This window comes from Lithobates pipiens, unplaced genomic scaffold, assembly GCF_037356315.1.
Source record: "Lithobates pipiens isolate NorthernLeopardFrog02 unplaced genomic scaffold, aLitPip1_a1.2 Scaffold_8, whole genome shotgun sequence".
In the NCBI taxonomy this organism is placed as follows: Eukaryota; Metazoa; Chordata; class Amphibia; order Anura; family Ranidae; genus Lithobates; species Lithobates pipiens.
Genome location: NW_027507903.1, coordinates 168,056,057 through 168,344,414, shown reverse-complemented (window position 1 = coordinate 168,344,414; position 288,358 = coordinate 168,056,057). Strand labels below are relative to the sequence as shown.

At 41.0% G+C, this 288,358-nt stretch overlaps 1 protein-coding gene across 1 annotated transcript; it reads right to left on the bottom strand.

Moving 5' to 3' along the window:
• Nucleotides 1–58,785: 58,785 nt before the first annotated feature.
• Nucleotides 58,786–264,353, bottom strand: SEMA3C (semaphorin 3C). Its single transcript, XM_077473091.1, has 18 exons — nucleotides 264,090–264,353; nucleotides 250,726–250,872; nucleotides 155,980–156,140; nucleotides 147,758–147,820; nucleotides 136,336–136,455; nucleotides 133,168–133,258; nucleotides 128,839–128,958; nucleotides 125,338–125,480; nucleotides 124,758–124,872; nucleotides 123,753–123,822; nucleotides 119,748–119,892; nucleotides 117,777–117,999; nucleotides 100,525–100,613; nucleotides 98,424–98,465; nucleotides 96,199–96,356; nucleotides 93,269–93,336; nucleotides 88,095–88,225; nucleotides 58,786–69,367 (listed from the first exon to the last, which is right to left on the bottom strand). The coding sequence occupies exons 2-18, from the start codon at nucleotides 250,826–250,828 to the stop codon at nucleotides 68,957–68,959; spliced, it is 2,253 nt and encodes a 750-aa protein (XP_077329217.1). The 5' UTR covers nucleotides 250,829–250,872; nucleotides 264,090–264,353; the 3' UTR covers nucleotides 58,786–68,956.
• Between the last annotated feature and the right edge of the window lie 24,005 nt (nucleotides 264,354–288,358).

Below are 288,358 nucleotides of genomic sequence, written 5' to 3'. Positions count from 1 at the left end.
GGCCTGCCAGGTTGCGTGCTCGGATAAAGGGTCTGGTATGGATTTTTAGGGGGAACCCCACGTCAATTTTTTTAAAAATTTGACGCGGGGTTCCCCTTAATATCCATACCAGACCTGAAGGGTCTGGTTATGGATATTTAGGGGGAACCCCACGTCAATTTTTTTTCTTAAATTTGAGGCAGGGTTCCCCTTAATATCCATACCAGACCTGAAGGGCCTGGTAATTGAATTTGGGGGACCCCCACGCTTTTTTTTTTATTTATTTTTTTTTTTTTTTATCAATGACTTTCAATGAGTCTTCTCTGTATTACGGGAGCCGACAATTCATAATAGCTGCGAGTGATTTTAAAGGACTTTTTTTCCTGCATAAATGACACTTTGTGCAGGGACAATTCTAAGCACGGGAAACATGCGCCCCTTCACAGGCATACTATAGACAACCCCCCCCCCTACGAAATTTAAAGGAATATTACACTTTTATTGTTTCACTTTAATCATTATTAAAATCACTGCTCCCGAAAAAACGGCCGTTTTTAAAACTTTTTTTTGCATTGATCCATGTCCCCTGGGGCAGGACCCAGGTCCCCAAACACTTTTTAGGACAGTAACTTGCAAATTAGCCTTTAAAATGAGCACTTTAGATTTTGAACGTTGGAGTCCCATAGACTTTAATAGGGTTCTAAAGTATGCTATATACTAGCTCCGTCGAATCTTCTTTATACATTCGACAGACACCATAAGCCTTCAAAGACAGATTCGACCGTGATTCATGTGGATTTTCGGACGAATGCAATTTTTGAACGAAAAACGAAATAAATAAAAACGAATTTCGGGAGTAACTAAATAAATTAAGTTTTCAGACGAAAACGAAATTCCGAAACGAAATATTTTACTCTGCACATGTCTAGTTAGTAACAAAAAAATATTTACAATGGCACGCTGGTACTTAAATATATTATCCTTCCCTGCTAGTGCAAAAGCTATCCAGCTAAAATCATAAATCAAAAATAGCAATACATTAGTCTTTTTTTTTGCCAAAAAACAAATGAGGAAGTTGAAGTTACAGAGTATATTAAAGAATATGTAAACCCTAAATGAATAACATGTTGTTTGCTAGATCACCATGGTAACAAACTATTCCTATTGAAAAAAAAATATATATATGTTTTCAACTTTTTTGCAATGCATGTTAAATTGGACACTTGTAGTCTCTACTGGGAACCTCTGTGCTGCAGGAGAACAATCAGGTGACAGGGACAGAGCAATGTCACCCTACAACAAAAAAAGCCCGAAGAAGGGGTTTTGTGGCAGAAACACCGTGTGGCATGTTAATGCAAGCAGCAAATTAAAATTTATTGAAAACATGTTAATGCAAACAGCAGATTTTAGTGATTAGATTTACATATACTATAATGAATGCAGGCATATTGTGCAGATTATCCTAAAAATTGGTACTAATTTGCATGGTGAATCGCAGACCTGCTTCTCAACTTACTGTATGCATGTTTTCTTTTTTTTTCCTTTTTATCAATTTATTGCATACAGAGCAAAATACAACTTGCATCTGAAAGAGTTTTAAAACCAATGCCAGTGTCACAGGACCTATGAAATAATTGATTATGCATCTTATCATTGGAGTTAAAGGCTGAGCTGCTATCTAGAGATTGTCTGGTTTAGAGCCACATCATACTAACCTTGAATTCCTCTGACATCTTAGATAAGTATATTTGAAGTGAATTTCAAAACATGCAATTTATTTCAATAGCAGCTAAAGAGATAACAGAACACCTGATACATTTAAGGTGAAAAACATGTTTGCAGTTTCCTGTTGTGAGCAACTAATCCAGTTTTCATTAAAACACCCACTTGATTTGAAGTTAGGGAAATTCAAAATGTTGGATGTCACCAAACAGGAAGAGAGCGGACATTTTACTGTAGGGACACTTTTTTTGGGGACAACCTGCACTTTGGAGTCATTCCCTATTATTTCCTGTTGTGTCTATAGGATAGGAGATGAGGGGAAATGTGAAAGAGAAACCTAGCAAGGATTAGTCATTCCCTATCTAAAATAAAGAGCTATGGCTTTAGATATAATAATATATCTCACATCCCTCCTTGCCTTTCCTGATCCTTTCTTTCCCTATCCCCATGTCACCCAGCTTAGAGCCATTAAAAATAGTCCCCTATATAAAAGCAATGTCATGGGGCACCATTTCCCGTTATTGAATTGGTCATCTTTAGCCCAGCCTTGTCTGTCTCATACTGCCTGTTTAAGCAGTTCTTGCCTGGACATCATTTTCTTAAGGTCACTCATCGCATGCGGCCACAGGGCTGCACTGCGGCACGATCTGCCACTTGGCTGTGTCCATTGGACACAGCAAATGACTGATCAGTGTACCGACTCACTGCCAGTACCATGTGACCACTGTGATCAATCACAGCAGGTCACATAAAAGCTGTAAACAATGGATGGCTTCCTTTCAAGCCATCCATTGTGTATAATTGTGTTGTTAGCTGTGATTGCATGTCAATATGATCACATGGTACAGACAAGGACAATCACAGCCCATCTGTACCATGTGATTAGCTCTGGCCAATCACAGATAATCACAACAAAACAAACTGAATAAATCCGTTTCATTCAGTAAAATCCTTGTCTATAGCAATGAAATTCACTGCTATATGCAATCATAATGTGTGAAAAAAAATCCTGATCACTTCCCCAGAGTAGTACAATGTTACTACAGAAACATTATATTGCTCTAGTCACAGTGTGTTAAAAAATGTTCTGACATTTTGTATCTCAAGAAATGAGATAGGCCAGTGATGGTGAACCTCGGCACTTCAGATGTTTTGGAACTACATTTCCCATGATGCTCCACTACACTGCAGAGTGCATGAGCATCATGGGAAATGTAGTTCCAAAACATCTGGGGTTCCAAGGTTTGCCATCACTGAGACAGGCCATCAGTACATCAGGATTGATCAATTTTCGCTTGTGGACTCTATAACTTTCCAACAGACTAAATAATATACTATTATAAATACTATATAATATTTTCACCAAAGAAATGTGGCAGAATACATGTTGGCCTAAATTTATGAAGAATTATTACTTTTTTGCAAAATTTTATAACAAAAACAAAGAAAAGCTATTTTTTTTTCAACATTTTCAATCTATTTTCCTTTATTTAGCATAAGATAAAAAAAACCAGCAGTGATTAAATACCACCAAAATAAAGAAAATTATAAAAATTTCTTATGAGTACAGTGTTGCATGACCGCGCAATTGTCATTCAATTATCATTTAATGTGGCAGCATTGAAAGCTGAAAATTGGCCTGGGCTGGAAGTGTCCTGTATTGAAGTAGTGAATAAAAAAGATGTTACCGAAGATGAAGATGAATACAATAATGTTGCTAAGCTTATAGAATAAATGGCTTATGGGACATGCGTAAATGTTTATAATTAACATATACTGTCCAATAACCACAAGGTATAGAGACATTTTACATAGAAGGAAATGTTGATGTTTTCCTTTTCTGTCACCACACCCAACTGTATGAGATATTATTGCTCTAGCATATTTTTTATCACCTGGCCTCTCTGTCTTGTTTTAGGCAGTGTTCACACCATTGCGAATTGGATGTGAAATTGCTGCATCCAATTCGCAATAACAGAAGATTTTGACCGGCTCTCTATGGCGCCAGTTCACATATCTCCACAGCGGGTTTTATGTGTTTTGCACAAAAACGATGTGCGTCTTTTGGTCCGCTTCAGGTCCGATTTCAGCCCAAAATTCGGGCTGAAATTGGACCCCGAAATGGTGAACCACGACACACCAGACCCCTGCTGTGAGCCGGATGTGGCGATGGTGTGAACCGAGCCTCAAGGTTGACCTCCATTCACCTGTGGCAATGTCTCTATTATAAAAAAATAATAATTATAGAATAAATAAAGTTTTTAATATATAATGTTTTCTTCCACTCTTGAAGATTAAACTCCAGTATTGCTGAATCCAGAATACATGTTTGGCTTCTGTGCTCAACCTCTATAGGTATAATACAAAACTTCTTTTTAACCAACTCAATATTAGTATGTTACATCCTGATCCTTTCCAGGCTATTTTTCATTTATCAGTACTGTGATAGTTTTACTGACAGTTACTCATTTATGCACCAAATACATTTTATATAATCTTTTTTTTTACTTTTACTATATAAAGGAAAAAAAATAAACATTTTCGGGAAAAAAAACTGTTTTCCTTCCTTTTGGCATTAAAACATATGAAATAAAAATGGCAGGACATTACAAACACTGCCAAAATTAACCTTTTGAAAAAAATACAGCTAAAGGTAATCCTTTTTTTTTTTTGCAACTTTTTTTGAAAATGAATAAATATTCCTTTAGTGAAGCCATTAAGGTGCACTTAGCCATTATATGGCACCCACCAAAGCCAAGTCTCATGTTTTTAGTGGAAGAAAGTAAGATAAAATTGCATTACACTAAATCTACATTGCGTGCAATAAAAAAGCAGGGTGGGGGAGGCGCCAACTAAGTGTAGTATTAGGGGTAGAACATTTATTGCACAGGATAAAAAACATTTACAAGATGCAGTTAGGATTCATGCCCATCGTAATCTGATCAGCCCTGGCGGTTCCTATGCCACCCCGGAGGCTCAACACATGGCCCGATGGCTGGTGGTGATGTAAGGAGGATGTATGGCTGGATCTCTGTCCAGGGGTTGCAGGAAACTCCACGCTAATCAGCATGGAATGCGGATGTGGAAGTGACATCACCGGAACAGGGCTGAAGTCAGGACCCGGGCTGTCAGTCAAAGAGGCAAGCTACGTGGTCGAAACTCACAGCTTCTTCCTCTCCTGGCCACATTACATGCAATGGGTAGATATCATGGATAAATCCAAAATATTTAAAGGGAAAAGTTTAGGGTACATAAAAACCAACCTTCATACTCACCTCTATGCTGCAGCATCTGTGTGTTTCTGCAGCTGTCCCACATTGGATATAAAACTGAGAACTGAGCAATCACATGACCACTGATCATTTTGCCCATCCAGCGCTGTTAGTCAGGCAGCTGGGTGAATCCTTTGATCGGGATCCTTCCCTAGCCTGGAGCAGTTCTATGACATCAGCTGATACCAGAAGCCCACTATGACTCTGGGTCACAGAATTGCAAAAGTAATGCACTCCTGTGACCCATAGGAGAGGAATGGTCAAAAAAGCTTTGACCATACTTCTCTTTTAAAACCCCCAAACAATCCCCCAATTATTGGTGGTCAATGGCATTTTATCCCCCCCCCCCCACCACCATTCCCTTCCCTTTCCTTTTCATGTGCACTTTAAGCACTTGCTGCCCCGCCACAGTAAAGTTACTGTGGCATATTGGCACCTATAGACTCAGTACCGTATATACAGTATACGTGATTCTGCTTCTGGGTTTTATCATGGCAGATTACTATTACTGGCAATCGGGGATTATGTGATTGCTATGATTGGTAATAGCGATCACATGATAACAATGTTAACAACCTGTCATTAATGGCTTTCTATTCATGAACAGCTTGCTTACTGTTGTGATCTGTGATTGGCCCACAGCAATCACACGGTACCTGGCTACCTGTACCATGCGATTAGCTGTAGCCAATCACAGATCACAACCATTAGTAAGCTGTTCGTGAATGGGAAACCCATTCATGACAGCAAAAACTATTGTTTATGCAGAGATCATTACTATATAAGCAATAACAGTGTAAAAAAAAAAAAAAGAAAAATCTTGTCACCCCCCCAGAGCAGTAATCTGTCAAAAATATATAACTCTTTTAAGATTTCTTCCACTGTAAAAAGGATCATGGGACTGACTGACTGAGCAGACAAATTATGGAATCTTTAAAAGCCTAACAATGTCATAACGCACGTGGAACGTGGAACGCACGCCGCGCCGGCCGTGATTACGGAAGACTGAGTAGGTTTTTTGGATTTGGTTAGAGACATATTGGCATATATTATATATATATATATATTATATATATATTTTGGCTTTTTTAATAAAAATATGTTTTTAATGGAGTCACACTATGAGGCCTATCCTTTCCCATATATGTGGATTGCCCACTGCTGCCACTACAATGTGTATAAGGATTACCTGCTGCTGATACATTCCTGTGGAGAGGGAAAAAGCCACTGATGGGCTTATAAACACCTGGACCCCAGAGATATCCAGATTAGTGGGATACCAGTTTCGGGATAAGGAGTTTATACGCCTGTTACCCCATCTGGGGTGAGGCGCTCTGGTGAGTGCATATACAAGAGGGGGAAGTTTAAGAAGGAGAGGAGCACTGAAAAGTCATAATTTTCGCTGTTGTATTCGCACAATTTTTCACTTGTGGATTGTGGTGGTTACTGTGGCTTAAGATTTTAATTTTTTTATTATTTTTTAAATATATATTTTCTCTTTTTCAATCATTATTATATTTTCTGGAGATCCACATTCTGGACATTTCATTTATATTGTGGACATTATATTCATCCTTTTTTATGCACTTTACTATTATATATACATATAAGTTTACATTTTTTTATGCACTTCTTTTTTTATTATATATTACATTTTTTTAATTAAATTTTTTATTTTATTATTTCTATGCACTTTAGCAGTATATATATATATATATATATATATATATATATATATATATATATATATATATATATATATATATATATATATATATATTAATTTATATATCATTTGTATATAATTAATTTATCAAGATTTATTGCTATTCGTTCACTCATCATTTTACACAGATTTTCTTACACTTTATATGCCATTGTACTTTTTATATATTTGATGCACTTTACTATCTCCATGCTATTAGCACTTTATTTATAGTGATACTTTTCATCTACGCATCCTCATTTAGAGGTGTGGATAGGACACATATATTGTTTTAGTGCATGGTGCACTTATTATTATTATTATTGTTTAAGAACAGCATCACTATCCCTTTGTTGACTCATATATAATGTCATAACAATGTAGAGCATTAACATTTTGAATAGGCATTATATGTATTACTTTACAGCATCTTTATCAATCTATGTTATCTTTGGCCTCATTTATTAGATAAGACATATAACACAAGAGAGGCAAAAGAGAGGTGTGTTTCGGGGGCAGCAAATCACAGGTGGAATTCAAGATCTATAATATGACTAATAAACAGCAATGAAAACCAAAGACTGTTACAAGGTAAGAGATAAAACATGAACCATTTGTTTTTTACTGTGTGATATAAATACAACTAAGCACATTTACTATAATGTACAGTGTGATCATAAATAGTGGTGTGCTCAGGACAAAAGCTAGCTATATACAGACTGAATGAGAGCAATCACTTGACTCCTCCATATACGTTAAACAGTGTCAATGAAGGAATATTCCTTGATAGCTATTGTATTTTCACAGACAATGCCCCCCCCACGGCTGTAAGAATACCCTGTGAGCACAAATTGTACAGATGATAATAACTGTTTTATTTGGTTTCTTTCTCTTTTTTATCCCTGAATATTCCATTCTAAATTCAGAAAATTAACTATAAGTCCACAGGAGCTGTTAAGAGGAGTCACACGACTATATTTCAATAGAGCGCAAGACAATTGTTTTCTTCCTCTCTCTTTAACTTCTTGCCACCTACTCACAGTACATTTACTGCAGACAGGTGGGACAGCCAGGCTACATGACATGCTGGTTAGTGGCCTAGCAGATGTACACTAGCATGCCCCTTGGCACTACCCCCCCCCCCCCGTACCCAGCTGCTGTTAGTGGCCATGGTATTATGTAGATTGGTCATAGGAATCACATCATTACAATGTCAATAAAACAGTAATGAATGGCTTCCATTCAGGACTATTGTGATGCTGTGATTGACCCATAACTATCAGATGGTGCTTGGGCCAATCACAGAACCATGTACCATCTGATTAACTGTAGCCAATCACAGCATGTTAAGAGTATGCAAGCTGTCATGAATAGAAAGTCATTCATGACAGTTAAATATTGCTTATAATAAAGATCATCACTGTAATGCCGTGTACAAACGACCAGACTTTCTGGCAGACTAGGTCCAATGGTCTTCCCGACTGACTTTTGGTGGTCTCCCGACGGACTTTCCAAACAAACAGACACACACAATCACACCAAAGTCTAACAGAGTCGACCGTGATGACATACGACTGGACTAGAATAAGGAAGTTCATAGCCAGCAGCCAATAGCTGCCCTAGTATCAGTTTTCGTCCGTCGGACTAGCATACAGACGAACAGATTTTTTGACCGGACTTGAGTCCGTCGGAAAGATTTGAAACATGTTCTAAATCTAAAGTCTGTCTTATTTTTCAACAGCAATGGTCCGATGAAGCCCCCACACAGTCGAATTGTCTGACGGATTCGTTCTGTCGGACCATTGCTGTTGAAAAAGTCCGGCCGTTTGTACACGGCATTATAAGCAATGGCAGTGTAAAAATAAATCTCTTATCACGTCACTAAAGTAGTACAATGTCACTGAACTAGTAGTTAAAAAAGAAAAAAATGTTAATTTTTTTAATAAAAATGTATTTCAATTTTCTTTACATACTGTCACCAGTCAGTTTCCCTGATCATTGCCATGCCAGACATATGATGATGCTGTTCTGTTCAGGTGACAACATGTAAAAAAAAAAAAATATGAAAAAAACTAATTTTTTTTTAATTTTCAAAAAAAATTGTGACAAAAAATTATAACTTAAAAAAACTCACCATGCCTCCAAATACCATGGACTGTCTTTTTTTTCCAAAAAAGGGTAGTTTGGGCAATATTTGTACTGTCTTAGCATTTTTAGACCCTTTAAGAAATGAAATGAGTACATCAGGATTGATCAATTTTTAAATATACAGTATATACCATAATTTGTAGACTCTATAACTTTCACACAGACTAAATAATATATAAAGATTTGGGTTATTTTTACCAAAGAAATTTTGCAGACTATATTTTGGCCTAAATTTATTTAAGAAAGATTGTATGCAAAAATGTATAACTGAAAGTTGAAAAAAGGGTTTTTCTTTTCAAAATTTTTGGTATTTTTTTCTTTTATATCACAAAAAAACCCAGTGGTGATCAAATGGCAACAAAGGAAAACCCTATTTGTGTGAAAAACAATTATAAGCATTTCATTAGCATACAGAGTTGCATGACTATGCAATTGCCAGCACAGTGCAGAATAGTGAAAAATGCTCTGGTCACGAAGGGGCTAGAACCTTCTGGTGGTCCAATGGCTAAAGTTAAAAGCTAACATAATGACTATAAAGCAAGCAGCATGAAGAAAAATTTTGCATTCGTTTTTACTAAAATATATGTATGAAACAAGAGGCAAAACGTTGTAATAAAAATGTTTCTAAAGCAGCATACACGTATCAAAATTCAGCCGGTTCAGCATGAACCAGCTGAGTTTCAATGTGTGTGTACCCCTCTTGGTGGAATGGTCCTGCTGGAAAGCCAGCATTCAATCAGTCACTGCAGCTAATGGCTGCAGAGCTGATCTGTGTATTCTGACAGGAGGAGGAGTCCACGCTGTCAGAAAGCAATAGCACAGCAGGGAAGATCCTTGCATCCACATCACTTGCGTGGATGTGTGAATCTGTGATTTTTTTTTATCTTTCAACCCACTGATTGAACAAACACAAAACTTTCAATGTATCCCAAGCATATCACTGCCTGATTTCTGATGCTGAACAATTAAGCCTTGCGCTGAGTGCAGCTTTAAGAATCGCATTATTACAGGCAAGCATATCAGTGAAATCAGATGACAGCGAAAAGAAAAGCTTTCAATAGGGTAGCACTGGTGACTGTGGAATAATGAGGAAGAGCACAGGGCTACATTAAAGTGGATATAAACCCCATTCATGAAATCTGACCCGGGCACATATATCTGTAGTGTTTACTTATCTCTTTCCAAAGCCCCAAGTCTTTCTGCTGCTTCTGTTATCAGCATAAGTTCTCCGACAAAGGAGATAAAAACAGCTGGAAATTTGTGTCGGGGAGATAACGTAGGGACAGATAATAGGATTTTATCTGTAAAATCCTTTTCTTGGAGTACATCACGGGACACAGAGCACCATAGTAATAACTATGTGGGTATATAGGCCACCTTTAGGTGATGGACACTGGCATGCCCTAAGACATGAAGTTCACTCCCTATATAATCCCTTCCATTGCCAGGAGTACCTCAGTTTTTTTAGCAAAGCAAGATACGTGTATCCAAAGAGGGACCACTGTGTCCTGTGATGTACTCCAAGAAAATTATTTTTATAGGTAATCTGTTATAAAAATCCTATTTTCTTTATCGTACATCATGGAACATAGAGCACCATAGTAATAACTATGTGGGATGTCCCAGAGCAACATCAGACTTGAGAATCTATACTGCAGCCTGCAGCACGCTGAGCCAAAGGCAATATCCTCATGCCTTCTTACATCCACCTGACAGAATCTAGTGAATGTATGGACTGGACACCAAGTTGCAGCCTTGTGGATTTGAGCCATGAAGGCTTGGTGATACATTGCCCACGAAGCACTAACAGCCCTGGTAGAGACGCTTTGATTTAAAAAAGTGGAATCTTTCTCTTCAAACCATAAGCTTGAACAATTACTTGCTGAATCCACTTAGAAATAGTAGATTTCGCTGATGCCTGTCCTTTCCTAGGACCTTCAGGCAGCACAAACAAAACATAATTTTTTTGAATCTGAGCAGTCACTTTCAGGTAGACTTTGACTGCTCTCACTACATCCAGCGAATGTAGCGACTTTTCCTCGGTAGAACAGGGTTCCGTAAAAAATGAAGGTAGAACAATATCCTGGTTTAGATGAAAACCTGACACTACCTTCAGTAGAAAATTAGGATGAGGATACCCTATCCTTTGTGAATAATTAAATATGGCTCTTTACAAGAAAGAGCAGCCAACTCTGATACCCTTCTTGCCGAAGATATGGCTACCAGAAAAACAAACTTCCTTGTCAAATGGACCAAGGGAATATGTTGTATCAGTTCAAAAGGCTGTTTCTGTAATACCGACAGAACTAAATTCAATTCCCAAGGGTTCAGGGGTGACTTAACCGGTGGATTAAGCCATGTTACCCCCTGTATAAAGCTACAGACCAAAGAATGCGAAGCAAGTGGTCACTGAAACATAACTGATAAGGCCGAGACCTGGCCTTTGATAGTAATCAAGGCCAGCTTCATCACTAACCCTATTTGCAGAAAGGCAAGAGTTCTACCTATGACATACTTTTTAGGATGCCAACCCCTGGATTCACATCAGGAAACATATGCCTTCCAGACTCTATAATATATGACTCTGGAGGCCGGCTTCCTTGCATTAATCAAGGTAGATACAACTGATCCTGACAGCCCCCACTTCTTCAGAATGTGGGTCTCAATAGCCAAACCATTACATTTAGCGTTTGTAAGGTAGAATGGAATACCAGACTCTGCCAGAGTAGGTCCAGACCTGGTGGTAGAGTCCATGGGTCCCCTACCACCATCTTTATGATCTCTGCATACCAAGATCTTCTGGGCCACACCGGGGGGCACAAGAATCACAACTTCCCTTCCTGCTTGATCCTACAAAGAAGTTTTGGAAGCAGCAGAATTGGAGGGAATGCATAAATCAGTGAAAATTGATCCCACGGGGTCACCAAGGCATGCTAGCTGATCCCTTGTTCTTGACACAAAGTTGTCTATTTTCTTGTTGAACCTGGATGCAAATTGGTCTACGTCCGGGATCCCCCATCTCCGATATATTGCCAGCAAGATATCGGAGTGAAGGGACCATTCCCCCAGGAACAACTTCTGGTGACTCAAGTAGTCCACCTGCCAATTTTCTATTTCTGGAACAAAGACTGCCAATAGGCAATGTACATGGTTTTCTGCCCAAGTTAGGATATGGTTCACCTCTCTCTGGGCCGCATGACTTTTTGCGCCCCCTGGTGATTGATATAGGCCACTACTGGGGCATCGTCGGATTGGATCCTGACAGGACAATTCAGCAATCTGAATGTCCAGGCCCCCTCTAGAATATTGATGGACAAAGTCCTTTCGGTTCTGGACCACTTCCCCTGGGCAGTCGCCTCTTCCAGAACTGCTCCCCAACCCAAAAGGCTGGCACCTGTTGTTACCACTTTCCATGTAACTGGTAAGAAGGATTTCCCCTTCTGCAGATTCTTGATTATCCACCACCAACTGAGGCGCTGGCTTTTGTTTCAAGCGGATACTGTTTTGCAGCAGTCTCAAATGAAAATGAGCATAGGGAACGGCTTCGAACGAAGTCACCATCTTACCTAACAACCTCATGCAAAGGCGAATAGGTGGGTCCCTTTTTGCCCTGATGACCTGGACCAGCTCCTTTATGGCGCTGATCTTTGCTTGGGGCAAAAATACACTTTTCTGGTCTGTATCTATGATCAGACCCAAGTATTCTAGCCTTCTTAATGGTTTTAAGGAAGACTTCTATAGGTTGAGGATCCAACCTAAGTTTTCCAGGTAGCTGACTGTGGTGACCACGCTTTTGTCTAAGTGGGCTACTGACCTGTCTATCAAGAGCAGGTCGTCTAGGTATGCAATAACTGTTATACCTCGAGCTCTTAGTTTGGCCAGAGGAGGGGCCAGATCTTTTGTGAACACCCAGGGTGCATGGGCTAGACCGAAAGGCAAAGCTGAAAATGGAGCTTGGGGAGCCGATAGAGCCGAGCCATTGACAATGTTTTATCACCCGGTTCTCAGCGCAGAGGTGCCGGGGGACAGATGCAGCATTGGACTTAGGCATTGGACCATGCTGCATCCACCTGATTGATATAGGCCACTGCCGTGCCATGGCATCGTCGGATTGGATCCTGACAGGACAATTCAGCAATCTGAATGTCCAGGCCCTCAGGGCCAAGCGCGCTGCCCGAATCTCTAGAATCTCTCTTTTTCAGTATAAAACTGGAAAAAAAATCCTTTACTTCTCTTATAATAGACAAGTTAACTTATCTGCACATCATTATTGTAATGATTTCCACATTAACATATAATGCTGTATAAAGGATTTATGTCTATAATTGACATTATGTTCCACAAATTAAAAACAGTATTATTAATTGTATATGCATCCAGCTGGTAAATCATTCAGAACAGCAATAATGGTAATTTAAAAAAAACTGTTGGTTTGTATGTAATCATGATCTCGGTGTATGTACTTACATTTTATAAATGTTACTTTTTTAATATAACTAAGACTAGTAAACCCCTAAAACACAAAGGTTTTGCAACTCAGGGTGTCTGTAATCTTAACCAAAAATCCCTATACTCCTATAGTCCTGCAGGATGTCAGTATTTGTTAAAGCATAGAAAAAGTTGGCCAAAAAGAAATTATGCAACTAAGATTATGGCTGTTTGCGTCACAGTCATCTAAGACTTATCAGATGCAGCAATATCAGGAGAAATTTTGTCCTTGACCATTTCAAAATGCTGTGGTGATATCTAAGGCAATATAACTGATATGAAACATATTTTCTTAGCAGGTTCTGATAACATCCTTGTAATGACTAAAGTAAAATAAAGCTGGTATACTGAAGAAGGAGGTTAATATGTAAATATAGAATATAGATATGTTTGAGTATTTACAGCAGGGGTGACCCAGATGTGAATGATAATTGTCTATAAATGTTTTAGCTCTCATTCACACGGGCACTGTCAGTTTAGCCACATTAAAAACATATCAGTTATTATCCGTTGCTTCATCCATTTTTATCCATCTTCCGCTTTCTTAACATCCATTTACATCCATTAATTTACCTGTTTACATCCATATTTGCATCAGTTTTGATACGCTTGTCCTTGCTGTGTCCTTGTCCTTGTGTGTACTATCTGTGTATTGCGATGGACTTCGACAATTTTTGGAACAGCGTGACATTGTTTGCAATATGTGCCTATATATGGATTTGCCGACAGGTTTATTTGTTTATTAGTTGCTACTGGGAGACATCTCTGGTCACGTTTCTTCTTGGGGATGTACTTCCTATTGTCCAACTACTGCCTGGGTCATAGGTTGAGTTCACATATAAACAAAAAAAAATGAATTTCTTAACTGATCAGACATTGACAGACATTGTCTGTTAACATCAACTAATATCCGTTTTCATGGATTTCATTGTAGACTTGTATGTTAAAAAAAACAGACAAGATAGGAAGACATGGTTAACTGCCTATTCTGAAGACACCAAACATAGAATAACAGTGAAACATGTCTGTTATCATAAATGTATAGAGGAAAAACATAAGGGACTTGGCCCCTACTCCTGCAGAGTAGGGATAAGCCCAAAGCCCCATACACATGGGCTGAATATTGTCTGAAACCAGCCGGTGGAGTAGATACTGGCAGAAATTCAAACTGTCAGTACAGGTCCTTGTTTGACAGAAGTCAATCTGATGGATGGCTTTTGTCCAACAAGCTTAGTAGAAAACCAGCAGCCAATCAGCATCTGATCAGCATTATCAGCCAATGGCTGAGTGTGTTCTGGTAGGGGGGCAATCCCCCTGTCAGAACACAAAAGCTCAGCGGGGAGATTGCTGTGCTAAAATCACATCGTTAGTACAGCGACCTCTTCCAGAGCTCCTCAGTTGCTTGCTGTGTGTACCAGGCTTAAGTTTGAGTCCAAACACAAGTTTGGACCGAACCACGCCTGTTTACTCGCTTGGCTGGAGATAAACATCATGTATAATAGCTGTATTACTATGACATACAAACATCATGTATAATAGCTGTATTACTGTATTCTACATGACAGACTCAACAGAATTCTTAAGAACCAGTGATGTCACCAGCCCCATTCACTTACATGGCTGGGAATCTCCAGTCATAAAAGCAAAGGAGCCACAGATGGTTAAAAATGAAAACAGAGTTGGAGTTCCCCCATTGTTCATATCATGAATTAAGGGGACCCCACACAAAAAAAGAAAAGCACAAGGTAGCCCCCCCAAATTCTATATGGTTTTAAGAGGGAACTCCACACAATGCCCCCAAAAAAGCCATGTCCCCTCTCCTGAATCATACCAGGCCACATGACCTCAACAAGGACTCCTTCCCCACAACCCTGGCCAGCCCAGTGGTTGTGGGGATCTGTGGCTGAGGGGCTTACCGGAATTTCTTATTTCCTTAAAGGAGAAGTATGGGTTTCTTTTTTATTTATATTTACCTAGGTGGATGCAGCATTGGTCTGATGCTGCATCTGTCTGAAAACCAGGGGATTGAACTACTACATCAATACAGGGCACCTATACGCCCTTCCTGCCCAGACAAATTTTCATCTTTCAGCACTCTCACATTTTGAATGACAATTACTCAATCATGCAACACTGTATCCAAACAATTTTTTAAAATATTTTTTTAACACAAATAGAGATTTCTTTTGGTGGTATTTAATCACCACTGGGTTTTTTATTGTTTGCGATTTAAGTAAAAAAAAAGACCGAAAATTTTGAAAAAAAAAACAAATTTTTTTTGTTTCTATTATAAAATTTTGCAAATAAGTAATTTTTGTTCACAAATTTGGACCAAAATTTATACTGCTACATATCATTGGTAAAAATAACCCAAATTAGTGTATATTATTTGGTCTGTGTGAACATTATAGCTATGGTGCAAGCTATGGTGCAAATAATTAAAAATTGATCACACCTGATCATATCTGGTGTACTACCTAACTCAGGGGTCTTCAAATTATGGCCCTCCAGTTGTTCAGGAACTACAATTCCCATCATGCCTAGTCATGTCTGTGAATGTCACAGTTTTACAATGCCTCATGGGATGCGTAGTTCCGCAACAGCTCCCCTTTTTGGAAAGTAGGTCAAAGGTATTTAGTAAGAGGCATTTTGAAGTTGCAATTTTTTTCCACAATTCTTGGGAAAATGAAGAAATAACATTTTTTTTTACACAAAATTGTCATAGTAACAAGTTATTTCTCACACACAGCATAGGCATACCTCAAATTACACCCCAAAATATATTCTGCTACTCCTCCTGAGTATGGCGATACCACATGTGTGGGACTTTTACACAGCTTGGCCACATGCAGAGGTTCAGCATGAAGGGAGCACCATCAGGCGTTCTAGGAGCATAAATTACACATTTAGTGTCCTGACAACCTATCACACCTTTGAAGGTACCAGGACAATGGAAACACCCACAAAATTTCGAAAAGCAAACACCCCAATATATATTCTATGAGGCATGGGTTAGTGGCAGGTACTTGGGTACTCTAATGAGCTGGAGACAGGTACTCGGGTACTCTGATGGGCTGGTAACACGAACTCTGATGGGCTGGTGACAGGTATTCTGATGAGCTGGTGACAGATACTCTGATGCTGGTGACATGTACTCTGGGGCTGTTGACAGGAACTCTGGGGCTGGTGACAGGTACTCTGATGGACTGGTGACAGGCACTCTGATGGGCTGTGACAGGTACTCTGGGGCTGGTGACAGGTCCTCTTTATTTGTGGGGCAATCGGGAGAAGATCGCTATACTATAGCACATTTTTCTTCCAGGTCTCCTCTTCACACACTGAGGAGAACTGAAAGCGGCACTACAGCCGTTTGTTGACATTTGTGACCGGCTGTGATTGGACACAACCTGTCACGTGGTAAAGAGCCAATTTCATTGGCTCTTTACCCTGATCGGGGATGGGCTGATCGATGTGCTGCGGGCCTGCAGAAGTGGTGAGAACAGGAGGACATCATATGACATCCACCCGGAGGGAGGAGATGTTCCTGCTGGCATCATTTTACAATGGCCTATTATGGAAGTGATTAAACAATAAGGGAGCACCCAGATACCAGTCTTCATGTGAATGAGTAAAGGATACATAATAACATAGTACCCCTACCCATTTACATAAAAATGCTATGTATTTCTATTGCTCATGCAACAAGCCACTAACTCTAAACTGCATTCCCATTATTCCACTGTTTGAATATACAGTTCATACACATAGTAATAACAATGCTAACTAGTTATTTTACAATCCGATATAAATATACATTGTACAGCTGCCCAATGACCTAGTCCAACATCAGTACTATGAGATATACCTAGTTCCTTATACTTTGAGCTTTTACTGTACCTGTGTTTATTCTAATTTGAATTCTAGCATATAAATGTTCTATGTGTACTGTGTGAAATACTTACGAGTCATTTTTAATGTTTTCATGCATGCTAGCTCAGACGAAGGTGGAAGCACCTTACAAAATGCATTGGCTCTACTCATCATCTATAAAGTGTGAATTCCAATAAACTTTTTAAATAAAAACATTAATTTTGAAGACCTTCCATATTGAGCATGCCACTACACTCGTTTATACTCTGTAAGCGTTAGCCACTTGTCGACCAGCCACAGTACATATACTGCCGCTGAGCAGCTCTTGCAGGCAAAATCGCATTAATTGTACATAATTTTGCCTGCTTGGGTTAAGGGGGTCACGGATCACAATACTCAAGGCCCTGTGATCAAGTGATTGCCAGTTTCGGTAGTGCAGTACTGAATAGCAAAAAATGCCCTAGTTATGGAGGGGGTAAAACTTTCCAGAGCTCAAATGGTTAAACGAAAAAGACTAACAGCATTTGCCCTCTACTCTGAGCAGATTGAGAGCTGACTGATTATTGGTAATGTGGTTGCTCTCAGGCTTAGAGCCGGGATAGGACAGCTGCAGTATCAAAATGATGTTGAAGCATAAAGGTTAGTATATATGCTTGTTTTTTAAGTAATCCCAAAGTATTCTTTAAAAGAAATGTACTGATTATTGGTCTGTAGCGGTGGCTCCTGAAGAGCACATGCTATGCGGTTTTTCCAAAGTTAAAGTTTGCCTAAACTGCAGTTTGGTTTGGGTAAAATTGTCTAAATTAGACTTCAGCATCAGTCTGGTTGGACCGTGAGATGTTCAGCCTGGCCACAGGGGGCACTGTCTCTTCTGGCAGGCTTGGAACTATAGTCTGGTTAGGTGCTTAAGTTACTCTCTCTCAGAGCCCGCCCAGTGGGAGTGGCGTTCTCGCTGTGCTTTCTGGGAGAGGGTACTTAAGATGCGGACGTCACATGGTTTGGGGTTTTGGTCCAGAATGATGTACTGACTTCATGGTCCTGTCCTCCTGACCAGCCCCCAGGAAGGCAATGGCCTGGGGTGTGGATCCACCTGACTTTAATGTCTCGGGGCTGGCTTGCCTGAGGCAGGGAAACTAAAAGAGGGATTCTGAGGTGGTTGGGTGCTGTCTCCGGTTCGGGAGAGACCCAGTGACTTCAAGTATTCCAGGGGAGGACTCTTCAGAAGAACACCACGTGCGGTGGGTTTCATAGCAAGAGCCTGGAAGGGCTGAAGTAACCAAGAGAATCCGGTCTTGTGGATATGGCCAAGCTGGCTGAAAGATCCAGGTATCCTACAAGTGTTTCAAGCTTAGTTTTCCTACGTATTCTACAACGTCTGTGGTGGAGACTTGTTCTAAAGTAAGCACCTTGTTGGCTGCTAGGTTTTGTGAGAGAAGGACTGTCCAACCTGAGTGATCATCCAGTTGCGTATGGCTATTCTCTGGATGCAGTCAAAGTAAGCAAGTTCTTTAGCAAAATTTGACTTTGAAACTAATGCCCCGTACACACGAGCGGACTTTTCGACATCCAAACTCCGACGGACTGAGTCCGGCGGACTATCCGATCGTGTGTGGGCTGCAACGGACTTTAGCGAAGCTAAAGTCTGACGGACTTTAGAAATGAAGCATGCTTTAAATTTTCCCGACGGAACTCCGCCGGACCCGGTCCCCTTTGAAAAATCCGCTCGTGTGTGTGCTACTCCGACGGACTAAAACCGACGCTAGGGCAGCTATTGGCTACTGTCTATGAACTTCCTACGTCGAATCCAGTCGTACGTCATCACGTTCGACTCCGTCGGAGTTTGGTGTGATGGTGTGTGGTCAAGTCCGTTCGGTCGAAAAGTCCGCCAGAACTCCGTCGGAACTCCAGCGGAACTCCGGCGGAACTCCTTTGGAGGTCTGTCAGACTTAATTCCTCTCGTGTGTACGGGGCATAAGAGTACCGGAACTTTCTTTTCCAACCCTCTGATCCCAATTCAAGAGACTGTTTCATTGTTTACATTTTTGCAAATAAAATCCATTCAAGTGGATCTGTTGTCAGTCTCCAAGTTACTGGGCCATCTACCATGGTTACCCCTAGATGTACAATGAGGAAACCGGGAGGTAACGGTAAGCCCAAATTTAACCGGCAGCTCCTTCGGGGGTTAGTGCTACAGGTCAGTTTACAATTATCACATCTACAGTATTTTGTACCACCCTTCTTTTTCTATATAATATCGTTTTTCCTGTTACATAAAGGTAGCAGTCCCTGAGCGGAAACTGTTTCAAAGCAATGGTTCTTTGTATTACACTGCATGCCAGTTCCAGTTAAGTAGACTTCAGAATATTGTGCCAAGAAATGGTGCAGCGAGTTCTGACTGTCTTATCAGTTGTCAGTCCCTGATGAGTTTGTCATCAGGGGTTTCACCATGCTCTAACAAAACACCTGATCTGGAAGGATCCTTGTGGGGGTCAATCCCTTAGTACAGGGCTCAAAATTTTAAGTCCCGAGCTACTGGCCAGGCCTCAAGGGTTACTCGCCACCAGTTGCCCCACCCAACCCCTACCCTGCCCCAACCTTAATTCCGTCCTTAAACATGCCCTCATAAAGTATCTCTTGAAATGACACTTAAATGTTTTATGCAGAAGTAAGTTCTAAAATAAAAATATTAACAACAACTTTATCAGTGCCTATCAGTGCAGCCTCAGATGTGACCAACAATGCAGCCTATTTGTATCCATCAATGCTGCTTCACCTGTGCTCAACAATGCAGCCTACCCGTGCCCATCAATGCAGCCTACCTGTGTCCATCAATTCATCCTGCCTGTGTCCATCAATGCAGCCTACCTGTGTCCACCGTCCAGCTTTACTGTGTCCATCATGCAGCCTGCATGTGTCCATCATGCAGCCTGCATGTGTCCATCATGCAGCCTGCCTGTGTCCATCAATGCAGCCTACCTGTGTCCATCAATGCAGCCTACTTATATCCATCATGCAGCCTGCCTGTGTCCATCAATTCAGCCTGCCTGTGTCCATCAATGCAGCCTGCCTGTGTCCATCAATGCAGCCTACCTGTGTCCATCATGCAGCCTGCCTGTGTCCATCATGCAGCCTGCCTGTATCCATCATGCAGCCTGCCTGTGTCCATCATGCAGCCTACCTGTGCCCATCAATGTAGCCTAACTGTGTCCATTATGCAGCCTGCCTGTGTCCATCATTGCAGCCTGCCTGTGTCCATCAATGTAGCCTGTGCCCAACAATGCAGCCTATGCCCAACAATGCAGCCTGTTTCCATCAATGCAGCCTACCTGTGCAAGGGGAAGAGAGGAGAGGAAGAGAATTTCTGGCTGGATCATCAGAGTACAGAGGAACATCGCTGTAATAGCTTTCATTTCAATTGCTGTGTGTTCCCGCCACTCGCTGTGATCGGACAGCTGATCTGTCTATCTTTTTTTTTAAACTACTGACATTTACAAAGGAAATAGTGTTGTGTATTATTCTCGCTTTACCACTTTATATAAAGTGCAAGTGTAAACCGAACAGCTGCTTTCACTAAATAGCTTATCCATGGCTAATGACTGTTTTTATAAGTAAAAGGTAGTGTTGTGCTGTCAAATTATAAATGACAATAAAGTGACTCCTGTGCCAAAAAGTGACGTGTGTCTCAAAAGTGGGTACCCATATATCCACACAAAGGTATGAGCATAATATTTGTGGTGTATAATTGATGAAATACTTCAGTAATAAGTGACTTAATAATAAAGTGATCACAGTGCTGCAAGTAGACTGAAGAAGTTGTGTACCTCAAGGATGGATATCTGATCGACTATGATACTACAATGAAAATCCTAAACAGTATACAAAGTGATTGCAGTGCATATACAAAAAATGAATAAAACCATGTGTCTCAAGGCTGGACACCAAATCATAAACACATTAGAAATGTGTAAGCATGAAAAATGATCATTCCTTCTATCAAAAAGTCCTTACTAATCGGGATGATTGTGCGTGATCTATCCCTTCACCATTGAATGTGAAAGTCCATATCCCCTAAAGAAGTCCCGCGACCGCGACGTAACGCATAGGACGTGAGTGGAAGTGATGCCGCATAGGAACAAGTTCGACACTCGTGGATTTTTTAAATGTGAGTTTATGCTGTTTATTTTTTAATAAGTTTTTTAAAACGTTATCAAACTACGAGAGCGTTCTTCTTTCTTCGCCCATTCCTTACTGGGAGGACATTGAAGAGGATCTCTTTAGGAAGAACAGAGACCAAGCACTACATAACAAAACGCAGAGCATTGGAAATACCTATAGAGGATCCCTAGAGGCGATTCCATGATATTACGCCATCTCTGGGAGATAAAATCATATGCTGAATTGAAGCGTATATAAGGTGAGAGGCCGGAGAGCATGGAAGTGACACGGGAAGAAAGGGATTAAGTCACCCAATTATATGACATATTATGTATGCCCCCCAAAAAAATGTATACTAGACCCTTTGAGTCTGGTATGGATTTTTAAGGGAGATTCTCATGCAAAGAAACAAAAAAGTCTAAGGTTCCCCTTAAAATCAATATCAGATCTTTATTCCAAGCATGCAGTCATGCTGGCTAGAAAAAGAAAGGAACAAGCAGGTGGCCCAGTGGAGGGCCCAGTGGTTGTGGGTGTCTGCAGGCTGGGGCTTATTGAAATCTTGAAGCCTCCTTTGAAAATATAGGGGACACCCAAATTTTTGCCCCTCCTACAAGAATGAGTAAGGGGTAGATAGTACCCCTAATTATTAATACATAATAATTAATATAACACTTGTAAAGGACCAAGCTGCTCAAATAAGATCATTTAGTGACTGAAATATATACTAGAAAAACACTAATGCCGCATACACACGTAGCCGACTATCCGGCAGACTTAGGCCGCGTACACACGGGCGGACTGTCTGACGGACTTGGTCCGCTGAAACGTGTTTCAGCGGACAGTCCGCTCGTGTGTGGGCTTCAGCTGACTTTTTCAGCGGACAGTCTGGCGGACTAAGTCTTTCGGAATTTCCGTAATATTGTCCGTCCAACTTTGGTTTCAGCGGACAGTCCGCTCTTGAGTAGGCAAGTTGGACGGACTAAGTATGGCGCATGCTCAGAAAGGATTTACACGGCCGAAGGTTGCATTGCAGTGTATTGGACGTCGTATTTCTAGTCCCGTCGTACGTGCTGTACACGTCATCGCGCAAGCTTTCAGCGGACTGTCTGTTCATCGTGTGTGGTCAAGTCCGTTCATTCAAAAGTAGGACGGACTGTCTGTCAGATTGTCTGACGGACTTAGTTGGCCAGACAGTCCGCCCGTGTGTACGCGGCCTTAGTCTGGCGGACTTCCCGCCAGACTGTCCGTCGGACTTTCCGAACGGGCTACTTGCCCACACACAGCACTTTTTCAGCGGACTAATACGGCGTACTAAGTCCGCGGTACTATCTGCCCTACTTTTGAAATGAACGGACTCGCCCACACACGCAGAGGAAAGTCCACTCATTTCGAGCGGGTCTCCAGGTAGGCGGGGCCCGCGAAGGAGATGTCGCTGGCCCTGCCACCTGGTATGGACTTAAAGGGGAACCCCAACGCCGAAAAAAATCGGCGTGGGCCCCCCCTAGGTCCACATCAGACCCTTGTCCAAGCATGCTACCCGGCCGGCCAGGAAAGGGGGGGGACGAGCGAGCGCCCCCCCCCTCCTGAGCCGTACCAGGCCGTGTGCCCTCAACATGGGGGGGTGCCTTGGGGAAGGGGGGGCCTCCCACCCCAAAGCACCTTGTCCCCATGTTGATGAGGACAAGGGCCTCTTCCCGACAACCCTGGCCGTTGGTTGTCGGGGTCTGCGGGTGAGGGGCTTATCGGAATCCGGGAGCCCCCTTTAATAAGGGGGCCCCCGGATACCGGCCCCCCACCCTATGTGAATGAGTATGAAGTACAATGTACCCCTAACCATTCACCAGTGAAAAAAGTACAAAAAAAACACAACACAGGGTAAAAATAGTTTATTGCACAGCTCCGGGGGTCTTCCGTCTTCGGGGGTCTTCTCGCCGGACTCCTCCGCTATCTTCTTCTAGCTCTTTTACTAGCGGAGGAGCCCAGCTTTCTTCCTCGCCGCCGCCCTTCTTCCGACTTCGGGGGTCTTGTCCCCCTCTTCGGTTCTTCTGCCAGGCCACCGCGCCTTCTTATAGCTCTTTTACAGGTGGTGACCCGGTCTTCTGTCACCGCTGTCGTCGTCGCCGCCTTCTGTTCTTCTGTTCTTCTCTTCAGATCAGGGGGGGGGGCTCAGGGGGGGCGCTCACTCGCCCCCCCCTTTCCTGGCCGGCCGGGTAGCGTGCTCGGACAAGGGTCTCATGTGGACCTGAGGGGGACCCCCACGCCGATTTTTTTAGGCGTTGGGGTTCCCCTTTAAGTCCATACCAGGTGGCGGGGCCTCCTTTGCGGGCCCCGCCTACCTGGAGACCCGCTTGAAGTGAGCGGACTTTTCTCCGGGCGGGAAAAGTCAGTTCATTTCAAAAGTACGGCAGACTGGCACACACACGGCCGGATTGTCCGCCGAAATGCAAGTCCGGCGGGAAGATTGGAGTGCAAAACTACTTTCTAAGTCCGCCGTACTTTCGGGTCAAAAAAGTATGCCAGAGGCTACACACGGGAGGATTGTCTGGCGGACTTCAGTTTGCCGGACTTTTCCACCCGATTGTTTGATCGTGTGTACGCGGCATTAGAGGCCAAACTGTTGAAAAAAAAACCCTCAAGCCTCATTAACATGTCTGCTCAGTGTGGAATCTGTTCACTGATCCCCACTGAGCAGACGGATAGCTTGTCTGTATCTGCTCTGCTTATGCAGAGCAGCCACAGACACAGTTCGCTGTCCTCTATGTGAGGTCAGGTGTGAATAGACTGCCTGTCTGTTTATACCTGATGGCCATCCAATCGAACCTCGGCTCTCCAGCTGTTTTGAAACTACAAATCCCATCATGCCTCTGCCTCTAGGAGACATGCCTGTGATTGTAAGGGTCTTGCAATGTCTCATGGGACTTGTAGTTTCAAAACAGCTGGAGAACCAAGGTTCCCTACCCCTGCGCTAGATGGATGTTGACACCCACCGCTCCACAGAGGAAGATGGAGGGTCCAATCGGGTCTGCCTAAAAAACCTGACAGACGGACCCGGATTGGTCTGCCCGTGTAAAAAGGGACCTAACTCCCACTGAAATAAATATTAAAAATAACACTAAAACACCAAACTACTGGAATAAGACTGTTTTACTGAAATTCAGTAGTTTGGTGTCTTAAGCTGCGTTCACACGAGGAAATGCTGCGTACACAACAGGAAATGTGTCTGATGACAAGCTGTTTGCGAAAAAAATTTGTACACTCCATCGGACAATTTTTGTCTGATTTTCCGCGGACAAATGTTGGATAGCAGGTTTTAAATTTTTCCGTGGACAAATGTGTGTTGTCAGATTTTCTGAGCGTGTGTACACAAGTCCATCGGACAAAAGTCCAAAATACAAACACGCATGCTCGGAAGCAAGGACGAGTCAGAAGCCTTCGGTCTTGTAATCTAGCGTTTGTAATGAAGAATTACCATTCATGACGGCAAATGATGAAATCTCAAAATGCAGCGCACATTCTCTTCTTCTTTAATGGGATAATAATGAAGTTGCTTTGCTGGTGATACTGATGGAGTTATTGCAAACAAATTTTCAAAGGCTTTTTTTTTCTAGTGATATCAAGAATAATATTATTATGGTTTTTTTTTGGTAAGATACCACAACATCATTACCCTGTAGTTTTTAAGATCAAAGATACAACTATGTTGGTGTTCCTTGACAATTTTATATTGTATTTTTTTAAATGTAACTGCCTAGTCCCAAACTGTCATTTAAAGTAAAACACATAGCAAAGTATTATTCTCCATAATTTTTTTTAATGTGCATTAAAAAAAGAAAATAAATAAAATGAGACATCTGCCAATAGAACTTAACCAAAAAGTGCATTCTATGCATCCAAAAATATAGAAATGATAAAAATCAAATCATTATTATTCAACCAAAAAATAAAATAAAAGCCTCATCCATGTGTCCTGCTTCTTAATATAGAGCGTCAACAATGCCAAGAATTGGTGAAATCTGGGGTCTGTCATCCGGAGATAATTACAAAAATCATCTTTATTATTCTCCTGGAGCTCCCACAGCAAAGACATATGACAAAATTGGTCACTATTAATAAAGCAATCAATTTTTGGTCCAAGAACTCCTCCTCCTCTTGTTCCTGGACTGGATTTCGGTCAAACAATGACTCCAAGGCCAATAATAACTAACACCTTATCTCCTCCAATTCCGCAACATGTTTGGCTGACGAAAGGCTGTCCAGAAACTAACTGAAAAGTGTGAAATTAAAAGAGCGAACTGAAAAGCGCTAAATGTAAAGCGTGAATCAACATTCACCAAATTTCTACTAACACAAAATTAGCAGAAGGAACCCAAAGGGTGGTGCTAAAGAGCTGAAAAATCATGTAGTATGTCACTATGTTCGTGTTTGTTGGCCGACAATTCCTTGCTGTTTGTATGCAAGATAAAATCCAGGCACACACCTTCAGACAAAAGTCAGAGGTTTTGTCTGTGGAAAATCCAATCGTGTGTACGAGGCTTAAGTCTTATTTCAGCAGTGCCCCCTTTTCATTTGCAACCAGTGGGGAGTCCTTACCAACCTGCCCTTTCATTGGTGGCAAGTGGAGAATGTGTTCTTTTGTGAGTGGCAGTGGGGGTCATGGGTGTTCAGTTACTAAAACTTTGCTTTGTAAGAAACATACCAGCTTATTTTAAAAATGTTTTTGTCCTATTTTTACTGTTGCAGCATGTCCCATTTTTACCAGCTAGGCTGCCAAAATACTGATCAGATGGTGATCCTGATGATAGCTATCACAAAAATAAATCATTATTTTTCCCTTAATATTATAATAAGGCCTCTAAACAAAGTAAAGCTGTAATGTGTTTTGTTGTTGTGGACTATAGCACTTTGCACCTCAACATTGATCTTTGGCTTACTTACAAATAAGCACGAGGATATAGCAATTATCAAATAAATGTACTGATACATTGTACCTTCTGAGGCTAAAACCCTGAACTCTATTAGGTATAGCTTGAAAGAAATGTCTGCAAACATAGAAAAAGATATTAGAAAAAAACTGTAAGTGACACAAGTAAGTAGGCTTTCATTGCAGATCTCCTAAAAATGCCAGGTGCCTGATAGGCTCAGCTTTCATGTGGTTAAAGTAAAAGCTAAATACTTATTCTGGGTCAGTGACTCTGATAAATGTATTTAAATCAGTATGACAGCCAGGCAACTTACACTTTGAACAGAAGTTTGTTATGATAGTACAGATATTTATCTTAGTACACGTTTTCTTTAAAGACAAATTAGTTAACTTGTTGGCTTGATTTAGCGCTAATTCACACTATGGGGGTTATTTACAAAAGGCAAAGCCACTTTGCACTGCAAGTGCACTTGGAAGTGCAGTCGTTCTAAATCTAAGGAGTAGATCTGAAATGAGGGGAAGCTCTGCTGATTTTATCATCCAATCATGTGCAAGCTAAAATGCTGTTTTTTATTTTCCTTGTCCCCCTCAGATCTACAGCGACTTTACTTCCAAGTGCACTTTTCTTTTCAATGCACTTTCAAGTGCACTTGCAGTGAAAAATGGGTTTTCCTTTAGTAAATAACCCCCTATGTGTGGTGACCTGTGTTTTTTCATACTGGAGAAATGCGGGTCACTGTTAGGCACCTTATAAAACAATTGCTTACTAACGTTCCCCATTCTCGTCACAACACTGGTGTAATGTGTGGTGCATTGCATTGCAGAACAATGCAGTGGGAATGATTTACTAAAGACTAATAGACAAATAGACTATGCACTTTGCAAAGTGCAGTGTCACTCTGCAAGAGCAGTTGCTCCAAAGCTTAGTAAATAAGTGGAAGCTCTGGTAACTACCAGCATCCAATCATGTGTGAGCAAAAATGCTGTTTTTTTTTTTCCTTGCAAGGGATTGGGTATTCTTTGCAAAGTGAAGCTTTACCTCATTTACTAAACTCTGGAGCAACTGCACTTTCCAAAGTGCACAGTCTTTTGGCCTTTAGTAAATCAACCCCATTGTGTCTGCATTTTCCTGCACTGCACTGGATGGAAACACATGCCACCACATAGCATTGCAACACACCATGGCGTGGTGCAGTGACATCAATAAAATATCATTCAATAAGTGAATTGTTATATGAAAAAACTGAAAATTTATATCAAATACGTACCGTAATTTTCCTTTCCTGATGGACTCCATGGCAGCCTACGTATGGGTTAATCCTGCCTCTCATACATCATAGAACCCCACTCCCATAAATCTTTGCTCCTAATCAGAGACCGTGCTCCATAACTTAGCCTACTCCAGCAAATGGGAGGGAACTTCTGCTGCCATGGAGTCCATCAGGAAAGGAAAATGACGGTAAGTATTTGATATAAATTTTCAGTTTTCCTGACAGACTCCATGGCAGCCTATGTATGGGAAATAACTAGCCATACACACCTGGGTGGGCACAAATTGCTGGTTCAACAAAAAAAGGTTTAATTGGCACCATTCAAACAGATTGAACATTTAAACCGAAGTTAACAGAAGAAAGAGCCTCCGGCTCAACACAATAGTGCCTCATGAAAGTGTTTATCGATGACCATGAAGCTGCTTTGCAGATCATTTCCGCTGATATGTGTCAGGAGGCTGCCCATGATGTTAACACACCCCTGGTAGAATGAGCAGTCACTGCTTCCAGAGTAGCCAGCCCCTTAGCCTTATACGCCCTTTGAATAGCCTGGACAATCCAGCATGCAATGGTTCTAGAGGAAGCACGCAATCCCCTGTTTTTCCCATAAAAGTAAACAAACAGATGATCCGACTTTCTGAAGGGTGCTGTAGCCTCCAAGTAGTATTTCAAGACTTCTCCGACATCCAGTGGATGGACAACTGAAGAATCAACTGACTGAAAAGTTGGGAAAACAATTTCCTGACCACCGCCAGTAAGAGCTTTGAAAACACCCGCTGCGATGTTGTAAGCCCGAACGGGAGACATATGAACTGGAGATGTCTTTGGTCTACTGCAAATCTGAGATATTTTTGAAAGTCCTTCACAATTGGTACATGAAAGTATGCATCTTTCAGATCTATCGAAACTAACCAATTGCCTGGTTGTATTGTCTGGCATATAGTCAATAATGTTTCTATCTTGAATTTTTCCTTTTTTATAAAGGAATTCAGATAAGTCAAGTCAATGACTGGCCTCCAAGAACCATTCTTTTTGAGAACCATAAAAAGGGGAGAGTAGATCCCTTGAAATTTTTCCACGGTTGGAACCGGGACGGCAGCACCTTGAGCGATAAGGGAGTCCGTGTAAGTCAAAAGAACCTCTTTCTTTTCTTCTGAATGTGGAAGACTTGGGGAAACACAACGATGCGTGGGTGGACTGCTAAATACCTAGGCATGTCCTAGGGAAACTGTTTTGATGACCCAATAATCTTGAATCAAGGCTGCCCAGGCGTGGCAGAAACGGAGTAGACAAGCCCCTACTTGCTCCGCCTGGACAGGCTCTATATCAAAAGGATTTTGCAGCTTCTCATCCCCCAGAAGATGTTAATTTTGAAGGCTTCTCACCAGAAGGCTGGTTTCTCCTCCAATTCTTCCTAAATTCACGACCCGACCTGTAGCGACGTGCATCGCTCTGGATCTTGTCTGGATTGGACTCTCTTCTAACCTAAAAGACGGTGATCCTGGGGTAAGAATCCAGACTTGCCCCTAGTAGCACATGTGATAGCTGAATCAAGTTTATTCCCAAAGAGATAAGCACCCTCAAAGGGAATCTTACACCATGCCTGTTTAGAGGCAGGATCCGCCACCCAAGGGCGTAGCCGTAAGGCCCGTTTAGCTGTAACAGAAGACAGCATGACACGTGCTACCAGGCAAATAATATCCAGGGAGGCCTCACCCAGAAACGCAGATGCCATCTTCATCTCATGTATCTGAGAATTCTTGAGCGCTTCTTCAGAAATACTTCCCAAGGTCACACCCACATCATCCATCCAACACTCCATCGCTTTGCATAATGCCGCCAAGGCCAATGGTGGCTCACAGGCCATCCCTGCCGTAATATAGATACGTTTCAAATCAGTATCGAATTTTCTATCAAGACCATTTTTGAAAGAAACGGTGTCTTCTAGAGGGAGTGTGACATGTCTCACCAACCTCATCAAAGCCACATCAATGAGAGAAGCAGACTCCAGATGCTTGACTTCTTCTCCTTGGAATAGGTACATTCTTGCCACTTTAGAGATAAGAGAATTCTTTCTCTGGACCTTACTCAATTCATCCGAGATAATTTCACCCAGTTCAACCAAAAACTGAAAATTTGAGCACTCTTTTTTTAAGTTGCTTAAAGTATTTCCTCTGTTTAAAGGGTACCTCTACCGGTTCCTCCCACCTCAGTGCATCCTTCACTGCTCTGACCAGATGAGGAACCAGGGAAAAATCAAATCCAGCACTAGAGTCATCCACTTCACCTTCACTGTCAGAAGATCCACTGAAAGAAAAACTGTCACGGGAGGGACCTGGAACTTCAAGGTCTTGCACCTCAACCACTGAAGTTGGTACAAAGGTAGGAATGGCTTTATTCAAAGTTTCTTGAACAACCTTCCTGACCAAGGCCTCCACTTGCTGGTCTTTAGCATCCCTTTCTTTTGCAGCTCGATAAAAACATAAATTGCACAGCGATTTATCTTCTGGCACTTTAGCTCTACATCCCCAACAGGATCTTCCGTCCGAACGACCAGAATGGTGGTGGGAATAGTGCCAAGACCCAGACCTTGATTTGTCAGAGCGGTGTCTGGAAGAGGGCTTAGGATGTCCAGATTGAACATTATCTTTGCGTGAACGAAGATCCGGTACGGAAGGGCTAAAATAAATGATAAGGAAAACAATTCTAATTGTATCCTCTACACCCTAACCAACCCCAACAAACAGGCAGAAAGGAACAACAAAATTCCATCCTACCTGCGACGCGAGGGCTGGCCACAAGGGGGTGAAGAAACATCATGGCAAAAGATTCAGACAGGCTGCAACACTATCAACAACAAAACAAAATGAATGAATAATACAATCTAATGCATCAAAAGCCAATACTGTCAGAATATAGAGTCATTATAGCAAGGATTAAAGGCATTTAAGCCTCTTACCTCCGTATCTCCAAACAGCAGGCAGTGTTTTTGCTAGATGAAGCAGCAAAGCCATCTGAAACTGACAGGTTTTTAAATCTGCCACCGGATGATGTCATCACGCCGTCCAGCACCGCCAGCATAGTTTCCACGGCGCTCGCGCACATTCACGATTGCCTTCATCCTGTCCGCACTGCGCAGGCGCAAACCAAGCCCGATCTCAATCGAGTCTGTGCGGCTACGCAGTACAGGCGAAGAGCGGTGAACTGGAACGCAGACGCGCTGCAGCCGCCATCCCCACACAAGAAAAAAAAACAGGCACAAGACATACAACAAAACAGACCCAGGCTGCCATACGTTACCGCTCCAGCACGCCGACCATCCGACCTGGCTCCCATCCATAGACACATCACCGGGGATCATTAAGGGGAAAGGCCTCCCGCTAATAGCTGGGACGAATGGCCATACTGTCGCATGCCAACCAGTGGCTGGATAGTAAGCTCTTTATGACATCGCACTTCATCCCCGTGTCCACCCTGCTAATAGCTGGGACACTAGACTCCAGACACCAGAAAACTCGTCATCATGTGCGAACCGAGAACAGGAACCAGAACCGGATTCATGACTCCTTCAGGTAAGAACTACCTCTTTGGTCCTTAGGAAGAGGACAAAAAAGGAACACGGTCTCTGATTAGGAGAAAATATTTATGGCAGTGGGGTCCTATGAGGTATGAGAGGTGGGATTAACCCATACGTAGGCTGCCATGGAGTCTGTCAGGAAAGGTGAGCTTACCCTATCAACACTATAGTGAAGACAAGTGAAAAGAAATGTGCATATATCCACAAAAATAAATGCAATAATATTTTTGTGGATATATGCATGTGTTTTCATTTGTCTTCACTGTAGTCCTGATAGGGTAAGCACAGCTCTTTCACACAACAGTTCACTTATGGAATGGTAAATGGGATCATAGCAACATAAAACAATCTCCTGCGCTCAGGAACTTAGTCCATATGTACGTGGTGTAGCCAACCCTTTGGACAAAATATGGAAAGTCAAAGGTCTTGCTGCCCTCCTCAGAACAATGGGTGTACTTGGAGCTGAAATATATAGAAAAACAGGGAGGGCGCACCAACCTTGTGCATTACCAAAGATAACATTTATTTAAATAGTAAAAACAAGAGTCATACTCACAAACAAGCGTTTAAAAGAGGCTTGACATTGCTCAAAGAATTTGGAGCTGTGTCTTCTAGACACCTACAACCTGGACTGGGTGTTTAGGTGGAACCAAATGGCATCACAAATGGCTTATGTGTTACGAGGGAGTACCCTAAGTAGCGCTAAGGCTCTGATGAAGAGGGTACACTCTCGTAAAGCGTAAGCTGTTTGCGATACAATTTGGTTCCTCCTATACACCCAGTCCAGGTTGTAGATGTCTAGAAGACACAGCTTCAAATACTTTGAGCAATGTCAAGCCTCTTTTAAAAGTTTTTTTTGTGAGTATGACTCTTGCTTTTACTATTTAAATATATTTTATCTTTGGTAATGCACAAGGTCGCTGCGCCCTCCCTGTTTTTCTATTTGGGATCATAGACCTTTCAGAGCAGCAGCGACCCAGTTAAATATTACTAACCTTTACACAAATTACTTTCACAGTTTTTACCAATAAAGTGTCACTATGTGAAAGTATTGCCAACCGTCAGTATTTTTACGGCAGGCAGTAAAAAAAAGGGCACTTTTCTCCTGCCAGCAAATGCCAGTGACAGTAAACGGTTGCCAGTATAAAATATGGCTCTGACACTTGATTCCGCAGTTCCGGTCCAGAGCTGGCCGAAACCATCCAAGTGCCTGCTACAGTGTGTTTGAGTGGCGCTGGCAAGGAACAGGTCAGGTGGAGGCAGTGCCTGAGCATGTCTGGAGCTGTCATGGTGCAAGGGAGCTGAGCAGAGTGGCTGGAGCTTCGTGAGTGGGTCTGCGGGACAGGAGCACTGCAAGCTGGTAGTGGAACTGTCAGTGCTGTTTGGACTGGAGTGGACTGAAGGGACCACCTGCCATGGAGAGGCACTGGGGGTTATTTACTAAAGGAAAATCAACTTTGCACTGCAAGTGCACTTGAAAGTGCACTTGGAAGTAAAGTCGCTGGAAATCCGAGGGGGATATGCAGGGGAAATAAAAAACAGCATTTTAGCTTGCACATGATTGGATGATAAAATCAGCAGAGCTTCCCCTCATTTCAGATCTACCCCTTAGATTTAAAGTGACTGCACTTCCAAGTGCACTTTCAGTGCAAAGTGTATTTGCCTTTCGTAAATAACCCCCACTGTCACTGAGACTCAGGAGGGGACGTGTTGTGTCGGTGAAGTGTCATCGTCCTCTGTGCTACTGTGAGAGTCAATTTCATGTGTGTGCCTGTCCATTCTAATTTCTTGCCCTCCTGAGTCCTGTTCCTTAGCTACTTACTTACTATATCAAAAATAAAATAAGAAATATGTTTTTTGCTCTAATATCTACCTTAAATCACATTACTAGTTTGCATATTGTAATTGTTTGTAGCCTTAATACTGCCATTTGCACTGTAATTTTGTAACTTTTGGAAATGCCAGTAAAAACTTGCTGTGCCAGTAAACTGTGGGTGTCATGTCAGTAAATTTCGACCTGGTATTGTAGGTTGTCAACACTGCTATGTGATACCTTCAAATAAAGTTTAAAAAAATAAAAAAAATAAGAGAAAGGTTCTCGTGCTCACTTTAATTACTCAGTCATGTACAATTTAAACATGATTTGATCAGTGATGTGAACATAGCATTGCATTATTTACTAAGCGAAACAAGCTACCTTGAACATTCTTTGGCTCTATAAATGTTATCTTTAATCCTTCAGGAAATCAGCCCCAAAGGATCAGCAGATGGCAGTGTAACACAGGCTTTAGGTCCCATCGCGTCTGTTAAACCTTGTATTAGTAAGACATACTCTAACGGAAATATTTTAGATTTTTCATAGTTTAATACATTTTCTAAATACATGTGAAATGCCATCCAAAAGGATCTGGGCCATTATGTACAATAGTACTATTTCTTCATGCACTTTCAGTCCCATATCTCATTACGCATGTTGTGTCACTCGTGTTTAAGCAAAAAGACATCAGTATGGAAGCAGCCTAAAGCTACAGGACTTTTAAAAGATAAAGTACAGAAGTGGCAGAAATGCCATTGATTTTAATGGCAGAGGTCATTTTTTGTGTAGTTTATCAGTGTGAACAAGGCCTAAGAATACATGACCTCTGAGTTAATACCAATTTTATATGGCAAACCTATAAGTGGATGCCTTACCCACTGGGTTGTAAAAGCCTTCTAAAGCTTTTAACCTGTTTGGAAAGGCCACCTGGAGAGAACTATCTAAGAACTGTTGGCCTTGTCACCTGGATGTCTTATTCTGGTTCTTTCTTCTGATAGGAAGAATTGACGTTTAGAGTAATTGATTTATGTGGAGATTTTGTGGTTATTTTTTCTTCTACAAATTAGCTGCACTTCACCGCTATTATGTGTTCTTTCACAGTTCGGGCAAATTTATAAAGCCTCAAAATTAAGATGTGTGAAGGCAAAGTGCTATATGCAAAAGGCAGTCAGTTGGTGAATAAGAAGTGGTTGATATACGTAGAACAGCTTCAGAAGAATTGCACAGAAAAGGAAAATAAAATAATGTTATCGTTAACCAAAAAAAAAAAAAAAAAAAAATGTCCAGCTTTCATCCAGTGGTATGTATAAATAACCACTTGACCTTAGGAAAATTTACCCCTCCCCCTCTTTATGAGCAGGCCATTTTTTACAATACAACACTACGTTACATTAACTGACAATTGCGCGTGTTGTATGACGCTCTACCCAAATAAAATTTATGTATTTTGTTACCCACAAATACAGATTTATTTTGGTGGTGTTTGAGTATCTCTGTGGTTTTTATTTTTTGCGCTATAAACAAAAAAAAGACTGACAATTTAGAAAAAAAAATATGTATTTTTTTTTACTTTCTGCTATAAAACATATCCAATAAAAAAACTGAAAAAAAAAATCGAATTTCTTCTTAAATTTAGGGCAATATGTACTCTGCTACGTATTTTTATTAAAAATAAATAAATAAATCCCAATAAGCATATTGATTGGTTTGCACAAAAGTTATATTGTCTACAAACTATGAGATATTTTTATTTATTTATTACTAGTAATGGCGGTAATCAGAGACATATAGTGGGACTGAGATATTGGTGCCGACAGTGGGACACTAACTGACACTTTTTGGGGACCAGTGACACTAATACAGTGATCAGTGCCATAGGCGTGCACAGGGGGTGTGCCAGGCATGCCTGGGCACACCCTAATCACTACATGTGGTGAAGATTCACCCTATATCCTGTGCTACCCCCCGCCTTAGTTGCCCCCACCAGTTCCAGAGTGCTGCTGGCTTCCCTCCACTCCTCTCAGCTGCTGCAGGGGATATTTCAGAATGGAGATTGGGGGAAGGGGCTGGTAAATGTCATGACACCAGACACATTTATGTTTATGTAAACATGTAGCTAAATTTATTTTTTTGGTATTTTTGAGGAATTTTGTAGGAAGCAGTGGGCTGTAATTACTCTGTCCCCCAGTAGGAGTGATCTTTAACCACTTAAGGACCACCGCCTGTACATATTCGTCGGCACAATGGCACGGACAGGCACAATCACGTACCTGTACATGCCTGCCTTCCAGCGGGTGGGGGGTCCGACCGGACCCCCTCCCGCTGGCGCCGGCGGTTCGTTTCGCTTCAGGAGCGATCCGTGATAAGGGGGCGGCCGTTGATTTCAGGCCACCCCTCGCGATCGCTCCTGGCGAATGAGAAGCTTCCCCTGTCTGCGTACTGTAAACACAGGCAGGAGGAAGTGATGTCACTCTACTCGTGGCGGTCTTTTTGACCGGACGGCAAGGAGAGAAGACATCCAAGTAAGTGCACCAACATAGGTACACATAGGCACACTTTCACCCCCAGTCGCCCCCCCCTCCCCGATCACCCCCTGCCCCCCCCCCCCCAGTCACAGTGTCACTGATTGCAGTGGTCATTTATTTACTGATCACTGCATTTAGTGTCAGTTGTGACTGTAAAAAGTGTCAGGGCAGTTAGCTTTAAGCCCCTTTAGGGCCAGGGTAGCCCCCTACCACCCTAATAAAGGTTTAACCCAGGGGTGCCCAACCAGAGGTCCGGGGGCCACATGTTGCCCGCAGAGCCCTTTGATGTGGCCCGCGACCTCCTGCTCTGGGGTGGTGGGTTGGCAAGCCCAGATTGTAGGTTGTCTACCCACCATGCCAGAGCATCAGTGTTGTGAATGAAGCCAGCGGTAGAGGAAGCAAGCAGCTGCGGAGCAGAGCCGCATAAGCCAATATTTCTGGTATAGCACCGACTCCTGTCATAGGTGGAGTGATACCAAATGCCCTCTGCCTGGGACAGCAAGTTTATTACTAAAATCACAGTGTATATATGGACATATCTGTTCTGCAGTGGTTACTGGGATGCTTTTAAACTGATCCACAGGTGTAGCGCAGTGTACCTGTGGCTTACCTGCACTCAGCCATAGATTTCTGGTTTTACCTGTGGGTTTGGTGAACTTTCAGAAAGTGCACCACACCTGCAGGATATGATAGAATTCTATGGCAAAGTACAGCCAACCTGCAGGAAAGCCACAGGTGTGGGTAGACCGCAGACCATCAGTGTAAAAGATGCCTTAGGCCCCTTTAACATGATCTGTCTGACCCAATCAGACCCTCCATTCACCTCTATGGAGCAGCAGATGTAAACAGACTTGTGTCCATTTACACCTGACTCCTTCCAATCCGATCTGCTAAAAAAACAGAAAGTGGATCCGTCCCCTTCCATTTGATCAGATGAGAGGGCCTATAAAGTAAAGTGGGTTGTGTCTGTGTACGCTTTGCATACGCAGAGTGGACACGGAACTGTCATCTGCTCATTGTGGCCCGCGACTGGTTACTAAGTCGCTTAAGTGGCACTTTCACCCCCTTTTGTCAGTGTCACTAAGCGATCATTTTGCTGATCGATGCATTAGTGTCACTGGTGCCGCTAGGTAGCCAGTTATTTTTTAGGTTCACCGCCAGGTTTTTATACCGTTAGGTACCCCCATATACAACCTAAAAAATGTTTTAACCCCCTGATTGCCCCTAGAGTTAACCCTTTCACCAGTGATCACCGTATACGCGTCACTGGTGACGCTGTTTAGCCAGTTAGTAATTTCGTTTTGTAGGTTCCCTGTCAGGTTTTTATATAGCGTCAGATACCCCCATATATTACCTAATAAAGGTTTTAACCCCCTGATTGCCCCTAGTTAACCCTTTCACCAGTGATCACCGTATAAGTGTTACTGGTGACGCTGGTTAGCCATTTAGTTATTTAGGTTCCCTGTCAGGTTTTTATATAGCGTCAGGTACCCCCATATACTACCTAATAAAGGTTTTAACCCCCTGATTGCCCCTAGTTAACCCTTTCACCAGTGATCACCGTATAAGTGTTACAGGTGACGTTGGTTAGTTAGTTTGCTTTTTATAGCATCAGGGCACCCCCATTTATTACCCAATAAAGGTTTAACCCCCTGATCGCCCGTCGGGTGATATCAATTAGGTTTTAGGGTCAGATAGGGTGTGCGTTGCCCCAGGCAGTGTCAGGTTAGTGCCAGTACCTCCCACACCCACACGCAAAGCATACACCTCCCTTAGTGGTATAGTATCTGAACAAATCAATGTCTGATCTGATCAGATCTATACTAGCGTCCCCAGCAGTTTAGGGTTCCAAAAAACGCATTGTTAGTGGGATCAGTCCAGATACCTGCTAGCACCTGCGTTTTGCCCCTCCGCCCAGCCCACCCAAGTGCAGTATCGATCGATCACTGTCACTTACAAAACACAACACACATAACTGCAGCATTCACAGAGTCAGGCCTGATCCCTGCCTGATCCCTGCGATCGCTAACAGTTTTTTTTGGTAGCGTTTTATACAGTCGCTGACAGCCTAGCTGCTTTTTTACCTGTGAATCTCACTAGTGTACCACTAAATTTAGAGCCCAAAATGGCAAATCAAAGGTACACTAGTGAAGAGGCCTACATGTTTCTGAGCATGACAGATAGTGAAGAGGAGGTCACTCATCTGTCAGATTCAGGCTCAGAATACGATCCTGTAGAGGACAGCGGCTCTGTGACAGATAGCTCTGATGACGAAGGTGAGGTCCCTGCTAAGGTCAGGCGTACCCGATCCCGATCTTCTGATGTCGTTGAGGTGCAGGAACCGCAGGTCCCTCTGTTGGGGCAGAGAGCCAGTACTAGTGCCACTATTCCTTCTGGTGAACTGGCAAGCACCAGTGGCCTAGTACACCCTTGACGTACATCCAGCACTGCAGTAACATGTGGTGACTTGGCGAGTCCCATAAGTGCAGTTCAAGCTGGCGAGGTGGCAAGCACAAGTAGTGTCCCACTGCCACCAAGAAGAAGACAAAGGCAGGCCTGTCATCCACATAGTGTCCTTCCTGCAGAATTCGCCAATCCTGATTGGGTGCCCACCTCTTCTGCAGAACCCGTACTTCCCCCATTCACTGGCCAACCCGGTATTCAGATGGAAACAGCTGATTTTACGCCACTTGATTTTTATTCACTGTTTTTCACGGAAGATCTCAATAGATCTATTGTGGACCAAACTAATTTATATGCTGGCTTGTAGATTCTCGTCTTAGGCTGGGGGAGAGAGCCTGCTAATTTGCTCGCTATGAAGTGGAGGGATAATAAGAATGTTTTAGTTCTTACCTCCCTTCATGCAGACACTACAGTCCAAATTACTACGGCAACTGGTGTTGTGGAGAAACCCCTCTGTGTCCACGAATATAACCAAAATATGGGAGGGGTGGACCTCAATGACCAGTTGTTGGCGCCGTATCTTGTTGCACGTAAGACCAGACGCTGGTACAAAAAAGTGTCTGTTTACTTATTTCAATTGCCTTTGCTGAACGCTCATGTGCTATACAGAGCTTCAGGGGGACTTTATCCTTTCTTATATTCCAGAAAGACATTGTCACAGACCTTCTGTATCCAGACGGTTCTGCACCTCACCATTCCCAACCAAATGCAGTAAGCCGGCTGCATGAGAGGCATTTTCCGTATGTCCTCGAGAGAACCCCTACCCAACAAGCCCCCCAAAGAAGATGTCGTGTCTGTTCCAAGTGCGGATATAGGCATGACACCCGTTATTATTGTCCACGCTGTCCTGGCAATCCTGGTCTTTGCATTGGTGAATGTTTTGAATGCTACCACACACTAGTGAAGTTTTAGCGTAGGGTACAGCATTTCACAGGCTAAGACACACTTACACAGGGCCTCCCAAGATGCCATCACATTTTGAGAAACCCAAACCGTTACAGTTGTTACAGTTACAAAAAAAAGTGTAAAAAAAATAAAATAAAATATAAAAACCAAAAATAGTTGTCGTTTTATTGTTCTCTCTCTTTCTATTCTCTCTCTATTGTTGCTCTTTTTTACTGTATTTTATTCTGCAATGTTTTATTATATTTTATCATGCTTGCTTTTCAGGTATGTCATTTTTTTTATACTTTACTGTTTACTGTGTTTTATTGTTAACCATTTTTTGTTTTCAGGTGCGCCATTCAGCTGCAGCGCGGATTTATTTATCTTGACAGCAACAGCGTTTGCTCCCACGATACATAAAACTGTGACTCCAGTGCTGTAGGAGGTGATTTCACCACCACAGTTAAAAAAAAAGAGCATATATGCCGAAGCATGGGGGCAGCAGGGGCGGAAGAGTGATTTTGCTCCTAATGCCGCGTACATACGGTCGAAATTCCGACGGAGGGCTTGCCCATGGAAAAGTTTGACCGTGTGTACGTGGCATAACTTTTTTGCGGGAGGATGCCCCCATGCTTCGGCATATATATATTTTAGGCACAGGTTGCATTAAAAAATGTTTTATTTTTTACTATGTTTTTTTTTTTGGTCTTTGCTTTGCAGGTATGGTATGGTAAGGTCTTACTGTTATACTGTAATGTTACTTTGTTTTAATGTTAACCATAATTTGCTTAGCGGGTACGCCATTCAGTTGCAGCGCGGATTTATTTATCTTGACAGCAACAGCGTTTGCTCCCACGATACATAAAGCCATGACTCCAACGCTGTAGGAGGTGATTTCCCCACCACAGTTAAAAAAAAAGAGCATATATGCCGAAGCATGGGGCAGCAGGGGCGGAGGAGCGATTTTCCTCCTAATGCCACGTACATACGGTTGAAATTCCGACGGAGGGCTTGCCCGTGGAAAAGTCAGACCGTGTGTACGTGTTTTCCTTTTTTGCGGGAGGATGCCCCCATGCTTCGGCATATATAAATGGTGCATGTATGCCCATAATTAGAAGTGGGTGGATGAAGGGAGATATTCTAATGGTGGGCATATCCACTGATAAATCTCTTTTTTTCGTTCAGCCAACAGGCTGCATGAAAAAAAAGATTACAATATATGTCCAAAAAGGACCAGCAACGTACTGATATGTTGCTGGCCTTTAAATGGTTATACCAGAATTATGCCTGTGGGTTTAGGTATCATCTTGGTATCATTCTTTTCAGCCAGTGATCGGCTTTTATGTAAAAGCAGTCCTAGCAGCTAATTAGCCTCTAGACTACTTTTACAAGCCGTGGGAGGGAATGTTCCCCTTCTCTGATATAAACAGCATCATTGGGAAAGCATTTTATCACACTGAATGGTGTGGTCAGATGCTTTGAGGGCAGAGGAAAGATCTAGGGTCTAATAGACCCCAGTTTTTTCAAAAAAAGAGTACCCGTCACTACCTATTGCTATAATAGGGGATATTTACATTCCCTTAGATAACAATAAAAATTATAAAAAAAAATGGAAGGAATAGTTTAAAAATAAAATAAAAAAGCAAAAAAAATAATAGATAAAAAAAAGCACCCCTTTCCTCCCTGCTCTTGCGCAAAGGCGAACGCAAGCGTCAGTCTGGCATCATATGTAAACAGCAATTGCACCATGCATCTGAGGTGTCACCGCAAAGGTCAGATTGAGGGCAGTAATTTTTTATTTTATTTTTGTCATTATTCAATCACTTGGGACAAAAAAAAATATTCAATGGGCTCAACATGCCTCTCAGCAAATAGCTTGGGGTGTCTACTTTCCAAAATGGGGTAATTTGGGGGGGGGGGGGGTGTTTGTGCCATCTTGGCTTTTTTTGGCCTTCAAAACTGTGATAGATAGTGATAGGTAGTGAGGAGTGAAATCAAAAATGAATGCCCTTAGAAATCCTGAAGGCGGTGCTTGGTTTTCGGGGTCCCGTATGCGGCTAGGCTCCCAAAAAGTCCCACACATGTGGTGTCCCCATACTCAGGAGAAGCAGCAGAATGTATTTTGGGGTGTAATTTGACATATGCCCATAGCATGTGTGAGCAATATATCATTTAGTGACAACTTTTTTTTTTGTCATTATTCAATCACTTGGGACAAAAAAAAAAATTCAATGGGCTCAACAAACCTCTCAACAACTTCCTTGGGGTGTCTACCTTCCAAAATGGGGTCATTTTGGGGGGGGATGTTTGTACTGCCCTGTCATTTTAGCACCTCAAGAAATGAGATAGGCAGTCATAAATTAAAAGCTGTGTAAATTCCAGAAAATGTACTCTAGTTTATAGACACTTTAACTTTTGCGCAAACCAATAAATATACGCTTATTGACATTTTTTTTTACTAAAAACATGTGGCTGAATACATTTTGGCCTAAATGTATGACTAAAATTGAAATTATTCGATTTTTCTTATAACAAAAAGTAGAATATATATATATATATATATATATATATATATATATATATATATATATATATATATATATATATATATACAGTGGTGTGAAAAAGTGTTTGCCCCCTTCCTCATTTCCTGTTCCTTTGCATGTTTGTCACACTTAAGTGTTTCGGAACATCAAACCAATTTAAACAATAGTCAAGGACAACACAAGTAAACACAAAATGCAATTTGTAAATGAAGGTGTTTATTATTAAAGGTGAAAAAAAATCCAAACCATCATGGCCCTGTGTGAAAAAGTGATTGCCCCCCTTGTTAAAACATACTATAACTGTGGTTGTCCACACCTGAGTTCAATTTCTCTAGCCACACCCAGGCCTGATTATTGCCATACCTGTTCACAATCAAGGCATTACTTAAATAGGAGCTGCTTGACACAGTAAGGTCCACCAGAAGATCCTTAAAAGCTACACATCATGCCGAGACCCAAAGAAATTCAGGAACAATTGAGAAAGAAAGTAATTGAGATCTATCAGTCTGGAAAGGGTTATAAAGCCATTTCCAAAGCTTTGGGAATCCAGCGAACCACAGTGAGAGCCATTATCCACAAATGGCGAAGACATGGAACAGTGGTGAACCTTCCCAGGAGTGGCCGGCCGCCCAAAATTACCCCAAGAGAGCAGCGACGACTCATCCAAGAGGTCACAAAAGACCCCACAACAACGTCCAAGGAACTGCAGGCCTCACTTGCCTCAGTTAAGGTCAGCGTTCATGCCTCCACCATCAGGAAAAGACTGGGCAAAAATGGCCTGCATGGCAGAGTTCCAAGGAGAAAACCACTGCTGAGCAAAAAGAACTTTAAAGCTCATCTCAATTTCTCCACAACACATCTTGATGATCCCCAAGACTTTTGGGACAACATTCTGTGGACCGATGAGACAAAAGTGGAACTCTTTGGAAGGTGTGTGTCCAAGTATATCTGGCGTAGAAGGAGCACTGCATTTCATAAAAAGAACATTATACCAACAGTAAAATATGGTGGTGGTAGTGTGATGGTCTGGGGCTGTTTTGCTGCTTCAGGACCTGGAAGACTTGCCGTGATAAAAGGAACTATGAATTCTGCTGTCTACCAAGAGATCTTGAAGGAGAATGTCCGACCATCTGTTCGTGTACTCAAGCTGAAACGAACTTGGGTTCTGCAGCAGGACAATGATCCTAAACACACCAGCAAGTCCACCACCGAATGGCTGAAGAAAAACAAAATGAATACTTTGGAGAGGCCTAGCCAAAGTCCTGACCTGAATCCTATTGAGATGTTGTGGTATGACCTTAAAAAGGCCGTTCATGCTCGAAAACCCTCTAATGTAACTGAATTAGGACAATTCTGCAAAGATGAGTGGGCCAAAATTCCTCCAGGACGCTGTAAAATCCTCATTGCACGTTATCGCAAATGCTTGGTTGCAGTTGTTGCTGCTAAGGGTGGCCCAACCAGTTATTAGGTTTAGGGGGCAATCACTTTTTCACACAGGGCCATGATGGTTTGGATTTTTTTTCACCTTTAATAATAAACACCTTCATTTACAAATTGCATTTTGTGTTTACTTGTGTTGTCCTTGACTATTGTTTAAATTGGTTTGATGTTCCGAAACACTTAAGTGTGACAAACATGCAAAGGAACAGGAAATGAGGAAGGGGGCAAACACTTTTTCACACCACTGTATATATATATATATATATATATATATATTTTTTTTTTTTTTTGGTGTTTTTCCATTTATAGCGCAAAAAATAAAAATCGCAGAGGCGAGCAAATAATATCAAAAGAAAATTCTATTTGTGGGAAGAAAAAGACGCAAATTTCGTTTGGGTACAACATTGCATGACCGCACAATTATCAGTTAAAGCAGTGCAGTGCGAAATTGTAAAAAGACCTCTGGTCCTTAGGCTGACAATTAGTCCGGGGCTTAAGTGGTTAAGCACAGATTGGAGGTGTCATGCCCAAATATATATGATTTATCCTGTGTGAAATTTATAGTACGGTATACAAATTATGGTAAATATATTTGAAAATGAATCAATCCTGATATACTGACTGCCAATCTTATTTTCTGAGCCTCTAAAATGCCAAGACAGTACAAATTTACAAGTTGTCATTTTAACATGTTTTTTCTCATATACAGCATAGGCCCTGGAGCACCAAGACAGTGGAGACACCAACAAAATAACCCCATTTTAGAAAGCAGACACACTATTTTCTGAAAGGCCTATTGAGTCTTTTAAAAATGTAATTTTTTTATCACAAGTTTTTTGGGAAAATGCAGTAAGGAAAACATAAATGTATTTTTGCTTACACAGAGTTGTCAATTAACAAGCTATTTCTAACACACATCATAGGCATACTTAGAGTTACACACCAAAACACATTCTGTTAATCTTTCTAAGTATGGAGATACCATAACCGTGAGACATTTTCACAGCCTAGACACAAAAAGGAGCCCAAAATCCAAATAGCACCTTCAGGCATAAATCACTGATCTATTTTCTTGACTATGTATAACCTTTTTGGAGGCCCTGAAGCATCAGGACAGTGGAAACACCCAAAAATGCTCCACATTTTGGAGAGTAAACACCCCATAGTATATTTCACCAGGCATGATGAGTCTTTTGAAGACGTATTTTTTTGCCACAAGTTTATTGGAAAACATGAAATTAAAATTAAATTTATTGCACTATTTAGGGCTCATTCAACCGTTACGCCCTTTAGCTGCAGATGCAGTGGCTGGGGTGTACACATGCTGCAGCTGCAATGCTTTGCAGCTGTGGTAGGAACTTTACCCCTGTTCGCATGCTGTTGTTACCGATTCAAGTGAATGGGGTTGCTTGTGTGGTGTCCAAGGGATGATGGTGGTGAAGAGGCATTACAATGCTCTCCAAAGCGATCCAAACACAGATGGCTCTTCAGATCTTCAGAGAGCATTGTACATCTGAACAAATCCTTATGGTGGCGCTATGACTGGCGGTGATTAGAGACACTGACTAGTGATAGTATGTAAAGGAAAAACTAAATATGTATATATATATATATATATATATATATATATATATATATATATATATATATATACAGTATCTGACAAAAGTGAGTACACTCCTCACATTTTTGTAAATATTTTATTATAACTTTTCATTAAGAAATGACACTTTTCTACAATGTAATGCAATGAGTGTACAGCTTGTATAACAGTGTAGATTTTCTATCCCTTCAAAATAACTCAACACACAGCCATTAATGTCTAAACTGCTAGCAACAAAAGTGAGTACACCCCAATTGGGCCCAAAGTGTCAATATTTTGTGTGGCCACCATTATTTTACAGCATTGCCTTAACCCCCTTGGGCATGGAGTTCATCAGCTTCACAGATTGCCACTGGAGTCCTCTTCTACTCCTCCATGACAACATCACAGAGCTGGTGGATGTTAGAGATCTTGCACTCTTCCACCTTCCATTTGTAGTGGTCGTCTTGGAGGTGAGTTTGGGGTCGTTATCATGTTGGAATACTGCCCTGCAGCCCAGTCTCCGAAGGGAGGGGATCATGCTCTGCTTCAATATGTCACAGTACATGCTGACATTCATGGTTTCCTCAATGAACTGTAGCTCCCCCGTGCCGGCAGCATTCATGCATCCCAGATCATGACACTCCCGCCACCATGCTTGACTATAAGCAAGACACACTTGTCTTTGTACTTCTCACCTGGTTACCACACGCTTGACCATCTGATCCAAATACGTTTATCTTGGTCTCATCAGACCACAGGACATGGTTGCAGTAATCCATGTCCTTAGTCTGTTTGTCTTCAGCAAACCGCAGTGTGCAGCACATGATCTGAATACTGACAGGCTGACCCCTCACCCCTTCAACCTCTGCAGCAATGCTGGCAGCACTCATACATCTTTTTCCCAAAGACAACCTCTGGATATGATGCTGAGCACATGCACTCAACTTCTTTGGCTGACCATGGCGAGGCCTGTTCTAAGTGGAACCTGTCCTGTTAAACAGCTGTATGGTCTTGGCCACTGTGCTGCAGCTCAGTTTCAGGGTCCTGCCAATGTTCTTATAGCCTAGGCCAGTGGTCATCAACCCTGTCCTCAGGGCCCACTAATAAACCAGGTTTTATGTATTACCTTGGGGAGATGCAGACTAGAATACTGCAATCACTGAGCAGCAAATGATATCACCTGTGATGTATTTCAGTTATCTTGCAAACCTGGCCTGTTACTGTTCCCTGAGGATATGGTTGATGACCACTGGCCAAGGCCATCTTTATGTAGGGCAACAATTCTTTTTTTCAGACCCTCAGAGAGTTCTTTGCCATGAGGTGCCATGTTGAACTTTCAGTGACCAGTATGAGAGAGTGAGAGCAATAACACCACATTTAACACACCTGTTCCCAATTCACACCTTAGACCTTGTAATAGTAATGTGTCACATGACACCGGGGAGGGAAAATGGCTAATTGGGCCCAATTTGGACATTTTGACTTAGGGGTGTACTCACTTTTGTTGCCAGTGGTTTAGACATTAATGGCTGTGTGTTGAGTTATTTTGAGGGGAGATCAAATGTACACTGTTATACAAGCTGTACACTCACTACTTTACATTGTAACAAAGTGTCGTTTCTTCAGTGTTGTCACATGAAAAGATATAATAAATTATAATAATAATAATAATAAATATTTACAAAAATGTGAGGGGTGTACTCACTTTTTGCGGAATAAGGTATATGTAAAAAAAAATTGAATATTGTCAAAAATGTATTTATTCCAGTAATTTAATTGAACAAAGTTAAACTCGTATACGGTATTTTATATAGATGTGCTACACACATGTTCATTGAGCTTAGCAAATAAGGTGAAGCTGTGTTCACTTCCATTACGCAATCATGTGCACGAAAATATCTTTTTTCAGGTACATGATTAGGTATTTATAGTGACCTAAGCTTAATCAGCATCCAGTTTATCCTAACAGCCTCTACTCCTTTTGTAAACCAAATTATGTTTTTTACCTGTGCTTCTATTCAGGGAACTGAAAAGTGTGCAATATTATCCACAAGGAAAATAGTATCATTTCATATAGGGCTCTTTTAAATGATCCAAGATTCCTTTTTAATTGGTTCTTGCCTTTTTTTTTCCAGGCTAATTACATTTATATCAAAAAAAGTCAGTAAACCTATTAAGAAAAAGTTGCATTGATGGGTTGGAACAAATCATAACTCTGCAAGGTGTTATTACTTTTGACTTTTTTTTAACTGTGGTTACTTAGATTTTTATAATAGTAGAAATCTTTTTCTGTAACAATTTATTTGTGTAATTGCTACAGCACCCTCAGAGATAGTAAAGTTTGTCTCAACCTCTTTCAGTAGCACTTTTGCTGAACAGCTTGGTCTGTGTGCAAATGTGGAAAAAAAAAGTAATTTAAGATTTTCTAACGTACTATTATTGTATGGGATAAGTGTATGCAGCTATCAGGATCAGGTTCAGATCTCTGCACAGCAAATACAGGCCATGGCTATCAGTAACACAGTCACGTGTTTTATACAAAGTTCCAGACTGCCTCCCCGCCTGCCAATGAAATCCGTCCGAGGCCTCATTGTTCCCATTGTTGTCATCTCAGCACTGTGAATTTTTATTGGTGAAATACTGTACTATGCTGATAACAAATAGTTGTGGAGAAAAGCTAATCAGTTTATAAATTAAAGATGTGTTTTCTTCTTCACCAATCTATGTATTTCATTATTTCACGTTATCACTCACTCCATTTAGTAGATTTAGATGAAGCCAAACCTTTGCATGTTCTTGTTGGATACACTGCAAGTGACAAATTAGCATTAAAATGAATGTGTCCACTGCACATGTTGGTGACATCATTTTGGCTCCATATGGCGTGTAGATGTTGTTCAAGTACACAGGATTTCCAAAACTAACACTCAAAGCTCTCCAGCGTACAGTGCCTGTCATCATCTCATTGTCAAATACACATCCTCTTGTGGTTTGTTTGTCTTTCCTCAGGACAATAAACACGGCTGGAATGCAGAACTTGAGGAAAAGATGAAAGAAGATGAGGTAAAAGGATAATCTCCCAACAGTTTGGGTGGATCTGATGCTTAGACATGGTTAGTAGTATCTCAGTAGGAGCTAGACGTTGTCGCCTACCCTTTGCTTTTTCAATGGCATTTATTGTCTTGTGAACTTCCTTATGGTGCGAATCAATTTTAGGCAGTGCTGTCTGACCCTATCTTGCTGTGACTGTTATGTTTGTATGTCTGCCTCTCCTCCGGCTTCTTGTTTCCTTCAGAGAATAGTGGTGTTCCACAGCTAAATACCCTGATAAAAAGCCAAGTTTTAAAAATAAACGAATCATAGATGTAGCAGTAAAAAAAACTGTTTTTTTTTGGTGAATGGATAAACAGAAAAATCGTTGAAAAACAGCGCTGACCAAAAAGTGTTCAAAATTAAGAATAATCCAGTGCTAGTGAAACAAAAGATAAAATTGAAAAATTAAATAATAATAATAAGTTCTTGCTGCAACCCAATGTGAGACACACACAATATACAATAATCCTAAAGAAAAAGCTGCGCTAAAACTTATAAGAAACCAAAATTATAATATGACATAATTTATCCTATTTTTTGCAAAAATCTCAAAAATTGTAAAATAGTGCAAAAGAAAAATTCAATAAAACATTGATTTTTAAAAATGTATAAACAGTCCAAGAAAGATGGAAGATAGACAGGATGATAAATCTCAGTCCATTTCAGTGACAAAAACACCCTTCAAGCATGTAGCAGGTGCACCCAGAGGAAAGAGGTTTATCCACCACCAAATTCAGTGAGGCTTACCAGCTGCCAAGATCTCTTTTTTAAGGAGATCATACGAGCTTGCAAATAGGACAATCCCTCCTGGTCCCTTTAATAGGCTCTGCTGGTGTCTCCAACTCATATGCCCCCTTCTCAAAGCGTCTCCCGTTTCACCACAATCATTTAGCAAGACAAAAGAGAAAGGCTCCCATAGCGTAACTCCATAAAATTGTAATAAAAAATACAATAAGATAAAGTAACAAACTCACGAATTTCCAGCAGAGTATAAGCGTGTATAAAAATCACGAGCCGGCCTGCTCTCTCCTGTTTACACTGCCCGCCCTTCCTGGTTAACGTGGAATTGCAGTGACGTCAGCCAAGGGTGAGCGGCGTGCTGACGTCACCGCAATTCCACGTTAACCAGGAAGGGCGGGCAGTGTAAACAGGAGAGAGCCGGCCGGCTCGTGATTTTTATACACGCTTATACTCTGCTGGAAATTCGTGAGTTTGTTACTTTATCTTATTGTATTTTTTATTACAATTTTATGGAGTTACGCTATGGGAGCCTTTCTCTTTTGTCTTGCTAAATGATTGTGGTGGAACGGGAGAAGCTTTGAGAAGGGGGCATATGAGTTGGAGACACCAGCAGAGCCTATTAAAGGGACCAGGAGGGATTGTCCTATTTGCAAGCTCGTATGATCTCCTTAAAAAAGAGATCTTGGCAGCTGGTAAGCCTCACTGAATTTGGTGGTGGATAAACCTCTTTCCTCTGGGTGCTCCTGCAACATGCTTGAAGGGTGTTTTTGTCACTGAAATGGACTGAGATTTATCATCCTGTCTATCTTCCATCTTTCTTGGACTGTTTATACATTTTTAAAAATCAATGTTTTATTGAATTTTTCTTTTGCACTATTTTGCAATTTTTGAGATTTTTGCAAAAAATAGGATAAATTATGTCATATTATAATTTTGGTTTCTTATAAGTTTTAGCGCAGCTTTTTCTTTAGGAGAATGGATAAACAGGTCACTTAGCCTGGTTAACCAGTGTTCACGTCAAATATCCAACCTAGAACAGAAAAGAATATTAATAAAAAATAAATAAATTATATATACGATTTTCTCTTGCACGTGATGAGGTCCAAGGTCCAAAACTGTTTAAATAAGCATAAATTAATATTCATGTCAGAGAACTCACATTGCTAATGCCCATATCCATGCAGCAGTGGCTAATTCTCATTCCGCTAATGTCAATGGGCATGCGTGGTGTACCTGACAGAGACAAACGAGTTACAGAATGAACGTGCACACATGCGCACCCATACGAACGTGTGTGCGCGCTCACGCACCCTTCGCGTCCACCAATCCCGACGCAGGGCATTCTATATAAACAGAGTCTCTGCCTGATACCAGTGCTAGATCACCTTCAGCTTGTTCCTGTGTCCCTGATTGCTGTTTGACCTGTTACCTTGCTCCTGACAAATCCGGCTTCCTTGACCAATCTCTGGGATCACCCCTGCCTGTTATCTTCCTCTACTGATTATACAGACCTCAGCTTGGATGCTCTACTATGGCTCCGCTTCCTGATTCTGTACCTCGTTGCCAACCTCTGCCTGTCCTTGACTACGAATTTGCCTTCTTTTTATGTACCTTGTTGCCAGCCAGATGCCAACCTTTGCCTGTTCCTGATGCTGCAGTTGTTCCTGAGTCCATACTTACCTGCCTGGCTCCCAGTTCTGGTGATCAGTCTTCACGGAAGGTTGCTGACACCACAACATTTTTTTTCCTTAATGCAAGGAATGGGCTTTACAACCACTTTAAAGGGGTTGTAAAGGTAATTTTTTTATTTTCTACATAGGTTCCTATAAGCTAGTGCATTGTTGGTTCACTTATCTTTTCCTTCAATTTCCCTTCTAAATGTTTTTTTTCTTTGTTTTCTTTGTCTAAATTTCTCATTTCCTGTTTCACCCCAGTAAGCTGTTCAGTAAGCTGTTCTGGCTGACTAACCACCAGCTCGGATGATGGTGAGAAGTTTACTGAGGAGAAACAGGAAGTGAGATATTCAGACAAAGAAAAAAAACATTTAGAAGGGAAATCAAAGGAAAAGGTAAGTGAACCAACAATGCACTAGCTTAAAGGAACCTATGTAGAAAATAAAACATTTACCTTTACAACCCCTTTAAGGATCCCTGAATAGACCTTTGGCTCAGAGGTGTTACCGGCCCTTCCTATTATGAGAGGGTTATGGCTTTTTGGTAAGCCTTACTGGATCCTATCTGGTGTTGGATTCCATATTCTATCTTCAGGTCACAGTTATCACCTTCCTTACTTGAGTGGACTGTGACTTCACAATCTTTTTGTTGGATTATGATTCACATATTTGTCACTATTGGGACTCTTTTTAAATTGCACTTGTTTTTATAATATATGACTGGATTGATATTCACATGTATTTTGGGCTAGCTCAACATGTTTTTCATACTTTAATGGCCTGTGTAATATTGGATAGTATGTTTGCTGCTTTCCCTTCTTATGCACTTTAAATTTCATCTTGCACCACAACATAGTTTACACTTTTTTTGCCTTTTTGTTAGTTATGAACTGATATAAGTTTAGTTAGTTGACTTAAGCAAGAAGCAAATGTTTGTTTTTTATGTTATGTATTTTTTGTACAATGCCTTCTCGCATTGAGACAATTTTTACTGCCTTGAAGAATAAAAGTGCAAGACAAACCTATCTAGACTGTTCTTGCATGCCCCTTACTTGTGCATAGTTTACTGTTGCTTGTCCTCACTTACAACCTGGTGCTCAGTTGTGGGCAGCGCTTTAAAAAAACAAACGCTTGAATAAAATTGAGGAGCTTGTAAAAAATGTTTTCAGAGGAAATTGCTACCTAGCCACCAACTAATTAGCTACTGCAAGAGGTTACCCACCTAACCACCTGACAGATGCAACAGCTGATTGAAGCCCACCAGGCTTCCTTAGAGGGAAAAAAATCAAGTGAGCCATCTCCACAGCAGCAGATACAAGCCTTATCAAAAATGAAGAGATCTCCAGGATCCTTTCCAGTAACCCCTAGAAACAGGGAAAGGTTGATTGCGGGTAGGGATGAGCCGAACACCACCCGGTTCGGTTCACACCAGAACTTTCGAACGGACCGAAAATTTGTGCGAACTTTAGAACCCCATTGAAGTCTATGGGACTCGAACGTTCGAAATAAAAAGTGCTAATTTTAATAGCTAATATGCAAGATATTGTCCTAAAAAGGGTATGGGGACCCAGCTTCTGCCCCAGGAGACATGGGTTAATGCCAATATTTTTTTTTTTAAATGGCAATTATTTCTGGAGCACTGATTTTAATGACGATTAAAGTGAAAAAAAGTGAAATATTCCTTTAACCACTTTCAGACCGGACCATTTTGCTGGTAAATGACCAGAGGTCTTTTTACACTTTGGCACTGCGCTGCTTTAACTGGTAATTGCGCGGTCATGCAATGTTGTACCCAAACAAAATTTGCGTCCTTTTCTTCCCACAAATAGAGCTTTCTTTTGATGGTATTTGATTGCCTCTGCGATTTTTATTTTTTGCGATATAAACGTAAAAAGACCGCAAATTTTGAAAAAAAATGATATTTTCTACTTTTTGTTATTAGAAAAATAACTCAATTTTAGTCATACATTTAGGCCAAAATGTATTCAGCCACATGTCTTTGGTAAAAAAAAAGTCAATAATTGTATATTTATTGGTTTGCGCAAAAGTTGTCACATCTACAAACTAAGGTACGTTTTCTGGAATTTACGCAGCTTTTAGTTTACGACTGCCTATCTCATTTCTTGAGGTGCTAAAATGGCAGGGCAGTACAAAACCCCCCCAAATGACCCCATTTTGGAAAGTAGACCCCCTAAGGAAATTGATAAGAGGCATGTTGAGCCCATTGAATATTTTATTTTTTTGCCTCAAGCGATTGAATAATGACAAAAAAAAAAATTTTTTTTTTTTTTTACACAAAGTTGTCACTAAATGATATATTGCTCACACATGCTATGGGCGTATGTGAAATGACACCCCAAAATAAATTCTGCTGCTTCTCCTGAGTATGGGGATACCACATATGTGGGACTTTTTGGGAGCCTAGCCGCGTACGGGGCCCCGAAAACCAAGCACCGCCTTCAGGCTTTCTAAGGGCGTAAATTTTTGAGTTCACTTCTCACTACCTATTACAGTTTTGAAGGCCATAAAATGCCAAGATGGCACAAAACCCCCACAAATGACCCCATTTTAGAAAGTAGACACCCCAAGCTATTTGCTGAGAGGCATGTTGAGTTCATGGAATATTTTATATTTTGCCACAAGTTGCGGGAAAATTACAAACTTTTTTTTTTTTTTTTTTTTTTAACAAAGTTGTCACTAAATGATATATTGCTCATGCATGCCATGGGCATATGTGAAATGACACCCCAAAATAAATTCTGCTGCTTCTCCTGAGTACGGGGATACCACATATGTGGGACTTTTTGGGAGCCTAGCCGCGTACGGGGCCCCGAAAACCAAGCACCGCCTTCAGGCTTTCTAAGGGCGTAATTTTTTGATTTCACTCCTCACTACCTATTACAGTTTTGAAGGCCATAAAATGCCAAGATGGCACAAAACCCCCACAAATGACCCCATTTTAGAAAGTAGACACCCCAAGCTATTTGCTGAGAGGCATGTTGAGTCCATGGAATATTTTATATTTTGCCACAAGTTGCGGGAAAATTACAAACTTTTTTTTTTTTTTTTTTTTTTTCACAAAGTTGTCACTAAATGATATATTGCTCACGCATGCCATGGGCATATGTGAAATGACACCCCAAAATAAATTCTGCTGCTTCTCCTGAGTATGGGAATACCACATATGTGGGACTTTTTGGGAGCCTAGCCGCGTACGGGGCCCCGAAAACCAAGCACCGCCTTCAGGCTTTCTAAGGGCGTTACAGTTTTGAAGGCCATAAAATGCCAAGATGGCACAAACCCCCCCCAAATGACCCCATTTTGGAAAGTAGACACCCCTAAATTTAGGGGTACACTAGTGAGACTAGGTAATAAATGGCGGGTGCCCTGAAACTATAAAAAAATAACTAACCAACCAGCGTCACCTGTAACAGTTATATGGTGATCACTGGTGAAAGGGTTAACTAGGGGGCAATTAGGGGGCTTTATGCGGTAGTATATGGGGGTCCCTGGCGCTATAAAAAGCTGCAGCGAACCTAAATACCTACCTGCCTAACTAGCGTCACCTGTGACACTAATACGGCGATCAGAAAAACGATCGCTTATTAGGCTGGGTTCACACTGGAGCGATGCGGGAACGCCACGAATGCGCGGCGGGTTCCCGCATCGCATGCCTCCCGGCGGCAGTTCACACTGCCCTATGCGAACTGCTGGGAGTGTCAGTGAAATGTTACTGACACCCCCAGATCAGTTCGCATATCGCAGTGCGATCTGCAAACTCGGATCGCATGGTGTGAACACCCATGCGATCCGATTCTGCTGCGGGCCAAAAAAAGGGTCCCGTGCGAATTTGCGGCGGGTGCGGCGGGTGCGGCGAATGGCTGAACTCGAATCGCACAGAGATCGGATGTGATTTGCACTGCAGTGCGGTGCGAATCACATCCGTTCTCATAAACCGCTGCAATGTGAACCCAGCCTTAGTGACACTGGCGACGGGGGGTGATCACGGGGTTAAACCTTTATTGGGGGGGTTAGGGGGGTACCTTAGAACTAAAGGGGGCTAACCCTAACTGCCCTAACAGTTATTAGTCACAAATGACACCCGCCGGGTGATCAGGGGGTTAAACCTTTATTAGGTAATAAATGGCGGGTGCCCTGAAACTATAAAAAAATAACTAACCAACCAGCGTCACCTGTAACAGTTATATGGTGATCACTGGTGAAAGGGTTAACTAGGGGGCAATCAGGGGGCTTTATGCGGTAGTATATGGGGGTCCCTGGCGCTATAAAAAGCTGCGGCGAACCTAAATACCTACCTGCCTAACTAGCGTCACCTGTGACACTAATACGGCGATCAGAAAAATGATCGCTTATTAGGCTGGGTTCACACTGGAGCGATGCGGAAACGCCGCGAATCCGCGGCGGGTTCCCGCATCGCATGCCTCCTGGCGGCAGTTCACACTGCCCTATGCGAACTGCTGGGAGTGTCAGTGAAATGTTACTGACACCCCCAGATCAGTTCGCATATCGCAGTGCGATCTGCAAACTCGGATCGCATGGTGTGAACACCCATGCGATCCGATTCTGCTGCGGGCCAAAAAAAGGGTCCCGTGCGAATTTGCGGCGGGTGCGGCGGGTGTGGCGGGTGCGGCGGGTGCGGCGAATGGCTGAACTCGAATCGCACAGAGATCGGATGTGATTTGCACTGCAGTGCGGTGCGAATCACATTCGTTCTCATAAACCGCTGCAATGTGAACCCAGCCTTAGTGACACTGGCGACGGGGGGTGATCACGGGGTTAAACCTTTATTGGGGGGGTTAGGGGGGTACATTAGAACTAAAGGGGGCTAACTCTAACTGCCCTAACAGTTATTACAGTCACAAATGACACCAATGCAAAAAAAAAAAAAAAAAAAATGACATTGGTGTCACTGTGACTGGGGGGCAGGGGTAATTGGGGGGGTGATCGGGGGGTAAAGGGGGGGTGTGAGTGTGCCTGGCATGTTCTACTGTGTGTGTGAGTGTTGGTGCAACTTACTGATCCGCTCTCCTCCGTGTCGGAACGAAAAATACCGACACGGAGGAGAGAATACATCACTTCCTCTCCTGTGTTTACATTACAGGAGAGGAAGTGATGTCACCGGGGATTTCTATTCGTCGGGAGCGATCGCGAGGGGGTGGCCATGAATGAATGGCCGTCCCCTCGTCCGGGATCGCTCCCGTACGAATACCGACCGCCGCAGGCACCGGGCGGGGGCCCGATCGGGCCCCCGACCCGCGGGAGGCAAGGGACGTACATGTATGTCCTTATGCCTGCCCGTGCCATTGTACCGACGTACATCGGCGTGCGGCGGTCGGCAACTGGTTAAATATCATGCCTGGGGGGTGTCTATAGTATGCCTGTGAAGTGGCATGTGTTTCCTGTGTTTACAACAGTCCCTGCACAAAATGACATTTAACGGAAAAAAAGTCATTTAAAACTGCTTGCGGTTTTAATGTCATGTCTGGTTCCGGCAATACAGATGAAAATCATTGAGAAAAAAATGGCATGGGTAGCCCCCCTGCCCATTACCAGCCCCTTTGGGTCTTGTACAGATATTAAGGGGAACCCCGTACCCAAATTAAAAAAAGGAAAGGTGTGTGGCCCCCAGGCCCTATATACTCAGAACAGCAGTATACAAGCGGTGCAAACAAGACAGGGACTGTGTAGGTTTGTTGTGTTAAGTAGAATCTGTTTGTAATTTTAAACTGGTACATTTTTAAAGTGTAGCTCCAGTCAAAAAATCAATTTTTAAGCTTTTTGGAAAACATAGGGAAGGGTTATCACCCCTGTATAATTTTTTTGGCCATCCGTCTTTTTTCATCTCACTTCCTGTTGTCTCCTTCCGTTTGCAAGTAGGAGACGTTTGTAAGTTGGATGTTTGAAAGTAGGGGTCTGCCCTATATGCTCTGCAGAAATGTGGGCCTAAGGTGTTGGTGTTGCCACAACACTGTAAGCCCTCAAAGTGACTCTTGGTGGGTGCTGGAGCTCCCTGCTGTAAACGATTATATCAAGAATTGTAATTACATGTCATTGTTAAACAGTGGTAGAAAAATTGGGCCTTTGGTGGTTGTGGTGGGGATGCTGGTGCCACAACACTATAAGTCCTCACAATTACTCCCGGTGGGCGAAGGAACGGGCCCTGCTGTGAAATATTATATCAAGAATTGTAATTACATGCCCCTGTTAAACAGGGGCTGAAAAATTGGGCCTTAGGCACTGCTTGCTGGTGCCATGACACTGCAACCTAGTTGGAGTGCAGGAATGAGCCCTGCTGCAAAGCATTGCATCAAAACAGGGGCTGACAAATTGGGCCTTAGGCACTGGTGCTGGTGCCACAACACTACAACCTCCCATATACTCTAGTTGGAGTGCAGAAATGAGCCCTGCTGCAAAGTTTTGCCTCAAAAATTGTAATTACATGCCCCTGTTAAACAGGGGCTGACAAATTGGCCCTTAGGCACTGGTGCTGGTGCCAGAACACTGCAGCCTCTCCCATATACTCTAGTTGGAGTGCAGGAATGAGCCTTGCTGCAAAGCATTGCATCCAAAATTGTAATTACATGCCCCTGTTAAACAGGGGCTGAAAAATTGGGCTGGTGGCGTCACCCAGAACCAAACATTTTCTTCCAAGCTATCAGCAGGATCATTGAGGTGGAAGAAGATAGTCAGTCAACATAACAGGACAGTCACTCAGCATCAGCATAGGCAGTCTTGAAGGGATGTGACATTAAAAAAAAATATATTCGGTTACATCAGCTTCAGGAGCTTGGTAGCTTGGTGGTGATCCAAGAATGATTCATCTTTATGAAGGTCAGTCGATCCACCGAGTCGGTGGACAGGCGCACCCTTACTGCTAACAGAGTGCCTGCAAGTACTTGGCTGTGACACACCTAATTCTACACCTTCATTCCTCTCAGTGCAGGTTTCAGAGAGGACTGAAGGTCTAGTGGGGTTGGAGATCCCAGCTGATGAGGAGTAAGGAGAGGTCCGCTTTGTTCTTTGGTGTGGGTCTTTAAGGTACGTTTGCCAACGAGCTGCATGGCAGGTCAACATATGTCTGGTCAAGCATGTGGTGCCCAAGCGGCTGATGTTTTGGCCACGTGAGATACGCTTGAGACATATGTTGCAAACCTGGAAACGTCGCCGGGTAGGGGACTTTGGAATTTGGGGTGACCCCCATGCAAACATTTTTTTACATTTTGGTTCGGGGTTCCCCTTAATATTCGTATTCCTTTAGAAATTTTATTTTGCTCTTGGACTGCACCACTTTACAGGCATACTATAGACACCCCCCAGGTACGAATCAATATCACTGCTCCCGAAAAATACAGGCGTTTTTAAAACTTATTTTTGCATTGATACATGCCCCCTGGGGCAGGACTCCCCAAACACTTTTTATGACAACACCATGCATATAAGCCTTTAAAATTAGCACTTTTGATTTCTCCCATAGACTTTTAAAGGGTTTTCCGCGGCTTTCGAAATTGTTTGCTATTCGGCGAACAGATGAACACCCGATGTTCGAGACGAAATTACGTTCCACTCAAACATTGGGCTCATCCCTACCAAGCGGTAATCTCCAAGGCCAAAACATGCCTCTTTTTTGAGAGAGACAAGACATTTTAGGTGCTGGCAGTGCCAAGGACTAGAACATTTGGCTGTCAACTGCCCCATCTTACATGAGCCTCTGGAATGTGATCTGGGCAGGCGTCTGTCGCTATTTGCTAAGCCTGTTCTTGCAGCACACCTAGGAACTGTGACTGGGAGACAGACATGCCAACACCACATGTTCTTAGTGCGGATGGCTAGTGGAACTGTAAAGCATGTAATTGGTGTGGTTAAGAACTTGCTACAAATTGTAATACTTGGGAACTGTGAGGGAAAAAGCAGGTATCCAGTTCTTAAAATGGGTCTAAAAAAATGTTGTTACAGTTTTGCTGAACTTGAGTGGGCAATTGTTGGTGGGATTCAACATTCCTATCAAGCTGTGTACAGTGTACATGTGACCTAAGTTTCTCATCAAAACATGGTAAGGGGCTCCAGGCTTTGTAACCAATATGCAGAAAGCAGACATTTTATTTTCTCTGAATTTTAATACATCCTGGTCTGGGTCCTGGAGTCTGTTGGCTTTTAGGAGCTTTGGGTGGAACAAAAACTCAATTCCTAGGTCAATATCCAATCTGGTATCCACACCTCATTAATTTGTCTCAGTAGTCCACAGGTCTTTTTATATGTAAGCTAACTGATGCTCAGGACTCTCTCTCTATCTTTCTGCCGTGAGAATCTGCTGCTGTGTAAAAGGCTTTCTTCTGACAGAATACTAAAATGTAGGCTGTTTGTTTTTAGGAACCCATTAGGAGGCAATGCTTTAGTCGGCAACTGATCTGAGCTTTGTTAATGGCTCAGATGTTCTGTTTGTTTTATGCTATGGACTTACTGTATAAAGCCCTCTTGCTTTAAAATTGTCTTTGCTCCCTTGCTGAATACAAATAAAGGTAAAAACAGCTTGGACTGTTCCCAACGTGTCCCTGTCTTTGCCAAAGTGTACCTCTGCTGATAGAAACAGGCTTGTCCTTCATACATCTCACATATTACAGGTTGGTGAATTAAAGTATTTCGGCTAAGAGTGGAGGAGAGGCCAGCAATAGCAGCCTCCATATATTTCTAATCACCAATTAATTGTCAAATGTTATTTCTGAACTAAATCTGTTCTGAAAAAAAAAGGTACTAATAGAGAACAGAAATTGTTGCCAAACTTCCAAAACTATTTTAACAAATGTGTCTTGCTTTGAGATGAAAAATATAAGTACCCAGTATTGTTTCCAATGTATGTTTACATAAAAAAATAAAATAAATCGGAGTTCAGAAATACATAAATGTAAAGTTTATTGTATTGAAACAAGCAATGTATATAGCATGAAATAACTATTCAATTTGCTACTTGAACTTGTAAACACATTCATATTTACCATAATAACAGTTTCATCCTGCTATACATTTCTGTTGTCTAGTTATATACAATATGGGGGGCACAGTGCAGACAGACTTTGTAGATCACACAGAACAAAATTAGTAAGTACCGACTGTAGAAAAAACAAGACAAAAAAATAATATTGGCAGAATAATATGTGTTTGGCAGATATATTTAAAGATATATAAAACAATCTATATACATCATTTCCGAAAGGGTTTAGGACTGACACATTAAATAGCACAAACAAATACATTCTAACAATTATATTACAAAATTAAAGACATCTAAAACGATGAATCCACACAAAAGCAATATATTTAAGATTTTTTGATGGATGCTGAAGTAATGAAACTCCCAATGGCTCCTTATATGTTTTGGGGACTCTACAGGTGATATCTTTTACTTGATTTCATGACTCTGCAGCTACTCTTACAAATCCAAGCAATGGAACCTCACTCTTCCTGCCTCCTACTTTATAAAGAATAAATGGAGATTATAGTGGCAAGAATCATAATCCTAGCAATGGCTGCACGGAGTGAGGCAGAGCTAAGGCATCTACAGAGTTATAAAGAGGAGTTATAACGAGAGAGATAAGAAACCAGTTAGAGGTTGACCCTACCTGCATTCATGTAAAGTTAAAATATCAGTTTTGGGTGGATTTAAACTTTAGGAAATACATTTATTAGTAGACAAACATATTCTTGTTTCTCAAATAATGTTGGAGAAACCGTCAGTGACAAACTATAGCAAATTCTTTGCTTAAGCATTATCTCACAATAATTGAGCTTACTGAAAATATGCATGGCACATTTACATTAAACAGAATATGTCTACTATTAAGTAAACATCCTGCAGAATCACAAGTACTACTAGGGGTTTGTTATTGTCTTTGCCAACCACAAAAACTTTCTTTGTATACCTACCAGATTTAGTTTCACTTAGTTACTAGGGGCTTGACTTTCCAGTATTATGGACTAAGCTGTATCTACCTGTATGATTAGACTAGGAGCACCAGCAAAGCAGAGAGAAAATGGATCCCTCTGGTCCTCAGTGATAGGGGCGGTGGCATCCTGCATATCATGGACTGAGCTCCATCTACTTGCATATTATGGACCATCCACTACCCAATAAAAGTATCGTTAGAATTTTTTTTTTTTTAACTGAGGTCACTCTCTTTGGGCAGGGAAGTGAAAGTTGGACGAGGCTGGTTAGAAAAAAAAGTCAAGTCCAAAGTAACAAAGTGAAAATATATACACAGAGGAAAGTTTTCAGGCTAATAAAGGTAATAGCAGATACCTACTCTTGGGCAGAATTTTTAAACAATTAAGATGGCCTCACAGATTTTCTTAAATGCCCAGACTGTAGCACTAGTAAACCATTTTATGAAAGGCACCAGCAGGAGAAAATGTCCTCAAATTAGCCACACTGTACACATGATGCCCAATGACAACTATTTTGAAAAGCTTTTATTCACAGGATAGTTTGGGTAAAGTGTAATGAGACAAAATGCAAATCTACCCCCTATTTTTTAGACATAAAGCTTTAACATGCATTTTATGATCTAAAATCCACAGTGCTCCTAGTATATTCCCATGTCTGCATGGCGGGGACTATCATTGAGGCAAATGGGTCTGACACACAAGCAGGGTGAAAGGATTTCCATGGAAATGTCACAATATGGGTATTAAAAACAGGGCATACATGCTCAGCTTTAAATCATCACGATCCATCAAAAAAAAAAATGAATGGTTTTAGGTCATGGTCTTTTAAAACTGAAATTAAACTGTAGATAGCTTGAGTTAAATTAAAAAATGAATTAGGAGTAGTAGTAATAGTATTCTTATTACCTACCTATGAATTATGTTTATGCATTTTTATACATTAGGCCGCGTACACACGCGGGGACTGTTCGCTCAACTTTGTCCGCTGAACAGTGTTTCGGCGGACAGTCCGCTCGTGTGTGGGCTTCAGCGGACAGTTTCAGCGGACAGTCTGACGAACAAAGTTTTTCGGAAATTCCGAAAAACTGTCCGCTGAAACTTGGTTTGAGCGGACAGTCCGCCCGTGTGTAGGCTTGTTCGTCAAACTAAGTCTCGCGCATGCTCAGAAAGAATTTACACGCCGAAGGTTGCATTGCAGTGTATAGGACGTCGTTTTCTAGTCCCGTCGTACGTGCCGTTCACGTCATCGCGCACTGTTCGTTCATCGTGTGTGGGCAAGTCCGTCCATGCTAATTTTGAGCGGACTGTCCGCTGAAACTGTTTGACGAACAAAGTTGAGCGAACAGTCCCCGCGTGTGTACGTGGCCTTAGAAACAAGAATGTACTACACAGTGCAGTCATAACTTGTATGCAGACTGCAAGATTTATCTAGCTTTGTGTTAGTAGTGATGTAATATATTTTTTCTAGTAATTCATATGGGGCACTGTGGTAAATTAAGAGACAAAATTCTTATGCCCCGTACACACAATCAGAAATTCTTCCAGCAAAAGTCGGATGTGAGCCTTTGATCAGAAATTCCGACCATATGTATGCTCCATCAGACTTTTGCTGGCAGAATTCCAGCCAGCAAAAGATTGAGAGCAGGTTCTCTATTTTTTGGTCGGAAAAAGTTCCAATTGGAAATTCCAATCGTCTGTACAATTTCGGACGTGCAAAATTCCTACGCATGCTCGGAAACAATTCGACGCATGTTCAGAAGCATTGAACTTCATTTTCTCGGCTCGTCATAGTGTTGTACGTCACCGCGTTATTGACAGTCGAAAGTTCAGAGAACTTTTTTGTGACCGTGTGTATGCAAGCCAAGCTTGAGCGGAATTCCATCGGAAACACCATCCAAGTTTTTTCCGATGGAAAAACCGCTCATGTGTACGGGGCATTAGAAGTCTGTTTGTAACTGAATTGCATGCAGAGTATAGAACAAAGCTATAGGAGAGTATTTGTGTTGAAGAGGAAGATTGATTCTTGGGGTTGATATATATATATATATATATGTATATATATATATATATATATTATACTGTGTATTGTTTATGTTTTGTAGCTACTATGATGAGCCTACCGCAGTGCACTTGTTAAAACCTCTCAAATGAGTGCTAGGTGGAATTTTTCTCTCTATCATAATCACAAGATCTGTCCCGTATTACAGCAAGAAACACTGTATGCCTGTCACAATTGTAGACTTGCAAAAATAAATTTACAGATTAAACTTGTAGAGCAATCAACTTGAGGTAATTGTCAGTACTGTCATATTCCATGCAACATGGGCTGCCTGTGACGGTAGTGAGGCAATTACAGGAATAGGGAAGTACGGATTCTAAGAAACCTTGTTAGCACATTAGGAACAAACTGTTGTTATAATCGCAAGATACAATGAAATGTTTTTAGTTATAGTAAATAATGCCAACAATATTTAAAAATAATAATGGCACAAATAACTATCAGTCAAATTCCGCAGATAATATATCTTGATATATCTCAGATCTATATCTTGAAAAATGTTAAAGCAGTCTTACAGTATAAAGTGGGGTTTAGGCAGTGTGCGCACCTTCTTCAGTTAGCAACTTAGAACAGCTTTCAGCACTTAATGCATGTACCTCTTATAAGGGGGTGAAATGATTCACACATTCATCATGGAATACCTAGACTCTAAAACCTAAGTATGAAGACTATTGATTATGAGACTTGAATGCAAAAACAATATGATTGCTGAAAATAATATACACTTTATGAGCTATTTATGTAAAAGGAAATAAGCAGCAGGAAAATCAGGAAAGTTCAAATGTGACTTTATGAAGCCAATAACTAGCTTAGTAAGTAAGACTTATTGTGCAAAAACCTGAACCCCAAAAGGTAATTCATAGCAAAATGCAATTTGTATTTACAAATAGGCAAAGCTAAAAGCAATTCAAAATATAGCTTGCTAGCACAGAAAGATGAAATTAATCCTGGTCATATTATAGCTTAATCATACCTACAATGTTGGTCTGGGCTTTAACCAATCATGTTTACAATTTTTAGAAAGTTATATATATATATATAGGCTTTTCTCTGTATTAGTGGGGGATTAGTGGCTGATGGGTTTCCATTTTTTGGGTCCTATACGGTGTTTGATAAAATGAAAGAAACCTTTTTAATTTTGGATAAACATGGTAAGTTTGTTTTTGCCACACGTGTTGATTTGCCCCCACTTTCCTGTTCCACAGCAAAAACAGGAAGTTACAGGAAATCCCTCCAAAGGCATCTCTGCCACCAGGGTTACCACCCCTTTGGAAGATTTCCACTTATGCCTGTTCTGATGACAACACAAAATTTGGGATTTTATCAGTGATAATGGTAAACAGGACAGGTAGAGAAGGTGAATCTATCCAAAAGGGGCACAAACAGCAATGCAAACATGTAGGTCTTCTAATCCCTCTCCACTCTATCCAAAACTAAAGAAAAGTTTTGCCTTTAGTTATACACTAAGTAAAGCAACGAATGTTTATGTAGGTCCAATATTAAAATCATACCTTTTCATACCTTAGACATATGTTTTAAGGACTACATATTTTAACAATTAGGAGGATTAGCTACCACAAGCAGGCAAAATAAATCTAAATAATTTCTAACACAATATCAAAAGATGCAAATATTGTTGTGAGATAAGAAAAAAATTAATTCTTCACACACATATATAGAAACTCTTCATCGATGTCATGGAAATTGGGACGTGATATAACATAAGCATTATAGCGTATACAAATATCTCTAGTCCAGACGTTACCCAGTTCCAATGTACAAACTGTTGAAAAGACCCAGTTAAAGGTTACCAAAGACATAACAAACTTGACATTTACTCTCATGTAGCTACTGTATATAAGGTATTTTTTTCAGACTAGACTGTTCACTGTGGATTAAATCGTATTTCAGACATCTATTGTAGCTTTTAGCCTCATGCATGAAAGTGAAGATTTTCTGATCTAAACTCCCAATACAAGAGGCTGCTGCAGGATTATCCTATGATACTTTATTAATTTAAGTGCCACTGCATAGCTCTTTTATTGCAGTGCTTGACTGCCATAGTGACTGTAGACTCCCCAGCACAAATAAAAAGTTGGTTTATATTTTACTATTGTGGTGTGGGCATTGCTGATTTGAATCCCTGGCTCTCAAAAAGGTCTGTCTCTTTTCTTCTGCTGTGTAATGGCTGGTATACCTCCCCACATGTGGAAAATTCATATAAAAATTTACTTTTTTTCAACAGAAGGCAAAGACAGTAGTTGAAACATTAGCCACATTGTGTATAACATAAATGGCATGCCTTGGGAATGATTTATAAAAAATGGAGAAAACATAATTGCAAAAATGGAGCTCTTACAAACAGCACATAAGCCCTGTTTTTTTGTTTTGTTTTTTCTAAAAAGAAACTACAGTAGGTAGCTACTGACACTAGCTTCTATTTTGTTCTAGCTACCATAACTCAGTCCTCACTTGCATACTGAAGAATATGACTCTGTTCTCCTAATTTTAACAGAGGTCAAGCATTTGCCCGGAGTCCACAACCAGCAGTATGTTGGGAATACTTTAAACATACCATGTCAAAGTAAGGTCTATGCCTACATAAGGCATTTCAAGACAGATACACCCAAACTACTTCTTCAGTTTCGAGGGGGCCATCAATTGGTCGATTCACCTGTCTAATTTTTCTTGATATCTCTTAGAGATTACAATGGCATGATTACCAAGGAAACCAGTAGAGAATACTGTGACCAGTGTGAGAATGGTTTGTTGTGGCTTTAACAGGCGCGTGGAGCTAGGAACTCATGCATGGACAGCACGTCACCAAAGTGTCCTACATATATAAGAAACATATGGATGATTCAGCTGTTAATATTTATGGAAGTTTGAAATTGGCAAACTAAATGGACCACTTGCTCAAATAGTGTTATGGTTCTTTAGTCAAAATAATGTTAAAAAACAGTTATACAATGAAAAATGCTTAAAGTGGAATTCCAGCTTACAACTAACTAATCTTAAACTGTTCCCTCTCCCCCCCTAACACCAATGCCAACTAACCTGTGTAAGAAAGATGTATTTACTTGAGAAAGCGCAGACAACAGACAGGCTATCAAAGTCTATGGGTGAGGTTACTACTTCATGCTTTAAAGTGTTACTAAACCCACAACAGTAACATCAGTCTGGATATGCAATACCAGATGCTTATTGCACTCACTGTGCAACCTAAGGGGCTAATTCTCTGCATTGTGTAAAAAGGATGTCTTCTCTGATTCCCCCTTCTTCCACAGTCCCCAAACTATCTCCTGATAGAACGGAGCCGGGGGGGGGTGGATTCCTGGAAGGGTGCGTGTGATCAGCACAGGGTCAATAAGCACTGTAAAGAGGGTCAGGAGTCCTGCAGCCTCATGGGATAATCAGGGTAGAATGAAAACTCCTCCTACAAACTTTAACTAAACACTGATAGAAGTCAAAAGACTGCTCTAACTGCTGATGAGCAAAAGGTATTTAGCAGTTTATATTTACTAAAACTATTGCATTTCCATGTTCTGTGTAATGTGGAAGATCATGTATAGTGAATGCAGGGTCCTGGGTTTAGTAACACTTTATAGCTGTTGTCACAGTGCTTCCTCCTCTCTCCTGCAGTCACCGCTGGCTGACAGAGGGAAAATCACATGACTGGACTGAATCACCCTGAATATAGGTAAGTACATACATCTTTTCTACATAGGTTAGTTAACATAAGTGTTATGGGGGGGAAGGGGACAGTTTTAAGGCTAGTTAGGTGTAAGCTGGAATTCTGTTATATACTGTTAAATACTGTTGAATACTTTTAAATAATGTATATCAGTGACCCAAAATGACATGTGAGACATCTAAGTAAAATAAGACCTTAAAACTGACATTCAAGTGAATGCATAGTGTTAGTTCTAAGTCCCATTGTTATATGTTATAACAAACAATAATCCTAACTATTCATTTTGGTGATGCTGAAGCCGAGATAATTTTTTTACACAAATTTTAACATTTCTCAAGAAAAGGTAATTGAGGACATAAAGGACCATTCTGATTGTAGCAATAAAGTTTAAAACAATTTATTCTGTAAGTAATGCACACACCAGAAGGTAGTGATATACAGGCACATCAGATGAAGTATATCAGATGGTTGCAGAGATCCGAGGAGGCATTGAGGAAGCAGGCTGTCATCACACCCGGCGGTGCTGGGGAAATCCAGTGTCCCAGGCTGGATGGGAGAGGCACAGGAGAAAGCCGTCAGCAGGAAATCTCTGAGGGGAAGACTGAATCGTGCATGCATTCATTCATGATTCTTGAGGCAATCTTGCACGCAATTTTGCCTGATGAAGGAGCACGCATGTCTCCCCTCTAAGATTTCCTGCTGATGGCTTACTCCTGCACCTCTTCCATCCAGCCTGGGACATCAGATACCACCGGCGCCACTGGGTGTGATAACAGTGCGCCTCCTTGGATCTCTGCAACCATCTGATATACTTTATCTGATGTGCCTGTATATGACTACCTTCTAGTGAGTGTATTACTTACAGAATAAATTATTTTAAACTTTATAGCTACACTCAGAATAGCGTTGCTCTTTGTCCTTTATGTTTTTATATCCTAGTCTCTTCTGCTCTCCAGCGTGCTGCCTCTTCTGAATAAGCAAAATAACTAATTTGCTATTCCTGTAGTTATATCCAGGTTGTGTGGACATTGCATGATATCTCTTGTAATACTCTATTTTACAAGAGATAGTATCCACCATTTTATATTCTATAAACTATATCAATTTTCCCCTAACACCCATTTCCCCTATGTAATTCTTGGGCTCATATAGAGGTGTATTTTGCTCCTGCTACAGACATACCTGGCATGACAATTTTTATTGTTTTATAATTGAGGACATACAAACTTAAATCAAATTCCAATTAATGGAGTTTATCATAATATAGAATGCTGAACATCAAAAGTACACATACAGCCCTGACAATATATACCCCACCAGCTGACAGCAATGATATCAGCAACTGGCACATTAAACTTTATTGGAAGTGTGTGTAGCAGCCACAGCAAGCTAAAAGCAAAGCTTTTCCTTATGTTTCATGGAAATGAACAGCAGGATTATTGTCCAGCATTGAAATGCTGCACAAAGGAGAGCTTTCATTACTTTCAGACAGTGATGAATGTTGTAGTAATGTGACGGAAACACTTTCCCTTCAAAGAAAATGTTCTTCTGTCAGCACTCCTGTAATCTAATAGGTCTATTATTTTTGTTATTACGTTAGCATTATTAATTTTACCTTTAAATATTATTAAGAATTTTTTTTTTGTATTATTTTCACATTAACTGACATCTTTTTTGTCGCCAGCCCTTTGTAACAATTTGCAGATTTAAAAAAAGACATCTTATCTTTACAAACTCTCCACAGTACTTTCTTATTCAAAGCAATGCATTTGACTTAATATTACAGTAGGATTGACTGAGTTCTTAGACTAGTGAAAAGATACATGCATAAAAAACTGCCATTAATATAATTTGAACAGCAAAAAGTAGCAAAACAGTTGGTGCTTTTTTTTGCAATTGTATCCCTTTTAACAGTGAAAACATTTGCTGCTCACGTGTAAAATTTTCATCACTTTCAAACTTTGCTCCATCCATTTAACAAATATGCCTTATTTATTCCCATATTTGTGTATTTTTCTCGGGGGACATTCACATTATGCTGGTAATGTTCCTGGTTGAACCCCTTCAAACATTACCTAGATCCCAATCCCAATTTACCTGGGATCTGACATTCTGGAGGTCTAGGTCATCTCCTCATTTCTTCTAATCCTATCCACTTTCTGTTCTCTCGAGTATGCTTCTGCTCTTATGCCACATACACATGACCGGAGTTTCTGTCAGAAAAGGTCCGACAGAATCATTTCATCAGATAGTCCGATCCTGTGTGGGCTTCATCTGACTTTTTTTTTCAAAAATTCTGACGGACCTAGAAATAGAACATGTTTTAAATCTTTCCGATGGAATCAATTCCTTTCGGGGAAAACCGTTCATCTGTATGTTATTCTGACGGACAAAAAACAATGCAAAGGCAGCTATTGAATATTGGCTATTGAACTTCCTTTTTCTAGTCCTGTCCTACGAAATCGCGTTCTAAACGAATGGACTTTGGTGTATTCATGTGTAGGCAAGTCCGTTTTGGCGGAACTCCGTCGGAACGCCATCAGAAAGACTGTCAGAGTTTATTCTGACGGAATAAACGGTCGTGTGTACATGGCATTAGTGTTTTATCACATGGCAGCCCGCTGATTTAAGTAAGAAAATTTGGTCTACAGAAGAGTAAACAGCAGCAACGGATTTTACATTGTCCTCTCTTCCTATTGGAAAGTATTCCTTCAAAAATTTAGCAGAATTACCTTTGAACATAACATAATATCTTAATATAAATTAATGCATTCATGCATGCTTAAAGCAAATGTTTATAGTGAAGTTATTTGTGTGCTTTTTTTATTTTTTTGCAATTTTTTCAGATGATCATTTTACTTCCATATGTATTCAACTTTCAGTATTTGAGAAATGCAAACGTTTCCCCAAAAAGTCTAATTTACATTAAAGGTGCCTTTTAATCACATGATGCAAAGACTGATGATGTGTTGCAGCCTATGATATTCACTTTTTTCATTTGCCAACAGTAGTTAGACTAATACAATTAGATAACTGATAGTTTGCTAAGGATTGCAACCCAGTATTTCTGTGCAACATTTGATAAGACAACAGTATAAACATAAACTCCTTAAGAGCTATCTTTTTTTTTGCATACAGCAAATTGTCAACAAATTCAATTTATTTCCATGTTAATAAAAAAAAAAAATCTAATAAATAAGGTGTAAAAAAAAAAACCTTCAGTTTACAAGAGCCCGAGCAAAACTTAAGACTGAATCTTCTTTTGCTCTACCGAATATAAATAATTCCTTGCATTTTTTAATTTTCATACTTTTTGCCTAGGTGACTTGTAACAACATTTTCAATTATATGGCTGTAATCATAAAACAATGCTTAAGACCCAGGTAACTGATTTCTCCGATTTCTACTTTTTCTGGTATTCAAGAGAACTTTTATTTTGCCGTAATCCCCTTTAAGTTTTGGAACTTCTGACACCTGGCTTTTTTTCTGTCTGCTTTCTTTACAGTACTGGTTAATCATTTGCATCTCTGAGTGACTGAATGATCCAGTAAGGTCCTTGGGATGAAATTGCAGGCCACTCAATGTACTTGCCCAGATCCACTGAGATTTGTCAGTCATAAAACTCACAAGTTCCGGTTCTAAGATTTTCAAATTGATTTTGGCTACTGTTTGCTTAAATCCATTTTCAGTCGCTATACAGTGATACAATCCTATATCAGAGTCTTGGATGGAACGGATAAGAAGTCCCTGACCAGTTGAAATTATCCTTTCATTTAATTTCACCTGTGAAGGAAAAAAAAAAAGGCTTTGTTTAAAATAAACAACAACAATTATAACTAGAATAACTAACTTAAAATATAATTTTATATTATCTGCATTTTACAATGGGATAGAGATTTCAGACATTAATATATTTGTAAAATGGAATTAGACATGTCTTATCCTACTAAAAAGAACATTTACATACATACTTATGCAGAGCATGAACTGTGGGGTGGAAGTCACTTCTCTGCAGAGGTCCGCACACACTCTGCTGTCAGAGTTAAATTGTAACTAAAGGCAACACTTTTTTTTTTTTTAGTGGAGAGGGATTAGAACACCTGTCAGTTTTTATTGCTATCTGTGTCCCAATTAGGGAGATTCACCCTCTCTATTTGTCCTGTTTACCATTATCATTGAAACTGAAATTACAAGAATGATGAAGAAAAGGGTGGCAGCACTTCCAGCATAAAATGATTATTTTATTGAAATTCTATTAAAAACGAGGACATGACATGACATGCAGCCAACTCAAAAAACTGAACTGAACTTTGTGAACATAAGAGGAATAATAATCATTTTATGCTCTAAGTGCCACCACCCTTTTCTTCATCATTCTGCATCTTTTGGCTCTGGACCAAGGCTGGCACTTAGCAGTGGAGACCTGATGATTTGCCTGGAGTGATACAATCCATTTGTTTCACTGAAATTACAAAGAGAATTTCTGATTCAATGGGGTCACTAGTTCTGGTGACCCGGGGGGGGGGGGGGCAAGGGATTCCCCTAATTTGAAGGGATTTCCTCTCGCTTCCTGTTTTGGCTATGGGACAGGAAGTGAAGGAAAATCTTCCCGATGGGTCACAAACGGCAAAAAATAAACTGACAAGGGTTATTACCCTCCCTTACTCAAAGCATTTCTTTGAAAGCAAAAACTTGCATTCAGGGAGGAAGTTCAGGGGCATTTGAAATGCCAAATGCTTGTAAACGCGTGTAAACATGGTAACTCGTGCTTTCGTTTTTAGGCGTTTTCAATGGGGAACTTTCTGACCATTTTCAATGTTAAAAAACAGCCTTCCCAGAACCCTTGTATAATGTAGGCTGCAAGGGGAGAGAAGAAGAGAGAGTGAGAGAGAGAGAGAGAGAGAGAGAGAGAGAGAAAAAGAGAGCGAGAAAGAGACTCTGCTATCTGTCAAAAACGCTTCTAAATACAAACCCTCATGGATGCCGCAAAACATGCATAAACGTGGCATTTAAAAGTGGCAAAAGGGATGTTAAGGGATTTTAAACATCGGTTACTAGCTGTCAACTTCCAGCGTTCAGAAGAGGTTTTCAAATATCCAGTGTACATGAAGCCTAAAGCTCTTCAATCAGCAAAGCTCCTGCTTTTGGCTAACTGGAGAGCGCTAACTGTATCTCAGCAGGGAAGGAGTGTCAGGCCTCTACAGAGAGCTCACAGGTTCCACACAGAGAGCAAGGGTCTTTCTCTGTAGCATTCTGGCAAAGACAGAATGTTCTACTCAGGCTGTGGTTGCCTTCTAAAAAAAAAAAAAAACTGTAATGCCCCATACACACGAGTGGACTTTCCGACAACAAAACCGTGGACTTTTGTTCGAAGGGTGTTGGCTCCAATTTGTCTTGCATACACACGGTCACACAAATGTTGACCAGCAATTACGAACTTAGTGACGTACAAGACGTGATGTCTCCATTTGATTCTGAGCATGCCAACATTTGTTAGCGGAAAGTCCGAACAAACGCCTGATGGAGCATATACACGGTCAGATTTTCTGCCAACAAGCTAACATCCAACATTTGTTGTCAGAAAATCTGATCATTTGTATGCGGCATAAGACTTTGCACAAACTTTGTTTTATTACACCTGGAATATATTTAGCTAATTTGATTTGACTATCGATCCCACAGTTTTTCCCCAATGCGTTCATATACAAGCTATTAAATGTTTAAATTCAAAACCAACAAAAATGTAATCTTAACAATATTACTAAATTACAAAATTTGACTGTATAAGCTATAATGATACATAACATAGTAAGAATACCTGTCAGAAGGTACTATTTAGTTTGATGGCTAAGATGTCTCCTGGGTTAAATGTGGATATTAAACTTATGGCAGCATGACTTCTACTAAAAAAAATCTATCACTTTTTCTAAAGTTATGTGATAAACTATTTCACTGAACTATATTAGTAACTTTTCTTTTTTACTACGAATAATGCATTGAGTCTGATCAAGTAATTCTCGTTGGAGGTCAGATTATTCACTGCAGATTACCATGGATCACTGAAGATTAAAGTCCAGATGAGGGTAACTTTCTTATGATGATGTGGTGCAAGAATTGTTGTACGCCAGGAAGAAGGGATGTTGCAAGGGGCCCAAAGAACCCCTTTACCAACTTCTGAGTGGTTCAAAAGTTTGGACGATTCAAAATATTTTTTCATTTGTGACAAATTAACCTCCCTGGCAGCAGCGGTGTTGCTAGATCTACAAAAGATCTGGGGCTAGAGCCCATAGCAGCGTAGTAAAGAAAGTCATAATCTTGGGTGGGCATACACATGTATATATATATAGCAATATACGTGTGTGTATATATATCCCTAGAGAGCCCCCCACTTACATCCGGGGCCCTAGAGACCCCTCCTTACATCAGAGTCCCCAGAGAGCCCCCACTTACAGCAGGGTTCCCAGAGAGCCCCCCACTTACATCAGGGTTCCCAGAGAGCCCCCCCACATACATCCAGGTTTCCAGAGAGCCCTCCTTACATTAGGGTCACCAGAGAGCCCTCCCCTTAAATCAGGGTCCCCAGAGAGCCTTCCCCTTTCATTAGGGTTCCCAGAGAGCCTCCCCCTTGCATCAGGGTCTCCAGAGAGCCTCCCCCTTGCATCAGGGTCTCCAGAGAGCCCCCCACTTGCATAAGGATCTCCAGAGAGCCCCCCACTTAAATCAGGGTCCCCAGAGAGCCTCCCCTCCCCTTGGGGACCCCTGCAGAGACTCGGGGCTATGGGCTCCAGATTCGGGGCTATAGCCCCAAAAGCCACCCCTTAGCGACGCCACTGCTTGGTGGTATGATTATGTCAGATTTTTGATGCTCAAAGCAGTAGAATGTTTTGCATGGAAATTTGGCATTTTATAGGCCTATAGGCCTGTAATCTTTAGGAGTCTAGTAGACATCCTGGGTATGATAAAGTTTAAAACACAAAATCATAAATTAGAATATAATAAATAACTATAAATAATTATAACAAATAATAATATAATAATAATAATGAAAATTATTCAATAATGTAATCAAATCAAAAACACTGAAATGTTCTCAGTTGCAGAATTGTCACTGTCATTACTTTCAGTGTTTGATGAATGATTTCCCCACAAATCACTATTGCTCAATTCTGCGAGTGATTCTAATTTATTATCACTGTTTTCTAGCTGGTCTAAAACCTCTTTTGACGTAAAGGGACACCTTTTGGTTGCTATGGGCAATCTCCAGTTTCCAGGCAGAAAAAAATGTTTTTAAAATATAAAACTGCATGCAAGGCACTGGACAAACCACTAGGGACAAAAGGGATTTGAAATAATGTGATACAGTAATGTAATCTGTAAGATTACAGTGTACTGTATGTGTATTGTGTTTTTAGCTTTTTGAATTTGACGCCGTACTCCATCCCCGTGCGTTGCAACGCTCGCATGAAACGAAGCTCGGCGAGGAGACAGTTCACACATACAGCGGGGAGACATCGCAGGATCCTGGGGACAAGGTAAGTAATTTTGCCTGAATCCTGCGATGCGATCCTGAGTGTTTTGCTCGGGATTACTGCTTTTGGTACTGAAAATTCACCCCGTGCCACACTTGGGATTACCGCTAAGGAGGTTAATATAAAATGTGATTGTTTTAGGTTAAGTTATCATTTAATCTGCCATACTGTCAAAGTATTCTGTATGATGGTAACTAAGCATAGTATACAAAACGTGAGAGTGGCCCATATGTAGCCTAAAAGAAAAACTGTCTCTTTCTTCCTGTTAGCTTCTCGAGTCCATGCTCTATATTCATCAGGAAGACTGCTTTAAGCTGCTTTGGGCAACACAGACAGCCTTTCATTCCACATACAAGAATCAACAACCGCACTATATAAAACATCTGTAAAGTTGGAGTCACACTTGGAGAAAAGTGAGATGCCATATGCTTTTGCATAATTTGGGGGAAAATGGACTGTATTTTTATATGCTATAGTTCAAACCAGGGTTGCACCAATACCCATTTCGATCAAGTAATTGTCAACACCCGAAACTGACACCTTTGAACTTCGATCAAGTAATTGTCAACACCCGAAACTGACACTGATGCAGTTTGAGCCCATACAAAATGAATGGGCTAAAATTGCACAGCAAAGAATCACATGCAATTTGAACAGGAATGCAGTGCGATTCCTGTCCAAATCACTTGTGGTTTTCCGCACCGCTCCTGTGTACACCAAGGCTTGTCATAGTGATTTCAGCCTGGGTATTTCAGCCAAAGGTATCGGCACTCAGTATCACTGAGTACTTGACTGAAAGTATTGATACTCATACTCGCAGGTAAAAAACTGGTGTCGGTGCAACCCTGGTTCAAGCATCTGAAAGCAATTGAAAACTACTAATGACATTATGGAAACAAGTTAAATAGTATACTAATTACATAAACATTAGATGCAACAGACAGGCAGAGTATTACAGTAGGTCTTAAAAACTGAGGACAAAAGTAAAAAAAAAAAATGGTACGTGTTGAATTGCCTATTTTCTCTATAAATAAATATGTGATAGATGGTGTGAATTTGAAACTTATACATGTTATGTGATCATGGAAAAGTGTGCATTGCAGGATACGACTACTGACATAAGTGTGAATATCCTGACGTTATATAGGACGATTTTATATTTGCGACCCTTCTCTACAAAGACCCCGTTGTATGGTAGAAAGGACTGATATGTTCACTTTCATCACGTATTCCATCTGGTTCTAAATAATTCCCAATCTTAATGTTCACTCAGAAGATCGCAAAATACTTGGACGTATTTCCCCCTGTAAAATAAGCCAGTAACATTTGTTTCTTGGCAATAAGAAGACTAATTTCCAGACAATGATGCTGACATTGTCTAGAAGGAAAGCGCAGCTGCTGATTTGGGTCATACAGTAAGGTTAACAGCTCTAAATTGTAGAAGTCACACAAAAAAAATGCTGTTATAGAAATCAATAATAACACCAATTTAAAGCCCAATTAAACTCTCAGTGCAAATGATAAAATATTATCGGGGTGCAGCAAAATGCTGTTATACGTATTATAGGTCTCCCACTTTCAAATGACATTAACCCCATTCATTGTTACAGTATATATCAAACTATACTCATGGTCAATTTGTAAAACTTAAATGAAATAAATAAATATATATATATATATATATATATATATATATATATATATATATATATATATATATATATATATATATATATATATATATATATCCCAGTTCTGCCTAGCAAAAAGTGATGCTGATCTCTGCTCCATGTGATTGGAGCAGAGATCAGTGTTCACTAAAAGAAAACCCAGCCCCCAACAGTTAGTAACACGCCTCTAGGAACACTTAACCCCTACACTGCCACCCCCTGGTTAACCCCTTCGTCAATTTTGGGAGCCATGTCACATGACCGTGCAATTGTCAGTTAAAGCGACGCAGTGCCGAATCGTAGAAAGTGGTCTGGTCTTAAGCCAGCAAAATGGTCCGGGGCTGAAGTGGTTAATGTAATTACATGGCCTTTTTTAACTTTGAATTCACTTTTAAAACTCAGCTGCTCTGTAATCACACAGGTGTATCAGGAGATCACAAGCAGCCCCTCCCCCTTCTACTCAGATCACAGGTGTTCTCAGAGGACAAACTTCTCCTCTCTTCTGAGAACAAATGTTCTCTGCTTCATAAACCGGGTGCCAGAGGAGAAGATTTTTCTCTGAGAACTGAAATGAGATAAACGATCTTTGTTTGAAAAACGTACACCAATAGGTCTCCTATTTTTGTAATGATCATACCAACGCAATCTGTCTCCCTTTTGTATGACATGAACCCCATTAATTGTTACAGTATAAACTATACAGTATCAAACTATACTCATGGTCAATTAGTAAAACTTGAATTCATGCGGGTTTTATATATATTTCTATACAGGTATATATATATATATATATATATATATATATATATATATATATATGCACAATCAATTGTTAAAAAAATCACGACCTGGGATTCAACCCCCCTCACGGTCTTAATCCGGCATTTCCACGATTCCTGTAACAAGTGTAGAGCAGTTCTCTGAATGACGGCTACCTCATGGACCTACTTTGCCAGGAGGCCGTCATAAGATGTCCTCCCCTGTGGGTCATTCGCAGCACGCTATGTAATCACCAAGTCAACGAGACTCAGCTGATCACAGATCGGAGAAAGGGGCCTGTCACGGCCCCTTACCATGTGATTAGCTATCAGCCAATGACAGGTGATCACATGATGTAAACAAGATGGGTAATCGTTTTTTTCCCTCTCCTCATGCTGACAGCCTTCCCCCTTCTGTGGAAGGGACAACGGTCCCAAAGAGAAAAAGGCACAGCCACAACATCTGTGCCCACCAGTGCCACTTGCCAGTACCACCTGCCAGTGTCCACCAGTGCATATCAGTGCCACCAATCCATGCCCACCATGCGTATCAGTGCCTCTAATCAGTACCAACTATCAATGCCCACTATGCCACCTATCAATGCCCACCAATCAGTGCCCATCAGTGCCTTATCATCAGTGCCACCTAGCAGTGTTGTTTATCAGTGTCACCTACCAGTGCCCATCGCTGCCACCCATCAGTGCCCATCGCTGTCACCCATCATTGACATCTATCGGTGCCCTTCAGTGATCCCCATCAGTTCCCTTCAGTCCTGCCCATCAGTACTCATCAGTGCTGCCCATCAGTGCCACCTCTCAGTGCCATCTCTCAGTGCACACCACTGCCGCCTCATCAGTGTCCACCAGAGCCGCCTATCAGCGTCAACCAGTGCTGCATTATCAGTGCCCATCAGTGCAGTCTCATCAGCATACACCAATGAAGGAGAATTACCTGTTTGCAAAATTTTGTAACAAAATAGAAAACAGTTTGGTTTGTCTTTTTAAAAATTTTCAGTCTTTTTTTTTTTTAACAAAAAATAAAAAATCCAGCAGTGATTAAATACCACCAAAAGAAAGCTCTATTTATGGGGAAAAAAATGATAAATATTTAACTTGGGTACACTGTTGTATGACCGTGTAAGTGTCGTTCAAAGTGTGAGAGCGCTGAAAGCTGAAAATCGGTCTGGGCAGGAATGGGGTTTAAGTGCCCAGTAAGCTAGTGGTTAAAGAAAAAAAGAAAAAGCCAGCAAAGTTTATCACAACATTGCTCAGTGCTGAGAGATAAAAAGAAACATTGTATCATTTGGTTCTTTTATATCAAAGGGATGAACATTGGTCTGTAAATGAGGTCAGTTTAACCACTTAAAGACCAGACCTTTTTCTGACACTTGCAAGTTAACCACTTGACAACTGGGCACTTAAACCCCCTTCCTAACCAGACCAATTTTTAGCTTTCAGTGCTCTCACACTTTGAATGACAATTACTCAGTCATGCAACACTGTACCCTTAGTACTGATTTTTTTATCCCTTTTTTCCCACAAATAGAGCTTTCTTTTGGTGGTATTTAATCACTGCTGGGTTTTTTATTTTTTGCACTATAAATCAAAAAATACAGAAATTTTGTTAAAAAATATATATATATCTTTATTTCTGTTAAAATTTATTGCAGAGTATTGGCGAGCAGGGCCGCTGATAGGGCAGTACAACCAGCCCTGTTGTACCGGGCCCGGCCAGCAGGGGGGGCCCGAGCAGCTTTTAACTTCTAGCTAAAAAAAAAAAAAAAAAAAAACGAAATAACTATATTAACCTGCACCCACTTGATTACTAACATATATAAGGAATATATATTCATTTCCTGGGCCCCATCAGGTTACCAGAGGGGCCCAGGAGGTGAAAGCAGAAGAGGGACTTTTTTTCTATTTTCGGGTGCAGGGATACAATGCTGTGCCGCATGCTGTTCTCAGTATACCTGCACAAACTAAAGTTCTTCCTGCTCACTGTATGCCTCTCCGGCGGATGGATATTACTGTTATACGGCTCCCTTCATCCAGTAAGTGCTGCAGCTTGAGGGACTTATCACTGGGACGGCTGAGACAGACAGAGCAGCAGGAGTAATCTGGTCAATGGCAGTGGTGCACAGGCAAGCAGTCCCCTGCACACACACACACACACACTGACAGGTCACACTATTGTAGCATGTGCAGTCCCTAGACTCTGTGTGCTCATGGTTATTATCATTATGATGATCAGGGCACAGTAGGTGCTGTATGGCTCTGTCAGTGTAACATGACTGTGTGGTGCTGACTTTCCTGATATATGACTGTACTGTGTGTTACAGACTATAACTCAGCACAGCCATAACAAAGTCAGCATCACACAGTCATGTTACACTGACAGAGCCACACAGCACCTGCTGTGCTCTGATCATCATAATGATAATGACCATGAGCACATAGTGAGATGCTACTTTTACACATGTGATGGGGGAAGGGACAGTAAAAATACATAGCCAAGCTGCATTTTTACCACCCCCAAACCACTCTCCTTTCATAACCTTTCACCCAAGCTTTGCAATTAGGTCCTTTTTCATGCAGACCTGATTGAAAGCTCCGTATGAAGACACAAACTGAATGGGCACAGATGTCAAAACACTGACATCTCTCCCATTCAGATGCAGTTATGATTGGTGGGGCGCTGTAAATGTTAAATGTTCCAGCTCCTGCCTCCTGCCCTGACAGCGTGGAGGCAGGGGTGGGGTTATGGGCGGAGCCAGGGTGGGTTGTGGGCGGGGTCAATGGGGCCCCGTCAGGTAGGCTGTATGGGGCCCCATGATTTCTAACAGCGGTCCTGTTGGCGAGTATTGATGAGTATTGGCAGAGTACTGGCAGAGTATTGGCAGAGTATTGCACAGTATTGCACTGTGTTGCAGAGTATTGCACAGTGTTGCAGAGTATGGACAGAGTATGGGAAGAGTACTGTCACTGAGCAGCGCTGTGGACACTAGACATTCAGCCCACAGCGCTGCTGCAATCCCTCCCCCTCTCCCCTTGCACTGTACCGATATCGGTACAGAGAGTGGAGGGAGGAACATTTGATGGAGCGATCACATGGTAAACAGCTGATATCATTGGCCGTTTACCGTGATTCGTGATGCGCCAGATCTTCCGGACCCGGCGGTCACGGATGTTTCCGGGAGTGTGCCCCAGAGGAGAGCAGGATTCTGGGAGGACATCCATGGACGCCCTCCTAGAATAAGCCGACCACACTGTAGCCGTCTTTCGGATATGGCCCGGTCGGCATGTGGTTAAAATCAGTATTTGTGCTAGAAATTTACTTACAAACCCCAAACATAATATATATATTCTGTAGCAGAGACCCTACAGAAAAAACAGAAAGGCCTGAATTTGTGGCAGTGCCAAAAGATATGAGCAGTCATGCCACTACCTCAAGACAGAGCCAACATAGGTCTTGAATTTTTGGGTCGATTTTATGAAGAAAGTATCAGACCTGATACTTTTGGATAGCATCTTGTAACCTATTTATTGTTACCTATTTGCAATAGATGATTTGTGAGACAGGTAAAGGATCTTATCAATCTGTTTAACCATGAAAGTCACATCAATGTCTGTCTTCCATTGATGAATAAACTTCAGATTTGGGGCATCAGATGGAGTAGTCAAGAGACCATAAATAAGTGAGAGCATGTGTATAGTCAATTCACCCCTCTGAAATATGGATTCATAATGGGTAAGATTGCTAGGAGCACAAACGGCTTTTCAAAATATCTGAAGAAAATGTCGAAGCTGGATAGTACTCCAAAAGACCAAAGGTGGATGAAAGGTTATCATGAGACCAAAAATCAAGAAGATGGGACTTCCCGTCTGTTGAAATTGCCTAAGCTTTCTATTACTGAACCCAGGTATGAAATCCGGGTGTCTGATAATAGGTGTCATAGGCGATATGGGGGATGAAGGCAGCTCTTGTCACTTGTACAGTGCCACTAAGCAGTCCAATGGAAAACTACCTGGGTCAATAGCCAAGGCATTCAATACAGTGAACTAGGATAGTCTTTGAGCTCCATGTATACCCATTGTTTGGCTTGTTTGTTGCAATTCAAGTCCACAATGTGTGTAAGATGGCCTGCCCAGTAATAGTGATCTATATCCAGAAGGTCAATGCCTCCTCTGTCCCTAGGTCTGGCTAAAAGCTGGGCGTTCAGTCTTGGCCTTCGGTGGCCAAAGAAATAAATAGAGATTGCATTCTCATGCAGCTTCACCCTGAGGACCACCAGTAAACCCCCACAAGGTGGGATATAGACATAACTAGTGTCAAATTATAACCATGCTGCTGCTGTGTACAGAGTTTTGAAACAGAGATGAAAGACAGACTCTCTGGACTACCTGTAGGAAGATGCCTGCTGAATGTTCAATAACCGCAAGCATGACCCCACTGTGATAGCTGACTAGGTCTCTGGTTGGGTGGAGTGCTCTACGTTGTCTCTGGATGCTGTGCATGATATGAGTCTCTGAGCCTGTTACAGCCTAGAAAGTAGAGGCCTTGGCCCAGGTGTGCTGTCAGGAAGTTCCAGCCAGTCGGGTATTGGTAGTGGAGAGCAAAGGGGGCTCAGTCCTTGCGCACTAACAAGTGAAATGGGTGGCCCCAGCAGTTTGTTGCTCCCACAGTCCTGAGGATCTCCAGGAGGGGACTTATAGCACTTCTCATATGGAGAGTAAGTTGAGGGAGGTCTGGAAAAATTCAATCCTGGCTCAGTCAAAGTCTACAAGGCCTTTGGGCCATTCTGTCCGCATGATCTCCTCCTTTACCATGTAAAAGTGAACTCTTGCAAGAATGTCTCTGGGGGGAGAAGTGCAGCCCCCACACGATCCCTGTACTTTGTGGAAACGGTCCAACTCCCACACCTGGGCCTGTTCCAGAGCAGCTACCCATGTCTCTAGATTAGATGTCGTGGTTTGTACAATAGTCCCCTGGGTTTCAACTGAATCTGTTGTTTTAAGTCATGGATATTCTTAGACTGTGGACTCACTATAGATGCTGCCATCTCTGATATGTCTTGCTTAGTGGAGACGAGGGTCAAGAAGGCTTGTAGATTCTTATCAATCTGTTGATCATGGTCTATGGATGACACTGCGCCGGTAGGTGAGTGTGATCTAGGCAGAAGTATTGACTGAATTGGGGAGTCCAGGTGAACATCTAGCCTGTGTTGCTTGTTGGACTTGCCTGGTCTCTTTTGTGGAGAAAATCCAGCTTCAGCTAAGTTCTGCAAAAAGTATATGGTTCTGTTGGGTCCCTGGTGTTCCAGAGAGGTCACAGGAGGATCACCCACTGGAAGAATAAAAAGCTCAGAGCTCCCAGCTGGTATGTTTTGGCAGCAGCATTGATTAGCCACGCCCCAACAGTCTAGGTTTGACTTGGGAAGCAAATCAGACTGCTACAGAGATAATGTTGCTTTCACACAGGGAGCAAAAGCTCTTCTATGCAGCAAAGTCCAAACTCCTCTCTACTAGAGCCGAGTGGTTATTAAAAAAACAAAAGCACAAAAAATAAACAAAACATATAACATTAACTATTTTGTGCACACTCGTTTTATTGTTAGAATTTGCCCTGGGACTTAAATTGACCAAAAAAAAATGTATTATTATTATTATTATTATTAACCACTTCAATACCAGGCACTTATACACCTTCCTGCCCAAGCCAATTTTCAGCTTTCTGCGCTGTCGCTGTTTAAATGACAATTTCACGGTCATGTTACACTCACCCAAACAGAATTTTTATAATTTTGTTCCCACAAATAGAACTTTCTTTTGGTGATATTTGATCACCTTTGTGGTTTTTATTTTTAGCTAAACAAATAAGACCGAACATTTTGAAAAAAATAAAAGTTTTGCTTTTGCTTTTGTTATAAAATTTTCTAAATAAGTAAGTTTTCTCCTTCACTGATGGGCACTGATAAGCACTGATAAGGTGGGTACTGACAGGCACCGATGATGGGCACTGATATGAGGCACTGATGGGCACTGGTAGGCGGCACTGATGGGTGGCACTGATATGCAGCACTGATGGGCATTGATATGCAGCACTGATGGGCACTCGTGGGTGGCACTGGTGGGCACTGATAGGTGATACTGATGGACACTGAAAGGCTGCAAAGATGGGTACGTATGGGTGGCATTGATAGGTGGGAATGCTGGGCACTGATAGGTGGCACTGCTGGGCACTAATGGGCATTGATATGTGCCACTGATGGGCACTAATACACTGCACTGACAGGCATCCCTGGTGGCACTGGCAGTGGTAGGCATTGTGAGTGGGCACTGATTGGCAGCTGCCTGGGCATTGATTGGTCGCTGCCTTGGCATTGATTGGCATTTCCCTGGTGGTCTAGGGGGGGCATACCTGGTGGTTCAGTGTGGATGGCCATCATGGTGGTCCTGGGCGGCATGATGGTGGTCCTGGGTGGGATCCATCAGGAGAGCTGCTGATCGGCTCTCCTCTACTCACATGTGTAAGACGCGAGTGAGGAAAAAGCCGATCAATGGATCTTCCTGTTTACATTGCGATCAGCCATGACTGGACACAGCTAATCACTTGGTAAAGAGCATCCATGGGAGGCTCTTTATCAAGATTAGTGTAGCGGTGTGTCAGACTGACACACCACACCACCTGTGGCTGTCTGTCAGACGCGAGTGAGGAAAAGCCTATCAACAGCACTTCCTGTTTACATCGTGATCAGCCATGATTGGACACGACTGATCACGTGATAAAGAGCCTCCGTGGGAGGCACTTTACAGAGATCAGTGTAGCGGTGTGTCAGACTGACACACCACACCACCGATCGCCGTGATATGCGCCCCCATGGGCGCGCATCGGCTGTTATCCTGCAGGACATCATATGATGCCCAGTCAGGATAACTGAACCACCGCCTGGCCACCATTTTGCAATAGGCCGGGCGGGAAGTGGTTAATAATAATGCATATAAGACTGTACCTGAAAAAAATGAATATAAACTCCAGAATAGCAAAACTTTGATATTCATAAAATGTATATTAAATAGCATAGAATAGCTGACTTACTGAAAATAATAAAATCAATTATATTCCCTCATACTCCTGTTTGAGCTGAAGTCATGGCCAAGCTATATCTAAAGTCCAAAGCCTGCACCTCCAGATCCTATGGGCAAAGGAATGCCTTCCAGTAGGTGACAGATAAAGATGGAAATGAAGGCGCCCAAAAAAATACTGGAATTTCAACAAGAATCAAAACAACATGGGGCATGCTGTCATTTGAAACATATGCACCAGGAATATTCAACCGCAGTGAATGTTTAGTGAATGTGACATGTTATAATATACCCTATAAAGTGTAAATCCAAAACATTTTTTAGTGATTGACAGAATAGAGAAAGTCATATTTCTAGATGAATTAAAAAAAAATATATAGTGAAGCGTTGCCCCTTCTACTTAAAAATGATTATTAGTTAGGTGGGTGGCAGAGCAAGGCCAACTGTGTCACATATTTCTCCATTCCCATCAGGGACACTAAGGCTACATTCACATGGGCAGGTTAGCAGCAGCCAAGGGCAGATGCTTGCAAATATTAGTAGATTCTTGCTGTTGGATGTAAATGTTGAAAAAAGGAGGTTCATTACACTGCACCTCTGTGGAGGTTGCTAGGCAGTGGCGGAATTATCAGGGTCGCACCAGTCGCATCTGCGACTGGGCCCTTGAGTTCCGCCACTGTAGGGGGGCCCGCCGCCGCCGCCCGGGAGATAGACATGCCCGGGAGATAGATGGGCTGCTTCGCCTATCTTCTCCACCCATCCTCTGCTCTCGAACTCACGGGGACAGTCCCCGCCTACTCTGCCCATCCTCTCCGCCTGCACATCACTCACAGTCTTCTCTGTCACCGCCTGCACTCACGGGATCAGTCCCCGCCCGCTCCGCCCATCTTCTCCGGCTCCGCCTTCACTCAAGGCGTCGCCCATCCTCTGTCACCGCCTGCACTCACGGGATCAGTCCCCGCCTGCTCCGCCCATCTTCTCCGCCTTCATTCAAGGCCCTGCCCATCTTCTCTGTCACCGCCTGCACTTATGGGCACAGTCCCTGCCATCTTCTCTGGCTCCGCCTTCACTCACAAGCCCCGCCCATCCTCTCTGCTCGCCCAAGCAAGACAGCAAGGAAAAGGAACCACAAGTGATCTGCAAGTGAGTGGCACCCATCCCTCAATATCAACACTGCCACTGATCCCCCCACACCACCATTACTGCCACATGTACCCCCCACACCACCACTACTGTCACTGATCCCCCCCACACCACCACTACTGTCACTGATCCCCCCCACACCACCACTACTGTCACTGGTACCCCCCACACCACCAATACCACCACTGATCCGCCCCACACCACCACTACTGTCACTGATCCCCCCCACACCACCACTACTGTCACTGATCCCCCCACACCACCACTACTGTCACTGATCCCCCCCACACCACCACTACTGTCACTGATCCCCCCCACACCACCACTACTGTCACTGATCCCCCCCACACCACCACTACTGTCACTGATCCCCCACACCACCACTACTGTCACTGATTCCCCCCCCAAACCAACACTATTGTCACTGATCCCCCCCACACCACCACTACTGTCACTGGTACCCCCCACACCACCACTACCGTCACTGATCCCCCCACACCACCACTACCACCACTGATCCGCCCCACACCACCACTATCGTCACTGATCCCCCCACACCACCACTACTGTCACTGATCCCCCCCACACCACTACTACCGTCACTGATCCACCCACACCACCACTACTGTCACTGATCCCCCCCACACCACCACTATCGTCACTGATCCCCCCACATCACCACTACTGTCACTGGTACCCCCCACACCACCACTACCGTCACTGATCCCCCACACCACCACTACCACCACTGATCCGCCCCACACCACCACTACCGTCACAGGTACCCCCCACACCACCACTACTGCCACTGATCCCCCCACACCACCACTACCACCACTTATCCGCCCCACACCACCACTATTGTCACTGATCCCCCCCACACCACCACTAACTGCCACTGATCCGCCCCACACCACCACTACTGCCACAGGTACCCCCCCACACCACCACTACTGCCACTGATCCCCCCCCACACCACCACTACTGTCACAGGTACCCCCCACACCACCACTACTGCCACTGATCCCCCCCACACCACCACTACTGCCACAGGTACCCCCCATGCCACCACTACTGCCACTGATCCCCCCCCACACCACCACTACTGTCACAGGTACCCCCCACACCACCACTACTGTCACTGATCCCCCCCACACCACTACTACCGTCACTGATCCCCCCCACACCACCACTACTGTCACTGATCCCCCCCCACACCACCACTACTGTCACTGATCCCCCCCACACCACCACTACTGTCACTGATCCACCCACACCACCACTATTGTCACTGATCCCCCCCACACCACCACTATCGTCACTGATCCACCCACACCACCACTACTGTCACTGATCCCCCCCCCCCACACCACCACTATCGTCACTGATCCTCCCCACACCACCACTACTGTCACTGGTACCCCCACACCACCACTACCGTCACTGATCCCCCCACACCACCACTACCACCATCACTGATCCGCCCCCCACAACACCACTATTGTCACTGATCCCCCCCACACCACCACTACTGCCACTGATCCGCCCCACACCACCACTACCGTCACAGGTACCCCCCACACCGCCACTACCGTCACTGATCCCCCCCACATCACCACTACTGCCACAGGTACCCCCCACACCACCACTACTGCCACTGATCCCCCCACACCACCACTACTGTCACAGGTACCCCCCACACCACCACTACTGCCACTGATTCCCCCCCACACCACCACTGATCCCCCCACACCACCACTACTGCCACAGGTACCCCATACACCACCACTACTGCCACTGAACCCCCCCCACACCACCACTACTGTCACAGGTACCCCCCACACCACCACTACTGTCTCAGGTACCCCCCCACACCACCACTACTGTCACAGGTACCCCCCACACCATCACTACTGCCACAGGTACCCCCCACACCACCACAGGTACCCCCCACACCAGCACTACTGCCACAGGTACCCCCCTACACCACCACTACTGCCACCGATACCCCCCACACCACCACAACCACTGCTGCCACTGATCCACCCCACAATGAACACTACTGCCACTGATCCCATCCCGCAACCACCATCCTTGCCACTGATACCATTCCCCTCCCCACCTCTCATCCCATCCCACCCTCCCAACCACCACCCTCACCACGGATCCCATCCTCCCACCACAACTGCCACACATTTCATACAATGCCCCCCACTGATGCCACTTATCCCCAACCATCACCCTTGCCACTCATCCCATTCAACCCCTCTACCACTGAGCCTACCTCCCTAACCACAACCCTTGCCACTCATCCCATCCCCCCTCACCGCTGCCACTCATCCCATCCCCCCTCACCGCTGCCACCCATCCCATCCCCCCCACCCAACCACCACTGCTGCCACTGATCCCACACTCCCCACCGCTGCCACTCATCCCATCTCTCCCTCACCACTGCCACTCATCCCATCCCCCACCACCGATGCCACTGATCCTATCCCTCCCCCACCACCACCACTGCCACTCATCCCAGGGGCGTAACTACAGGGATCACAATTGCATTAGCGCACATGTTGCCCCTGAACACCCGGATGGGGTGGGGGCATTTAGAGGAACAAATCCCCTCAATTTTTCTCCTGCAGCCACTAAAAGTCTGCATCTCCTCCTCTCGCTCTGATAGGCATTAAGTGGCTGCAGGAGGAAAATGGAGGGGATTTGTTCCCCCTTCTATCCAGGTCCTGTTGCCCCTGGGATCAGTGGGAAGGGCCCTGGCTGGAGGTCAGAGGGGCCCTCCATGGTTTCTTGCACCGGGGCCCTGAAGGTTCTAGTTACGCCACTGTTGCTAGGATAGGTAATCAGGAAATTCTAGCCAGCAGGACAGCAGAGAAAGTAATACAAATCCCAAAGAATATCTAAATCCTCCCACTTGATCCAAAGTTAAAAAAGAAGCAATCTGTTTAGGCAAACATAATTTATGTGTGTAAAGACTGCATACACTTGACTCTTTTCCACCAACCCAGTGTTATTTCTTACTCAGCATAAATCACCTGGTCTGACATATTATTTTTCAATATCAAGCTACTGTATCACTCCATCTTTTCTAAGGCAGGATAGTAAAATAATAGACATTACAAGGAAATATTCATTGACTTTGTTCTATTATACTTTTTCTGGCTCCACTTAACCCAGTGTGTAGTGTATAATGTTTCTCTCTGTTTTTCCACGGAGCTCTTTCTACAGAAGTGGTACCTGCCTGGCAGTTCTTTAATGCCATCCCAAATCCATTGCAAAACAAACTGTGACGTGTTGTGTATTTTGCATTAAAAAAAATCTCAATTGTTTGTTAGATTACAGAAAACAGCTAAATTAAAACTGGTGACAATATTTCACTGTACTTAGCATTCGCTAAAATATAATTTTAATCAAAACTTAGACACAGAGATTACAGCTCCAACCTCCCAGATCCACAATAAAGTGCTCATCCTAATGGAACTCACAGGTGCTGGCACTGCTCAAGATTGAGGAGAAAAATAATTCCTTGGATGGCCGCACATCAAAAAAAGACATCTTTATTGGCAAACAATTAAAATCCAAGTACAGTTACCTCATAAAAATAGGGAAAACAGGACAAATAGCCAACGAGGTTCACGCCCCATCATGGTGCTTATTCATAACTTTAATCAAAACTTCATACAAACAAAAAAGGCCATAAAAGATAAAAAGAAAAAAAAAAACAATACTCATCTTCAATCTAAAACTTCCCCCCACAGTACTTCTCATCTGCTGCTAGGTGTCCTCAGTCTTCTAGGTTGTTTGAAGGCCAGTAACATTTAGCCAACTTCCCCTGACAAGCTCAAAGCCTGTCAACACATGCCCTAAGGATGGCACGAGTTTATCTGCAGCTTGATGGCTAATTTTTTTAATTAAGAAGCTAAAAACACTCAGGTATAAATGGGCACTAAATCACTATGGCAGCTGCCACAGTGATCCCAAGATGAGGAGCCACTGTGGTTTCTCATCGTTTGCGGGGACCCAAACTGTCAGTAAAAACCATGATGGGAAGTCAGCAACCACACAGTGTTGGCTTTCAAAAGGAGAACATTTATGGGGTTCAGGGCAGGTAACTGATACTGATAACAAAGAAAAGACATTTGCTTCCCCTGATTTACCTAGTCTGCCCATTAGAATGCCTACAGCTGCCCCTCCTCTGGTAATGCTTGTGGTTAGCCTGTGAATATTACTTTGACTTGGTTTTTATTTGATTGGAATATGCTAAAAATGATAAATTATTCATCTTGGTTGAGCTGTATACTGTAGGACCATAACTCACCTCTTTCCTTCGGTCATTATCCTTTTGAAGCAGCCATCTGACAGAGGCCTGTGGAGATTTTGAACTGCACTCCAAGAAAGTTGTGTTATTTCTTACACCATACTGTACAATTTCTTCAGTGCTCCTGTAGCCTTATAAGAGTGAAAGAGAAGAAAACACTTCAAACCATGCCAGAAACATCACTTTTTCCAAATCTGTTAAATGTATTTAGCCATCTTGGACACAGCCAAAGGAAAAACATAAAATATAACGTAGCCACATCATTGGGTGCAAACCATTATGAGCTGGGCTGCACCTTGGGCTGTGGGCATACATCATCAATTATTACTGAATCATGACTTTATTCTGCAATAAATGAAATGTAAAGTGAAAAGCCAGGGGGATTGAAAATCGGAAACTATGCTCTATTTTCAGATTTTGTGGTAAATGACATTAACAAAAGTAATATTTTGCTTTCAAACTAAAACACTATCCAGTGACTAGTAAATAATGTAATTTCATTTAAAAAATCCCCTAAAAAAGATTCTATTTTTCATTAAAATGTGGAATATTTTGTGGATATTGGAAATAGTATACTACTGTGGTTATTATTTATTTTACAGTGGTTAGCAGTAGGATTATTGGCTTTTGGACTTTTGCATTGACTTACACTAAATATAGTAAGTGGCAACTGTACAGTCTACAAGTATTTGTATGCATTTCACTTGACCACATGAAGGAAACTATTCATGTGTACTAAGTTACATTTGCTTTATTTCTTATTTAGTGCTGATGGCAAATTCATGTTAGCAGTAAAATTGACAGTTTTAACTTACATTATAATTGACTATAACTGCACATAGTACATGTGACATGTCAGCTGCATCTTAAATTAGAATTCTAAAAATAAAAAGCAATTACTTATCTTGCTGTTCCGGCACACTGATTAGATATTTACTGCCACTGAAGTCATTCAACTTTAAGCAGACGTATACTTAAAATCGAAAGTTTGGCTGTCTTTCAAAAAACCATTAACACGGTTTAATGTGCCAAAAATATCTGTAAAAAGTTACACATATAATTCTCATTTATAAGCAGGAGAGCACTTCTGCACATATAACAGTGCCCAGACACTCTCTGTTTTCTGGCCTCACAGGAACCCATTAATGATGTCATTGATGATGTCATAAGGAACCAGGAATACTGCCTGGTGATGGCACGTAGCCATAAAGTACTGTGGAATGAATGAAAAAGTGGGCCTGAGCACAGCAAATGCCACATCACAACTGAATTGTCTTCTGTTGTTTGGAGAAAAAAGTTGCTGGAGTCTAGGTTCACATTCAGTGTCTTGCTGCACCATACTTGATATACTGATGGGAGATTTACAAAAACTGGTGCGCTCAGAATCTGGTGCAGCTATCCATGGTAGCCAATCAGCTTCTAACTTTAGCTTTGTCAGTAAAACCTGGAAGCTGATTGGTTTCTATGCAGAGCTGCACTGGATTGTGCACTATACAGTTTTAGTAAGTAAACCCCACTGTTTGTTTATACACTATATTCTTTATAAATATTTTTTGTCTGTACTCTGTTTCCATATAACAGTATAAAAATTTAAAAAATTAATAAAAATAAAATGAAAGTATTTTCAAACACCCAAAAAAAGTTTTCTATTCTTTTCTTCCTAAATACCAAAGTTCAAGGCAGGAAGGCATTTGCCATTATAATAGACATGTTTTCCAGCCAAATGTTGAAAACACTGCAATGTGGTATACCTAATTAAACATGGTTAACGTGTTCACCAGTGGTGGTCAACTGGAGCTCTTGATATTACCAAGAGTAACACATAATATTCAGGAAATCTAATGCTACATTTTGATTTTCAGAGACTGCACATATAAGTACAACAGGAGAGACCTTTAAAAACTGTAGAATTGTGACAGAAGATTATATGAGATTGCAGAATTGCTACAGAAGATGGTCAGAGACTACAAGCATACTATATAAGATAGAATAAAAAATAAAATATATCCCTGTGCTTGGTCTGAAACTACTGACTGCATCACCTGAAAAAACCCTGAATATCAGACTTGAGTTTCCTTTCCTGAGGACGCCTATACTATGGGGAAACGCAATGGGTGGAGCTGTATCTATGATGTCATCCTGCATGTATACACCTGCAGGTCCGTGCTTGGATATGTATATACCGCTTGGTGATTTCTTTATCATGTTAATGGAGCAGTAGTTTATTAAGTTGTATCATCTTACTGTACTATAAAGCTTCTCCTGTTGTTTACTCTTAAATGGTACATACGTTTGGGAGTCATCTGTGACTTATGAGAGCTGGCTTTTAATTTTCCATGTGGTGACACCATTGCTGCAACCTTCCTGTGGGGTCATCTGCCTAGCTGGAAGCCTTATGTTAGGAGCATCAGTTCTATGCATTGAAAAGGGCTTATGATCTCTATAGATTGAGATCATTTCTGTCCAGTAAGAGGCTCTGCATGTGGATAGCCCTTTGAACACAGGAGAACCTGTATTTGCAATTTTGGGAACTGAGCACTGTACATTTATGAACTTTCTTTAGTATTTCTTATTTTTATTTATTGATGCATAATTAAGAATTTTCATATCTTATGATCCACTATTAATTTGCAAGCATACAGTATAAGCACTTTGGTATTGCTGGAGTATTACTTCACTTGTGTTGTTTATACATTTGTATTGATATCTGGATTATTTATATTTTAGTTGTTTCTGATATTTATTTTCCAAAATATTTAAAGGGACATGCACGCTTTCTTTTTGTTCATTTTATACTACATGAGATGGTTAGAGACTACATAATGCTGGAAATGTCACATACCAGAGAATTACTACAGGAGGTAATCAGAGACTGTGGAGCTACTATAAGAGACAGTCAAGGCTTTACAATTACTACAGAAGGTATTTAGAAACTGCAATTCTTTAGAATTGTAGATTACTGCCATAACAGCCCCTTTTCTTCTATTCTGATTGCTGACTACTGGAGTCAGAATGCCACACAGTTTTTATCAAAGAACTGCAAGGGCACCATGAACATACACCAGGAAACATTGGGGGTTATTTACTAAAGGCAACTCCACTTTGCACTACAAGTGCACTGCAAGTGCACTTGGAAGTAAAGTCACTGTAGATCCTAGGGGGACATGCAAGGAAAATAAAAAAACAGCATTTTAGCTTGCACATGATTGGATGATAAAATCAGCAGAGCTTCACCTCATTTCAGAGCTTCCCCTCAGATCTACAGCGATCTATAGCGACTGCACTTACAAGTGCACTTGTAGTGCATAGTGGACTTGCCTTTAGTAAATCAACCCCATTGTGTATTTGTCTTTTTCACAAATAGGTGAAGAAAGGCATACACTCTGATATCTTTATTATACCGTATATGCATGTCTGGTGTGCCAAGCTGGAATCTTTTGGGGGAGGGGTTAGGAACACAATATTTTATTTCATTAAAACAGTTTAAGAAATAGCATAGCTTTAACAACACTTCAATGGCTGTAGCAATTTAGACCTCACATCCTTAGTATACAAGAAAAATACATTACACTGGGGTCTGTGTGGGTTTCCTCCGGGTACTCAGGTTTCCTCCCACACTCCAAAGACATGCAGGTAGGTTGGTTTCTGTCCAAAATTGGCCCTAGTATATGAATGGGGACCTTGGATTGTGGGCTCCTTGAGGGTAGGGACCAATGTGAGTGTGCAATGTACAGGGATATGGACAATTGTAGACACTCACTCAGGTTGAACTGGATGGACTGGTGTCTTTATTCAACCTTACTAAGTATGTAACTATTTCATGTGTTTTGGTAGCAGCTGCAGTTAACTGGGGTGCGGATCTCAATTTTTTTTTCCTTAATTTGGCATCCTGGGTGGGAAGGGATGAGGAGGAGGAGAAGAGTAGTTCAGATGCAAAAATGCTTGCTTTGCATGTTTACAGGAGCCTCCATTAATGTCTCTGGGGCCAGGAGTGCGACACTGCCCCAAAAAAGTAATGTACATTTTCAAGATTCAAGCTTCAATCAGTGTAGAGAAGTAAACAGTCACAATAGAAAATAATACAATTTTTGATGTGCGTGTTTTCATGTGCAAGGTAAATGCATGGAACAGCACAACAAAATGCTCAGGGGGAATAGGGGCTAAAGTGTATGTTAAAGTAATACAAAAGCCTTGTTTTTGTTAAAAAACAAAACAAAAAAAACACGGACCTTAGACAATGGAACTCAGAAAAAACATACAAGGAATCATAACATAATATGCTTGCCAATATAGTACAAGGTAGCAAAATGAAGCAATATCCACTCACATTTGTGGGAAGCTTCCTGATGACGTGTACAACACGAAATGCATAGAGGCTGTATGTCCGCTGTTTGCTGACGTCACATCTGGTCTTGCTGGCTTCCAAACCCCAGGCTTTGAAACTCATACTGCGGGGGACAGGACAGCGTGCAGAGGTACCCTAAGCCATACATGTTGGTGCTAACTTATAGCACACACAAATGTGAGTGTGTCTTGCTTCATTTACCTACCTTTTACCGTAGCATATTACGCTATGATTTCTCCTAGTTCCATTGTCTAAGAAAAAGGAGACCACCTTCATCCTCGAGAAACCCATCATTGATGTAAGTTTTTTTCAATTTCTAACTCTGGTGAGTTTGAATTTCTCATGCACGGTTTGAGGTGAAGCATCATTTGAAGGACATTTCATTTAATATTCAGTGTTTTCTTTTTTCACGGTGATTGGATTTCTTTTTGCTCTTTTCTCCTAGTGAGGTTATACCCATTTATTTAAAAACATTTTTGGAGATAAACTCACTCCTGATGTGGGATAGCAGATGATTTAATCAATAGTATTGATGTGTTGTAGGAGGTGATCACAATTACGGATATATTTTGCACAGTTGATATATAAGGCAGCACCACACTTTTTCATGTTTTTACTAATTTGAGTGGTTTATCCAGCTTCACTCAACTTTATTCACCAATTGTTTGGCACCACTTTTTGTCACCTTTAACTACACAACTAAGTCAGTAAACCTTGGTTATTTATGAGGGATCCACCTAGTGATTAGCTAACCAGTGAAAGTAATGTACATTATTATTTCAACATAGAACAATTATAAAAAGATAAATGAAGAGAATGTGTTATGCACCTTTCAAGTTATAGCCACGGCACTGGGTAACTGGATTTCCATGTTTTATGTCCTGTCTTCTACTTCTTCTACAACACAGAAAAACAATTCAAGATTCATTAATATTCTAGACACAGATATACATTTCCAAAAATACAAAGAGCAATTTATATAACAAAAAAAACGATATATTTTTTGTGCATATTACTGGCAGTTTCACATGCAAACACAGTTACCAAACCTCAGTAAAACTTAAGGTACTTTTGTTGGCTTCCTATAACTCACAGCTACAGCCATTATGGTTAAACTTTAGTCACATGGCCACAGCTCGGAGCAATTATTGTGAATACTGATGCATAAGCTACTGTGGTATGATAGCCAAGCACAGTGGCATATATTAAAGGAGTAGCATGTTTTAGCAGTACAATGTGACAACTGATATTTCTATACATATTCTCTACATTTTCTTAGTACAGGTTTCTTCAAAGGATTGGGGGCTTAAATGTAGGTGTTAAATATACGGTTAAGGCTAGAAAGGGAGATAAAATAAAGTATTAGGATTAGGATACGTGTTAAGGGCTATGTTAAGTTCTATCTTAGAAGTTTGGGGATCCAATATAAGGGCTAAGTTTAGGGTTATGTGATAGGCTAAAGCCCGGTATGCGTGGCACGCGTGTACCGCTGTTTGTTCAAGAGAAGCTGGTCTAACAACCAGCTTCTGATGAACGGCCTTGTTGGAAACCAGCATTCAATTAGCACTCTCAGGCAATGGCTGCAAGCACTGATCAGTGTATTTTGATGGGGGGGAGGGGGGGGGGGGGCGGCGTATCAACCCTTTGAATACATAAGTACAGCAGAAAAGATCCATGCCGCACACATTATTGCATTGAGGAAGGGATCAGTGAGTTTTTTTTTGCTCACCCTTCTGTGTTGAGCACAAAAAAAATGTGTAGACTCAAATTAAAGTTAAGTGTGGAGGATTCAAATTCTGTGTTAATTTACAGCATGTCTTGAAATTATAGGTGGCAAGATAAATGGGTTAATGTAAAGTAGGTTATTGTAAAGATTAGGAGGTGGTAGAGTTAATGGTTTAGGAAAGGATTAGTGTTTGAGGTGACGGTTGGAGTGGAAAATCTGTGCTTGTATAGAAATTGAAGCTTGGTGCCAAGTGTACTTCACCACAGTCCTGGAATCAAAACGTAACATATTAAATATTCTTAGAAATTCTTAGAAATTAGCAGTTACTAGATATTTAGTCCCACGTCTCTATTTCTCTGTAGCTACACACAATGAAACAGTAAGGGGCCAATTTATAACATATATCTATAACATTTTCTGAACATTTGCGGAAGCATAACAAATAATTTCCATTATGTTTGTAATATGTGTTTTAGTTTCCTTGTTGCAAATGTAACAATCCCAAACATTCCATGCTAAGAGAAAAATAACTTACGAACATTTGAACATACAAGTTGATAGGCAAAGAACATTTGACCAACAGGGGACATATCATAAGGTAAACTTCTGCACTGCATGCAGTCTTTGGAATCTCTTATGCAAATGGCTGAAAGAATTGGCATTCCCCCAGCTGAATGAACCTCCAGCTGGTATTATTACCACTGCTAAATGTGACAGCTTCCTCCTGTTTGTTAGAGAGTCAGCATCCAAACAACCAATGACTCAACCCTGCCTGGCACATTCAGCTGTCAGGCAGGGATTCCCAATTGACAGGTAAATGTAAACAAACAGCGGGAAGAGTGTAAAAAACATCATACCAAGCCCTTTGGTTAGCCTGGTGTAGGTTTTAAGAGAGGGCCCTATGAAAAAAAGCAAAAAACAAAAAGAAGGCACCCCCCCTGAAACTCCATACCAGATCATTTGAGTTTGGTATGGATTTTAAGGGGAAAACTCATGAAAATGAAAAGTGTGAGGTTACCCCAAAATCTATTCTAGGTCCTTATCCAAGCGTGCAGCCTGGGTGTTCTGGAAAGGGGTCGACAAATGGGCCCTCCCTGTATGAACCATACCAGCATGATGAAGGCGGGGTGGAGGGTTATGGTTTAAGGCTTAATGGAATAATACCACTACTAAATGTTTTGCTGTAGAATCCGGAGGTTGTTTTATCAGGCCTAGCACCCATTTGTTTGGCTGTTCGCACAAAATTCCCCATAGACGGGACACAGTACATGAGACTTCTTCATGATATGTTCTCTGTTGGTTGATCTTAGCCTATTAAGTTTCATCGTCAAATGTTCTTAAGCTATTTTTTATCTTAGCTTCGAATGTTAGCAGTTGTTACATTTACTCAGTGAAATTCAACAGGGAAACTACTACACATATTACAAACATTATAGGAATTATTTGTTACGCTTGCAAGAATGTTGAAATAATAATTAATAGATTGCCCCCTAAAAGTATTGCTAGATTACTGGCCTAGCATAGTAATTGTATAGACTGAACATGACCAAAATTTCCAATTATCAAACTGTTGCTTTGTCTATGAGTAAGTTTGTTGCCCATTGTGCTATCATTTGACTGTTGTCAGACTGCATAACACTTGCTAGCAGCTTTCCAGCAAACGCTTTCTGATTGGTCTGAAAATGTAGATTATTCAGTAGAGGGGTAGAGCCACCCAAATCTCTTAAAAACCCCATCTTTCCCAAAATCCACCATGGATAAGTACAATCATGTCATAGAGAGAGTGCAGGTTCAGCAGTATAGTGTCATCTTTTTTTTACCCAGCTACTTCTGGTTTCTCCATAGGAATATTTTCAGTTAATGGCAAAGAACCCTCACAGCACTAGGTCTCATGTCACTGCTATAACTTCCTAATCTTATAAAACTGAATTCATTGTTAAACAAGAATGATGATAATTTTTGAAAACTGGGTCATACAGTAGTTAGATTGATCATAATGTTGCTTAGATGAATATTGCCTACTATTTGCTCACCTTTTCCCTGATGGATAAAACCTGGAACAATCCTTTCCATCCCAAGCACAGTAGGGATCCCTGGCAAGGCAGCAGTCGGCACAGGCAGTTCCATAGATATGGCAGCGATGTAAAGATACTTGAGCTACTCCCTCTTCTGAACTGACATACAGTTGTTGCTGTGAAAATATAAATTGGATTTTTAAACAAACCTTGTTTTACTATGGCATAATAATAAAATAAAAAAACTGGTATAGGACAGCTCAAGTTCCACACCTTTGTAAGAACACTTGGAAATTCCTAATCCAATATTTGAGCCAAAGATATCTAAAAATAAGTAAAGTATTCCCACTACATATGTTTTAACAAGACCACAGTCTATTTGCCACACAATCACAGCTTTATTTCCCATCAGTTCTTTTTTTGTTTTTGCCATCTGTGTCCCATTGGAAGATTTCCATTCTATTATTTTTCTGGGAAACACACAATTTGGCATTTTCTTTTAATTTTAATGGTAAACAGGACAGATAGAAAGGGTGAATCTCCCTAATGGGGGCACAGACAGCAATAAAAAAACTTACAGGTGTTCTAATCCACCTCTACTCTACACAAAACTAAAAAAAGTTTTTCCTTTAGTTATACTTTAAGTAAATCAAACCCAAGGATTTCCCTATTTCCATATTTAGCTTTCTAAGTATTACTGTTGAGAGAACAGATCCAAAAAACAGAGACTACTCTGGGGTTGTATCAGGGTGATGCCTACAGCTGCATATATCACCCCGGTTCAGTTTTTTAGGACAAACGGTCTGCTTTCTTGGGATAACAACCAATGCAGCTAGCGGCCTCTCAGCTGTTATCCAAAGGAGGGGGGGCGTCCTCCCTTCCTGGAGTTAAATACCACATACCTGGACCACTACTTAATTGCCACATGAATTTAATTCTTTATTTCCTTCTGTGCATTGGCTTTAACCATTTTTCATCCTATATTTACTGACAGTTTTGAGCGTCTTGTGGAAAATACCACAGTGAATTCACAATTTCTGAAACTCATGCAATATTTAGGGAAAATGTGTCCGGACACCTAAATGCCACATGTGAGATGCTTCTGTGAATGGAGCCCAATATTCTTTATATAAATAGCCAGCAGGAACTAGTTTTCTATTTTGACAGTGTTTTCTCAAAGCATATCTAGATAGCAGCTGTGTAAATGCAGTGTAAAAATGTACTTCCTTCACTTTATTGACTGAAACATTTTAATGATATACATCAACTGATATATATCAATAAAATGATATATATCAATAAAATCACATTGACTGACCAATTTATTGATATTTTTCTTTACAGTATTGATAGAGAACAGAATATGTTTGAACAAGTGAAAATTCAAAACTACTTTAGTAATCGTTACTGACCCAACATTTTAAATGTGCCGAAAATGATATGAATATTTCCTATTAAAAGGGGAATCCAGCCTTCTGCTACCAAAAGGCATCTCCTTGTCAACTCCCAAACACTCCTGTTTTTTTTTTTTTATAATAAAAAAAACTCCATACTTACCTTTTTCCCAATGTTCTAGCTGATCCGGTGACCTCACAGTAGCTTCCTTTTCTTCTCGGTAATGGCATGCATTCCTCTAGGACTGAGCAGCACTCGTGTAATAACATATCCTGGAGTACAGAAAGCCTAGCCAGCAAGATGGTGCTCTCCCTAGGGGATTTATAAAGAACAGGCTGGGCATACAGCAAATGGGCAGAAAGATTTGGCTCTTGTTCTGCCCAGAGAGGCCTGCTGGAGCTGGTCCAAAATGGGAAAGCCAGGGACAGCGATGAAGTGTGTAGAGGATAAGTTAAACATGGCAATGCCTTTTTAATATGGGGCGGGGGAAGATAAAACAAAAATAGTAATAATAACGTATTATAATATAGCTGGGGGAATTAATATTTTCAAGCTCAAACTGTAATTATAGTCTTACAGTTACTGGCAAAATGAATTTAATCTGTCACTAGTCTTCATTAAATAAATAGAACCTTGGAGTTGTGTAACACTAAGCTTGTGGCTACAGCTCCCACTTCAAATTAGATAAAGCTGTGCTGAGAAAGAGCCATACATGGAATTATGAAACATCCAACATCAAGACAAGTAATATGACTTTCATGCTATACAGTTCAGCTGCAAGTGTTGTACACCTCGTAAAAATAAATGCGTATCCCAAGTTCAGTTTGAGTCAGGTTAAGGAGCATTACCTTTTTTGAAGAAATCTTCATGGAGGTTACTGGAGATTGACTCTAAAGATTGAGAAAAAAAACACTCTAGTGAGAAATAAATCCACATGTCAATAATTTTCTAAATGAAAGGAGGTTATGTCCCTATCACAACTTTAAAATAACAATAATAGGCACTGTGTACTCATATGACAGTAAGGGATTGTGCACATGGGCCTAAAAAAATATGCCTATGAATCTTGCAGCCACTGGAACTCTAGGGGACTCCAGCCCCCCCCATCACAGCAATAAAAAATGCAGAGCAGCTTACAAGGAAGAATCCTAGGCTTTCAATGAAGGATGTATACAGTTCAAGCTGCCTACATCCTAGCAACAATGTCAGGGGAGGTGATGATCCTTGTATACATTACATTATGGGCTATTCTTAAGGCGATCAGTTCCCAACCCTTCACATTTAGGACAAGGGGGGGGTGAAGTCCACTCTACTCAGTGTCATGCGCTGATATTTTTATAGTGCATGAACAAACATAGGGGGATGGACCAGAATTATTTAGGGTGTTGTGGACCCCAATCAGGTCAGCTCTAATGGCCAGCGGGAGAAGCCATATATGCCTCTGTAAATATTTTGATTAGCCAGCGCCAATCCAATTTTACTCAGGCAGAAATAGCTACCGATTGTGGACTTAATGCGGATCTTACTGCCTACAAGCAACTGACATTGATGAGCAATAACAATCTTGACAAAGATACAAACACTTTCTCATATTGCATAAAACTTACAAAACCTTTGAGTGGTGCCAGACATTAAAGTGGTTGTAAACCTTCACAGTATAGTGACAGTATAGTGACCTTAGTGGCCTTAGGTGATACACAGAGATTAAACAAATCCTCCTACATAAGTTGCACCTGTTTATCTGCAGTCTCCTCCTCTACATCCATTCAAAGTGCAGAATTTTATTAAGCTTGTCTAAGCTGTCAGAAAAAAAGGGAGCGGAGCACTGAAATCACACTCTGCAGAGCTCAATGAGGAGAGTTCTGAGAGCTGATTGGAGGGAAGGGGCACACCCCTTTTAGCCCTCATACACACGGTCGGACATTCCGACGGAAAATGTCCGTTCGGACCGTGTTGTCGGATATTCCGGCCGTGTGTGGGCTCCATCGGACTGTTTCCCTCTGAATTTCCGACCGACAAAGTTTTAGGGCTGGGCTATAAAATCTTCCGACAACATGATCCGATCGGACTTTGTCCGATCGTTTGTAGAGAATTCCAATCGGACAAAGTGCCACGCATGCTCAGATCAAATTCCTAGACCAAAGCTATTGGCTACTAGCCTGAATGTAGTCCTGGCGTAATGAAATAATGTCATCACATTACGAACGATCAAATTTTCCGACAACTTTGTCCGACCGTGCGTATGCAACACCAGTTTCGGACAAAATCTGTCGGACAAAATCCGATGGATTCTGTTGTCGGAATGTCCGACCGTTTGTACAAGGGCTTAGACAGCACACAGGAACAGAGCTGAGGTTGTCGGTCAGCTGGAGACCCCTCCCCTGTCACCTTTTTTCTCTTTGTGTCAGAAAAACGTGTCAAAGGTAACTCATGCAGGTAGCAGAAGCACGAAACAGCAGACAGAAATGACATTTAATGTTTTGGATTGAGACAAGTACACACTGTAGGATATGCTTTGCTCATAGTTCATGTCTGAAGTTAACAACCACCTTAAGGGAACAGTTTTAAATTTTATATAAAGATACATCACATCACGGAAGCAGATGTTTACATCACTGACAATGGGTACCTCATTTGGCATGAACAAAATAAATAACAATATCACAATAAAACAATGTGAATCAGATTTCAGGGACAGCCATCTAAGAGAAGAATTGTTGTTTGTGAACCTGCAAAGGCTATACACAGGGATAGCTGAATTTATCTTGTCTGACATTAGGTCTGAATATGCTCACTGTGGTCATAGTTGCAGTTTACCAAACATTATGTTATTTCGAGGCTGGTTTCTTGTAAATGAAACACCATTTCTATAGTGTAATTTACAATGCCCAGATTGTCAGATCAAAGCTATATGTAAACACTTTTTAGAAACAGAAGCTTGTGCCAAACCTTGAAAACCTCCAGCTCTTCCAGAATCAGCTCGCTGCTTGTGGAGCTATTACCAGGGAGGACAACCACTTTCTGTACTGTTCCCTTGTCTAGAAGTGAACATATTAAAGAAAAAAATTGTTTAAATCACAAAACATGCAGGTTACAATTTCAATTATGTTTACATACTTTAAAGGTTCATAGAGGTGGGATGTGGCAGTGTGGTTACCTACATTTGCTTTATCCATTCAATTATGCTAATGCCACTGGCCCAATACAAGGAAAAGGCAGACAATACATTATCTTTTTAAGCATTTTTTTTTTTTTTTGCATTCAAACCTACCTTGGACTAAAAGGAATTCTACATTTTTGTTGAATGTTAAGCTGGCCATAGATGTGTAGAATTTTGAACAAAAATTCTTGGGAAAAGAATGTTCTAAGAAAGTTCATTCGGTTTTCCCAATAATTAGTAGGTCAAACCAATGTTTGTTTTTGACCGCTGTGATGATAAAATTCAAAGGAGCAGGATGGACATTTTTTCTCGAGCAAAGGACTTTCTAATAGTGTATTTTAAAGACTTTGCCTAAGAATTTTCGTTTAAATTCTATCCATCTATGGCCAGCTTTAGTACTGATGTTAAAGTAGTTTTGTGATATTTAACTAACATGAATGTGTATAGTAACTGAACTATGTAGAATGTCCCCATATATCCTAAACACTCTAGCCTCTCACATTGTCATGCCTGATACAACAGCTTAAATTATGTTGCTTGTTACTCTGCTCTACCTATCTTACACTCTATGCTATGCAGCCTATGAAATCCTATCCTTTCTATCTTCTATCCAACCTATCCTCTCCAAAACTATACTATAAATGCTACTGTTACTTTTTCATTGGTGAATTATGTCTTCAATCTTGAATTGCACTGAACAGAGCATGCTCTAGTAGTACAATCCCACCTCCAGCACACAAAATGATTACCCCCTCTATCTATTCCCCAGCACACATATTCTCCTGTTTCTCTCCCAAAGACTACTCACTGTGCAGTACACACAGTCTAACAGCACACAGACATTACTCACTGAGCCCTGACACTAAGAACAGAGGTCCCATGCTCAAAGTGAAGCAAAGCTTAGCAGCCTATTCTCCTAACAGAAAGAAAGTTTCTAATCACTTTTTAGTAATTGTGTTGGAAAAGGAAGGAAGGCTGGTTTGTATGTGAAAGTCTGTAGTCTAGGAATATGTATGCGGTTTAGGACTGTGTGTATGTGTGTGTATTTCGGCAGGATTGTGTATTTAATAAAGGAGAAGTATGGCCAAAGTATTTTTGGCTATGTTTCTTCTGTAGATGACAGGAGTGCATTTAGTTCTGCATTCATGTGACCCGTTTTCAGCTGACAGAGGGCTACAGTCTGCTGTAGGCTGACTATACAGAACTGGTCCAGGCTCTGAAAAGATCCACCCAGAAGTCTGGAACAACAGGTGGCTCAGAATCTCAGAGATCCACTGAGAGCCTGAGCCATCTGCTTCACAGCCTGGCCCTCCAGTGAGCATTGGTTCTCTGCAAGCTGAAGACCGAGAGCTGAGCGATCAGTGGTGTTTGGCTCAGTTCTTGGTCTTAGTGGCGATAGCTGCAGTTGGGATCGATGTATGTCTTTTTTTGCGATTCCCACGCTTCTCTTTTAAAGAATTGTATGTGGCCCAGTTTGCCTTTGGTTCCCCCACTGTTGGCCCTAGGTTTGCAATGTCTGCATTTAAAGCAGCTTTACCTCCTTACCAACCATTGTCCATACTGTGTGCCTTCCCCGATCCTTTACTGAAATGTGCTCTGCTCCACCTCTATAGCTCTAAAAGTTCTCCTCGCAGGTGAACTCACTTATTGCGTTTCACGAAATCTCCCACTGAGTGTTATATCAGCTAGTATGACTGCATATAATCTTCCACCAACTATTACATTGATTAATGCCACGGTGTAATCTGTTATGCCAGCTTTTACACTGATTTCTGTCAGGGTATCTAATCTATCTCATAATGACTAATATCACTGTCCTGAATTTCTCACCAACTGTCAAACCGACTGATCTCACTGTATATAGTGTGCCTAGCAACTATTGCACCTACTAATAGCTTATACCTACCAATGTCAATGTACACAATATATTACCAACCAGTAAAAGTATACCTGTTTGCTGTTTGGGCATAGAGGATCAGGCACCCTTTATCCAAGGGACACCTCTAGGTGTGGTCTGCATGCTCTCATGAGATGTATGTTTCATGAAACATGGAAAACATAAAAGCCCACGATTTTGATCTTTTTTCTACCAAACAATGTCTCTTTTACACTAATGACAGCCTGAAGTTCTGCAAGCTCCCATTTGATGCATGATTCCTAATCTGATTTCAGGTCTGTTGTTTTCTTCAGGCCACATGCACACTGGGAGTTTAGCTCTTGTGCATCCAATCTCATAGTCTTCCTGTGCCCAGGCAAAGTCTATGACAGGCTGAAATATGCTATGGCTAGCCAGTGAGCACATATGTCCCTAAACCCATAAGGCCCTTAATATCACTCAGTACAGCATCCAGCACTATCCAGCCGCAGTGAATTTCAGTCTGTCATAGACTTTGACAGGCTGCAGGAAGCCGAGCTGGATGTACCTGTGCCAGAATTGGAACAAACAGGGGCTAAATGGCATGCATGTGGCCTCAAAGTGGATTTTTTTGTGATATTCCATACAGCAGTAATCAACTCATCAAACATAACATTGATCCTATAACATATACATTTACACAAAGAAAAAAAGCACAATCAACAACCCGCACGCGACTCCAAACATGGCCCCATTCATGACCAGGCACACATTTGCAAGTATGAATAGTGTATACATTGAAACAAATGTTGCTTTGGGGGCTGGGACTTCCTAGTCTTCCCAGCTGTGTAGTATCTGTATTTTCATGCTGATGTATCTGAACCCTATTGATACTGAGTTTACACAATAACTGCAGACAAACAGAGCTGACACAGTTTACTTGGCACCAGGCTATTCAAATCAAAGCCTCCTGTAAGTTTTGGATTTGCTCCACCTGTGATTTTGGCAGCACTGCACTTCTATTCTTTTACCGTATTAGTCCACCATCTTCAAATTGTCAGAAACTGTATAAACTAAGCTAGCCTTGCTTGCTGGTGTAAAATTGGAACAGCATATTCCAAGTGTAAAAGAAGAAGAATTTTCTTCTCTTGTGATATTTTGTTATGTTAACATGCCAATTGCTACATATTTTAACAATATACTATATTTTGTTTGAGGGTCCTGTTTCATTGCAGAAATATAATTGCCATAAACTATAAGACCAGAAAATGCTGTTTACTTAGTAACTGTCCCTATTTGTGTAATTCGGTATAGTTAACAGTATTTATGGATTAACACAAACCCAAAAGGTTTTGGCATTTCAGAATCTTACTACTAGATTTACATTCTGGAAATTGGATTAGGATACTGCCTAGTTGGCAAGCTACAACACTAATACACTGCTGTCTTACTAGAAAAGACTGTTTAAACTTTCTATATTTCTTTTACATAACAGTGTCCATGTATGCCTGACTTATGCTGAAAACACTACATTTGTTAACAGATACTAGACAGTTCCATTATACTTGGCACACTGCATACCATTATTATGGGGGTACCCTTCAAGTCTATTTCCTTTTAGGTGTCGAAAGAAGCATACATTTCTTTATGCTTGTTCACGGGGTGTAAACAGTGTGGTGTGAAAGATTCCTATTGCATTATTCAAGCTTGTGTATTTTAGACTTTTCGGAAAATTCTGTCCACCTCTAGTGTCAGAGTTTGCACTGGTGCAAGGGTTTTATAGATCAAGTACCCCTTGCACATACCGTTTTGCACCCACTACAGACACACCTGGGTCTCTAGAGAGCAAGAAGCTCTCAACAAATAAAATAACCCAACCAATGGACACCAAAAATAAGTGATAAAGGTGTCCTGTGGGGTATCTCCTAGCTATTCTAGCAGCCCTGACTATTTTGGCATATTTGAGAAACCATCTAAAATGTATTGGTGGACATGTTAGATCATGTAATTTCCACAGGCCATGATAGGAGTTCTCAAACACCTCAAGCATTGCTAATATATAGAGTCTTTCCATGACCATGATATTTTAGGAAGTTCACAGGTAGTAGTGGTGGCCATAAGACATTTCTGTATGATCAAAGTGGCATTGTGGATACTGGTGTTTGGAACAAAGTGCCTAGGAGTGCCTGTTATTTCCAAAGTCTTGGTTTCCAGTTCTTGTACTGAAAAGATAGAGCAAACCTGAAAAAGTAGTACAGGTGTGGAATAAATGGTTCTATATATAGGATGCACGTGTTACATAACCCTGGGTCTGCCCACTATTCTTACATGAAAAATAAACCTATTTTTATTACATAAATTATAATAGGTTAAAGGGTTAGTTTCCTAAAATGATATCTAATTTTTACCTAAAAGTCTGAGAGTTAAACCCTCTATACTTCCAAAAATTTGATTATTTTCTACCCCTTGTTTAAAATATATATTTGACGAAAACATAATTCTTCTACTTTCTCTTTCTACTTTATAGCATCAAAATACATTATTAATCATTTGTGTGTAAAAATCCTGTGTGTTCAAGTGGCTTCTTTGGAAGAAAAGAGATCATGAGAGCTTTTGCAGAACACATAGCTTGTCATCACTTGATAAATGTAAGTGAGAATAGATGGAGTTTATATGAAGCCTTTTTCGCTTGAACCTCTTTGTGATAGCAATTCCATAAAATTTAAACAGTATGACACAGTCTGGTCCAACAGTAAAAAGTTATCCAATAGGAATGTTAAGCCTAGCAGTGTCTTAATGCTTTGGCACACAGTAATAAACATGCCTAGCTAGCTATAAAGCTAATGTAGCTGAAGATGGGAAATACACTCTACACATAATTCTATATCACTGCCATGGATTACAGCAGAAAAAGCTTAAGGCCTTCTGTGATTAACTGCATTATATAAATGAGTAGCCAATACTAACATTGTTTTTATTGCGAGGCGTGATACAATTTGACTAATATGTCTAAAATGAAAACAGTTTTTATATGTGTAAATATTTTGTATAATCTGACACCTTAATTTGCTGAGTTTATATTTGCTGCAAATATTTATTATTGAGTTACTTAATTACCTTAATATTTCTTTCCCTATCCAATAAAAGGCATTGGGGTTTATTTACTAAAGCTGGAGAGTGAAAAATCAGGCTTCTGTCTGCATAAAAACCAATCAGCTTCTAACCTCAGCTTGTTCAATTAGGCTTTGGCAATAAAACCTGGAAGCTAATTGGTTTCTATGCAGAAGTGAGCCTGATTTTGCACTCTCCAGCTTTAGTAAATAAACCCCATTGCTCAACCAAACCTGAGCTAATTTCTTATTCTCCCGCAAGTTTTAGTTATTGTTCATTGGTAAGACCACTGCACATGAAATCTTACCTACTACAACCACTAAATAAACATTTCTTTGATTAGCTGATTTTAGGTTACAGAGATGAAGTACACGTTCTTGTGTACGAAACGCGTAGACGAATGCTAGCGCCAGCATGCCCCCACACTTCTCAATGATCCCTGGGCCCAGGCGATAAGGTTGTTTTTCCTACCATATATGCTGGAGGGTTGGACTCTGAACGGCTCAATCTGGTATTCATCTATAGGCTATTGAAGCCCTACCTCACAGGTGCTGGATCGGACGTGCTCCTTATACTTTCTAGGACGATTAGATTATCGTTGATTCAGAAGCACAACTATTATCAATCTCCAGAACAAACAGCTACGGCTGGACTCCAGCAAAGGCATTGCCACAATTCAGCAGTATAAGTCAGCTAAAAGCAGCACAGTACACGGATGTTGGAAGCTCCTCCTTGGCTCTTACAACTCTAAAGCTACGGTACAACGGGGGGATAAGACGCCCATACAAGGGCCAACAATTTCTTTTGAATCCCCTTTGATATGTGTTTATACAACGTAGATAATATAGAGACTGTGGACGCTTTATTTCAGTAGGTAAACTACTATCTTCTTGGAGCTTCATACGAGCTAAAGCCTTTTACATTTTGTTACTGATTACTGATTCGCATTAGTAATATAGCCTAAGCCTTGATTTATTTGAGACCGGTAAGAACTTATTAAAACCAATATAATCAGCATGGACCTCATATATACTTGAAAATGCTATTTTCATCTGATTGGTGTTTTTATATTTACGTGACTACTTTCTCTTTTGCATGGATTTGATATTTTTCAAAGCACTGCCTAGACAATTTATATCAAGCTAATTTCCAAAATACCTTTAAACTGGATACGTATCCCCATGGTTGCTTTTGGATGATTTCATTAAATGGAAATTACTTTAATCCATTCATGCATGCACTTACGGTATATATCGGTATACAATTACCTGGAATTGCATCGGCAGAATACTTATTAGTCAAGATTTTTGGACACATTGACTTTTGTTTATAAAGAGAAGCTACTCAGGGTGACAAATATATGAGACCATTATTCCTCCTGGGTTTGCTTGTTCATTTTGATTTAGTGGGGTTTATGGTTTGGCGCTTTTTAATTATCGTGACAACGTTGTTTAATTACAGTGTATTTATTTATTCATGAATTATTGCAATTGCATGAACGTCACCTAATCAGGGAGTGGTTGTACCGCCCTGCTTGGAGTGACCAGTTATTTGTACTTCACCAATAAATCTTTATACATAATCTTATCTATATAAACCCTGGTTGATCTCCCTTTGATTGCTTTCCAGGGTCATCTCTTTGACCCTTAACAAATTGTTTACAGAGAATGAGAGTAGGGTTGAAATACGTTTGCTTGAGTTTGATGACTGCAAAAGGAGGGTAGAGCTGCGAACTCAAGCAGGTAGATTAAGGGCACATTTACACCACATCTGTTGGGCTGCAGTGCTCAATATGGGCTCAAGGTAATGAAAAGTTGAAATTCATTGTTTTAAAATTTTCCAAGTTCACAATTATCAACGACACTGATAAGAGCCAGGTTAAAATGTTACATGCTGTATTTATACAAAATGCATTGCATGGCAACACACTGCAGTGGGTGTTAAGGAAATTAAATAAATAATTGTGGCTTTTTCTGTAGGCAAAGAAGCACACATCAATACATTGGGGTTGATTTACCAAAGTTTAAGCCCTTGTATACATTCCGACAGAAAATGTCCGATCGGACCGTGTTGTCGGATAATCCGACTGTGTGTGGGCTCCATCGGACTGTTTCCATCAGAATATCCGACAGACAAAGTTTTAGAGCTGGGCTATAAAACTTTCCGACAACATGATCATATCAGACTTTGTCCGATTGTGTGTAGAGAATTCCGATCGTACAAAGTGGCACGCATGCTCAGATCAAATTCCTAGACCAAAGCTATTGGCTACTAGCCTGAACGTAGTCCCGGCGTAAAGAAATAACGTCATCACGTTACGTACGATCGGATTTTCCAACAACTTTGTCCTACCATGTGTATGCAACACAAGTTTTGGACAAAATCCAACGGATTTTGTTGTCAGAATGTCCGACCGTGTGTACAAGGGCGAAGAGTGCAAAATCTGCTGCAGCTCTGCATTGAAACCAATCAGCTTCCTTTTCTTTTGTCAAAGCTTAATTGAACAAGCACAAGTTAAAAGCTGATTGGCTATTATGTACAACTGCACAAAATCTTGCACGCTTTAGTTTTAGTAAATCAACCCCAATACTTTAAAAAAATGCATGTTAATTTAAGTGTAGCTGTGTCAGCGTGCATACATGGTGTGAATTCAGCTTTAATTGCTTGTGTTTTCAAAAGATATAAGAAGTCCAATATACAGTCAAAAATGCAAATAATATTTTTTGGGAGGGCGTGTTGCATTTGATATTAATAATGATTTTTCGCATTCAGACTAGTTTAAAAAATAAATAAAAATCTGTTTAGATAAAAACCGAAATCAGGTTACTCTTGAGTGTGTTTGAATGGATGCTTCTCAAACTAATGCCTTGGTAACAAGTACACAGGCTGTTCTCAAATAATGGGACAGTTTGAGCAGCCTGCTTTGTAACAAAGGTAAATAAGTTTGTAACCATTGTCAGTAACTATGGTAAATAACCTGACATATAAAAGGTTGTCAGGGATAAGCTGGAGATGACTCTCCATAATGCCTTAAGACCAAGGAAGAAAGGTCTGTAACAGCCAGAAAACCTGAAGACACTTTCGCCTGATCTGCAGTAACTGCTTAAGAAACCTGAGTCCTCATTGTCAACTGAGATCACGCTTATACTGCAAAGTAACCGTACTAGAAAAACGCAAAGCCATAAAGAGGGGTTTGCCTTAAAATAACTAAACTCAAAGTAAAAATTATAATTAAATTATACTATAATATAATATAATATAATATACTTTTTACCTAGCAGAGGCAGAAAAATCTTAATTGTTCAATGTGTTTTTATGCAAGTTGTGCTTTAAGTGTCAGTGAGCCAGTGAGTGTGGCTACATTACATTGTTATTATGAAATAAACAGAGCAAGTACATGTTTATAAGGCATAATTCAGCAACACTATGGAGGAGATTAACTAAAACTGGTGCACATAGAATCTGGTGCAGCTGTGCATAGTAATCAATCAACTTCCAGTTTTTGCTGTCAAAGCTGAAATGAACAAGCTGAAAGTAGGCACTCATTGGTTACTATGCACAGCTGCACCGAATTCAGTGTGCACCAGTTTTAGTGAATCTCCTCCTATGGCTTTACAAAGGTATATTAAACCCAGACCTAGACAGAGTTTCCCTTGCCTCATAACCCCCTGAGGTGTTAAAAGAGGATCGACTGTCATTTTGTATTGCCTGTAGGGAACTGATTTATGATCCAAAACTATTTTACTGTTTTTTCTAGTGATATAGGCCACCTACTGGTAAATTCTGTGTCAGAGTTTACACAGTTCTTATCCTGAGTTGTACAAAATGATTCACTCGCTTCTACTAGTATAGATGCTATGCAGTAAATGTAATGTGTAATTTTAGGATATTATGATTTATTGTTATTATTATTATACACGATATATATACCGCCAACAGTTTACGCAGCGCTTTACAATGTATGGGGGGCACAAAACAATTACAGTACAGTTCAATACAAATGGTACAGGAGGGGTGGTACAAAAGGTAATAGCTGCATAGAATGATTTGATGGGGGTGGCTCGGGACAGTTGTTAGGTGGGTGTGGGATAGGCTTTCCTGAATAAATGAGTTTTCAGGGATCTCCTAAAGGTGGGCAGTGTAGGGGTTGATCGGACAGACTGTGGCAGGGAGTGCCAGAGGATGGGAGAGGCTCTGGAGAAGTCCTGAAGTTGAGCATGGGAGGAGGCAACAAGGGAGCTAGAGAGCAGGAGGTCCTGGGAGGAGCGGAGGGGACGATTTGGGCGATATCTGCAGATGAGGTTGGTGATGTAGATGGGGGCGGTGTTGTGGATGGCTTTGTATGTTATGGTTAGCATTTTGAATTTTACACGGTGGGGTAGGGGAAGCCACTGAAGGGATTGGCAGAATAGGGCGGCAGTCACAGATCGATTAGTGAGGTGTATTCGTCTAGCAGCAGCATTCATATTAGACTGAAGGGGGGATAGCCTGCTTAGAGGTAGGCCATTAAGCAGAGAGTTCAAGGGTCAAATTCTGGAGATATTGTGGAGGTGAAAGCGGCAGGATTTAGCCAGTGATTGGATATGGGGGCTGAAGGAGAGGTCAGAGTCAAGGATTACACCCAGGACCCTGGCATGTGTGGAGGGACCAATGGTTGTGTTGTTGATATTAATGGTGAAGTCACGGGGGGGGGGGGGGGATCGTGAAGGAGGAAATATAACAATATAACAAGGGGGATCGTGAAGGAGGAAATATAACAAGCTCAGTTTTAGAAAGATTGAGTTTTACGGAAGTGGTGTGACATCCATGCTGATATGTCATTCAGTAAGTTTGAGATCAGTGAGGAGATCGAGGGGGTGAGTTGAGGAGTGGAGCGATAGATCTGGGTGTCGTCGGCATAAAGGTGGTATTGGAAAACATGGGAGGTTATCAACTGGCCCAAGGAAGAGGTATAGAGTGAGAATAGGAGGGGCCCAAGGATTATTAGATCTCTAAAGGAAATTAGCTGTCTAGTCTCTATAGCTATGTATCAAACTCTGTATTGCACAATTGAGCTTGGTTCTGCAGTTTACAATGTGGAAAAAACAGGCCAGATAAAATTTAGTATATGGCAGAACATAACAGAAACGTTCACTCTCTGATGTAATTAAAATTGTATTTCCATATGTAAATATATCCTTAAATAAACTGAAAACTTACATACTGTAAGCATATGTGTACAAGATAAACTCTGAGACAGCTACCAATCTTATTATTTTTTAAAAGGGAACACATTATCTAGTTTAAACAATATCTAGTTTAAACAATAAGACAGATGTGTATAATACAACATTGAAAATTGCCACACACAGAATACTGGCCCAATATCACAATATGTGATCTCAAACTAACAAAACATAGTCTGAGATATTTTAATTACATTTCTTAAAGAGACATTAAATTCAGGAAAACCACAAAAAATCTGTTAGAATGTACATCATCTACAAGCAAAATCTATTTTGTATTGCAGCCAGTGCTTAGTTCCATCAGTGCTTTTATGAGAATTTCCAGCATCTGGAGACTCAGATAGTCCGCCTGCCAGTGCTCCACTCCTGGGATGTAAATGGCCGGTACGTGTCGCTCTGCCCACCGAAGTATGTGAGGGACCTCCCGTGCAGTGGCTGAGCTTCTTGTTCCCCCTTGGTGATTGACGTATGCCACAGCCGTGGCGTTGTCTGACTGGATCCTGATCAGACGCCCCTGAATTCTCATTGACCATGTGGAGAGGCATAGCCTGATCGCTCTCAACTCGAGCAGATTGATCGGCAACTTGGATTCTTCCGTCGACCAGAGGCCCTGAGCCGACTGAACCCCCATCACTCAACCCCAGCTGGATAGGCTGGCGTCCGTTGTGATCACTATCCACTTCAGAGGCAGGAACAATTTCCCGGACTGAATCACCGGGGACCTCAGCCACCAGATCAGTGAGTCTCTGACTGACTGGCTCATCTGGATCTGACGATCCAGGGACAACTGAGATTTGTCCCTTTTTGTCAAAATCTCCTTCTGCAGGACTCTGGTGTGGAACTGGGCATAAGGTACTGCCTCGAAGGAGTCTACCATGAGACCCAAGACTCACATGCAAAAGCGGAGTGACCACTTGTGGTTCATAAGCAGTTTCACCGTGGATCTGACAGTCTGCAGTTTGTCTGAAGGGAGAAAAACTCTAGCTTCCATGGAGTCCAGTAGCAAGCCAAGGTACTCCAGATGCTGGGACGGTACAATCACTGACTTCTTTAGGTTCAACAGCCACTCAAATTCTTACAAGGTCTGCATGGTGATCGCCACATCCTCCTCTAACTCTGAGGTGGAAGATGCCCTTAGGAGGAGATTGTCTAGATATCCCATGATTGCGATCCCATGTTGCCACAGCCATTGATGCCAGACCAAAAGGAAGAGCTACAAACTGGTAGTGGGCTTCCCTGACTGCAAACCGCAGAAACTTTTGATGCCGAAGGCATATGGGTATGTGCAGGTATGAATCCTGGATGTCCAAGGACACCAGGGAGTCCCCTTGATGGAGTGCAGCGACTACTGAGCGAACTGATTCCATTCTGAACCTCTGCACTTTTACAAAGTGATTGAGGGCTTTTAGGTCCAAGATTGGATGTACCCCTTCCTTCTTGGGAACTACAAACAGATTTGAGTAGAATTCCTGGAAACGGTACAACCACCCCGCGATTCAGCAGGTCCCTTACTGCCCCCAAGAGGGCCTCCCAGTGAGCCAGGGATACGGGTATGCTGGAGGGGAAGAATCTGTTTGGCGACCAAGAGAGAAACTCTATCTTATACCCTATGGAAATCAGATTGCAGACCCATTGGTCGGATAACCGAGAGGACCACCAGGCTGCAAACTTCCAAAGGTGACCCCCACCCAAGACATGGGTGGGGGAAAACCTTCATGCGGTAGCACTTTTATTCGCAGGCTTAGTAGGCTTGTGGTTCCAGGGACGTTTTTGTCCGTCCGTGGATGTCCTGTCGAGCTGGGGACCTTTTAGTTGAAGCTCTGGGAGGATGAAAAAGCCGTTTGTGAGCAGAAAAAGAGGGCCCTTGCCTAGGGCATGGTGCCTTAGCCTTCCTGGCCTGTGGGAGTAGGGTACTCTTACCACCGGTGGCATTTTTAATAATGTCATCCAAAGAGGCTCCAAAGAGCCGGTCGCCAAGGAAGGGAAGATCTGTTAGGGCTTTTTTGGATGCCTGGTCAGCAGACCAGTATTTTAGCCAAATCAGGCACTTCAGCACCACAGCTGACACTGAAGCCCTGGATAACAGAGGGACAGTATCCAGGGCCGCGTCACAGATGTACTTAAGGCCTTGCACTAGTTGGTCTGCTAGTTCCATGCAGACAGGAGAAGCCTGTTGCTCTCCCAATTCGCGGTGCAAACGTTTTGCCCACTCAGTTAGTGTCTGCGACACAAGTGCGAATGCCAGTACTGGTCGCACGGCTGACCCCACCACCGTAAACAAGGAACGAGCCACTGCCTCGGCCTTCCTGTCCATGGGATCCTTGAATGCAGGAGTCCCCTCAACCGGGATCGTGGTTACTTTATTTAACCTGAATACTGGGGTGTCCATGACCGGAGGAGCTGACCATTTTTTGAGAAGGCTCTCCTCAAAAGGGTAATGCACCACCATATATTTGGGGACCGAAAAGGTCCATTGCGGGCGACCCCATTCCTTGTAAATGAACTTGTCAAAATAAGTCAGATACGGGAACACCTTAGGTGAATGTGCTGGCTTGCGGGACCCAAAAGGGATCGGTACATCAGCAGAGGGATCTGCTGGCTCTTGAATCTTCAGGGTATCATGCACAGCTGTGATAAGTGCTCCAACAAGCGATTTGTTGCGCATGGACCAGGACGGGGACTCATCCTCACTGTCTGAACGGTCCTGGTCAGCGTCGTTTGACAAGACAGAGCAGGGGTCACCAGCCTCAGCAGGACCTGAGTCTGCATCCGAGCTCTCCCCAGAGAACGGTGGGGGGCAGGGGCCGGTTTAGTGCACCTTTCTTCCCACGCACCGCTTCCATCTTGGCAATGAACGAATTCAGGACTGCCATCAGGTTGTCCATGGGCACTGCACAGTCTGCAGGTGACCCGGTTACAATTGCCTGGATTTCCGGGGAAGAAACACCAGTTTCTGAAGCCATGCTGACCCTACCCTGTCTGCCACCCAAAGGGGACTCAGGACAGTGACAGTCCCACCCTCCTTACTGCTGCTGGCTAAGGGGCTCTTTCCCGCTGGACTCACCACCCTGAGGAGTTCTGTGCTATCCAGCAAGTAGTGCCTATAGTCCCTGTGGGCTCCCAGGTGCAGAGGAAACAATGTTGTGTCTGTGGCAGCAGCTGCAAATAGCGCCAAAACCACTCTGATGTGTGCTCAGGCTTCAATAAAATGGCCGCCCAGCTTCCAGTACAAAGACATAAAACACAGGGAAAATGGCTGTGAGAGCTGAGGAGCACATGCTGCCTCTAGAGAACACTGAAAAAAACGCATTCAGGCTTCAAGAAAATGGCCGTCAGTGTTCTGAATAGGAGATCACTAGGAAAATGGCTGCTGAAGCCCAGGATAACATGCTGCCCTTGCCCACACCTAAAATGGCCACCGAAACAGCTCCATAAGGTACAGGGAGAAAACGATGGCAGTGAACACAGCGCTGTACAGGGCATCAGCAAAACCTCACAGACACCTTCCAGGGGCATGAAGAACAGGACCCAGGACACCACCAGCCAACGCAGCCCCCCAACCCAGGTGAGAGCCCCCGGAGAGCCCTTGCATAGACACACACACACCACACAGCAGCCACATGCAGCATCCCCCCAGAGAGGGGGGAGGGAAGATAGGGACAGGGGAGAGAAAAGAGAGAGGTAAGGGACCCCCGAATCGACCTCCCAGGGAATGCCCAGCTGCTCAGCCCCGCCAAGGCAGGGAGAGCTGTACTTACCAGTCCTGAAGAGCTGGGAGACATTCCATCACAGACCCACTCACTGATTAGTACAGGGTGGCTGCTGGCCTGGCATACTGTGATGCAGACATCAGTAGCCCGGTCATATGTATGCCCCGGGCATAAAAGCTCACCAACCACCTCTGGAGCTGAGGTTTCGTCCTGGCCTGCTGAGCGAGTAGCTGCGGCCTGCACACGCTCCATGGCCGGACTGGGGAGACAACAAGGATAAGGGTATCCAGCCTGTCACCCAGCTGGCTGTTGATAGTAGATCACAGGATCATTCATCTTGCGCAAAAAATCATGCTTCTGCATAAAAAAGCACGAATCGATGGGCCCGCAGGGTTCCTAGGTCCTTCTCCTTCACTAGGCAAAATAAAACTGATGGCTGCATGGCAAGCTGGAGAGCTGTTGCCCAAGGGACTGCCCCCTGGGCGGAACTAAGAGTTCTGAGTGTTGTATTACAACGAATGCCTAGTATCTCCTAGTAATATGGCATAACAACCCAATGTCTAAGAGAGGAGCTGTGTCGGTCGGTGAATATAAGAGAAAAAAGCTTAGATGTTTGCCACATGCCCTCACAGCTAAAGCACAAAGCTCAAAAAAATTCTCCAAAAAAAAATGAAACAAAGTGTTCTCTTTAAGTGATTTAACTTAAAGTAACACAGTTTCACAAATCAAAGTCACCTACAACACAGGGCAAAGAGTCACTTTACATAATTCAAATTTGGATCTAAGCAAAAAAATCTAATTGGCTGCCAGTGAAATTCAAAAAGTTGAGACCACCATTAACCTGTTTAGGAGTATGGATATTAACATTACTGGGGAGTCGTAATAGAGGTCTTGGGCATGATTTGATGTGAAGGTCCAGAAGGGTCAAAGCTAGGTTCTGCTGGGAATGGACAGTAACTTACTTACAGCCTCTGTAAGCAGACTGCACTTGCAAATAGACACAAACAGACAACATTTTAAATGTGAACAAGGAGGACCTTGTGGACACTAGTGAGGCCTCGGCTGAAGAAGCCTCTGAAGATGATGACCCTATAATAATAGGTGTCTCAGGTTCTGTGGTACAGGTGTGGTTACTTCTAATGATACTGGATGAATGCCCCCAGAATGTGTAAAGATGTGGAAAACAACTAGGCCCAAAGTGAGGCAAGGTCTCACGTACTCACAAACCCAAACAGCTGGTCTTAAACACTGTCATTAAGTTTCCTCAGCCTTAAGCTTTACCGTGGTGAAACTGGCAGTGGCAGGAAATTTGAAAGGGGTTCTAATAGAACCAATTGTGAGGTATCTACTGGTGCTTCATCTGGACCAGCCTTGCATGCAAAGTGAGTCTTTAGTGACATTGGTGGCTGTGCCACAGCTCTAGACCTGGAAGTCACTCTTTACACCACACAAAGGTATGGAAGGCACCACAATAAACACAATGGAGGGCCCAATACCCAAAGGTTATATACCAGGCTAACCCTGCTAACCTTCACTCCAGTGGGGTTTGCAGCAGTCTCAAGCAGCAGTGTGAATGAAGTCAACAAGGAAAAAAAAAATCATCAGCCGTGTATTACCGATCACTTCTACAGGCAGCAAAAGCCCCCCCTCCACTGCTGCTGTTCCAGGGCTTTCTGGTGCAATTGGGGAACACAGAACTGCTGTGACCTGTCTCTATGGCTGAACATAGAGGAAAGGCAGGTACATCCACACTCACCTCTCTTCTGTGATGAATGGAAATAATTTTTGGTCTCGGTTTGTTGTTTACAAGCTGTTACTGGTTTGTAAAGCATTTGATCAAACTGCTCTTGGTTTCATCAGATGCTTTTTAGGGCACAGGAGAGACAGACCCCAAATGTCTTAGTAATGGTTATCTGTCACTGCCCATGCTATCAAAAGGGATGTTGTTCATCTCTTGTAAAAGCAATAAATTGATCCAAAAAAATTAAAAGGCAAGTGTTTAAAAAATGTAAATAAAATATATATATTTTTTTAAATCATCCCCATTTCCCTGTGCTCACATGCAAATACAAACATGTACATAGGTCCTGCACACATATATAAACCATAAATACGAGGCAGCAATGTTGTAGTGACAGCAATAACTCTAGTGCCAGACCTCCTGAATAACTCTAAACTGGTAACTTGTAAAGGCTTTAAAGCGTCACCTATGGATAATTGAATGCACCATCGTTTTTTGCCATTCCACAGGCATGTGCAATTTTAAATTTTATATGTGACATATTAGGTATCTATTTACTAATTGGTTATTATATTGTATTTGTGTGCACTAATTTCATTAAAATGTACTTCCTTATTTTCTTGAAAATTTTCATTTTAAAAATAGCTGCACAATTATGCAACATAAAAAAATTGCAACAATAACCATTTTATTTGCCAGGGCATCTCCTTTCAAAAAAAGATATGATCTTGGGGGGGTTCAGAGTAATTTTCTGGCAAAAAAAATGCAGTTTTTAACATGTGAGAAATGTCAAAATAGGCTCGGTTGGCAAGAGCTTAAGGAAAGGAATGTGATGAAGACAGAGGCCAGAAATTAAATGAATTGTTTTCAGCAGAGCTGAGGTCAGTAGCGAAAAACTGTGCCATTATGGGTAGATGCAGGGTTATACACAAGATTGCTTCAAAGTTTTTCGCTTGGCAGCGTCTCAACCTACTGTAGATGGTGGTATACTTCCTAAATTTTTGTGTCCCGATAAAGACATATGTATACAAAACCATTATGCATTCACTATAACCTTATTCCTTGACCATACAAATATTTCTCAAGATGCTATAATTATGCACTCTCCTAAAGTAGCTTCACTACCCAAAAATGCAGATATTGAGACGATCTTGATGTGCCATACTGCTCTGGTCTCCCTTTCATTTTAGCAGCCTGTCCACATTTTCTTATTTTGCTAACTACATATTTACACATAACAAATGTTACATTCAATACCATAACATACATTCAATACATAACAATGTTACATTCAGCTATGGCTCAATATACACACATGCGCCCACACACACACAAACAGACTGCTCAGGCAAATAAATGTTGATGTTTAGCTGTTTAGTATTAATTGCATTTGTCTTACCTGTTCCAAGAAAAAGGACATGGTACTTTCCATCTGCTGCATACACTCTGTCCACGGCTATCTTTGTATACTTGTAGTCTGTTCCTGTCCTTACTAGAAGTGGCTTCTTATGTTCCGGATAAATGGAGTTGAACATAAGTGGATGATTTCTTATAAATGTAACAACATCATCTGGGAATTCTTTTGTTGTCAGTAAGGTTGGTGTAAATGCACCTCCAGGACACTACAAAGAAAAATACAGGTATTACATTACTGAATATATGTATTCTAGAACTCTATCCCTAAAATAAAATTCAAGTAAAAATTTCCAGGTTTGAAGGGTTAGACCTTTTACTGCTGGATCAACTGTGTGATCAATGGGAAAAGAAGTGTGCAGAAACCTTTACAGTCAGAGACAAACAAAACATTTCCTTAATAGAGTGGAAACATTAGACCCTCTGACAAATGTTATTGCTGTTTACCTGTTGGGGAATCACTTCTGTGTGGTCATCAAGACAGGAAGTGAGAAAAATGTTCCCCTACAGCAGTAAATCTGAGGTTCTGACCCTTCCCCACAACAACACTCTTTTGGTGTTCAAAGCTACGTGTACGCTCAAGAACAAATTTGCATTGGAATTCCCTGGGTTGAAGATCCCAAAGAAATAAGTATCTATGTGAAGTGACATGTATAGATGAGGGTGCCTGTGTTGCATTTATTATGGTCAGCAAACCTTTGTTTAGTTACTGACATATTTCCTCTAAAAGTCTACACAGATGTTTAATATGCTTAGTAAGAATGTACCTTCAACTGGCTGGACACATACGGAAAAAGATGCCAGCTGAGATGCATGCTGCAAACATCTCCACATCACTTATTTACATAGGATACACATTGGGAGTCTCCACACATTTTCCTTTGCAGGGGCTAAATAAATTAGGAACGGTCAAACGGATACCCAAGCTCAGAAATAATATGCAGTAATTTTGTTTTTCCCCCTTTTTCTTCCGCAGATCATAAACCATAAAAAATAATACAAAACCACAGAAATATTCTAAGCCAAGTTTTATACTTCTCTGTTGGCATAACCAGGCAAAGGCTGCTGTGAATGACTACGGCTGTGTGCTATTTTTTCAGATGGTTTCTATATTCTCGAAATATGGCAGTCATTCACACGTGAGTTCAATTCCATGTTTTTAAAGGGAATCTGCACAGAAAATTTATGGAGGCTTCATTTGATGATGTCTTATGAAAATGGTAGTTCCTTAGCTATCACGTAAATCCAAGGTTTCAGTACTGTATGAGTCACTAACTTGGAATTCTAATTAACAGTTTATTTACACAGTAAGATCAGGGTATGAAGCCCATCTCCACTTTCAATGACAGAGTTTATGCCCATGATAGCTTGGGCTCAAAGCAAAGGATTTTACCTGGGCATTGGCAGCAGCCAGTGGCAGACAATGACATGGAGAATGGTGTTGGAGGAGATGAGCAGTACAATGAAACTTTTTTGGACCCATGGGGGAAAGGGATTTTGAAAAATAACAAAAAACTGAGTGTAAAAGAGTGGAGATGGGATCTGAGTGTAAATGCTAGAGAGGGTTTAAGAATTAAGGTTTAAATTTAGGGGTTAAATAAGTGTTCTGGTTCGAGAGAGGGAGAGGTTAAACAAGTTAAAGGTTAAGGTTTAATGTTAGGGACAGGTGATATTTAGGTGCCATGTGTTTTTATAGGTAAATTAACATTTGTTTTCAGTGTCAAAAGACCCATGTTGAAATGTCCTTTATACTCTATATTTCCTAATAACTGAACTTTTCTATTATCTCTTAATTTCTATCTGAATTTTTACTTTTCTTTTGTTTCCATCTGTAGTTTTTCTTGCTGATTATCAGAGGCCTAACTGACATAAATTTGTTCTCCAATGAGAGAGAAAATATTACCAGAAAAAAAAAAGTGGTCACAACAAAGACAAAAGATCACTTGAAACAACTTACTGTACCAGGCCTTGGATATGGAATTCGGCCCTGATAAGGAATCAGCTGATGGTTGGGTCCTTCTTTGTGAGCAAACGGTCCATTGAACACCGTCTGAATGTCCGACATGTGATATACACATACTGCAGATCCTTTGAACACAGAGCTTAAAAGAAAAAATAAACACTGTATATAAATGGCATGTAAAAATGCTACAATTGCTGCATCTACTGCAAGTATTTGCCATTATTGAATGATTCCAACATAGGTATCCTGCTAAATATTTGAAATTGCTGTTACCAATAATCAAACTATATATATATATATATATATATATATATGCATGACGGTATCTACAAACCACAGTCATTTATATAAATAATAAAATATAATTACTTGGAATCCCATATTGATTGATTCTTTGCAGATTAGACAAGTCTACGTGCAAATATGGAAGAGAATGGTTGAATTGTAATTCTCATTGAACCATTCCTATCTATAATGGATAGGGTTCTTGTTTCTGGTCAGTAGAAACATTGATATTTTAGAGAATACGGTTATATTCTCAAAGTCCTGATTTTGGTGCATTATTTAGTAAAGACAGACATACGGTTGCACTACAACTTTAATATTGCAGCTCCAACTGAAGCCTTCTGCTTCTCATGAAACGTTCTTAAGTGATTAGAATTTTCCTGGGTGTTGGTTTTAGGCTGTGCCCCAGATTTCAGAAATTCTTCCATATAAATATGTCCTTACATTTATTGTACTGCCCGCGCTTTATAATCTAAACTCAAGAGCAATATTCATTCAACGTGACCTGTGGCATGGTTTGCCAAGGAATTTTATTCTTTCCTTCAAGCATGCCACAAAGCTTATGTCTGGAAACAGTAGCTTATTTCACTTTTTCTTTAACGTTGTTTCACTCATAGGTGAATTCCCTCTCGGATTAAATCCACATGTCTAAAGGTTTTTATAACAAAACCTGAAATTCTATCTACTGGCTGGCAACCAGGTCTCATTTCTTAACAATTCTGTCTTTTCTCCATTTAAAGCACTTTCTATTTACATTTGTTAAACTTTGGAGGGCTGCTGTCTTAAATAAATTCCTTTTTTAAACAGATACTGGAAAAGTGCTGCCTTTTCTCCAAGCAGACATTGCTTAACAAAAGTAAAAACTAATACACTGTGCTGTATTTAATCTTTTTTAGAAAGCCCACACACAGCTGGATATGGAGTATATGTAGCTGTCATGTCATCTGTGTATTTGATAAGTCTCCTGCACAGACTTCCATATGCACTTAAAACTTAGAAGGATAAAAGAGAAAATGAAAAAAAAAAAAAACGTATTAATGAATCACTTTCCATAACATAGCTGGAAAAATGCCATGTAACCCTTTTAATGCTCTATATCTAATGACTGATGTTTTTATACAGCCTCAGAATGGCTTTTAAGTGGATCAATTGGAAGATGTACATAAATGTCTTTTTTTTCCATCTGAAAAGCTAATTTTAAAGTGCAGTTTAGAAAATTATGTTAGCATTAAAGAGGAAGCTTGTCTGCCAGGCTAATACATTATGTATTCTATACTGTAAGTACTCTGACTGCCCATTTCCTACTTTTTCTGCTTATCGCCTTAGAATAGATCACGTTATCAACAGACTTCTGTTCAAGCTGCCAAATAAAACTGGAGTGTCGACAGCTTTTGGAATACATATGTATCTGCCTAGAAACATCTTAATTATAGTGGACAGATAATATATGACATTTTAGACCGCATAAGCCACCCACTGCTGAAGATACAGAGAATCTACTAAAGCATCACAAGTGAAATGTTTGGGAATCATTACTGAAAACACAAAACATTTTTCAATGGAAATGAGAAATTCCTCTGGTCAGACAAAACCGACGAGTTAAAGGAGAAGCACACCCAAACCTCGTTTGGCTGTACTCCTCCCATGGATCACAGGAGTGCAGTTCGTTCTGCACTACTGTGACTCGATACAAGCTCGGGCAAGATCGCAACAATGGAGTTGTCCACATGCCTGGACCGACACCCGGCTCAGCCTCTCAGCGAGCCAATCAGTGCCTGATCCGGCCGCTGTCACCCCCTCCACAGCTCAGCACTCCAGTGAGTGAGGAGGGGGCAAAGCAAAAAGTGGTGACTGACAGTCACCAGCTCTCTGCTCACGGAGCCCTGAGAAACAAGCGGTCTGCGGTGTTTGATCGCTCAGTTGTAAGTGTTCGAGCCGACGGGGGACAGATGCAGCATTGGACCAATGCTGCATCCACCTAGGTAAGTATTAATCTTCAAAAAAATATATATCCCATACATCTCTTTTAAATTAATATGTTCACTATGTAAGCAAGACCTCTTGCCAAGTATATATCAATGCAATTGCTGTTAGCATTGAATTTCCTTAAAAGAAGAGACAGGGCCTCTCGCTATGTATTACATGTGAAATGCATAAAGAGAACAACTCCCCACCCTTCATATTGCTGCTGATAACTCTGTTGCCATTTTTCTTTTTCCTTCCCGTTGTTTTGCTTTATCATTCTGGTGTCTACCTGTATGAAATGACAGATCACTTATTGCACTTTTTTTATTTTATAGTTAATGGAGTATTCTGCTGTCATCTTTAGCTAAATGTTTGTTTTCTGCTGCATCTTTAAGTGAGTAGGGTGTTGTCTATCCTTATATTTGTATTTCATTGGTTTATGTTTTACTTGATTCATAATAGAAGTGGAAAAAGGTAACATTTGTTTTCAGAATTCGTGCAACCTACTAAAGGACAACATAGGTGTAGTTTACCGGTTTGGTGTATTATGAGGTCTTTATGGACTTTTTCCTCATGCATCATGACTTCATACTTATTCTTAATGAAATAATGCCTTGGAATTTTCAGTACAAACTATCAGGGCACTATAAAACCACCCACACTACTCATACTATACTCTACTGTAATCAGGAATAAGAGCAGGGACAACAGTTTCCTTTCCAATCCCCATTTAGTGTGGTGCAAAGTGCAGGGAGGGAAGGGGATCAAGAACTCTCTCTGACACTATCTCTAAAAGCAATGGGACCTAGAAAACAAACATACCTCTAACAAACTTCAAAGTCTGTGTACAAGAAAAAGAAGTCTGTCCGCCCCTGAACAAAAATGTGAAGCTATGCCCCCCCCCCCCCCAAAAAAAAAATAACCTGATGTTTTATATTTGTTCAATCTATGCTTTACAAAAAAAGTTGGACAAAAGTTTCCAGGACACTGTTGAGCAGAATCCTCTTACTTTTTGGTCACTACTCTGACACATTCTGCTGTGTGTGAAAATTTAAGCTTGAGCTATTAAGCTCTGTAAACACATATTTTTATAACAAAAGAGTTAAGCAGACAGAGGAAAACATACAAAAAAGGGTTTAACACTCCACCTACTGGATGGATAAAGGACTACTCCATATTCAAGTGGGCTATTTAGATATAACTAAACCCTAAACTATACTTTTCTTATCCTTTTGCAATATGCCCCTCGCTGTTGGCTTGTAGACTTTTTTATTTTCTAAATACTTACGATTTTGGCTTTTAGAAGTCCAGCATGAAACCTAAAATTAGGCTCAGCAATACATACAGCAGACAAAAGCCACCTGTCCAGAGACTGTTTATATGTAAATTCTCTTATAGATTTGGATGACATATAACCAACATGTAATACACATTTCTACTTTCTGTCTATAGCTCTAATCCTCATGGGTCATAACTTATCCAGGCACCTTCTTTTCTTCTGCTTGTTTTTGCTCGCCACCATGCTTCAGCAACCATCCCTGACCCTACACATCACTCCTGACAGACCCCCTTGACTGGTTGCCTGCTCTTACAAACAGGTCTCATAAACAGCAGTGAGAATATGTTCATGCTGTAGCTGTCTACTGTATTTTTTTCACAATAAAGCGATTAAGCCTTCAGCTAAAAAACAAAATGTTCACTCTGATTTCAAAAATGTAATTTTGTAAATGATTGTTATTAGTGCCATACCTTGAGGTGGTGAAAATACCATATACCAGAGTATTACGTGGATTATCTGCATCCATTAGAAAAATGTCCTCTATAATAAAAACATGAAAGTAAAATGTCACAATTCTCTAAAGAATGAACATGAAAAATATTACACATATTACAAACACTGGATTAAGACTATATCTAAATATTTCTGCATTCAGCTCACTCTGGAATTGAGTTCTGTATAATAAAGTGTGAAAAAAACATTACTCATAGAGACAACGGCAAGTGTTAATACTTGGATCATTTATTGACCTCTTTTGCAAGTGTGGCCAGTGATCAGTAAAACCACAAAGAAAAGTTCTTTAAACTCGGGGCATTGGGACTGCTCTGGGCATAGTATGAAATGTTGCTAGTACAAGCTCTTATTTTTCTTAGTGAGAAGATTTGAAAAATCACTATCAATTCAATGGCAGCTGGGAATTCAAAACTGTTATTCCCAAGACAAAGATACAACAGCAGTAACCTCCCTGGCGGTATGATTATTTCAGATTTTTGCATCTCAAAGCGGTACAATTGTTTTACATAGAAACTTGGCGTTTTATATTGTAGGCCTGTAATTCTTAGCAATAACACACTTAAATCTGTCCAAACAAGAGTCCAGTAGATATCCCAGGTATGATAAAGTTTGAAACACAAAATCATAAATTACAATATAATAAACGCTGGCAGGGAACAGAGCCCGGCACACAGAGGCATCGGGCGGAGGACACAGCCCGCAGACACAACAGGGGAACATCGCAGGATCCTGGGGACAAGGTAAGTACACTGCACCAGGATCCTCCAATGCGATCCTGAGTGTGGCTCGAGGGTTACCGATAATGGTGCTGAAATTTAACCCTGAGCCACACTCGGGAAAACCGCCAGGGAGGTTAACATGAAAGTCACTGTTGAACAATATAAATTTAAAAAATATCGGCAGCTGCAAAATTCTCTAAACCCATAAGGTAGGGTAGACATTATTATTCATATTGATCCTACCCAATTCATCAAAATGGGTTTCAGTTCCATCATCATCCATCACTGAACACACAAGCCGTGCCTTTAAGAATGTCGTCCACTTATTAACAAGACTTCTTTGTCCACCAATGTCATTCTAAAAAAAAAAAAAAAGTAAAGTAAAGAGAAATAAATGACCCTATTAGTAAAATATCCACAGTCTTTATTTGTAAAAAATGTGTAAACTATCCTTCTACAGCATTTCAGCCTTCTAATTTGGTAGCTAGAGCAATAGCTACAAAGTGCAATGTTGGTTTGTAGTACATATATATTACTATTACTGGCTTTCAATTTATAATTATGATTATCATCTAAACAGCTTTTTGTATAGATTTATTTATAAATATGTAATTAATTAAATGCTTCAGATGGGAGGAAACAGACATTGCAAAAGAGATTTGAACGAAATAGATGTAGGAGCATACAGTATGTAGGAGTGCGTGACCTCATTCCTGCGCTCATCAAGAACAGGAAATGCATTTAAACTGTGAAAACCAGATGTACTTAGTAGACTTTATTATAAATGTCAGGGTCTGCTAGAGGTAAACACAATGCAACTTACTGGGCAAACTCTTGCTATCATGGAGTGAATCTGCTTGGTGCTCCCACTGTTGTCAGTCAGCCTCTCTTTCAGAAAGAAATAAACTTTTGCATCATTTGGGTCTGTTCCATCTGAAAGAAGCTGTGCATCCACAAAAATTGGCTCTAGAAGGCAAAATATTTCATCCTTGAGAATTTATTGAGAATTGCTACTACATCCATTGAACACAACATTAATGCGTTAGTGTCAAATATTGCACTAGTTTTATGCTGCTTACTTTTATAATAAACAATATTACTAAAAAATAAGTTTTAGAACTCAGATAGGTACATCAGTTATATCAGTGATCAGTAACTTGTATTTTATGAGTGGTCCAAGACAGTTCCTCTTCTTCCAATGTGGCCCAGGAAAGTCAAAACATTGGACACCCCTGCACTACACTGTCAAATGTTTTTGGACCATAATACGTATTGTATTTAACCGCTTGCCGACCGCCTCACAATGATATACATCGGCAGAAGGGCTCGTACAGGCAGAATCACGTACCTGTACATTTCAAATTAAGAGGCAGCCAGCGGGCGTACTCCGTGAGTCGAGTCGCGGGTCCTGTGGACTCGATCACCGTGGGGATACCCGCAATCGCCTCACAGGGAGGAAGAATGGGGAGATGCTAATGTAAACAAGCATCTCTCAGTTCTGCCTAGTGACAGTGTCACTGATCTCTGCTCCCTGTGATCGGGAGCAGAGATCAGTGACATGTCACACACAGCCATGACCCCCACAGTAAGGAAATAGACCCCAGGACACACTTAACCTCTACACTGCCACCTAGTGGTTAACCCCTTCACTGCCAGTGTCATTTACACAGGAATCAGTACATTTGTATAGCACTGATTGCTGTATAAATGACAATGGTCCCAAAAATGTGTCAAAAATGTCCAAAGTGTCTGCCATAATGTCGCAGTCATGATAAAAATTACTGATCGTCGCCATTAAAAGAAAACAAAATAATAAAAATTCCATAAAACTATCCCCTATTTTGTTTTGTGCAAACCAATCAATAATTGCTTATTGCGATTTTTTTTTACCAAAAATATGTAGAAGAATACACATCAGCCTAAACTGAGGGAAAAAATGTTTTTTTTTTATATATTTTTGGGGGATATTTATTATAGCAAAATGTAAAAAATAATGAATTTTTTCCAAAATTGTCGCTTTTTTTTTGTTTATAGCGCAAAAAATAAAAACCACAGGTCTGATCAAATACCACCAAAAGAAAGCTCTATTTGTGGGAAAAAAAGGACATCAATTTTGTTTGGGTGCAATGTCGCACGTCCGCGCAATTGTCAGTTAAAATGACACAGTGCTGAATGGCAAAAAGTGCTCTGTCATGAAGGGGTTAAATTCTTCCGGGACTGAAGTGGTTAATCTTGTTGGACATCCCATTCCAAAAAATTAACCTGGCTTCCCGCCTTGCAACTATAAAAGCTTTTGCTATTTTGGGAAAACTTTATGCATGATGAGCATATCTGTGGGGATCTGTGCCCATTCAGCTAAAAAAGCATTTAGGAGATGAGGTGCTGCTATTTGATAGGACCTGACTCGCATTCGGCATTCCAGTATATCTACCGGGTGTTCAATCTGGTTGAGGTCAGGCTCTGTGCAGGCTACTTGAGATCCTCTGCTCCAAACTCATCAAACCATGTCTTTATTGACCTGGATTTATGCACATGGGAACAGTCATATGGAAATAGAAAAGGATCTTCCCCAAACTGTTGCCATAGCATTCCATTGTATGCTGTAACATTACCAGTACCCTTCACTGGAAACAGCTGATTGCAATAATTTGGAGGGGCGTCCACATATTTTTGGCCAAATATGAGTTTGTGATGGTCAGGTGTCCATAAACCTTTGATCATACAGTAGATTTAACTCTATGAGAATGTATCCAAATCAAGCAACCTTCTGTATGCATCAATGTTCTTGTGTTTTTATCTGTTAAAAACGTAATGCAGTTATCTACAGACTTCACATGAGGCTGGGACACCATATAGTACAGATTCAGCAATGGAAATTGCTGTTCAATGTGCTGGTCTGCTCCGATGATTCCCCTGTGGCCACTACAGGATCAAGCAGTCTGAAAATGATCATGTAAACAGTAATTAAACTGGTTGTCTGAATGTGAAAACACATTAAGGTACAGTAACATCAACCAGAATTGAGAGTATTTTTCTTATCCTTTTTGTACCATTTTTATATTTAAACGCTTTTTAACTAATTTTATTTATGCAACAGGGGGGCATAAAGCTGGAAATATGATGCTTTAGAAATATGTTATACTTTAGGAGAATTACATATTTTATTTTAAAATACTTTTTTTATTACAGTTCAGTTTCTACTAAAAGCAATACAAAATACTATTAAACTAAGAATATATATAAATGTTAACAGAAAAAAGTTAGCACTATGGGTAGTAGCAAGCAGCCAGCAAAAAGACTGATATACAAAACCCTAGGCAATAAGTAAAAACATGAATGTGGCACATGATATTGGATGAAGTTCACATTTGCACTTTATTGACTTATAAGCTTTGAATTCACTATACATTTTGTTTGGTGAATTTAATTGAAACTGCAATATTATGTAACTTTTTTTTGTTAGATATTGACTCCTAAATATTACGAAACATACTTTATAATATTTTTTCACTTCACTTGATGTAGGATTGTTATTAAATTTATTTTATTTGATGTTCACTGATAAGCGCCGCATTCATGCTTTTACATGACAGTCTGTCTCACTTATTTAAAAATCTGCTCTACCTACTGAGGGGTTTGGAGGATTTTTCCAGTCATTTAAACTGTGAAATCTTTTTATCTTTTATTAGCTGCAGTACCCTGTACAGGAGAAAATGTCTTCATAATAGGTTCAGTGCTATGTGTTGAAGACTCATTACATGCGATGCTGCACTGAGGTGCCATTATTTTGTCTTTAATGCACTAATGCAGTGCACCTGCATTGGAGCACACCACAACACGTAATGCATTGCCAAAAATAGTGCATGTATATTTTTGGCACGTTAGGGTGGTTTCCCATACTTGAGGGTGCAGCACAGTGTACCCACAGGTTTTGTGTGGGTACTTGTTACCTGCGCTTTGCCACTGACTACAATTACATTGGCAGTTTTAGTGCATGCAGGACTTTTTTTTGTTTCCAGAAAAGCACCAAAACCATCCGATGTAACACAGATTTATGTCAAAGTGGGGGTAACCCATGAGTACACCGCACTGCACCACATCAGTGTGAAATCACTCTTGGGGTGCATTGGCCCATTCCTTTCAATGGTTTGCCTCAACCCCATGCAAGTCAATGCACATTTACACACATGCATTAACATACCACAAAAATGTAAATGGCCCATCAATCTACTGTTTACTTTATTAGACACTAATCTAACACCTAGGTACAATTTCCTTAAAAAATAAATAAAAAAAAAGAGAAAGAATTTGGAAAGAGGCTTACCACTTAACCACTTTGAATTATGCTGATCAGTTCGTACAGCATTACGTTTTGTTAAACTTCGAAATATAGCTGAGTCTGTACCCATAAAATCTATATACATTCCAGAAAACAGCTCTTCATCTATAAAATAAATAACAAAATAAGAACTTGCACAGTGATATGGCTTGCACATCCTCTGAATAACAACATACTTGGCAGCACATATAGTTCCTGACAATTCAATGTCAAATACATTGTTTTATCAAAAATCATCAATTGCTATTTCTGTTATTTTACAGATTTCTAGAGATGGTAACAAACAAAAACAGCAATTTCTATCTATGAGAATCTATCCTTATTTTATTTATTTTTTAGTCACTTTGTATAGATGATAATTTGATTTCTAACATAATATGCATATCAGTATTTGGTCCATCTGGCATTACTTGTATGATAAACACAAGTTACCTTCAGAGAAGCCTTCAAAATTTGAAAGTGTTATTTTACTATAGAATATGACAAAAAGGTAACATTGATAATATTTTATGATGTGTGTATGATGGTCAAGACATCTGGCACTTTCCTCAAGTAATTAGTGTTTTTAATGGTTTGTCTGAACTTCTGCACCAATGTTCAATCCAGGAATAATATATCAATCAGGCTCTAAATCTTAACATAATATCACATGTCTGTGAACTGATATGTTACTTGTTCCAAATGCAATTTATTCTGTTATCACAAATTTTATTTTCATCCATGTCTTTTCTACGTCAATTTATAGTAACCCTTAATTTACTATTCATTAAAGAGTATTCATGTACATTCAGTGTCCCACAGACTGCTTTTCTTCTAACCTTCAGCAGGGTTAAAGAAAGGTTAAAAGGTATAAGTAAGTGTCCATTGCCCATAGTTTTGTTGGCTATTAGAATTGAAAGACTGATAAAAAAAAACACCCCACTGCCAATTTGTCTGATTCTTGCTTGTGATCTCATTCCCTAGGATTGAATCTTGCTATACAAAGTTGTCTATAAACTCTTAGGTGCCAAACTAAATATTTTCACAGATGACGGTAGCATTCTAATGGTGACAGGTCCATTTGACATCTTTCTCATTTACAGTATCTTCATCTTTGTTGATGAAGACATGTAGTATAGGATAGCTGAAGAGAGAAGATCCAAACTGAATTACTTTTCCACCTTTCTCGTTTTTTTAACCAATGTTTTTGGGTCCCTTATCACAGTTCACTAAGTTAATGTACAAACTTAAAGTGTATCCAAAGCCAAAACATTTTTTGTTTTGGGTAGAATAGAGAGGGGTTCGACTCCCTGCTAGGTTTGTAGTTATATGTTTCAAATATTTTTAATGCTGTCCCTGCTATAGAGATTTTCCTTCTGTACTTGCCCTGGTAACCACTGTCGCTGGAGAGATAGAATTGAATATTTTGGGTTGTCACCGGAAGAAAAATAGAGAGGACATCTTTTATGTATACTTAGGCCAATAGCAACTTTCTTAAAGCAGATTTCATCTCACTTCCTATTGTTTGTATAGGACGGCATGTGAAGGCAAATATGCCCAATGTGACATCAATGGCAAAAGAAAACTGATTTTGATCACTACTTGATCAAAAATAAAAAAACGTTTAGGATTTAGATATAAGTTGTCTTACATATAGTCACAACACCACCTCCACTTTCTGTGGACAGCTTTGAGTAACCTTACATGTTGGCTGATGTTCAAGAAAGGAAGGGTAAGTTATTATCTATGGTATCCCACTGCAATGAATGGAGTGGCAACCTCCGCCTGGATTCAGACAAGGCCATGCCCCCAATGCATTGCACTCCACCCCCCGGAGCTTAGTCATGGGAGTTGTTGGCTGATGTACCAAAATATTGGAGGTAGGTAAAATTGCACATAGTTTTATTTTAAAGGCTATGCAAAAAAACAGCAAATAGTGGCTATGAGGTAGACAATGCGATATTTGCATATCATGGGTCCAAATTCAACAGTTATTGGATTGATTTACTCATGTGACTCCCAACATATGTACTTGGGGCAATAAATTAATTTTGGATACAAGGGTCAGTGCTGTTATATTTATACTGATGTTGTCATACTGTACTTAAAGGGATTTTCTACTTTTTAATATTAATATATGTGGCCCATAATTCTGACCCTTCCTTTGTAAAAGTGTATCTAGGTACTCCAGCATTCAATATTAAACAAAACCACACTCTCTGACCTAGTCAAATGTAATTAATCAATGAGAATGTCTAATATTATATGTAAAGCCAAAACTTTTAATGGAATGGTTAAAACCCATGCAAAGAGCTTTTTTACATTTTTTTATAGTCAGTGTAACATTGGGGAGATTTGCTTTCACACTGTGTCCCACAGACACAGCAGGAAGTGAAATGAAATATCTTTACAGTGAGGGGAAACCTGAGGAGAAATCAGCCCTCAACAACTGTGACCAGAACAGGAATCTCCATTGGAAGATTCACCCTCTCTTCCCATTCAGGTCACAACTATAACATAATTACTTGGCAACTGTAACTATTTGGATTTTCCAAAACTTGGAAACTGTCTCAGTGGTATAGTTACCAGGACATACGGAAAGGTAAATTTCTCCAGTGGAGACAAAAACACAATAAAAGCCAAAAGAGGGGAATTACAGTGACTATCAGCAAAGGAAAGACTCCAGATGGCAGTGAGGAAACAGGTATTTGACCCATACCATTCAGATAAATGCCTGCAGCCAGGGCAGCCATCAGAAATTTTTGGGCCCCTTACACAGCTTTAGACCCCCCCCCCAGCCTGACCACTAATATTCCCCAGGGCTTGCCTATGGGCCATCCTACCGAATCCGCACACCGGCCACCTCATCTGTATGCACTCAGCCCCCCTCAATCCTGTATATATGTCAGCCCTCTCACACACACACACACACACACACACACACACACACACACACACACACACACACACACACACACACACACACACACACACACACCTGTATATATGTCAGCCCCCCACACACCTGTATATATGTCAGTGCCCCCCACACACCTGTATATATGTCAGCGCCCCCCCCCCCCCCACACACACACTTGTATATATGTCAGCACCCCCCCACACACACCTGTATATATGTCAGCAACCCCCCACACACACCTGTATATATATCAGCCCCCCCACACACCTGTATACATGCCAGCACCCCCCCCACACACCTGTATATATGTCAGCGCCCCCCACACACATCTGCATATATCTTAGCGTCCCCACACACACACCTCTATATATGTCACCCACCCCCCACACACACACCTGTAGATATGGCAGCCCCACATACACACATCTGTACACACACAAGCCTCTGCCCCCTCCCTGTACACAAACAGCCCGATCTCCCTTTCTTTCACAATCCCTACTTGTAACTTTCTACCTGGTCCCATCTCGTTTTTACAAAGCTGACATATTGCTGAGAAGCATAGTACAGGCAGATCACTGTCACACGAGGGCTGCACATGGCAGTAGCCGGAGGTGGCAGTAAAGAACTCGATGTCTAAAATCAATGACACGAGAACTGCAGAAACTGTGAGATCATTTCTATACTGCACAGCACAGATCCCCTTCACCCAACCTGCCTTCTTCTGGCCCAGGCATGGCCCCTCAGGCCCCATACAGTTGTAACGGCTATACCCCCCTAATGGCGGCCCTGCCTGCAGTTTCTGGGGAACAGTAAAAGGAAAAGGATGGCATTTCAACAAAGGGGCCACCAAAGAGACAAGCACAGTGACTCTTTTGGCAGGCATATATTTCTGTACAAGTGACTCTGTGCTGACAGTGACCCCTTCAAACGTGCACACTTTAACCAAAATTAAAATGGTTTAGCCTATAAATGGGTTTTAATACCAGAAAAAACATTTAAAAAATGTACATTTACAGAATGCCAGTTCATCTCTTATTAAGTACCTGTAAAATGCTGAGTTATTGGCTTAGAAAAGTAAATAATATTCAATACTGTAATTCTTTACTCAAATTTAACAAAATAAATTAATACTAGTTATCAAATGGTGCCAGTTTGATGTCTGCTACAATGTCAGTAAAAGGCAGCATTTAAAATGCAAATGCATAACTTTATGATAAGCCTTTAGCACTCTGAATCAATAAATAACCGATTAGAAGGTTTTGCTGGAGAACCTCACAGAAAAAATAAACAATATTTCAGACTTTAAAAAATGAGATGTCTTTAATCCCTAGGAAGATTGCTCCAAACTAACTAACAAGTGTCATTGACATGCTGCAATAAACTGTGGCAAAATATAAGAGACAATTGATACTTACTGATCATAACAGACACTGTGTTTACTTTTGGGTTAAAAGAACAGCGGCCTTTTCCAGATTCATTTTTGTAATCGATTAAAAAAACACGATCCTGAAATGAAATTCATTCATATAACTAAAAAGTAATATCACTTCTGTAACACACGTCTGGATAAAAACATATCACTTTATATACCCATCTGCCTGATTTTCATAGCAAATTTTACTGCTATATAATGAAAGTGCAGAAGTGAAAATCCCTAGTGATTTAATGTCATTGACTAGCTACAATGTTTAATAGGTTCTCGCAATCAAATCTGCAGCACATGCTTTTAAATAGCCTTCTGTTCTTTAAATTATGAATAGTGTCTTTGATTTTAGTGTGACTGTGCAGAAAGAATGTTTCCTGTGACCTTTTGTAGAATACATTCTTGTGCTGCTAGACATGAACTAGTGTGGAGGACAGACTAGAAAATGTCTATCAACATATAATGCAGATCTGAAAACTCACCAAAATATTGTCTTAATGTCTGGATTATATTCTCAATCGACTATTTTTTTTAAAGAACTGGAGGACATATTTATGCCTTGCTGCATCAATAACTATATGAGTAGTACTTCATATAGAGTTATTTAAAAAAAAAATAGATATTAGGTACAGTTTCATTGTGAGAACAGAACTTATTTGAAAATAAATTACCGTATTTATCAGTGTATAACATGCACTTTTTCCCCCCTAAAATCAGGGGGAAATGGGGGGGTGCGTGTTATACGCTGATCCCCCGCTGTTTCTAAGCCTTTCTGCTTTTCTCTGCGGCTTCCGGGTATTTTCGGCCGCACTCGGCTATTTTCGGCCATTCTCGGCTATTTTTGGCCGTACTCGAGAACGGTCGAGTGTGGCCAAAAATAGCCGAGAACGGTCAAGTGCGGCCGAAAATACCCAAAAGCTGCGAGAACTACAGAACGCCGTCGAGATACACAGGACATCCGTTCTGTATCTCGGCGGTGCCATTTTTAAATGGCAAAGACACAGACAAGACTGCAAATGACTGACAAGGCTAAATGCAAGGCTCAAAATGACACTGACAAGGCTGCATTGATGGGCATTTAAATGTAAGTTTTTTTCCTTAAACTTCCCTCTTAAAAGTTTTTTCTTTTAAATTCCCTCCTAAACTTGGGGTGTTTTTTATACACCGACGCGTGTTATACGCCAATAAATACGGTAGAATTGTATTAACTGAAATCAAGTACATTTCTATTTCCAGCTCCTTCTCTCCAAACATTTATGTTCCAATTCTACAGCCTCCAATCATGTCCATGCACCAGCATCCTCCCAACAAACTTAAAATCAAAAAACATGACAATATCATATAAAGTGATTTTAAAGGATTTTTTAAAATAATAAACATATCATACTTACCTGCTCCATGTAATGGTTTTGCACAGAGTAAGCCTGATCCTCCTCTTCCGGGGTCCCCTGCCGGCACTCCTGGCTCCTCTCCCCCTCTGAGATCCCCCATAGCAAGCGACTTTCTATGAGAAAAACTCGTGCAGGCTCACTCCCAATTAACACTGTGTGTGTCCAGTGGCTTGAAACACCGCCCCACCCCCATTATCTTCTTACTGGCTGTGATTAACAGCAGGAGCCAATGGCTTCAAATGTTGCCTCGATCTCCTAAGAGGAGAAAGAGCTGCAGCTCCCAGGCACAAGAGATTAAGCTTGAGTAAATATAGGGGGGGGGGGGGGGCTGCATACAGAAGGTTCTTTACCTTAATGCAGAGAATGAATTAAGGTAAAAAAAAACTTCTACCTTTAGAACCACTTTATATCACCTGCCACTCTTTATAGCTTTATTACCATGTAATACTCAAGTGATACAGGCAGCATTTTAGAAATTAGACAGTTGTCAGACAAAGGGGAGATCTTACAACAGGAGTCTCCAAGACACATTAAAAAAAGAATTATGTGTCTCAGCTACATGTGATATATACAGGCATACCCAACTTTTTAAGTACACAATGGGGTTTATTTACTAAAGCTGGGAAATGCAAAAACAGGCTCACTTCTGCATAGAAACCAATAAGCTTCCAGGTTTTATTACCAAAGCTTAATTGAACAAGCTGAGGTTAGAAGCTCATTGGTTTCTATGCAGAAGTGAGCCTAATTTTGCACTTTCCAGCTTTAGTAAATAAACCCCATTGTGTACTTAAAAGTGGGGTATGGCTGTATGTGATACATATGATATGTCATATGTGATTCATATATATGTGATAACATACACGAAAAAACAAAACAAAAAATGACCCTATTAAAAAACTACTTCTGTTTACAACCATACACATGAAAAGGAAAGAAAATAAAAAATTGTGAGGGAGGACGCAGACAGACTAAAATGCTGAGACTTCTTTTAAATAAATCCTCTTATTTATAAAGTACTTCACTTTATAAAAGGAAATGGAAAACTGGTGTAAATAGACAGATGAAAAAAGTAATAGGAAAAAAAGAATTTAAGAAAAAAAAGAAAATACAATGGCAAAATAGAGGCATTATGACAAATTGGGACAATGAAACATCTTTCTCCATTGGCCTTCTATTGAAAATATTGGATAATATTTGTGTTGAAATATTTGTAAAATATTTTCTTCTAAACTGTTTTAGCTGTTCCCCTAACTTAATAACAACTGACTGAGGAAATTTCCCATAGCAACTGTGCCAATTAATATTGAAAAGCTCATCTCCGAGTAAAGTTAGTCTAGAGGCCACCCAGGCAGTTATGGATGTAGACACCTGAAGAAAGACAATTCCATTCTGCTGTAGGAAGAGGAAATGCAGGACTTGGCAAGTTATGTCATGGTCATACATTTAGTTAAGTTATTGTAGCATATCATTAAGCAGTGATCAGTTGTGGGGGGATAGATGGAGGTGGTAAGAGTGTACCCAACAACACATTTGTAAATTGGCTTTAAACTGTGTCCTACTGACAGCGTGGCATGTCACATTAGGAACCACAGTCTTCTCCTTGACTCTATGAAAGCTGTTTTCACTCTTACACATTCTGAAATGCAGTGACAACTGAAACTCATGTTACAGACAAAAGTAATGAGCTATAGATATTTTGGAGACACATTGTACATTAAAAAGGAATCTGACACAGTGTTCGCTAATCTTAGTAACAACATGCAATGTACCTCAGATCTCCGGCCTCGGTTGACATATGTGCATATAGGACTGAAGGCTCCACTTCCACAAACATATAAGTGAGTTCGGTTGAAGCTCTGAATAACACGTACAAAATTGCCACAGCCATGCTATGAAAAAACAAACAAAAACGTGTTTAATCCATAAAAATGTCATGAAAGGTTTGTCTTAATAACAACATATTATAATTTGTTCTTCAAATATATTTAGTTCTGTTCCCTATCTGGGTGACCCATCAATAATTAATACACATTTTTTTTTCCATTTTTATATTTCTTGACACATTAAATACACTATAGATGTCATACACAATGAAATGGAACTCATAGAGCTTCATTGGGAATTAAATAGCCTCCCAAAGCTAGAAGTTTTTTTTTTTAAGGGATATTACCGGTTATCAGTTTTTAAACAACAACTGTGCCTAATTCTTGGATCCAGACTACCTCCACAACAAAAATGTCTGAATAACCACATGCTTCTTATATACAGAAAATAAAGTTTTTACTGCCTAGTCTTCAAGGGCCAGTGCAGTGGTTTCCCAGCTCATGCTCCCTGTTGTTTGGGCAATCTTGCATATGTGCATTAAGACTGGCCATACAGAGTAATCGCTGTCTCTGTCTTCCAAAGAAAAAAGAGCAAAAATGCAATACATTTTGGCTTAAATCCTTAGATGTGCTGGCTGCCTTATTTTTTTTTTCAAACTAGAAACATTTTTAGCAAATGCAGAAAATACCTGTTTTCCTTGCCAGAAATGTAATGTCCTTGTCACTTCCTGTGAACTATACAGTTGGATAGAGATGCATGACAGAAAAATATGTTTATTTTTTTTCGGATTCATTCGTTAAAGCGTTTGTTAACTCAAAAAACAAATGGATCCTGCTCATTTAAAGCATGTTATATGACACAGTGCTTGTCCTGTGTCATTTGGCCCCCATAACACCTAAAAAACCTGGCTGATCCTGCCAGTTTCTCCCCACTCCTCTGTAAACTGACCACAGTGTATCATGGCTGCTGAGACCAGACACCGTGGTCAGTTTAGGTGTCTCTGTCATCAACAGCCTGCTATCTGCTCTCCTCTCTGCTCCCATGTCCTCCTCCCTCATCCCCTCTCTGTCTGTGTGTAAGCCACCCCTCCCCCCTCCTGCTGCTCTCATAACACTAACCTGTATAAACCACCATCACCACTGCCTCCTACTGCAGTGTCCCCCTCTGTGAATGATTTACAAATATAAATGCTGTAAATACCTAATTTTAGAGCTGAGATTGCGATCACATGACCAGCCAGCTCTTTCCTCCTCCCCTCCTGACTGATATCAGCAGAGAAATCTCAGCCCCGCCGGCTGCATCTCTCCCAGGAGAAAAGGAGAAAGCTGGCCAGTCATGTGATCACAATCTCAGTAGTGAAATTAGGTATTTGCAGTTATTTTTATAAGAGAGGGATGCTACAATAGGAGGCAGTGCTGGTGTATACACAGGTTAGAGTGGCTTAATAACCCCTTTAAGTTAAGTTAAAGTTTGTTTGTCAAATTCGTCATCTTATAATAATTTGTTTTCAGAACTTATTTTGTATATTGGGATTCGTTTCCTAATTAGGCAAATTAGGCAGCTTTGCATTTCAAGCGTTTAGTTACTGGAGTTAAGAGTAAAGAGCAATCAATTTAATTGTCCAGCAAAACTAAACTTGCAGGAATGGGCATTCAATGAGTTTTACCAGTTCTGCGATACATATTTGCTTAATATTAGCTTATTAGCTTGACAGATACCATGTTATTGTACTTTCTAAGAGCAAACTGATTTCATTCAAATTGAATATGGCAAGAATACAGAGTAAATATTAGTAAACCTCAAAAAGTTGCCCACCAGCTATGTGAACCTCTGGCCGGCTCAAACCCCCCCCCCCCCCACTACATTCTCTCCCCTGCTAAGCTGCTGTCTGCAGAGTGGGGTGGAGCACCTCTGTGTGTGCTTGATCCCATGCTTGCTCTCCCCCTGCTGGTACACTGTTTTGGAGTGGCTCTGTGTAAACAGAGCAACTGTCAGAGCTGCAGATGCTGGCTGTGTGTGCCTGCCAGCTCTATCCACGTCACTCCTGCTCCCCCCCCTCCTGGCAACAGAGGACCCAATCCAATAAGGGGGAAGGACAACTGTTATACATGTTATGCAGCCACATGGGACTCTAGAAAATGTAGTTCTGGAGGAGTGCTACACGGGGGGGGGGGGGATGGGTGGGAATGGATAAGTACAGTTAAAACTACACCCACTCCCACGATTCCCTGCACATCAGAGGAGAAGAGGACAGAATTTAGCAGTCAGTCTCGCAAGAAGAGCAAGAGAAAGTGGCCCTGTTGTATGTGCTTGTGCATGATTTAGAGAGAAAGTGAGACAAAACCTGAGACCAGACGGCTAAGATCTGTGTACCGCATGATCAGAGGCAAGTCATTTGGGACCAGAGCTGAGAGAGTGAGCCACTGAGTTCTGGGTACCTGAGGACAGGAGACTGCCAATGGATATGGACTGGAGTCCTGTTAACCAGGAGGGGAAAGTTGAACCATCTCTGCTTATCTAGAAATTGACATTGTTTATGCAATAGAGAATGAAACTTTTTTAGCAGCCCACTAGCTTTGTTCTGCACTCTCAAAGAGACATCTACGCGTGCACCACCTTACAGAAGGGCCCCAACAAAAGCTTGCTAACACTGATATTTAGGAGCCAAGTACCTCACAGTAACCTCCAGGAGTACCCCTTCATTACATACAGCCACCTGCTATTTGGACTGTATGCGCAGTGTGCAAAATACTTTTTTTGTTTTTCTGGGTTAGTTAATGACGCTACTTCAAACCTGTTGCACAGGTTATAACTTGGTTGAATGTCTCTATAGTTCAGTTGATTGCCATCATATGGATTAGTGTTCACTGTACTTAGTACAGCATCTTTGAACCTGTTTATTTGCCTGCGTAATGTTTTATACATTGTTTAACTGCATTGCCTTAATATGTCTATTTAATCTAGCACCAGTTGCTTGTGGCCTAATTACTGTGTAGTGTTATAGAGTGGTAGAATACTAATACTAGTTTAAAGTGATATTAAAACCCAACTCCAGCAAAAAAAAAGTTTTGCCTGCACGGCATGGGTCAACCACTTGTTTTTTCTAGGGATGAGGAGAAAGCTTATACTTATCCAGTCCTTCATTCCACTGGAAATCAGTGCTCCCCCTTGTTCCACAACTGAAGACTGCTGGAGCACTGAGGTGCAGGTCTTAAAGCGGGAGTTACGCCGTTTTTTGTTTTTAAAAGTCAGCAGCTACAAATACTGCAGCTGCTGACTTTTAAAATAAGGACACTTACTCGCTCAGCGCGGGTGCTGCCGCCGCCATCTTCGGTATGGGAATCAGGAAGTGAAGCCTTGCGGCTTCACTTCCCGGTTCCCTACTGCGCATGCATGAGTCGCGCTGCGCAATAAGGATGGTCTAGCACACAGACGAACGGATTGTCCGCTAAAAGCCGAGTCCGGTGGACAAATTTGAAGCCAGTCTTATTTCTAGGTCCGCCGGAACTTTTGGGAAGAAAAAGTCCGCTGGATCCCACACACAATCAAATTGTCCGACGGACCAAGTCCGCTGAACAGTCAGATCGTGTGTATGCGGCATTAGGCTTTGGAACCACGTAATGTTAATTAGGTGTGAGCACCAACCTATAACTAGATGTGTCAGTGGGGACCGAGCAACTTTAGGAGTCATGGCAGAACAGAGAACGCATCCTCACTAGTTGCTCCTGCTGGGGTAAGCGCTACACTTACAATAGCAGTTTTGACGTCAAGCAAGGCAAATAAACCACCAACTTACATCATTCTACAAAGGCGTGATTTGTTTATCTGGTTCTATTACACATCCTGAAGAGTACAATAATAGCATTATCTGGTATATAATTTTAATTTAAAATATTGCCTTTAGTTTAAAGCTTAGAGAAAAAAAAATGTGCTTTCCAAATAATGAAAACAGTATGCCAAGCTTGTTTGACGTTACATTCTGGCCTAAGAAGCCAAATAACTCATAACTGTGGTATTTGCATGCAAAACTGTGTACTTGTAGCAGGAAACAACAAGACAGGGTCAGTTTCTCATGTGTAAGTCATTGTTGGAATATTGGATTAACATTTTATTTGAAGTAAGTGGCTGAGTTCAAAACAATTAAATGCTTCTTTTACATTGTAAATCAAAGTCACAATTGCATAGCTTATCTTTACAAAAAGTTTTAATAAATGTAAAAAGTACACATTTAAAGGGTAACTCCACTTTCGTAGGAAAAAAAAATTAGCAAATAAAAAAATAATAATATAGCAATATTATTATATAAATAATATAGCATATACAATTGCAACACAAGTCATATTGTAATTAAATGTTATTAAATGTTATTAAAAAATAACTTTCCTTTTCAATCTGCAGCTCTTTAACTTTCTGTAAAATGCAATGCAATATGGCTACCTGGAGGTGTTCTGTACATAGAATGTGTACAGAACATGCCCCAGATATGTCATTTCCTGCTTGTGTGATTGGCTCACTGATGTTCCTAGAGGTTTGCACTGAGATTCAAGTCAGATATTTGGCATCCCCTGCAACAAAAATGTCATTTTGGTGAGATACTCTCAATAGGAAATCAAAGAAGGGATGCAGACCCTGCAATTTTCCTCATTAGAGCTTTGCAGGTGCAGCACCTGGTTCATAATTACGAAACCACTCCCATTAGAACCATAGACACAGACAACACACTCAGGGATTTCTTCAGAATAACAAAAGGGAGGAGTCTTCAACAAAGTTTGTCAAAATTCTTGTAATATACATAGATCACTCAGAGGGGAATGTGTTTTTCTCAACAAAAGTTGAGTTACTCTTTAACCACTTGACCACTGGGCACTTAAACACACTTAATAACCAGACCAATTTTCAGCTTTCGGTGCTCTCACATTTTGAATGACAATTACTCAGTCATGCAACACTGGACCTATATGAAATTTTTGTCCTTTTTTTCACACAAATAGAGCTTTCTTTTGGTGGTATTTAATCACCGCTCGTTTTTTTATTTTTTGTGCTATAAAAGAAAAAATACCAAAAATTCTGTAAAATTTTTTATTTTTCTTTGTTTCTGTTATAAAATTTAGCAGATTAGTAATTTTTTCTTCAGAAATTTTGGCCAAAATGTATACTACTACATATCTTTGGTAAAAATAAGTACAAATTGGTGGTCTTGTATGTTGAAGTCACTGTATGACGTAATGCGTAGGAAACCGGAAGTGACGCTTACACCAGAGCGACACGCTCGTCGGTCTGTTGTTTGCTGTGCGCTCTGTCCCTCTCCACTTTTGTGAGTAATTCATTATTTGCCTAATAAAGCTGATATTATTTTAATATACTACACTATGGTGGACTCCATCTATCTATTCCTTGAGTGTATATGTTGCTAGTATCCACGGAGGAATTGGATGGTTGACGGTGACGTTAGAGAAGTGTGAAGTTCCCCCCTCCATTCATCTCCCGAATTCAAGTGTTCCTTATAAAAGGCTATTTTTGCTGTATACCTTACAGCAGTAAGGTAATTACCTAGTGTGACCAGCACTTACACGTGAAAACCACCTGAACGGAGAGAGTTGGCTTGGCACATAATTGCACTTTATTATAATTGGTTGTGATATTTCACCTTAATATTCACAATTGGACTATGTATGGGTCACTCTGATTAAACCCAATTGCTGCTGCTGTTTTTTTTTTCATATCTTTATTTATTTTTTGCTATATGCACTTTATTTATATGGTTTATCACAGCACCACTGTCGTTGACACTTGAATTATTTTCATATCAATTTTTATATTTTTTATATGCTATGCACAGATGCACTTTGTTCTATTGGTTTCTGATTTTTCATTAAGCACGTTTGCACTTTGGTTTTTTTCCCACCATCATATCTTTGACACCTCTAAGATATAGATCGATTATTTAGTAGTTTCGTTTTAACCCCCCTGACGGTATTCCCGAGTCTGACTCGGGGTGGATTTTTTATACCAAGAGCGGTATCCCCGAGTCAGACTCGGGACAGCGTCGCTGGATCCAGGAGGAGGTTTACTTACCTTCTCCTTCGGATCCAGCGATGTCCCCGCGCTGTACGAGCGAGCCGTGTCTCGCTCGATGCATCACACCGCCGATCTCCGTGCCCTGCGAGCGTTGCGACGCACGGGCACGGAGATCGGCGCCAAATTCAAAAAGTGAAACAAACAGTAAACATACAGTATAATGTAATCTTACAGATTACATTGCTGTATGTAAATATTTCACATCCCCGTTGTCCCTAGTGGTCTGCCCAGTGTCCTGCATGCAGTTTTATATAATAAAAACTGTTCTTTATGCCTGGAAACTGGAGATTGTCCATAGCAACCAAACTGTCATTGTACATCAAAAATGATTTTAGACCAGCTAGAAAACAGCGATAATAAATTAGAATCACTCGCAGAATTGAGCGATAGTGATTTGTGGGGAGATCCGTCATCAAATACTGAAAAGTAATGACAGCGACAATTCTGCAACTGAGCAAATTTCAGTGTTTTTGATTTGATTACATTATTGAATAATTTTTATTATTGTTATATTATTATTTGGTACAATTATTTATAATTATTTATTATATTATAATTTATGATTTAATTTTTCAAACTTTATCATACCCGGGATGTCTGCTAGACTCTGGTTTGGACAGATTTAAGAGAGTTATTCCTAAGAATTGCAGGACTACAATATAAAACGCCAAATTTTCATGCAAAATAATGGTACCGCTTTTAGCACCTAAAATCCGAAATAATCGTACCGCCAGGGAGGTTAATTTAGGAAGCGCAACACCCCCCTTTTTTCAACTTTGTGCATTGGCCACTCTTTCACAGCTATAAATGGTAATTATAAAATTTTAATTGAAAACTTACTCGTATTCACTGACCAGCTGTGCCATCTTTAGCATAACTTCACTGCTGAGCACATTCTTTATATTTAATCCTTTGGACTGCCCTTTTTTAGCTCAAACTCTCTGTGCTGCTCCATCTTGAGCTCAAATAAACGTAGTAGCACCTCAATTTACTAAACATCATCCTCTTTAGTTCAAAGTCACTGTTCAATGTTAATGTCCAGCCATTCTTTTTATTCACAGTCAGACAATCACAGCCGATCTGGCACACACAGATGCGCTGTGTCCACTATATCTTGGGTCACTATGCTTGCCAGGGTCGCAGTGTTGATCCTACTCGCCCACCACTTATCAAACTTTTCTTGCTGCTAGCCCCATTAATACTGATATGAAATTGTCTTCCCTCTATAAATAGGACCATTGTATGGCCACATTCAAAATAAATGTAGGTCTTCCACAAAATGATTAGTGTGGATTTGAGATAGTAATGGTGGGGATAAATTGGTTTATGACGTTATTTCTTCCAACAAGAAGGAGTTATCATAATAATGCTTAAGTGGACTTTTACCCAAAGCAATTCAGCAGCAAGTGAGTTTGATTGGCCAACAAAGGAGAAAAACGTTTAGCATTAATATCTAAAATCCACACTAATAATTTTGTGCAAGATCTGTGTTGGTGCCCTCATACTGCCCATCATGCATGCAGTTGGACCCAGTGGCTTTAGCTATATGGTCTCAGCAATCTATGGGGTCTTAACTTGGTCTTTACAATCATCTCTGGTGGTACTTTGAGGTTGGTAGCAGAAATGAAAATGTTGCTGTTTTAATTGCTCTACATGTGGCTGTACTTATGTTCAGCTGTGACTTTTATTGAGTATCTTTCCTGTACAATTTTCATGATGAAGAAAATAAAAGCCCTGCTTCGAAACCCATTGGATTGCTGTCCTCCAGTGCACACTGAAGTTGACAGATCTATACAGGATGACCTAATCAGTAATTGTGCTATATGTACATGTAATTATCACTCACTACTTTGTACATTTTAATCTTTTATTGCATACATTTTTACTAATAAAATTTTATATTTTTTATATATACTGTACTTACTTTGAGTGTGGCCATGCAATAGTCCTATTTTATACAGGGAAGACTATTTTGATTCGGTATATTAGGGTTGATGCCATAATTTTCAAGCATCCTACTATATAACTTTACACATTAAATATTGATAGGTGATAGGTGTGTAGACAGTTGTAACAGTACGTTATGCTACTGATTCCTACCCATCATGTGTGTAATGCTGGGTTCTCCACTCACAAAACCTGCCCTGAGAGACTCTGCAACTGCAAGCCATGAAGCACCTTCCCATCAGCCAAAGAAATACTCTGTTCACTGAAAGTACAGGCAGAAACATTCTAAACAGGCCACAGGAAAGGTGTCACGTGTCATGTGGAAGCCCATGTTTGACACCTGTAACCTAGAGAAAACCACAAAAACACAGGGAAAACTTAAAAGCTCCATACAGAACCAAGGCCACATTTACAATAGATAGTTTTGTAAAACCCCTTTAAGCATTTAATAATAATAATTTTCATGGTAGATAAACTTTGTAGTTTATGGAGTAATTATCTTGCCATTGAATGTTAATAAAATATGCAGACATACAGTTAACTATGATAGAGAGGTGTCATAAAAACACCAAATAAAAAATGGAATGTTAAGGAACACAAGATCACCAGCTGTGAGATAATAAATATATTGTACTCTTAAAGGCTATTCATAAACTAGTTCCTAAAACAAACAGGTAATATTCTGAAACCAGAGGAATGGAATTGTTGGGGACTTCCAGAGCTTTGTCATGCAGACATAAACTATTGCAGGCAAAATTTATGTTCTGGAACAGGTTCAACTGTAGTAGGTTGAGGCAACATTTTAAAGGAAAGTCTGTTTGCAACTTTTTTTAAATTTTAAAGGACTTTTTTTATGTAAAAGAAAAAAGAAGTTATACCTATCTGCTAGCACTCTCGCCTCATTCTTCTAACGAATGCTCCCTCAGCAAGCAGGCTGCTAAGGGGGCACCCATGTGGGGGCCAGGCTTCGGGAATCCATAGACACACACAGCGTGTCTCAGCTCGGTATATACTTACCTATTATGCTTACCTATTTTCAGGTTGCTCTGGTCTGGTCACCAGCCAGAGATGGCTGCAGGGGAGAGGAGAGAGTGCTCTGACAACGGCTAGTAAAGCCTGAAGTAGTGACGTCACCCATAGGTTTTAATGGTCTATCTGATGTCGGTCCTCCCTCCTCTCTCCTGCTGCCATGCAGGCTGACACAGGGGAGTCGACTTACAAGAAAGAAAAGGAGCGGCCTGAAAATAGGTAAGTATATACAGGCATGCCCCACTTTTAAAGTGGTTCTGCACCTAAAAAAAAAATATTAAAGGCCAGCAGCTACTAATATTGCAGCTGCTGACTTTTAATAAAATCACACTTACCTGTCCCAGGGTCCAGCGATGTCGGCGGCAGATGACGAGCGATCGCTCGTCTCGCTGCTGCCACCGCTGCCATCCTCTGTCAGGGAATCGGGAAGTGAAGCATGACGGCTTCACTGCCCGGTTCCCTACTGCGCATGCGCGAGTCGCGCTGCGCATCTCTTCAGATCCCCCGCTGTGTCCTGGGAACTGTGTGTTTCCCAGAACACAACGGGGGGCGGGGCATCTGCGGGGGTCTGTGGCGGTCTGCCCGGAAGTGGGTGCAGATACCTGGATTATCCAGGTAACTGCACCCCCCTCCCCCCTGAAAGGTGCCGATTGTGGCACCGGAGGGGGGGGATCAGATTAGCGGAACTTCCCCTTTAGGGTGAAGAACCGCTTTAAGTACACAATGGGGTTTATTTACTAAAGCTGGAAAGTGCAAAAACAGGCTCACTCCTGCATAGAAACCAATAAGCTTCCAGGTTTTATTACCAAAGCTTAAATGAACAAGCTGAGGTTAGAAGCTCATTGGTTTCTATGCAGAAGTGAGCCTGATTTTGCACTTTCCAGCTTTAGTAAATAAACCCTGTTGTGTACTTAAAAGTGGGGTATGCCTGTATAAAAGTGGGGTATGCCTGTACACCTTTCTTATATAGGTTATATAGCATAGGTGTTAGAAGGAGGGGAGGGAAACATGTTTAAGGCTAGTTAGATGTAAGCTGGAATTACACTTTAAGTAAAAAAATTGTCCATAATAATTAGCTGCATACAATAACGAAATATGGATGTAGGTATATATGAATATAGCACTACATATTAACACCTCTACTCTTCCAGAAGAAGGTGTGCACGCAAATGTTTGTGGGCTTACTGTATACCCTATCTCATAAATTGGCTATTTTCTCTACTCAACTAACTGCAGTGTAGTAAAGTCCTTTTGCCTGCAGCACCAGGCTATCCTTTATAGCACTTCGGCACATTGTTTTCTTATATGGATACTCTTTGACGTGGCAGCATGTCTAGTAAATGATAGACTTACAGCCTGATATAATCTATGAATTAAGAGATGGTTTAGATTTCCAGCAAAGTCTTTTCGTATCCAACTGCTCCCATAAACGCGGTGGCTTGGATTTGCTAAAAGATTACATAAGCCTGTGCTTATGATGATTTTGTTGTCTTTAGCTTGATTTTCTTATCACATGGTTTGATATAGTCCAAAACTATAAAGCCATACCAAACATTAAATTTGTACTACTCTAAGAATATCTGAGCTCAAATATCTACATTATTAGGTAGTAAAATGAATGTGTTATTTGTAGGCATATCATTGAAAATCAACCATGTTTATTTTTCATAACAATTATTTACAGGCGAACCAAATAAAAGAGACAAAAATTAATTAAAAACAAGCTATTCTTTCCACCAAAAACCATTACGTGCCTATGTATTAGGGAGGTCTGCAGGTTTTTTACTATTAGGAATCACATAAAAGATCTACAATTTATCTTGCTTCCATCCATATCAAAATATTCCAACTCCACAGGAAGACATCCTGAACAGCTTTCAAAAATAAGGTCATGGGAGGAAGGAAAACATTTTGGTTCCTCTATAAATACTACTTGAAATAAAAGGTTTAATGTGGAATAAAATAAAAAAAAAAATGTGTAAAAACTGGCAAAATAGTATGAGCTAACATAAATACAAAATAAATATTTTGAATAAACAAAGTACATTTTACTGGAATATGTTTTGGAAATTTGTTCAAAAATTAACAAACTCCATCTGCTTTAGTTGATGTAAATACACATTAATTATACAATAATGTTTATCAGAAATAATTTTGACTTTAACAGGTTCATTTGCAAATGCATGCAGTAATGCCATCATTCCACGGAGGATATCTAGTAGGAGCTACACCCTTCATTTTATTGTTTTTTTTCCTCTGGCTGCAAAGACCTCAACCTGACTCAGAAAGCAAGCATTCTCCTCACTGACTTACTGTGGGATCCTTGCCAGCCATCTTGCACTCTTCAACTTTGTGTGGTGTAGCCGGCCAGAAAACCTAGTTGAAAAAGAAAAAAAAGATAGATATAATAATATTTAACAACATAGATACATTAATTCACTTTAGTATGACCGGTATATTATTTTTACAGCCGGTAAGTTAAAAAACACTAAAAGTCCTCATCACAGGATTTTTTTCTATCTTTATATTAATGTAGACACCCTGAATTGTTGTAAACTGTGATTGGTATGTATTTTAATATGCCCAATGTAAGCTTAACCTTAGTGCTAAAAACAGCAATTAAATAAAAAAAAAAAAAGAAATGGCTAGCAGATGTTCAACAGCAAAGTTAGAATCAACACAACATAGGATTAAATACAGGCTTGTGCCATTGAACTCAGCTTTAATGCTAAGTAAATGTGAAATCAGGTGTGTGGCATACAAATATGCTTACAAATAACATGCTGATAGGAGAAATGAGTGAGCAGGCAGCTGGCCTCATCAGCCTCTTTCTGCTCTTTCACTGTCCCATCAACAGACTGGGGGTAAAAACAGAACATTAGGGGGAGATTTACTAAAACTGGTGCACACAGAATCTGGGGCAGCTGTGTATCGTAACCAATCAGCTTCTAACTTCAGTTTGTTCAATTAAGCTTTGACAATAAGCCCATGTTCACACTGGGCCGATTTGACAAATGTAGCTCCTGTACTACTTTTGGTGACTTCGGAGGTGATTTGATTGGACATCTGTGCATGAACCAACATAGATGTCTGTCAAATCGCCTTCCGAAGTCAGATTGCATTGCCGGTTTGAAATCGTGCGAGTCCAGTTGATTTCAAACCCGCATCAGTGTGAACCTAGGCTTAAACATGGTAGCTGGTTACTATGCACAGCTGCACCAGATTCTGTGTGCACTCATTTTAGTAAGTCTCCTCCTATGTATGTATTATGTATTCCATCTATAACTCTAACAGAAGGTTCATCCACCTGGGTGTACTGTGTGGAATTGCTTTCTAAATATCACAACTGGATGGGGAGAAATACAAATAATTTTGCTGTAAAACAGCCCTCATACATGTATTTAAATTTGGTATTTAAATGTTCACCTGTATTTTAGCTTTATATCTTTACAGCTTTATATCTTTTTTATCTGTATTTGTGAATACCAAACATGCCACAAATGATATCAACCCAGATCACTGGGAATACGGCTAGAATACACTTGATTATATGTGTTCTCTATTTGCTACTATAACATTTTTTTATTCATTTGAGAACTGTCTATTTGTACATTTATTTTGTTACTTTTTCCCTGAGGCTCATTTCAGTGGTACTTTCAACTATTCCCTCCTCTAGTTTAGTTCTGTTGTTACATCTGCTGGTTTTAGCCACTGAGCCCCACTCTCTATTGGATGAGTACCCCTGGGCATTTAGGTGTGCCCTCACTATTAGGTTCCCAAGCCATTTTTTGTTTTTTTGATATGGCAAGAATACTCATAGGAGGAGGAGAGCCATGAGGGTCCGCTCAGCCATATGCTTTTGTTTTGAGAAGATGATCTATTTTCTGGGCAGTTTGGTCTGGGCAGGCTGGGTAATGGGCAGGGTGGGAATTCCCTCATGATCACAGGCCCTCTAGCCATGCAAATAAAATTCCACATATGTGTGGTGCTGGGGTGGTTTTATTGGTACAATCCATATCACATCTCAAACGATGTTTCAGATTACATGTCTAAAACAGAATGGTAAATGATTGAGATATGATCTGTTCCCAGATATAGAATGCCCAGATTGGGCCTCAATGGGTAAAAATGTGTGTGGGGGGGGGGGGGGGGGGGAGAAGGGATGGATATGTAAACACAGTGTAGGAAGAGAAGGGTGGAATCGGGGGGGGGGGGGGTTGCTAAGAGTAGCTCTCCCTGACTCTTCCCCTAAATCATCACAAATAGTCTATATATTTCTTTGGTTTGATTTTTTTGTATGCGTTTTTAGGCTCTTTTTTGGCTTACTTTACCAACACAGGAAGAGAGAGGTGACCGGGGGAGTTGGATGGTGGGAATTGGGGGTGTGGGGCGCAGGGAACAGGGATTAGGCAGAAACACCTGCCTACCTTTAGTCTAGTCTAAGGGTATCAGTATTTAGAAAAAGGGATGCCTCCACTTCTCACATGTCCCCTACCTCCTTTCTTGGGGAAGAAGTAGGATATTTATGGCTGTAAGGATAAGTTTCTAGGGGATACACCTTTCAGTATATGTTTGTAACTACAATTTATTTATGCTGTCCATGAAACTCATATGGTCTTTTATTGTATTTTTTTTTCTTTTTCTTATTCCATGAAGGTTGTCTTGGTTTCTGATTGTGTGGTATTTTTATGGTCACTAAATGAATAAAAATAATTTATAAAAATAAAATTGTTATGTATCTCTAATTGATTGCTATTTTTATATAGTTTCAAGTGCTTCTTGAAAATATAAGGCTACAAAACATAAACTGTGATAATATTATATCTTCACAACACACCTACAGTATAAATAATGTGCTATCTGCATAACACACCTACTGTGTAAATATGACCAATGTCATACAACGAGAACTTATAATTAAATCTTAATTTAAATATTAATCATAAATTAATTTTAATTTTAAGTTTAATAAGCGTAAAACAGTTCACAAGTGTATTTATAAGTGTATAAGTCCCTAACCTTGACAACACATGATGCTACTCACCTTTTTACTGTATTTACTGTACTACACTGCAATGTTTAAGATATAATTACTTCTTCCTGGCAGCCCTGTGTTTATTATCATAAATTAATTCAGATTCATATCATTTGATATCAGCAGTAATATGAAGCTTTTGACCCAACAAACCAAAGTCATCTGAGGACAATGCTGAAGCCAGTTAGTCATCAGAATCAATAGGATGTGTACAGTTTTTTTTAATGGTTTAAACAATTCCAGAAGAAGACTGCTGAGGATCCATGTTATGCTACATGTGTGGTTACGGTGCAATCAGAAGTAAATGAAATCATACATTCTTTTAGGAATAGTTAGGCTATTCCTTTTACACTATGGTTTTGGTTTACTAAACGTAAATAGCCTGTCCACTGTGAAAATACAGTTGCATTCTCCAAAGTGCGTTTCTCCAGAGCTTAGTAAATGAGGTGAAGATTCACTTTGCAAAGAAAATCCAATCACATGCAGGACAAATAAAAAAACAGCATTTTTTGCTTGCACATGATTGGATGATGGAAGTCAACAGAGATTCCCCTTAGTTACTAAAATCTGGAGCAACTGCACTTTGTGGAGTGCACAGTTTATTTTCCTTTAGTAAATCAAACCCTAAGGCTACTTTTACACTGAAGCATTTTTCAGGTGCTAAAGGGCTAAAAATAGTGCCTGTAAAGTGCCTGAAAAACTTCTCCCCTGCCACCCCAATGTGAAAGCTTGAGTGCATTCACACTAGATCAGTGCGCTTGCATGATGGGAAGAAAAGTTCTGCAAGCAGCATCTTTGGGGCGTTGTGGGAGCGGTGAATACACCTGTCCTAAAACCTGTCCTAAAATGCCCTGCCATTGAAATCAATGGACAGTGTTGCTAGAAATAGCCAACGCCCCCCCCCTCCCCCCCCCCCCAGTGTGAAAGTGCTCTAAGTGTTAATTCACTGTGCTATTGCCCACACAGCACCAGGTTATGTACTTTAATCAGCAGAAGTTAAAACAAATTGGCCAAAATACTTTAACTCATCCAGACTTGATTTGTTTTCAATTTCATGTACTAGTATATAGCTGCGCAATTGTATCAGCGGCATTCATTCCAGGTGCTCAACAAAAAATGGCAGATTAAAGTAAAACTGAAGGCAAAACCTTTTCTTTTTTTTTTCTTTTTCGAGTAAGGGAGGGTTATAGCATCTCAGTTTTTGTTTTTTTCTGCTGTCTGCTTCCCATTGAGGAGATGTCCTATCACATCCTGTCCCTTAGCCACAACAGGCAGTAAAGGTAGGTTGTGGTCATCAGATAAAATGTCCCTATTGCAAGATTTCCCTCTATTCCTGTTCTGCTGACCGCTCGATAATTTTTTCCAATTTCCCTTTTGGTGAAAACGGTCACCAGGACAAATATATGTAGTGAATCTCCCTAATAGAGACATTGACAGCAGTAAACACCTCTTCTAATTCTCTCCACTCCATCTAAAACTTTAGCTTCAGCTCACCACAAAGATGCCCTGGTCACTTATTTTATTTTTTGGAGACTGTATTCTGACATAGTGAACACATTATCAGGAAGCACGCTAATTAGTTCTTGATTATTAGAGACAGATTTCTCTTAGTGACAGTGAGGGCTCATAACTAGGAGCACAGAGAGTGTACTCCTAGCTGTGAATACGAACATAGATTACCGTTCTTTTAGCATGGGGCATCATGATGAGAAATATTCTACATACTACGGGTCAAGGTTGCCAACTGTCAGTAAATTTACTGACAGTTCGTATAAAAAAAAAATTTTTTTTCAACTGTATGTAAATACCAGGGGCTAATAATTCGTCATGATGTGTTGACTTATTAAGTATAAAACAGGCAAATTACATGTTATATGTATTGTCGGTGTTTTCATACTGTGTTTATACTGTTTAAATATTAAGTGTCTTACTTTTTATTAAGAGTTATGTGATTTATTTAGGTTGTCAGTAAAGAATGCGCCCCGTCAGTAATTTTTTCATGTTTTTCCATTTTTGCCATGCTGTGGTAAGTTGGCAACACTGCTATGGGTGTCAACTGGTTATACTGGCCAATTTCAGTATAAAGAGCGTCCATTGTTGGCTATTATCTGTTTGAAAACTGTCCCGCCACTGGCCAATTTTACATTTTAATTCTTGTATTAAAACACCTACTTGTGCCTAATGTTTCTAAATTTCACCTAATCTTCCTCATGAAAAACTGTCCATATTTTACACATCTATATCTGAGGGTTTACTAGAAATTTGCCAATGGCAGGATAGTTCTGCATCAATGAGAACAAAGACGTCCTCAGCAAACCACTGCCCTATATCTATCTGCCAGTCAAAGAGATCCCATCACCATTTGAAGAAAAACCATATGTCATAGTTAAAGTGGTTGTATAGTCTTTTTTTTTTACTTTTACCTACAGGTAACCCTATAATAAGGCTTACCTGTAGGTAACATTAATATTATTATTATTCACGATTTATATAGCGCCAACAGTTTACACAGCGCTTTACAATGTATAGGGGGGACAACACAATTACAGTACAATACAAAAGGTACAGGAGGGCCCCGCTCGTGGAGCTTACATTCTAAAGGGAGGGGGTGGTGGTACAAAAGGTAAACCTGTACGGTTTAGGAGATATTTACTTTTCATGCAGCCACTGATGTCATGTGGCAAATGTGCTGTTAAGGCCCGGCTGAAGGTCCGTCAAAAAAGACTCCCACACGCGAGCGCGGGAGTGACGTATTGCTTCACTCCCAAGCTGAGGCAACTTGTCAGATCCCTTGGCGTGGATCGGGTGAGATATCGGCGCCTCGTTCTCAGGTGAGTATTTCATAACAAGCTAGTTAGTATGCGCTGTATACTAGCTCATTATGCCTTTGCCTTGCAGGTTTTTTTGTTTTAAAAAAAAAAAAGTGCGGGTTTACTACCGCTTTAAACTACACCAAAACCCCTTTTTTTTTAAAAAAAATTGAAATAAATCAGATTAGCATGTTACTGCTGTTATAAACCAATATTGTTTGTAAAAAGAAAAAAAAATCAATTCCAGAGCTAAATATGTGCTGACAAAGTATGCTGGAGCTACATTAAAAAGACCCTCTCCCAGCTTCACAACATAAAAAAGAGAATGTTGGTATGGGTGCATATCCTCCATGGAAGTGCCTGGCTTTCTATGCCTTTTTCTTTTATTTCATTTTTTTTTTACTAGCTTGCCTATTAGCGACAAAAATGGTCAGGACCAATAATATTTGCCCACCCCCAATAGATTCAAAGCCATTTGCGCCAGGTTCAGATGCACCAAACACCATTGACATCTAACCAGGACAGATTAGCTCATCGCTAGTGACCATTAGAAACTTCTTTGACACTTTAGTATATCAGCCTTTTTGTATGTAAGAGACAACAAGAATTTAATGATGTGTGCGTGGGAATACCTCTGCTTCATTACCGAAAACAAAAGGAGTTCCCAGAGACCGGATTTCTGACAAAAGACAGTGTGGTAAAGACATTGCTATGCTTGGAAATAACATGAAAGCTCTGGGTAGTTGGGTTGTGGCTCTTTATGTGTTTTTATATGTTTTTTTTTGCTAAAAGTGACGCTGTGAACAGCATATAGATATATAAACATTTGCAGATTCTTACCAAGCAGTAAATGAGCTATTAGAAAAGCCATGTCTGAGCTTTATACGTGACACTGTGGAGAAATTCATTGTTGAGGTTTATGACCTGAAGCACCGAGGCTGGGTTCACATTTGTGCGATCCGGGGGTGTCTTTAACTTTATCAGTGTGCGATTCAGGTGCGATGCGGGAACAGGCACTGAATCGCAATGTTTCCAGCATTGCAGAAGTGTGAACCGGGACTAAAGTCCTGAAGTCCGTTAACCAGCATGGCTCCACCTGAGCCCCCCTGCCAGCAGTTGAAAGCCTCCTAATCTTAAAAGTAGGAAAATTGCCTAATGACTAATGTCGTTAATGTTCAATGACAGAATATGATCCTTGCTGCCCGCTTTTTTTTTTTTAATGGGCCCCTGCAGGATAATGCACCGCATACTAGCATGTCATATCCTGGAAAATGAACACATCCTGCAGTGGGTTGAGGAGGTAGAAAACCAAAAATATACAACCAAACTTATCTTATTGACTGAGAGGATCATGACTAATGTTGTTAATGTTCAATGACAGAATATGATCCTTGCTGCCCAATTTTTTTTTAATGGGCCCCTGCAGGTTAATGCACCGCACACTAGCACATTCTGACACATTTCGCTTTTAAACAAAGCTCTTAAGCACTAAGCTGTCATGGCTCCCAGTGCTTGTATCTTCACCCGGTCCCCTTTCCATGCTCATGCTCACCAGCTGTTTGAATGCTTGGGTCGCGATGATGTCATTTCCACGCATGCACACAAGAGTCATGATTGTGGCACTGTGCTCTCTGCATTCGTGACACACTCGGTGTGCTTTGAATGCAGAGAACCCTGTGTTTGAGTAGTGATATCATCTGCAGGAGCCAAAGTGAACATCTCAGAGACCAGTGATGGGGAAACTTGGTACCTCAGATGTTTTGGAACTACATTTCCCATGATGCTTAACTACACAGAGGAGTGCATGAGCATCATCGGAAATGTAGTTCCAAAACCTCTGGGGTGCCAAGATTTGCCATTACTGTCCTAGACGATGCAAGAAGCTATTCAAGGTACCTACATTTAAGAATCGGGCAAGCCATAGATGATTTGATTTTCTTTCCTTTTCTCCACAGATGGAAGGAAAGAAAACTGCTGGATTTTCCCCCCATGAACACATTGAGTTTTCATGGGAAAATGCCTCACGCAGCTCTATTGTGTTCGGCTAGTAGGGAGTCTTACCACCCAGGCAGAACACAATGATTATTGCTAGCGGCTGTAGTCCCGGCAATAATTGCATGTAAAAAATCTGACAGGCTGGTGTACCCAAGTTGATCAATACATCAACATGGGCACAACCACCTGCTAATAGATGGATCAAATCTGGGCTGGTCCATTCCATCAATGGCCAGCTTTATTATAAGCTTACCTGTAGGTACAAGTCTTATATTAAAGTTTACTACTACTTTAATTATTAATGAATATGTAGCTGTATTAATTTATCACAGTCAAATGTATCAATGCAATATAAGATGATCCCTGCTATTTAAATAATAATATAAATATATAAATTGCTAGTGGTGGGTTGCCTTGCTCTGATTGACTGCATTTGTTTTTGCTCATCAAACATGTTGGAAATTGTTAGAAATAGTTTTTGTATTTTGCCAACATTCAGCCTTCATCTGGCCATAGATAATAGATAGGAAAAAGACTCCTTAGATAACTGTAAAATCCTCCTCCGCACATCCATACTAATATTGAGTGTGCCCAGTATTTTATACTTTGTGTGTCATATCCTGGAAAATGAACACATCCTGCAGTGGGTTGAGGAGGCAGAAAAGCAAAATATACAACCAATCTTATCAACTTACGCTGAGAGGATCATGACTAATGTTGTTAATGTTCAATGACAGAATATGATCCTTGCTGCCCACATAGATTCTATCCTGGTCTTCATCCATTAACAAAATCCTGTAGTCCAGCGGGCTCTGTGATATAGAGTAATACTCAGATGTCTGCGTGTCCTTAAGTTCTGAAAAAAAGGAAAAGAAATAGATTCTTCTGTTAATATCCTATGTATATAAATATAATAGTCATTCAAAAAAAGAATACGCAGTTTGAATGTTTAGAGTTTCTTTAGAGTTTCTTTAAATTAATGTTTTAGAGAAGGCGCAATAATCGGTAATAGAGATGGCAAGTCAATTACTATTTTGTAATTTTTGAATTTGAATACACTGTTTAGCAAAACACACTGGTAGGAAATTAATGAAGTAGTAAAGTGTATCTACACCCAAAACCAAAAAGTAATATATTGTAGCTCACCAGTCCTTTTGCTATATTTTCACCTGATAAACATGCAAAAAACACACTCCCTGCCTTTGGATGACTCACCTATTTCTGACACGTACATGAATCTGTCACTAGTTGTGGCATTTGCCACACAGACTCACACCAGGATTTGTATAAGTGTCTATGACACCCTTTATGAATTGCAGGAATTGTTTCTTTCTTGTTTCTGCATACTACAGCTCCAAAAACATGTCTGAGAAAATGTTTCTGATGTGGACTGCAACAGTGTAGACAATATTCATGTAGATTTATTCTATATCTGTTGTGATCTGATCAGTATACAGTCTTTTGGAGCTTATAAAGAAAACACAACATATATCAACAGTACATTACCCAATATTATGCATACACAGTATCATAAAGTATATCCATAGCCAATTTTTTTTCTTCATTTTGGATTTTTTAGGGAAAGTTCAAAAAATACTTGATGATCTTCTAAGAAATTCAGAGTCTTACTTTTCTCTCTGCACGCTTCTTAGGCCATCTAAAACAGATTTCCTAGTTCTTATCATGGACTACAAAATTATTATCTTTTATGTTGTAATGATCAGAGTCCAGGAGGCGTTTAGCAAAATAATAATGAAAGGGCTGACACCATTCAGTCCATTCGGTGTGTTGAAGCTCACAACAGGACTTAAGCCCCATACATGCTATCAGATTTTCTGCTGATTTTTGTCTTCATATTTACCAAAACCATTTAGTACAAGGGCCTGTCTGATTGTATACAAATTGAAACTCCTAAGGTTTGACTTCATATTATATGGTTTTGGTAAATCTGAAGGAAAAAATCAGCAGAAAATCTGATAGTGTGTATGGCGCTTTAGCAGCCGAGTGCATTTCTGGCTGGTCAAGTTTTTTTTTTCTGTACTTGCAGGGTCTTTGACCACTTGATCTCTGGATGATTTGACTCCCTTCATTAACCAGGACTTTTTTGCTATTGAGCACTGTGCTAATTTACTTGCCAATTGTGTGGTAATGCAACACTGAGCACCCCACTCCCTCAGTAAGTACCTCTCATTAGTGACCACCTGTGTCATGGGTGGAGACCTCATGTTCTCCCATATAAAGGAGTATAGCTCCCATGGTTCAGAGAAGCAGGCTCTCCTGATCTATGAATAGTATAGGACCCACTAATCATGGGGTACTTTGTCGCAGTAAGTTGGCTTAAGCACCATATAGCAATATGGTGTAACCAAATCCCAATATTTTTTGATAATGTTTTTTGAAAATGTCTAGGTGTTTTAAAAAAGCCTTGCTGGAGGTAAATGTCAGTTTTGCATGTGTGCGCTGTAATATTTTTGTTCTGTACTATAATATTGGGGACACTAGTATATCTGTTCGTGTTCAAGATGCTGATCAGTACAGGCACTTTACTAGTAATGGTGGTGATCAGCAACGTATAGTGTGACTGTGATAGCGTGGAAGACAATTTGGCACTAACTGACACTGGCTGGAAGGCACATTAACTGACATCGCTAGTGACACTAATACTGTACACTATACTAATGACACTGGCTGGAAGGAACATTAACTGACACTGACATCCAGGGCTCAAGTCCTGCGGGAACGCATGGGAACGGAGTTCCTGTACTTTTTCCACAACAGGAACTCAGTTCCCGTTAGCACCCGTGTCCTGCAAGACTTTGAAGTGTGTGAGCTGTGTGGCAGGTGCTACACCAACAGCTGCCGACACAGTTTGCAATAGTAAATGCCGCACACCTGACCATTCAGGCATTGCCAGTAGGGGGCCCCATGACAGCTTCCGCTTCGATCTACCTGTCAATCACAGCTAGCTGATGGGTAGATCAGGTCCCTGCTGCTAAGAGATTGTATTTAGTCAAACCTCTCATGATGCGCTCCTCCCTGCCGCCCCCCCCCCCCCATTTTCTGTCTCCTCATCTACCCCCCCCCCCCAGTCTCCTGCATACTTGCTCTGTGTGTCCCGCTGAATCCCCCCTCTATCTTCAGTGCCATATGATGAGAGAACCCAGAGGAGGAGCACAGCTATTCTGCTCACAGGACATGCAGGGAGAGAGGTGAGCTGAGGGAGGAACATCAGTTTGGGGTGGTAAGCTGAGCACAATACCTGGCAAAGTTTAATGCCAGGAGGGAAGTTCATGTGGAAATATGTGAAGGGTTGGAATAGCAGCGAGTGTGTGTTGGAGCCCTGCAGAGTTTGCAGCCCCCTAAGCTAACATACATCTCCTAAGCAGGAACACATCACTATCTCCCCCAGCATTCTGTCCAGATAATGTGCAGTTAATTTACGACCTTTCCATTTAACCCTGTGTTATCCAAACTCTGTTCAAAGAAAAGTGTAAACTCACCACTTAAACACTCTATATACAAAATACAATTCCCCATCAGATCATGATGTTCACATTTGCATGGAAGCACAATTAAATGAATGCTGATTATTCAGAGAATTACCGTATTTATGTTTATTGAGAATTGTTTTTTTTTATGTACTAACAGTTAAGCTTCATACACACAATACGAAAATTGGATGAAAAATACCACTTTTGAAGCGTTTGTGCATTTGAGCGTATCATTTTTTTTGTTTTTGGTGGGCGAGTGGATCTTGGGTGGGAGTTCCCACACTTTTTTCCCCAGGACTTGACCCCTGACATCGCTAGTGACACTAATACTGTACACTGTACTAATGACATTGGCTGGAAGGGGTTAACATCAAGGGTCAATCAAGTGTGCCTAACAAGTGTACTGTGTGTAATGCATGCTGTTTTTACTAACAGATCAGTCTTCTTTTTCACCATGAACTGTTTTCAGGGAGAAACAACAGCCAGATTGCTATCTGTGTACAGAGTTGAAATCCATGCGTCCGGCATCCTGCATGTAGATTAGGGGCCGGGCGCATGTATTGGGGGCGACGGCGCCCCTGCACTCCTAATGGAGCAGCCGCCACTGCTCTTATATAATAACAGAAATATGTTTCGGGAAAGGGAGGAAGAGGTAAAGTGTCATTTGATATAGAGGCTTATGTTCCAGAATACCAGGTTTTAGTAAAATAGTTAAACTTATCACTCATTACACATATTCCTTGTGTGGGTTCCAATACTGTATTTAGCTATGTTACTAATTTTATCACCATAGCTTAGTAAACTTCAGGGACTCTTTCACACAGCCGACTAAGACCGTACACCAAGAATCAGCATAAATTTGTGCAACCATGTATTGAGCAGTTATATGTTATTAGGGACATATGAGCATCCCTGGATGCACACAGTTTGTGTTCAGGGCCACTCATCTGTCCCTAACTCCATATAACTGCTTGATGTGCATTTTTTCAAGCAAACAGCTGCAGCATCTGTCAGCTTGTCATTGATTTGTACACACCTTCAAATCGCACACACCTTCAACCCCCAACACAGATTTATGCTGGTTTTTGGCAGTCAATGAACCTACCTGACTGTGTAAATGAGGCCCTATGGTGTACTAAGATACGGTGATAGAATATGAGTAGCATAGCTGAATACAGTATTAATGAGGCCTAGCACTACACTGTTTGACGTGTACTTTATATATCAGTGCTGCTAATTAGCCATAGTATACACAGCATACTAAGTAACATTTACTGTAAGGAATGCATTCTTTTACCTGAGTGTCCTTCAGTCATCACAACTTCACTGCACCACCATGCAGAACAAAGAACATGCTGGTCACTCCTGTCACTGTGTGAAAATATATCACCAGCAGCTCATAAATCATTGCACTGAGCAGACTTTGTGTTGGCAGAACAAAGTTCCTTTAAAGTTCTTTTCTATATCAGGCTATGGAGCAATGTGTAAAGATGCATTCTCCTCCCTGACCTGTTGTTGAGATCCTATTTGCTTAACCTCCCTGGCGTTATGATTATTTCAGATTTTAGGTGCTGAAAGCATTACCATTATTTTGCATGGAAATTTGGAGTTTTATATTGTAGGCCTGTAATTCTTAGAAATAATTCACTTAAATCTGTCCAAACAAGAGTCTAATAGACATCCCGGGTATGATAAAATTTGAAATATGAAATCATAATATATATATATATATATATATATATATATATATATATATATATATATATATATATATATATATATATAGATATAGATATATATATAAAATAAAATAAATAACTATAAATAATTATGACAAATAATAATATAATAATAATAATAAAAATTATTCAATAATGTAATCAAATCAAAAACACTGAAATATGCTGAGTTGCAGAATTGTCAATGTCATTACTTTTAGTGTTTGATGACGAATTTCCCCACAAATTATATTTATTATTCTAATTTATTATCGCTGTTTTCTAGCTGGTATATAATATATATTTTGATGTAAATGGGCATTTTTGGGTTGGTATGGACAATCTGCAGTTTCCAGGCATAAAGAACGGTATTTATAAGATAAAACTGTATGCAGGGCACTGGACAAACCACTAGGGACAAAGGGGGTGTGTAATTATTTGATACAGTACTGTAATCTGTAAGATTACAGTAAACCTTCTCTATACTTAATACGCTTACAGGAAACGGAGCTCGGCGATGTGACAGATCGCGCAGAGGATGGCTCGCAGATCACAGTGGGGGGAAATCGCTGGATCCAGGGGACAAGGTAAGCAAACCCCTCCATGGATCCAGCGATGTGGTCCAGAGTCTGGCTCGGGAATACCGCTTATGCTATTTAAATATTACCCCGAGCCAGACTCGGGAATACCGCCAGGGAGGCTACATTTGTAGTTAAAAGCCAACTCCAGAAAAATACATTTTTTTAAAAATTGGACAGAGCAGGGAACTGTTATAACCTTTTTCAAGCTTACTGATGTCTCTTTGGGGGTTATTTACTAAAACTGGCGAGTGCAAAATCTGGTGCAACTCTGAATAGAAACCAATCAGCTTCCAGGTTTTATTGCCAAAGTTTAATTGAACAAGCTGAGGTTAGAATTTGTTGGCTACCATGCAGAGCTGCATCAGATTCTGAGTGCTCCAGTTTTAGTAAATCAACCTCATTGCATCACCAGGAGAGTGATTCAAAATGTGGACAGAGAAACCAATGCGTTTTGGAAGAGTAGAAAATTAGAGCTTTTGTCAGGGTTTGGATTGCTGTCTGGGTTTTCCTGTCCCAGTAATATCTGTTTGTTTTATTCCTTGTCATTCCATGTCACAGGGATGGAAATATACAAAAAGCCAAGTGTTCAATACTGATGGGTATTTAACTCAGTATGATGGTATCTACATCCTAAAACATGAATCTATGGGATAGAAATGGGATGGAAATTATGGTAAATCTTCCCTGTGGAGTCACAGACAGAATTAAATACCATGTGGCAAGAGGAGTCCTTACGACTTAATAGACAGTTTACTGTCCTTCAGATTTTAAAACAAACTGTTGTCAGTCGGAGTAGAAAAATCCACATCATCAATGGGAGGAAACAATGCCCCAAGTTTGGTGGTCAGTGGGAGTAAAAAAATTACACAGCTCCTTTGGTCAGTAGAAAGAAAAATAGTGCCCTACTATTGGTGTGGTGGAAGGAATAGTGCCCATAATTGGTGTCAGTGGAGGTAATATTGCCTAACTGTTGGTGTCATTGGGATGAGAATGATGTCCCATTATTGGTGTCAGTGGGGGAGATAATGTCCCATTGTTGGTGTCATTGGGAGGAATAGTGTATAGGAATAGTGAGAGGAATTATGCCCCATTGTTGATGTTAGTAGAAGAAATAGTGCAAAAAAAAAAGGTGTGCAAAGGCTTACGGTCTGTTTTCTGTAAAAAAACAGCCACAGTCTGAGTTTAAAAGCCTGTCCCCTGCAAGCCCCTGAAGAGTGGAACCCATGTTCTCTTTAATGAAGCAAAAACTTTTGTCTTCTTATATGACTTGGAATTTTTAGCACTCCCAGATCTACCTGGAAGGATTGTGACGCTACCCTCTCCAGTGCAAAAGCCTAATAAAAGGTAAGTACTTTTTCTATCTTTTCTTCAAAAAGACATTTTTTAAAGTGTAAATGTGTTCTTGTGAAATAGGGGGTGACAGGCCTGAAGTGGGCCTCGCATTTAGTTGAAGAGCATTTTCAAATATTTTTTTTACAAGCCTCCAAACAATTATTCTTTTGACTTTTTAACAAGAATAATAACAAAAAGAACGTAAAGCCAACAAGAATTGTGGCCTACTTCATTGTAGTTTTCATATTCACAAATTAAACAGAAAATGAGTCACTTCAAAGCTGAACAATGCTTCAGAAAGACAGGAATATTTATTTAAGTTGAGCTTCCTAAGGTTCGATTTTCCTCTAGCTCAGCGAGGTGTTCCTATTTACGCATTTCCAGATTTTCAGTAAGCACAATTTTAGTACAGCCTTTTAGCAGCTGCAAAGGATTACGTCTTCCTTGCTGGTGTTCTGCCAAGAGATAGTATGAGGTGGAAGTCAGATATTTTAGATATTCTTCTGTTTAGAGATCAGTCGTAAGTTACATCATGTTGTAACAAATGAAAAAATGTATAAACAACCCGCAAGTTTAAAACATCTTTTCTTATGAACCAATAAAATATTAGGACAAAAGTTAAGTACTGTTTAGGCTTCATGCACACGAGACGCAGATGCAAACGCTGCTGGACACATGTTGAAACCGGCGTTTAGAAACGCGCGGTTTGCCGCGATTTTTACCGCGATTTAGCGGCGTTTTACCGCGTTTGCGTCTAGAAGCGTTTAGTTAAGCTAACATCATAGACCCTCCCCAGCTCAAAAATTAACTATTTCAGCAATTTTGTGAGACCAGAGTGAGTAGCAGCAGCTGTGAGAGCTGCAGTGTACTTGTATTTAGCGTGTCACTTGCCATGTCATCTGCCACAAGTTGTGGATTGTCCAACTGCCACGTCACCTGCCACAAGTTGTGGATTGTCCACTTGCCACGTGACTTGCCACATCACCTGCCACGTCACTTGCCACGTCACCTGCCACAAGTTTTGGATTGTCCACTTGCCACGTCACTTGCCACGTCACTTGCCACAAGTTGGGGATTGTCCACTTGCCACATCACCTGCCACGTCACCTGTCACAAGTTGTGGATTGTCCACTTGCCACATCACTTGCCACCTGCCATGTCACTTGCCACGAGCTGTGGATTGTCCACTTGCCACGTCACTTGCCACGTCACCTGCCACGTCACTTGCCACGTCACCTGCCACAAGTTTTGGATTGTCCACTTGCCACGTCACTTGCCACGTCAGCTGCCACGTCACTTGCCACAAGATGTGGATTGTCCACTTGTCACATCACCTGCCACATCACTTGCCACATCACCTGCCACGTCACCTGCCACAAGTTGTGGATTGTCCACTTGCCACGTCACTTGCCACATCACCTGCCACGTCACTTGCCACAAGATGTGGATTGTCCACTTTCCACGTCACCTGCCATGCCACCTGCCACAAGTTGTGGATTGTCCACTTGCCACGTCACCAGCCACATCACCTGCCACAAGTTGTGGATTGTCCACTTGCCACACCACTTTCCATGTCACCTGCCACGTCACCTGCCACAAGATGTGGATTGTCCACTTGCCACGTCACCAGCCACATCACCTGCCACAAGTTGTGGATTGTCCACTTGCCACATCACTTTCCACGTCACCTGCCACAAGTTGTGGATTGTCCACTTGCCACGTCCCTTGCCATGTCCCCTGCCACAAGTGGATTGTCCACTTGCCACATCACTTGCCACATCACCTGCCACAAGTTGTGGATTGTCCACTTGCCACGTCACCTGATACAAGTTGTGGATTGTCCACTTGCCACGTCACTTGCCACATCCCCTGCCACAAGTGGATTGTCCACTTGCCACGTCACTTGCCACGTCCCCTGCCACAAGTGGATTGTCCACTTGCCACGTCACTTGCCACGTCACCTGCCACAAGTTATGGATTGTCCACTTGCCCCGTCACATGCCAGTCACCTGCCACAAGTTGTTGATTTTCCACTTGCCACGTCACCTGCCAGGTCACTTGCCGCGTCACCTGCCAGGTCACTTGCCACGTCACCTGCCACAAGTTGTGGATTGTCCACTTTCCACGTCACTTGCCACTTCACCTGCCACGTCACTTGCCACAAGTTGTGGATTGTCCACTTGCCACATCACTTGCCACCTGCCATGTCACTTGCCACAAGTTGTGGATTGTCCACTTGCCACATCACTTGCCACCTGCCATGTCACTTGCCACGAGATGTGGATTGTCCACTTGCCACGTCACTTGCCACGTCACCTGCCACGTCACTTGCCACGTCACCTGCCACAAGTTTTGGATTGTCCACTTGCCACGTCACTTGCCACGTCAGCTGCCACGTCACTTGCCACAAGATGTGGATTGTCCACTTGTCACATCACCTGCCACATCACTTGCCACATCACCTGCCACGTCACCTGCCACAAGTTGTGGATTGTCCACTTGCCACGTCACTTGCCACATCACCTGCCACGTCACTTGCCACGAGATGTGGATTGTCCACTTGCCACGTCACTTGCCACATCACCTGCCACGTCACTTGCCACGTCACCTGCCACAAGTTTTGGATTGTCCACTTGCCACGTCAGCTGCCACGTCACTTGCCACAAGATGTGGATTGTCCACTTGTCACATCACCTGCCACATCACTTGCCACATTACCTGCCAGGTCACCTGCCACAAGTTGTGGATTGTCCACTTGCCACGTCACTTGCCACATCACCTGCCACAAGATGTGGATTGTCCACTTTCCATGTCATCTGCCATGCCACCTGCCACAAGTTGTGGATTGTCCACTTTCCACGTCACCTGCCACGTCACCTGCCACAAGATGTGGATTGTCCACTTGCCACATCACCTGCCACAAGTTGTGGATTTTCCACTTGCTACATCACTTTCCACGTCACCTGCCACGTCACCTGCCACAAGTTGTGGATTGTCCACTTGTCACGTCCCTTGCCACGTCCCCTGCCACGTCACCTGCCACAAGTGGATTGTCCACTTGCCACATCACTTGCCACATCACCTGCCACAAGTTGTGGATTGTCCACTTGCCACGTCACCTGCCACAAGTTGTGGATTGTCCACTCGCCACGTCACTTGCAACATCCCCTGCCACAAGTGGATTGTCCACTTGCCACGTCACTTGCCACGTCCCCTCCCACAAGTGGATTGTCCACTTGCCACGTCACTTGCCACGTCACCTGCCACAAGTTATGGATTGTCCACTTGCCACGTCACATGCCAGTCACCTGCCACAAGTTGTTGATTTTCCACTTGCCACGTCACCTGCCAGGTCGCTTGCCGCGTCACCTGCCAGGTCACTTGCCACGTCACCTGCCACAAGTTGTGGATTGTCCACTTTCCACGTCACTTGCCACTTCACCTGCCACGTCACTTGCCACAAGTTGTGTATTGTCCACTTGCCACATCACTTGCCACCTGCCATGTCACTTGCCACAAGTTGTGGATTGTCCACTTGCCACGTCACTTGCCACCTGCCATGTCACTTGCCACAAGTTGTGGATTGTCCACTTGCAATTGCAATTGTTTAAAATATTTTTCTAATGGTTTTTCATCATTTGCAATCATTTTTGAGATTTTTAATGTAAAAAAAAGGTCACCTTTAAAAACGCATATAAACGCAAACGCGGCTAAACGCGGTAGCGGCGTTTTGCCGCGTTTTACCGCGTTTTGCCGCGTTTTGCCGCGTTTTGCGTCTGAAACGTGGAAATTTTTGCTTCTGAACGCATTTTTTTGCTTCTGGAAAAACGAGATTAAACGCAACTGCATAAAAACGGAAAAAAACGAAACTGTGTGCATGGACACATAGGATAACATTGAATGAGTTCAGGGGCAGTTGAAAAAACTGTCCAACTGCATCTGAACGCACGTTTAACTGCGTCTCGTGTGCATGAGGCCTTACTCATTAACTAGGACATAGATCTTTTATCAGGTAATACTGAAAAAATAAACAACTAAGATCCAAATAAAACACAGGAGATTACAAAAGGACATTTTTACTGAGAAAAATATGTGGAATGCCATTGCTGACCTTTATATGAAAATGCCGGTTTCCTGGCTATCTGATATTACTACATTCTGAATCACTGTCATGGATGAAGCATACAGCTTCTGATATGCAAACCTGGTCTAGAACAAGGATTCAAACAGTGTTAAAGTCGATCAATCAGTGAGACAGACAGGTAACTTTTTAGAAGGAGAGGTCAGCAATGGCCCCCATTTTTCCATCGTTTCCTATAACTGAAAAAAATTAAAACATTTGTATGCTTCTCTTTCAATTGAAAATAAGCTATTTTGAAAGCCTGGACATTAAATTAGTATATCGATATTATGAGGAACACAAGGCGTGATAAAATACAAAAACTGGAAATTCAAGCTTTCCAATGCATTTTATGAAAACTACATTTTCAAAATGAATTTCAGATTTAACATAATTTACAGTTGTGGTTTTGGATATACTCTCTATATCCAAAAGTATTGGGACACCTGCCTTTACACCCATATGAAATTTAATGGCATCCCAGTCTTATTCCGTGAGGTACAATATTGAGTTGACCCACCCTTTTGCAGCTATAACAGCTTCAACTCTTCTGGGAAGGCTGTCTGAAAGGTTTAGGAGTGTGTCTATGGGAATGTATGACCATTCTTCCAGAAGAGCATTTGGGAGGTCAGACACTCATGTTGGACGAGAAGGTCTGACTCTCAGTCTCCACTCTAATTCATCCCAAAGGTGTTCTATTGGGTTGAGGTCAGGACTCGCTTATTCATGTCTTTATGGACCTTGCTTTGGGCCATCCCCAAACTGTTCCCACAAATTTGGTGAGCATGAAATTGTCCAAAATATCTTGGTATGCTAGGAGTTCCCTTCTCTGGAACTAAGAGGACAAGCCCGACCCCTGAAAAAAAAACCCACACCATAATCCCCCCTCCACCAAATGATTTGGAGGGGTGGACCAATACTTTTGGTATTATAGTGTGGATGAGCAAGTTTGGGGTGGAGAAACCTTACTGGCCTGCACCCCAACCCAATAGAACACCTTTGGGATGAATTCGAGCAGAGACTGCGAGCCAGGCCTTCTGGTCCAACATCAGTGTCTGACCTCACAAATACCCTTCTGTAAGAATGGTCAAACATTCCCATAGACACACTCCTAAACCTTGTGGACAGCCTTCACAGAAGAGTTGAAGCTGTTATAGCTGCAAAGGGGGGGGGGGGGGGTTGCTAACTCAATAATGAACCCTATGGACTAAGACTGGGATGACATTAAAGTTCATGTGTGTGTAAAGGCAGACATGCCAATACTTTTGACAATATAGTGTATGTCGATTTAGAGTTTTTTTTTTACCTTAATTCCTTACATTAAAGGAGAAGTTAAACTTTTGGGAAAAAATTATAAATGTACACATTTTATCAGGAAAATAAAATGTACAGTTATTATTCTTTCCCTCACGAGCCTGGAAATACAAGCCCTGCGGCTATCAGCCTGTTCTGACTGTTTACAAGTTCATTCAGAACTACAAGCCATCAGCCGCTAAGGCTGACAGCACGTGTAGTTCAAGTCAATCACAGGAAACTGTGAATTAATGACTTGGGCGTGTGGTCAGAGCTCTGCACAGCTGCATTATTTTCAAATAGTGACAGTGGGCGCTGGGAGAAGATTCCCGCTATGGGGGTGCACGGGAGAGAAGGGGAGAGGCTGCAGTTGCTGGAATATGTTACAGGTGAACTTATCCTGTAAGGTAAAAAATATCCTATTGGTAGTATTGGCCCCTCACCCTTGATGTACTTACAAAAAAGGGAGAAAGTCATGCAAGGTGGCTAAAATATTGTTTTATTAATGCAGGTGAACAGTCAAAAAATCCAATGTGTTTTGGTCATCAGGCCTTAAAGTGGTTGTAAACCCTAAAAAAAAAAAACAAGCATACTAGCTCATTATGAATTACTTACCTGAGATTGAAACCCCTGCATTGGTCCTCCATCACCGCTCCTGCGGCTGACATCACTCCCGGAGTTACTTCCGGGTATCACAGGCTCCGGCGCTGTGACTGACCGGGGCTGCGATGACGTCACTCCTGCGCAAGTGCGCGGGAGCCGCTGGTTACGGCGCAGGCTAACGTGTGTGCCGTTGCTTCAGTTTTCTTCAGTGAACATGTGCTGGTGACGTTGGCACATGCAAATACAGGGGATATCTCCTAAACCATGCAGGATTTAGGAGATATCCAGTGTAGCTACAGGTAAGCCTAATTATAAGATTACCTGTAGCTACACTGGATATCTCCAGGCCAAGGCCAAGCCACGCTGTATGTATCTGTGGATGCACACAGCCTGGCTCAGGAGAGAGCCCACATGTGCACCCCCATAGCAAGAGGCTTGCTATGGTGGCACACATAGAAGAGGAGAAGTCCCCAGGGCACCCCAGAAGAGGTGGTTCGGGGGTGCCCTGTGCAATACTATTGCACACAGCAGGTAAGTATATGTTATAAGTATATCATGTTTGGTATTTAATTAAAAAAAATGTAAAGCTGTACAATCACTTAAACCCTTCTTCAGTGCTAGTATCAGAGGACAAAAATATACTGCAAAAATTATTTAATTTCATTCTTTTCTTGAAAAAGCATGAAGAGATCGGAGTTATCCTGAAAATTTGTATCTATAATAACGAAATATGTTAGCCAATAAAAGGTATCGCTTAAACTAAGAAATGCAAACTTTTTGCATTTATTAGTGGCTAGCATGGTACGATACTCTACTACTGTCCTATCAAAAGGTTTAAAATTCCCACACTGTTTCTTTGTGTATGCAAATATTGGTCATTAAATGTGGCATTGAGGTGCACCATTCAGAATGTGACCAATCAGGGTGAATTATTAATAATTATTATTAAGACTGCAGAACACGATGAGATAAATGGTCGTACCATAGAAGCAGAGAGAGCATCCTCTGGGTCAGTAAGTTTCTTTAGAACATGAGCATGGGCTTTGTCAGTAAATGGATTGTTCACAGCATCTAACGCAACATGGGAATGAAGACACTCATTCTCTGCATTAGAATTTGATCATCCAATGATTTGTTCATACCTCACTGATACAGTTTTTGTTTTGCTTTAATGCCCTCCACACTAAATGATCCCTGTCTTATACGTGATATATATACATATACTGCTATCCCCAGGTAAAATGAAAAACATACTGTGTATCTACCACCAGGCATTCTTAGCCCTTGTACACAAGGTCGGACATTCTGACAACCAAATCCGTTGGATTTTGTCCGAAACTGTTGCATACACACGGTCGGACAAAGGTGTCGGAAAATCCAATTGTACATAACCGGATGACATTATTTCGTTACGACGGGACTACGTTCAGGCTAGTAGCCAATAGCTTTGGTCTAGGAATTTGATCTGAGCATGCGTGCCACTTTGTCCGTTGGAGTAGGCTACACATGATCGGAGTATGTCCGATCGGAGCATTTTGCTGGAAAATTTTACCGGCAAGTTGGAAAAGTTGGTCCGTCTGATATTCCGACGGAAACAGTCCGATGGAGACCACACACAGTCGGAATATCCGACAAAACGGTCCGATAGGACACATTCCGTCGGAATCTCTGACCGTGTGTACAAGGGCTTAAACTTTTTTGTTCTGAAAACTCACATTGAAAAATTGTTATAATACCATGGACCCAAGAAGATAATTATTACCAAAATATCAGCAATGCAAAGCATAGACAAATAACAATGGCTGTATCACAAACTTCACTTCATCATCTCTCTTTACCTCACATTATCTGTAGAATTCCCCATTGTCCTCACCTTGCTGGACTCTAGTCTCTCATACGTGTTAGTGATGTCATATTCGTTTCATTGCTTCACAGGTTATAAGAAAAGTAGAACTGTTATGGGTGGCATATATTTATTTTTGCTTTTTTCCCATAAAAACAATGCTGTCTGTTTTTGCTGTCCATGGTGGTATACCATTTGAATTTACGGAAAGAAGAGGGTTTTTTTGGGACTTAATATGAAGCAAGAGCCTAATAGGCCTCTGCCTCCATCCCTATTATTATTATTATTAAAAGGAAGGCGAGAGGGAGGTGGGACTTTATATGAGGCACACAGGAGTAAACAAATGGATTGGATGTATGAAAAAAATAATATTTTTATTGGTTAATAATGCTATATAAGCATTATTAACCAATAAAAATATACATTTTTTCATACACCCAATCTATTTAATCGCTCCCGTGTGCCTCATATAAAGTCCCACCTCCTTCTCGCTACCATTTAAATTTAGTTTAAGTCTGCTATATCACACTCATGTGGTGACCCCTCACAAACACATCCATGACTGACATTTGGTTCCAGACCCATAGTATAAGAAACAATGGGGTTGATTTACTAAAACTGGAGAGTGCAAAATCTGGTGCAGCTGTGTATGGCTGCCAGTTTCTAACTTCAGCTTGTTCAAATAACCACTTGCCGACCGCTGCATGTATATATACGTCGGCAGAATGGCGTGGCTGGGCAAATGGGCGTACAGGTACGTCCCTTTGAATTTGCCGCCGTTTGGTTACGTGCCGGGAGCTCCGTGAGTAGGATCGCGGGTCCTGTGGACTTCATCTCCGCATGGATACCTGAAATCGCCTCACAGAGCTGAAGAACAGGGAGATGCTAATGTAAACAAGAATCTCCCCATTCTGCCTAGTGACAGTGTCACTGATCATAGCTCCCTGTGATCGGGAGCACTGATCAGTGAAGTGTCATTAGTAGCCATGCCCCCTAACAGTTAGAATCACTTCCCAGGACACACTTAACCTCTCCCTAGCCCCCTAGTGGTTAACCCCTTCACTGCCAGTGACATTTTTACAGTAATCAATGCAGTTTTTTAGAATTGATCACTGATTAATGCCAATGGTCCCAAAAATGTGTCAAAATTGTCTGATGTGTCCGCCATAATGTCACAGTCACGATAAAAATCGCTGATTGCCACCATTACTAGTAAAAAAAATGATCAATAAAAAAATGCCATAAAACTATCCCCTATTTTGTAGACGCTATAACTTTTGCGCAAACCATTCAATAAACGCTTATTGCTATTTTTTTAACAAAAATATGTAGAAGAATACGTATCGACCTAAACTGAGAAAAAAAATGTTTTTTATATATTTTTTGGGGATATTTACTATAGCAAAATGTAAAAAATAATGCTTTTTTTTCGAAATTGTCGCTATTTTTTTGTTCATAGTGCAAAAAACAAAAACCGCAGAGGTGATCAAATACCACCAAAAGAAAGCTCTATTTGTGGGAAAAAAAGGAGGTCAATTTATTTGGGAGCCACGTCGCACATGTCAGTTATAGCGACGCAGTGGTGAATCACAAAAAAGTGGTTAACACAACAGGGTTTTGCACACTCACAGGCAACTTAAGCCACGTACACACAGGCGGACTGTATGGCCTACTTAGTCCGTCATACAATCCGACGGACAGTCCGTCATACTTTCGAATGAACGGACTTGACCACACACAGATGCACAAACAGTCCGTCGAAAGCTTGCGCGATGACGTGTACAGCACGTACGACGGGACTAGAAATAGGAAGTCCAATACACAGCAATGCACCCTTCCGCCGTGTAAATCCTTTCTGAGCATGCGCCATTCTTAGTCCGTCGAACTAGACTACTGACGAGCGGATTGTCCGCTGAAACCAAAGTATGACGGACAGAATTTCGAAAAATCCGAAATACTTAGTAAGCCAGACTGCACACTGAAAAAGTCCGCTGAAGCCCACACACGAGCGGATTGTCCGCTGAAATGTGTTTCGACGGACTAAGTAGGCCATACAGTCCGCCCGTGTGTACGCGGCATTAGAGTGTCACTAAAGGCAAACTTTTTTTTTGTTTTGGATAGAGTTGAGCGAGAATATATCTTGTCAGGTTTTACATTGCTGTCTCTGCCCCTGTTAGGGAGATTTACTCTCTCTATTTGTCCTGTTTACTGTTATAACCGAAAGTGCAATTAAAAATATACCACATTTTGGGTTGACATCAGAACAGAATATCTTCTGGGGACACTAGTTCTGGTGACCCTGGGATTTCACCACTTTGGAGGGATTTCCTCTCACTTCCTGTTTTGGATGGGACAGGAAGTGAAGGAAAATCTCTGCAAGGGGACACAAATGGCAAAAAAACAAAAACAAACAAGTGTTATAACCCTCCCTTAGTCTATCCAAATGAACAAAAAAGTTTTGTCTTTAGTGACACTTTAATAGTGAAAAGCATACATGTATGTCTATTGTATTAGTTTGGCATCTTCGTGCAGTGTATTAGACAACGAAAAAATAATTAAAAAAATAAGAAAGTTGTAAAAAGAGGAGACTTAAAGAACATATATATATATATATATATATATATATATATATATATATATATTTCATAATTCATTAGGAAAACAGTTGGTAAAAACCAGGGCTTGTACCATGGGCCACCTCTAACACCTCTAGGCCTAACCACAGGTGTACTATAGGGTTACACTGTACAGATATAGGTCATAATATACAGGTTGCAGTATAAGCTTTGGGCACAATTTAGGAATGCTATCACAACTTAAAGTGGTTGCAAAGGCAGAAGGTTTTTCATCTTAATGCATTAAGATAAAAAGCCTTCTATGAGCAGTTCCCCCCCCCCCCCCTCGGCCACCCTAATACTCACCTGAGCTCCATCTAGATCCAGTGATGTTGCAGGAATGTCTCAAGTGACCGGGACTCCCCTCCTCGTTGGTTCAGACAGCAGCGGAGTTCCATTGGCACCTGCTGCTGTCAAAGTCAGCCAATGAGGAGTGAAAGGAGGTAAGGCTGGGCCACGGCTCCAGTTTGCATGGACACAAAGAGCTGCAGCTTTGCTTGATGTGGGGGCACTCAACAGGAGAAAGGAGCCAGGTGCACTGAACAGGGACCCGAGAAGAGGAGGATCCATGCTGCTCTGTGCAAAACCATTACAAAGAGCAAGTAAATATAATAAGTTTGTTATTTTTATATATATAAAAAAAAACAAGACTTTAGTATAACTTTAAATCACATCCATACAGAAAAGCTTTGTGTCTTGAAGTCAGTGCAGAAAGTTTCCTAAGACTAGAGCTGTATACTATAAATAAAGCATCTTAAATATAAACCTAGTCACAGTTACTTTGTTGCTATGTGTAACACTTTGCTTAGCTGCAATTGTTTCTGGCTTTAAGATTCAGACATATAAATTCACTGAATCTGTACAATGCAATTCTCAAGCAACACAACGCTTAGAGACAAACGTATGTACAAAGTCACGGAAATGTATCTATATTGGTATGTTTTCTGTATTTTTAGAACAGTGTTTATTATTCATTGCTTGGATGTGACAACAACTTGGTTAGTTCAGGAAGTCATGCATACATTTCAACCAGCATGCTACCACAAGTCCCTTCACATTTGTATAAATAGGCCTATTAGGCCTTCTTATTGTGAGAGTTTAAAAGGGGGCTCAACAAGTGTTTCAACGTCCCATTAAATGCCCCCCACAACACCAGGTGTGGAAGAGTGAGCCAAGCTGGATGGCTCCATTCATACTTACATGTTTACTGGTTGTTACTCTTGTGTTACATTGATTCAACCATTGCATAAAACATTTAGACCACAGCTGCCCATTCAAAGAATGCCCTACCTCAAACTGGATATATATTATAACATTATATATGTTTTTTTAGCAGACACCCTAGGGAATAAAATAGCGGTCATTGCAACTTTTTTTTCTCGCACGGTATTTGCGCAATCATTTTTCAAACGCCTTTTTTTGGGGAAAAAAACTGTTTCATGAATTAAAAAAAAATAACAAAACAGTAAAGTTAGCCCATTTTTTTTCTATAATTTGAAAGATGACGTTCCGCCAAGTAAATAGATATCTAACATGTCACGCTTTAAAATTGCGCACACGAAAACTTCGGTACTTAAAAATCTCCATAGGCTACACTTTGAAATTTTTTACAGGCTATCAGTTTAGATACAGAGGAGGTCTAGTGCTAGAATTCTTGCACATGCTCTAACGCACGCGGCGATACCCCACATGCATGGTTTGAACGGCGTTTACATATGTGGGCGGGACTTGTGTGTGTGTTCACTTCTGAGCGCGAGCTACTGGGGACAGGGACGTTTTAACATTTTTTTTTATTATTATTATTTTTAGTATTTATTACATTTTTATTTCTTTGATCACTTTTATTCCTATTACAAGGAATGTAAACATCCCCTGTAATAGGAATCTATGTGACAGGTCCTCTTTATGGAAAGATGCAGGGTCAATAAGACCACACTTCTCTCCTCTAGGCTGGAGAGCATGAGATCGTGAAAAAAAATTCACCGATCTCATGCTGACAGCCACGATCGCAGCTTTTATTGCATCCGGGAACCTGGGTGTGACGTCATAATGTCGCGTCCAGGCCTCCAACGGTCATAGAGATGACTGGTGACCATCTGGTCATCGGAAATCTCTATCGTAGTCATCCGGCACTGGCCTATTTTTTCTCCAGGCCCCTGATGGCATTGGACAACCCGGAGAGAAGCACCAGATGGCGGCGGGAGGGGGGGATATCCCCTCCCGTCGCCTATAAGAACCATCTAGCAGCAGAACTGCCACTATGATCATTCTTATAGTGCACAGAATCGACGACTAAAAATAATGATATCTGAATGATGCCTCTAGCTTCAGGCATCATTCAGATATCCCCACACAAAGTCAAGGACATCATTTGACTATGTGCGGTAGGGAAGTGGTAGTATATTTCCCCTTTCGCTGCCAAATTGGAATAACAGCTAGTTTATATTTGCTACATGTCCCCATTCACATAGCATTAAAAAAAATCGAAAAATTCCAGCTTATCCTTTTAGATGTTCTATTCCGGGCCCTTCAGAGCAAGGAAAATTATACTTACTTCTTTTTGTTTATGAAGGTGGCTGGGGAGCTGTGTTTGCCATAAATTACCCTGTCTGTACTGTGTAGGAAGATCTTCAATATCAAATGTAACTAGATTTGAACACGGTCTATCCTAAAAAAAGGGTTAAAGATGTAGAGGCTAGGCTTCTTCCAGTGTATGTTAAAAGGGCCAGACCTGGGATAGGCTAACACTAACATTGTCCAAAAACTTTGCAATCGGCCAAGATACCTCTTTCTGAGAAACATCTAAAACTTAAGAAATAATTTTAAAACATATTTTTGGGAATGCTGTGTGAATCAGAGCACATAACAAACATATAGTGGGGTTTTCTCTTTATATTAGGAAGAGTGGTTTAATTTTCAGGTATGCCAGTCCTTTCCTCTAGCGATGCAGACCGGAGGGGAGAGAAGATAATCACTGTTTGTAGACACTTTTGTTTTCGCTCATCTTAGAGCGATTTGATAGAAACTTAAATGTGTAGCACCCTCACAGTTAGCGTAGGATGCTAGGTAAATCTAGTTTAGCTAATCTGTAGTCAGTGGAACAGTGGTTGTTTTAGTCTGCTAAATGTTTCACAAGTTGCTGATCTGATTATTTACCCCTGCATCCTAGTGGATTCCAGAATCATAGAGGGAGGAAGAATAGAAAAGTAGACTGAATATTAATGGGGATCCAGACAATCCCTGGAGTGGTGTGTCCAGAAGGTGGCTGGAGAGCTGATATATAGGCTGAGGCCTGGAGCTGAGTGTGTGGGGCCTGAATCCAGACCTGCATGAGAAGTCCCCTGTCTAGGGGCTCTGCCCCTAAGGGTAGGCTGCAGGAAACATTGCCTGGATGTCATCAAGGTCAGAGCTGGTGATAATGTTGGGCGGCCTATTTCTATAGTTTGATCTGGGAGTTTATGGCCTGGAGAGCTCACCGAAAAGTACCCAGTGGAGGTTAGGGGGAAGAATGTCCAGCTGTCCTGTGGTTTGGTGAGTCTTTGTCTTCCTCACTGAAGATTGCCCAGTGGAAATTGGAAGGAGGCAACCAATGATCCTGTAGCATTGTGAGTAATGACCTAAGTTTGTGACTGTGTGTACTTCTCAGCTCTTCAAATTGAGGTCCTGGGCACTGCTCAGCCAATGAAGAATTATTTGTTATGTCAGATCAGTGTGGAGAGAAGAGTCCTCAAAGAAGTCAGTTTAATATCTTTGGGGTATCCCACGCTCCCCTTAATCTCATTAATTCAGCAGTAAAAGCATAAAAAGACACCCCTAGACTGTTTATCTGCGCCAAGGAGGAGGAAAATAGTGTGTACCTGGCTGTGTGTGAATTAAGTTTGGGGAAAGTCAGACATAGCCAATGGCTCCTGCGAGAGTGCGCTACAAACATGTTTTCTATCCTGCTCTATCTATTGTCCCCTCTGACAGCAACTATCCCCTCATGCTTATGGATAACCTTTTGCCATAGTTTACACAACTTTCTTGGTTTTATAAATTTATATCACATTATATCATTCTGCTAAATTAGATTTACTGGCACTCAAGACATATTGCTTTTTTTCACAACAGTACCGCACATATCTTACATTTCTAACAGGAGACCTATCATAAAAATTATTTTACAAACCCTTCACCTGTCAGACATCAGTGTACAGTAATGAAAGGAATGTTGCCTTTTGCACGGATTGTAGGATTTTTATAGGGTGCATGTTATGATATATAAAGTATTGAATTGCAACCACCTGGCAAAAATAGAAAAGCAGGAATTAATTCGCTCAATATTGAATTTATGAATAATGATTAATAAAGAATGCAGACTACAGATTAATAGCTCCTTGGCAGTTTATTGCACACACAGTTCCTCTGCATGTAAAGTTTTGAATAGTCAACTGTCACACAAATTGTCCACCCTGGATTTCTTTGGGTGGATTCTGCAGAAAATGAAAGTGCGTGTGACACCCTGCTAGAGGATGTGTACAGCAAACGTTTATGGAAAAAAAGGCTTCATTTATTTGTAGTGCAGGCCTACGCAACAACAAATGCAGACCACAAAAATTTTGAAACAGGATGACGTGAGCAGCCAAACACTGGTCCATAAAGCACGGTTATGTACTTTTAATCAGAAATGATGTGCAAACATTCTATTACAACTCGACCCAGTTTAATATAATCTTCTCTACTGGTAGTAAGCAATAAAAAAAAACATATGTTACAATGTTCCAGAAGCTGAATATCACAGGATCTATCATCTGGCATTTGTTTTGTCTTTGTTTAAGCTGGTGGTGATAGCTGGGCCTCATATCACAATGACAAATAACACAGATTACGCCACATACACTGAAAATACCTTTCATCAAGAATGTTAAGCTATAGACTTGTGCACCAACCTACCATCAATCATTATTACTGCAGGGCAGTATTGCAGCTTATTCTGGGTTTTTACATGATTTATCCTGGGGTATTACAGCTTTATTTGTTACACGTATATTTTAAAAGGTTGTTTTTGATTTCACTACATATAGTATTTAACTACTGTATATACTACTACTGTTTATACTACTATAATATATATTTTTTGAAAATATCTTCTAGGGAAGCATGGGGGGGGGGTGCGATTGCCAACCTCCCCTTCTGAAAATACTAGTTACCGGACTATATGTAGTTTCAGTGCTTTAGGAGTCAACTGGGTTGATTTATTACAGGAGTATATGTTTATCTAACAAAGTGAATTTTTGTTTTTCAAAGACATTTTTAGTTAGCCTAGTAAATAAAGTTAAGCTCGGCAGCCTGTCAACATTTACAGGAAAACCCAGGACATATATATCACTTTTGATACCTATTCTCTGGATCTACTGACTTTTTTGACACCCGTTTTTCATGGGGGCAACCTTTACCTCTGTTTTTACATTTTTTTATATTATTTTTTAAGTTTACAAATAAGACATGCATATATTCCAGTTTCATGCCATTTGCTTAATTTGCTAATTACTGGGAATTAGCTGAAAGCTGGGGCTTTAATCTGCTTATATTTTGCCTTCCCTGCCTCCCCTTCAGCATGCTCATTAAATTTTAAATAAAATCTTTCTATTTTCATTACATACACAATGTGGTCCCAGTGATGCCATCATGGCTGATGCGAGGGGCTGACAGGGTGCTTTGCATAGCTTCCTGCAAGCATCACAGTACCCAGCCTCAGTACTCCCCTCAAGAGCCCTCAGTCCCTATGCAAGCAGTAGGCTGGCTCTTGGGAGGAGTTATGCCAATATCAAAATGCCTTAATGGGTGGATGCTAGTCTGGAGGATTGGCTTTCTGGGCAAACTGCATTTGAATGCAGAGCTCAATAGGCAGTGCCCAGATGTGATGCAGAGGCTCCATGGTTGAATGAACTGAAATTTCAAAATCAATGAAAATCACGGGCTAGGGACAGTCCAGCTAATGTCAAAAACTGTGCTGGACTGCGGTAAGGCTGGAATTCAGCTTTAAAAAATATATACAAATGAAAAAAGGTAAAAATTGCACACAATAGCATTCTGCTGGTAATCAGTCAATAATTTGAAAACATAGTCTTTTACTTTGGATTTGTGACATGTCCAGACAGGTGGGTATCGTGACTTGTAACATACCATGTATTTTCCAACCAAAGCTTACTGATAAAGACATTTCCTGTTTGCTCAATACAGCTTATACTCACAGCAGACATTCAGGACCTAACAGCTGTGTATTTTCTGCTCTTTGTTTTTATTATTATTATGTATTATAACTACCTGCTCCCTTAACACCCCGCTGTGTAAATGCAAGAAGAAACAATAACTGCATACCACCTTCAAACCAGAAGTTACATAGTTACATAGTTGGTGAGGTTGAAAAAAGACACAAGTCCATCAAGTCCAACCTTTTGTCAGTATTACATTGTATATCCCTGTATGTTATAGTCACTCAGGTGCTTACCTAATAGGTTTTTTAAATTATCTATACTCCCTGCTGAAACCACTGTCTGTGGAAGATAATTCCACATTCTTACTGATCTTACAGTAAAGAACCCTCTACACAGTTTAGGGTTAAAACACTTCTCTTTTAATTTTAGTGAATGTGTGTCTTATTAATTTCCCTTTCACAGAAAAGTTTTATCCCTATTATGGGTCACCAGTATGGTATTTGTACATTGAAATCAAATCCCCTCTCAAGCGTCTCACCTCCAGAGAGAATATATTCAATGCTCATAATTTTTCATCATAACTAAGGTCCTCCAGTCATTTTATTAGCTTTGTTGCCCTTCTCTGGACTCTCTCCAGTTCCAGCATATCCTTCCTGAGGATTGGCCAGAACTGGACAGCATACTCCAGGTGCGATCGGACCAGAGTCTTGTAGAGTGGGAGAATTATTGTTTTATCTCTGGAGTTAATCCCCTTTCTAATGCATGCCAATATTCTGTTGGCTTTGCTTGCAGCAGCTTGGAATTATATGCCATTGCTGAGCCTGTCATCTACTAGGACCCCAGGTCATTTTCCATGCTAGATTACCCCAGAGGTTCTCTCCCTAATGAGCAGATTGCATTCATATTTTTTCAACCCATATGAATTATTTTAATTTTTTGTACATTAAACCTCATTCGCCATGTATTTGCCCACCCCATTCATTTGTTCAGATCTTCTTGCAAGGTTTCCACATCCTGCAGAGAAATTATTTCCCTGCTTAGCTTAGTATTGTCCACAAATACAGAGATTGAGCTGTTTATCCCAACCTCCAGGTCATTTATGAATAAATTAAATAGGATTGGTCTCAGGACAGAACCCTGGGGGACATCACTACCCACCCCTGACCATTGGGAGTACTCCCCATTTATCACTACCCTCTGAACTCGCTACTATAGCCAGTTTTCAATCCATGTACTCACCCTATGGTCTATGCCGACAGACCTTAGTTTGTACAGTAAAGGTTTACGGGGAACTGTATCAAATTCCTTTGCAAAATCCAGATACACCACATCTACGGGCCTTCCTTTATCTAGATGGCAGCTCACCTTTTCATAGAAGGTTAATAGATTGGTTTGTCATGAACGATTTTTCCATGAATCAATGCTGATTACTGCTAATGATACCATTTTTATTACTAAAATTTTGTATATAGTCCCTTATCATCTTCTCCAAGAGTTTACACACTATTGATGTTAGGCTAACTGCTCTGTAGTTCCCAGGGATATATCCTGATCCTTTTTCAAATATTGGTGCTACATTGGCTTTTCTACAATCAGCTGATACCATTCCAGTCAGTAGACTGTTTGTAAAAATTAGGAACAACACTCTGGCAATTACTTAACTGAGTTCCTTAAGAACCCTTGGTGCAAGGCATCTGGTCCTGGTGACTTATTAATGTTATGTTTTTTAAGTCTATTCCTAATTCTATCATCTGTTAGTCATGAGGGTGCTTCCTGTGATGTGTCATGAGGATAAATCTTGCAGTTTTGGTTACTGAAACCCCCCGTTTAGAATAAATGTAATACCTTCGCCATCTCTTCATCCTTTGTAACCAGATTCCCTTCATTATTCTTTATGGGGCCAATATAATCTGACCTCCCTCTTTTACTATTTATATACCTAAATAATTTCTTGGGATTTTTTTTACTCTCCTCCGCTATGTGCCTTTCGTGTTCTAGTTTAGCCACCCTGATTGTACCCTTACATTTCTTGTTGCATACTTTATAAACTTGGAATGCTGATGATGAACCCTCAGCTTTATATTTTTTGAAGGCCTTCTCCTTTGCTTTTATATGCATTTTTACGTTGGAGTTAAGTCACCCAGGACTTTTATTGGTTAGAATCTGTACACCTTTTAGTTGGTCCGTACAGTCTATACAGTATATATGTTTGCTTTGCAGTATCCATATGTTCAGAGCAGTGGCTCAAATCTATTATCTGACATTATGGAGCCTATTTTAAATGGAGTTTGACCACTGTAATTTTACTTTCCACCATTGTCTTTTTCATTCACAAAATGCAGACTGTTGTGAAGAGCATACAGTGTTCCATGGAGTAATGCAGTAAAAGAGGTCAGTCAGAAGGCACATCCCTGGGCTCCCCTCCTGAATTTTTTTTCTTTATATTCCACTCATTTTAATAGAGCTCTGCTTGCTTTGGAGTCCCCACACATGCAGAGATTTATAAAGCACACTTCTTCCTATAGTCAAGAGTAGAGCTAATTAAAATTCTAACAAAGTAAATTGCTAATAATCATCCTGCATGATCTGTGTGTAAAAATATCCCTAAAGTTCCTATGAAATTATAATCCTCTAATACAGTCAATATAAATCAAATAAGAAAAAAAAGATCAGTGAACAATGTCCAAATAAACCAAACATGCATAGCATACAGACAAATAAGTGAAAATAAAAAATAAAAATCTTGCAAACATGCGGGTGTGAATAGTAGTATCCCAGTGTTTAATAAAGTGGGAAAAAGTATACAGTCTTATGAAAACAGTACTCTTCAGTAAAGCCTCAGTCACGTGGAAGGCAAGGAACAAAAATTGTGTGTAATGATCAGTAAAATAGATACGTTTTTTAATTTGTAAAAATTGTCCTGTCTCTTTTTTTGATGGTATACGTGTATATGCATGTCCTCAGACACTGCTTTTTGGATTTTATATTACAGATCAGAAGGTAGCAAATTCTTATGCACCCGTGTGAATGCATCCATTGTAAATAATGCAGCTACATTCAAATCTGTAAATAAAAAACAGTTCTAAATGTGTTTTTTTATGGCTGTGTGAATGGGGCCTAAAGCCTCGTACACACTACTAGTTTTTTTTTGTTCAACCTAGCGTTGAACCATAAGAGTAACTGTCATGGTTGTTAAGGAGCGAGCGGTCGCCGACATCCTTAACAACTAGTAACTGTCATGGTTGTTAAGAAGTGGGCGGCCCCTGTCTCCTTAACAATTCCCTTCTGATGTCATCAACCCAGCATAAAGTCATCGGGTGACCCCACCCCTTAGTTATTCAGAAACTGTCAGACGGCGGAGATGGCAGATGGCGGGAGCCTGCAGCGTGAGCGAACCTTTATTTTTTTATTTTTTTCTGGTCGGGGTGGCAGCAGGCATCATGATTGATGATTTTTTTTTTTTTTAAACAAAGGATTTGTCAAAAACTGTCTAATGTCTTTTTTTACAGGACACATTTTTTTGTTGAATGAGTAGGGGTACTACATTCACTCATTCAAGGGGGTTTGGATTTAGGGTCCCCTGCCCACAGACCCCTACAACCATCTACATGGAGACAAGGAGCTTTTGAGGGGGCAGAGTCAAATCACCCCCTCATGTTGAGGGCATGTGTTCTGGTATGATTCAGGAGGGGAAGGGGCACTCGCTCATCCCCTCCTTTTCCTGACCTGCCAGGCTAAATGCTCAGATACGAGTCTGGTATGGATTTTGGGGGAGCCCACGCCATTTTTAAAAAAAAACATGGAGTAGAGGCTTCTCTCAAAATCCATACCAGACTGGTCTGGTATGGATTGGGGACGTTTTTTTTTAAAGTTTATTTTTTATTTATTTTTTACATTCAGCTGTTAGCAGGGAATCCCGCTGCCAGCTGATGACTCATCAGTTTTTGAGGATGCGGTGGCCATCCGCTCAACCAGGTTGTTTACCAGCTGTTAAGGATGCCGGTTCCTTAAATATTGTACAGCTAGACCACTACTTATTTACCATGTGCATTATTCTTTTTTTTTTTTGTGAATTGACTTTCACTTCTGTTTTATGCAGTATATACCAAGCGTTTTTTCAGTGGTTCTTTGAATGGAGCCCAGTGACTCCTTCGCTAAATGCAGATATTTCTAAAATTAGCCACTTTTACATTCTGGCTCAATGAATGCACTAAATTCAAAATGAAATATTGCCAGTTTGTATCTTATGAAAGTGGAGCTAATTAAGAATAAGGCAGGCCATAGATGATGTAATTACAACCACGGGTAGTAAAAATCCATGTAAAAATCCTACATACTGGTTGTACCCAAGTTAATCAATGGATCGACTTGGGTACAATCAGCCTGCCCATAGATGGATCGAATCTTGGCTGGTCCCTGCTGAACTGGCTGATGATTCAAACCCTCTATGGCTGGCTTAACTTTTTATTGTCATACAGACAGAAACTGGGGCAGAGAAGTTTTGTAACAGTGTCTCTTGTTCAGTCTAAAAGTGCGTCAAATGCAAGTAAAAGTTCTAGACAGCTATCAGTCAAGCTCTCCAGCCCTGCAGGTGCTCTCACTAAATTAATAAATGAAACGACCGGCCATTCCTACCATGGAGCCTTTAGTTAATGTCATGTATATCACAATGAGACAGTAAGAAGTTCCTTTTGGCTCCAGTGATTTTCCACTGGGAAAATACTCTGGTATAACAAGTTACATTCTGACTTCAGTGAAGCGTAAAGGTCCTTTAAACAATCTTTATGCATAATGTGTATTATCGCTTTCTTAAATTGGTAATACTGCAAAAACGTTTAAGAAATGAAAATGAAAATGAAATGAACTGGATTGGAAAATCCTAATTACTAGATGATATGTAGTAAGGATCCACATCTATGCAGATATGAATTGGAAGACTATTTCAACCAATCCAACCAACCAATCAATCAAAATATACTAAGTATGTTGGTAGGAATGTCTAAATATTTTTGCTGATCAGTTTTATCACTAATTAGAAAATGGTCTTGATAATTCCTGCGCATTAAATTGTCACTTTAAAAAACCCCAAGTATCGTGTGATGAATGCCGACGTGATTATCCCATGCTCTTCTCCATTACTCTTCCTTAACAGATTCCTTCTATTCCTAGAACAAACACCCATCACCAAGTAAACAAAAAGGAGGTTTGCATTACAAGAATTATTAAAACAAATTAAGGCTGCAGACTACTTGTTACAAATAAGATATAATATTTCCCTCTTCTTTCTTGAGAAATGTTCACAGCTGCTCATTTGCTACAGTCTTTGGGTCACTATCAGTTTTTCTTCATTGGCAGCGATTACATCATAGCATGGTGGACAAACATACAAAGCATGCAGCTGTTCAAGTGATGACAGTATCCCATCTGTTAAGATGATGCCCAGGGACTGTCAAGCCAAGCTGTGCCGTGGTGTGATCACACTAAGAATAATAAGGTAGGAAGATATCCCATACTAACTTCAGTGTAAATTTACTGTAATACTACACTCACATCTTCCTCACACCTTTTGTGTGAAAGAATTTGTAAAAAAATGAGAACATAGAAAACAATGCAATGCAGAATCTGCAGTAGAATTGTCATAAAACAGATTTTAAAGTCCTAGGCCTGCACTCTAGTGTACAGTGCTTGCTGGGACCTATTTATTAAACTAGCAAATAATACTAATAAGGGTCCACCCCTCATTTCTGCAGGATGGTTTCCTAAAAGAAAGCTGAAATCGGATTAGCTGCAACACTTTCAGACCTATTGTCCAATCATTTTGACTATAGGTGTCAGCAAAATAAATATGAGAGCTTTGTCAGAACTACTAATTTACACTGTGTTTTATTATATGCTTGAGATAGACATTGTGGAGTCTAAAGGAGAAGATTTTCTAAAACCGCTGCACAGAGAATCTGGTGCAGCTAAGCATAGTAACCAATCAGCTTCTAAGTTTTATTGGCAAAGTTTAAAATGGTTGTAAATGCAGAAGGTTTTTAATCTTAATGCATATGCATTAAGATAAAAAGCCTTCTGTGTGCAGCAGCCCTCTAATACTTACCTGAGTCCCCTCTCTATCCACCAATGTCCACAAGTCTCTTGGCTGTCTGGGACTCTGGCTCCCGCTGCTGTCAATCAAAGTCAGTTAGCCAATTAGGAGAGAGAGGGGCTTGGGTGCCCCATAGCAAGCTGCCCTGGCAAGGGCCAGGAGCAGCGAAGAGGGACCCAAGAAGAGGAGGATCTGGGCTGAACATGTTTGTTATTTTATTTTATTTTTTTAAACAAGACTTTACAATCACTTTAATTGACAAGCTGAAGTTAGAATCTGATTGGTTACTATGTACAGCTTTCATCCTATTTCTAGACACTTTAATTTGTTAAGAAGAAAAAAAAAAACAATTTCACAGAATGTACATACCTAAGGACAAATGAGCATTAAAGTGTATGGCAGGGCAAAATGAGAAAGAAAAAACTATGCTATTTGCTACGCTGTCTGCCTCTGGGTGATCCCTGAAATTTCAACTCTTTAGGGAAGCCCGTCTAGCCTCTACCTACCAACTGCATTTTACTTTCTCACCCAGCGCACCACCACCATTACTACGTTTTTATCACTGGGGTTGCTTTACTAAAACTGGTTTAGGTTTTTTTGCCAAGGCATCCCTGAAGAAACCTTAGGTTGTAAAAGACTATTCTTAAGGCAAGGACACGTGGGGTTGATTTACTAAAACTAGAGAGTGCAAAGCCTGGTGCAGATGTGCATGGTAGCCAATCAGCTTCTAACTTCAGCTTCTTCACTTAAGCTTTGACAATAAAACATGGGGTTCTGATTGGTTTCTATGCAGAGCTGCACCAGATTTTGCACACTCCAGTTTTAGTAAATCAACCCCAATTGTCCTTGCCTTAAGAATAGCCATTTACAAGCTAAGGTTTCTTCAGGGATGCTTTGGCATAAAATCTAAAAATTGTTCACAAACTGTGTGGGTAGATCAAGTCTGCTTTTAGTTACACAAAGCAACAGGTTCTCATTGTGCACCACTCTGACCTTCTAGCTGACAATGATCTAACAACCAATGGTGTCATCAGTTGTTAAGGAGGACATCGAGCACCTGTACAGCCCCTTCCCTGTCCCTGTCCATCAGCACTGAGATCAAATTAGCTGAATGATTGAGAGAAACACTGAAATACTAGTCAGTACCAGGGTACAAAGGTGTGGAAGCTTTGGAAGACTATACAGGCATAACCCACTTTTAAGTACACAATGAGGTTTATTTATTAAAGCTGGAAAGTGCAAAATCAGGCTCATTTCTGCATAGAAACGAATGAGCTTCTAACCTCAGCTTGTTCAATTAAGCTTTGGTAATAAAACCTGGAAGCTCATTGGTTTCTATCCAGAAGTGAGCCTAATTTTTCACTTTCCAGCTCTAGTAAATAAACCCCATTGTGTACTTTAAAGTGGGGTATGCCTGTATCATCTCTAATGTTGGGTGTCCCTTGTGTGTGTGATTGTTGCTGTGTGTAACCATTAGTTTTTTTTTTTACATTTTAGAATGGTGTGCCTCAACATTTTGCAGAATTTTAAGGTTTGCCTTAACTGAAAAAAGATTGAGAAACAATGCTTTAGATTGTAGGCTGCCACAAGCAGGACTCTCCTGACCATCTTGTCTTGAATTGTATTATAACTGTATGGTCTCCCTTTATTTTGTAAAGAGCTGTGCAAGCTGGAGAATATGCAAATATACATTCCCTTAATTGAGACAATGTGGCATGGCATGAAGAAAAGCTGTTTACACAAGGAATCCTAGAATTAACAATCAACTTAACGTTATGTAAAGAGGAATGGCCTACATTTCCTTCTAAATGTTGTGTAAGGTTGATGAGAAGTGACAAAAAATGTCTAGAGAAGCTTATTATTGCTGAAGGAGGTTTACCCATTAGTAAATAGAAGAATTCACATATAGTTCTATCCAGGACTGTGAACTTTAACCCTCTCACTACCAATGACATGTACCACACATCATGGCAATGAATAGGTTCAAACGCGCTCAATTCAGGGTTCAGAACTGTCAGATCCTGGCACAGTCTGAGATTGATCGGTTACAGCAGAGGGCAGGGAAGATATTGGGAGGTCTAAGAGACTTATATTTCCATAAATAGGACCTGTCATCTTCCATTGCAATCACACGGATGGCTTTAACCCCTTGTGATAGCAATAAAGTAAAAACAAAAATGTGAAAAGTGTACAAAAATCTAATTTAACAAATAAAAAAAAGCCCTTCTGCTACGTAAATGAAGATTGTGCAATACACATCAGGTTTCATCGTGCATGCCAGTCAGAGGAATACTTTGAGGGACCAATGTTTTTAATTAACTCTTAAAGTGGTTGTAAACCCTTACAACACACTTTGACCTACAGGTAAGCATAGATTAAGGCTTATCTGTAGGTCCAAGAAATATCTCCTAAACCTACACGGTTTAAGAGATATTTGCCGAAATACAGGCACCGCTGTCTACGGCACATGCGCCCTAGACAACGGCGCGCAGGCGCACTGAGAGCGCCACTGTCAACGGCAATATGCCGCGAGTGGCGGCTCCCGTGCACATGCGCGGGAGTGACGGCTTCGTCGAATGACAGCAGCGGGGCAGCGAGACCCACCGAGAAGATGGATGCGGCGGACTACAGGGGACAGCGGTGACTTCACTGGCTCCTGTGTCAGGTAAGTGACACATAATGGGCTACTATGCGATGCATAGTAGTCCATTATGCTTTACCTTTGCAGGGAATGAAAGAGGAAGTAAACTCATCAGGGTTTACTTCCTCTTTAACTGATGAAATATAAAGGTTTCTACAATAAAATAGTGGTAGTTTAAAAAAAATTTATGTCACGTGATATTTGCAAAACAATTTTCAGTAAAAAACACACTAAAATTGCACACTACTATATTACCCAATTTTTGGAAACATATAAAGGATGAGGTTACACCAAGTAAACAACAAATTTTAAATTGTGCATGCTGTGAAACAGTGACAAACATCAGTATCCTAAAATTTTACATAGGCAATACTTTAAAAGCCCCTACATGTCATCAGTTTAGAGTTGAGCATGAATAATGGGCCTATAACTACTGTTCTTATTCTGACATTCACAACAAAAAAGTCCCCTATGTGATACAATTTTGTTGTGAGAGGATCTCTTTAGCTGCTTAGCGACCACCCAATGCACATAAAATGCAGCAGGGCAGGGTTTGTTTTTGGTCGATTGGAGGATGTTATGTTTTCTGTCAGGTTTGACATTTTATCTACTACCCCGTTGGGGAGATTTTTCTTGATAACTCACCAAGTGTCACCTGTACACAAAAGGGATCATTTGGTTAATACCGGTACAGGGAGACAGACTACAATATCGAAGAAGTTTTAATGTAAGTTTTAACCCTTCTGAACTTTACTAAAAATGTTAGTTGGCGATTTCCCATGATTTCCTGTCCTAACAGGAAATGAGTGACAATCATACAAACAGCGACAAAGAATGCAATAAAAATCTGACAGAGGTTCTAATTATTCCCTGTTGTAACCAAAACAAAATAAATATTTTGGTTGGAGGTGATTATCTTTAAAGTGAACCTTTCTATTCCCCAAGCATGTAAAAACGGTTGTATCTTCTGTTCTAATGGCAATTTTAAATTCACACCTATTTTAACCCATCAAATGTAGCCTAAGCAGGGGGAACAGTGCTATTATTGAGGTAGAAATCTTGACTTTAATTAAAAGTCAACAACTACACTCTCATCTTCACTTGATATTTGTCTTTTTGGTTTCTCTCAGATGCTTACTAGCCTGTGCAGACAGCAGTGGTACATCGCATTTATGGGAAGGACAAAGGTGTTTATGGTGTGCAGACTGTGATTGTCAGAGTTCACGTTGACTAGTCTATGCAAAGGGTAGAGTGGTGGCACCCAACAAGACAATAACTGGGTCGCTGTGTATAGACTAGAGCAAAGAGCAGAGTTTGTGTTTAATGATTATGCACCAGTGAGATGCTTATAAGGCCTCTTTCACATGGGCCTAGCTGCTGACTCACAATTCGTGGCCACATAGCAGCACATGGACTTAGTTAGCAGCCAACCGAGAGGCAATAGGTCACCTCCCGCACATGTTTGAAGAGGGATTTCAAACTGAAATTTTTCTTCATCATGTTCTGACTGCATTCATTAGTTGTGGTGCAGCCCCATTCAGGTAATGCCTGCAATATTGCCTGCCGAAAGTGGCATGCCCTATTTTTTTACGCTATTCGAAGCACAGCTTTACAGGCACAATAATGTGTAAGCCCTTGTACACACGGTCGGAGATTCCGACAACCAAATCCGTCTGAGTAATTCCGACGGATTAATTCCGGAAGAGGTCCGAAAGTGATGTTGCATACACACAGTCAGCCTAAGTTATCGGAAAATCCGATTGTACATAACGTGATGACGTTATTTCGTTAGGACGGGACTACGTTCAGGCTAGTAGCCAATAGCTTTGGTCTAGGAATTTGATCTGAGCATGCGTGGCACTTTGTTCGTCGGAGTAGGCTACACATGATCGGAGTATGTCCGATAGGAGCATTTTGTCGGAAAATTTTACCGGAAAGGTGGAAAACTTGGTCTGTCGGATATTCCGATGGAAACATTCCGATGCAGACCCCACACACTCGGAATATCCGACAAAACGGTCCAATAGGACACATTCCATCGGAATCTCTGACCGCGTGTACAAGGGCTTAGAAGCTGCCTAGTAGCCATTGCCAGGTTTTGTCAGGTGGCTGAGGTGAGTTAAAACATCTTAACTGCCTGTTTTTGAGGTCTGACATATGAAAAGGGCTTAAGATAGTTAAGATTTGGCTACAAGGTCTGTAAATATCAGCCAATTCACAAGCAAGGGTATTTTGTGTCTTTATGAGCTGAAGGCTTTGATTATGTTTTTTTTCCTTGGACAGCTACAAATAGCTCAGGCACAGTGTAATAGTCCATCTCTGTGACACATGACAAAAAGTGACACTGTTTAAGTACAGATTGAAGGGGTTTCAAAGGTACTTCTGGTACGTGACAGACCATCCAAGGAAAAAGAAGTTCTACTATGACAGATGATTACAGTGTGATTACATACTGTATGCATACTTTAAAACATAAGTCATTGTGTAAAATTTTAGCACATCAAAAGATTTTCAAATGGCCAATGTAGACTAAGGCCTGATATGACAGGGAAATATCAAATTAGAGGGTAGTTCTCTATTTATCATTAACTAGTTAAGTAAGTCCACTTATTGGGATACCTATACTACACAGCACATTTTTTTCAAAGCAAAGTATTTATATATGGTCGTTCTCAGTTTGATTTTAAATAAACTTGAAACACTGTATGTGTAAAACAAATGAATAAAAAAAAAAGAGCTTTCTGTAGCAAAACAGGAGACCACCCAACAGCTGTGATCCTGCAGGCGTTTCAGCCTTTCAAGACTCGCCCTTGTTTTTTATCTGATACAAAACAACAAGGAATGAGCCAATTCATTCTTGTTTAGATAATTGTTCAATGTGTGTTTAGCACACTGTTGTGTACGGCTAAATCTAGAAACATGGCAGTTAGTGTTCACAGGTGCATTTAAAACAATAGTCACCAGAACATCAAAAGAAGCTTGTTGTCTTGTTCAGAAAAAGGTGTACAAGAAAACAAAATGAGTTATCAAATCAAGATGAGCAGTGTGGCCAGGTAGTGGGGAAAGCAAATAGAATTCTGGTGCACATCATTAAAGGACCAACAGTAGGAGGAAGGATTTCTACTTTTTCCTGCAGAAAAATTCAAGAGTAATGCTGCATCAGAATGGATATGTATGAATAGGTTCTTAGAATACTGTGCAAACCTGAAACACACCTCTGCATGCTCAGCAATAAACACTTTAAACTTGTAATGCAAAATGATGTTATGAATGTACACTGACTGCTTCTTTCTATCACGTTTGCCTCTCTAAAGCCGCATATACACGAGCGGAATGTCCGACAGAAAAAGTCAGATGGGAGCTTTTCATCGTATATTCCAATCGTGTGTATGTCCCATCGGACTTTTTATGTTGAAAATTCTGACAGACCTACAAAGAGAACATGTTCTAAATATTTCCAACGGAACCAATTGCTAACGGGAAAACCGCTCGTCTGTATGCTGCTTTGACCAAAAATGACGCACGATCTGAAGCAAGTAAAAGACAGAAGTGATTGGCTACTGGGTATTGAACTTTCTTTTTCTAGTCCCGTTGTACGTGTTGTACATCCCCTTGTTCTTGACGGTCGGACTTTGGTGTGATCGTGTGTACGCAAGGCAGTTTGAGTGGAATTCCGCTGGAACTCCGTCGGAAAAACCTTCAGAGTTTATTCCAACAGGAAAACCAGTCATGTGTACAGGGCATAAGAGGCACTGGCAACATAGCCAGTGCTCTTCAGCTGCCTTTTGATAAGGGTACATCACCAGGGCTTTCCAAGGAACTCTCATAGTTAATCTACGAGTTCTCATGAGATATTGCATAATCGTGCAAGATTCCAGGAAAGTACAGAAAAAAAAGTGCATTCACAAGCTTTGGTAGACCTCACCAGTGGCTGGTCCAGAGAACTAAAAAGCAGCAGCTAGGCACCCGAGGACATTATTGGCTTTCCTGGCATGGGGTGGACAGAGCACTGAAATTTGGGAACATGAACAATTATGAGGCACATGAGAAGTATCAATAAGGTTATGTATTTGTTTCCCATATTATTTCATTATTGATGGCTGTTTGGTAAAAGAGGAGGGCGGGGTCTGCTTTAATGGTGTTACTATCGTTCAAGAGGTCAGTCATTTTTAGGCCGAAGCTAAGATCATAAATACGGCGACAACGGTAACAAAAAAAAAAAAAAGGGGTAGACCCATTTGACCACTTATAATTTTTTTCTGCCATTACTCTTCTGTTTTGCTATAACAGTGTTAAAAAAAATGAAGTTTGGCTGCCCTTGTTCTGTAAGAGTGTTGTAATGTATCAGCGTTTATTAGATGCTGGACAGTTAAATGTAACCCTGTCTGTAAAACACACAGAACCATGTAAAAGAATAAACTAAATGCTTACCTCTCCAGAAGGGTGATATGCTTAATCTTTGCTCTCTTGAACAGCTCCGGCCACCTTTGCTATCAAACTCTTTTTAGTGCAATTTAGATAGCACAATACCTGCTGGGTACTGTGGTTCTTTCCACTAACTTCTACATCTCTTAAAGGACATAGTAGTGACGTAGATGTCGATTGGAAGAATTACAGTGCCCAATGAAGGACGTATTATATGACACACATGAAGGAGTCGGAAAGCAGAGGCGACTGGAGCTCAGAATAACCACAGGAGTGGGTAGGTCAGCCCTCAATCTTTGCCATGAAAATTCCATCTGAACCCTCAGTTTAAATCAACTAAATGCATAAAAACAAAAGGTTTTGAATGTATTGCAATTTGGTCTTTAAAGCACCCAAGGTATATATAGAAAATACTTTCCCTTGCCAGCAAAGTGGGAGATTTGCTCTCTGCAAAGAAGCAGTGATCTCTTTGAAAAGGTCCAACATGCTCCCCGCTGCCTCAGTGCCACAACTATCCAAGCAGTGGGGAGCATGAGCTCTGCTGATTGCAGAACTATTGGTCTGACTCCGTAGGGGGGCATGCCGCAATTCTGCAATGAGACTACTGCTTCCACATAGGCGGCATTGGTCCAACTGGGCTTTATTAAACATTTGATTCACTGTATATTTTTACCAAAACAGCTATAAGAACATGCCTTCAGTGGGCATACAGTTTTCATAGAGTAATTGATCTGCTAGCTACAAGTCATACATTAGAAACTTTCATATGCAATATGTCATATTCACTTGAAAAACAGGAATGTTAAAAATAAAAATAAATGAATTCCATTTAGGGCACTGAAGCGACTAGCCCATTCAGATAAAAATAACAGGCTTTCTTGATAGGCCACCTCTTCCCATGAATACTCCCCTTAGCCACAATCCCTCACCACTCTGTAAATCTGTAAAGGCACAGAGAAATATGGTATTTTCAGGCATGACAGAGCATGTGATCTTCTCTCCTTCCTCCCAGAACACTGTGCCCAAGTCAGAGTAGCCAATCACTGGGCCCAAACAATGTCACTTAAGGGAGCAGAGAAGGCCATCACCCATATTAAAGTGCTTACATGTGCTTTGGATTTGGTTTTCTCACAGGCAAACAGATTTGCAGGGGCGTATTTTGAAGGTTAGTATCAGTCAAGAAGAAGTGCAGAGTCCTAGCAAGGGAACTTTGCCAAGCATGCCCCACAGGAACCCTCTACTCCAGGCTAATGACCATCTATGATCTACCTACCATGGACTGACAGCCATTTTTCCCCTGCCAGAGTTGACCTATACCCATGAACCCCCATTAAACTGATGACTCCCTACAAATTTTTCTCCCCCCCACCCCAAGACATATAAATATCGAAGACTAACCACCAATATGAACATATACTATATTGCGAAAGGATTGGGACACCTGCCTTTACACACACCTGAACTTTAATGGCATCCCAGTCTTAGTCTGTAGGGTTCAATATTGAGTTGGCCCACCCTTTGCCGCTACAACAGCTTCAACCCTTCTGGGAAGGCTGTCCACAAGGTGTAGGAGTGTGTCTATGGGAATGTTTGAACGTTCTTCCAGAAGCACATTTGTAAGGACAGGCACTGATGTGGATGAGAAGGCCTGGCTCTCAGTTTCTGCTCTAATTCATCCCATCTATCAGAGTGCAGGCCAGTCAAGTATCTCCACCCCCAACTCATTCATCCATGTTTTTATGGACTTTGTTTGTGCACTGGTGCGCATTCATGCTGGAACAAACGAGGCCATCCCCATACTGTTCCCACAAAGTTGGGAGCATGAAATTGTCCAAAAAGTCTTGGTATGCTGACACCTTAAGAGTTCCCTTCATTGGAACTAGGGGTCAAGCCCAAACCCTGAAAAATAACTCTACACTATAATCCCCCCTCCACCAAATGATTTGGATCAGTGCACAAAGCAAGGTCCATAAAGACATGAATGAGTGAGTTTGGAGTGCAGGAACTTGACCTAAACTCAATAGAACACCTTTGTGATGAATTAGAGTGGAGACCGCAAGCCAGGCCTTTTCGTCCACATCAGTGCCTGACCTCTCAAATGTGCTTCTGGAAGAATGGTCAAACACTCCCATAGACACACTCCTAAACCTCATGGACAGCCTTCCCAGAAGAGTTGAAGATGCTATAGCTGTAAAGGGTGTGCCAACTCAATATTGAACCCTACAGACGAAGGCTGGGATGCCAGTAAAGTTCATGTGTGTAAAGGCAGGTGTCCCAATACTTTTGATAGTGTATACTGTACCTTAGTAAACCCCACAACCATTTTCCCCAGATCAAAAATACTGCATCTTTATTATTTTTTAACATCACTTAACCACTTTCACTGTTTTCATCTCCAAAGCATAAGCAATAATTGACTGGTAGGTCTAAGGTAAGATGTCGGATGGTTCTAAATAGACCCTTTGCGAAAACGCGGGCAGAGGGCACAGCTCAGAATTTCTGATATAATGGACAGGTTTTTTTTCGCACTTGTAAAACAGATACAAGAAAATGATTTCACTTATATATATTTAACATACCAAAAGGGAGCAAAAAGTGAAGTTAACTGTTAGGTTTATACACATATGATAAAATGCACCAATATGTAATGCTCCTATCATTTTTTCCTTTCTATATTTTTACATTTAATGAATAGGTACATTCTTGTCAGTTTATTTTGAAGAAAAAACACACCATGAGTATGTTCTGCAAGGAAAATAAAATATCATACATAATCAGTAGTTATTCTATGAGTGTATATGTTGGACTTGAAATTGTATAAACCATGGGCAGCAAATCAAGTGAAGTGTCCCATGGCACCCCATGCAGATGTAAGAAGTCTTTCCATAAAGCAAACCTTATTAAACATGTTCTTAAACTATGAAGGAACCCCAGACCTCCACCTATGTGCTGTCTGATGTCTGGCAATAGAGCGGATAATCAGAAACAAAATATGCCTATTCAAGTCAAGTCCACTCACCCGAGGAGCGGAAAACAATGCCCAGGGGGAAGTTCAAGGCTGGAATGTGAGGGAGTGAGCAGCTGTCTCAATAAAGTAAGGGTCCTACTCTATAATGTCCAGACTAGAATGATATGGTGTTTGAAATATATAAAACTTTAATTTATAGAAAATTAAATGTTTAATTAGAACCTGTAAAAGAGAATTTTGTATACGTGGATTGCCAACTTACTTTTCGGAGCAGAAAGGTGATCATCCTTCCCTACCATATGGCATCAAATAGCACACTGTAATCAGCAACTGTTAAATCAGTACCACCAAGTTGCCGTCTACCTATTATTGCTAAGAATTCCAAAAAGCTGATGTTTCTTAAGTAATAGAAAAAGTGCTGGGTGTCCAGGAGTCAAAGGCTAATCCCTGGATAGCCAAAATGTGTGTAGGAACAGGATAATGGGATTTTAAAGGTGCCAAACAGACAAATAGTTTTATAAAAGTTACAAATCTTTATTTGGCCATGTTAAAACCAACATTTTGTATAAAACATTATACAGTAATCCATTTGACTATGGTACACAATGCAGTGACTTTGGCTCTACATGTTTTGCCAGACTATGGCTTCTTCAGGAGAATTTATAAGTACTACATAATCACTAAAAGGTATAGACAACATATTAGTCACATATGCGACTGGCATTCAGCAGAAGTGCAAAACGGCACAGTAATATGAACTGAATCATAGCAATAGACAATATTCTCAATGATGCATACATTCAAAGATCATCAAAAAAGACCCCCTTACCTGGATAATACCCCAAAGTGAATATGATTCCCTGCTTTTAAGTAATCTATCGGGGGGTCCTCTACTGGATGTTTAAAGAACCAAAGTATATTTAACCATCATGAATGTGATTATGATCCCTGGCATTGTCTCATCCTGTATAGATATACTTGTAGGTTGAATCTTTATTTCCCTGGATTGTTCATATACCCTCACCAGTAAACCCATTACTTATTGTTGATTTCCTTCCCAGTCAGCCTAATCTTGGATCCTGTATTCTCCCCTGTGGTTTCACTGATATTTCCTTGAAACACCCTCTTGATATACGGTCCATTTTATTGAGCTTATCTTTAACATATTCACTTTGGGGTATTATCCAAGTAAGGGGGTCTTTTTTGATGATCTTCAATTGTATGCATTGTTGAGAATATTGTTTATTGCTATGATTCAGTTCATATTACTGTGCTGTTTTGCATTTCTGTTGAATGTCATATCGCATATGTGACTAATATGCTGTCTTTAACTTTTAGTGATTAAGCATGCGGTACTTATAAATACCTCCTGAAGAAGCCATAGCCTGGTGAAACATGTAGAGCCTCTGTACCATAGTTGCATGGATTACTGTATGATGTTTTATATGAAATGTTGGTTTTAAAATGTCCAAATAACATTTTGTAACTTTTATGAAACAATTTCTCTGTTTGGCACCTTTAAAATCCCATTTTCCTGTTCCTACAAATATTTTTTTTCTTAAATAATGTTCCTAGGTTTAAACTGTTAGATGGAAGCGAATATTTTTTTCCTTACTGAATTGTTAAATTTACGGCTATCTTTTATTTCATTATGGACATTACAAATGAATATGCATTTTCCCTCTTAGGCGCCTTACAATTTAATGCAGCTTGGCAGTCACCAGACACCGTATCAGAGTTTTTATTAATAAAGGGATCATTTTCAACACGTTTTTAATTAAGATGTCTACAGCCAAAACAACAAGCTCTTTTTGTGAAACTTAAAAAAACACATGTTGCTCTTTGGAAAAATATTAAGTTAGCGAACATTGGCTTCAAAACAATAGAACGCCTGTATAAAACAACAACTGAAAAACATTTTCTCTTCCTTGGAAGCAATGATGTAGGTCTGAATATGACCCTACTTAGGACAGTTTGTGGCAACAGTTTAAAATATATAATACAATGCAGTGCAATAGGTTACATTAAAGTATAAACACATGGATAATTACAGACTTTACTTGTAAGGACAACATCACACAAAAGATTTGTTTGGGATGAGGTCATTATCTGACAAAGGACTTGAAGTACCATTGGCTTCTTTCTTGCTCTTGAAATTAACCAATATATTTGTCCTATGTGCCCAGACAGTGCAGAAGATGCATGTGAAATTAAATAGGGAATTTTTTTAGGAGGCTGTCCTCTAAAACTGTTATTTTAGAGCAGGGATATGCAATAAGCGGACATCCAGCTGTTGCAGAACTACAAGTCCCATGAAAAATAGCAAGTCTCTGACAGCCACAAGCATGACACCCAAAGGCATGATGGGACTTGTAGTTTTGCAACAGCTGGAGGTCCACTAATTGCATATCCCTGTTTAGGAGTCATTGTAATTGCTGGTTACATGCAATTCTTGACTTTCCTGCAAAAGTAAAATTTGCGCTCCATCTAGAAGCTCACAAGCTTCCTTATTACTCAGTGAGCCTTCCCAGTAAATTAAATGACCATAGGGATTTTTTTCATAAAGAGGTGGAGGGAAGGAGCTTTGCTTTCCTCCTGTTTGACAAAATCAGCAGCGGTTGTTAATTATGTAAATGTACAGTAATAGTTGTAAAAGTAACATTTTAGTGATACTGCACTCTAAACCTTCTATATAAACGTTAAAGGGTTTATCTATGCACCACCACTATTTACTGCATGTACGGTATCTCACAAAAGTGAGTACACCCCTCACATTTTTGTAAAAATGTTATTATATCTTTTCATGTGACAACACTGAAGAAATTACACTTTGCTGCAATGTAAAGTAGTGAGTGTGCAGCTTGTATAACAGTGTAAATTTGCTGTCCCCTCAAAATAACTCAACACAAAGCCATTAATGTCTAAACCGCTGGCAACAAGTGAGTACATCCCTAAGTGAAAATGTCCAAATTGGGCCCAAAGTGTCAATATTTTGTGTGGCCACCATTATTTTCCAGCACTGCCTTAACCCTCTTGGTCTTGGGCAGGTGTGTTTGGGATCGTTATCATGTTGGAATACTGCCCTGCGGCCCAGTCCCCAAAGGGAGGGGATCATGCTCTGATTCAGTATGTCACAGCACATGTTGACATTCATGGTTCCCTCAATGAACTGTTTCTCCCCAGTTCAAGCAGCACTCATGCAGCCACAGTTCATGACACTCCCACCACCATGCTTGACTGTAGGCAAGACACACTTGTCTTTGTACTTCTCACCTGGTTGCTGCCAAACACGCTTGACACCATCTGAACTAAATAAGTTTATCTTGGTCTCATCAGACCACAGGACATGTTCCAGCAATCTATGTCCTTAATCTGCTTGTCTTCAGCAAACTGTTTAGCAGGCTTACTTGTGCATCATCTTTAGATGTGGCTTCCTTCTGGGATGACAAGCAGACCAATTTGATCCAGTGTGCGACGTATGGTCTGATGACTGAAAGGCTGACCCCCCCACACCTTCAATCTCTGCAGCATTGCTGGCAGCACTCTTACATCTATTTCCCAAAGACAACCTCTGGATATGATACTGAGCACGTGCACTCAACTTCTTTGGTTGACCATGATGAGGCCTGTTCTGAGTGGAATCTGTCTTGTTAAACTGCTGTGTGGTCATGGCCACCATGCTGCAGCTCAGTTTCAGGGTCTTGGCAATTATTTTTTTCAGATCCTCAGTGAGTTCTTTGACATGAGGTGCCATGTTGAGCTTCCCCTGACAAGTATGAGAGAGTGAGCAAAGACACCAAATTAACACACCTGCTCCCCATTTACATACGAGACCTTGTAACACTAACGAGTCACATGACACCGGTAGGGAAAATGGCTAATTGGGCCCAATTTGGACATTTTTACTTGGGGTGTACTGTTATACAAGCTGTACAATCACTACTTTATATTGTAGCAAAGTGTAATTTCTTCAGTGCTGTCACATGAAAAGATATAATAAAATATTTACAAAAATGTGAGGGGTGTACTCACTTTTGTGAGATACTGTATGTTAACAAAGAGCGTCATAACAGAATCATCATACAGCTTTAACTTTGGCCCATCCAAAAACCAAAATTAAAAAAGCAAAAACAGTAATATACTAATTGTTTTTACAATGATCAGAATATCCACCTAAAAGGTTAGTTCACCTTCACCGAAAAAGATGTAACAGTGAACTAACACCCCCCCCCCCCCCCCAGTATGTGCTGTATTTACCTTTGGTGACCCTGAGCTGTCAGAGCCTATGAAGCCAGTCCAGCAATCTGAAATCCCGGCACTTCCCTCTCTTCTCTGTGCAGGACTTCTGGGATGGACCAAATTGATTCACTGTGCAGGTGTTGACCAATAAGAATTGCTCTAATCTGCCCAGGAAGCACTGTGCAGAAAGGTGGGAGAAGAGCATAACTTCAACTCTCTGGACTGTTGGACCGACTACATGGGCACTGACAGCTCAGAGGTAAGTACAGTGGGGGCTGGTATACAGTGTTAGTTCACCTTTACATTTTTTACAAAGGTGAACTAACACTCTCAAATATATAAACTTTTTTTTACCTCATCAAATATATCAAATTCCCTAGCACTATAGTTATGCCTGCTTTAAATATATTTTGAAATTGAACTATAATTGAAATTTTTTTAAATACATCAACGTTTTTATTCTACACATATTTATTTTATTTACCACTTGTTACACATTTTAGCTAAAATAAGCCCCAGAATCCTGAATTAGTAACTAATGCCACATACACAAGACCGGACTTTCCGTCAGACTAGATCCGACGGAATCAGTTCGCCAGACAATCCGATCGCGTGTGGGCTAATCCGATAATTTTTCATGAAAGAGATCCGATGAATTTAGAAATAGAACATGTTTTAAATATGTCCGACGGACTCAATTCCTATTGGGAAAACCGTTCATCTGTGTGCTGGTCCGACGGACCAAATACGACGCAAGGGAAGCTATTGGCTACTGGCTATTGAACTTCCTTTTTTAGTCCCGTCTTACATCATCACGTTCAAAACGAACGGACTTTCGAACGGACTTAGTCCATTCGTGTGTGGCCAAGTCCGTTCATTCGGAAAGTCTGTCGGAGCTCCGTGAAAAGTCAGTCGGGAAGACCTAGTCTGCCGGAAAGTCTGGTTATGTGTACGCGGCATAAAATTATCTTTTTATGACTGCACACAAAATAACATATATCATAACAGTAACATAAATAAATAATGTTTTGCTACATTTGACATAAGTAATGCAAAAAAAGCTAGTGTATCAAAATTATGCCCATTTTTACGAAGAATAGAGATTTAAACAAAAAAAACATAATCACCAAAGACCTATGACACTGTGATCTATGCAATGTTATTAAAAAGAACAAAGTGATAAAGAGAGGCAAAACAAAGTTTAATTTATTATATTCAATGTTTCTTTATATGTTTGATCTCCTCTGATTTTACCATGACATTTTCTTGCCTACTGATGTCTAAAATTTTAATTAAAAACCAGCTTGATACCATCAAACTCACTACACTTGGCACTCTGTTGAGCCTTTGAACTTAGCTTTGAAAGGTGAAAGACTTGTGCAATAAACTTACGTTATCCATATTACTCACTATCAAGCTTTTTCAAACAAATGGAAATTCAATTATAATGTTACCAAAGGGTTTCCTAAAGTAAATATACATAACGTCTGTTAATTTTGACCATGGTGATGTCTTGCTTACCAAATTTTCACATTATGGTGCAAAGTCCTGATATGCTAAGCTGAAAATCTGTCTGGTCAAAGGGGCTAATGTTTTGGTGACAGCTGCAAATAAACTGTGAAAAGACAAATGTGTCGACAGTAAAGGATTTCCTTCACAGCTGGATGTTGAAGTGGCTCTTGGGCAGCGAAACAATCCAGGGCCTCAGTTAGGCATGACCTCTACACTCATCATAATATTCATCAATGAACTTTATTTTCTATTAACAAGCCTCAATCTCATCCAAATACAAAGACTTCAAAGCAGTTTGGAGATGTACAAAGGCGGCAATGGCTTTTTTCCTGGCATTTTTTTTTTTTTACGTATCAAATACAGGCAGCTCTTGCTAGCAAAGCACTTGGATGATGAATTCACTGCAAAGACCAACAAAAAGGGAGCAGTGGGTTATTCAATGTGTGCTGAGAGTCTCTGGAGAGGCTAGAAGAATGTTCCTAGTGACTAGGTTCCAGAGTTACACCCAGTCACACGCCAGCGTGTGCTGCACATGAGCTAAAACAGATTATTTGGCTATCGTTTCCTATTATTTATTAGTCTACTTTAACACAGAATTCCCTGTTTGCATAGACCTGACTACGTAAACTGACAATATCTTAGCATTATTCCCTTGTCAAAAATAACAGTTAATGCATTTCATGACACTGTCTTTAACAGAAAATGTAACCTCATCCCCTAATTGTGGGGTGGTTTACTGTGTTGATGTTACTGGCCACCGTACAAAGGGCTAATAAAAAATCCCATTTACAGTCATACATCTGGCAGCCCTGTTTTTACTCATGAATCATAAAAACTCACAGGACAAATGGTACAATTTTTATATAAATTATGTGCAATTCATCATTCATCGTTGTGCAAAGAAGTTCACATTTAAAGAAACTTTAAAGTATAACTAAAGGCAAACCATTTTTTTGGTTTATTTTTGGATAGAGTGGAAAATTATTTTATTGCTGTCTGTGCCCCCGTTAGGGAGATTCACCCTCTCTAATTGTCTTGTTTACCATTATCATTGAAAGTTAAAGTAAAAGAAAATCCCAAATTTTGGGTTGTCCCCAGAAAAGCAACAGAGGGAACATCTTTCAATGGGGACACTAGTTCTGGTGATCTGGGGGTCCCCAAGGAATTCACTTAATTTGCAGGGATTTGCTCCCACTTCCTGTTTGGCTATGGGACAGGAAGTGAAGACAAATCTCTGCCATGGGAGACAGATGGTGAAATTTTTTTAACAGGGGTTATAACCATCCCTTGCTCTATCCAAAATGAAAAAAAAAGTTTTGTCTATAGTTCTACTTTAATAAAAAAACAACCAAATTTCAACCTTCTTCCATGTAGAGCTTTCTGACTGTAAAATAATTGCTGATTTGTTGCCAGGAGTGAAAGCAGTTTACCTTTCTTCTTGACTGGTAGGCTGCGATGTATTATGTTTTTTGTTCTTGGGCTTTGTTATCATTTAGGGAAGTTTAATTGAGACAGGTTTCAGATAGGGTGATTTGAATAACATTTGACAGATATCTGTTGGCAAACCAGGTTGAATGCAGATGAACTAAGATCAGTTAAGCCTGGTACACACCACTACTTTCTTTTTGTTCAACCCTGCAGGTTGAATGAAAAAAAACTGACAGCTTTGGCCAGAGCTGCTGTACTCGCGATCTGGCCAAAGTGTAGTGATCTAGTGTAGTGATCGCTTCTGAAGTTCTTTTGTGTTCTGATAGAACACTCGGGTTGAGAGCGCTGATCGGGAGTCAGTCAGCGACTGGTCTTCTGGCATGCTTGTTTGACAGAAGCCGGCTCCTATACACACGGGCCGAATGTTGGACGGTTTTAATTGAACATGCTGATGTCACCCAACATTTGGCCCATGTGTACCAGGCCTTGAAGTTGTTCATATGGATCCATTTGTGCCTTAAAGTATTTTACCCAACTTAAAACAAGTGTTCATTCTGTGACAGGTTCACTTTAAATTAGGGAGGATTTTGGATAAGCGTTTCCTGCTCATAGCCAGATTGATGGAAAAAGGGAGACATTTTTAAAACTGGAAACAAATTACATTAGAAAGGAAAAACAAGATCCACTTGGATTGCTCATGATTGCTGGCAATAGACAGTTCAATGACTTCAGAGTTTAAACTTTGGCCTGTTTTAAAACAATCTGACAATTTACATTCCTTTCACTTTACCTTTCAAACACCTAAAGCTGTATGCCGACTTCATGCTTATGGAATAAACGTTTTTATCTTGTCTGGAAACTCAGCCTGGCTTTCAGCAATTGTCTGTCACACTCAAGCAGTCTGGATACTTCCTGCAGACATGTAGAATTTAGTGATCTCATCCCGGACTTTTAACTAAGGCATTCGGTGACTCCTTAGTAGGTAGTGAAACCTGACTATGCTGCTTTAAATGTTCCCAAGTCTCGTGTATCATAACTTGGCATAAGCTAAAACAAATAGCATTTCCATCTGAAGTGTCCTTATGGAAAGGTATGCTCTGATCACAACAGCAGAACACTTTACAATTTCTAAACCAATTACAAAATTTCTGAAACTGCTATCAGACACAGAACATTGCACATAAAAACAACAATGAAAATACCTGAAGATAAGATAAATATGCTTGTACATATTGCACATGGCCAGTATTACATTCTTTAATTAACTAACGCACATAACATCTGAAAATTACCATAATATATTTTTTTGTGCTATTACAAACAATCTCTGGAACTAAATGAATAGGCGGTATCCCTTCGTAGACGACACCAGTGAGGCCTGTGTTTTAATACCTTAGCTGGGCTGCTGTATAGCATTGCATTTCTTAGAAAATCTCCAGAATTCATTGAGGTATGCAAATCAGTATGAAGGAAAGCAGTCAAAGCTTCCTGGAAAAGTTGTGATCAGCTATGGGCGCTTGCTGGACTTGCTTGTTCAGCAATCTTTTTGCTACACTAGAGAAATGCTTGGAGAGGGTCACTATGCAGAACCTAAACTATAACTTTCTGCTAACATAGTTCTTATTTTTGGGCTCCAAATTTGGAGAGGACAATAGGAATGGGGTTTTGACCAAATATGCTCATGTTGTGAGTGAATTTGAGATTACCCTTCAGATTTGAACTTATCAAGAATTATTAAAGTAAAGTGATCTATCAGCGCAATCCTACCAAACAAATAAATTAGGTGTTCAAAAAAATATATTAATTAAATATTATATATATATATATATATATATATATATATATATATATATATATATATATATATATATATATATATATATATATATATATAAATCCAGTTTCTGCTGAAACTGAAATAAATGTGCTCACTACATTTCATATAAACATAACCCCAACACAGTGCTGTGCTACAAGTGAAATGATCAAATAAGAAATCTTACATCAATAATAAATAATAAATAAACAAATTAATAAACGTTCTATAGTGATATTAAGTCCATAATAGTAAGTCCATATGCAATCCAAGGGAAAAAACTCAAAAATTAAAATAAGCAACTGCAAATAATCAAAATGCAGGGAAAAATTCCTCAGCATGCTTCACCAATTAGTGCAAAAAATTCTCAAAAACTGCAAGTGCTCGCCTCCACCGGTGTGCTCTGGCCACTCACCTCACAATCTGACCCATGTTTCACTAGTGAGTCAGATTAAGCAGGTCTCTTTAAGGGTAATCAAAAGATTGCTTTGTTGTCCTGCTGGCTTTAAATTCCTCTATGTGTCCCACTTCTTCCTGATGGTTTGCTCCACCTTGAGTCTCCCCCGGGGACATTGGGTATATAGGAATAAAAGACGAGATCTAGTGCTCTCTGTTTAAAATGTTATTGCTTCCACATATAATTTAAAAAAAAAACTACTCACACTCATGGCACTTGAGCAGTGCAGGCAATTCGGGCAAAAGCAATTGAACTCCTGAAAAACTGCAGGAGCGTTGCAAAGACCAAATGGCATTACGGGGTATTCGTAATGTCCTGTCCTGGTGTTAAATGCAGTTTTCCCTTGTCACCCTCCTTGATTCTCACAAGATTGTATGCTCTTCTCAGATCAAGCCTTGTGAAAACCATTGCTCCCTTGAGGCTGTGAAATATCGACGTAATCAACGGAATCGGGTAGGCGTTCTTAATCGTGATGCGATTGAGACCACTATAATCGATACAAGGTCTTAATTCACCACTCCTCTTTTTTTACAAAGAAGAAGCCAGCACCAGCAGGAGCCGAGGATTTGCAGGTGAACCCTGGGGACAGTGCGTCAGCAACATAGTCCTCCACAGCTTTATCCTTTAAGACAGACAAAGGGTAAACCCGGCCACGTGGAAGCATAGCACTAGGTTGAAAGTCAATTGCACAATCATACGAACAGTATGGAGGCAAACTACCAGCTCGACTCTTGTAACAGACAAGGGTGTACAAGACCTTAGCCACTTTCCAAAAACATGTCTTACGGCATTGTGGCGACCAGGAAAGAACCTCAGCACAAAGCCAATCAAAAAGAGGGGTTGTTCCTCTGTAACCAAGGATAACCAATGACCCAATGACCACCAGATAATGAGGAGATGAAATTGGATTATCTCATGGTGAAGAGCCCCTACGGCCATGGTCAATGGAGCAACTTCATGAGTTACATGGGCAGGCTGTAGAGGTCTCCCATCAATAGCCTCAATGGCAAGTGGAGTGGCATGAAGCTGCAGCAGAATCGAGTGCTTGAACACAATGGCACTGTCTATGACCAGCAGTCCCAGAGTCGATTAGAGCCTGTGTATCGATGGACGACTCAGACCACAAAAGGGTAACAGACCACAAAAGGGTAACTAAAACTAGAGGCTTATCCTTCAAGGTAACTGGGGATGTAACAACGCCACCTAAGGTCTACAGGACCTCAGGTGCAAGTGTTTCCTGGACAGGTAGGACAAGACTTCAAGAAGTGACCTGCCTGGCCACAACAAAAGCACAATGTCTCCCTTCTCCTAAAGGCCCTCTCATCCTTTGGGAGCATGAGGTTGTCCAAAATGTCCTGGTATGCTGACGCCTTAACAGTTCCCTTCACTGGAACTAAGGGACAAAGCCCAACCCCTGAAAAACAACCCCACACCATAATCCGCCTTCTACCAAATGATTTGGACCAGTGCACAAAGTAAGGTCCATAGAAACATGGATAAGCAAGTTTGGGGTGGAGGAACCTAACTGGCCTGCACAGAGTCCTGACCTCAACCCGACAGAACACCTTAGGGATAAATTAGAGTGGAGAGTGTGAGCCAGGCCTTTTTGTCCACATCAGTGCCTGACCTCACAAATGCGCTTCTGGAAGAATGGTCAAACATTCCCATAGATAAACTCTAAACCTTGTGGACAGCTTTCTTAGAAGAATTGAAGCTGTTATAGCTGCAAATGGTGAGCTAACTCAATATTAAACCCTACTGACTAAGACTGGTATGCCATTAAAGTTAATGTGCGTGTAAAGGCAGGTGTCCCAATTTTTTTTCAATATAGTATATGTTCATAATGGTGGTTAGTCTTGGATATATTTATATGTCTTGGGGGGTGTGTTGTAGGGACTTATCAGTTTAATGGGGGTTCATGGGTATAGGTCAACTCTGGCAGGGGGAAAATGAGTACAGGGTAGGTAAATCATAGATGGTCATTAGCCTGGAGTAGAGGGTTCCTGTGGGGCATGCTGGGCAAAGTTCCCTTGATAGGGCTTTGTCCCAATACTTTTGACAATATAATGTGTGTGTGTGTATGTATATATATATATATATATATATATATACAGCATATACACATCCACATATCCAGTAACCGTATGTTAACCACGAAGCATGTCAGTGTCACAGGTTCATAGCACTAACCACAGTTTCCAAATGCCCCTTATTTCTTGTTTCCTGTTTTGAAACCAAATCTTTCTGTCCCTCTTTTCTTCTCTGTTGCCCCTCTTTTTTTGTATAAAGACCCCCTATAAAACATATGCTATTTAATTTCCAAAAGCATTAAATTATTCATCCAACCTCTAAATTACTGCATGTGTTATTTAAAAAAATACGGCAATATAGTACCAGACACTTGATAACTGTGCTTAGAATCAAAGTGCTGTCAAGGCAATAATTTATATAACAAAATACATGATCACATATAAACACCTAAATATCTCATAAACACATTTATTAGTCTCCTTAATGTCAGAACAATCCATGCTGCGTTGACAGTAAAAGCAAAGGACTGTGGTCAGCAGGTGGCCTTCACAAAGAAGAAATCTTTGCAGTAAAAGTAGACAAAAAACATTAGGCTGTCACTTCTGTTTTTCCAGATGTGTGAATGGCCTGAAAAACACTGTGATACGGTAGATAGAATTCCTCTACAAGCTCATTAATAATCTCCTTGTGTACATACATAATAATGCCAACTGTTCTGTTCCCTACCCAAGTGTAATATATGCTATCCTGTGTCAAACTCTCACTACATCCTCAGTCGTGTGAAGAAAACCAGAATATTTTTATAGTACTTGGACACCCGCTACCTACAAACGGTTTAAATCCTTAATACATTCAAAATGCTTTGAATTTGCTTAAAGAGGAAGTAAACCCTTACAAACCACTTTGACCTACAGGTAAGCCTAGATTAAGGCTTACCTGTAGGTCCAAGAAATATCTCCTAAACCTATATGGTTTAGGAGATATTTGCCCGAAAACGGGCACCGCTGTCTACAGCGCATGCGCCGTAGACAGGGGCGCGCAGGCGCACTAAACGCGGCAGTTCCAAGAATGGAGCTGCCGCATTTGTCGACTCCTGTGCGCATGCGCGGGAGTGACGTCATCGCGGCTTCGCCGCTGTCATTCGGCGGAGCTGCGAGACGCCACAAGCAAGATGGATGCGGCGGACTACAGGGGACAGCGGCGACTTCGCTGGCTCCTGTGTCAGGTAAGTGACACATAATGGGCTACTATGCGATGCATAGTAGTCCATTATGCTTTACCTTTGCAGGGAAAAAAAGAGGAAGTAAACTCATCAGGGTTTACTTCCTCTTTAAAGCGTAACTCCAGTTTTGTAGGATTATACCAAACTTTGTATGAGAATCCTACCTTCATATTCTGAAGAAATGCATGTGTGTTTGTCTGTGCCCTTGTGTTAAGTGGGTCTAATGGGAGTGGTTTCATAATTATCAGTCAGCTATGGCAGCTGCAGCGCACTAATGATGAAAGCTGATGGGTCTGCATCCCTTTAGACATGTCCTTTTTTGAAAATGAAATTTTTGTTGCAGGTGATGCCTGAAATCTAAATTGTATCTTAGTCAGGCTTCTGGGAAAATTGGTGAGCCAATCACACAAGCAGGAAAGTATGTTTCTGGGGAGTGGTCAGTACACACTCTGTGTACAGAACACCTCCATGTAGCCATATTGCATTGCATTTATAAAACAATTACAGTGACTGCAGATTGAAAAGGAAAGGTAATTTTTAATAACATTCAATTGCAATATGACTTGTATTGCAATTGTACATGCTACAAATTGTCCCCCCCCCCCAACGAAAGTGGAGTTACCCTTTAACAGTTAATGTATGTGATTAGCATATTTGAGATTTCTAATGGAAGCAAGACCTGTAAACAGATTCTTTAGTTTGCACTGGTTTAGTGCAGGGATGTTTCATTCCTTTGAACCGTAGGGTAGAGTATCTATTTATACTTTATATGTGCTTAAAGCCAAACCCTAAGCAGATATAAAAGAAACAAACAAATGCAGCTCTATAATCATTAATGTGCTATTAAAAGAGAAATATGGGATTTTTTTTTAGAATCATACTTACCTAGGTGGATGCAACATTGGTCCTATGCTACATCTGTCCTCCGCTGGCTCTAAGACTGAGAACCGAGTGATTAAAGACCGCCGATGGCTCGGTTCTCATAGTTCAGTGAGCAGAGAGCTGGTGACTTATCAGTCACTGTGCTGTGGAGGGGGCAGGAGCGGTTGGCTCAGACTCTCAGCAGCTCACCGAGAGGCAGAGCCAGGTGCCGGTCCAGGGCTGTGGGGGAGGTTCCCGACCATATTGTCGTGATCTAGCCCCAGTCTTGACTGGCTCTGTGATGTCAACCGCTTCAGCCCGCTGTCTGCTGAAAACAGGTCACAGGAGTGCAGAACGAACTGCATTCTGGTGATCCACAGGAGAAGTACAGCCAAGCAAGCTTTGGCTGTACTTCTTTATTTATTTATTTTTTAATACAAACAGTGTCGGCACTTGAATTTATAAGAAAGAAGAAGCACAAGAAGCCAATCAGTTAATGTGCAGACAGGGAACAAATGCGAATAGGAGGAGAAAGCAGGGTGATAGGCAGATGAGCTCATGTGCTGCTTCTCCTTCACTGTCCAGTTATAGGCTCAGGGTGGCCTCATGACTATCTGAGCACAAAGGAAGCTGGTTGAATGATGCTGGGTGTCCTTTGATCAGAAAGACTGAAAAACATCCTCTGGTACAGAAAAAATACTGGGATGTGCAGCTCTGAACTGAATGTGAGTATTGCAGGAAAAAGCCATTTAATCTCTCTTTTACCTTTCTTGGGTTATTCATTTTTAAATTCATTTTGGAAGCTATTTTACTTCAAAGAAGTTGTATAAGCGGAGCTCAAATCTACTCCAAACCCATCCTTCTTTCTATAACACGCCTAAGCATTATTGTGTATTTTTTACAATAGTGAGGAACAGCTCTAATTTCCACTGTGACAATAAGAACTTGTAAAATACTTGCAGGGGCAGCAGGGTACTCTAGATGAATCCCCACTAATGTAGGCACCCCCCCCCCCCCCCTCCCCCAGAACTACAGCTCCAGAGACCTTTTTTTCTCTTCACGCAGTGAGTGAGCAAACTATTAAAAGTGAAGGGATTAACCCCTTCATGGTGGAAGGTATAACAAAACTCAAAGCAGAATTACATTCAAATACTAGCTATACTTATACCTGCCTAAAAGCTGCTCCCACACCCATTCTAAACCTACGTTAACTACCCCATAAAAAAAGATGTCAATAGTCACCTATTCTGACAGTGCAACAGTCTAGTCAAGAAGAGGAGAGGAAAGATTGGCAACATCAGCTGCAGAGCCCGGACGATGACATCACCCATAGGCTTACTATCGGGCATCCATTGTCAGCTGTTCTTCCTCTACATTGAAGCCGGCGCTAGGAGCCGTTTGTGTGACAGGAGCAACTTCAGAACAGGTAAGTATAAACATCTGTTCTTTACAGGGTGATTAGAATAAAGCCCAGTACACATTGGCTAAATGTCAGGCGGCATCGCCTCACCAATAGAAACCAAGCCGACATTCAGCACGTGTGTATGGCAGCCGGTCTGACAGAAGCTGGCCCTCTTCTGTCAAAGAGTCATGACCGAAAGATGTCTGCTGACCGGCTACTGGTTGGTGCTCTCAGCCAATAGCTGAAAGCGCTGACCGAAGTGTTCTGGTGGCCATCCCCCTGTCAGAACACAATAGCTTAGCGGGGGAATTGCTGTAGTAAAGTGGCTCCGACCGGAGCTGTCAGTTTTTTTTTTTATCAAAGCTTAATTGAACAAGCTGAAATTAGATGCTGATTGGGTACTATGTACACCTGCACCAGATTTTGCACTCTCCAGTTCTAGTAAATCAACCCCATCAGTGCAAATACTAAGTGTATTTAGGTGAAGAAGTTTACCTTGTTTTATTCAGAACAAATGGTGCACATTTTTGCAATTTTTATCCTACCTGAAACACACTGATGCTAACACTTAATAAAAAGCTTTTTTTATCCTAACAGAAGCACACTGATTGATGCTGACACTGACCCTGACAATGACCCTTAAAGAGGAAGTAAACCCTGATGAGTTTACTTCCTCTTTCATTCCCTTTAAAGGCAAAGCATAATGGACTATGTATCGCATAGTAGTCCATTATGTGTCACTTACCTGACACAGGAGCCAGCGAAGTCACCGCTGTCCCCTGTAGTCTGCCGCATCCATCTTCTTGGTGGGGTCTCGCAGCTTCGCCGCTGTCATTCAGCAAAGCCGCGATGACGTCACTCCCGCGCATGCGCACGGGAGCCGACACGCAGCTCCGTCGTTGAGAATGCAGCGCTCAGTGCGCCTGCACGCCGCTGTCTACGGCGCATGCGCCGTAGACAGCGGTGCCAGTTTTCGGGCAAATATCTCCTAAACCATATAGGTTTAGGAGATATTTCTTGGACCTACAGGTAAGCCTTAATCTAGGCTTACCTGTAGGTCAAAGTGGTTTGTAAGGGTTTACAACCACTTTAAGTCTAGTAAACACAAACTGAATGTGGGACGGCATCAGCAGCTTCAATTTAAACTGGTTGACATTCGGCCCATGGCTACGGCAGCCGGTCTGACAGAAGCTGGCCTGGCGATGGGTCATGCCCAAAAAATGTCTGCCTAACGACTCCCAACCAGTCAAATTTTATATACAGTATATTATATATATATATATATATATATATATATATATATATATATTTAAGTTAGGGCAATGTGAAATATTGCATGATCTAAATGGTCCCTTGACAGTGCATTTGACAGTAGTGATGGAAACTTTTTGGCGTTAAGAAAAAAAAGGAAAGGTGAGAGGATATAGTAACAGTTTTTAATGAACACTGGCAACTAGCAGATCTACTGATAGGGTGATAAATGATGGTTGTTTATGGCACTTTGTAAGAGGTATAAATAAGTGGTGCCAATGGTAGTGAACGGTGGCAGGAGCAGGGGAGGAAAGCAACGCAGCATGAGAGAGGATCTAGTTCAAATCCTGAATTAATTTGTTTTTCTGTATTAATGAGTTATCATTAAAAATATATATATTTACATGAGTTTGAAAAGTTTTACAAATGTTTTAGATGACTGAACAACAAAAATCCATCTGCACATGATCATGGATAATCTGTTCATTATACAGTACATAATTAACACATAAAACCACTTTCTGAAATAAAACATCCTACAAAGAACATGTTGCAGTTCTTGAATTGAATGTGATAGAAAGAATCTTGGAATTTCGTGACTTTGTCTCAAGAGGAACAAATTCCAATGATCAAATCAGGCACCTGCCAAAGAATTACTAGCATACTCAAGGCAGTCAGTTTCTGACCCACCCTGTTGGCAAATTGTTGCTGGCATGAAGACAATGTAGCAGATGGTTTCAGCAGAAAAATACATAAAATGTTTTCTACACATAAATTAAATAATGTGCAGTGATCAACTAACAGGTCTATCACTATCACTAAAATGTGATATGTAAAAAGAAGCCAAGTCAAGATATTCTTATTTTTTGTATGATTAAAGTGAAAAAACATATTTTATAGTTTTGGTCAAAGTGGGGAAGGATTAGATCATCTGCCAAAGGGAAAACCTACATTTTGGGGCTGCCATGAGAGCAAGAGGTGATGGGGGATTTTCCAATGGAGACAACTGCTCTAGTGACAGCTGTCTAACATAAGAATTTCCATAGCTTTAGGAGGATTTTCTCTGACTTCCTGTTGCATTTCCAAGATAGGAAGTCAATGGAATTATCTCTGCAGAATACAGACTGCAAAAAAAAAAAAAGACCTGACAGAGGTTTTAACCAATCCCTACTCTATCCAAAACTAAGAAAAAGTTTGTGCTTTCTATAAATTTTAATAACGTGCACGTATAAAGTATGTGCCTACGATTTAAAAGGACATGTTCATTTTTAATTTGAAATCCACGAGCTCACCCTCCTCAGACACCTACCTAACCTAGAACCCCTGTCAGATAATTATTTACCTCTCCTAACAGCTGCAATCTCCCAAAGTGTTTACATCCTTGGCCCCAAAACCTTCACTAGCACTGACAACACCAAGCTACTTACCTCTATGTGACAACAGTGCATACATTCTCAGCCTCAACATCTTTTTCAGTGCAAGCCATGCCTGTCTGCCTCCTCAACTCTCTGTGACAGCATCATACCCCCTTTCCCCCAAGTGTTCACATCTTTAACCACTTCAATACAGGGCACTTAAACACCTTCCTGCCCAGACCAATTTTGAGCTTTCAGCGCTGTCGCACTTTGAATGACAATTGCGCGGTCATGCTACACTGTACCCAAATGAAATTTTTATAATTTTTTTCCCACAAATAGAGCTTTCTTTTGGTGGTATTTGATCACCTCTACGGTTTTTATTTTTTGAGCTACAAATAAAAAAATACCGAAAATTTTGAAAAAAAAAATGTTTTTTTTTGTTTCAGTTTCAAAACTTTGTAAATAAATACGTTTTCTCCTTCACTGATGGGCACTGATGGGGCTACACTGATGGGCACTGATAAGGTGGCACTGATGGGCACCAATGTGGCACCAATGAAGTGGCACTGATAGGCGGCACTGATGGGCGACACGGATGGGCGACACGGATGGGCGACACGGATGGGCGACACGGACGGACACTGATAGGTGGCACAAATTGGCACTGATAGCTGGCACGGATGGGCGGCACGGATGGGCATGGATAGGCGGCACAGGTGGGCATGGATAGGCGGCACAGGTGGGCATAGATAGGCGGCACAGGTGGGCATAGATAGGCGGCACATGTGGGCACTCATAGGCGGCACAGGTGGGCACTCATAGGCGGCACAGGTGGGCACTCATAGGCGGCACAGGTGGGCACTCAGGCGGCACAGGTGGGCACTCATAGGCAGCACAGGTGGGCACTCATAGGCGGCATCGGTGTTATAGTAATGGATGCCAATCAGTGCCAAACAATAATGCATGCCAATCAGTGATGCCCATTGTGGCCACTGATTGGCATCCATTATGGGCACTGATTGGCACCCATTGTGCTGACTGGCACCCTGGTGGTCTAGGGAGGATTATGGATTTTTATTACCTTTTCCCTGGTGGTCTAGTGGTGTCCCTGGTGGTCCAGTGTGGGCATCCTCGGGGGGGGCTGTGCTGATAATCGATCAGCACAGACCCCCCCTGTCAGAGGAGCAGCCGATCGGCTCTCCTCTACTCGCGTCTGACAGACGCGAGTGAGGGAAAGCCGATCACCGGCTCTTCCCATTTACACTGTGATCAGCCGTGATTGGACACGGCTGATCACATGGTAAAGAGTCTCCGTCGGAGACTCTTTACCGAGATCGTAGTTGCCGGGTGTCAGACTGACACCCCGCAACAACGATCGCCGCGATGCGCGCCCCCGGGGGCGCGCAGCGGCTCATTATCCTAATCACGTCATATGACGTCCGGTTAGGATAATGAAACCACTTTGCCGCCGTCAATTTGTAATAGGGCGGGCGGCAAGTGGTTAAGCCCAAATCCTCACTGGCACTAACTGGGCCTATACAGTAACTACATATCTAAGGGTACTACATGTAACTACCCATATACATGAATGGGAGTGTACCAAGTGTAGGCCTATGCCCCTATTCAAATTTATGAATAGTCCGGGTGCAGATATGGCCAGCACCAGAAGAAATTTTGTACCAAAAATTATAAACAATGAAGTGGACGGGTGGTGGTATGGTTGAAGTAAGCACCAAGGTGTGTGTGGGAGGGGGGGTTGGGATTTAGGACAGATTGGAGGGCTGGGGGTGATCTAGCAAGCTTTACATTAAAATGGATCTACACTGCATCTGAGCCTTACAAGCAGACACAGCTATTTATTTCATTTTTGAAATTCAAAGAATACTCCTCCATCCATCCATGTCCCACTTTGAAAAGCCCCCCTAGCATTTCTGGCCATGGCCATCTTGAGCAAGGGCAGATATTTCATGTAGCATTTACTTCCTGGAGCCCAGTCACTCCTGCGGGCATGTGCGCAGGAGAGTGTGCTTAGCTAAAAAAACGTATCCTCCCCCCTGAAGACTCCTGGGATGTAGGGCATCATTTGCCTAGGCAGGAAGTAACTGAGAAAATGTAAAAAAATTTTTAAAAAAAATAAATATAATATACTCTCCTATCTATTTACTAATGCTAGCAGTATAAGAATTACAAATAGTCAATGTAGATGGAGAGAGTGACATTTCACTTTAACAGTGAACCTGTAAACCATTCGAAAATACATATTTACAATTACATGTGTATAAAGCACACCAGTGCAAAGTACTGATGAAGCAAATTACAGATGTAGCATTGCTATTTGATATATGCCCTCTTGACAGATTACCTACAATTCCTTTTAAACAGCAACAGTCAGGCAGTAAATTACATATGCAGTATAAAGGGTACCAAGCCATTGGAAAAGATGTTTCCACTGCACAAACCTATGCAACAAAATAAGCTAAAAAAATACTCCTACAAGGCTGCCCGGGGAATTATCAAAGCTTTGTGCACCAATATACCAATCAAATATCAGAAATAGTGTGTGCCATATTAAAGAGGAACTGCAGTCTGCTCCCATAATTTGTAAAAAAAAAAAAAAAAAAAAAAAAACATCTTTGCCTTTCTGAAGCTTCCCTCCAACCACTTTGCATATTATTTTATATATACTGTGATTCTATACTTGCCAAATATGCTGCAGAAATCCCCCCCCCCCCCCCCCACTGAGTCTGGCTGCAACCATTTTAGCTGCAGCTGCTGTCTGTTCACTTCCTGGATTTACTCAGAGGCACACCTCCAGCTCTGCAGCCCTCATTGGCCCTCTTATGACTCACCCCCTCCCTTCCTGGCAAACTCTCACAAGAGTGAAAGAAAGAGCTGTGCATGAAGTCATAAGCCTAGGCTAATGATCAGACAAGAAACAGGAAGTGGGCTGTATAAGGTATTTACTGCCAGAAAAAACATGTTTTACAATCCAAAGTTAAAACAATAAGGGCAGAAGATTTAATAGATGGATAGATGAAAAAATGGCTGCAGTTCCACGTTAACCGCTTCCCGACCGCCTCACGCAGATATACTGCAGCAGGCAGGCACATACAGACAGATTAATGTACCTGCTCTTTGCCCTTTAAGAGGCGGCTTGCGGGCGCGCGCGCACCGGCGAGTGCTTTGTGACTGTGATCGTAGGTTCCGCGGCCTTAATGTCCGTGGGGATACCCGTGATCGTCCCACGGCGAGGAAGAATGGAGAGATACTAATGTAAACAAGCATCTCCCCGTTCCGCCTAGCGACACTGACACTGATCACAGCTCCCTGTAATTGGGAGCGGTGATCAGTGATGTGTCACACACAGCCCCTCCCCCCCACAGTTAGAATCACTCCCTAGGACACACTTAACCCCTAACAGCGCCACCTAAATGTTAACCCCTTCACTGCCAGTCACATTTACACAGTAATCAATGCATTTTTAATCGCACTGATCGCTGTATAAAGGTGAATGGTCCCAAAATCATGCCAAAAGTGTCTGATGTGTCCACCAATTTTTTACCAAAAATATGTAGAATACGTATCGGCCTAAACTGAGGAAAACATTTTTTTTTATATATATTTTTTGGGGGGATATTTTTTATAGCAAAAAGTAAAAACATTTTTTTTTTTCAAAATGACGCTATTTTTTTTGTTTATAGTGCAAAAAATATAAAAAATAAAAACCAAGGGGTATGAATACTTTTTAAAGGAACTGTAACTAATGGATACAATTCTTCTTCTTTGTAACATAATAATAGATGCACAGAGAGAGATGCTAGTCATTAACTTTTGTGATTATCTCTCAGGTGTCAAGTGGAATATTGCTACATTAATATATATTGTAAAGTAAAATATATATCTGTTTACTGTCTTTGAATGAATGAATGAAATACTTGTATAGCGCACAATGCGAACTGAATCGCCTCTAGGCCTCTCTTTATCTTGCTATCGTTCCTATAGAAAATCGTAAATTTTTCTTATTATATTTTTTATGAGTAAAATTCTGTTAAAAAAGACCAGATATAAAAAAAAAATTCCTGCACCAACCTAAGAATATAAGAAAACACAGATTTAGTTATGTCTTTTAAATCTTTGGGAAAAAAAAGAGTGACCTTCAGCATTACTGGGAATTAAACCAAAGAAACAGACAGAATATTATGTTGTATACCAAAAAGAGGAAAAACATGCATCTCATAAAGAGGACATAACATGATTTAAAAAGCAATTTCCTATCCTCCTCCGATCGGAAATGTTACAAACAGTAGAGTGCTATTCAACATTCTCTGCATGACTGTCTGTGCTACAGACCATGTTACAGATATATTTATGTGGCCAGGTGCAGACTGCCAGTCTGGGCTGGTCCCAAGATTCCAACTACAGAACACCTCTCTGCTTCTCTATAACAACTATCTATCACCGATAGCTGTCTGCAGGGACAGAGAGTACATGATATTATCAACTCAATACATTTCTGACAGAATCAAAAGTATTTGATTTTCGTTTATTTTGCCTTGTTACAGCAAGCCTCACAATAGGACACTCAATATAGGCACCCTCAATGTATGTTTTCACATTTCACACAAACTCCAGTTGGCTTTGAAAGCCGAACTCCAGACTATATTTTAGGTTCCCCAAGCAGCAAAAAATAAAAAATAATCTGTGGCTGCAATACCTCCTTCTCTACTCCTTTAAAGCAGTGTTTCCCAACCTTTTTTTAGTCAAAGCACCCTTTAAAATTCTGCACAATCCTGAGGCACCTCATTCTAAAATGTAAAAAACAAAACTAATAGTTGTACATAACGCACGAAACATCCACACATATAGGATACCCAAAGTTAGAGGTGATTCACTCTTACAAAAGCAAGGACACCGGTACTGACTAGTATGCCAGTGTTTCTCTTCTCACTAAGTCCCTCTCCCTCACCCTCATCCTCCCACAGTGTGCAGGCACCCAACACCCCTTTTATTAACCACTGACGTCATTAGTTGTTACGATGCTGGTGGCTATAAGGTTGTAATGGTGCACAATGAAAACCTATGGTATTTCTGTAACTAAAGGGCAGGTTTCATCCACCAGCTGGCTTGTATGCATTTTTTGGGCAATTGTTTTTTTTTGCTAAGGCACCACTGAAGGCACCCTGGTTGGAAAAGGCTGCTCTAAAGCACTGTCCTCCGCAGTACTTCAATTCCACCACTAGATGTCCTCAGTCTTCTAGCCTGACTAGCACCCAGCTCCATTCAAACTGGAAAACTGAGGATATTCTGTAAGTACAGGCCATCATGGGCCCACCCCCTGAGTGGGGATTTTCATGGGGCACTGCAGGGGGGTAGGGGGAATCTTTAAATTGGGTTGTAAACTTCATCTATGGTAGTTTTTATTTTATTTTATTTTTTACATTTATCTGGGCAACATATAATGTTTTATATGATTCCTGTCTCTTTTTACATTTCCTTGCTTTTCTTAATCAACCCCCAATCTCAGCATCAGTGGAAGGTTAGTTGTAGTAGCAGCAGAAATGAAGGGTATCTATTGATGGAACAATGTCTGAAAGCAAACACGGGTAGCACAGTGGCTAAGTGGTTAGCCCTTTCGCCTAGCAGGACTAGAACTGTTGGTTCGAAATGTCCCAAAATCGGCACAAAAAGAAGAGAGCACAAAAGCTGGCCTGAAATTGAACATTAAGAAACCTAAGATAATGGCAACCGCAAATGTAAACAGTGACAGCAAATTTTATTTTCCTAGGATCCAAGATAACGGCAGATAGTACTGTATAGATAGATACTGATAGACTGTAGCCATGAAATTAAGAGACGCTTGATTCTTGGGAAGAAAGCAATGGCAAACCTAGACAACATTATAAAAAGTAGAGACATCACCCTACCGACAAAGTGCAGTATAGTCAAAGCGATGGTGTTCCAAGTAGTAACCTATGGTTGTGAAAGTTGGACCATAAGGAAGGCTGAATACCAAAGAATTGATGCTTTTGAAATATGTTTTTGAGAAAACTCTTGAAAGTCCCTTGGAAGGCAAGAAGATCAAACCAGTCAATCTTGAAGGAAATCAACCCTGAATATTCACTGAAAAGACAGATCCTGAAGCTAAAACTCAAATACTTTGGCCACCTAATGCGAAGAGAGGACTGTTGGAAAAGACACTGATGCTGGAAAACATGGAAGGAAAAAGGAAGAGGATGACAGAAAACAAGATGGATAGATAGCACTATCGAAATAATGAACATAACGTTAAGCAAGCTCCGGGAGGCAGTGGAGGACAGAAAAGCCTGGCACACTATGGACCATGAGGTCACGAACAACAACTAAAAACCTTCTGTGCTGCAGTATCCCCCCAGCTTCCACTCCTTTTTCTTACCTGAGCCCAATCCGATCCAGTGATGTACACGAAAGCAGCTTCTTTTGCCACTGTGTCCCTCCTCTTAGGGCAGATTGATAGCAGCGGGAGCCATTGGCTCCTGCTGCTGCCAACCAAATGCTGTAATGAGGGAGCGGAGGGGGCAGGGCCGAGCCGCTCACTTTGTGTCAATAGATGCAGACAGGGCGGCTCAGGAGCGGCTTGCTGTGGGGGCACTTGCGGAGCACTGGCAGGGGACCCCAGAGGAAAATGGTCAGGGCTGCTCTTTGCACAGAGTAGGTAAGTACAACATGTTTATTATTTTAATGTAAATATGCATGAGAATGTTTGATAATATGATGCAATGGTTATGTTCTCTTTTTGCCCAACGTTTACATACATGTTTACCAATAAACATTTAGACTAAAACTTGTAGTGACAGCTCTTCTCAACAGAAAGGAAAGGGGAATTGGGCATTGCACCATTTTCCAATAAAAAATATTTTAGCAAAAGTGGTCTGCAGAACATTATGGTTTTTAGTTCCCCTATATATTAAAGGCCAGATTTATACTTCCTGTCCTCTAGACCAAATATTTTGTGCTATCCCTTCCTACCTTAATGAACTGGCTAGCTTTAGTATAATACTAATAATATCAAATTTAAAGTGGGTACTAAAGTCTTGTTTGTTTTTGTCTTCTTGGGTCCCTCGCTGGCGCTCCTGGCACCTCCCTCTTGCTGAGTGCCCCCAAAGCAAGCAGCTTGCTTTGGGAGGCACCAGAGCAGAGTCGCTGCTCTGTGTGTCCATTCAGACATGGAGTCACGGCTAGGCCCCACCCCCTCTCTCTCCTCATGGCTCACTGACTTTGATTGACAGCAGCAGGAGCCAATGGCGCCCACTGGAGAGTCCCAGACAGCTGGGTCTGAAGATGGAGACAGCTGAAGATGGGGCTCAGGTAAGTATTAGGGGGGCTGGGGGGTTGCATTTTATCTTAATGCATAGAATACATTAGAATAAAAAACTTTCTGCTTGCATGCTGGTGTACAGATGGAATCTCTGTTTATGAGCTCAGTCTCAGATTATCTAACTGCACTCCTGATCAGCTATATTTATACTCTTGTTCCAGGTCTCAACACAGTTCAATGACTTGTATTACATAGCAGTAATTCAATAAGGTCCTAGGATATGCATCAGCCCCAAATACTTCCACCTTCATTTCTTTAGGTGGGGACCCATGGCAGTGTTAAATAGTCAAGATGGTTGAGGCTCCCCAATCCACAGCTGGATCCCTTCTCGGGTGGCTGGAGGGACCCTCACCTACCTACTTTCCCCTGCTGACTGAAAAAACACTGTTGTAACTCTCCTGCACAGTTATAACTCAATGTTATGGTCTTCCCAACAATGCTTTACCATATCAGGGCTGAGATCAATTAATGTGGGATGCACTTATTTAACCATCTATGGTACACTGCCGAATGCGTTTCCAGAGTATGCATTCTGTTCTTCTGATGCTTAACAGGCCGTGTTGGCCAATACATACTTTGATTGTCTGAAAGATATATTTTTGATTGTATTCTTGCCTGTTAAAACCAATAAACATTATTGAACAACAAATTTAATAAAATAAAATAAAAAAAAACCTCTGCCTTTACAACCACTTGAATGGTCAGGCATTTTGAAGCTGGGGCAGAGAAGCTGAAAGACAGTATTGCTATTTCTGTGCTAATACATTTAGAAATGATGATTCCAAGCAGTTTGGTTCTAGATAAAAATGAATGGATGGCTGCACACCGAGGTAGTGATGAATCTCTTTATTGTAAAATCTGTAACATGAATAACAATACAAGACAGGAAAGCAGGCTTGACAAAGGAGTGCAGCCGTCACACCATCCACGGCTCTGCCAGCTCAGGAAACGCGGCGCACGTTCGGTGACGTTATTTCCCCCCGCCTGAAGCCTTGCTTGCATTCCAAGCCTCGTGCGGACGCCCCTCCATTGCTGCCAGCCAGATTAAACATCAGCACTGCCCCGATCAGCTGAGGACAGACTTACCAGGATTCAACATCTTAAGGGAATGATTACACTGATGCCTTCTTCCCCCTCCCCGTTGTATGGGACCAATACACCGCCTGCTTTTAATCACTGAAATGTGAGTTTTATTACTATTGTCTACATTAAACAAACTGTTATACAGTCTGCACCCAGAGGTGCCTCTCTCTCATTTTTGTTTTCTTCAGTTCCATCGAGAACTTGGTTTCTGTTTCCATCGGATGACTGCCGTGCTTGTGAACTGTGCTTAAAAAAAAGCACTAGCGGGTAGGGCAGTAGTCTAGAACCCTTCATCATACATAGGAATTGATGACTGGCAGCAACATGAATGGCAGGAATCTCTACGCTTCCTTTAGTTGCCCGGCCACCATAGACCAAGGCCCATGTTGGATTTACAGATATCCAATACTGCTTATCCTGCCAGAAAGCTCACAACTCCAATTTATTTACTGTTAAATAAACTTTTTGAACTAATGCTAATGCAAAAACCATTGGCCATATAGGTGTGCTCTGCACCTGAGCAGTGGTAATATTTGAGTCAAATGCAAGTGGGAGACCAAAGAGAAATTGGGATCACAAAGAAATATGCTTATAACTGTAGAGCAAGAACATTATCAACCACAAAATCAAATATAGTAATATAACCACAAAATCAAATAAAGTATGGTTGCCAACTAAAGAGCAAACACCAATAATTTCTGTGTTTACGGAAATCTGCAGAACACAGTAGAGTATGGATTACTGTCAAACATTCTCCACTTTGTGATTTGCATTCCCAACTCACTTCAATACAAACATGAATACCATTGCATGTGTGTGCATGGAAAGAAAGTACTAGGGTTCATTTAAAAATAGGTTATCTTTTGAAAATGTTAAAAAAAAATTAGATTGATTATTCCATCTATTTTATAATCGGGGACTAAGTCTGATTTCTTTAATTCCATTCTCTGAGAAAATCTATTTTTCATAAAAAGTCTGCAACAGCCAAACTATTATCTCTATATTCGGGAAAAGCAGTTGACAGAGTTCTGTCTCTACAAAGTCAACTTTCCATGGGAAAGTACTTGCAATGCTCAGTGATTTTATTATTGTTCTGGTTATCTGTTTATGGTGGAAAGCTGGTTTATTGTCACGCATCGCTGCTTGTGAAAATCATGTATTTTTGTTTCAGCAATATAACGCTACTCAGTTTTCCAGCTTTACAATATAGTTCCTTCTAACCATCGACAAGATAAATATTCTAATACATACATCCACAAAACACAGATGTGATAGTCATGGTTGGCTGTAACACAACAATGGCAGTGGTTTTCTTGTGTAGTATACAAGATCTAAATTCATCCTGTTATTATATAGAAAGTAATCTGAAATCAGCAGTGTATTATACCTTATTGGTCTTCTAAGGAGAACATTTCACATGCTGATGGTGAAGTAATATGTATATTAGAGTGTATGTATATATCACAATGCATAGAAATTCAATTATGGTTATGATTAGCCTGTATTTTTCCAATTTGCGTTGGTACAGTTTTGATAAATTCACATTCTGGTGAGTTTCATGCAGCCATTAAAAAACACCTATAAAGCCTCCATTATGTATGTAACGTATATGTAAACCCTAATAATAGATTTGCTTTCTTTTGTCCTGTTATATAAACCATATACATTGTTTTGATATTTATATTTGATGAGTGCAAAAATATACCTGCTGATCCTACCGGAAGTGTATGTAATAATAATTTCCTGTGCTCTCTGCCTCTGAGGACTGTTAAGCCCCATACACACTATCAGATTTTCTGCAGATTTTTTCCTTCAGATTTACCAAAACCATGTAGTGCAAGGGCCTGCCTGATTGCATACAAATTGAAACTCCTAAGGTTTGACCTCATATTATATGGTTTTTGTAAATCTGAAGGAAAAAATCTGCAGAAAATCTGATAGTGTGTATGGGGCTTTATACTTTACATGCACAATTTTACATTTGCAGCTATCTCTGTGGACTACAGAAGACTTGCCTCCCATGTTGAAGTGGTTGTAAACTCTTACAACCACTTCAACATGGGAGGTTACTGGCCTCAGATGATGCACAGAGGCAAAACAAATCATTCTACATAAGGTGTAAATGTTTATTTGCGGTCTTCTCTTCTCTACATCCATTCAAAGTCCAGAATTTATAAAGCTTGTCTGAGCTGTCAGAAAACAGATGGCAGAGAACTGAAATTACACTCTGCAGAGCTCAGCGAAGAGAGCTCTGAGAGCTGATTGGAAGGAAGGGGCACGCCTGCATTCCTGTGTTATTTTGGTCAATGAAAATATGTTTGGCATCATTTTTGTCAGCTGCATGTGATAACTACATTAAAATAAATCTAGAATTAGGTCAATTGAAGAAAACTATGACAAAAATCTATTTCAATTTTCATTTAGTCTACCAAAATCTCCAGTCGACTAAAATCTAATAGGCTTATTTAAATGTAATGCATTATTTAAGCATTTGTCTTGAATTTCCAAACTCTTTATATAGTCCTGAAGTAAAAGTCAAATAAAATGTTATTATTTATGGTATTAAGGTTTGAACATTCACTACAGACACAGATTTAGCCATTGTGATATATAACGCCTTTTGTAATAAAACCAAGTTTCATAAAAAAATAAAAATGTAGTTTTTGACAAACAGTAGCTTTAGTGGTGAGTTGTGAGTGCCTATCCCATGGGCCGTTTCGTTATCTGATACCCGGGAGCTGCAATGCGCTCTGTGCGCCCACACTTTCCCCTCTCCTTCTGCCCTTATTGGGGGCAGGATGACTTGGGGGGATCAGGGGGGTGACCACAGCGCATCAGCACCACGCACCGTGATCCATGCGTGACGTCATCTTTGGGCATCATGGCGGGAGCGTCAGTTCTTTCATCTTAGCTGAACCAGCTAGGGATGTTGGTGTCAGTCACAGCGACACACGCCGACTGGGAGGGGGCCCCCTTCCCACACAGACCATGCTGGCATGAAGCTGTCATTCACCCCGCTCTGCTGTTATCAGCAGGGGATGTACCAGGCAAGAGGCGAGGATAACTCTTCAACAGGAACACAGAAAGGGATACTTGTGATTTTGTTAAGCAGAGTAAAGGAAGGATAGCACCCTGTTATATTTCTATTTCTTTCTGTGTCCCTGTTAGGCTCCTTCCACCTTCTGTTCCAAACTGCAGGGGATCTATGAGCTGATCCCCTGCTGATAGCAGCAGAGCGGATGACAGTGTCATGGAGAGTAGACACAGACAGCCCCCGATCTGCTCTATGACTAGCTGGGTGTAAACAGACTCCACCTTCCGTTTCAACCCAGTAGCCTCTGATCCAGTCCAGCCAAACGACAGAGGACTCAGTACTTCTTTTTTTTATCAGGCCTGATCAGACCTGGAGTAGGTAGGTGTAAATAGGCACACTTTTATTTATACCCGCTGGTCCTTAGGAATGCATGGACCTCCCGATCAAGTCCACCTAAAAAACTGACAGACGGACCTCATCGGAAACCCCCATGTGAAAGGGCACTTACAGCTTTCTCCTCACTTACTGTCTGGTGAAAGCATTGTCAGAAGGATAGGAATCAAAGGTAAATCTATCTAGTGAAGCCCCACAGAGCACTAAAAACCCAACTAAAGTTTGAATTCTTCCCCATTCTATACAAACCTAGAAAAAAGTTTAGGTTTGACATATACTTTAACAAAGAACTTCAGTAAAATTAGTAAATCAGTAAGATTAAAAATCATTGATACATTTAAATATCATTAAGCTGTAGCCTGCACGTTTCTTCCTATCACTTCCTATCAAGATCAGGTCCCTGAAATCAAAGTAAGTAGAGGAATCCAGTGTTGGATGAATCTGCACCTTTTTATTGTCTGGTATTTGGTCTATTAATCCTGGCACACATAGAAGCAGTATATCTGACAGGCTTAATTTCCTGCTGCAAGCTGAAAATTTGACAACATTATGCTTTCTGCCAAACAGTGCATCGAAAAGCAGGCACAGGTGAAAAAGCTTTAACAGAATGGTTAATTGGCCGGATAATCAGACAGAGAGCAACTGTAACTTATAGTATACTAAACTCAGAAGGAATAATGTAAAACAGGTCCAAAATAGCAAGAAAAATGCATACACTGCAGAATAATATAACACAGGTTCAGGATGACAAAAAAACATGCATGCACTGATGAATAATGAAAGCTACACACACATGGACTCTTTACGACAATGTCTCTATGACTCCATCAGGTGACGTGACTGCACAGCACTGTCTCTATAAGACTCTATAAACAACAGAGAGTCTAACTAAGAATGACCACTTTTGTAAAACAGTTCAAAACACAAACAGCTACTTGTGACTATCTCTATAGACTTGCAGTGCAGTATTGGGTAGCTCTGGTAACACAGGTGAAAAGCTGGAGGGATTCAAGGCCCTGGGATAAAGTACCACCCCACTGGAACTGCAGTACTCTGAGAGCAATCAAGGAGGGACTCTCCACACTAGCTGTGTCTTATGGAGAATGTCTGTGCTATTAGGCTCTGCCCCGGCTACCCATGTGTTGGCTCTGACAATAGAGGGATGGTCAAGTGGCTGCAGATCATTTGTTATATGCTGAGAGATCTTATATTTCCTGGGCATGTCCAGGAACCAATGGAGTTGTAGGAAAAGCAGTTAAAGGGGTCTGCGCTTGCATCTGAGCAGGGTAAGTAAATGGGCATTTAGCTAAAAAGTCATTTACTTGGTACTGGGTTTGCTTGGACTCTTGGCTATGGACAAGACAAACATTTATGATGTCCTTAACCACTTGCCTACCAGGCACGAACACCCCCTTCCTGCCCAAGCCATTTTTCAGCTTTCAGCGCTGTCGCACTTTGAATGACAATTGCGCGGTCATGCTACACTGTACCTAAACACATTTTTTATAATTTTCTTCAAACAAATAGAGCTTTCTTTTGGTGGTATTTAATCACTGCTTTTTTTTTATTTTTTACAAAAAAAAAGATCAAACATTTTGGGGGAAAAAAAATGTTGTTTTAATTTTGTAACTAAGTAATTTTTCGCCTTCACTGATGTACGCTGATGAGGCAGCACTGATGGGCACTGATAGGCTGAACTGGTGGGCATTGATGAGGTGGCACTTATGGGCACTGATGAGGCAGCACTTATGGGCACTGTTGAGCTGGCACTAATATGCCGCACTTATGGACACTGATAGGTGGCACTGATATGTAGCACTGATAGGCGGCACTGATGGGCACTGTTAGGTGGCACTGATGGGCACTAATAGACAGCACTGGTGGGCACTAATAGGCAGCAGTGGCGGGCAGTGGCTGGCACTGATAGGCGGCACTGGTGGTCACGGATAGGTGGCATGGATAGGCGATACAGATGGGCACTGATGGGCAATGATGGGTGGCACTGATGAGTGACACTGATGGGCATTTATGGACAGCAGTGATGGGCATTGATGGGCAGCACTGATAGGTGGCACTTTTTGCCAGCATTGACTGGCATGGCTAATGGGCACTAATTTGTGGCACTTGTGGGAAGTGTGGGCACTGATTGCTGCCACTGTTGGGCTCTGATCACTGGCACTGGTGGGCACTGTATGCAGGCATTGGTGGGCATGGTATTTTTAAACTTTATTTATATATGGTAATCAGGGCACTGATGATCAGTGCCCTGATTACTTCCCTAGCTGTCTCCCTGTGAGGAGATGCCACGGATCGGCTCTCCTCTCCTCACACCCTGTCAGAGTGAGGCAAGGAGAGCCGATTACCGGCCTCTCCATGTTTACATGTGACTGCCTGTGATTTGACACAGCCGATCACATGGTTAAAGAGTGGCTCTTCACACAAATCGGGGTCGCACCCTGTCCTAGCAACACGGCACGGCCACGATGTCCGCGATGCGAGAGCGGCCGTTCTGTGCCACTGTCTTATGATGGTGGCCCAGAACAAGAGCTGCACCGCCCTACTGTCATTTGATGGTGGGTGGGCGGCAATTGGTTAAAGAGGTTCTTCACCCTGTCTGAAAAATATTAAAGCCAGGTAGCTGCTGACTTTTAATAAAAGGATACTTACCTGTCCATAGTTCCAGTACAGTCTTCACTTTGGCCGGTTCCTTGCTTTGGGTCCATGGCACCAGAATGTTAACTGTGGTAAGCTGACTGTGACTCTTTGCGGCTTCAGACCTGGCTTCCCTTTGCGCATGCGCAAATGGTGAATGGTCCAGCACCCTTCTGGGACCTAAGATGTGTCCCGAGAGGTTGTGGGGGGGGGGGACTTCCAGTGGAATTACCTAGGTGATCCGACTGGAAGTGAGAGCAGGTGCCTGTCAAAACCAGACACCTGCACCCCCCACCCCCCCAAGAAAAAAATTCCACAAGAAGGAGAGGAGGGGGAAAGGGCATAAAGCAGAACTTCTCCTTTTCAGTGAAGTTCCACTTTAACTTGTTTTAAACATTGAGCTTGGCAAGTAATAGGGTTCTGGTTCACACACGTGTAATTAGCCAGGTATGAATGATATATGGCATTTCAACAGACTCAGGGACTATAACTTTGTACCTCTGACCTAAATGTTATGCTCAATGTCCTTGAAGCTGAAGAGTACATTTTCACAGATGTAATTATCTGTTGGACTGGTCGCACTTACATGTCTAAAACAGCCAAGCATTCCAATAAACTTCTTGGAACAAACAATAACAATGATAATTACATGGAATACAATGACAGACAATGCAATTTTCAAGAAATCCAAAACCATAAAAAGTATATTGTTAAAAGATATACCAGTCTGAATTGCTGAAAAGAAACACAAAAAATTGTGAAATTTCTGCATGGCAATAACTGGAACAGTTACCATAGATTAATTCTGTCTTCAATCAAACACCATGACGGATTACACAATAACATCAGTTTTAAGAATCAGCAAACTTTATGACATGATCAGACAAGGTTGTATTAATATTACATATGATCTTTCATGGGCCCATCTCCAATTTATAAGATTGTACTGTAGATAAATATGGGTTTGTTTATGAGCAAAGCTAGGTAGCAAATTAACATTTGTTGTCAATTCACACTACTGAAAGCTAATATTTGGTTGTTTTCTATATGCTTTTTCCGAGTCATTTTCTGTTCTTTCTTACTGAATTAAGTCTTAAACTATAGTTTTTATATATAAAAACTCCACTCCAAGCTGCTCCTCCCCGTTGCCAACTCAAATGCCGGGTGCTGGAAGTCAAACTGAGCTGTCCATGCTCGTGAACACAATGCAGGAATAAAAGACCACCGCACACTGGTGGGGTCAACATAATCTACGTTTATTGTATGGAACAACCATAGGCATAGTAATGACAGTCCCTGCCCTGATACCACAACTCTAATGCCCTGTACACACGGTCGGACATTCCGACGACAAAATCCGTCAGTTTTTTGGCCCAAACTTACTTGTCGGAAAATCCAATCGTTCAGAACGAGGTGACGTAAACCACGTACGACGGGACTATAAAGAGGCCAGTTGGCCAATAGCTTTCATCTAGTAATTTATTCTGAGGATGCGTGGCACTTTGTCCATCGAAACTGTCACATTGACACATGATCGGAATTTAAAAGATCAGATTTTGTTGTCGGAAAATTTTAGATCCAGATCTCAAAATTTGTGTGTCGGAAATTCTGACTGAAAAAGTCAGATGGAGCCCACATACGATCCGATTTTCAGACAAGATCCGATCGCACATTTTCCGTTGAAAAGTCAGACAGTGTATACAGGGCATAATACATTATTAGTAGAGCAAGTCTATAAGGTGAGTCCAAGGGTAGGGACTGTCATTGCTATGCTTGTGGTTGTTCCATACAGTAAACGTGTATTCCAGTAACCTTAACTACTTCAGCCCCGGGAGGCTTTACCCCCTTAATGACCAGAGCATTTTTTTGCGATACCGCATTACGTCGCTTTAACTGACAATTGCGCTGTCATGCGACGCTGTACCCAAACAAAATTGACATCCTTTTTTCCCACAACTAGAGCTTTCTTTAGGTGATATTTGATCACCTCTGTGGTTTTCATTTCTTGTGCTATAAACAAAAGAATACCAATCATTTTTAAAAGAAAACTTTTTTTGTTTACTTTTTGCTAAAATACATATCCAAAACAAAAATATAAAAAAACTAATTTATTTATCAGTTTAGGCTGATATATTTTCTTCTACATATTTTTGGTTAAAAAAAAAAATGCAATAGGCGTGTATTCATTGGTTTGCACAAAAGTTATCACATCTATAAACTACGGGATTTATTTTTTTTAATTATTCTTACTGGATTGCTACATTGCGGATGGACAAATCTGACCCCAAATGACACTTTTTGGGGACCAGTGACATTATTACATTGATCAGTGCTAAAAAAAATGCACTGATCAATGTAAAAATGACACTGGCAGGTAAGGGGTTAACACTAGGGGGCGCTCAAGGGGTTAAGTGTGTTCCCTCAGCTTGTTCTAACTGCAGGGGGGATGAGCTTACTGAAACATGACAGAGATCACTGTTCCCGATGACGACCTTGTTTACATAGGTAGTTCCCCTTTCTGCCTCTCCTTACTGTGATCACGGGCCGGCAGACATCGAGTCCATGGGACCCGTGGGCACGCTCACACTATCCTGCATTTGTGGACTGACATACAGGTACGTCAATTTGTAGGAGAGCCAATCTACAGACGTATATCTGTGTGAGCAGGTCGGCAAGTGGTTACAGTGGTTGTACACCTCAGAAATGAACTATGAACAAGGAAAAGGAAGGAAAGGTGACGGCACCCTTGATAAGCTAAATTAATCTTGTATACTTTATTCAAAAACATGGCATATAGAACATCAACAACACAGCTCCAAGCAGGGAACACCTCTGTTTTTTTCTGAGCTCTTTTTTTCTGAACTCTAATGTCGTGTATACACGGACGGACTTTCCGGCTGAAAAAGTCAGACGGAATCATTTCATCAGATATTCCAATCGTGTGTGGACTTCAGCTGACTTTTTTTTCCGAAAAATTCTGACGTACCTAGAAATATAACATGTTTTAACTCTTTTCGACTGAATCAATTTCTATCTGGAAACCATTCATCTCTATGCTGTTCAGACAGACCAAAAACGATGCAAGGGCAGCTATTGGCTACTGGCTATTGAATTTCTTTTTTCTAGTCCCGTCGTATGTGTTGTACGTCACCGTGTTCTAAACGATCGGACTTTGGTGTGATCGTGTGTAGGCAAGTCCGTTTCAGCGGAACTCCGTCGAAAAAAACATCAGAGTTTATTCTGACGGAAAAAATCGGTCGTGTGTATGCGGCAGTAGACAAGCTTTAAAATTCAGCACTTTGAACGTATGTAGAAAAGAAAGGGCTGCAGATAGACAGGTATAACTTATATATGAGGATTTGTTTCATCTCAATATCACCCGAGGCCAGTCACTTCACTAGGTAAAATGTAAGGGTTTACTACCACTTAAACCCTGCATGTATGGTTCAACACAGAGCTATAACAGAGTAATGCCGCGTACACACGAGCAGACTGTATGGCATACTTAGCTCGTCATACAATCCGACGGACAGTCCGTCGTACTTTCCACTGAATGGACTTGACCACACACGGATGCACAAACAGTTCGTCGAAAGCTTGCGCGATGACGTGTACAGCACGTACGACGGGACTAGAAATAGGAAGTCCAAGACACAGCAAAGCACCCTTCCGCCGTGTAAATCCTTTCTGGGCATGCGCCATTCTTAGTCCGTCGAACTAGCATACTGACGACCGTACTGTCCGCTGAAACCAAAGTACGACGGACAGAATTTCGAAAAAACCGAAATACTTAGTACGCCAGACTGCACGCTGAAAAAGTCCGCTTAAGCCCACACACGAGCGGATTGTCCGCTGAAATGTGTTTCGACGGACTAAGTACGCCATACAGTCCGCTCGTGTGTACGCGGCATAAGTAACACTATATGCGAATACCGTTGCCTCAAAACACCAGGTTTCCCCTGCAGGTGATGATGTTACTAAAATGGAAAACAATGGCCATGGTTTCCAGCAACAGAGGATAATTGAGAGCGTAAATCCAGGACGGAAGCACGGCTGATATCATGGTAAAAAAAGTGTTGGAAAAAAAAAAGATTTTATTTACAAATGAAATTGGAGCCACATCTAAAAACATGACGAAATCTGCAATGGAATTACAATTTTTTTAATCAATTGCATGATTTACATTTAACTCTGAAGCAAGGCAACAACCTTCAAAGTACACAGTAACCAGCTCTTATCAATGTGCAGAAATTATCCTAACTTGGAAGCACATCAGTTGTTACTGTTTTCTGATTTAACTTGTGTGTGAAATGGACAATAACACTACTTGTTCTGTTATCTAGATAGATAAGTACCATAGCTACAAGTAGACTGTGCAACACAGAAGGAAATATTAAATATGGGCCAAAGGCATTAGCATTCAGTTGTGACAAACCCCCTTCTGTGTTATAGTATTTACTATGAATGCTTCAACGATACTATAAATCTCTAGGTGCCCCGGTTTAGAAACCTAGATGTGTACTGAATGCATAACACAATTTCCTTTCTTTGACCGCAGTAAAAAGGCTTTTTTAACATAAAACACACACATACAACACACACACATAAAAAAAAAAAAGAAATCTTTAAAGTTACGACTGTGCGCAGATTCTCCCACACAGCCTCAGGAGCCCAATCTAGTTTTAGAAGATGCACATACTCATCAAGGAAGAGTTATACTAAACATCAATCAATGAGATCAGCAAAGGAATAATAAGAACTGTAATGCCCTGTACACACGATCAGAAATTCCGCCAGCAAAAGTCCGATGAGAGCTTTTGGTTGGAAAATACGATTGTGTGTATGCTCCATCGAACTTTTGCTGGCGGAATTTCGGTCAGCAAAAGATTGAGAGCATGTTCTCAATTTTTCGTTTGGAAGAAGTTCCGAACGGAAATTCCGATCGTTTGTACAAATTCCGATGTGCAAAATTCCTATGCATGCTCGGAAACAATTGACACATGCTTGGAAGCATTGAACTTAATTTTCTCGGCTTGTCATAGTGTTGTACGGCGTTCTTGAAAGAACTTTTGTGTGACCATGTGTATGCAAGACAGCTTGAGCAGAATCCCATCGAAATTCCATCAGAAAAACCATCAGAGCTTTTTCCGACCAAAATTCCGATTGTGTGTACGCGGCATAAGCCACATTTTGAACAATTTGGGGGCTACCCCCACACTGCAAGGGTTAAATGTTCACTTTCATCTTGGAGACTGGAAAAAGGCATTTTCGCTTACCCAATTCTCCGATCCTATAGGGTCCCTGGACGCTACTGGACTAGCCTGTGCCGCCTCTTCTTCCCCATGTTCCAGCGGTTGCATGTCTTCTTACATCATCCCATACAATGTGGTTTGCAAAGCCTTGCACTGGTCCTGAAGACACTGATAGACAGCTCACTGTCGAAGTGTAGTGCAGCACCAGTAGTCAAGTCAGTGGAGGATCAGGTAAGTAAAGGTGCTTTTCCAGTCCATTAAGCCAGCCGAGATTCAAACCATCTATGGACAGGCTGGTTGTAGCGTGTATGTCATAGCTCTGACCAATTAGAATGCTCCAAAATGTCCCCCTGACGAGGTGAACTGTAAAGCTGAACATACCCTTTAAAGTGATACTAGTCTTTGTTATTTTTAACAAAAAAAAAACAACATGTCTATACTTACCTGCTCTGTGTAATGGTTTTACACAGAGCAGCCCCGATCCTCCTCTTCTCGGGTCCCTCTTCAGTGCTCCTGACCCCTCCCTCCTGTTGAGTGCCCCCATAGCAAGCAGCTTGCTATGGGGGCACCTGAGCAGAGCCGCAGCTCCCTGTGTACAAACTATTAGGTATCAGTATTAGGGGGGCTATTGCAAACAGAAGGCATTTAATCTTCATGCATAGAATGTATGAAGATATAAAGCTTCTGCCTTTACAACCACTTTAAATGCAAACACTGTTTGTACTCATTAAAATGGACTAATTGTGCCATTACTTGGGCAGTACTCACTAAGATAGACACATTGTGACTTTAAAACCTCTAGGGACAATGTGTACAGTATGCAAGCCAGGACTTGGCACCAAGTGCAAGGAGTCTGCCCTTGGATTTGATAGGTGATAGAAAATAATCTTCCTCCTCCTTAGTAGTGAGAAGGGGAAGCAGCGGATATGGGTAATTGGCAGGCAGCATGAACTGCAGAAATTTACATTCAGGCCTCCCTGGGGCAGGGCAGGATAAACAGAGGCAAGGTCACTATCCCTGCAGGGGCAAGGGTAACAGCAAAGCAGAGTAATGCAAAAATTACAGGAAGCTGATTTTCCCTGAGAGGTTTAGCAATGTCATCGTGGTTTAGGCAATGGAAGAGAGGCAGCCAGTGACAGCCTACCCAGGAACTGAGGTTGTGTGTAGGCTAAATTCTCTGAGCTGTGGGTTTTATGATAAGTACTTCTGAAAGTGTGGAAAGGCTGGCCTTTTGTGAAAATCCAAGATCTTTCCAATGCTCTGGCTTTAATAACTGTCACCATGAGTTACTACCATCAAAAAACCTATTCAACCAATTCGGTCCTATAGCTCTTTTTTAGGAATGACCTTGGTGATGTTGTAACCACTAAGAATTTGTGTGTGAGCTTTTGCCTGAATCACGTTTATTATGCTTTAGAAAAACCTTTAAAATGTTAAACTGTTAAACGTGTGTAGGCTTTGTGAACTAGCAGTCTAAAGAACCTGTACTGTAAGAGCTTGTGCCCTACCATCTACTATAATACTCATGCACAATGTCAAATACAGAGCAAAGTATATATGTAAACTGTATTGTAACAAATTTTGATCCATGAGAGGGCAAGGAGATTGTTCAAAATCTGATCTATCGATTAACTTCTGTACGACCACCCTTTCGGATTCTTCCCGCTCGATCAGTGCTACAGGCTATAGCCTTAAATACTGATCAGTCTCTCCACTGTCAGAATACAATAGCTCACCCGGGGAGGATTCCCCCAACCACAGTGGTTAAACAAAACAAAAAACAGACTCATGTATTGGCTGCCTTATCCATGAAAAATGAACCAATGTTTATCTTAAATGGAACTTCATATTTACCTTGTTGTAAAACCTCTAATGCAAATTCCCTTTTTTCCAACTTCATACAAGTCCTTCACTGCCCCTCCTATGGGGCAGTGAAGCATCTACAAAACATATGCCTGCCCTAAATATAATATGTGGCCTAGACCTCAGAGATCTTCACAGCAGAACTTTTTCAGCCAGGTGTACAGACAACAGATTCAAATTAAAGTCAAATTAACATTTATTTTTCCACATAACATGACCTGCCAAATACAGTACATACGGAGTACATAAAATGGAATACTTATGAATCACCCTACAATTACTTTACAGCAGAAAGTCAGAAGGGCTCTCATCATGGAAAATTGAATTATGAATTACTGTCCACTGCAAACATAATTAATCTTCATTGCATACAAAAATAGGTCTTCTGTGCCTGCATACAAACTTGAAAGAACCACAGTACACCATGGTCTCATATCTGCTGCCAGATCCTATTTATCCAAAGTCTTGTCTGTTGTTTCTATCAGAAGATGTACATTTGTACTAAAGCTGAACTTCAGAATTTCTTTTGGTCTTGCACAGTTGTATAAGCTCCACTCTTGTGCTGGAATTACCTACTCTGATTTCACTGAACACTGTGAGCTTCTCAACGATAGCCTGCCTATTTCTTTAGCTTGAGGACAACCAGCATTAACTCTTCCTCCATTGTAACTCAGTTATTTTATTTATGAAGGCTAAACATGATGTGCAGGTGTCGTCTAGGGCAGTCTGCATACAAATACAGCATGCTTAGTAACACCAACTCATCTGGACTGATTACCACCCACCAAGGCAATTTTGTATAATGTGGGGCCCACTGCATTCATTAAGGCTGACGGTTCTTGAGAGGAGTACGGAGGCAGGGTGTTGTCATACTTTCAGGGAGCTATGTATTGTGCCCTGTTGGCCACTTCCACCAGAAATGACCTGCCTGCATTGCATGGAGAAGCACAGAAACTCAGTAATTACTTCATTGGGTCTAAAATCTGGTATATAATGATTTTTTTTTTATAAAGCTTGTTGATGAGGAATGAAAGGGAAAAGCAAGGAATGCACAATATAAGAAGATTAAAGTTCACATTTAGGATCAGCAAAAAGACATGTACAAGACATACCTATTAGCATACTCTAACAAGACGTGATGCCTAAATGTATTGACTAGACCAACTACTGATCAATTTTCTTAAAGATGAGTCAATCTCCCTGAATCTCAAATCAATAACACATTTAGGCACAGCTGTTTAGTAAACTTTGAAATATTCCTTTACCAATATCTCATCAATTTTCAAACATCAGGAGACAATGCGAAATTGCCAGTTAATATGTTCCCATTAGCTTTTTTTTTAATGGAATGCTTTGGAAATATTTATTTATTACCCCGAATAAGGTTTTTTAAAAAAAATAAAATAAATCATACTGTGTGAATAAGGTTTAATATTTTGTGAAGCAAAAGAAAGTCTTTTTAAAACAGAAGGTTTCTGCAGGTCTCACTCCCATCACAAATTCAAACAATAAGAGACCATACCAACTATCGGTTGATTTAACACACCTACATTAAGTCAACGCATAACTGTGTGTGTTACAATGTGCATTGTTAAGGCATTCCATTTAATTTGAATTGGCTGGTAGTGTACCATAACAACTTAAAAAAATCAGATATGCAGCATTTTTTTTAACAGTGCACAGGAAATCACACCACGGGCTTTATGGAGCATTGTCTGTTTCTATGTAATGAGTTAGGGTGTCATTAAAAAAACTGATGTGTAGCACTGTAACACACCACACCATTCTGCTTTACCACGCCTTACCATAACGTAACTATGTTAATGAGCACCCTATCAATTTATTTCTTATTTAAGGATAGTGGATGAGACCATTTAAATCATTCATTTTTTGCATCTGAGTCAACTATTTATTTACCGTATAACTGCTGCTTTACAGCTTAATATCAAATGTCAATGTACGGTATATTGTTTTTTACAAAATTGACTCCAAACAATAATAAAAAAAAACAAAAAAAAAAACAATTATCGGCTTTCCCTCAAGTAAGAAAGTGCCTTTAAAAAAATACTCAAAAATACATTCCACACTGCAAGATTTATGAGTTGTTAACTCAATGTGATTTTAAATAATAAAAAAAAAGTTTTACAATTTATTCTTGCCACTTTTTGTACAAAAGTCATAGTTGCAAAGACAAAAGCTTGGCAGAGCTTAGCATATGTCTAACACACATATGCACATAGACGTGAAGTTTCTTTAACTCTCATCTAATGCATTAATGTAATGAATAAAGAAAATGTGTCCCATTTGCAGTGCATGTTGTAATAGAGTTAACTGACAAGCCTACAAAAATGAAAGTATTTACAGTCGTATGCAATTTCAGGAGCGGTCACATTCATATATAGCTCAGTGCTCTTACTCTTTATTGAAGAAGTAGGACACATTTTTAGGGACTGCTTGCATAAGGGGAAGCTTATGGATAGTTGTCTTTGGGAAACATAAGCTAAAACGATATTAAACAGATGGGAAAAAAAAGCCAGAAAAAACAAAAAACGTTGGTCTCTTTGGAATAAAACTAGAGACTATAACACAATGTTCCTGTAAGCATGGAGAATCATAATGATGCCAACTCACACTAAGGGTCATTGGAAAATTGCTTATGAACAGGGATAACATATGACACCATAGGTCTTATGAACAGGGATAACATGTGAGACTGTGGGTCTGATTTACTAAAGGCAAATAGTCTGTTCACTTTGCAAGGGAATTTTCCCTTAGCTTTATAAAAGAAGTGAAACTTCACATTGCAAAGAAAACCTATTAATGTGCAAAAAAATACAATGCAGTTCACTGATCCTACTGTATATTTAAGGATTAAGTAATTTTCCAGCACATTGGACTGTTTGCACTCATTTCACTTCAGTTAACTTCACTGCTGTCTCCCTTAATTGTCATGCTACTTAAAAAATAACTGCTTAAAAGAGAATTTGCTAAGTTCTTGGTCTTCAGTGAGCAGAAAGCCAATGACTCCACTCTGCCCCTCCAGCGCTCACTGGAGCACAGGGCTGTGGAGGGGACAGGAACGGCTGGCTCAGGCTCTCTGAGGCTTGCTGAGAGGTTAAGTCAGCTGCGGGTCATGCATCTGGACCCCCAGAATCCACTGTCGGCTGAATATGGGTCACATTATTGCAGAAAGAAGTGCACTTCTGCTACCTACAGGAGAAGTAGGGCCAAAAGAGCTTTGGCATTACTTCTTTAATTAGGCCCCATGACTTAACGGCCAACAAAGTATTAAAACATAGTATGGGGCCTTTCACACAAGCGTTCAATGCAAAGCAACCTTTAAAACGTGCAATAAAGCACCTGTAGCGTGAATGAGCATTTTGGACATGTTGCATAGGCGTTAAAGTTGCGTCAGACACTAGTCAAATACCCTTTTTTATGAGGCTAAAATGGGAAATTATCACTTTTGACATTATGTAATCGTACCTTAAACGCATATCAACGGTGTGCTCTTTGTGTGTGTCAATAAACCTCTATCGAGGTGGTTGTAAAGCATCAAATCTTTCCCGAAATCTGGAAGCAGCATTATTTTTGGCTCATTACCATGAGAGGCAATGCTAACACTGCACTGTACACACCTCCATCCATTCTCTAGTTTAACGCTTTTGAGAGACGTTGACAGGCGGTCAGAAAGCGATTCAAAACCCACTTGCTTATTTTCAACACTGGTGTGAAAATGCCTTATTACACGTACAAATTGTCAACAATCTAAAGCCAAATCTTCGTTCTTTGGATAAACTAGGGAAGGATCAAAACCATTTTTTTTTTTTTTTTTTGCTCCAGTTGGAGAGACTATTCTTTACTTCCTGTGGCCACGGCACTGAGACAGGAAGTAAATAGAAATATCTTTTCAAAAAAGTTAGACACTTTTTAGTAGAATCAGGAAGGTTTAGGACATCTATCTGGTATCATAACTACTGTTGTCAGACTTTATATTGTTAGCTATGGATTTGTATATCCTCTAGGAGAACAGGTACAGTAAAAAAAATGAATACACAAAACAAATAATGAGATACAACCAACCTGAATTTTATAAAACTCAGGTTGAGTCAATTTCTTTGATCTTTGAATCTCTTTCTTTCTTTATAAGGAAGGCTGAAGTTTAGTTATTGCGGTCTTATCACAAAGCTAGAGAAAGTTAAAGATTAAATGGATCAGCTAGTGAATAGAAATTCCATTCGTGCTACATAAGATGCTGATGAATTGGCAGTGAGATAAAAAAGAAATTAAAAGAAAGCATGACTTCTCTCTAGAGCATTACTGACCACAAAATGTGAAATGGTTTTGTGGCTACCAGTCTTTAGGGACCAAGCATTCATTTCTCCCCAGTCTGTTACACAATCAACAAAACATCATGGATCCAGACAAATAGGGGTGGAATCGTAGTGCTTTAAGCTGTAAATAAAAGAAAAATGTCTGCTACAACAGAAGTAGGGTGTAGAGCTACTGCTACTTATTGGAGGATGAGAACTGGTTCAGCAGGGACTGGGTGAATTTCAATCCATGTATTGGCACCCTAGTTGTACAGACGTCAATCTACTGATCCACTTATGTACAACCAGCCTGTCAGTCTTGATTGTTGTTTAAAACCTTTACTCACTAATAAGTTGTTTAACCACTTGCTGACTGCCAAACGCCGATATAGGTCCTCATTTTGAGGACGAATATTGTTTTTATGGCAGCAGCTAGCTACCATAACCCGGTATCCTCATGTTCGGCCGGCTACAAGATAAAAGTGGTGGATTCGCCTAAAGATCACTTTTATCTGTGGCGGGAGAGGGCCCCCTCCCGCCACGCTCCGGTGCCCTCCGCCGCTTACCTGAGCCGTCAGCAGCGGTGGAGGTGATCTGGTCCTCTCACTGGGTGTACATGGAGATGAGTGAGGGGAAGATGGCCCCCACCCATCTCCATGACACTGCACTGAAGCTACGTCAAAATGTCACTTCCGCTCATAGCTCTTAAAGGGCCTTTTTTTTTTAAAATGACAATTTTTTTTTTTTTTATTGCATTTTAGTGTAAATATGATATCTGAGGTCTTTTTGACCCCATATCTCATATTTAAAAGGTCCTGTCATGCTTTTTTTCTATTATAAGGGATGTTTATAGGAATAAAAGTGACACTATTTTTTTTTTTTTTAAACAGTGTAAAAATAAAAAAATAAAAGGTAAAATAAATAAGAAAAAAAAATTATTTTAAACGAGCTCCATCCCGCTGAGCTCGCGTGCAGAAGCAAACGCATAAGTGAGTAGCGCCCGCATATATAAACGGTGTTCAAATCACACATGTGAGGTATCACCATGATCAGTAGAGCGAGAACAATAATTCTAGCTCTATACCAGGGATATGCAATTAGCGGACCTCCAGCTGTTGCAGAACTACAAGTCCCATGATGCATAGCAATACTCTGACAGCCACAAGCATGACACCCAGAGGCAGAGGCATGATGGGACTTGTAGTTTTGCAACAGCTGGAGGTCCGCTAATTTCATATCCCTGCTCTATACCTTCTCTCTAACTAAAAAAATGCAACTTGTAGAATTTTTTAACCGTCTCCTATGGAGATTTTTAAGAGTAAAAGTTTGTCGCCATTCCACGAGCGGGCGCAATTTTGAAGCATGACATGTTGGGTATCAATTTACTCGATGTAACATTATCTTTCACAATATAAAAAAAAAATTGGGCTAACTTTACTGGTGTCTTATTTTTTAATTAAAAAAATGTTATGTATTTTTTCCCCAAAAAGTGCGCTTGTAAGACTGCTGTGCAAATACAGTGTGTACAGAAAGTATTGTAACGACCGCCATTTTATTCTCCAAGGCGTTAGAAAAAATATATAGTGTTTGGGGGTTCTAAGTAATTTTCTAGCAAAAAAAAGAACAGTTTTTAACGTGTAAACAACACATCTAAAAAAGAGGCCTGCTCATTAAGTGTTTAAAGAGCCAAAAGCATAGGTGTATTCAAAGTGTTACTAAACTCACAAAAGTAAAGCCAGCCTGTATATGCAGTAAAGTATGTTTGTTATACTCACTGTAGAATCTAAGTGGTTAATCCTTAGCATTGTGTAAAAAGGATGTTTGATCCTATCTTCTCTGATCTTCCCCCTCTTCCACTGTCCCCAATCAATCTCCTGATAGAACAGAGCCTTTGGAGTCACTCTGCACATGCTCAGTATGGTGTGTACTGCTATTTTTTGGGAGGGTGCATGTGATCAGCACAGGGCCAATCAGCACTGTCCAGACAGAGAGTCAGGGTTCCTGCAGCCTCATAGAACAATCAGGGCAGAATGAAAACTCCTCCTACAATCTTTAACCAGAAACTGATATAAGTCTCAAAACTGCTATATACTGCTGATAAAAAAAAGTATTTAGCAGTTTATATTTACTAAAATAATTGCATTTCCATGTTCTGTGTACTGTAGTAGACTAGATATAGTAAATGCAGGGTCCTGGGTTTAGTAACACTTTGAGAAAATAAATAACTGAGTATTTACACAGTAAGACTTAAGCCTGGTACACACAATGAGAATATATTTTTTTTGAATGCTAGTCTCACATCGAAAATGAAGAGGTTACTAAGGTTATGAAAATTCTCATACGACAGAATACAAGTTCAGAAGTAATGTAATATGCTATATCATATTATAATGTATTAGTTTGTTTCTGAGCATGCGTGGTCTTGGTCTTCTGATTTTTTTCAGACCAACACTGTACTGTTTAGGTGATAATCTCACTTTCTGGTATCTTACGGGAACAATATTCAGATAATTGTGCATCAACTGTTATGATCAACGCTCTAGAGCTGTGTACTAACAATCAGATTATCATACGATTGCTCTGAAAGCAGTATTTTTCTTTCGATTTTATGATCGCATGTACTAGGCAGTAGATTTACTTAAAGTGCTTGTAAACCCTCTCATATACCCAGTGAAGTGAATAGCCTCATGTGATACAAAGAGATTAAATAAATCCTCCAACATACGTTTTACTTGTTTATCTGCGGTCTTCTCTTCCCTACATCTCTTCAAAAGAGCACAATTGTGATAAATTCCTTTTGCATCTGTGGGGAGTACAGAGGAGGGGTTGGAGAGCTGCAGTTACAGCTTCTATACATTGTGTGAGAGCTGATTGGAGGAAAGGGTCACCCCCCCCCCCCCCTACATAGGCAGAGGAATGAAGGAACATGCAGAGCTGTATTCTGAATAGACAAGCTGTGTGCTTATCTCCCTCCCCAGCTTATCTCATGTGCCGTGATAACAGGGGAATGAAGCACCAGAGAGAAATTACACTAACCCAGGTACACACTATTAGGTTTTTTTTGCTCAACCCCGCTGGTTGAAGTTAAAAAAAATGTCAGCTCTGGTCAGAGCCGCTGTACTAACCATACAAGGTTAGTTCAACTATCTCCCCCATTGAGCTGTTGTGTTCTGACAAGGGGGACCCCCCCAGCTATGATCAACGCTCTCTGCCATTGGCTGAGAGCACTGATTGGGTGTCGGTCAGCTGCTGGTTTTCCAGCATGCTGGTCCAATAGAAGCCAGCCAAATGGCCAGCTTCTGTCAAATAGACCGACATACACATAGGCCGAACGTCGGACAGTTTTTTTTTGAACCGGCAAATATCTCCCGATATTCGGCAAAATAACCATTACCGATATATGTACTTTGTTCAAATTTCATGACTGGGGTTTACAACCACTTTAATTAAAACAAAAGGGAAATTGGGAAACCACTTACAACATCTAAAGCAATCAATGTAGAAAAAAGCTACTGAAGACGTATTGGTTACTATAGGCAGCATGCATTTATTATTTTATTTTTTATTTTTTATCTTATCATTTATAATACCTGTGTAAAAGGAAACTCAACAGCAAAAAACCTGCGCAATTAAAAAAAATTGTAAAAAAAACAGGGGCAGTAAAGTCACTTGGTATACTTCCAACTTTATCCATAAAGCCCAATGTCATCTCTCAAATGACCTGTGTATTTACAGAGGTCTCCCGAAAAAAATAAAAATAAATTTAATCACACTATTCTTTTCTCCTATACTGAATTCCCAGCAATCTAGAAAATAAGTACTGCTTTTAAAAGAACTTCTTCCAGCCACTTGAAAAGAATTCCAAGTGACAGAGTATGCATATCAGCAGCGCCCTGCGTTCTCTGACCTCACTGATATGTATACATGCTGCATGTTATGGCACACATCCAAACTCATGATGCAGTTAATATAGAAAGCAAATACCATTGAAAAACTCCTGTGCTTGGAAAGCCATCTTATTGCTGATTAGCCACACCACTCACACACCCAGGCTTAGGAGAGGCCACAGGTCAAGTGTATTCTGCCTTTGTACAGGAGACTTTAATGAAATTTTGCAATGTGAAAATACGCAGGCGCCTAATTCCTTTAATTATGTTGATGTGGGAAAAATCAACAAAACATAAATGTATTTTAACATACAGCCCTAATCTAAATTTTTCTTCTAACAATGTATTTACCATCACAATTCTTTTTAATTCCTTGAATACATATTATTCTAAAATGCCCTTTTGATTTTATTAAATTATTATTTGTTTTAAAGCCAAATGCTACAACCATAATGGCACTTTCTACAATTCTAACATTTCACAAGATAATTGTGGAAATGCTAAATACAATATATACAATTTATTTATTTTTTTATTTGGAAAGTCTAATTAAAAACGGTATGTACCTCAAGAAGCAATTAGCCTTCAAAATTCCTCTCTGTATCCTTAAGAGAACACTTAGAACCAATTTTATGTATAGATAACAAAGATGAATAGGCCTTTAGCTAGACCTCTAATCAGAAAAAGCAGCCTAGGCACAAGAAGGACAGTCTGTTGTTGAATTAGTAATGCCTAACTTACCCGGAATAATAGGCTGTGCAGATATGGCTGACCTTTGTCTCCTTTCTTGTTCTTCCGAACAATTGAACATGCAGATCATTTATGAGGGCATTTGACTCCTATTATAAATACCACTCACTTTTTAGTTGTCACTATAATTAAAACGGAGATGTTTTAAGTACAGAATGTCTGAAATGTGCAGACACTGGCAATCATAAAAGCAACCAAAGATACTTTTCTCACTCCACTCTGCGGTATAATTATTGTTGCCATTTTGGCTACAGCGGGTTCCGGTCTAAGAGCCTTTTATCTCTTTTCTCTTATAACACCTCTGATTTACAAAGCACTTTCACCCGGATTTCTTTTTAAACTGTTCTCAATAGCTGGAAAGACAGAGAATTGTTCAAGCCCGTAATCCAATTTGTAGTATACTTCTTGAGACTCTAAGAATAAAGGTTTCATTTCCCAAACACGTAATCCTTCCGATCTGCGATTTCTGTGTATTGAGGTATAGAGTGTCTTTGCTAATTTGTGACTTGTATTATATATCCTAGTAAATGTCCAGTCCAGCAAAAAAAAAAAACATTTTTAAAGCACATACCGGTACTCATTTCTACAGAAGAAATACACCCGAGAAGGATTACAAAGTAGTTAATGAACGTCTGCTGTCACTATTCACTCTTTGACATTTAGCTCAAAATAGAAGCTCCATAAAATGTTCTTCCCCTGCCTTCTCAGTAGAGCCTTGGAAATCTATTACCTGCTCTAATACGGCTCACCCAGAATGTTTTAGGCATATTAAAAGCTTTAATTTCGGTCAGCAATCAATTAGTGACCTTGGCTCAGCAGGAAAGCTCATGGCTGAACAATTGTACCCTCTACACATTAACTATCACACTCCTCCGCTCCTCACATTAGACTTCCCATTAACCTTCAAATCAGAAGGATGAGCCGGGCCTTTTTAATATGTATCAGTAATGAAGAAGATAGTAAAAGAAGCATGTTCATTTCAGTCAGGCAGATTCTAGGAAGAAAAGGGCCTAGGCTACACGGTAAAATCAATAAAGCTTCCAAAGAGCTCCCTTGTGTATACTTTTACTGCACCCCATGCAAGCAACTTGATTGCACAGAAGCCCATCCATAAACTGCACAGACGACCAGCATACCAGAGATGGCTGTACATTCAATGCTAGCTTTCTATTAAACACTCACAACAGAGAATATTCTACAAAAAGCTAATTCCACCAAATGTGCCACATAATGGACTACCATTGAACCAGTCTGCTTCCATTCCTTCCAAATCATACACACCGCAATTATCAATAACCACAAAATATGTGCCTGTGTATGTTAACTCTTAAAGCGTATCTAAATCAACCATTAACTTCTCTTACTTGGTCCCCTTTGATTTTTTAAAGTAGTAAATAATCTTAAGTTCTTTAATTAAAGTGGTATTAAACCTAAAAACAAAAATGTATATAATTGCAGCTTAGTAATTCTGAGATGTGCATTTGTTTTTTTTTTTTCAAGTTTATGTACACACAGACTAGGTTGACCGTCATCCACGGGAAAAAGCGGGAAAATTGTGCCATGATTTTACCGCAAATTTGAGGTCGGCGATCAAAACATTCCTACGCTGACTGCAATTCTTCTGCATTCAGAACAGGGAGGTTGAGGGAGATTGAACCTCCCTTAACCACAGCAGCTTCTAAACTCTTGTAAAAGCCTATGTGTACATTGACAGGCTTTTATGGAGTTGAGTTTAGGAACTTTGGCAAAAAAAAAAAGCCAAAAGCTCCTAAACTCAAGTTTAGAAGCCATAGTGTACATGAACCCTTAGCCCTTGTACACACGGTCGGACATTCCGACGGAAAATGTCAGATCGGACCGTGTTGTCAGATAATCTGACCGTGCGTGGGCTTCATCTGACTTTTTCCTCTGGAATGGCCGACCAACAAAGTTTGAGAGCTGGATATAAAATTTTCCGACAACATGATCCGTTCAGACTTTGTCCGATCGGAATTCTCTACAAACGATCGGACAAAGTGCCACGCAGATCAAATTCCTAGACCAAAGCTATTGGCTACTAGCCTGAATGTAGTCCCGACGTAACGCACGAACGTCATCACGTTCTGAACGACCGGATTTTCCGACAACTTTGTCCGGCCGTGTGTATGCAACACCAGTTTCGGACAAAATCTGTCTGAAAAAATCCGATGGATTTTGTTGTCGGAATGTCCGACCGTGTGTACGGGGGCTTAGACTTTTTTCCTTTTTATTTTTTCACCTGGTGATTCATCCAGTAAGTATGTGATTTTTCAACTTACTTTAACAGTAAGCTTTCCAGACAAAGTAGCAGTTAGAGGCTTTTGCCAAACTATTTACCACTGAGAGGGGTGCTTACAATGGCCAGCTTTTATTCATGTATGTAAAACTTTTATCCCAAAAGGAAGAAAACTGCTTAGAAAGTATCCCCAGTCTGACAATGCTGTTGACCACAGGTGTCTGCTTTACTACTTCATCCAGAATGCATACAATTTAAGACAGGAAATTAGCTACCGTTCAAATCAATGGGTGAAATAAAGGGAAAACATCCAGAAAAATAAAAACGAATGCAGCCACCACATATGGTAAGCTGCAATATATAACATTTTTATTTGTGGGTTTAATATTGCTTTAATCCCAACCTGTTCAGTGAAACATTCAGCAGTATGTGGTTAACTGAATACTTTTGGCCAACATTTTTTTTATCTGTTCCCAGCCACTAGCTCCACTGTGCTCCCTGAACTTTTGGGTAGGGAAGTATGCATACTGAGATTTTGAGAGGGGAATAGCCCATTGGGCAGCACAGTCTGAGGCATGGTAGGAGGAGGAATCATCTGATTCTGTTTGGTAAGATAAAAAAATACTTGTAGATCTAGCCAGAAATCTTGTGAACTGATAACTTCCTGTGCTCTTTGCCAGTTATCAGTTACATTGTTATGTATTCGCTCTGAAGACTATAGAACCAGGCTCCTGTATATTACGGACCATAGCAGAGAACCTTTCCTGCTGAAAATGCTGGTTGCCATGTAGTTAGACTTTTGTCTGATATCCCTGATCAGCATTCCTGTTCCAGGTAAGTGACTCGGAAATTATTAAAAACAGACAACCAGGCAACATGTATTTTCAAAATGGGGTCAACAATTGCAGCCCCTATATTTGTCTCATGACAGGTTAATTTTAAAGCGGACTTCCACCCATAAAATTAACTTTTTATTATTCAGCAGCATTAAACCTAATTAACAACATTTGGAAATGTTTTTTTTTTTTTTTTTTTTTACTCACGTTTTGATGTCTGTTGCTAAGGGGAACCTTGGAATCTACCTCTTCCTCTCTCTGGCGTCTGACGTAATTTCCCTCGGCGCCCATGGGAGATGCTTGTCATCATTTCCCAGGAAGGGCTTCCTTGGCATCACAATGGGGGGCAGGCACTTCCGACGATGCTGCCCGTTGTGATGGCAACGTCAGAAGTGTATAGCGCTGCGCCGTAATACTGTGCATGCGCGAGATCGGAAGGTGCATGCTGGTCGTTCAGCTGCACCAGAGCCCGGAAGATAGTGCTTTGAGTTTCACATGCCCACAAGCAAGATTGAAAGTGGCAAAAACAAGGAATATAACATAGCTCAATTAAATCGGCAATCGTGCAGCGATTAAAGAGAAACGTGAGGGCTAGTAATAAGTCTTTTAAAATGAAGATATTAATCCCAAAAAAAAATTTTTTTTCACCGTTGGACTCCACTTTCAGCATGTATAACACTAAAGTTATATGAAGCACAGGCAGACGCATGCTCACGCCATGTCAGCGTGTAGGCAGGAAGAAACTGAACAGAACCATTTTCTTTTTCGAATTTTCTTTCAAGTGCATAATTACTTTGTACCGATAGAAGCTTTTCTTCTAAAGATAGCATTGGCCTTTCAGGAGAAAGTTGCAGGTTAGACAAAGACTAAATGATGGAATTAATCAAGTGACTTGGCTAATAATCAGTGTTACTGTTCTCACTTCACCTTATGTGGCAGCAGACATAGCAGCTCATAAATATATTCAGCAGTGGAAAGCCACTGAGCTGCTTTTCATGCAAAACACACTCCATTAGAGAGCAGCTTTCTAGGCACTTCTGGGCTGTGCAGGGAGTAACTGGGTGAATGGATAAATGTAGGGTTTCAAAATCCAAATCGGATTTGACAGACATTACAGCGTTCTTACCACACATACTTTAAATGCCACACTTAGTTACATACCTCCTGGTTTATGCAAACGCTTAAAGTATTAGTGCTAAAGCAAATCACAATTGTTCTATAGCTGGAGCAAAAAAGAAACAACCCTTCCTGAGTTCTGTTAGTGACATTGCATTTGTAACAAACAATGCTTAATTAGTAAAGCATCATGTGGCCCAAGTGTGTATTTTAAAAATAAAGGGCATTTTCTTCACAGCAGGTTGTAACGCACAAGCCTTATAGTGGAATTCCAGCTTAAACCTAAAGTAATATTAAAGGTTCATCATCTTGTGTTTTAAAATAACAAACGTGACATAAGGGATCGGGAGCCTGGTCCCCAACCAGGCTTCCACAAGGACATGGGGGCAATTGGACTATCTCGGTACAGTAAGGCAAAAATGATTGTATTATTTTAATATTTGCTATGCATTTGAATCTTATTGCCTTACTCATCCGTGATAGTCTAATTGTCCCCATGTTCTTGTGGAAGCCTGGTTGGGGACCAGGCTCCCAATCCCTTATCTCTAGATTCCTGGATGATGGTATAAGCCTCTAAACATTTTTACCTCCAGCAATTGATTATAGAGGCCACACGTTTTTCAAAATAACAAACATGTTATACCTACTTGCTCTGTGCAATGGTTTTGCACAGAGAAGCCCTGATCTTACTCTTCTTGTATCCCCCGATGGCACTCTCGGCTCCTCCTCCCTGCCGAGTGCCCTCATAGCAAGCCACTTGCTATGGAGGCACTTGTGCATTCCCGTTCCCGAGCCATGCTCTATGTGTCCATAAGACGCACAGAGCAGGGCTCAGCCCTGGCTCTGATTGACAGCAAAGGGAGCCATTGATGAGTGCGAGAGAGTCAAAAGAGCCTCAGGTCTTGTGCACATCACTGGATCAAGATTAGGCTCAGCTCATTATTTAGGGGGTCTGCGGGGGAAGTTGCATGCATAAGGTTTTTATATCTCTTGCATAGGATGAAGTAAGTCTAAAAAACCTTCTGCCTTTACAATTGCTTAACTAGTCTTAAAATGGCCCTCACCATCTCCTAACACCTATGCTGAAACACCTGTGTAAAAATTATGTATAAATTTAAAAATTTTCAGCCTGCTCTGGTCTTGTCACATGATCCGGCCTTGAAAATGCCCCCTTTCCCTCCTAACACCTATACTGACTAAAAAGTGTGAATTAAACCCACGCTGCGGAACTAACAAATATGGTATATAATATATATGATAGGACTGCCGCTGTAATGCAAGGTAAGCACCACCAAAAAAATGTAACAAAAGAATTTATACTCAGCACTGCACCTATAAACTACTAATATACTAATATACTTATATACAAACATCAAAACATGTAGCATAATAACCACATGTATAACATAATAAAGTGCTCATGCCTCCTCACTACACTAGCAATAAGCAGATAAGTAACAAAAGAAGTTGCCCAGATGAAATACGTAAAACACTGCGTTTCTATGTATTTTATTTTGTGTTTGCACTTTATACTTTCAGGAGGTTCAAGAAGGGGCTGGATCCAATAACGCATAAAGGAAAATCCATTTATGAATGGGTGTAGAAAAGTCCATGGAACACTTAGGTTCCTCCAGAAGTTTCTAGGGGTTCCTTGAGCTATGAGCAACTTCTGCCTCTTATGCCGCGTACACACGATTGGAATTCCGGCCAGAAAAAGACAGATGAGAGATTTTCATCGGAAAATGTGACTGTGTGTATGCTCCATCGGAATTTAGCTGCCCGAATTTCCGCCAGCCAAAAATTGATAGCATGTTCTTAATTTTCCCGACAGAAAAACTTTCTATCGGTAATCCCGATCGTGTGTATGCAATTCCGACACGCCAAAAATCACGCATGCTCAGATTCAACTACGAGACAGAAGCTATTGGCTACTGACTATTGAACTTCCTTTTTCTAGTCACGTCCTACATGTTGTATGTCATGCGTTATAAATGATCGGAATTTGATGTGACCGTGTATAGGCAAGACAGCTTGAGCCAAATTCCGTTGGAATTCCATTAGGAAAACCATCAGAGCTTTTTCCGACGAGAATTCCGATCGTGTGTAGGCGGCATTAGATAAGTTCCCACTGACACCATTGATCTTTTTAGCTATATGTAATGTGGTATAATTATTCCCAATGACCACAAGTGTAAGGAGCATTCTTCCCAGTTACCATCACACTAATGTATCATGACTTGTGGATATAGCAATTGTAACAGGGGTTCCTTGAGTCCTGAAAGTTTTTTTCAAGGGTTCCTCTATGTTGAAAAGGTTGAGAAAAGCTGTTCCAAGGACATACTGGTAGGTAACATGGCCTTAGTGGATATATGCAAGTAAGGTGCAATATCTGTACCTGTATAAATATTAGTAACAAATAGATAATAGTATGCCCTGACACTATACAATTATTGGTAAATATTGATGATCTATTAGTTGAGTTGAATTGAGGTATCTTGATATAGCGCTGTCTTACCCCGAAGGGTCCAGACGCACTATATTAGGGCTAACATGATATAATGTGGCCAGTTTTATGGTTGGAGACAATCTGCACACTGCTCAGAAAAAACAATAGCGCAATAACCCACATACTTAAAGAAAAGCATTTACTTTAAAAGGCTTAGCTTTGACGTAATGTGAAAGGTTTCAAACTCAAATCATTCTTTTGTTCAACATTTGTGTTCCTGGGCTTTCTCCATACATACTGTAGATTTCCCCAAAGTGTATTCAGGTTTTAGGAATGTTTGTCTTTTTCATAATGTAAAATTTGATTTAATATTAAGCGGCAGAACCCTGCCAAGTCTAGACTGCCTACTTGAATGCAATGTACACTATACATCTCGTTATAACCTTGAATCAAATCCAACACGCAGTAGCAGAAATATCAATCAAAAGCAGACATTGCAATGACTAGGCGTGTTATGCTAGCATGACTATCTGCTCCACACTTCCCCTCCTGACTATGATTTATACATTAATGTATAGCTCTCGTTTCAGATTGGATATATATACATCATTTTTCAAAGATTTCTTTTCCTTGCCCAGAACTGACATTTGCTCTCACACCATATGAAATGATAGCCAGTGCTTTTAACCTTTGTAGATGCGGCTTATATATCTTACCGTTGAGTGTCAGGAGGACTCTTGCTTGTGGCTGCAGAGATTCCACCACACTAATGGTGTACACGGCTAGCCCAAACAAAACGCGGATCCCCACAAAGGCCATTTCAACGTAACGTTAGATTCTTCTTTAAAACCAGACCAGGCCAACTGTAAAAGAAATATGTTATGCAATTAACTCCAATGTTTCAGACAACATACAGTCATACACATGCTGACCTCAATTAATTATGAAAAATAAGATATAAAAATAGCACAAAGTATTCACAGAGTACTGCCATGCGTTCTACAGATGGTGATCATTCCATTCACCTTCTGAAAACAATGAGGTTGATTTACTAAAGGAGTAGAGACTGTTCAGTAGTTAGAGAAGACCTTGAATCAAAAGACAAGGTCTGCTTAAGGGCTAGACTTCCACCACCTCCCCCCAATGAAAAAACAATGCAAAAAAAAAAGGAACAAAACACACACACCTAAGGAAAAAACATTAAAATATATTTAAAGGAGACCTATGGGGATGTAAAAAAAAAACATCCATACTTACCTCTATGCTGCAACATTTGTGTAATGCCGGTTGGCTCTAAGACCAAGAACTGAGTGAATCAATGACTGCTGATAGCTCAGTTCTTGGTCTGCCCGGAGGGGAGACCACTGACCGTCAGTCACCACTTTCTGTTATGCTCCTCCAGCGCTTGCTGGAGCACTAGACTGGGTAGAGGGGCCACAGCTGGCTCTGGCTCTCAGCCACACTGGAGCCAGCTGTCCATCAGACAGCTGGATGGATCTAGACAATATTGTTGGGATCATTCCAGAGCTCCTATAAGCCACAAAAGAAGTACAGCCAAAAAGCCTCGGCCATACTTCTCTTATAACACCCGAGATTAATCGCTCCCAGGATCCTAAAGATGCAAAAAAAAGGGAGAAAGGCTGGTGTCATGGAAGTCGGCTAAAACATTGTTTTATTATTGCAGGTGAACAACAGTAAAAAAAAAAAAACAACAATCTTGAAGATGGCCTGTGATGTCACCCTTTTCTAGGTGCCAGGGGGCTGGGTTGTACGCTAAATATATTTTTAAAGCTTTCTTCTAAGGTGTGTGTGTGTTTTTCCAATGCAGCTCTATAATCCCTGGGGGTGGGGGGGATTTACTAAAACTGGAGAGTGCAAAATCTGGTGCAGCTTCCAGGTTGGAACAAGCTGAAGTTAGAAGCTGATTGGCTACTATGCACTTCTGTACGAGATTGTATTATGAGAGAGTGCTTGAGTTCTAGTTTTAGTAAATCTCCCCCACAAATTTATAATTTAATGCAAGCAGTGTATTTCTTGAATCTGACCTGGCATCTGCCCCACTATAGTTCCCACATAGCAGGGTTGGAGTGTGAGAGGAAGAAGCAGCATGAGGAGCCAATCAGTTCACATGCTGACAAACAGCATGCTGATGGGAGGAGAAAGCAGATTAACAAAGAGATGATCTCATTACTCTTCCTCCTCCCCTTTCGCTACCCAGTTATAGGCTAGTGGTCTGGGACAACCTGGGATCAGCAAAAGTGGGTTGAATGACGCTGACCATCTGATTGAGGACATCTAGTGGCAGGAGAAGGTACTGCAAGGGACATCTTTGCCTTGATTATTACAGCAAATCGGTTCTTGTTATCCCCTCTATCTCTTCTCTTGTGTATAGTTTTATTTTATTTTTGGATAGAGTTCTGCTTTCACAAACTTAGTGAATTAGGTGAAGCAGCTAAGCTGACTACTCAATAATATGCAAGGGCAATTAAAAAACAGAATTTCACATTATTAGATGATTATTCGCAAAATGAATAGTTTTTACTTTAGTAAATCAACTACAATCAGTCGGTGCTCAATTAGAAATGTACAACATATGACTAATGTCACACAAGTGACTTCGCTGACAAAATGTACCTTTTCATTATAGATAAGTGCAGTACTCCCACTTTCTGTTGATTAGCATCTACAAAGCAAATATTTAAAGTGTAACTAAAGGCAAAATGTTTTTTTTGGATAGAGTGGAGAGGGATTAGAACACCGGTCAGGTTTTATTGCTGTCTGTGCCCCCGTAAGGCTTCATTAACGGTTAAAAAAAAAAAGAAGAAATGGCCAACATTCTGCCCGTGTGTATGTCGGGCTGTTGGAGGAGCATGCTGGAAAACAACCGACTCCCGATCAGCGCTCTCAGCCAATGGCAGAGAGCACTGATCAAAGTGTTCTGGACAGGGGCACCGTACCCCTGTCAGAACACAACAGCTCAGCGGGGGAGAACGCTGAACTAACATTGCATGGTTAGTACAGCAGCTCCGACTGGAGCTGTCAGTTGTTTGTGTACCCCGCTTTAGGGAGATTCACCCTCTCTATTCATCCTGTTTACAATTATCTTAGAAAGGAAAAGAAAAAAAGAATTGGACCAGATAGGAGCACTTCCAGTGGGGACACGCCAGGATTCCCTCACTTTGGAGGGCTTTCCTCTCATTTTCTGTTTTGGTTATGGGACAGGAAGTGAAGGGAAATCTCCCCAATGGGACACAGATGGCAAGAAAAAAAACAGACAGGGGCTATAACCCTCCCTTACTCTATCCAAAATGGAAAAAATAAATAAACGTTTTGCTTTAGGGCTAGTTTACACTTACACCTAAAAACATGGCTTTGGACACGCTTTGTTAAAGCTCTCTGAGCGTCAGTCAAAGCCCGTCACTAAATAAAATGGTTAGCTTACAGTCCTGTTTACACCTTAATTTTGCTTGGTGCATTGATGAAGCTTCGGTGAGGCTTTGCTGGAGCTTTGATGGGGCTTTGATGAGTGTTTGGTGGGGCTTTGATGAGGCTTTGGTGGGGCTTCAGTGGGGGTTCAAGCGAGCATTGCCAAAGACTTCTACTTCTACTAAAGCAATATGGGGTATAATTTTTGACACGCAGCTGAAACAAAGCAAAAAGCAGGTGTGAACAGGACTGTAAGCTAACCATTTTATTTAGTGACGGGGCTTTGACTAGCATTCAGATCACTCTAATGAAGCCTGTCCAAAGCCTTGTTTTGAAGTCATTTTAAATGAGCACTTATGCCGCGTACACACGACTGGACTTTCCAGCAGACTAGGTCCGACGGAATCAGTTCATCAGAAAATCCGATCGTGTGCGGGTTAATCCGATTGTTTTTCGTAAAAAAAAAATCAGATGGACCTAGAAATAGAACATGTTTCAAATCTCTCCGACGGACTCAATTCCTATCAGGAAAACCATTCATCTGTATGCTGGTCAGATGGACTAAATACGACGCAAGGGCAGCTATTGGCTACTGGCTATCGAACTTCCTTTTTTAGTCCCGTCTTACTTCATCACGTTCAAAACAAATGGACTTTTGAATGGGCTTAGTCCATTCATGTGTGGCCAAGTCTGTTCGTTCAGAAAGTCTGTTGGAACTCCGCCGAAAGTCCATCGGGAAGATCGTCAGACTTAGTCTGCCGGAAAGTTTGGTCGTGCGTACGCGGCATAATGACACTTTAAATACAATGGGGGTTATTTCCGAAAGGCAAACCCACTTTGCACTGCAAGTGCACTTGGAAGTGCAGTCACTCTAAATCTAAGGGGTAGATCTGAAATGAGTGGAAGCTCTGCTGATTTTATCATCCAATCACGTGCAAGTTAAAATGCTGTTTTTTATTTTCCTTACATGTCCCCTTTGGATCTACAGGGACTTTACTTTCAAGTGCACTTGTAGTGCAAAGTGGATTTTCCTTTTGTAAATAACCCCCAGGGTGTCCCAACAGTTTCCATACATTAAAATTGGAGCTACCGGTAAATGTACCTTTATTTACAAAATGTTCTTTACGAAATGTTATAAAATATTTACAAAATATTATTACTTTATTATTTAATTTTTTTTAAATATATATATATATAAAATAATATAAAATAGTATATGAGTTTGTTAATTTTTTTTTTTTAAGTATGGAGACTTTTGGGTCACCCTGTAGAAATTTCTGTCCCTGTTACACCAGCATGGGGACGTAATCCTTTACCAAAAATGCCAATGCTGTAGCTTCCTTCTATGCACAATGACAGTTGTCACAGTGCTCCTGATACGAGTATAACAAAAAAGCCAGCAATATTATGATACCGCAATGAGTCCTAACATCTAGAACAGTAATTCTCAACCAGGATTCTGTGGAACCATAGGGTTCCTCCAGAGGTTGCTAGGGGTTCCTTCAGCATTGGGCCATTTCTGCCTCTCGGATAAGTTCCCACTGATACCATTGATCTTTTAACTATCTGTAAGGAGGTAATTCTTCCCAATGACCACAAGTGTAAGGACCATTCTCCCCACTGACCATCACACTAATGTATCATGAGTTGTAGATTTCAAATTTTTAGCAGTGGTTCCCCCGAGGCTGGAGAACTATTTCAAGGGTTCCTCTGTGTTGAAAAGGTTGAGAAAGGCTGATCTAGAAGAGATGTGCTATTTGACAGATAACTCCACCTGCTGGGAAATGAACCTCCCGGGACAGAAAGAGAAGCCGGCCAAAGCTGAGAAGGCAGAATGTCTTGGTCCTGTTGTTCCATTAGGTCAGCTCATACCCCATGTTATTACAGGACGTTCCAATGTTGTATAATAAACAAATACTACCTGTGTGTATTGTGTGAACAGGCTGCTCTTGTTTATAATACACCACAATAAACTTCTCTATTAAAATCTAAACACAAAAAGCCTATCCAAAATTTTTTCAGCTCCGATAACATCTCACGGACTATTCATCAAACACAAAGTACACATTAGAAGCTCATCATCTGAAGACTCTCCAAGCTAAAACAAACCGAGTATCAGTTCTGTTCAAACATGAACCTTAATCAGGGGGGATTAACATTCACCGGGTGTATCAGCATGCCGATCTCTGCTGCAACGCAATGGGGGAAAAAAAAGAAGAGCCGATGGATCGGCGACAGCTACAAAGTGAGGAGCGTTGGCCTGTAGGCATGACTCGTCATTTTTATATCCACAATCACATTTTCCAGCTCCGACACACACACAGTAAATGTCAAGGCTTTTGATTTACAGTAATAGGCACATGTGCACTACACTTGCTCTCTGCACAATTGAAACAGTGTGTCTGCACTGACTTGCTTTGTAATTACAGTACATATGGAGACGTTTGCCATTATTTAGAAAGACAGTGAAAGGATTAGTGGGAAGGATTATTCCTGACAGGCAGGGGTTAATGCATTTTTCCTTATTAACCACTTCAGCCCCGGAAGAATTGACCCCCTTCCTGACCAGAGCACTTTTTGCGATTCGGCGCTGCGTCGCTTTAACTGACAATTGCGCGGTCGTGCCACGTTGTACCCAAACAAAATTGACGTCCTTTTTTTTCCCCACAAATAGAACTTTCTTTTGGTGATATTTGGTCGCCTCTGCGATTTAAATTTTTTGCGCTATAAACAAAAAAACCTGACAACTTTGAAAAAACTTTTTTTTAATTTTTTTACTTAAAATATAAAAATATCCCCCAAAAATATATATATAAAAAAAAACAATTTTTTTTCCTCAGTTTAGGCCAATATGTATTATTCTACATATTTTTGGTAAAAAAAAAAAAAATCGCAATAAGCGTATATTGATTGCTTTGCACAAAAGTTATAGCCTCTACAAAATAGGGGATAGATTTATAGCATTTTTATTATTATTATTTTTTTTTTTTTACTAGTAATGGCGGCGATCTGCGATTTTTATCGTGACTGCGACATTATGGCGGACACATCGGGCGATTTTGACACATTTTGGTACCATTGTCATTTATACAGTGATTAGTGCGATTAAAAATGCATTGATTACTGCAAAAATGTCACTGGCATTGAAGGGGTTAACACTAGGGGCGGTGAAGGGGTTAACTGTGTTTCCTGGGAGGTGATTCTAACTGAAGGGGGAGGGACTAACTACAGGAAGTGACGGATCATGGTTCCTAGCTAATAGGAACACACAATCTGTCACTCCTGTCAGAACAGAACAGGGAAGTGTGCGTTTACACACACTCGTCCCTGTTCTGTCTCTCCTGGTCACCATCGCTCGTGGCCTGCTGTCATAGCGACTGTCGGCCACGAACATCGGCACCCCCCATGTGCACCTGCTATCTGGACCTCGTGAGATCACGTACAGTCAAGCTGCCATAGTAAAGCTGTGGCGGCTGGTCCGGAAGCGGTTAAAGGGCAACACTTTTTTTTTCTAAATTACAGCTCCCCTATGTACCAATATAACATTCATGTACTTTTTTTGCAAAATTATCAAAATTATCAACTTACTTTTCTTGTCTAAATCCACGTTTCCAGACGTTTCCATTAGTAATGTCTTGTTCCTTACAGACTTTAGGTCATGACACAGGAAGGAGTTGACCAGCTGACCTCATTAGCACACACCCTGCATCATCCACCTGCCCACTCCCAGCTGCGCGTTTTTTTAAATGAAATGCAATCAGTGATCACCCTTCTCACTAAATACACAATATATAATCAGATTGCATAGTGTGTGGCCATGTTTATACACCTAAAATTACTAGTTGGGCTTTTAGTGCCATCAATTGTTAACGGCACACCATACACACAAGCAAACACACATTTTGCCATGTGAAAAAAAGAGGGGCAAATGCTACAAAACGCACAGTAAAAAACACACAACCCACAAAATGCCAAAATGTCCCATTAACCACGTGTAGTGCAGCCAATTTAAATCAACAGGCTGCCCTATGCATGTCACAGGAAAAACGAGACACAAAACATGCGCTCCCACTATGCTAGATGTGAATGGGGCCTGAAAGTGAAATTGGTGCTATAACACAAGAGCAATGAGGCTCCATTCACATCTGTGCATTTCCTTGCATTTCAGAAATGCGCTGCACCACAAATCGCACCAAGCTCCACTCTAAAAAAGTTCAGAAGCGTCTTTGGGGCGATTGCTGTGTGTAGGGCATTCAGGTGGATTGGCTGCCTGATGTATGATGAGTGAAAAATGCTCCAAAACGCCTCCCCCTCTCACAAAAAAAAAATGCCAATTCCTGTTGTGAACGGGGCTTGACAGCTGAGTGTTTCTGTCCACTCCCTCCTATGCACTTGTATAAAGATGGCCATACACTATGCAATCTGATTGTGTATTTAGTGAGAAGGGTGATCACTGATTGATTGCATTTCATTTTAAAAACATGCACCTGGGAATGGGAGGGTGGATGATGCAGGGTGTGTGCTAATGAGGTCAGCTGGTCAACTCCTTCCTGTGTCATGACCTATAGTCTGTAAGGAACAAGACATTACTAATGGAAACGTCTGGAAACGTGGATTTAGACAAGAAAAGTAAGTGACTAGATTTAAATGAAAGCTTTGATATTTTTACAAAAAAAGTTAATGAGTGCTATATCGGTACATGGGGGAGCTGGAATTTAGAGAGAAAAAAGCGTACAAAGGTGAACTTACGCTTTAAAGTGATATTAAATGGTCCATAGTGTGCTGTTATGATAACAACCAATTGAGCTCACATTCACATCTGCAGAAGAAAAAAACGCTGCATTTAGACGCATACTTTCTACATGAGAGGAAGGTTTTTGCTAGCACAGCTTCAAGATCCTGTGTAAAAAATACGCCTAAAGTACTCGCGTTTATATGTATTTATGCACATGCGTGTGCAAAACCTGCGGATCTACATGCGTAAAGTCTGCAGCTGTGTACAACTATTTTTGTGTGTGGCTAAACGCAGCATACAGATATCTGTAGGAGCTCTTTGATTACTATAGTGCTGCTCTTCGATGTGTACAAAATGTTCTGCTGTACAGGCATACCCCACTTTTAACTACACAATGGGGTTTATTTACTAAAGCTGGAAAGTGCAAAATCAGGCTCACTTCTGCATAGAAACCAATGAGATTCTAATCCCAGCTTGTTCAATTAAACTTTGGTAATAAAAACTGGAAGCTCATTGGTTTCTATGCAGAAGTGAGCCGGATTTTGCACTTTCCAGCTTTAGTAAATAAACCCCATTGTGTATTTAAAAGCGGGGTATGCCTGTACGCATCTAAACGCAGCCTTTTTCTGCCTGTGTGACTGAGCTGTTAGATGTCAGTTCAGAGTAAGCATGGCCATACATTATACAATTTGACAGTACAACCCCTGTACAATCTTAGGCTTAGTTCACATATGTGCAGACAAAGGTTTCATTGCCATTTACCAAAGGAGTCCGGTGCAGATTCGTTCACTGGTTCAGATGCGATTTAGGTGAGAATTTGTTAAAGCGGAGAAATTTAAAGTCAGCAGCTATAAATGCTGTAGCTGCTGACTTTTAATATTAGGACACATACCTGTCCAGGGATCCCCGATGTCGGCACCCCAGCTGATTTTTCAATTAGCTCTTCATTAGCCTTGCATCTTCACAGCCGATTCCCTACTGTGCATGCGCGAAGCGTGCTGTGCTTTAACAATGGCCCGGCAGTGGGGGAAGGAGAAGGGGGGCCGAACTTCCAGAGGGCTGAACTTCCAGGGGACTTCGCCGTGTGGTGAGGTCACGCGGAAGTGGGGACTGGTACCTGTCAAAAACAGGTACCCCGGAAAGGTGCCCATTGTGGCAGGAGAAGGGTGGGGGGGAAGCAAACAAGCAGAGCTTCCCCTTTTGGGTGGAGCTCTGCTTTAAGTGTATAACACTTGAAATCATCCCTGACCTAGACCTAAAATCATACCGGACACTTTTGGAAAATGCACTGCGGCCAGCCCGCAGATATGAGAACCAGATCTAGAGAAAGCTGGTTTGGTTCACGTCATGCAAATCGGATGTGGTTCAAAATGCATCAAAAATCCCATCCAAGTAGTGAAGGATCCACCACGAGAAAGGTGCTGCAACTTAAAGCAGCACTGATTTAAATGGGTGCCACTGAAAAGAATGGGTTGCGACCTGTCATGTGATGTCCAAAATCGCACGACACGTCATACAAGTGTGAATGGAGCCAAAACTTTGAGAACAAACTCAAGCAATCTATTTAATTAGCATCAAAGCAGGCAGGCACGTGCACTACATAGTTGATGGTGGATATAAAGCAGATTGTACAATCAGATTGTATGGCATATGGTCACCTTTAGGCTGATGACACATGGGTGATTCTGCCACTAGAAACAAGTTGTCAGCAGGAAGATTGCTAAAAAAGGCTGCCGGTATCCTCCGATAGATGGCTACCTCTGTAGCCAGATGTGGTAAGATGTCACTCTGTCACCAGCACAAACTCTGCTGAATCTGAATCTCACCTTGGATGGGAGTGACATCTCTGCCTCAACTACAGGGGAACAATTCCAAAGGGAAACATAGGCAGACTCTTCAGACAACTTATCAGCAGGAGGATCACCTGTGTGACATGTGAACAAGGAAACATTGTTGCTCGTTGATCATCCTGAGTTGTGACACTTGTCTGTCTTTTTTCATATTATGCACATGATGTTACTTTGGGCTAGATTCATGGGCGTAACTAGAAATCACAGGGCCCCATAGCAAAATTTTGTATGGGGCCCCCCTGCAAACAGCCCCCCCCCAAAGCTGCCCCAGTGTCAATGCAGCGTGACCTGTGCCCCATGCCGCGTGATCTGTGCACAATGCAGCGTGACGCGTGCCCCATACAGCGTGACCTGTGCACAATGCAGCATGACCTGTGCCCAATGCTGTGTGACCTGTGCCCAATGCTGCGTGACATGTGCCCAATGCTGCGTGACATGTGCCCAATGCAGCATGACCTGTGCCCCATGCAGCATGACCTGTGCCCCATGCAGCGTGACCTGTGCCCCATACAGCGTGACCTGTGCACAATGCAGCATGACCTGTGCACAATGCAGCGTGACCTGTGCACAATGCAGCGTGACCTGTGCCCCATACAGGGTGACCTGTGCACAATGCAGCGTGACCTGGGCCCCATGCAGCATGACCTGTGCCCCATACAGCGTGACCTGTGCCCCATACAGCGTGACCTGTGCCCAATGCAGCATGACCTGTGCCCCATACAGGGTGACCTGTGCACAATGCAGCATGACCTGTGCCCCATACAGGGTGACCTGTGCACAATGAAGCGTGACCTGTGCCCAATGCAGCATGACCTGTGCCCCATACGGCGTGACCTGTGCACAATGCAGCGTGACCTGTGCCCCATACAGTGTGAACGGTGCCCCATGCAGCGTGACCTGTGCCCAATGCAGTGTGACCTGTGCCCCATACAGTGTGACCTGTGCCCCATACAGTGTGACCTGTGCCCCATACAACATGACCTTTGCCCCATGCACCGTGACCTCTGCCCCATGCACCATGACCTCTGTCCCATGCACCGTGACCTGTGCCCAATACAGCTTTGCCTGCGCCCAATGCAGCATTACCTGTGCCCCATGCAGTGTGACCTGTGCCTCAATGCAGCGTGATCTGTGCCCAATACAGTGTTGCCTGTGCCCAATACAGCCTGGCCTGCTGTGCCCCATACAGCCTCACCTATGCTAGGAAGAGGCAAGCCGCCCGGATCAGCAGAGCGTGGAATTGCCTGCTGTAATAGATTTCATTTGAATTTCCCTTCTTCCTGGGGCTCATCGTCACATAGCCCCACCTCTTGGCCTGACACCTTTGATGACCTCACATGTCCCGCATTGGACCGACGTTCTGTCTATCAAAGGCGCTGGGCCAAGAGGTGGAGCTATGTGATGGTGAGCCCCGGGAACACTGGAAGTTCTAATGAAAGCTATTACAGCGGGCAATTCCACTCTGCTGATACGGACAGTTCGCCTCTTCCTCTCCTCTCTCTTCTCCTGGCTGGGAGACCATGCCGGCAGTGCTCTCATCCTCACCGGGCCCCACTCGGCTGTGGGTCACTTTGGTAATTGTTCCACCACGGCTAGATTTACTAGAACAAACAGAAATTTCACTGCTCCAGGTCAAACCACTGACAGGCTGCTAGCTCTCCAAGTAGGTAGGGGTTCCAGGTGCAGGCTGATTGCATGAGCCAAATGTGCAAAAACAGAACAAAATGCAAGTGCAAAACTCCATTGAACAACACATCACAGCAAAGGGGAACAAAAAAATAGCTATGAGTAAGCGCTGTTTGTAGCGTGAAACGCGTCAGCAACCTTGTTCTATTTTTTTGTTCCCCTTTGCTTTGATGTGTTGTTCAATGGAGTTTTGCACTTGCATTTGAAGAAATAAAGGCACTTTATTTTTTACTCAATCCGGAGTGCGGCTATCCAGAGTTTTGTTCTGTTTTTGCACATTTAGATTTACTAGAACTGGAGTGTGCAAAATTTGCTGCAGCTCTGAATAGCAACCTCAGCTTTCAGCTTTTATTGTCAAAGCTTAATTGAACAAGCTGAAGTCAGAAGCTGATTGGCTACTGTGCAGAACTACACCAGATTCTGAGTGTTCCAATTTTTGTTCCCTGAAGCCCAAAGCATAGGCTAAGTTCCCACTTGTGTGTCTGCCTTTTCATGCATTTTGCATGTGTTCCCATTAAAGTCTATGCTGCCAAAAATGCACAATGTTACAGTAAAAGAAAAGAACAAAAAAAAAGTAAACAGTAAATGAAAAGAATGAAAGAATGCTCAGCTTACTGTACTAAAAGAGAGCAGAAGATCACAATGCCCCAACATTGGATTTTAGAGTGAAGGTTCACTTTAAGCCAGTATTTGTTGTATAATGAAGAGTAAGGAGTACAAGGCTCTTCTCCCTGGCAGGTGAAGGGAAATGTTCTGCATATTTGTCTACAACAAAAGGTCTGGAAATACAAACACCAATGTGGGATTGGTGATAGATGAGGATTCCTATAGGCGTGTGTGTGAGTGCAGGATGGTGCAGGTGCCTGATCCTATAGTTCACAGTCACAGCACTCACATAGGACACAGACCTATGGGACACACAGACCTATGGGACACATGACTTATTCAACAAACAGACCTATGGGACACACAGACCTATCAGACACATACCCCTATGGGACACAGAAACATATGAGACACACAGATCTATAAGGCACAAAGTCCTATAGGACATGCAGAGATAGTAAATACTGATTTATAGGGCACCCAGACTTATAAGACACTCAGAACGGAGCTATGGGACACCCAGACCCTTAGCACACACATCATTTTCATATAGAATTTCATGACACATGGACCTATAGGGCACACAGGCTTATAGGGTTCACACACCTGACACACAGAGATAGGACACTCAGACCTATGGGGCACACAGATGTATAGGGCACACAAACAGAACAGACAGATGTATGACACACAGCCCTTTAATACTCAGAGACCTATAGGGAACACAGACCTATAATACTCAGAAATCTATAGGGCACACAGAACTATAATACTTAGAGACCTATAGGGCACACAGACCTATAATACGCAGAAATATATAGGGCACGCAGACCTATAATACTCAGAAATCTATAGGTGACACGTTTCTATAATACTCAGAGATCTATAGGGCACGCAAACCTATAATACTCAAAAATCTATAGGGCACCCAGACCTATAATACTCAGAAATCTACAGGGCACGCGGACCTATAATACTCAGAAATCTATAGGGCACACAGATCTATAATACTCAGAAATCTATAGGGCATGCAGACCTATAATACTCAGAGATTTATAGGGCACACAGACTGATAATACTCAGAGATTTATAGGGCACACAGACCTATTATACTTGGAGACCTAGAGGGCACACAGACCGATAATACCCTGAGACCTATAGGGCACACAGACCTATAATACCATGAGACCTATAGGGCACACAGAACAATAATAATCAGAGATCTACAGGGCACACAGACCTATACTATCCAGAGACCTATAGGGCACACAGACCTATAATACTCAGAAATCTATAGGGCACACAGACCTATAATACCATGAGACCTATAGGGCACACAGACCTATAATGCCCAGAGATCTATAGGGCACACCGACTTATAATACCCAGAGACTTATAGGGCACACAATCCTATAATACTCAGATTTATAGGGCACACAGACCTATAATACCCAAAGACCTATAGGGCACACAGACCTATAATACTCAGAAATCTATAGGGAAAACAGACCTATAATACACAGAGATTTATAGGGCACACAGACCTATAATACCCAGAGATATATAGGGCACACAGACCTATAATACCCAGAGACCTATAGGGCACACCGACCTATAATAATCAGAGACCGATAATAATTAGAGATGACTATAATACACGGACATATAATGCTCAGAAATCTATAGGGCACACAGAGATGATAGGACCCCCAGCTCACTCCCCCCTCTCCAATGCCCAGGCTGGCATTTCCACATTTGGACTTATTTCATTACTTACCCAACTTTGGAGGAGATCAGAATCGCTCAGCCATCAATGTCGCTCCCCACGTCCCGGATTATCAGACTGTCAGAGTTCATTGAGATCCTTTTCTATCCCCAATCCCCCTTTTCTTAGTAAATCTCTTGCTCTGAGCCGCCCGCTGCTGTGCCTATGTAGAGTAATCCTGAGTGGGACTCTTCATAGGGCTGAGCTCCTCTGTGACAGTGAATGGAAAGTAGCCGGGCTCCGATTACAGCGCTCTCCAGTGTGTGTGTCCTCCCTCCTCATCACACTGCCTGGAGCCAGCTCCGCCACTCCCTCCTCCCTCCTCCTCCTCCTTCTCATCACTCCTCATCGCTCCTCTCCTCCTCTCTACACACCGATCTACCGACACATGGGGGGATCTACACATCGGCTCATCCTAGCGATATCTATGGAGAAAACACACAGCACTACTTTAACCACTTGCTTACCGTGTACTCACACCCCTTCCTGCCAGGACAATTTTCTGCTTTCAGCGCTGTCACACTTTGAATGACAATTGTGCGATCATGTTACACTGTACCCCTACAACACTGTACCCATACATGCACTGTACCCCTACAACACCGTACCCCTACAACACTGTACCCATACATGCACTGTACCCCTACCACACTGTACCCCTACCACACTGTACCCATACAAGCTGTACCCATACAACACTGCACCCCTACAACACTGTACCCCTACAACACTGTACCCCTACAACACTGTACCCATACATGCACTGTACCCCTACAACACCGTACCCCTACAACACTGTACCCCTACCACACTGTACCCATACATGCACTGTACCCCTACAACACCGTACCCCTACAACACTGTACCCCTACAACACTGTACCCATACATGCACTGTACCCCTACAACACCGTACCCCTACAACACTGTACCCATACATGCACTGTACCCCTACCACACTGTACCCCTACCACACTGTACCCATACAAGCTGTACCCATACAACACTGCACCCCTACAACACTGTACCCCTACAACACTGTACCCCTACAACACTGTACCCATACATGCACTGTACCCCTACAACACCGTACCCCTACAACACTGTACCCATACATGCACTGTACCCCTACCACACTGTACCCCTACCACACTGTACCCATACAAGCTGTACCCATACAACACTGCACCCCTACAACACTGTACCCCTACAACACTGTACCCCTACAACACTGTACCCATACATACACTGTACCCCTACAACACTGTACCCATACATGCACTGTACCCCTACAACACTGTACCCCTACAACACTGTACCCATACATGCACTGTACCCCTACAACACTGTACCCCTACAACACTGTACCCATACATGCACTGTACCCCTACAACACTGTACCCATACATGCACTGTACCCCTACAACACTGTACCCATACATACACTGTACCCCTACAACACTGCACCCATGCACGCACTGTACCCCTACAACACTGTACCCCTACAACACTGTACCCATACATGCACTGTACCCCTACAACACTGTACCCCTACAACACTGTACCCATGCATGCACTGTACCCCTACAACATTGTACCCATACATACACTGTACCCCTACAACACTGTACCCCTACAACACTGTACCCATACAAGCTGTACCCCTACAACACTGTACCCCTACAACACTGTACCCCTACCACACTGTACCCCTACAACACTGTACCCATACATACACTGTACCCATACATACACTGTACCCCTACAACACTGTACCCATACATGCACTGTACCCCTACAACACTGTACCCCTACAACACTGTACCCATACATACACTGTACCCCTACAACACTGTACCCCTACAACACTGTACCCACACATGCACTGTACCCCTACAACACTGTACCCATGCATGCACTGTACCCCTACAACACTGTACCCATACATACACTGTACCCCTACAACACTGTACCCATAAATGCACTGTACCCCTACAACACTGTACCCCTACAACACTGTACCCATACATGCACTCTACCCATACAAGCTGTGCCCATACAACACTGTACCCCTACCACACTGTACCCCTACCACACTGTACCTCTACCACACTGTACCTCTACCACACTGTACCCCTACAACACTGTACCCCTACAACACTGTACCCATACATACACTGTACCCCTACCACACTGTACCCCTACCACACTGTACCCCTAAAACATTGTACCCATACAACACTGTACCCCTACAACACTGTGCCCCTATCACCCTCTACCCCTACAACACTGTACCCTACAACACTGTACCCTACAACACTGTACCCATACAACACTGTACCCCTACAACACTGTACCCATACAACACTGTACCCCTACCACACTGTACCCCTACAACACTGTACCCCTACCACACTGTACCCCTACAACACTGTACCCCTACAACACGGTACCCAAACAACACTGTACTCCTACAACACTGTACCCATACATACCCTGTACCCCTGCAACACTGTACCCCTACAACACTGTACCCATACAACACTGTACCCAAACAACACGGTATCCAAAAAACACTGTACCCATGCAAACACTGTACCCCTACAACACTGTACCCCTACAACACTGTGCCGCTTCAACACTGTACCGCTTCAACACTGTACCCCTACCACACTGTACCCCTACCACACTGTACCCCCTACAACACTGTACCCCTACAACACTGTACCCCTACAACACTGTACCCATACATACCCTGTACCCCTACAACACTGAACCCCTACAACACTGTACCCAAACAACACGGTATCCAAACAACATTGTACCCATACAAACACTGTACCCAAACAACACTGTACCCCCACAACACTGTACCCATACATACCCTGTACCCCTACAACACTGAACCCATACAACACTGTACCCAAACAACACTGTACCCAAACAACACTGTACCCCTACAATACTGTACCCTACAATACTGTACCCCTACAACACTGAACCCCTACATACACTGTACCCATACATACACTGTACCCAAACAACACTGTAACCATACATACACTTCCCCCATAATTACACTTTACCCATACATACACTGTACCCAAACAACACTGTACCCCTACATACACTGTACCCAAACAACACTTTACCCATACATACACTGTACCCATACATTGTCCCCATAATTACACTTTACCCATACATACACACTGTACTCGTACATACACTGTCCCCAAACATACACTGTCCCCATACATACACTGTCCCCATACATACACTGTCCCCCTATAACACTGTACCCATACATACACTGTAACCATATGACATTTTTATCATTTTTTCACACAAATAGAGCTTTCTCTTGGTGGTATTTATACACCGCTGGGTTTTTTGATTGTTTGCTAAAGATATAGAAAAAGACCAAACATCTTGAAAAAACAAACATTTTTCATAAATTAATTAAAGTATTTTCTTTCCTTTACTGATATGTACTGATGGGGACGAATAGCCAGCGTTGATGGGCACTAATTGGCTGCACTGATGGGCACTGATGAGGAGCACTGATGGGCACTAATAGGATACACCGATAGGCACTGATGAGGAGCACTGATGGGCACTAATAGGCTGCACTGATAGGCACTGATGAGGCGGCACTGATAAAGCTGCACTGATGGGCTCTGATAGGTGGAACTGAAGGGCACTGAGAGGTGGCACTGCTGGGCATTGATAGGCAGCACTGATAGGTGGCACTGATGGGCACTGGTAGGCGGCACTAACAGGTGACACTGCTGATGAGGCACTGATTGGCATAACTGATAGGTGGCACAGGTTGGCACTGATTGGCAGCACTGGTGGGCACTGATAGGTGGCACTGGAGGGCACTGATAGGTGGCATTGGTGGGACCTGATAGGTGACACTGGTTGGTCCTGATTGGCAGCACTAGTGGGCACAGATTGGTACCAATGTGCCTGTAACCGAAGCTGGTTACCAGCTTTCTTCTTTTCTCCTCACGCTGATCGCGAGAAGAAAAAAAGCCACTAATCGGCTTCTGTTTACTTTAGTGATCAGCTGTCATTGGTTGACAGATGATCACGTGATAAAGGAACTTTCCCTGCTTAGTGTGGACAGTTTTTAATAGGAAAGCAGGGGGACTATAATCTATATATATCGCACCAGTTGCACCGGAAGTAAAAATCGCAAAACTTGCAAAAAACAAAACAAAAACACATGTAATCAGCCTTCCCAAAGTGTGAATTATTGTTTGTGATTAAACAAGTATTTGCAGGTGTCTTTAGTGTTCACAAGTCTTGACAGGTAACTTTCATGCTCCCCCTCCTGGGTCCTCACTCACCAGCTCCTATAACCCCCACAGGGGTAGTACGCATATAGATTCACAGTTTAGTACAGTATTCCCAGGTTCCAGCAGCTGCAGTCTCTCAGGCGTCTCTTGGGTCTCTAGGCATAGTAGGTACTACGCTATGGGAGCCAATCTCTTCTTTTTATGGGGAATTTATCTGCACATACCTACTATGCCTGGAGACCCAAGGGACACCTTAGAGACTGCAGCTGCTGGAACCTGGGAATACTGTCCTAAACTGTGGATCTATATGCGTACTACCCCTGTGGGCGTTATAGGAGCTGGTGAGTGGGGACTCAGGAGGGGAGCACGAAAGTCAACTGCAAATACTTGTTTTTTTTAACAGAAAATTTTATTAGACAAATCAGCATTACATTGCAAAGTACAGTAGATCCGATATTACACAGTTGTAGAAAGGAAAAAAAAAAAAAAACACCTTCATCCAGTAACCATTCTTAAATCAATAATCCAGCAGTACAGATAACAGGAGTATCCATTACTCTATCATAAATGCAGGACATCCCCAGCGGAACTTCACAGCCATCATGCAGGTACCTGACATTTGCGCGAGCCCGCGGAAGGGGGGGGGGGCAGGGAGGAAATGGGCGGGAGAGAGAGGACAGGGCGGTCAGCCGGGGGGGGGGGGGGGATCACCACCGTCTCAGCTCAACTCAAAGTCAGGGGGAGGGGGAACCAAGATCAGCGGACGCATCTATCCAGGATGACCATATTTTATCAAATTTCCCCGGGCATTGTCTACTTTCATAGGTCAGCTTATACAGGGGGAGCACCAGGTTCACTGAGCAAATACTTGTTTAAGCACGAACAATTATTCACACTTTGGGAAGGCTGTATTTTTACAACGGATGCGATTTGTACTTCCGGTGCAACCGCAATTTTTTTTTTTCATTTTATGGATTTTTTTGTTGTTTATATATTGTTTTTGAATATATATATATATATATACTTATATCTATCTATCTATATATATATATGCACCATACAGTTCATACCACTTAGTGGTGTTTGGACAATTTATAACACTACAGTCACTGGATATATATAGTCTGTTGGACTTTTAATTATAATTTTTTTCAATTTTTTAACCACTTTTTGGATTTATATGAGGATGTACTCACTAATTTCACTGGGTTATTAATTTAATTTATTTTATTTTGTATTTTTATAATAGTGCCATAGGACAGCTACTGCTGACTTATCCTCTTCAGTCTCTAGATAGAGTCTTGTCCCCAATGGGCTGATCCCCATAATAATAACTGATTCTTTATATGTAGGGTGCAGAGTCATTACTGCACCACTGTGATTTAATTTTCCCTATGACATATAAGAAGTAACCTGATAGATCACTCTTCAGGATACAGGTAGCGCCACTTACCCCTTTTTCTGTTGACTCAATGAAAATAATGTATTTATTTATTTTGTGTTAGGGTTAGGGTGTTATTTATTTTTTATTCTATTGTTATTATTATTGTTTTTTAAGGTTAAAGGATTAAGGTTAAATGTTAATTATTTAAATTAAGGGCTAAAATTTGTGATTTAATTTTCCCTATGCCATATAACAAGTAACCTGATAGATCACTCTTTAGGATACAGGTAGCGCCACTTACCCCTTTTTCTGTTGACTCCATATTTATAAGAGCTGTCCTTTGGGGAGCTTTTTAAGGGGAAGCTGTGACCTATACACTTATCCTAAGCACTGTACCCTTTACCTATATACATTATTATTATTATTATTATTATTATTATTATTAATAATAATAAGAATAATAATAATCAATTCATTTAATTTTTATTTTTTTAAGGTTAGGGCTTAATTATTATTTATTTATGTATTATTGCATAGTATTCATTTAATTATTATTTATTTATGATCATTTTTAGTTACTTGTGTATTTGTTTTACATTTATTTATTCATATGTTATTATTATGAAGAAAAAAAAAATTTGAGCAGAAAATCGCACAAAAACACATAGCAAAATCTGCCAATTTTGAGCTACAAAAAAAGCTCCAAAACTTTATTGAGCTTCAGGTCGTTTGGCTTCAGGCAACTTGAAGTGGAGATGTGAACAAACTCCATGGAGAATAATTTTTTTTTTCTCCTCCAGCATTTTGGAGTTTCGAGCTTCAAAACAAGGTGTGAGTGGAGACTCAGTGTAAATTGCAGCATTTTTCCCCCATGCCTAGAAATGAGGTTATATGGGTTTCAATGACATAGTTCACGCCAGTGCAGCACATCCCAGTGATTTTCTTTTCGAGGAAAAAAAGTATATGCTGCTTTTTTCCTGCACAGAACTGTATTGAAACTTGGTTTAAGGCTGGATTCACACCTATGCATTTTTAGTGCTTTTTGCATTTTGCAGATTTGCACTACAGAACGTGTTCCATAAGAAACCATGGTACATGGACTGTAGTGCAAATCTGCAAAATGCAAAAAGCACTAAAAATGCATAGTTGTGAATCCAGCCTAAAGCATAAAAAATGCATGAAAAACCCATTAGGCCCCATACAGGGAAAAACCAAACAGGAAAAAAGAGGGAAAAGAACATCTGGAATGCACCCGCAAACGCATCAAAAACACAACAAAAACACACCGGAACGCTTCAAAAATGCTTTAACCACTTAAACCCCGGACCATTTTCCAGCTAAAGGACCAGGCCCCTTTTTTGCGATTCGGTACTGCGTCGCTTTAACTGACAATTGTGACGTGGCTCCCAAACAAAATTGGCGTCCTTTTTTTCCCACAAGCAGAGCTTTCGTTTAGTGGTATTTGATCACCTCTGCAGTTTTTATTTTTTGCGCTATAAACAAAAATAGAGCGACAATTTAAAAAAAAAAGATTTTTTTTTACTTTTTGCTATAATAAATATCCCAAAAAATATATAATTTTTTTTCCTCAGTTTAGGCCGATATATATTCTTCTACATATTTTTGGTAAAAAAAAATTGCAATAAGCATTTATTGATTGGTTTGCCCAAAAATTATAGCGTCTATAATATAGGGCAGGGATATACAATTAGCGGACCTCCAGCTGTTGCAGAACTACGAATCCCATGAGGCACTGCAAGACTCTGACAGGCACAAGCATGAAACCCAGAGGCAGAGGCATGATGGGACTTGTAGTTTTGAAACAGCTGGAGGTCCGCTAATTGCAGATCCCTGATATAGGGGATAGTTTTATGGCATTTTTATTAATAATTTTATTTTTTTACTAGTAATAGCGGCGATCAGCGTTTTTTTTTATTGTGACTGCGACATTATGGCGGACACGTCGCACAATTTTGACACATTTTTGGGACCATTGGCATTAATACAGCAATCAGTGCGATTAAAATGCACTGATTGCTGTAAAAATGTCACTGGCAGTGAAGGGGTTGACCACTAGGGGGAAGTGTAGGAGTTAAGTGTGTGTGTGTTTTTTTTTTTTTTTTACTGTAGGGAGCGTGGCTTGGCATGTGACGTCACTGATTGTCTTTCCCTATAACAGGGAACAGACGATCAGTGACAGCCACACTAGGAAGCACGGGGAGAGGTTTGTTTACACTTACCTCTCCCCGTTCTTCAGCTCTGTGACCCGATCGCGGGACACCGGCAGCGATCGGGTCTGCGGGTCACACGGCCACGGTCACAGAGCTCAGGACGGGGTCACGAATGCGCCGCCATTGGCGCACGCGCGACCCATGGCTGGGCTCTTAAAAGCAATGTACCTGTACGTGATTGTGCCCAGCCGTGCCATTCTGCCAATGTGCATCGGCGTGAGGCGGTCCTTAAGTGGTTAAAAAATTGTTTATATATTGTGTTTGTGTGCAGTTAAAATTAAATGTGGTGTATTGTGTACTGAAAATTTTAATTAATAAACATGTGGGCTAATATCATGTGACATAAAAAATGCAATTACCACCAGGGGTTTAATTAATCTTCAGGCTTAAAACCTGCATTTGGTCATGTGTGTAAAACAGGAAAGTGATTAAGGCTTCACTACTGGGCAGCAGCAGCTGGTGCATAAGGGGAGCCGGGGAGCCACCCCCCTAATCTCCATGTGCCACCCTCTAATCTCCACATGAGCACATGTTTAGAGCCTGAGGCTCTAATTGGCTTCAAAAAGCTTGGGCTCTGCGCCCTGAGCCCACCCACTTGTGACATTAGTGAAACAATATCCGCTATTGTCTTCCGGCTTCTCTTTCAGGCCAATCAGGAAGCACGTCTTAAGCCTGGATTGGCTGGGAGGAGAAGCCAAGGAAGTGGCCCACTAACTGGATGGGGTAAGTGCAGACCTGGTGGTGGGGTTTGTTTGCCCCCCCTCCAAAAAATTCAGTACCAGCGCCACTGCTGCTGGATCACTTATATACAATGTGAACCCAATGAAAGAAGAAGAGGCAATATACTAACTTTTCTGAAGGCCCTTGTGCTGAAACGCTTTTCTTTACCCTAGCTGCTGCAAATACCTGATACCTCTGCCGCATACTGTCATTACTCCTGCCAGCTCATACAACCCAGCAGGTGGAACAACAATCCCATCAAATGAATGTCTTTCTATATCTGGCTGTTGCACAGGACTGAAAGCTATGGATGTTGCCGTGCCTCACCTGATAAAATAACGTAATCTGCTCTCTACCTAGCCTGGCAATATCTTTCTCTTCATCCTTTTTCTCTCCTGTTTACTCTCACAGCTGGGCCAGAGTAAAATTGTGTATTCCTCAGGGGTGTTGCTAGGTGGGAAAAAGACCAGGGGCTTCAGCTCGAAGGTAAATTTGATAACCCCTCCCACATTTTAAAGTTAGTCAAGCCCAAGCTCCACCCAATGCACCCCCTCACCCCGGCCCAATGTGGGCTGGGCGGTGAACTGTTCTAGCGCTGGACTGGGAATGAAAACCAGCACTGGAAATGCTTCTTCCCCCTTACATCATTGACCCCCCCTCAGCCTGGCCTGGCGGCACTGTCACTGACCTCCTCTCAGGTGCACCAAGCAGGGCTTAGTCAGACGGCTCCAGGTTGGTGGCTCTAGTTTTATCCTATAGTCTCCTCTCCACAGTCCACACACATCTGACTTCTCCCATGACCCCCATCCCGGTGGCACTCCCACTCTTAACTCCTCTCCAGACTCCCCCTCAGAGACTGCAGACATGATTAAAGTCAAGAGATAGTCAGAGGTTGCGGACATGATACAAGAGATGGTTAGAGGCTGCAGACATGGTACAGGAGCTGTCAGAGGCTGCAGGCATGATACAAGAGATGGTCAGAGACTGCAGACATGATGCAAAGATCAATGCATTAATGCAGCCTCACCAGTGCCCAGCAAATGCAGCCTCATAGTGTTCATTAAATGCAGCCTACCAATTCAGCCTACCAGTGCCCAACAATACAGCCTACCAGTGCCCACCAATGCAGCCTACCAGTGCCAACCAATGCAGCCTACAAGTACCTATAAATGCAGGCTACCAGTGCCCACCAATGCAGCCTACAATTGCCTTTCAATGCAGCCTACCAGTGCCCATCAATGCAGTCTACTATTGCCCATCAATGCAGCCTACCAGTGCCCATCAATGCAGCCTACCACTGAATGGATGAATCACACACAGGGTAGCAATCTCCCGCTGTGTCACAGTTAGACATGTGCATTCGTTTTCGTCCGAATGCATTTTCGTTCGAATTTCAGCTATTTTCGTTTTGACAAACGATAACGAAAGCACAGAATCCGAAAGACGAAAGATCCGACATAAATAAATGCTTTATTTTCATTTCAGTTGTTACAACAGTTCGATATAGAATAGGAGATTCAACGTGACTCTGACAATAACAATCTGTGTCTATAGAACCTGTGCAAATATTTCTTATTTATACTTCAGACCTAAGATTCCCACTGTGTATGATGTCAAACAAGGAGAGAAGGAGGGAGTGGAGGACTCTGGCACTTGAACTTCTGCACCCAGGCTAGGCCTTGGGACTCAGGGATAATAATTCTCAATGAGCAATACAAGACCCAGAGCTTTTTGGGGGCCCACTCAGGGCTATAGCCTGGGTCAGCCTTCCCTCCCGACACCCCTGGTATTCCTGGATCTTGTGAATTCTGAGTTACCCCATCTTCCAACTGATATAGAAAATGTCACCTTGTTCTAATGTATCTTGTCCTTCATGTGACTCCAGAAAGATTCCTGTGTGCTCCATGTATCTCTGTTTTTTCGGGTTCTCCTTCCATCCTCTGAAACACCTGCATCTTCCTAGTACCTCTTTATATGTCTCCAGTGAGCCCAGTGCTCTATAATTTCCAGTGCCTCTGTAGGCCCCAGTTATCCTCAATGTCCTTTGTATTGATGAAGCTCCTTGGGTCTCAGCTACCCCAAGCGTTCTAGCCTCCCTGAACCCATGAGACCTGCGCACTCCCAGAGAGCTGCAGATGGTAGGGTTGGTGGGCCAGTGGTGAGTAGACTGTGCCCACGATGTAGGCTCCGTCCGGCCACCAAGTGTGTGAGCTGCGGTCTTGCCAGCATCATCTTTGATAGATGGCTTGTCATCAAAATTGGTATAGAAGGAAGATCTTCCAATAGAGGCCTCCTTTCTACTGACAATTAACTAAAAGTGAATGTTTCTCACTTTGGATAGATTTCTTCTTACTGTTGTGTCTACAACATTTTTTTTTCAGTTGAGGCACCCTTTAACATTATAGACAATCTCAAGGCAACCTTTAAAATTACAGACAGTCTCAAGACACCCCATTCTAAAATGTAAAAACATATTCTAATAGCTTTAGACTGCAATAGACTGCAGCTCAGTCACCTCCACTCCTTCTACAAGCCCAGCCAAATGAAAGCTGTGGCTTTCACAGGCAGAAGACCCAGTACATGAGGTAGGCCTCTTTTTACAGCAGCCCCCTGTGGGCACAGTATTTTACAACTCCATAGCTGCCTTTCCTACAACGAACCAGTTTGTACTGGATACCACTCTAAGGGATATGTTAATGACTGTGCAAAGCTCCATACACCATGAAATCTTAAATATGACGAACTTAGCTCTTATGAGCCAAGTTTACAGTATTTTGTTTTTGTTTATTTTTCACACTCTTTTTTTCTACTCTTTCATACTTTTGTACTTTTTTATTATTTGGGATGCTATGTAAACAAAATGTCATTTCTTTGGAAGTAGTGTGGCAGGTTTTAAACAATCATAATTCAGCTGCAGAAATTTCTGGAAAGAAATTAATAACATCATTTGTAAAATGCAGTATTTTTGGTCTTCTTTTCCATCTACATTCCTGTGATTATTTTGTGCATTGCAAGTATCTGCTCAGTATAAACACATCTACATTCCTTAATTATTTTATTATGACATGTAAAAATGAAATCAAGCATCGGGTCATATTCAGAGGTGCTTTATTTGTCAATTTGGGTAGATTTGTACAACTGGAGCAAAGGAGCAAACAAGTGAATTGGTTATCCATAATCTCTAGTCAGATACTTTCCTACATGTACAAGATAAAACCCAACTGGTTGAACTGAACTTCACTTTTACAACAAAATTCTTTGCTCTAGTTTTTCTTTTACCTCAGTCCTCATGTTTCATTTTCCAGAGAGTTTTCTATTATAAAATTCAAATAAACTGCGTCCCCCACTAATAATGTGGGGACCTCCAAAATTGATTCTAGGAGCCCACTGGGGTCCTCAGACATCTGCTTTAGTTTTGCTCCAAAATGGTTTGCCCTGACCCAGTCTTCAAAATCACTTTCCTGAGAGCTTACAGTTAGTTTTTTATATTGATGTGGGGATATTCAAAATTTATTTTAGGGTTCCTTTGGGAACTCACCCCACATGTTGTGCACCTTTGGGCTAGAATTTGCTTTCATGAGCACCAATGGAAATGGTTAGCAATGATTTTCTTTCATAGGTTTGCAGTTTTATCATTTGTATCCATTATGAAACATTAGATATAAGTATGCTTAAAACAGGAGTTGACATAAACTGCATTTACAATGTGTTTTACAGTGAGTTTAAACATTACGGCTATAACATTTCTCACTTCCAAATTTCCATTGGAATAATTCCCTCTTTGTAAAGCCATACCTGATATTTTCATTGCAACTACAGGGATGCATTATTCTTTTAAGCGGTAAAATTATTTTTAGATATGGAACTACTGTAGAGACTGTAAAACAATTAAAGAGAGGACTAAATGTTGAGTATTAAGACGTCCATGTAGGGACAAGTTTCTGGCAGAGAAGAGCTTTATCTTTTTTTTTTTAAAGAAAATCAGCAAACTATGGATCATTAAATAATACAGCAGTGTCATACACAAAGGAATGAGCAAAAGGGAGTTGAATAAATCTGAAATGGGCCATTTTATGTCTACTTGGGGCCACATCTACTTAATTTCTACTTAACTGCTTAACTTCTACTTTAAAAAAAATATTTTATCACTTTGGCAAATAGCATTATTGCAATTTACAACTTTTTATCCCAGAAAAAGGTATCATAAATAATTTTTCAGATAAAACGATATGCACAAAAGTTGAGCTTTTAACAAATGAAATATGCCTGGGGCCTCTGTTAATTTAAATCCTTAAACTGGCTAAGAGCTACAATAAAGGAATGAGAGGGTTGTATGTGTTCCTAAACAAATCAGCTTGATATACCTAGTATAATGGCTATATCTACTGCTTTCTCAAATAATCTGTACGTTCAGGTTGAGCACTGCATACTATATATTGCTACTAGACATGGGCGCCGTCAAAAGATTTGTTTCATTTTGTTCCGTTCCGTACAAAAAAAATAGTATTTTGTAATTTGTGTACAAAATTCAATTCGGATTCATACAAAATACGAATTTGTTAGATTCGTAAACTTTTCGTTAGAGTAACGAAAGTTCGTTATGATGAATTTATCATTATGAGGGGTTCCCACCATCCCTGTGCTGTGCTGACTTCCTGGGTTTTTAACTTTTAGATTTGTTAACTTTTTGTAACAATTATGAATGTTTGTTATGATGAATTTATCATTATGAGGGGTTCCCACCATCCCTGTGCTGTGCTGACTTCCTGGGTTTTTAACTTTTAGATTTGTTAACTTTTTGTAACAATTATGAATGTTCGTTATGATGAATTTATCATTATGAGAGGTTCCCATCATCCCTGTGCTGTGTGGACTTCCTCTGATTGGTGAACAAAACATTAGTCATGTTTCTTAATATGTTTTGTATTTTGTATGAAATTCGTAAGCATAAAAATTCCCATAGGGTCCCCACCATCCCTGTGCTGAGTTCCCAGGTCTGTACACCCGCTGTGCCCATTATGAGGGGTTCCCACCATCCCTGGGCTGTGCTGACTTCCTCTGATTTATCAACAAAACACCAGTCATGTTTCTGTTAATTTGGATCTGAAATTTGTTAATGAAATTTCGTATTTCATGTGAAATTCGTAAGCATAGAAATTCCCATAGGGTTCTCACCATCCCTGTGCTGAGTTCCTGGGGTTTTAACTTTTAGGTTCATTGACTTTTCGTAACAATTACGAATTTTTGTTATGATAAATTTATCATTATGAGGTGTTCCCACCATCTCTGTGCTGTGCTGACTTCCTGGGTTTTTAACTTCTAGGTTTGTTAACTTTTCGTTAATTACGAATTTTCGTTACGAATTTGGATGCAAAATTCACATATTCATATTTCGTACAGAATTTGTATGTATAAAAATTCGTATTTCTGATTCGTACAAATCGCACATGTCTAATTGCTACAGCAATCAGATCTTGCACTATCAATACGCTATTAGAATGTTAAGATATTTGAAAGGGGCACTGAGCAAGAGCTTGTCGCATTTATTGTACTTTGCAAAAGTTAAAACAAAAAGTTGTATGGTCTTGTGACCAGAATATCATAGTATCCTCAACAGTTTTACATTTTCATGATGACAAAAACTAGTTCAGAAAAGGCTGGTTCACATCCTGCAATTCACACCCAGAGATTTTGCAGCTTCATAGAGGGTGCCATGATCTTCCTTCTCCTCTGTTCCACTCTTTACTACCAATCTTACTGGAGCAATATGATAAAATGCACGATCTGGCAACTCAAGTTGATTTTTCTACTTTGTCCAAAGAAAAGGCTCTGCTTAAGTTCAGGAGCAAATAAAAATGTTTAAACTTTGGAAGAAATTTTGAAAACACATGGAAACATGGGGGCAGCTATAAATGAAATAAAGGTCTGGTGTCACCAGTGACACACCTCCATCCCTAATAGTACAATAAGAACAAAGGTATCATCTTTTGGGACTTTATATGAGGTGCACAATGGGCCGATGAAATTGACAAATATAAATACAATAAAAACATTTATTGCAGAAATAATCACACATAAAAGAGTAGCATGAACAAGGGCAATGCTGATACACTTTGTACATTGGAAATACATGAGTATACATAACATCTAAAACACCCAATGCGTTTTGTGACTCGCTTTATAGGGGTGGATGCATGTAGGATGTGTCTGGAAATAAATGACCAAAAAGGTAATGTAACACATGAATAAATGATGGACAAACGGTAAGAGGGGCCTTACAGAAAAAAGAAAAAACCCCATACTCACCAATGGGAAAGCCTAGGTGCCTGTGGTTATGTTCACAAAGGATGGCAGCAATATATGCTTGGGAAGGGAGCTGAGGGAGCCGAGCCAACCAAAAATCCTAACCAAGGAAGAAAGGGAAGGCAGACATGGTATGGGTAGACATGAGTGACCTTGAGACCCGGTTCACACTGAGGCAACACGACTTGCAGCGCGACTGCCTCAGGCGACCGGGATCCGACTTTAGCGGCAGCTTGCAAAATGACTTCTGTATAGAAGTCAATGCAAGTCTCCCCATAAGTCGTTCAGGAACCTTTTTCTAAGTCGGAGCGACTTGAGTCGCTCTGATTAGAATGGTTTCATTGCACAGAACGGGACGTGACTTGTCAGGTGGCTAAGTCGCCTGATGAGTCGCCACTGTGTGAACCGGGTCTGAAGGTCCTAAATAATCCGTTCAGGTGTCAGCTATAATATAATATGATATAATATGTATAAAAATAAACATTGCTACATTGGAAAAATAATCATGAAGTATATAATGGAATGCATAAATGCATGTTTAAACCAACCTGTTGCAATGGTAAGATGGAAAAAGGCCAAGGAGGGATGTGTACAAAACTGCAGATATGTGAAAAGAGATGTCAAATAAGACAAAAGGGGAAACATGAGAAAATTAGAATAAAAAAAAAAAAAAACATAGCCAGGCACAAAAGAGTACATGAGAAGGATGAAAGATGTATACCTGTGTAGAATCGGTAGCTTGCAGCAGTAGAGTGAACTGTCCATGTGAAGTGAGGGTGAAAAGAAAGATCCCAGCCATGTATGCTCTCCCATTTATAACCCCACAAGGGCTCTAATGGGCGCCCCCTTGGATAATCAGTTCAGGTGTCAACTCTAATATAATATAATATGTATATAATCGGCCATTGCTAAATTAGCAAAATAAAGTATATAATGGAATACATGAATGTATGTATAAACCAACCTATTATGATGGTAGAACAGATAATGGGGCCAGGGAGGAATGTGTACAAGACTGCAGACGTGTGGAAAAGGATATCATAAAGCAATCACCCTAAAGGAAAAGGGGGATTGTAAGAAAGTGGGAATGTAAAAAAACATAACCAGGCACAACAAAGTGCTTGGTGTTAAGAATAAATGGTTTGTGTATCTGTGTGAGATCAGTGGCTTGCAGCAGCAGAATAAGCTGTCCCATGTAGAGTAAAGAGATAAATAAAAATAAATCTAAAAATAAAATTAAAATAAGAAATCCCAGCCATGTGTGCTTTCCCATTGAATTCCCCGCATGGGCTCCAGCAGGCTCCGCCCACAATGCCATGTATAGAGTGGCATGGCATGCTGGCGCTGAAATGCCATCCGCAAAAAGAAGGTGCGCATGAGTGAGCTACCCCCAGCCATCCTAGTTGACAAACCATGTCCATATACAGTGATGCCACTTCCGCAGACATCACGCGATGGGCATGGAAACATGCCACCACTGTACCAGTGGCCCCACCCATACCTAAGGGCAGGGGATGACAGCAGGAGGTATGAGTAACCTCACTTGCATATTGCAGCTCCCCACACAAACAAGCCACCGCTGCCAGCCATAGGGAACAAATAAAGGCCAAGGCATAGACCAAGAGGAAAGTGGCCTATGTGTATGGATATACTGATATATATATATATACAGATATAAATAAAACATGTGTAATAGAATATATATTTATATGATTGAGGGTGGCAGCAGACCAGGTGGGGCTAAATGTGTGTCTTCCACCTGGGCACAATATAAATGAAAGAAAGGTCTGATGTCACCAGTATAGTGTGGGGGCAGCTATATCCGACCTCCTCCTAAAAATTTGAATTCCTGGGTTTTACTGCTGAACAATTGAGGGCACATTTGACACACATGTCCAAAAATTTGAAAATCATAGTCATTAGTGTTTATATCAGACCCTTACCTTGCTGCTATCAATTTTAAGGGGTAGCCATGCAAAAAAACAAAAAAGCATAGGGTCTCTACCAATCCTGATCTGAAAATCCAGCCTGGCTGCCCAGGAAGAGGGAGGGACAGCGGGCATGTGCCACCACCCCCACAAACCATACCACACATTCTCTCAAAATGAAGAGGTAACTTGTCAGGGCCCTCCATCCTGTTGATGGGGACAATGGCCTCTTCCCCACATCCCTGGCCTGATGGATATGGGGGTCTGCAAGAGCATGGTTACCTATGCACAAAAAATAAAAAAAACAAGTTAAACACACAGCGTATTTGACAAAGTCCTTCCTTAAAAAACAAACAAAAATCCCCATGTTCTGAATCCATCCTCAATCATATCGTGCAGCAATGTAGATCCAATGCACACACAACGAACAACACCTGTTGACACTACCAAACAAAACATGTACTCTTGACTATGGATGAGCCCAGGCGTGTTCACATGGAAGTCGTGTAGAGCCCGCCAAGAAGTCGGCGCAGTGCTGCGCTTATCACAGGCAGTGAGACATTGCCCCGATCTCTGCAGCCACACATCGGGCAATGTCTCACTGCCTGTGATTAGCGCAGTGCTGTGCTGACTTCCTGGCAGGCTCTGCACGTGTTTCATGCGAACACGTCTGAGCTCATCCATACTCTTGACAAACTATTGATGCAGGATGAACTAAGGAAATCACCTTTCACACTAAACCCCTAACAGTGAGTGCATTTGAGTTGATGCAGTTGCTGTTCAGTTGACAATTTTAGGGCCGGTTCACACTGCTGCAAATTCTATTGCGAATTTGAGCCATTGTGATCGTTCAAATTGGCAAGTCATTTTAACCACTTCAGCCCCGGAAGAATTTGCTCCCTTCCTGACCAGAGCACTTTTTGTGATTCGGCACTGCGTCGCTTTAACTGACAATTGCACTGTCCTGCGATGTGGCTCCCAAACAAAATTGCTGGATTTTTTTCTCACAAATAGAACTTTCTTTTGGTGGTAATTGATCACCTTGGCGGTTTTTATTTTTTGCGCTATAAACAAAAAAGAGCGACAATTTTGAAAAAAAATAATATTTTTAACTTTTTGCTATAATAAATATCCCCAAAAATATATAAAAAAAACTATTTTTTTCCTCAGTTTAGGCCAATACCTATTCTTCTACATATTTTTGGTAAAAAAACGCAATAAGCGATTATTGATTGGTTTGCGCAAAAGTTATAGCGTTTACAAAATAGGGGATAGTTTTATGGCATTTTTATTAATATTTTTTTAAATGGCGACAATCAGCAATTTTTATCATGATTGTGACATTATGGCGGACACATCGGACATTTTTTACATATTTTTGGGGACATTGTCATTTATACAGCAATCAGTGCTATACTAATGCACTGATTCCTGTGTAAATGACACTGACAAAGAAGGGGTTAACCACTAGGTGGCAGTGATGGGGTTAAGTGTGTTCTAGGGGTGTGTTTCTAACTGTGGGGGGGCGTGATTGTGTGTGACACATCACTGATCTCTGCTCCAGTCACAGGGAGCAGAGATCAGTGACACTGTCACTAGGCAGAACGGGGAGATGCTTGTTTACATTAGCATCTCCCCATTATTCTTCCCTGTGATGTGATCGTGGATGTCCGCGGGACCCACGACCCGACTCACAGAACTTGCCACGGGCGTGCGAGCACCCGTCGATCACCTCTTAAAGGGCAACATACAGGTACGTCATTCTGCCTGTACGAGCCCTTCTGCTGACGTATATCAGCGTGAGGCGGTCAGCAAGCAATTAATAACATTGTTTACCATGAGTGCCGTTCACATCAATGCATTGTGAATCTAAGCTACGTAAAAAAAGTGTCCTGTGTGCATTTGATCCATGGGCGATGCAAATTCAGCTCCATAGACTGCAATTGAATTCTCAATGAAAACACAATTATACATTCACATCACTGCAATATTCATTTTTTTCTTCTCCCTCCTACTCCTCCCATCCATTCCCCCTCACAACCCCTCCCTTCCCCTCACTACCTCACTTCCTGTTTTTGGTCCTGCTGTGCTGGTCAGTGTTATATTTCATGCCAAGATGCCCAGCAGTCTCAAGAAGACTGGAAAGACTTGACAATGAGGATCTAATAAGACTGGTACAACAAAGACCGTACCTCTGGGACAGCAGGGACCCAAGACACAAAGATACTGAAAAAAAAGAACACAGGATGGCAAGAGATTGTCAACATCCTGTTTCCGGAGTGGGGCAGACTGACACCTAATATCCAGAAAGATCTGCGTAAGTATAACTGCACTCTGTTATGGTTAATGTTAGGGTTTGGATTAGGGTTAGGGTTAGCTTGGTTAGAATTAGTGTTAGGGTTCATATTAGGGTTAGGGTGAAGGTTCAGATTAGGGTTATGGTTAGCTTGGTTAGAGTTAGGTTTAGTCTTCAGATTAGGGTTAGGGTTCAGATTAGGGTTAGGGTTCAGATTAGAGTTAGCTTGGTTAGAATTAGGGTTAGGGTTCAGATTAGGGTTAGCTTGGTTAGAATTAGTGTTAGGGTAAGGGTTCAGATTAGGGTTAGGGTTAAGGTTCAGATTAGGTTCAGATTAGGGTTAGGGTTAGCTTGGTTAGAATTAAGGTTAGGGTTCAGATTAGGGTTAGGGTTAAGGTTCAGATTAGGGTTAGGGTTAGCTTGGTAAGAATTAGTGTTAGTGTTAGGGTTCAGATTATGGTTAGGATTGGCTTGGTTAGAATTAGGGTTAGGTTTAGTGCTCAGATTAGGGTTAGGGTTCAGATTAGGGTTAGGGTTAGCTTGGTTAGATTTAGGGTTAGGGTTCAGATTAGGGTTAAGATTCAGATTAGGATTAGAGTTATCTTGGTTAGAATTAGGGTTATGGTTAGTCTTCAGATTAGGGTTAGCGTGGTTGGAATTAGGGTTAGGTTTAGGGTTCAGAATAGGGTTAAGGTTCAGATTAGGGTTAGCGTGGTTAGAATTAGGGTTAGAGTTAGAGTTCAGATTAGGGTTAAGATTAGGGTTAGGGTTAGCTTGGTTAGAATTAGGGTTAGGGTTCAGATTAGGGTTAGGTTTAAAGTTCAGATTAGGTGCAGATTAGAGTTAGGGTTAGATTGGTTAGAAGTAAGGCTAGGTTTAGTTTTCAGATTAGGGTTAGGTTTCAGATTAGGGTTAGCGTGGTTAGAATTAGGGTTAGAGTTAGAGTTCAGATTAGGGTTAAGATTAGGGTTAGGGTTAGCTTGGTTAGAATTAGGGATAGGTTTCAGATTAGGGTTAGGTTTAAGGTTCAGATTAGGTTCAGATTAGGGTTAGGGTTAGATTGGTTAGAAGTAAGGCTTGGTTTAGTTTTCAGATTAGGGTTAGGGTTAGCTTGGTTAGAATTAGGGTTAAGGTTCAGATTAGGGTTAGGGTTAGCTTGGTTAGAATTAGGGTTAGGGTTCAGATTAGGGTTAGCCTGGTTATGCTTAGGGTTATCTGTATTAGTGATATGGTATAGGAAGATATATATGTACACAAACACACACACACACACCCTATAAAATAATGACAATAGTACACACACGTGAACAGTAGGAAATGTAATTCTTTATTTTAACCAATGAAAATTGACACCATGTCGTATGTTCAGCAGAGTTTACTGTTTTAATCTTTTAAGCCTCAATTGCATCTAGCTGCCACGATAGCTGACATAAAGTACTCTGCGAAATCCTGGTGAACATTTTCCTCACTGTAGTTGCCATGGGTTCTGATCCATGTTAGCTCTTCGAGGTCATGCATCAAAGAGTCCTCAAATATGTACCCATCTCAAGCATGAACAAAATTGTGCAATGCACATGCTGCTTTCACTGCACCAAGGGCATGCTCCATACTCAGGCAGATAGGTGAGTGCAGGAAACCCTACTTATTTGCAAGTATGCCAAAAGCACACTCCACTACAAGTCTTGCCCTTGTTAGTCGGTAATTAAATACCATCTTTTCAATGGTAAGTCCTCTTTTAGCATATTGCCTTAGAATTCGCTCCGAAATAGGGAATGTTTCATCCCAACAAAGTCATAAGGCTCCAGAGGTCGATTTGTTCTAGGAAGTGGTTGATTATCAGGAAGGTTCAGTGAGTTTTCACGAAGCATCTTGCCAAAAGAAGAATGCGAGAAGATGCTGGAGTCAGAGCTACTTACATATGAACCTATAGCCGCATAGGTAAATGAATAATTGGCATCAGCCACTGCCATTAGAACGAATGAGAAATACTTTTTGTAATTAAAGTATTTGGAACCACTACGAATTGGGCTGATTATTCTTATGTGCTTTTCATCTACTGCACCAACACAATTTGGGAAATTGCACTGCTGCCAAAAAACTTTGGCTATTTTAGCCCAGTTTTCCCTAGTCGACTTCTTCATCACCAAATCTTTTAAAACTTGCCAGATAGCTGCACAGGTTTCATGCACAATAGAACTCACAGTTGATTTTCCAAGCTTGTATTCATATTGTAAACTAGCAAATTAATTGTTAGTAGCTAGGTACCTGAAAGGAAAGAGAAGAATAATTAATAGTGTTCCTACTTTTTTACAGTTTTCGCTCTCAAGAGGAGGTGGTGTAGTCTATGCGATACCTACACCAAATATGTGAGTAATCAGTGGGAGGCCAAGCGTGGCTCAGCTGCTACAATGAAAAAAACATATGCATATGCTAGCTACCTGGCTTTTCTTAAACTAGTGCTGGAATTGCGGAAGTAAGCAATTATGCTATCCCTCCCTCCCTCCTTTTAGTCCTCACTCCTTCCTTCCCTATACCTCTTTAATCTACCTCATTGCCTTTTTAACTAGATGCTGACTGCCGGCTGTCAAATGATGGCCAGGCGGTGCACCTATTGTGGCGGGAGGCCGTCATATGACGGCCTCCCGTTTAAACAGGGAATGCGTGCGTGATGAAGTCACGGCCGATCACAGGTGGTCACACCCGGACTGTGCACGGCGCATGCGCGGGATCGTGAGCGCGCTGTGTGTGCACATCCGTGGTGGCGTGTTTCCCTGGAACACTGCTCATCACCGACGCTGGTAAACAGCCATTGGCTGGCTGTTTACCCACGTGATCGGCTGTGATCCTTTCACAGCCGATCACTAAAATGTAAACAAACCGCGGTAACGAGATGTTACCGGGTTCTCCTCCTCACACACTGATCGTGTGTGAGGAGGAGATTGCATCTCGTTACCGCCTACAGTGTACACCAATCACACTGATTGCCCCCCCAATAAAGAGGACCTGTCACCACCCCTCATAGTACCTGTCAATCACAGTCCATCAGAGTACCTGTCACAGTCCATCAGAGTATTTGAGTGCCTGTCACAGCCCATCAGAGTACCCGAGTACCTGTCACAGCCCATCAGAGTACCAGAGTACCTGTCCCAGCCCATCAGAGTACCCGAGTACCTGTCCCAGCCCATCAGAGTACCCGAGTACCTGTCACGGCCCATATGAGTACCCGAGTACCTGTCACGGTTCATCAGGGTACCCGAGTACCTGTCACGGTCCATCAGGGTACCCGAGTACCTGTCACGGTCCATCAGGGTACCCGAGTACCTGTCACGGTCCATCAGGGTACCCGAGTACCTGTCACGGCACATCAGAGTACCCGAGTACCTGTCACGGCACATCAGAGTACCAGAGTACCTGTCACGGCCCATCAGAGTACCCGAGTACCTGTCACCAGGCCATCAGAGTACCCGAGTACCTGTCACCAGGCCATCAGAGTACCCGAGTACCTGTCACCAGGCCATCAGAGTACCCGAGTACCTGTCACCAGGCCATCAGAGTACCTGAGTACCTTTTTGCAGCCCATGTCTCATAGAATATACGTTGGGGTGTTTGCTTTCCAAAATGGGTTCATTTTGTGGGTAATTTCACTGTCCTGGTGGTCCAGGACCTTCAAAAGTGTGATAGGTAGGAATGAAATGAGATGTGTCATTTATGCTCCTAGAACGCCTGAACGTACTACTTCAATGTTCGGCCTCTCTATGTGGCCAGGCTGTGTAAAAGTCCTACACATGTGGTATCGCCATACTCGGGAGGAGTAGCAGAATTTATTTTGGGGTGTCATTTTTGCTATATACATGCTATGTGTTAGAAATATCTTATAAATTGACAATTTTGGGTAAAAGAAATGCGTTTTAATTTTTTTCCACATATTCCAAAAACTTCTGGAAAAAAATTAACCTTTCAAAAGACTCATTATGCCTCACAAATTATATGTTGGGGTGTTTGTTTTCCAAAATGGGGTCATTTTATGGGAAATTCCATTGTCCTGGTACTCCAGGGCCTTCAAAAGTGTAATAGGTGGATGCGAAATGAGATGCGTAATTTTTGCTCATAGAACGTCTGAAGGTACTACATCAATGTTGGTGCTCTGTATGTGGCCAGGCTATGTAAAAGTCTCACACATGTGATATTGCCGTACTCGGGAAGAGTAGCAGAATGTATTTTGGGGTGTAATTTGTTGTATGCATATGATGTGTGTGAGAAATAATCTGATAATATGACAATTTTGTAAAAAAAATAATAATAAAAAAAATCTTAATTTTGCAAAGAATTGTGGGAAAAAATGACAACTTTAAAAAACTCACCATGCTACTTACTTTATACCTTGGAATGTCTACTTTGTAAAAAGGGGTCATTTGGGGGTATTTGTACTTTCCTGACTTGTTAGTGTCTCAAGAAATGAGGTACACCTGATGTACTGAAGGCCTGATCAGAAGTGATCAATTTTCAGTGATTGGCACCATAGTTTGTAGACTTCATAACTTTCACAAAGACCAAATAATATATACCAATGTGGGTTATTTTTAACAAAGATATGTAGCAGTATAAATTTTGGCCAAAATTTATGAAGAAAAATTACTAATTAGACAGTAACAAAGAAAAAGGCATTTTTTTCACAAAATTTACGTTTTATTTTATTTATAGCACAAAAAATAAAAAACCCACTAATGATTAAATACCACTAAAAGAAAGCTCTATTTGTGTGGAATAAAGGTCGCAAGTTTCATATGGATACAGTGTTGGATGACTGAGTAATTGCCATTCAAACTGTGAGAGCGCTGAAAGCTGGAAATTGGTCTGGTCAGGAAGGGGGTGTAACTGCACTGTATTGAGGTGGTTAATAGGATGTATACAACATATGATTTTCCATCTAGTGACACAATGAGCAATTAGTAAATGTTTATATTTTACAGCACCAAAGCATGTTGGGAGGAGGAGGATGTTAGTGTTTTCTGGGAAAACCTGAAGAAGCTCCTGCTGAGGAGGAGGAGGAAACTGTGAGCTGCAGCCCATTGCACCAGTCCCCAATGGAGCAGCATGGCATAGAGGAGTCTGTGGC

Coding starts and splice junctions, on each gene's coding strand:
- SEMA3C (XM_077473091.1), bottom strand. CDS start 250,828: ATGGCCTTTGTGGGGATCCGCGTTTTGTTTGGGCTAGCCGTGTACACC. Junction 133,259..136,335: donor ACCGAGGCCGGAGATCTGAG/GTACATTGCATG, acceptor ATTTCATTTCAG/GATCGTGTTTTTTTAATCGA. Junction 69,368..88,094: donor ATAATGACCGAAGGAAAGAG/GTGAGTTATGGT, acceptor TTTCCTTCACAG/GTGAAATTAAATGAAAGGAT.